This window comes from Cibotium barometz, chromosome 22 (genome assembly GCF_041138505.1).
Source record: "Cibotium barometz isolate CiBa-2024 chromosome 22, ASM4113850v1, whole genome shotgun sequence".
Lineage (NCBI taxonomy): Eukaryota > Viridiplantae > Streptophyta > Polypodiopsida > Cyatheales > Cibotiaceae > Cibotium > Cibotium barometz.
Window position 1 is genome coordinate 7,661,060 of NC_141067.1, and position 270,054 is coordinate 7,931,113.

General features: G+C 40.6%; 4 protein-coding genes across 5 annotated transcripts; 3 read left to right on the top strand and 1 right to left on the bottom strand.

Annotated features, from left to right (window-relative positions):
- The first annotated feature begins 63,768 nt into the window (after positions 1–63,768).
- On the top strand, positions 63,769–115,149 carry LOC147626208 (UV-B-induced protein At3g17800, chloroplastic-like). The gene is made up of 2 exons (XM_086816236.1): positions 63,769–64,158; positions 113,484–115,149. The coding sequence occupies exons 1-2, from the start codon at positions 63,769–63,771 to the stop codon at positions 114,054–114,056; spliced, it is 963 nt and encodes a 320-aa protein (XP_086672362.1). The 3' UTR covers positions 114,057–115,149.
- Positions 115,150–124,148: 8,999 nt separating this feature from the next.
- Positions 124,149–125,513, bottom strand: LOC147626209 (UV-B-induced protein At3g17800, chloroplastic-like). The gene is made up of 2 exons (XM_086816890.1): positions 125,298–125,513; positions 124,149–125,204 (listed from the first exon to the last, which is right to left on the bottom strand). The coding sequence occupies exons 1-2, from the start codon at positions 125,459–125,461 to the stop codon at positions 124,448–124,450; spliced, it is 921 nt and encodes a 306-aa protein (XP_086673016.1). The 5' UTR covers positions 125,462–125,513; the 3' UTR covers positions 124,149–124,447.
- A 16,478-nt stretch (positions 125,514–141,991) lies between these two features.
- LOC147626210 (DEAD-box ATP-dependent RNA helicase 38-like) lies at positions 141,992–193,836 on the top strand. Of its 2 annotated transcripts, none has more exons than XM_086816355.1 (9): positions 141,992–142,531; positions 173,517–173,810; positions 173,977–174,201; positions 174,304–174,369; positions 191,549–191,950; positions 192,058–192,169; positions 192,266–192,351; positions 192,593–192,984; positions 193,222–193,836. In XM_086816355.1, exons 1-8 carry the CDS (start codon positions 142,259–142,261, stop codon positions 192,650–192,652), a joined length of 1,518 nt encoding a protein of 505 aa, XP_086672481.1. In that variant the 5' UTR covers positions 141,992–142,258; the 3' UTR covers positions 192,653–192,984; positions 193,222–193,836. The 2 variants fall into 2 exon arrangements, with proteins under 2 accessions (XP_086672481.1, XP_086672482.1); XM_086816356.1 differs by having other exon boundaries at positions 192,593–192,714.
- Positions 193,837–250,716: 56,880 nt separating this feature from the next.
- On the top strand, positions 250,717–254,020 carry LOC147626211 (UV-B-induced protein At3g17800, chloroplastic-like). Its single transcript, XM_086816357.1, has 2 exons — positions 250,717–251,229; positions 251,328–254,020. Exons 1-2 carry the CDS (start codon positions 250,805–250,807, stop codon positions 252,088–252,090), a joined length of 1,188 nt encoding a protein of 395 aa, XP_086672483.1. The 5' UTR covers positions 250,717–250,804; the 3' UTR covers positions 252,091–254,020.
- The last annotated feature ends 16,034 nt before the right edge of the window (positions 254,021–270,054 follow it).

Consider the following 270,054-nt stretch of genomic DNA (forward strand, 5'->3'; position numbering starts at 1 on the left):
GGGTAATCTTTCCACTGTACTAGATGTTCTATGAGAGTTCTATTTCGGAGTTGCCTTTCCCTAGAATCTATGATGCTACTGGGCTATAATTCAAGGACTCATTAAGTAGGGATTACAACTTGTTCATCATCAAGAATATGATCGAGACTGGGTACATATGGTTTTAACAAACTTACATGAAATACATTGTGGACTTTGATATGGGCTGGGAGTTGGAGTTTATAGGCACTTTTACCTAGACACTTAATAACTGTATAGGGACCACAATACCTAGGGCTGAGTTTCTTATATTTCCCAACAAGTGATAGAGAATTTCGTTTGGGTCGCACTCGTAGAAGAACTATGTCTCCTTCCTTGAAGATCCTTTTAGACCTCTTGGTGTCAGCATAATGCTTTTCTCGATCTTGGGCAGCTTTAATATCCTTTTGGATTGCCTTGGTTTATTCCTCCATCTCTTCAAGCATTTTCTTGGATGCCTCAACTCTTATGGTCGGATCAGAGAAATTTAGAGGAGACAAGCATTCTTGCCCATAGAGTGCTTTGAATGGTGACATTCCTATGCTCTGATGATAAGATGCATTGTACCAGAGGAAGGTATTGAATCCACCTTCTTGGTTCCCGTCCACAATATGCTCTGAGATTGTCTTCAATTACTTGATTGACTCTCTCAGTCTGGCCATCGGTCTCTAGATGATAAGCTGTGCTAAAGCAAAGTTGAGTTCCCAGGGCTTAAAATAAGGACTGCTAGAACTTTGAAGTGAAGTCAGAATCCCGATCACTTACTACCTTTTTGGGAGACCATGAAGTTTGAGGACTTCCTTGATGAATATTCGAGCAATATCAGAAGCTTTGAAGGTCTTGTTCGTCGCTGGTATAAGGTGAGCTACTTTGATAAGTAAGTCCACTACTACCAGAATGGAGTCATATCCTCCTTGAACAGTGGGGAGACTTGTGACAAAATCCATACTAATGCACTCCCACTTCATTTGGGGAATATCGAAGGGTTGAAGTTTTCCAGGCATCTTGACCCTTTCAGCTTTGATCCTTTGGCATGAGAGACATTGCTTCAAGTACCAAAGGACATCATTTTTCAAGCCTGCCCAATGAAAGCTCCTTCTTATGGCATTTAATGTTTTTGCATAGCCTGGGTGTCCTGCAGCACAGCAGGACTATCATGAGCTTCATGGAGGATTGGTTTCTTTAAAGCAAGATCCTTAGGGATACATAGCCGGTGATTGAAGTAGAGGCTTCCTTCATGAGTGGAGTATCCCTTGATTAGATTCTTCTCTTTCTCTAAATTTCTCCCCTTCTTCTACTAACTTCATCATCCTCTGATAATATGTATCATGAGATGAGACTTCTTCCACCTTGACCAGTATGGGATTATTTGGCATTGAAATTGCATTCAAGAAAGATTTGCGGCTAAGTGCATCTGCTACCACATTATCTTTCCTAGGGCAGAATTTGATGTCGAAGTCATATTCTTGTAGAATTTCAATCCATCTCCTTTGCCGCATGTTGAGGTTAGGCTGGGTGAAGATCCACTTTAGACTTTTGTGGTCAGTTACAAGCTGGAATTTGCCCCCCAAGAGATAATGTCTCCATAATTTGAGGCAATGAACAAGAGCTCCTTCAGATGTATGGGGACTGACCAAGACTGCAACAATTGCAAGTTACAGGCACTATGTTACATTTATTGATGACCACACACTAGGAAAGTGTGGGTTTATTTCATGAAGGAGAAAAGTGAGGTGTTTACTTACTTTAAGAGATTTAAAGCCTTGGTCGAGAATGAAAAAGGCATGCAAATAAAATGCCTAAGATCAGATGGTGGGGGAGAATATTTCTCCAATGAGTTCAGCGATTTCTTGAGAAAGCAGGGAATACACTCCGCAACAGAATGGTGTTGTAGAGAAAGGAAAAACAGGCACATTGCAGAAGTGGCACGTGTCTTGATGGCTGAAAAGAATATGCCACATTACTTTTAGGTAGAAGTAGTAGCAACTGCTGTGTACATTATGAACATGACACGCACTTCATGGTATGACTCTTGAACAGAAGTTTACAAGCATAAGACCTAATGTGTCTCACTTGAAAGTGTTTGGGTGTATTGCATAGCTACATGTTCCTGATGAAGTGAGAACAAAGTTGGATCCAAAGGCAGAGAAATGCATCTTCATTGGCTATGCTATGGAGCAATAAGGTTATAGATGCTATAACCCTACCACTCGTGAGATGCGAGTAAGCAGAGATGTTGTCTTCAATGAGATGAGTAGCTAGTATGCACCAGTACTAGTGAAGGCAACAGAAGATGCAGATGTAAGAAGTGCTGATGTTGCACCACATGTAGAGCAGCAGTCAGAGGTGTTGAGTGGACTTGGGGAGTCCTCGAGTAGTGGATCCAATGTTCACCCATGGTCAACCAGGTTGAAGAATGTTGCAGGTACACATGTATCACGAAAAGGGAAGGAAAAGGTAGATATACCTTTTGTGCCTGATCTGTCAGCAGGTCACTCATATGTGGATGGTGACTCTAGTGGCTCTGAGCAGAGCCTTGATGAGGAGCTTGGCATTCCGTCTGTGGTTACTCTTGGTGTAAGGAGAACCAGGGTTGTTTTGAGGACACCTGGCAGTGATCGAGGTGTATGCATGTCTATGAGGGTTAGATACCCTGTTGATAGGTTGAGATATGATGGATATATAGCCTATCATTATGCTTACATGGTAAAAGCAATATAGGAGGTTGATCCCACTTGCTTTGAGCAGGCAATTAGAAATAAGAAATGGGAAGATGCCATGGATGAGGAGACGGTAGCATTGGATGCAAATGTGACATGGGAGTTAGTGTCTTTGCCTAAGGAAAAGAAGGCAATTGGATGTAAGTGGGTGTATAAAGTCAAGCACAATGCTGATGCTTCAGTGGGTAGGTATAAGGCAAGATTGGTTGCCAAGGGCTATGTGCAGACTTGTGGCATAGACTATGAGGAGACATTCAGCCCGATTGCAAGAATGGCAACCTTGAGAGCTGTCATTGTATCAAATGGATGTAATGGATGTAAAGAATGCTTTCTTGCATGGTGATTTGCAAGAAAAAGTGTACATGATGCAGCCACCAGGTTATGAGAGTGATGCATATCTAGATTTTGTGTGTAGGTTACGCAGTCTTGTATGGCTTGAAGCAGGCACCCAGAGCATGGTTAAACAAGATCGGGGAGTATCTTGTTACCATTGGATTTCAGATATCCAATGCAAATGTTTCACTATATGTGAAAAAGATAGATAGAGGGATCATGTTATTAGTCATCTATGTGGATGACTTGATTATCACTGGTGATAGTGATGCAGACATACATGATGTCAGGATGCTTTTGAAGCAGAAGTTTGAGATGAAGGATTTAGGTAAGCTGCGGTATTTCTTGGGCATAGAGATGGTGAGATCACCTCATGGCATTTTGCTATTGCAGAGGCAGTATGGCTTGGACATGTTGTCCAAGTATGGTATAACAGGCTGTAAGCCTATTTCAGTGCCATTGCAGAGTAGAACACAAAGCTTTCCATAGATACAAGTGAGCTTTTGGAGGACCCCACTACATACAGGCGCATAGTGGGTAGTTTGATCTACATGACCATTACAAGGCCAAACTTGAGCTATGTTGTTGGACTTGTGAGTCAGTTTATGCAGGCCCCTAGGAAGCCACACTTGGATGCGGCTAGATGGATCCTCAGGTACATAAAGTCCACAATTGATTATGGACTTTTCTATGAGGCTGGTACAAAGATACAGTTGGTACACAGATAGTACACAGATAGTGATTGGGCTGGTAGTATTGCAGACATGAGATCTACCAGTGGTTTTATGTTCTCCTTTGGGAGTGCTGTTGTGAGTTGGAGCAGTAAGAAGCAGCCAATAGTTACCTTGTCGAGTAAGAGGCAGAGTACAGGGGTGTTGCTATGGCAGCTTGTGAGGTAGCTTGGTTTCAGAAGCTACTTGGTGACATGGGAGAGCCCGTGGATAGGGTAGTTGTCATATATTGTGACAACATGAGCAGCATACAATTGGCCAGTAACCCAGTATATCATGCTAGAATGAAGCACATTGAGGTGCATTATCACTTTGTGAGGGAGAAGGTTCTAGCAGGAGATGTAGATCTGGTATATGTCAGCACACCAGAGGATCAGGTTGCTGACATCTTCACGAAGGCATTGGGCACAGAGAAGCTCCATAGGTTTAGGAGTTTACTTGGAGTGCAATGTGTGGAATTGAGCTCGAGGGGGAGTGTTGAGATATCAAGCTCAACTAGTGCTACGGCGGACATTGATGACCTGCCTGGGTGATAGCTTCCGCATCTACACCACTGGCATGGTTGGTGAGATTATGGGTGATATGTGGCTAGTGGGATGACAGGCTATGTGACAGCCATTTTGGATTACTAGAGACTAGCATAGTTATAGCGCCAACTCATTTAGTCAGGTTCACATTATGGACCAACCCTTGTATGTTGTAGTGGTTGAGTACTAACCCATATAGTGTGTACTCTTATCTTTATGTTATGTTGGTTGAGTAGAGAAGAAGATAGAAGAAAATTCAGCTATCCATCTCTCTCTTGTGTGTGTGTGTTTGCTTGCTAGGGTTTGAAGCTCTCCCTCTCCCCCACATTCTCTTTAACCCATATGGCTCATCTCACGACGAAGTTCCTTTATCAATTCTGTTGGGAATTCACTTAAATCTTAACACAACATAAAAACTTGAGCCACGGTACTTTGGGCTAAAAATAAGCAATGCTTTCCATCAAAATCAAAATAGTTTCAAAACAACATAAAATCCTTGCAAGTAGATTTCACATTTTCCATTTCCTTTGTTAGAAAGGATTCTCATCTAATGACAAGAGTTATAGGTCTTTTCTAGAATCATGGCAAGTAGGTGACACTGGACCTCAAATACTTTTTCAAGAATAACAAGACTCACATAAACATCAAGAACTAAACCATAAAATTGAACCAAATTAACAAGATTGAGCATAAAATAAAATAATAAACATGAGATAGAATACACATCACCTTCAACACACTATTGAGTGTAATCTCCCCCCCTAAGATGTGTTGGCATACTCCCACTTCTTGGGTATTTATGTCTTTATTCACAAAAAATAGCCCACATGCCAAAAAATAGTTGCATGGGCTTGCCCTTTACATAAAATAGGAGTTGCTTTTACCAAAGCTTAAATAAATCCTTCCTATCCAAATAACTAAGGAAAAACACATGTAAACCCCCAAGGGTTAATTCACATGCAACCAAATTAATAGGTCCATGCCCATGCATAACAAAAGTGGGCAGCTAACAAAATACAAAAATATATTGTAGTAAATATCACGGCCAAAATACTAAAATCATTGGCTTTCCCACCAAAGCCAAAGTACTAAAGGGAAAACCTTCCTGGTAATTGCTCACACCAAACCACCGCCATCATGTCCCAGCCGTACCTGCTTACGAGCACAAGCTTGTTAATCTCACAAACCTACAGGTTGTCCATTCGAACACATTACACATTAGCAACACCTGCTAAAATTACACAACAACACATAAGCATTAAATCTAACACTTAGTTCCAGCCATCCCTAAATTCACGTCCTACACATGGAATATTCGAAATCACCCAAGTGCCATGCTACGAATATAGTGGTAATTAGGCATCCCCCAATTAATGATATCAAAGTTGGAGAAACTTGCCTTGAGTTGAAAAGTTGTTTACTATTAAAGAAAAATAAAAAGTGAAATGGATAAAAACAATTACTATAACAAGTTCAAGAATAACTTTACAATCCTCTAGTAATGTGGATGTGAAAGTATAATTACTTTCTTGGGTGGTAACTTAGTTTAAAGGTAATAAAGTGGAGTAATAAATTTCTTATCAGATATTGATGAGTCATCCTCTATGCTATATCCTTGAATTCTATTGATGTGTTTCATGATCTAACAAAAATAGATGTTTGTAGCGTAAACTCTGGTGTTGCCAATGGGTATCATGACAAAACATTCTTCATCATGAGTGTCCAAATCTTTGACCATTCGTCATCTTGTTGATTATTGAAGATCCGCAAGAGTAACTACTGAAATGTAAGATTCCTCCCTCCACCTTTTGACATGTAAAGGTGTAAGAACCGCCCCTTCAGTCTCTTGTAATCATCCCCCCCTCAGAAATGAAAAAAGATCTTGTTTTATCCTGTTTTGGCCTTGAGAGAGAAAATGTCTAGAGAGAGGTAATTCAAAATTGAGATATCTTTGGATACAAAAATTTCCCTAATATCTAAGATAAATTTCCTTGAAATAGAAATTCAAAATTAATTTTCCAATGTGCATTAGGAATTAATTAAATATGTGTATTAGAGACCTTAGCCTAAGGGTCCACATTTTCAAAATTTTTTAGATTAAGCCCCAAATAAGGTTCCAAAGGGCCAATTGGATTAATCCAAGTGTTGGGATGAGAAAAATACAAAGAATAAAAGAAAATTTCCTAAAAATGAGTAAATTCTCACATAAGATGAAGAGTTGACTGAGTACAGGGTTTATTAGTTAAAAATTAAGGTTTATTAGTAAAAAAAAGGGATATTTTAGTAAAATGATAAATTTTTGACACCTCAATAAGGAGGGAGAGCCCCATCAAGTAGGTGCCTTTTTTTTAAATCATTACTTGGCTTTTTTAATTCAAAAAAATGAGATATTTTTATCTCTCCTCTCTCCTGATGCAAACTTGATCAAAAAGGAAGCCATACTGATCCAAATCTTCTCCAAATTGAGTCAAACTGAAGCTAGAAGCCACTAGAACCCAGTTGGACTTGGTTAATGGCCTCCCTCAATAAGGAGGGAGAGCCCCATCAAGTAGGTGCCTTTTTTATTATCATTACTTGGCTTTTTTAATTCAAAAAATGAGATATTTTTATCTCTCCTCTCTCCTGATGCTCAAAAAGGGAGCCATACTGATCCAAATCTTCTCCAAATTGAGTCAAACTGAAGCTAGAAGCCATAGAACCCAATTGGACTTGGTTAATGGCCTCCCTCACCTATAAATAGACCCTCATTCCTTTGTATTTCTATCTTTGAGTAATTATGTGCCAATATTATCTCTATTTTAGTGTAATTTCTATTATCCCTCTATTTTGCCTCTTCTTTTGAGAGCTTTGGAGCTTCTTTATTCTCCATCCTCTCTTGAAGATTACCATCCCCCTCTTGGTGGCCAAGGACTTGCTTGTGGGCTTCACTTCTATCCAAAGAATCAAGCCAAAATCAAGGGTAAGCTCTAATTTAATGGTTTTTTCTATTCCTCTCAATGATTTTCTTCTTCTCAACCCCTATAAAGCTTGAGAAGCTTTCAATGGAATGGTTTTCTCTTGAAATCAAGTTTTCTAATGATTCATAATGTTTAATTAGATTAATGCTAGTCTTTATGCTTAATTATAATGTTTTCTTTAAGAAAATCTCTCTTTTGGAAAGATTAGTCATCTTTATGATTAGATCCTTGTTAGAAGGATGATTAATCTAGTAAAAATGATGGTTAAATTTTTTAGCTTGATTATGAGTAAGAAAAAGCATATTAACTCATTTTAAATTGAAAGAGGGTTATGCTAACATTTTTAGAAATGAGGAATGGTTATTTTAGAATAATCAAGAGATTTTTTCCTAATTATGTTATGTATGCATAATTTAATTTTAGTCTAAAAGAAGAGTTCCTATCATATTTCTATTACAAGTTTTCATTTTAAAATAGAAAATTGATCATTCTCAGTAATTGCAGTGAAGTGATGGTAAAATTTTTGAGAAAAAAGATAAATCTTATTTTTATGCATAATTTTAATAAAGCAAAAAGAGGAATTCCTATCATATTCTAGGCATAGATATTTTTATGCTAAAAGTGGAGTTTTGAGCATTATTCAATAGTCAGAAAAATAAAGAAGGTTATGCACAAATTTTATAGAATCATTCAATGGATGTGAGCAGATGTGAATGAATGTAGGAATGATGGGAATGGATGTGAATGAATGTAGGAATGGTGAGAATGGATGTGAATGAATGTAGGAATCATGAGAATGAATGTGAACGGTTGTGAATGAATGTAGGAATGATGTGAATGAATGTAGGAATGATGGGAATGGATGTGAATGAATGTAGGAATGGTGAGAATGGATGTGAATGAATGTAGGAATGATGAGAATGAATGTGAACGGATGTGAATGAATGTAGGAATGATGAGAATGAATGTGAACGGATGTGAATGAATGTAGGAATGATGGGAATGGATGTGAATGAATGTAGGAATGATGAGAATAGATGTGAATGAATGTAGGAATGATGGGAATGGATGTGAATGAATGTAGGAATGATGAGAACGAATGTGAATGAATGTAAGAATGATGTGAATGAATGTAGGAATAATGAGAATGGATGTGAATGAATGTAGGAATGATGATAATGGATATAAATGGATGTGAATGGATATAGGAATGATGAGAATGGATATGAATGGATGTGAATGGATATAGGAATAATATAAATGAATGTGAATGGATATAGGAATGATGTGAATGGATGTAGGAATGATGTGAATAGATATGAGTGGATGTGAATGGATGTAAGAATGATATGAATGAATGAGAATGGATGTGAGTTGATGTAGGAATGATGTGAATGGATGTGAGTAGATGTAGGAACCGTGTGAATGGATGTGAGTTGATATATGAATGATGTGATTAGATGTGAGAAAATGTGGAATAATGAGAAATGACATGGAATGAGACTATAAGAAATGTTGTGGAATGGCGAGATATGATAAGGAATAATGTGAAAGGATATGGGATGATGAGAAAAGATGGGAATTCTGATTCGAACTGTATTTGTAGATAAAACCTATTTTTTTAAAGATTGTTTTATGTCAAGAATGCTCGGGGAGCATTTTTGTGAATGAGGCCGTGCGGACCTATGTGAAAGTGGATGTGAAAGAATGGATGTGGATGTTTATGTGAAAGAATGGATGTGGATGTTTATGTGGAAGAATGGATGTGGATGTGTATGTGAAAGAATAGATGTGGATGTGTATGTTAAAGAATGGATGTGGATGTGGATGCGAAAGAATGGATGTGGATGTGGATGTGGATGTGAAAGAATGGATGTGTATGTGTATGTGGAGGAAGAATGGATGTGGATGTGAAATAATGGATGTGGATGTGAATGTGAAAGAATGGATGCGGATGTGGATGTGAAAGAATGAGCTGACGGAGAGTCAATGAAGGACGTCTCGCGTGGCAAGGTCGGCCGAGGTCTTGACCAGCCTCGGTTCGATTAAAATGGTGAGCTTCCAGTACGGTGGATGAGCAACCAAGGAAGCGGCCTATGAGTGAAGCGCTAGGTCACCTGCTAAATAAGGAACCTAGAGGGTGCTGACCATATGATGCTCATGCTATGGGTCACCTAGGATACCCACGCTTGCATCTAGGAAGAAAATGAGTTGGAGCTGTTTTCTGAACACGGGAATGGATCTGGTTAATTGGCCTTGCTGGTTTTCAACGAATGAGTTCATGGCTCTTTACATGGATCTTGCTGTTTTCTCTGAACACGGGAATGGATCTGGTTAATTGGCCTTGCTTGTCTTCAACGAATGAGTTCATGGCTCTTTACATGGATCTTGATGGTTGATCTTGCTGATCTCCAACTGAGAGTCCATATGGTTTTCATATGATTAAACTCCTAGGTACTATGGGCTAGGAACTATTGAAAAGGCCCTTGAGTGAGCAGGTGGTGAGCGTTCTGATTGCCGATGATGCCATGGGTACGCTGAGAGGACGGAATGACTGAAATTGGATTTTATGGTTGGAAAGTGGAAAAGTTGGAAATTGGATTTTATAGTTGGAAAGTGGAAAAGTTGGAAATTGGATCTGGATATTTTGGAGGATTATGATTCGAAATACTATGGTTTCATTTCAAGTTTGCTTTAACGACACCTGAATCTGTAAAAGACAATTTCATATTGGGTGCGTAAGTGGTGTGTCTAAATTGTATTTTGCATGACTGCCGGCTAGGGGGCCTCTGAACTCTTTTCCTTGGTACCCGGGACAGAACATAACCAAATTTTCATAATGGATCCTATCAATACAGTGGTTGGGCGGTTGGCTAAACCATGGGACTGGATGGGGTTAGGCTCTGATGGATCCCTATAATTAAAATTCAATTTTGTTCAATTTTACGATAGTTGAAGTAAATCACGGATAATCCTTGTTCTATGGAAAAGAATCAACGGCTGTGCCTCTTTGACGAGGAAAAAAGCCTTGGTCTCTATGATCCAAGTGCAAGTTTCTATATACATATATAGATATATATTCACACACACACACACACACGTACGTACATGCATACACATACACATATACATGTATATATATGTGTGTATGTATGTAGGTACACATATACACACATATATACATATGTACATACGTGTATACACACACACACACACACACACACACACACACACACACATATATATACGCATATATATATGTGTGTGTGTGTGTGTGTGTGTGTGTACTTACACACACATACTTATGTGTGTATGTGTGTGTGTGTGTGCATGTGTATGCATGCATGTATACACACACACATAAGTATGTGTGTGTACACATATACTTATATCTTATATAAGTATATGCATACACACAAACACATGTGTGTGTCCTTACACACACATACTTCTATATATATATATGTGTGTGTGTGTGTGTGCATGCACACGCGCGCACACACACACACACACACACACACACACACACAAGTATGTGTGTGTGTACACATATAATTATATCTTATATAAGTATATACACGTGTGTGTGTGTGTGTGTTATAAGATATAATTATATGTGTACACACACACATACTTGTGTGTGTGTGTGTGTGCGTGTGTGTGTGTGCATGTGTATACATACAAATATGCATACATGTGTATACACATGTGTATACACAATGCTAGTGTTATTAGAACTCGATTATAGGCCATGCTAGATGGTTAGTATTGTGAATTGATGTATCACTAGTGTTATTGATAGTATTTTTATTCGTTTACATCAAGCATAATCATGTTGGAGTTGATTGATAGGCAGATACTCATGTTGGAGTTGATTGATGTTTATTCATTTGTATTAAGCATAATCATGTTGGAGTTAATTGATGCTAGTGTTATTAGTTTTTGATTTTAGGCCATGCTAGATGGTCAATATTGTGAATATTGATGTCGCTAGTGTTACTGATAATATGTTTATTCATTTGTATCAAGCATGATCATGTTGGATTTGATTGATGTGTGTAGATAGTCAATTCACTATTGAAAACTATCATGATCAATTGCTTGAGTTTTAGATGATGGAACAATGTTAGGGTACCAATTGAGGTGTTGTATCAATTAGGTAAGGGACATGAATAATAACTTATGCCCCTCACAGAGTCTTTAGCCCCGAGTAGATAATCCTTGTTAAGAGTAGGCCTGCACCCAGATAATTCCCTCCTAAAGTCAACAATTTGCTTAATCCTCTATTCAACTGAATTTTTTACCACGGCTTCTACATCCTGCTCCTTGTAAACCCTGTAGAGTTTTAGAAGGATGCCCATGTCTACTTTTATGAGGTGGTTTGTTTTGTAAAATGAGAAATAAGTGCAAATAGCTTTGGGGGGGCAAGGCTTTGTTGCACTCTTGTTAAGAATGTACACAACCTGTTAACTATGTTAGCCTAAAAAGATTTAGGTAAGGAGGCTTAACATATCAGTGGGGATTTGCCAACTTGACAGGGCTGAATAGTGCAACTATTTCCAACTTGACATGGCTGAATAGTGCAACTATTTCCACTTTGATGGAGTTACTTTTGATCCATGCATGGCCAACCTTAGGTAATATGAGTGCATTTTGTACAATATCCATTGTCAACCTCAATACTACCCTCTACTTACCTAGACCTTGGAGTGGGTCCACATGAAATGCCTTTGTGGTTCGGTCATAGGTTGCCACATGAAATGCCTTTGTGGTTCGGTCATAGGTTGCCACATGGCCTGAAAGCACCAAAGGAAATCCATTTCCCATGGTGGCATTCTAAAGAAGTTAAGCAATCCTACCTTCTGTTGGAGCTTGCGAGCATTTGCATCCTCAAATACTAAACTTTGGCAATGAGGAGGGATGGCACCATTCCATAATAAGCCATGTCTCTATGGCCATATTTGGAAATTGGCGGGGGATATCTAGGTAGTGAAGACAAGTAATAAATTCTTCATGAGATAATTTAAACATTAGGATCTTCACTTTTGTTGGTGTAGTCTCTTACAACTATTTTTGTCTCAATTGGGAGATTTTTTATTTTATGTTAGATTGTATTACATGAATGGACAATAGACTAAATAATTTTCAATACATCTAAAATTTAAACATAATATAAACATACAAATAATGAACGATTAGTATAAATATAGTGGCCTTGATTAAGATGATAACATGAGTTTAACTATTTCATTAAAACTCGCTCTTTTAGTATGAAGATTAAAATTCAAGACACAGGTAAGTTAATGTCAAATGACATTATGGGGAAAGGTCATAAGGAAGGACTCTAAACTAGATAGGACTTGGGGGTTTGTACAAACTTTCAAAGAAAGAGTAATGATCATATATTTGTGTTAGCAGGGCTCCATGCGAACTCACATGTGCACACAAAGGGCTCTCGAAAACAAACTAGGTCAAAGGGAGATAAACTTGTACATATCTTAAACTTTGCAACATCACTAATTCATCCTTGAATAGTTCTCACTGGGATTGTCCCCCTATAGTTTAACTTGCCACACAAACCGGACTTATGTCACATTAAGTGTTTCTCTTTCTAACAATGGACAAAATCTTTGGCATAATTTCATTGAATCTTGTCAAAGTACCATCATAAAGTATTAAGGACTTGTGTCTCTTAAACTTTAACAAGGAACTTTTAATAAGGAAATATTTTCACATATATTATTGGAACTTAAAGGATTCTCATAACAAAAACTAATGCACATTTCTAGAAAAAAGATTTTATTGTGGCAATACATCGGTTATTATATGCCACAATCTTAAATATTAATGATATGATGTCATTTCAAAGAGTGAACATGTGAGACCTATAAGGAGGCTTTTATCTTGAAAATTGGAGCTAAGCCAAGATGCACCTTGAGCACATTTCCTTTTCTAATAATGCATCCACCTGTAAGGTAGACTACAAAGCAACCTACAAATAGTGCTTGAAAAGAACCAAAGAAAGATAGAGGATTCCAACTGTGGATGGTTAAGAAAGTGGAATGAGACTATCTGGGAACTCTCAATTTGGGTACTCCATTTGGTGGTCCAATAAATGTCATGAGATGTAATATGGTTATGTATAAGATAATGTGAGATGGTCATAATCTAAAAAGAACCAAAGAAAGATAGAGGATTCCCATTGTGGATGGTTAAGAAAGTGGAATGAGACTATCTAGGAACTCTCAATTTGGGTACTCCATTTGGTGGTCCCTTATATGTCATGAGATGTAATATGTCAATGTATAAGATAATGTGAGATGATCATAATCTAAGACCTATCATGTGAATTTATATATTAATGAGATATCATGGTTATAATTTCTAAAAGATTAATAGAATTCTCTAAGATCAAGTTGGTTAACTTAGATTAATAGGATTCTTTGAGATCAAGTTGGTCAACTTAGATTAATAGGATTCTCTAAGATCAAGTTGGTTAACTTAGATTAATAGGATTCTTTGAGATCAAGTTGGTCAACTTAGATTAATAGGATTCTCTAAGATCAAGTTGGTTAACTTAGATTAATGTGATCATCTTATCATGTATAAAATCAGCTTTTATGATGTCAATATAAGATATCATAAAATCATATATGAGCTCATGAACGTTCTAAGATATCATAAAATCATATATGAGCTCATGAACGTTCTAAGATCTCATAATTCGTGTAAGAGCTCATATACTTTTAAAAAATCTTGTCAAAGATCTAATGAGATCATAAGACTTCCTATGATCCCATGGGATCACATAAGGGTTGAGAAGAGCTCATAGAAATTAGCTTGGTCCTGGTGCTTATAAGATCTTGAGATGATCAAAGCTAAGGTCACTAGAGATGACTGTGATCTAAGACCTAAGATGACTTTGAGAATGACATACCTTAGTCATAGGTGCTGATAAGATGACTTTGAGAATATGGTCATACCTTAGTCATAGGTGCTTATAAGATCTTAAGATGATCAAAGATAAAATTACCTAAGACCCACCAAAACCTAAGTTGAGAACAAAGAGGTAATGTAATTCTTGTAAATCTTGTTAGAGATCAAATAAGTCATAAGACCCACAAGACTTCTTACAAGCCCATAGGATCACATAAGGGTTGAGAAGAGCTCATAGAACTTATAAGACCTTTTGAAGAGCTCACAAGCTCACACATGAACTCTTGATGCTGTGATGACAAGGAGAACCTATTGGTGATTCTAATCACATGAATGATTGTGAATGAGTGTCTCCTTCATGCTCCTCTATTCTTAATTAGTTGTTCACAAAGGATCCTACCATATGCATGGGTAACATGTGCCACCCATTTTTATATATGTCTATAGAGGCCAATAACCTTGTATGTATAAGAAAGAGTCTCTAAATTATTTATTACATTGTGTGTGTGCGCACGTGTGTGTGTGTGTGTGTGTGTGTGTGTGTGTGTGTGCGCGCACACGTGTGCATGCATGCATACATGCATGTATGTGCATGTGAGAGAGAGAGAGAGAGATCCCCTTTCCTCTATAATTTTGGTAAGAAAATTACACCCCTTTTATAATCTTCTATAATTTGATAGCAAAATTACACCCTGATTATAAATTGAGAGGTAAAGAAATCATCCATTTTTAAAGCAAAATTCATCTTTGACACAGCTAGGTGAACCAGGTAGGCGTTATTCCTTATCACAATAAAAGCTAGGCGCTATTCCTCATCATAAGAAAAGTTCTCATAATAGGTGTAAATGGAAAAAAATGGATCTAGGATTTGGGGTTAGGGGAAAAAGGGGTTTGTGGATTTGGGTATATAGGTAAACTTATTGAAATAAGCACAATTCATCTATAGCTTGGTTTTTTTTGGGGGGGAGAGGGGGGGGGACACACATAAACAAAAAAAAACCACGCATACACGCACTACTACATACAATGTAATGGTGAGTTCATACTATTTTTTGGAGCTAACTACTACAAACAATGTATTATGATTGAGAGAGGATTGTTAATTGTACCTACCATACACATAGGATTGAATAAGGTCGATTAGTTATTTACTTCACAAGTTTATTCCCCTTTAACATGGGAAAAAAATCCATTGTATACGAGACAAAAGACTTAAGATTGAGAACACACTTTATTCAACTAGGCTAGGTTAGATGCATTCCACCTTGGCCAAAGGAGAATGATATTGTTCTAGTGAAGTCTCATTTTGATGTATTACGCTCTGCAGTTGATCTAAAATATACAGTTATTAGAGTAGCAAGTTACACAATAAAACAAGTGAAAGTAGCATGGTAAAAAATGATTCATGGTGGATAAGAAAAGAGATTGAAGGTAGCAATGGAGGACAATGATTGGAAGGATTGGTGGCTATGTGTATCTATTAAATGATAAATAGAAAGTTATCAAAACAAGGAGCATGATAAGCAAAGGTAGTTCTAATTATGTGACAATTGTAGGTTAGTTTATCATCTCAATGATGCTTTTGGTACTTCTAAAAGCCTATAAATCCTTGGTATGTTTCAATGTATAAGGGGTGGGGTGTTTTTGAGCTTGTCATTTGATTCCTTATAGTTTCTTCCCCAGTTTTTTCATTTGATGTGCTTACATGTATGTAATATATTCTTTTTAGATTAAAAATATGCAAGTTGGAGATGGCAACTATGAATGCAAACATGCAAGAAATGCTAAAGAAAATGTTGTGTGAAGATAAAACTTTCTTAGGTCTTATAAACACAATGATAAATGATATGAAAAGTTCTCCAAAATCAAAGGAAGGTACACATCTTTTAACTGTCTTAGATGTTACAATCTTTTAAATATAGAGATATACTAATGTGTTTGTAATTAGTTTATACATATTATTCAAATTGTTTTCTATTTCATATGGTTATAAATGCAATGGGGAGGTTAAAGATAAGGAACCTCCTTGTTTACACTCTTTCAATCTCAAGGTATTAGTCCTACACCTACATATAATGAGTTTTTTCAAGTACCTAGATAGGTGAGTATAGACTAAAACAAGCTCTATGAGAAAGACATATTAGAGAAGTGATTTAAGGATCAACATGCCATTTTACTTACATAGGTGGTTTAATGGGTTTAAGACTCCTAAAGATCTTTGCCATAATAAAGAGGTACAAGAAAAGATCAAGAATTTTATTTGTGAGCATTATCATGACATTACAACTCAAACGTTCATTGATTGAATATGCTTGGCTAGAGGAAGATATCTATTGATGGTGGGTCAGAGGTAGACATTCAAATAGAAAGTACAATAAGAAGAAGAGTATCAAGGACAATATAAGTGTAATGTTTGTGCTTATGAAAGTTATCTCAAAAACTAGTAATTGGATACTACCAAGATTTGGTCCTTTTGCATGTTTAGATGGTGGTGACTGCTCATCATGTGTTTTGTAATTTGGCATCCTTGTACGAGAGGAAGACCCCTGGGTAAATACTTGCACTAGAGGCTTAAATTATCAACATTAGCTATTCACACTACCCTTCTTTGGCATTACTACAATAAAGGGCCTCAGGATGAGCTTTTCATCTAGGGTCATCTCGTCTTCCCTACTATCAACAATATTTCAACTTCAAGTGTTTCCAGTGTTTGCACTAAAGACGTCTCACTCTCGACCTTGCTAAAGCTTATTGGACTGTTTCCAACACCGATAGCCAAGAGTGCAATTTGAGGATAGCATACAGTTCATGCCCTCATCATCTTCTTGGGTTGCATATAAGCACAAAAATTGTCAGGTAAGTGTTTATTGCTTACGCATGCATGATGGTGTGTATGAGTTGATTACATCCGATTACATCAATAAAAAACTAGACTCATTTTGATGTTTCTTTGTGTGTTTGTGGGTGTGCAACCCTTTCTCTAGTAGGCTTGGGGCAACTATAGTAGGGCGACCTAGGAAGGCAAGTTTATCAGAGTTTTGGGTCTCACTGTCTCACTTAGTTGTCTCCAAAAGAAAACCACATCTTGTTCCCAATAACATCTAGACTCCAATCTTCTTGTTGCCATTGTATTTATAAGGTACACACAAACAATCATCAGACCAACATACGACACTTGTTTTTTGGCAACTAGTTTGAGGTGGAGCCGAGCTTAGTGTGGTTCTACGAGAATGTTTGTGGAAAAAAAGGTGGGTGGTGTAGATGAGGTCATTTCTTGATAGTTCAACCAAATGGGTTGAATAATTGTCCAATATTAAAACGACAATTGAGAGTGTGTTTCGGGACTTCAAAATGTGGTAGGAGATGCATTTGATCAAATGCCTAATTTTGCAGATGCCTTCAATGCCTTGACCTTGCTAAAGATTATGGGAGTTTTGCCATCAACCATAGTCAAAAGCGTGCTTTGAGGATAGTGTACAATTCATAATCTTCTCCAACTGCATAGGTAGGTAAGTGTTTATTGCTTACGCATGCATGATGGTGTGTATGTGTTGATTACATATGATAATGTCAAGAAAAATTTAGACTAGCTTTGTTGTTTCTTTATGTGTGTATGTGCGTGACCCTTTCTCTAGTAGGCTTGGGATAGCCACAGTAGGCAAGCACCAAAACAAAAGTCTTGATCAACGTTTTTTACTGCCATAGTCAAAGGCAACATAGAAGCTACGTTTTGGGGTTGTGTCTCTGAAGGGCAACCAAGAGGGGCATAAGAGAGCACCATTTCTCAGCATTTAAGGGCTGTTTGGAATGAACCGCACATCCTAAAAGACAATTGTTGACTTTTCTTACCAAATTGCTTTAACCATTGTTTCGTAAACCCAATCACCCTCATTAATGGTTATGTCAAAGTCTCAGCCCAACTTGCCAATCTGCTTTCCTAGCTCCAACATACCTCAAGCCTTGAAGCTAGTCTTGCGTGCATGCTACACATGGTAGATACACGTTGTGCACATGACAACATCACCTAACATGTGCATTCTGGCAAGCAAGACCTTGTTATTGTCGATGAATAAAGCACATTAACTTCCATCTTACCATCATACTTATTGAATTGGATCTTTTCAGGGATTGGTGTCGATGGAGATACGTGGGCCTTGGTTTCCTCCAAAATCAAAGTTGTAATTGTCGCCAAATTTGGCTGAGGTGGAGGGTCCGAGTGCAAAGCCATCATATCCAACAATCTTTACATCTGCTTATCCTCACGACGATTTTGTTCTTCTCGAGCTACCTCTCGATCGGCCTCTGCCTACAATCTTGAAACTTCTTTTCATTCCTCCTGTCTGTTACCGTTTAGCGCGTTCCTCCTCGCTCATCGTCCATGCAATCTGGCTGGATCATCAGGTCCAAAAGAAGCTTCATCATAGGATCCATGGCCAGCGGAGGAGTGCCCTTTGTCCCTTGAACGCTCAGCTTTGCTTGTACATTCTTGAAGACTCACGTTGGATGATTCACTTCCAACCCTTTGTCCCTCCTTTGTCCTGGGCTGTTTTGTTGGCAAAATCAACACACTAGACCCTGCTGTCCAACCCTCTTCATGCACTGTTTGGACCTCCTGCACCTCCCCCCCTCCCAAAGTTAACGCAAGTTAACGCCAAGTTGCCTTCCTTTGGACCCTAAAATCTCAGCCTAACTCAACCCTTCTCCTTGGCTGAAAACGCAGTTTCTAACCTGGTTTTCCTTGCTGAAAATTCAAAACCAAAGCATCCCCTTCCGTACCTCTTGGAACACAGCAAATCAGCCCCTAAATGGCGCCTCTTCTATGCTTTATCCTCAGCCCTTCCTTGGTGCAAAAACGCAGGTGCAAGGACCCTTTTTCTGGCGACCCTTCAGCCCCACATCTATGGCAGCCTCCTATCGCCCTCCCTCTGCAGCTCCCCTCTGCCCTTGGTTTGAGGACGGCAAATGGCAATCTTCTTGCCTCAGACTGGTCCGCAGGTGCAAGGACGCCTTTTCTGGCGACCCTTCAGCCCCAAAAACGCAGGTCTATGGCAGCCTCCTATCGCCCTCCCTCTGTAGCTCCAAAAACGTTGGCCCTCTTCCCTTGGTTTGTCTCTGCAAATGGCGATCTTCTTGCCTCAGACTGGTCCCCAAAGTGGCGCACTTTCTCAGCCTTCTCAGTCTGCAAAAGTCGCCCTTGCTCTTCAATCTCCAATGCTGCAAAATGGTGCTCCACTCTCCTTATATACAAAAGTTTATAGCCTAAAACTATTCATCCAACCTTTTTAATGAACCATCCAATTTGAGGCATCAATAAAGTACCTTAAAAAGCCATGAAAAATGCTTAGGGATCCTGATGCGCACACACACACATTATATAGCTTCTCTCAATCAGAATCCGACGAAACTGAAGCCATGTCTTGTACATGGTCTAATAGGCTTATCTAGCTAACCTGAGCTCCTGGAAGTAGGTTTAGCATGTCCACATAGCACACATAGGTAGAAGTGCATCTAACAATTGTTGATGCCACCATACCGCTAGCGTGAAAGTCATGTGAGGGCAAAAGGACAAAATGTAGGAGAGATCATAGCAAAACAACACAACATGAAATGGGTGAGTGAGTGTATCTATGATGGTGAGTGAAAATATGTACAAGAGGCCTTGTGATGAGAGGTGACTCTAAGTAGAAGATTAGTGCAGAAGCAAAGATGATGTTGGAGTTGAAGCGTGGTTCGGTGAGATGAAGGCTTGCGTCGTCGATGTGAGGCAAAGCACTCTGAGAGGTGGTCGGTGTGTCGAAGGCTCGTGTCAGTGCATGCAGAGGCACTCCAAGGTGGTAGGGGCAGAAGATGAGGTGATCCTTATCTGGTGACAAGGGTGCTGCAGTACTTGAGGTGGTAGATGAAGAGGACAGAGGGCTATCGTCTCCCGAGTGGTGGTGGTGCAAACCCTTCTCTGCTAGGGTACTGCATACCTGAAGGGTGAAGAGCAGAGAGGACTGCCTTCCCGAGTGGTGCTGATGGTGAAGATAAGCAGAGAGTGGGCTGTCATCCTGATGGTCATCCTGATGGTGTGATGTAGTAGAGAGTGGGCTGTTGTCCTGTTGGTGTGAGCTGAGGAAAAACGTTGAAGTGCTCTATGTAGCAGAGAGGGTTGCTGGCCCATGAACTGAAGATAAAATGTTGATACACTCTACTGTATCAAAGAGGGTTGTTGTCCCATGATCAGATATGTAACGCTGATATGATCCATTTAGCACAGGGGGCTGTTGTCCCATGAATAGATATGTAACACTGATGTACTAAATGTAATAGAGAGGGCTGCTTTCCCAAGAACAGATATATAACGCTGAGGTGCTGAATATAGCAGAGAGGGCTACTGTCCCACGGTGTGAGTGGGCTGATGTTCCAAGGTGTCGCCAGTAAACGCTGAGACCGTGCTGTACTGTTAGGTGATGGGCGATGATGATAAAGCAATGTGGTGTAGGGCCTAGTGGCGGCAGTAGCAACAACAAATGGTGCCTGATATGTCTATGATTCTGATGAATGATGAGGCTAACCTATATATATGGTAAGGGATTGCTGGTCGGCGGGCGAGCAGCAAAGACACAAAAAACCTAAATAAACCAATAAAACCCCATAAAATTCCCTTTTTATAGAAAAAAAGATACCTCTGATACCATGTGAGGAAAAAAAGATGAAAGGACCAGATGTACGAGAGATCTGAGCAAAACAACACAACATGAAATGGGTGAGTGAGCGTATATGTGATGGTGAGTGAAAATATGTATAAGAGGCCCTCTAATGAGAGTTGACTCTGAGTAGAAGACCAGTGCAGAAGCAAAGATGATGTCGGAGCTAAAGCATGGTCGGTGACGAAGGCTCACATCGATGTGAGGCGGCAAAGCACCTGAGAGGTGGTCGATGTTGAAGGCTCACGTTGGTGCATGCAGAGGCACTTCGAGGTGGTAGTGGCAGTGGAAGTTGAGGGGACCCCTTCTTTGGTGACAAGGGTGTTGTGGTACCTGAGGTGGTAGATGAAGAGTAGAGAGGGTTGTTGTCCCGAGTGCGGTGGTGCAAGCCCTTCTTTGCCAGGGTGCTCTGTACCTGAAGGGTACAGGCTCTAGTGATAAGGGTACTGTGTACCTGAGGGGTGTAGGCTCTAGTGACAAGGGTGCTGCATACCTAAAGGGTGAAGAGAAGAGAGGGTTGCCGTCTCGAGTGGTGTCGATGGTGAAGATAAGTAGAGAGTGGGCTGCCGTCCCGATGGTGTGATGTAGTAGGGAGTAGGCTATTGTCCTGATGGTTGTCGTCTCGAGTGGTGTCGATGGTGAAGATAAGTAGAGAGTGGGCTGCCGTCCCGATGGTGTGATGTAGCAGAGAGTAGGCTATTGTCCTGATGGTGTGATGTAGCAGAGAGTGGGCTGCCTTCTCGATGGTGTGAGCTGAGGAAAAATGCTGAAGTGATCTATGCAGAGAGGGCTACTGACCCATGAGCTGAAGATAAAACACTGATATGCTCTACTTTAGCAAAGAGGGCTGTTGTCCCATGATTAGATATGTGACCCTGATAAGATCCATGTAGTAGAGGGGGCTGTTGTCCCATGAACATATATGTATTGCCAAGGTGCTGAATGTAGCAGAGAGGGTTTTTGTCTCACGATGTGGTGTGTAGTAGCAGAGAGTGGGATGCTGTCCCAAGGTGTCGCCAATAAACGTTGAAGTTTTGTACTGTTATGCGATGGCAATGATGATAAAGCAATGTGGTGTAGGGCCCGGTGACAATAGCAACATCAGTAGATGGTACTTGATATGTCTATGATGTGGTACACTCTGATGAATGATGAGACTAACCTATATATATGGTGAGGGACTATTGGTATGCTGTCGGCCAGTAGCAAACACATAAAAAACCTAAATAAAACCAATAAAAGCCCATAAAAATTTCCTTTTTAGGGCTGGACAAAAAGCTATTTTCACACACCCCCTCTCAGGCCAAAAATGGAACCATGAGAGAAGATGATGGATGCTAGGGTCCCACATTGACACACTGGGAGAAGTGTCATGTGCACGCTAGGGACAGGTAGGTAGTTAACGAGCTAGAATTATATCCGTGGGAACACAGGTTAGTAGCATCACTTTTTGCTTTTGTGTGCTTTTCTTAGCGGCGCAGGCACTTTTCCTTGAGCCTATATAAGGAGTGCCAAGGCCATAGAGTCACACACTAGCCAGTGGAGATGTAAAGTGTGGAGCTAGTAGCAGCACAGGCAATGATCACTCGACGGTATGGGACGCCAAGGGGTGTGGCTTGGCCTGCAAGGCAGCTGTGGCAGTTTCCACGAGGTTCTCTAGCTCGGGCTCGGTGGGGGTGACCGAGTCATGATCATCATGGTTGGGTGGTGAGTGTGCCTACACCTGAGACTTTTTTCTTCTTTGCTCTCTAGGGTTAGGGTTTGCTATGTTTTTCTATGTTTCATGGCTGTTTTGTAGGTTCGCATCTTAGAGAGATTTAGGGTCTGTGACAGTCGTTTTAGAGCGGCTCTAAGATCACGAGAAGAAAGAAACGGGTGAGATATTTCCTTGTTTTGCGTAGTGTGTGTATGTTGGAGCGAGAAAGGAAGAGAGGATCAATCCGTTGCTCATCGGCAGTAAGGTGGGAGAGAGAGCATCGCACAACTTTAGTTTGCGAGCTATTCTTGCCCAGTTTTTGGAAAAAAAAACATAACTATTTTTTGGTTTTTGCAAATAGGCAAACGTTTTTTTGAAATTCGTGTAGAAAAAACATCAGTTTGTTTAGGGCAAAAAAAATCTTTCCCACCCCCACAAGAAACTCTCTTTTGGATTGTCCATGGGCATAGGTAGTTTTTAGCCTGTTCTAATCAGTCTATGGGCAAGTTTTTCCATAGTTTTAGGGCCAATTTTGATCCCCAGAACAAGGTGATGGAGCATCGGCGCATGAGGGATGTCGGCGTGTGAGGGCTGTTGGTTTTGACTGGACCCAGCATAAGCCAGAGGTGGGCTTGTACTAGTCCACATGGGGACTGCCTTGACTGATTTTGGACTTGTAACAACCACATTCGGACTGCCTTGGTTGGTGGGGGACCCTTTTGGGGTGTGGCAGCCAAGCTTTTAGGTTGTTTCCCACACAATCACGCATGACGTGCGTGTACCCATTCATGCAGATGCAAGTCAGTCTAGCAGAGTAGCACGTGTAGTAACAGCCATCTACATTGTTCGACGCTTACCGCATGCAACTAGAGATTCTGGATAGCCACGCGTGGGTCATCAAATGGGGGGCGGACGACCTTTAGTGGGCTGCTCTACAACAACAAGAGATGGTGATAGGTCTTCCCGAGATCTCTCCTCATATTCTTTTCTCTCCGAGATGTTCAAGACTCTGCACTGTACTTGCAAGAGTTTCAGATGCACATGTTTTGTTATATCTCAGTTTTGGACCAGCGTGTTATGAGGTATGTGTCCGGGTTCACATGCAAGAAACATGATAGATAGGGATTAACAGTAAAAGCACAGTGGTGTATGGCGTTATGAAAGTACACATGTCTATTTCGGGGTACACCCAAGAGTTCTTACTCTAAGAACTTGCCAGATGCACACACACGAGAGTATATTATGGTATTACACCATGACAGCTCAGCCTTTTGATGGGCCATACCTACCGAACATGTGTAGGATTAAGGAATAGTTGACCACACGCATACGATGGCTATAGGGATTTTTGTTTGGACACATGAAGACTAAGATTACATAGTGGGACGTTAGTTTGCATGACAAGATTGTCATGTGACTCCTTATGGTATGTAATTCTTTTTAGCTTTATTGTAGTTAAAGCTATGATGTTCCTCTAGTTTTACCTTTAACAATCTGGAGCCTGGATCTAGGTGGACACACACCTGCTACTCATACATAGCTGGGGCCGGTTGCAGACCAAGTCCCTCACGAGAACCTATTGGTGGTATGGGACACCACTAGGTCACAGTTTGGTTGGGCATTGCATTAGCTCAGCTCAGCAGGAGTGTGTACATGGATCCAACCTATTCTGAGTGGTTAGGCCTGCTTTTTCACCAACAATTTAGACCTATGGTTGTCATAGACTAACTCATAAGAGTGCAAGATTCAGAAACACATTTAGTTTCCATGATTTGATGGGTTTAGACAGATGCTTTGACTAGGACACTAGTTAGAGAAGTTTTTATATATTTTTGTATGCATGCAAAAGTTGTCTATTCCTTGGACTGAGTTATGGTCCCTAGTCTCGATTAGAGTTATCCTTTTCGAGCGGTTATTTCAGTATGTGGTATTCCATTAGCCAGATCCATAGACTAGTGTTGTAGTAATCATAGCACGGGGTGTGTGGTGTATTATGGCGGTATGGGATGCCATGATTCATCACATGTTGCCGGGGTTATGCCAAAGTGTCCATATCTCCTTCAGACTTTACACTTACAAACACACAACTATCTTTTCATTTTTGAAATATAGATTACTTATATAGACATTTATGAGATGCTAGCTTGAGTCATATCGATGTCTGTAGGAATAGTTGTTCTCTATACTCATAGCGTCTTTGAGATTAGCCAGTCTGATTTGCTTTGAGTTAGGACAATGGATTTAGCTTTTTGCAGTTGAAAAGTGGATATTTTTTACTTTCCAAGTTTGGGAAGTTAGATTTGACTTTGCTTCCGAGTTTTGGAAGTATGGATTTGATCTTTCTGAGTTTGGAAAGAAGATTTGATATTTCCCCTTTTGGGAAGAGACTATTGTAGTTCAGTAGAAGTAGCTTTTGGGTTTTTACCAAGTATTTGGTTTTTCCCCTGAGCAGAGGACATCGAGATTAAAGCATGGTGGTTAAATGGGAGATACTTTTTTTGGGTACAACTCTTTGTTGGGATAGTTGTTGCTTACCTTGGGTACTGGAAGCATGTTGCTTACCTTGGGTATTGATAACATTGTCAGAGTAGAGTTACCTAGATGGTTCATTTGACACAGATGTTGCTTTTTTGCCTAGGATTTCATGCTCATGGGATATTTTTTGAGCAGGTTGATCTCCTGGTAGGATTGTCCTTGAGACTATGGGTTTCGATCGATAGTGGGTCATTTCTAGTGTTGCAAGTTGACTACTTCTGAGTTTAAGAGCTCAGGAGTGAGCTCTTTAAGGAAGGAAGTATGTCATGTGCATGCTAGGGATAGGTAGGCAGATAATGAGCTAGAGTGTTATCTGTGGGAACATGGAACAACAACATCACTTTTTGCTTTTGTGTGCTTTTCTTGGTGAGCACGTTTCCTTGAGCCTATATAAGGAGTGCCAGGGCCATAGAATCACACACCAGCCAGTGGAGATGTAGAGCGTGGAGCTAGCAGCATAAGCGATCACCCGACGGTATGGGATGCCAGGGGATGTGGCTTGGCTTGCAAGGCAGCTACTGTCAATTTCCACGAGGTTCTCTAGCTCGGGCTCGATGGGGGTGATCGAGTCATGATTAACATGGTTGGGTGGTAAGTGTGATTGCACCCAAGACTTGTTTCTTCTTTGCTCTCTAGGGTTAGGGTTTGCTGTGTTTTTCTATGTTTGGCTGTTTTGCAAGTTCGCATCTTAGAGAGATTTAGGGTCTTGACAAGAAGGAATGTATCCCCCTATGGGGAAACAAAATCTAATAAAGTCAGAGAGGGCGATCCTCATGGCAAAGGTGGTGAAGGTGAGGTGATGTAGATGGGTTGATGTCTCCCAAAGAAAGTTCCCTTTTTAGGACTGGACAAAAAGTTGTTTTCACACAAGTTATGCAAATCATGTACGAGTTCCGCTCTCTTTGCAATGGTAACACAAGGAAACCTTTATGAAAGGCACAACCATCTTAAATGATGTAGTGTCTAGGCCCAATTGCGAAAGCCAATACTCCTCCTTCATTATGCTTAGATTCAAGGCTTGAATCTAAAAGCCTATGGGGTGCTAGATTGTTAAAATTGATCCTCATTTCTTGCAGAGAGCTTCGGCAGCTAGGTTTCTTTTAGCATACAACTGGGGAAGTGCATATGCAAGTGATGAATCTTGCAAAGTCTTCGACGATGCGGGAGAACATCAACAAACTCCAGGCACTTGAGCACGAGGTTCTTCAGGTTGGGAAGGAGATATCTTCAGAGGACATGGCCATCACTTTGTTGTCTCATGTGACCTCTCAGTATTTAGCTTTCTATTCTTCTTTGATCACCAGTAGGAGGCTCACCACCATCACAAGGGAGGAGCTTGTGTCAATGGTTTTGGATCAGGAAGAGCGGTTCACGAAGTAGTCACAGGGCAGAGGTTCTGAGACTCTGATTGGCCAGCAGTTGAAAGACCGCAATAGCAACAACAACGAGGGAAAAGGGAAGTCTTCACCTGTGAAGTCTTTTGGGAAGAAGCCCGACACTCAGAGCGTGATGCTTTGAAGGCCGAGTGGACCTATAACCATTGTGGCTCTAGAAGGGTCCCTATTGGAGGAAGTGTCCTCAATGGAGTACCGAGAAAAGTGTTGATTCTTTAGCAACAGCTGCAAAGACTCCAGCTTTTGTGCACTTGGAGATTATGGACATAGATGCTTCATCTTCTTCAAGCAGGGAGGTAGTTGGTCTCACCGCTAGGGATACTCAAGAGTGGATTCTCGATAGTGGTGCTTCCAGGCACATAACTCCTTACTGAGAGTTATTATAGGATATTTGATAGCAAACAGGTCACATCTTCATTGGTGACAAATTCACTATCCCGATTTACAGTGAGGGTAGGTTGAAGATTATTCCCGATGGCAAAGGGAGGAAGAATTCCTCCCAAGTTCTTCATGTCCCATCCCTTGGTTTTCATCTTCTGTCAGTGCATGAGGTTTGCAAGGCTGGCATACAGGTGGAGTTTAATGAGCATTTTGTTGCTCTTCGAGACAAAGCAACAGGCCAAGTTGTATGGGAAGACAGAGTGGAGAATGGGATCTACAAACTCTCAGCACTCTCTTCTTTGACAGGTACTCAGCTTGGTGATTTGTGGCATTTCTGTTTTTGGCCACTTCAATGTGGATATGCCATTGGGAGGACCAGATGGTGGATGGCTTGCCAGAGGACACTGTAGTTCTTGCATTCGTGGTAAGCAGCACAAGGAATCTTTTTCGAAGCAAGCTACTAGGCGGGCTTCAAAACCTTTGGACTTGGTACACACTAACTTGTGTGGACCTATGTAGACCCCATCTTTGGGAGGTTCTTTGTACTTTATACTGCTTGTGGATGATTGTAGCAGGTTTACATGGGTTTATTTTCTTTCCCAGAAGGACCAAGCCTTTTCTCATCATTTCAAGGAGTGGCATGTTATGGTGGAGTAGGAGTTTGGATTGCAGGTGAAGATTCTTTGGGCTAACAAAGGAGGGGAGTTCTCTTCTAATGCTTTTGTGAAGTTTTGTTCGGAGCATGGCATCAAGGGGAGTTGGCCAATACAAGATCGTCATCAGAGAATGAAGTAGTTGAGTGTAAGAACTGGAATGTGGTGGAGATGGCGAGGATGATGTTGGAGCATCGTGATCTTCCTTGTCCACTTTGGGGAGAGGCTGTGGCTACGACTGTCCATACCCTCAATTGATCTCTAACAACTTCAGTACCTAAGATGACTCCATATGAGGCTTATTTTGGCAGGAAACCAGATGTCTCCCATTTTCGTGGTTTTGGGAGTGATGCCTCCTCAAAGCTTATATTTATGGGATATAACTCTCTTTCCAAAGGCTACAAGTTGTATGATCTAGCACAGAATGAGATTGCTATTAGCAAGGATGTTGTCTTTGATGAGCATGTTCTAGCTTCCATTGTTAATAAACCCCCACTTCTTAGAGAGCCAGATGAGTATGAGGATGATTCCCAAGCTATTGTTCCAGCTAGCCAGCCTTAGAGGTTGAGCCGGAGGTTGGAGATGAGCCCCAACAGCAGCAGCAAGAGGCTTCACATTTTGTTTGAGTACCAAAGTGGTTGTTGGACACCATTCAGGAGTCAGGTGTTACGAAGGATCCCTCCGAGTGGACCATAGAGGATGGACCTCGAAGATCTCACAGAGTTCGTGAAGATAAAAGTCAATCAGAGGAGTTGTTACAGGTGAACTATGCTTGATGTCTCGTATCATTTAGGACAAAGAGCCCACTTCCATTAAGGAATCTCTTTTCCAAGAGACTTAGAGAAAATCCATGCGAGTGGAACTTGAAGTTATTGAGAATGAAAGATCCCTGCCCCCTCAATTTTATTGGGAAATATGGGTAGAATTGATTTTTGTAAATCCCATGAATCTTTTATTCAAAAGAAGAATATTGAATATATTTCATTTGAGAAATTTGAGAAAAAATATGAAAATATCCATCGAGAAAAAAGTGCCTTTAACTAAGCCAAGCAATTGGTAGAGATTTAGAAAAAGTCCCATCGGTGTCGAAAGTAGAAAATGTTACTAAATGTGATGTGAATCGAGATAGATGTGAATGGATGAGATGTGATGTGAAGGGATGTGATGTGATGTGAAATGGATGTGATGTGATGTAATGTGAATCGGGATAGATGTGAATGAATGAGATGTGAATCGAGATAGATGTGAATGGATGAGATGTGATGTGATGTGAAATGGATGTGATGTGAATCGGGATAGATGTGAATGAATGAGATGTGATGTGATATGAATCGAGATATATGTGAATGGATGAGATGTGATGTGAAATGGATGTGATGTGATGTAATGTGAATCGGGATAGATGTGAATGAATGATATGTGATGTGATGTGAATCAAGATAGATGTGAATGGATGAGATGTGATGTGAATGGATGTGATGTGATGTGAAATGGATGTGATGTGAATCGGGTTAGATGTGAATGAATGAGATGTGATGTGATGTGAATCGAAATAGATGTGAATGGATGAGATGTGATGTGATGCGAATTGGGATAGATGTGAATGGATGAGATGCAATGTGAATGGATGTGATGTAATGTGATATGGATATGGGTAGATGTGAATGGATGAGATGTGATGAGGATAGATGTGATGAGATGTAATATGATGTGAGTAGATGAGAATGGATGGACGATGGGAATACATATGATTGGATGTGGATTAAGCAATGTGAATTGATGTAGAGAAGAATGTGGAATAACGAGAAATGATGTGAAACCATGTGGAAAGATGAGTTCATTAGAAACTGTATTTATGACCTGTTTTTAAATGACTATTTTATGTCAAGAATGCCAGGAAAGCATTTTGACCATCTTGTGAATGAGGTCATTGGAGACCTAAGTGATAAAGTTGCAACAGCTGACGGAGAGTCAACGGAGGACGTCTTGCGCAGCAAGGTCGACCGAGGTCTTGACCAGCCTCGGTTCGATTTAAATGGTGAGCTTCCGGTACGGTGGATGAGGAACCAAGGAAGCGGCCTAGGAGTGAAGCGCTAGGTGACTTACGAAGGAGCCTAGAGGGTGCTGACCATACGAGCTCTGGGTCGCCGAAGATACCCACGCGTGTGTCGAGGAAGAAAAATGGAACAAGGAGTTAGAGTTATTTTCTGAATTCGGGCATGGATCTGATTGATTGTCCTTGCTGGTCCTCAATGGAAGAGTCCATGGCTCTTTTATATGGATCTGTTAGTTGATCTTGATGATCAACGGAGAGTCCATCTGGATTTTTATAAGTGAATATATTTCCGGGTACTAAGAGCTAAGAACTATTGAAAAGGCCCCTGAGTGAATAGGTGGTGAGCGTTCTGGTTGCCAATGATGCCATAGGTACACCGATGAAAGAATGATTGGAAGTTAGAATTTAATCTAGATATTTTGGAGGATTATGATCAATGATACTATGGTTTCATTAAAAGATTGTTTTAAAGACAACTGAATCTATGAAATAGGTAATTTTATATTGGGTGTGTAAGTGGTGTGACTATCTTGAAGTTTGCTTGAAGTGCCGGCTAGGGGGCCTGGGAACTCTTTTCCCTGGTACTCGGGACAAAACATAACCAAATTCCTAAATGGATCCTATCACTACAGTGGGGCTGGCTAACCCATGGGACTGGATGGGGTTAGGCTGGACTAATGGATCCCTAAAATGAGACTCAATTCTGTTAAGTTACGATAGTTGAAGTGAATCTCGGATAACCCTTGTTCTATGGAAAAGAATCAACGGATATGCCTCTTGATAAGGAAAAAAGCGTTGGAATCTATGTTCCAAGTGCAAGTTTTTTCCTTGATCTGACTATGTGACTTACGGGTTTGGTCAGATCAGTTTGGTTAGTTAAAGCTCTTGACTACGTTAGAATAAAAATATCCTGGAGGAATCGCCTGTGCTTTTTGGGCGAGGGAAGTTTTTCGGGTTCGGTTTTGGAAGAACCAAGGGATTAGTCTCTTGTTCGGATATCTGTGTTGGGCGAGGCCCCGAGTGAGAGGCTTTGCCCTGCACAAGAAGTGCTACTTCCGCTGCTGCTAGTACCCCCGAATTCGTTGCAAAATAAATTTATCTAAAATTTCTCTTTAAATTTAAATATTCATTATTTTAATATACCAAAATTTCTCTTTTTCCATTTAATTACATGGATCTCCATTATCATGGGAATTCCTCTTTTTGCATAAAAATAAAATTACCAAAATTGCCTCTTTTCTTAATTACTTATTTATGCATAAACACTAAAAATTAGTATTCCATGAGTATGATGAAAATCATTCTTTTAGCATAGGATATTCAATCCTATAATATGGTAAGAAGTCCTCTTTTCACATTATGCATAAAAATGAGCTATGTATTAATTTCTAAAGTTTTTACCATAGCTTCGCTGCTATTACTGATAATTTTTAATATTTCTAGAAAGAATAAGACTTTGTAATACAATTATGATAGAATACTATCAGACTTAAATCCAATTTATGGAATTAAATCATAAGTTCACCATAATTTTATTAGTATAAAAGCATAAAAAATCCATTTTCTTAACCTCTAGCTTAACAAGCTTAGAGATTGATTTTGAATTAAGAATTTATCAATGAGAAGCATTCATTTGCTAAAGAATTAGCCATAGGAATGATTATTCTTTTGGGGAGAGAGAGATATACATAAAAAGCATCCTAATCAAGCATAAAAACTAACTTTTTGTGATTAATCATTAGAATTCTTATAGAAAGCTTGATTTGCATTGAAAACAATGAATTTGAAACTTCTCAAGCTTGAGAGGGGAAATCTGCCCGTAAGATTACATGCCTAAAAGAATCTATCTCCTTAAAAATGTTGGTAGAAAATGTCAGTATTGGGTAGATCTCTTATAGAGAACTTGGAGTGAAATCTCTAGATCCTTCTACACCTTTCCAATTTTAGAATGTAGTGAAAGCGTTGGTAGAAAATGTCAGTACTGGAGGGTATATCTCTTGCAGTGAAATCTCTAGATCCTTCTACATCTTTTTAATTTTACAATTCATCCAACAATAAACAATATTAGATATTCACCATTACAATTTTGATTTGGCATTTCCATCTAAACCCAAATTCAAACACTCCCCCTCAATGGCAAAATGGAGGAGGTCACATTAAACTTATACTACATGCATATAATTAGCCACTAACGCTTGTACTACCATGCTCATCTACATGTAATTTTGAGCACCTTTTTCTTAAGACCTCATAACACTCCCCCTTGTTGCACCTGCATTTGGCACTACGCCAATATTTGGTGTACCCCAAACTAATAACACCTAGATGGCACTTGGCCAACTTGCATGTTTTGGAGAGACATGCAAGGACTTTGTCCTTCTGAGCAAAAAATTCTCAAGTAGGGCACATGCAAAAGTTGCATCTTCCCACCGATGGGGAAATTGCAAGTGATCGAAGATGATAAAATTTTTAATGAATCACAAAATTTAAAATGTGTTGTTGTCACATTACGAAAGTGTTGATGCTCTTGGAGAGTACAAGCATGGAAATGGTCACATAAAGAATGCATGGATGGTGCCTTTTATAGATTAAGGCTTTCCAACGAGTTGGGTTTTGAAATGATGGGTTGAAGAGGCTACGAACACGTTGATGGCTCTTTACACTAAGGGCTTTATAAAGTAAGGTTTTGAGATGATGGGTTGGATAGCGTGTGAACACGTTCATGCTATGGGCTCTTCACACCAATGGTTTTTAATATGAATAAACCCTAAGCAGCACGAAAGAAGTGGTGTGAGTGTGTGGAAGATGTAGGAGCTGATGGGAGTGTAACCACACATGCATGGATCTCGAGGTGTAATTGACAATAGTCATCATGAATAAACCCTAAGCACAAAAGAAGTGGTGTGAGATGTAGGAGCTGATGGAGGGTAACCACACATGCATGCATCCTAAAGGTGTATTTGATAATAGTCATAATGGAAAGAGGTGGGTAAGATAATGTGGAGGGGTGCACTTTGATACCCTCTAACTCCTTGCACACATGTCCACTGAGAACTATCCAGAGATCCAACTTGCTATATATACTTGCAAGAAGTGCATTGGGGTGGGGAACGAGCGCATGTTATCTACAGCAGGAGAATTGTGCTTCGCCAAAGAATGGTCGAGTTGAGAACCTCTCCATGCTTGAGACCCTGAATTCATGAAGTTACTTATTGTCTTCTTCTCTCTCCTTCTAATCTCCTACAGGCAAGCAGCAATATAGTAGTGGGTGCAGTCTTTTGTCTGAGGTCACCATAGGAAGGTAATGTACTATTATAATAGCTTACACACAAGAAATTTTACACAACATCTTATGTTTGAAATAAACATGTCAAAGAGGTCCTTCACACTTCAAAGTATGAATGTGAAGTTTAGTACATTTTGTATTTGTTATGCTGTGTGAATTTTTATTTCAAACATAATTTAAGAATTAGTACATATACATTCCTAATTTTTATCATATGCCAAATTACACATAATACATAACAGTTATTTTTGGTATTAAATCGAATGAACATTAAGACATAAGAAAAATTCAGGGAAAAAATTCATATATAGGAAATACACTAAATTCAAACATAAAGTTTGGACATCAAACTAAACCATATGAAATCCTCACAAAGTGTGAAAAACAAGCATTCACACCTATATGTTTGACTTTCAACATGTACCAAACAATCGATTCTTCATATGTTTGACATTTTAACACATGTCATAAAGTAGTTTGTGAGGTATTAAACAACCAATTATCACACATTAGAAAACATGATTACCTATTAAAATGCCTATCTTTGTAATTTAGTAAACAACCTAACATTCACACCACATTCAAATCATTTCACAAGTTGGCATTCATGTGTCGGAAAATTGATATGTGATGTTATAGAGATCTTTGAAACATTGCTATTGAGTTTGATTTCATATTTTTCCATACTTCAAAAAAGTTATAAATAAAAAGAATAATTGAAATTATTTTTTATTATTAAAATTTTACACTATTAATAGGCTTACATTTACTATTTAATTTGCCTGACACTTGAACTTGTTGAAAGCAAAAGTTGATGCCAAGCGTGCTCTTAATTTAGCCACCAAAGGATAGGCTCCCTCTCTCTACATTTCATCAGTGTTTCAAACGATGGTGCTTGCACTCGTGACTACGCTATTAACAATCTATAACACAGATGAACCAAAGTGATATGTTCTACTTTCTTTCTTGTAAAAGAAACTATACATTTATTTATTTAAAAACTTACTATTACATTTTTCTTCTTAACATCTCAAAAATCATCATGATGTCATTTTTAAAAGAACGAACAATGAAAGAGACAAAACACAAGTTCTCGCTACATGATTAATTTTCCCCATTACAAAGTAGCATACCAAAAAGTTACATCCTTACATCTAAGTACAAGGTAGTGTTTGCTTAGTATTAAAGCATCTCCTAGATTATCTTAAAGAGCTAAAAACAAGTTACTTATTTGTCAAAGTATTAAGGTAATGTTTGCATGGTATTCAAGCAACTCATCTTGTCTTAAAGAAGAGTTACATCATCTTGTGTCAGAACCACATTGTCTTCTCTCTTCAAGTGGACCTTATTATTATTTATTGCCAATTAACCAAGATGTTAAGCATCTCACCATCATCTTCAACAATAGACAAGTTAGCATTCCACTTGTATTTCTTCTTTTCACTCTTCAAGTAGCTCAAAAGATTTCCATACATAATGTTAACATCATGTTCTCCCATCAACTTCATGGGGCAATTGCTTCTTTCTTAACAACTTCAAGATCCTTCACCTACATAACAAGTGTTAACCAAACAACGTAATTAGATAATAGTAATTCTCATAGAACAATTTGTTACTCTTTAATGTACTAACATATCAAATTTATGAAACTTCATACCAATATTTTTACCGTGTGAAATGATCAACTTACTTTGATGTGCCTTCATTTCTACCATGCATAACTACAAGTCGTGCATATGCATCTTTGCACAATCACCATTAAGATAAATATAGCATGTATTTAAGAAACTCCTATAAAGAGCTTTGCATATATCATACCCATCCCGTTATAAATGACAAGGAATTGAGAAAAGATGATATTTTTACCTCTATATCCAAATCAATAAGCAAATCAACTCTCCAATGGACTGGTGGAACCACTTGTTGTGTAAACTTCAAGATCTTTAACTTATGCTAGCATACATATATTGAAAATACAATGTGAAGAGAACATAGCTATATATGCTTTCACCACACGACCACACCCATATAGGTCTATAATCAAGATATCTTAATAGTATCAAAATGTGTGTGGAAAAGCAGCTACTTGTAGCTCAAGGCTACTATGAAGGTGCCAATCAAATTTGGGTGCCTCGACAGTCAAAACCTCTTCCTCAACGTAGCACTCGAAAGCCAAGGAAGAAGAAAAGTACTCCACAACACCCTCCACAAAAGCCTATGTGAGTTCCTCAAAGAACTCCACCAATGCAACAAGTGGGTACCAAAAATATTGCTGCAAGCACAAGGGTACTACCAAAGAAATACCAATAAGATTCATCTTTGGTGTATGGTTACCCCACAAAGTGACACCTCTTCCATTATGCACAAACTCCATGTAGCCATTTGTAAGTTCATGGTTATGCATCTAAGAGTAGATAACTAATCACACCCCAAGATTATATCAATGGGACCCATGTCAAGCATTAATAAATCCACTTTGCAAGTGTAATCATGTGAGAGCACTAAGGCCACATCATGCCATATCATTTTGCAATCCATTTCAGCCCCATTTGCTACTTGTACTTTATGAAAATTTGTCAAACACTTAGGGTGTAATTTGAGACTGCATATGGATTTTGTGTTCGTGAATGTGGTATAGTATGGGTTGTGTACTTGTCTTGTTGGTGAATGTACAATGGTTTGGCAAAGTTTAGCCTTTGTATGGCAATGTAATGATGTTGTTTTCTTGGTGGAAGTTTTACTTTGTGTCAATGGCTTTTGGGGATAATGTGGGTACTCCTAGATTTGCTAATAATCATGTTCGGTCTACAAGCTTGTAATGTTGTTGTGTGTGTCTTTTGTGAGTGCCTATTTGATTCTAAAATTCAGTGCTAAAATGCTAATCTTATTGTGCTTTTATACTTACAATTAACCTAAGCCTAAAATTTTAATTTCTATCTTTGATGTTATGTATGTAGACTTCAGAGAAGGGCAAAGAATTGTCAAGTGAAATGCTAGCAAAGACTCAATCTTTAGAGAAGGTAAGGCTTTCAACTTTTTGAAAGAAATCCATTTATTAGTTTATGCATTTATTCTACCTTTAGTATCCACCTTGAAGCAATATGCATTTCTATTTGTTCTCAAGTGTACGGTCTTAGGAAACTTTGCCTTCCAAATCATCCATGAAGAAAGTCAAGAAGGCCAAATATGCAAGTTTAAATGCAGTGATGGTGGTAAGATCTTATTTTTGTTCTTATGATGTGTTATTTTAAAATAGTAGCCAAGGGTTAGTAGCATTCAATTAAATGAAACTTCTCTTATTGATGGAATCTTAAGACGCTCATGATCTACATTTTGAAGGTTCTAGGAGACATTACTAATGCACCTAAAGAAAAGTCATCGTGCGAGATGCCAAAGGTAGGTTTTAAAAAAGTAAAATCTCAAGGAATGATCAATATTTGTAGTGTTCATTGCATCCACATCACATCATATACATTCCATCCACATCTATCCTTATCACATCACATTCATCCCATCCATATTACATCACATTCATTCCATCCACATTACATCACGTCCACATCTATCCACATCACATCTCATTCATTCCATCCACATCTATCCATATCTCATCACATCCATTCACATCTCATCACATCCATTCGTTCACATTCATCCACATCCATCCATTCATTCACATTCATCCACATCCATCCATTCATTCACATTCACATCTATCCACATCTATCCATTCATTCACTTGCACATCTATCCACATACATCCATCCATTCACATGCACATCGATTCACATCCATCCATTCATTCACATTTACATCTATCCACATCCATCCATTCATTCACATGCATATCTATCACATCACATCTCATTCTCATCCATTTACATCACATCACATCACATCCTTTCACATATTATCACATCTCATTCTCATTCATTTACATCACATCACATCCTTTCACATATCATCACATCTTATTCTCATCCATTTGCATCACGTCACATCCTTTCACATATCATCACATCTCATCACATTCACATCCACATTTATTTACATCACATCACATCTCATCCACATCTCATCACATTCACATCCACATCCATTTATATCACATCACATCCCATCCACATCTCATCACATCCACATCCACATCCACATCCATTTACATCACATCACATCTCATCCACATCTCATCACATCCACTCACATCCACTCACATCTTATCACATCACATTCACATCTTATCACATCGCATTCACATCTTATTCACATTGCATTCACATCTATTCACATCTTATCACATCGCATTCACATTTAGTACCATTTTCTACTTTCGATTACCGATGGGACTTTTCTAAGTTTCTGCCAATTGCTTGGCCTAGTTAAAGGTACTTTTTCTCAATGGATATTTTCATATTCTTTCTCAAATTTTTCAAGTGAAATATATTCAATATTCTTTTTTTTGAGTAAAAGATTCATGGGATTTACAAAAATCAATTCTACCCATATTTTTCAATAAAATTAATAATGCTCAAATTTTCACTTTTGATAAATACTCATAATTTGAATTATGCCAAAAAATTTCTCTTTTACCATTTAATTACTTGGATCTCAAATATCATGGGAATTCCTCTTTTTGTATAAAAATAAATTTACCAAAATTTGCTCTTTTCTCATAATCAATTAATTATGCATAATTACAAAAAGTTTATTTCTCATGAATATGATGAAAATCATTCTTTTTGCATAGGATGTCCAGTCCTAGAATATGGTAGGAAGTCCTCTTTTAGCATTATGCATAAAAATAAGAGGGGTATTATTTTCTAAAAATTTTGCCATAGCTTTACTGTTGCTATTACTGATAATTCTCAATTTTTCTTAAAAGTGTAAAAGCTTGTAATAAATGAAAATATGATAGTAGTTCCTCTTTTATGCTTAAAATCAAACTATGAATTTAAATCATAATTTTAACCATAATCATAAACTTAATTATGATTATCCCACTAGATTAAGCTCATTCCATTATTTATCTTTTCCCAAATTGATAGGATAATCTATTTCTCATTTAGAATCAATCAAAGTAGTTTTTAACTACTTATAAATAATCTAAAAGAAATAACCATTATTTGTTAACATAAAATTATAAAAATATAATTTTCTTAATCTCTAGCTTATCAAGCCTAGAGTTTAGCTTTGAGTTAAGAGACTATCATTGAGAAGCATCCTTTTTCAAGGGATTTAGCCATAAAGATGGCTATTCTTTTAGAGAGAGAGATTTACTTAAAGAAAGCATTACAAATTGTTGGATATGATAATTCAACTATGAATATTGATCAAAACATACTCAAGGTGGATCAAAGCTTGTACAAAACATCATGAACATGAGGGACAAAAACTAGTATATAAAGAAATTGCTTTGAGATTAACACAAAAAGATACTAATTATGATTAGTATATAAAGAAATTGCTTTGAGATTAACACAAAAAGATACTAATTATGATTAGGCATGAACCAAACTTACATAATCACTTGATCACGACTTGTACCTTATTTAGAGACCCCTCTACCCTATTTTTAGTTGCATGAGTTGCATGAACCATATGCACCAACCATTTGTAGGCTTTACACCAACCACCACTGACCACTAGCCTAGCCACCACACATTAAATTGGACTAAGGAGTTGGGATTACATTTATCCAACAATCCCCCCTTAAGACTAACTTCTTACAAGAACATGAACAAGTCTAATATACCTCCTTGACACAATGAGTAAGAGTCTCCCCTTAACAACAATATAGGGTGGTGTACTCTCCTCTACAACTCGTCAAGTTGGAACAACATAAGTCTTGACTCAACCACATACATGACATAATTTAAAAAGCATAATCATCATCTACATCTTTTATACTAAGACTAGAACAAAGATTTGTTTCTTCCTCTTAGTTGACTTCTTCAATCACATGTGCCTTTGCTAGCTTTTGATCTTTTTGGTAGCACTTTGCGGATGGATGATTCGTCTTTCCACAATACTCACAAGGATGTTTGGAGAAACAATCCTTAGTAAGATGATTTGTACGACTACAAATAGTACACTTCTTCTTTGCCGATGTCAAAGTAGTAGTATATGCATAAGGATCTATCACATCCTTTGTAATCTTCTTGTCTTCTTCTTGCAAAGAATTTATGATACTTTCCAAGGAAGGTACTGGCTCCTTCTCTTTAAGTACCGTCACAATTTGTCTAAAGCTTGAAGGTAAGATTTTAAGCAAGATAGCAATAGCATCCTCTTCAGGAACAGGAGACTTAACATAAACCAATTGTGTCATTAAGCTCTTCAACCTGTTAATCAAAGCTGTTAAATTTTCATTACTCTCCATGGTTAGATCAAAGAGTTGCATCTTCAAACTGATCTTGGAATGCTTTGCCTTTGCACCAAAAGTACGTTCTAGTAATTCCCAAGCTTCCATAGCTGACTCAACATTATCAATATAATGAATAAAATCATCTTCTAAAGCAGTAATGATAATACCAAGTGCTTGCTCATCTTTTGCTTGAAGTGCAGCCATTGTAGCTCTTGTAACTGTAGCAGAAATACTTGCTTCATCTTCAGGAAGTGGCTTGACCGTACTCCACAGATTTTTCTTCATGAGGTAGCCCTTCACCTTGATTTGCCAGGTATGAAGCCCAGTTCCGTTGAATTTGTCGGGGAATTTGGAGCTCATGATGATGCAATATGATGCTTGATGTTGATAACTTGCTCATATAGATGATTTAAGTCCAAATAATAATAATAACATCAATATAGATCAAAATAATAAGCACCATGTTGTTGGAGCAAGAGAGGCAAAAAACAGGCCATTGAAAAAACGCTTCGTACAGCAGCTCCTGTGGACCAATTACTACAAGATTTGATATGCTGAATCCTTACATTATAGACTTGAAGCATCTAAGAGGAATTAGACAAATTCATAGAGACGGTGCCGAATGAACGCGATTAGCAGAACACTGCCTGTCTTGATGGAGAGAGCTCCAAGCTCCCAAGAGAGAGAAAAATTTAAGGGATAATAGAAAATATGATTATTTTAATATAATACTGGCATAGTATAGCTCCAATATTTTTTTACAAAAGACTAAGGGTCTATTTATAGGTGAGGGAGGCCACTAACCAAGTCCAATTGTGTTCTAGAATTTTCCAGGTTCAGTTTGACTCAATTTGGACAAGATTTGGACCAGTTTGGCTCCCTTTTTGATTTGGTTTGATCCAGGAGAGAGGAGAGATAAAAATATCACAATTTTTTTGAACTAAAAACCCTTCCACACATGTGAAAAAGGCGCCTACCACAAGAGTCCCCCTCTCCTTACCAAGGTGTCAAAAATGCATCATTATTTCAAAATATCTCATTTTTTTAGTAATATAACTAATAAACCTTGTACTCAGTCAACTCTTCATCTTATGTGAGCATTTACTCATTTTTAGGTATTTTCTTTTATTCTTTTAGATTTATCTCATCCCAACACTTGGATTAATCCAATTGGCTCATTGGAACCTTAATTGGACCATAATTCAAATTTTTTTGAAAATGTAGACCCTTAGGCTAAAGTCCCTTATTAATTCCTAATGCACCTTGGAAAATTCATTTTGAACTTTTGTTTCAGGGGGAATCCATTTTAGACACTAGGAGGATTTTTATATCCAAAGATATCTCAATTTTGGATTATCTCTCTCTAGACATTATCTCTCTCTAGGCCAAAAAAGGGTAAAACAAGATCTTTCTCCTATTTCAGAGAGGGGAATGATTTCAAGAACAAAAGGGAGGTTCTTATACCTTTACTCCTCAAAAGCTAGAGGGAGGAATATTACAATCGCAGGCGATTAATCCCTCTATTGTGGCCATGTCAGAGTGCCTAAATGCTCCTTAATGAGCAATCATAGTTTTTTTTGGGTGCTTTTTACCCTTTTCCACAACCTGTTATAGCCTCAAGAGGCTTGGCGTACTCTTCATTGCATCAAATGGGTGTTCGTTTGCCCTAATTAGCTTAGGCGCTATACGCACGTGAATGACCTTAGAGATATTTTTCTGGAAAAAGTGTATGCTAGAAACTTTCTAGATGGAAGAGGAGGTCCTAAAACCTATTCTCCAGACGAAAAAAAATTCTAAGAGTTTTTTTCGTGTTTCGCAGCACGTTTTTTAGGGTGATCCAAAAGGAATTTTAAAAAACTGTGTATGAGGGAGTTGTATTATTTTTGGTGTACTACAACTTTGTTTTCTTGATTCGTTTGTGATTTTGTTGTTTAGACTCTCAAAAAGTAGCCCGAATATGGCTCGTTGTCGTTTTCGTGCTATTTTTTGTGATTTTTCATGGTTTTTTGGGCTGTTTTTTACCTCGATTTCTGAGTCGAATTTTCAGGCTGCTAGTTGGAGGCCAAAATGATCGATTTTGACTTCGGATGACCACGTTCAAAGTCGAAGAGCTCAATGTCAGCTTTTCGATGAGCCCTAGAGCACCTTCATTGGATACATGGTTTAGGAGATACGGGCCTCCAAATAAGGGTTGTTTCCAGAGTCTTTTTTTTAAAGGCCGCGTGAACTGTCACGCCCCGTGAAACACTCTTCACGCGTGAATCGGACTTCTCGTGGGATTAAATTTTATGTTTTTTAATTATTTTTTTATTTTTTGCATCGGATTTTCGTTCACGTGAGATTTCCATTCACGTGATTTTTCTGTTCACGTGATTTTTCCATTCACATGAGATTTCTGTTCACGTGGGTTTTTTTGGTCTGCGTGAACTGCTGTTTCATGCCATGAAACACTTTTCATGTGTGAACCAGACTTCTCGTAGGATTAAATTTTAATTTTTTTAATTTTTTATTTTGTCACGTGAACTGCTGTTTCACACCATGAAACACTCTTCACGCGTGAACTGGACTTCACGTAGGATTAAATTTTGATTTTAAATTTTTTTAAAACATCATGAAGAACTGCTGTTTCACGCCGTGAAACACTCTTCACGCGTAAACCGAACTTCACGTGGGATTAAATTTTGATTTTTATTATTTTATTATTTTTTTACTGCATGAACTTTTGTTTCACGTCGTGAAACACTCTTCACGCGTGAACCGGACTTTTTGTGGGATTAAGTTTTGATTTTTATTTTATTTTATTTTTTACGTCGGATTTTCGTTCACATGATTTTTCCGTTCACGTGAGATTTCCGTTCACATGATTTTTCCGTTCACGTCATTTTTTTCATTCACGTGAGCTTTTCGTTCACGTGAGATTTTCGTTCACATGGGAAATACAAATTTTTCTTTTTGGGGGGAATATTTTTTGAATTTAGAATGAAAGGGATATGGGCATTTTCCCAAAAAAGGTAAGTGGAATCAAAAAAGTCAACCCTTTAATGACACACCATACACCCTTCATAAATGACCCCCAAAATGGACAAATTGACAACTCATGAGAATCTTCTCATTGAATGCTCATTAGCCTTAATGAGTTACGTAAAAAGGTGATTAAGTATTAACCCAAGATTAATCCTTTCACTAATCTTTCCCTCTTTTACACTAATCAAGGACTCTAATTAACCACTAATCCCTAATTAATTCACACAATTGAGCACACCATTGGATAGAGCAAGGAAAAACTAATCTATGTGCATCAACAATTGTATAACTTAATCTAAATTAGGAGATTAATTAGACTCTTAATTATTATCTCCTTTTTAAGGCAAAATTAAGCAAAGAGAGTCGAATTTCTCTAATTGATCAAAAAGTTGATGTGATTAGGTGTTTTGATGCATCTAGATGCTCTTAAAACATTCAAAAACCCCAATTTCGACTACTCAAATGATCAATTTAGACCCAGCCTCTTTGAACAAGACTAATCACTCTTAATGAGACAAAACCAATCCATTATGAGAAATTAGTCAAATTCAAGGGTTTTTTGATAGTTTTAAGAAATGTTTTGAAAGATTAAGCTACTCCTAATGCTTGCTAACACTTTAATCCAAACAATTTCAACAAAAAACACACAATTAGACTAAAATTAATGATCTTAGATCTATGTTTAAACTAAAGAGAGCTAACATTCACTAAAAAATGCATTCTCTTGCATTGTTTGATGCAATGGATGCAAACTAAGCCTAATACAAACTATGTGCAAGCCCTAAGAACATGAAAAACCACAAAAAACAACAACAAAAGCAATAAATTAATCTAAAAATTAAGCAAAAAGCATTCTTTTCAAAAACAAAAAAGAGAGCTATTCTACACCAAATCTCACACAAATCACTATCAAATCCAATCTTTTTCATGGAAAACCACTAATCAAGATAATGGGCAATGGGTTATGCGTAGATTAGAGACATAACGATGGTAAAAGCCAAGGGATGGCTCCCTAGCAACGGTGCTAAAAATGTTAAGGCTCACCCTAACCCTCCTTGAAACACATCCAAAAAGAGATTATTTGGTGAACCGAAACTGTCGTGAGGATCTTTCCAATAGCCGAACTTGTAACCCTCGAGGTCTGCAAGCTCTACAACTCCTTGAGAAGCAATTCCACCGTGTCTCCTGGGACGAGCGTTGTCACACCGCCGCATTGCACTATGGGTCCTCGTCCCTCCTCTCACCTCACTTCACTCACACACTCTCACTAGCATGCATTAGGGAGAGCGATTAGCAAGAGGATTAGCAAGAGCAAGACTCAATTGCACAATGGGAGAGCATGTTGTATTATGAGAGAAATTCAATTATATACATGGCCATAAGTGTTCACACTCACTTAAACTATGGCCATAAGTGTTCACACTCACTTAAACTATGGCCAGCCATGCACGTTAGGCTCATAAGAAGCCTAATGCTATTACAATGACTACTCTCATAATATATCTATGAAGTACATCACTTAGGACTTCATCCTAACTTGCTACCACACGCTCTTGAAGCAGGAATGGCTCCGTCACACCATTACAGGTGCCCGTCCAAGTTGTAGCTTTGGACACTATTACTTGATATCTTGAATGTATGACCCTTTGGTGTATCTACCGTGACTCCTTGATGTAAGATAATGGCAGTAGCTCTTGTTAATCCTAGAATGGGATTAACATCAAGTACCTCATTTTTTAGTCCTGGCCAGAAGAAGCTTTTCTTCACAGCAGACATGTAGGTTTTTATGAACCTTGGATGTCCAGCTATTAGGCTATCATGGGCTTCTCTCAGAATCCTTCCCTTTATTCCCTCATCATTGAGAATGCATAGTCGATTATTATAATACATGCATTCTTCATCCAATTTGTATCCAAGAACTCGACTCATTTCCTGAGGAGTCTTGCTTTCCTGCATCAGTAGGGTAGCAATAGGGGCAAATAATTTGTCCTGCATGATTCTCTCTCTTACTTCACTGATCAATGGATTTGACACCAATGTTATTGCAAGCAAGGAGGCTTTTCTACTACTGAGCGCATCTGCTACCACATTTTCTTTCCGCGGGCCGATACTTAATCTCAAAATCGAATTCCTGTAGGGTCTGCATCCATCTTCTTTGATGCATGTTGAGATCCCTTTGGGTGAAGATCCACTTCAAACTTTGATGATCTATCATCAAGGTGAATCTCTATCCCAAGAGATAATGTCTCCACAACTTCAAAGCATAAACTACTAAGAGTAACTCCAAGTCATGGACAACATAATTTTTCTCATGCGTTCTGAGCTTTTTGGATTCATAGGCTACTGCATGACCTTCTTGCATAAGAGCACTGCCTAAGGCAAAACCACTAGCATCTGTAACTACCTCAAAAGGTTTGGAAAAATCTGGCAACTTAAGGACAGGGTTGGTTACTAAGGCTGTCTTCAGCTTATCATCAACAAAGGCTATCTTCAGCTTATCAACAAAGACACTCTGACACATAGCAGTCCACTAAAATGGGGTACTCTTCTTGAGAAGGTTAGTCAGAGAGGATGCTATCTGAATATATCTGGGTATAAAAATTTGATACCACCCGGTTAATCCTAAGAATCCTCTGACTTCTTTTACTGTCTTGGGCTCTGGCCAAGACAATCTACGACTTCTTGGATTTTTGTGGGGTCAAGAGAAATCCCATCTTTAGACACTATGAATCCCAAGTATTCTACCTGGTCTCAGCAGAGAAAGAACACTTTCTCTTTTTTGCAAAGAGTTGGTACTTCCTTAGGATCTCCAGGACCTTGCGCACATGATCTTCATGATCTGCTGCATTCTTTGAGTATACCAAGATATCATCAAAGAAGACAAGAGCAAAATCATCAAAGAAGATAAGAGCAAAATCATTCAAGTATTCTCTGAGAATATCTTGCATGAGGCGATTAAACATCGCTGGGGCATTAGTCAATCCAAATGGCATGACTGTGAATTCATAATGCCCATTAGCGAGTATTGAAAGCTATCTTCGGGATATCTTGTTCCTTGATTCTGATTTGGTAGCACCTGGATTTGAGATCTATCTTTGTGAACATTTGGGTTCCACTTAACCAATCCAGAAGTTCATCGATCCTAGGGATAGGATACTTATTTTTAATTGTTAACTGATTCAACCCTCTGTAATCAGAGTCTAAACGTTCAACCCTCTATAATCAATACAAAGTCTAAACGTTCCATCTTTCTTCTTCTGAAAGAGAATGGGCACACCCCAAAGTGAAACACTGGGTCTTACGAATCCTTGCTCTAGCAGTTTTCTTAACTACTCCTTAAGTTATATGGCTTCAAGAACTGGCATTTTGTATGCACGTTGGGCTATTGGCTGCACTCTAGGGGATAACTCTATCTCATGATTGACTTTGCGAGTTGGACGCATCTCAGTCAGCTCTTCTGGGAACACATCGGCATACTCACTTAACCACTCTGGTTCCTCAGCCTTGAATTTTCTGTCTACTGGATTCATTTCAACTACATAGACAGCTTGCCTCTTTCCGGGTCCCTTTAACAACTTAGAAGCTTTAACTAATTATAGCACTGAGGATCTGGAAATTCCAGTTCCTTGAACTTTATTTCTGTGAAGGTCAAGGAAAGAAATGGTTCCATTGTGACAATGAATGTCAGCCTGATTCTTATGGAGCCAATCCATTCCAAGGATTCCATCATAGATTCCCAAGGGTAGGACTTTGAATTGGCAATCTGTTACGTTCCCATCTAGATTAAACTGAATACGGTCTATCTCAAGGTGTGTGAAAAGAATCTTTCCACTGGCCAATTCCACTTGCATATTCCTCACTATAATAGTGAAGTCAAACTCAAGCAATATAAGTAGCCACCTGCTGGTGATCCTGCCTCTCGTACAGGGCTTGTTTACTAGGTATAGAAGAGCTTGATGGTCTACAAAGAAAATGAACTTGGTCACTAGACTATGAAAGTGGGTGGGGGCAGCTCAAGGATGAGCCGCACTTTACTATCATCTTTAGAGATTCCCTGCCTGGAGACAACGTGTCCCCGGATCACTCCATGTCAATTGACATTTGAGTGGGTTCAATGAGATGTGATACAGCCTACATCTTTCTAACACCTTACGCAAACAATCAAGGTGACACAAAGGTCATCCATAAATACCTCAAGGAATTTTCAAAGATATTCCTTATAGGTAGTGCACATCAAATGTTGGAAGGTACCGAGGGCATTAGTCAGTCCAAAGGGCATGACACGGTATGCGTAAGTGCCCCATTGGGGCAAAGGTTGTTTTATGTTGATCCTTGGGGTGGATCAACACATGGTTGTAGCTAAAGAATCCATCAAGGAAGCTGTAGGCTTCCTTTCCTGCTACTCATTCTAGCACATGTTTAGTGAAGGGTAAGAGGTAACGATCCCTTATGGTGGCAGCATTGACCTTTTTGAGGTCTACTCACACTTTTACTTTCACATTCTTCTTGGGCTCCATGACAATGGGTGATACCCATTCCGTATGCTCTATCTCATAGATGAATCCGGCATCAATGAGTCTGTCAATGTCTTCTTGGACCTTCTTGGAATATTTTAAGTTCATAGGATATGCCCTTTATTTGACTGGCCTTGCTCCATCGGAATGGTGTTCTTAACTACTTCGGGAGGTACACCCTTCATATCTGTGTACTTTTCCAGGCAAAGCAATCCTGGAATTCTGTAAGCAGAGTGATGAGCTCGGTCTCTTCCTCTATAGAGAGGTCTTCTCCAATGTATATTGGCCTCGGGTCTTTGACTAGGCTTACCAGGTTAATTTCTTTTACCTTGGTTGGACCATCATATGAGGTCGTTGGTTGTCCATTGTGAGACCATTGGGCCGAGTCATATTGGATGAATCTGTCAGTAGCCATTTGAAAGGTCTTGAAATATTTGGGCACCTGTTTGGTCTCTTCTACCCTAATGCTTTCTTCTTCCACTTGCCTTTTGGCTTCTTTTTCTTCCAATGCTAACTTTTTATTGTGTACACAGTGGCAAAGCTTTTCAAGTTCAGGTTTGGGATCAATGGGTTCCATTGGCTTTGGGGTGGTCATGTGGACCAAGAGCGAGCTATTGGAGAACTCCTTTTGCCATATTTTATTAAAGTGGTCATGTGCTTCAACAACCCCAACATACTTTAGCCAGTGGGTGTTTGAATCGTTTGGGAAGACATATCATTTTGGCCCAAGGAATCCATCCGTGTCTTGCAAGTCCTGTGAGAGCGTGTTCCCCTTGATGGTTCCGCCCTAATGGCCCGTTCAAGTTCTTGGGTGATGACATTAGGCAGGTATGCTAAGCTAAGCATATATAGAGATGTGATCTCCTGCCCGTCTACTGGCATAGCAAACCTCATGCCGATGCACCTAGGAAGAATGTCCAAGGTGGCAAGGATATGTATCTAATTCTCAGGGTCTTTTGGCTCCGGAAGAGGTGCACATTCCTCGCTATCCTTTTCATCATCTAGTGTCTTGTGACACGTTTGACACAGATGGACTTCAGTGGATCTAGTTATTGTTACTGAGTCCTTTGCAGCAAAGCGTCTTCCACTCATTGGTGGATGTACCTTTCATGTGCATAGGTTAATCTTTACATTGCCGATTTTCATGGTTTTCTTTCTTGAGCGTCTAGTTGCTCATGCTTGCTCAGAGACATTCTTTAAGAATAAGACCTTTGCTTGTCCTTGGTCTTGTGAGGTTGATGCCTCTGCTGCAACATGAGCTACGTCTCTTTGTCTATTTTGTAATCTAGTTACGACGACATTGAGAGGGACCATGTGGATGAAGCCGTCTCTGACACTCAGTAGGTTAATGCTGGTGCTGGGGTTAGCTTCACGAGTCTTTCCCATTGTTCCAAGTCTCAACGGACAATATTTATGTATATGGTCAATTCCCCAACGCATAAAGGGGTTAAGGCGGGAGCACCTATAGAGGTACTTTCCATCCCTTTTCTTGATAGGACACTCAGCCACTCGGTGAGGTCCTGTGTAATGGTAGCATTGCATAGGTGGTCATTTTGCCATCGTATTCATGTCTCTACCCCATGGCATTGGGGAAGCTAAGTACACTAGGTATATTTAGTCTCCCTCCATAACATAGTGGCTTAGAATTTGAGAGGGTAGACTCATTGGCTCAAGGGTTTCGTTGGTAGGAACTTCTAGAGTTTCCTCCTCGTCCCCTTCTTCAAAGATTTTTGCCAGGGTTAGCTGACGAACTGGTGTGATTCGTAACAGCAATGGGGGTTGAGGTGCAAGAACCGAGGTGGTAAGAGCATTTCAAGTACCCTAAGAATTCCTCTTTGGGCCACTTCTTGGCCTGGTATGGAGAACAAGTGCTAGCAACGCTAGCGGTTGCCTTGGGTTTGCAGGCAAGGCCTAAGGTAGAGCACGGTCTTGAGCAGTCCTTTACTGGTAGCAGTTTGTAACTTCGTGATTGCCCCATCTTTGGAAATATGTGCAATAGAGGCCCATTGCTCCATGGAATCACCATCAACAAACAAAAACAATCTCAAACTCAAGCATCCAACCAGTGGATTCGCACTCCAATCGGGCCAAATAAGGACTCTAGAAAATAAACAAAGTGGAGGACCCTAAGCTAAATTCATTCCTTGGCAATGCCAAAGATGTTAAACCTAACATACTACCTTGCACACAAGAGAGAGGGAGAGAAGAAGAGAAACAACATGCAAGGGTCGAGTCTAGAAAGGTACACTTAGCCAACCGTAATGAGGGTTAACTCCTCGATGTGAAGCTGCTAGGGGCTCACTCCACCTCTACTTATGTCACCCAAGTAGAGATTTAGTAGCTAGGTAGAGAGGAAGAAGGATGAGGAAGAAGGATGGAGCTCTGGAAAGCTCAACCTTCACTCCATGCCACATGCATGCAAGAGGGACTTAGTAGAGAACAAAGAGAGGGGAGAGAAGAAGAGAAGCTAGAGCATCACCATCCCTACAAGCACGCACCAACAATCAAGCATGCAAGCACAACAAGCACGCATACAACCACAAGCTCATGAGAGAGAGAGAGAGAGAGAGAGAGAGAGAGAGAGAGAGAGAGAGAGAGAAGGAGAAGAATTAGGTGAACACTATCCAATGAACACCCCGAATCTCAAAAATTCCATGTGCATATCAAGTTGTCCAAGACCCACACGTGGTTCTTCTCATCTTCAAGACGTAGTTCCATAGCTCCCAAATGATCTCAACACATCTAGTGTCGATATTATGCCCTTACTATGACATAAGATTAAGCATAAACAATCCAAAAAAACATCACTTAGGCATAGATTGCATCAAAGAATGTGTATGATGAAGACTCTCTCAAAAGCCCTTGATTAGATATGCCAATTGACTCAATCTTGCTAGATATGTGAATCATGGAAGAGAATCTCAAATCAAGGCATTAACCATTCCATTATGCATCAATTGACTCAATCTTGCTAAATATGGTGTGAATCATGCAAAAGAATTTTAAATCAAGGCATTAACCCTTCCATTATGGATATGAATCTTGGTAATGGCAAGATTATCAATGTAATAATCCCAAATTTTCCATCAAGTAACAAGAAAGTGATCACTGCTTCTTCAATATTTCAAGATGATGTAATGCAAGAAGAATCTCCACATTTTTTATGAGACAAAGCTTAATGAACATGGAAGCTTTCCATTCTTGATGCTAGAGGATGATTCATGACAATTTTGTGAAATTTTCTTCCAATCAAGAGAAGAGAGCTCACTTGATAATTTTTAATGGCTATGGCTTGAGGAAGTAACCAAAACGTAGGCGAAATGGATGGCTGAGCTGTTGTAGGAGAAATGGATGGCCGTTGCAAATCCCTGCTCTCAGGGCCAGATTAATCCCTACTCTTATAGCCAAATTAATCACTACTCTGTTGAAATATATAATGTACAAGTGATAAAGGGTGAGAGAAAGAGGTCATGTAGGTGTGAACACACCCCAAATAAAGTGGGTGTGTGGGTGGAAAAGGGATTTAGGGTTGGCCCAACCCTAGCCCTTAGTGAACCCTATATAAAAGACAGGAGGCTTCACTTTTTGTAATACAACACTTGAGGGTAAAGGTTAAGCCAACTTTGGAGTGGCTGAAATAGAAGGTAATATAGAAGCTTTCTATACATCTTGTGTTCTTGCTCTCTCTCATATATGTTGCTCTATCTTGCCCATCAACTATTGCTTCTGTTGTGCATACTCCCCATTATTTTGATATGGTATCAGAGCCTTGCACAAGCTAAGTTCTCCTTCAATCCCCTTTTCTTTCTCTCTCACTATCATAAGCCATTCACATCCTCATCAAGGACTATGGTAGAAGAAGGTGAGAAGCAAAAAGGCATCAAGAAGGAAGGCATCAAAAGAGCTTCATCAAGAGGAGATTCTCATCATCAAATTCAATATATTCAGCAAAGTGGAGGAAGCCAGAAAATGGAGAAAGCGGGAAGAGAAGAATGGAAAAAAAAGCGCAAGAAAATTTAATAAATTTTTTATTTTTTTGTCAAGATTTCCGTCCATTTTTTCCGTAAATCTGGTTCCGCCCATCGACATCTCTCTTTGGAGCCTTGGAGTCTTGAAGAGGACTCATTGGAGCTCCTTGTAAAGTTTTGTTCACAATTTTGTTTTTTGTTTTTCGAGCCGGGGTCAGAGACGAGCATACTCGTCTCTGAGACTCGAGCAGAGAAACGCTTTTGCCATTAGCTTCGATGTCTCAGTCGTGAGAACGGTTTCGCTATTTCCTTAAGACATGACCTCAGAAGACCCAATAACTGGGCACAACAGCGACCAAGAACTCCCGAAGGAGCCTAGGTACTCTGGGACTTGCCGTTGGGCTCACCCACTAAAAACTCTACAAACCCGACGAGCATCCGTCCATTGATGTTGACAAGACAGCGCCATCCGACATGCTTCCACTGTTGCAAGCATCGACATCATCCCCTACTGCAGCAGCAATAACGCAGCCATCGTCACCCGACTGGGGCAAAACGACAGCAACTCGTCATCCGTCAACGCAGAATCAAAATGCACACCGTCCGTCAACGCCGTTTCCGTCCGTCGCCGCCGTCAACGTCACATGCTGTCGCCGTCCGTCGCTCGCTTTACTGTAGCCGGCCGTCCAACAACGAGCAGCCTGCAGCAGCAAAGCCGGCCTCTGCAAACGTAAACTTCAACGACAATCGGCAGCAGTCCTTCGCCGACAGCATCCGCGAGCATCACGAAGAGGCAGCATCGCAGTGAAGAAACAAACAAAAAAACGATTCTCTGAAGGTTTCAAAACCTTCGTTTTTTTTCATCAAACCAACCTTTTCAAAGGTTCTTCTAAAGGTTCCTTTAAACCTTTCTATAAGGCTCTTTTAAACCTTTGGCTTTACAGTTTTTCAACCGGTTTTCTTCACGCACACAAGGTCTCTTTTCTCATTTCTTTCAAGCTCGAGGCAAGCGGAGGAAGAAAGTATTTTTGCCAATTTCGTTTGGGAAGTGCAAGGCATGCACAATTTCTGAAACCAAGCAAAATCGGTGCATCAAGCATGAAATCCGATCTTAAATTTTTTTTGATGAACTCATATGCATGGAAGTCATCTACTATATTGTAATGGAGTTAGACACTGCCCTTGTGTTGATAAACAAGTGGTAAGACCACTCCTAAATCAATGTCCATATTCATGCATCATGAATGAAGTGAAAGGAAGAAGGTGGAAGGAAGAAGCATATTGAGATGCATATGCATAAGCTATTGAAACATGGGTGGAAGCCTTGTATTAGTCTATGTGGTAGCTGGACTAAGGAAGCTAGCATGATTGGAAGGAGATATGTATGCATGAAGCGTGTCTACCCCACGAGAAAGGATTGGAGAAGCACGAAGATGCAACCAATGAAGCCAATGTAATGAAGAATGGTACATCCAAATCCCACTTAAAGATTGTCTTTTACAAGAAGATGGTTTCATCAAAGCAAAGGAACAATAAGGGTGGTGCACGAAGCCATGGAAGAGATGGTACCAAAGATGTTACTAAGGTTGAGGGGAATTTTGGAAGTTCCTCACATGATAAAGAGTGAAACATGTTTACTAGAATTGGGAGTGAACCACATTTCTCTATAACTCATCATTTTTATAAAGCCTAATCTATAAAGGCTACCTACCTTGTCATCTATCCTATGGTAGAGGGGGTCATTTTGTTCTTGTATGTCCAATGCTCACCTTGCTCCATGTTTGGCATTATCCACCATGAGTAGTCTAACCACCATGAAAGCTTAGGCATGACCTCCAAGATTGTATATTCCAAAAGTTAGTAAATGGATAAGTCCATGGGCTTATATCCTTGGCCCCTTCCACTCTACACTTATTTATGTCCTTTTACACTTTTCCATGGTCATTGGCCCCTACTATTATTTACATGGCATTAATAGCTTTGTTACACTGATGGGTTGCTTCAGTGAAATATACCCTTTTGCAGCATCTTATCCTTTATGAAGCAAAACTTGAAGTCTGTGTGATTTATCCTTTTGAGAGTTAACAAATTATGAGTCAAAAATCCTTTATTATCAATGAAAACTAACATATGTCTTGTTTGTTTCTTTATCTTTGTCTCTTCTAAGAGCTATTGAATCCATGTGCACTCTTGTATTGCATAATTGGTGATGGCATTGTACTCTGCTTTTGGCACATCCATGTTGGCATTGTACTCTGTTAGCCACGATGGCTTGTTTTTCTACTCATACGATCCGGGACCGTCGTGTTGTTGAGGAGGATGGTGATGCCTCTCTGACTCATGTAGTCACATGCCCAATTCACACCTATGAAATGTTTGAGGTCTTTTCCCTTTCCTATGTATTTGAACCCAAAATGGGCGGCCATCCAATGGTCTTGCTTGTCTTCTCCAAAGTTTATTCGTGGTGGTTTGTTATGTCTAGACTAGGTGGTTTGTTATGTCTAGACTAGGTGGTTTGTTATGTGTGGACAGGTGCAAACACTTGCATACATGAGGTGGCCTATTAAAGATCTCTATGGTTTGTCAGTTTGGTTATCATTGGTTGGGTCAGATTTGTGAGTTTGCATCTTAATTGTAGGGGCATGGCTATAGTGTTACGATTTGTCGTTTTGAATTTCTCAAGGCTTGTGTTCACGTAATGCTCCTATCAAATTGTTACAATGTTTGTCATGAAGAAAATCGGTGATTCTAAGGTCTAAACAATGTGTGATGGGTCTTAAATCTTGCATCTCAAATGTGTGGCCTAATATGTGTTTGTTTCTAGAGTTTTCTATATAGGCTAGCTAAAGTGAGGTCATTTACATGTACTTCTATGGTGAGTATCATGGCCATGTGTGTGTTGAAATATACACTTGGGTTTGAGTGGAATTGGTGTGTGAGAAAGAAATTGTGTACCTTTATGTACCAACTCCATGAAGCCTACTTTAATCCAAAAATTGACTTGTTTAATTTACATACCATGTTCGAGGATTACCCCAGTGTGGCTGGTCCATGTATATATCTTTGTCGATGCTTCTAGAAAAGCTACCCTCATGTCTAATGTATTACTAGGTACTCATTCACATAGTAGCTCGTTTATTGGTACCCCTTTACTGCTTTATGTCTTGAAAATCCATTTTCAAGTCATCAGCACCCTACTGGGAGTAGTATACAAGGGACCAAGTGTTATTAATATCATGTGATTCGAGCTCTAATTTGATGGGGTTACCTGCCACTTTTCCTAATAGTTAGATTATTGGGCCACCTCTAGGATTGTTGGCTCAATAAACATGCCATGTTTTGGCCATGCAGATAAAGTTTGGATCAGTGAGGATCATGGATGGTCATTTGCTTCTTTGTGACCGTCTTATTTCTCTATTAGTGCATTGTATGTATCTTCTATCTCTATCTTATTAATTATAAGGCTATCCACAGGAGCAATATTTGCATGAAGAACATCTTATAAGGCTATCCACAGGAGCAATATTTGCATGAAGAACATCTTATATAGCATCTAAGAGGGTTTCTACTGAAAAGATGCAGGGGCGAAGAGAGCTTGCAAGCACACACACACTCACAAAACCCTAAAAGAGAACGCACAAGGTGAGAGGCTAAAAATCTTTTTCTTCTTCACACAACATTCAACACACCATATACAAAGATAAGAGTACACACAATATGAAAAGGTACTCAACCAAATACATACTAGGGTTCTCTATAGTGTGAATCCAACTAAATGAGCTGGCGTTATAACTATGCCAGTCTCTAGAATGGCTGTCACACAACCTGTCATCCCACTGGCCGCATATCACCCATGATCTCACCAACCATGCCAGTGGTGTAAGTGTGGGGCCTATCCCCCAGGCGAGTCCACCGCCTCACTAGATGAGCTCGATATCTCAACACTCCCCCTCGAGCTCAACTTCATCTCATGTACACCAAGCGAAGCCCTAAATCTACAGAGCTTCTCTGTACCCAATGCTTTGGTGAAGATGTCAACGACCTGATCCTGTGTGTTGACATAAACAAGGTCAACGTCTCCTGCCAAAACCTTCTCTCTGACAAAATGGTAGTGGACCTCTATATGCTTCGTGCGAGCATGAAAAACTGGGTTTTTGGCCAACTGTATACTGCTAATGTTGTCATAGAAAATGATAACTTGTCTACTGATAGACCCAAATCTGCAACAAGTAGCTTTCTCAACCAAGCTAACCTCACATGCTGCCATAGCAGCACCTCTGTACTTCGTCTCTATACTGGGGATAGAGCAACCGTAGGCTGCTTCTTGCTGCTCCAAGTCACAGCAGCACTCCCCAAAGAAAACATGAAGCCACTAGTAGATCTTCTATCTGAGATACTACCAGCCCAATTAGCATCTCTGTACCCATGTACACATATCTCTGTCCCAGTTTCATAAAATAGTCCACAATGCAAAGTAGACCTCACATACCTCAATATGCGTCTCAATGCATCCAAATGCAGCTTCCGAGGAACCTGCATAAACTGACTCACCAACCAAATAGCATAGCTCAAATCTGGCCTGGTGATCGTCATGTAGATCAAGCTTCCTACTATGCACCTATACATAGTAGGATCCTCCAAAATCTCTCTTGAATCTGTACTCAACTTGCCATTCTGATCCAATGGACTGAGATAGGCTTACAGCCTGTCATACCATACTTGGACAATATGTCCAAGCCATACTGTCTCTGCAGTAATCCAATACCATGTGGTGACCTAATCACCTCAATGCCCAAGAAATATCTGAGCTCCCCAGATCCTTCATCTCAAACTTCTGTCTAAGCAAGATCTTTACATCAAAGATCTCTACATCATGGTCCCCCATAATGATCAAGTCATCTACATAGATGACAACAAGCACAACCCCTCTATCACTGTGTCTCACATACAGTGAAAAATTTGCATTGGCTACATGAAAGCCAATAGTTACAAGATATTCAAAAATCTTGTCAGACCATGCTCTTGGTGCTTGTTTTAAGCTATACAAGGCTTTCTTCAACCTGCAAACATGCTCGGGGTGACTCACATCTTCATAACCAGGTGGCTGCAACATATACACCTCTTCCTGCAAATCCCCATGCAAGAATGCATTCTTTACATCCATCTGATGTAAAGACCATTGCTTTGACGTAGCCACTGCTATCACAACTCTCACTGTTGCCATCTTGGCAATTGGGCTGAAAGTTTCCTCATAATCAATGCCATATGTCTGCGCATATCCTTTGGCTACCAATCTAGCCTTGTACCTACTTATGCTTCCATCACTGTTATGTTTTACTTTGTACACCCACTTGCATCCAATGGCTTTCTTGCCTTCAGGCAATTGCACTAAATCCCAAGTCTCATTTCCATATAGTGCATCCATCTCCTCATCCCCATAGCTTTCTCCCAACACACATTTCCAACAGCCTCATCAATGCATGTGGGCTCTACAACCTGCACAACTTTTGCCATGTATGCATAGTGATGTGCCACATAACCATCATAGGTAAACCTCTGCACAGGATTCTTCACTCTCCCAGATCTTCGCAGCTTTGCATTCATGGTTTCCATAGCCTTCTTTACACCAGGTGTTCTCATAGCTGGTATCCCAAAATCCTCATCAAGGCTCATCTCTGAGCCACTAGACTCTCCATTAACATGAGAATGCCCTGCATAAATGTCAGGCATACTAAGGGGCTCAACCACTTTCTCTTTGCCTTTATGTGATGTACTAATCACATTTGCAGGACTGGTATTATGATGCAGCCTGCCACTCCATGGTCTATCAAAACTGAACCACTAGATGAGGACTCTCCTGGTATACTCAAAGACTGTGATTGTTGACTTGTATTCTGTGCAACCACATTTCCACTCACACATCAGTCCCAACAGCTTCTTTCTCAGCAACATACCAGCTACTCATCTCATCAAAAACAACATCCCAGCTTACCCTCAACTCACGTGTAGTAGGGTTATAATACATGTATCCCTGCTTACCCTCAACTCACGTGTAGTAGGGTTATAATACCTGTATCCCTTTTGCTCAAGGGAATACCCAATAAAAACACACATTTTTTAGCTTTTGGATCCAACTTAGTTCTCAGCTCATCAGCTTTTGGATCCAACTTAGTTCTCAGCTCATCTGGCACATGCACATATGCAATGCATCCAAAGACTTTCAGATGAGACAAATCAGGCTTTCTACCAGTAAACCTCTCCTCTAGAGTTACATCATGTATGGCTGTAGTTGGAGTCCTGTTCATGATGTAAACTGCTATAGAAATAGCCTCAGCCCAATAGCTATGTGGTATATTCTTCTCTCCCATCAATGCTCGCGCAATCTCAACAATGTGCTTGTTTTTTCGCTCAACAACTCCATTTTGCTACAGAGTGTATCTGCATGTAAACTGTCTCTGAATACCATTCTTCTGTAAAAATTCAGAGAACTCATTGGAGAAGTACTCTCCCCCTCCATCTGACCTTAGACACTTTACATGTTTCCCTGTTTGGTTTTCAACCATAACTTTGAAATTTTGAAAATGAGTGAACACCTCACTCTTCTCCTTCATGAAGTATACCCACACTTTCCTTGTGTGGTCATCAATAAATGTCACATAATACCTGCAGCCTCCCATAGACATGGTCTTCGTAGGACCCCATACATATGAATGCACAACATCTAGTGTATTTTTGCTCACATTTCTGTCACGTGGAAATACATGCTTTGTTTGCTTTCCAAATTGGCATGCTTCACATATTTTCTACATACCTTCAACTTTAAACTTTGGCACCCCTGTCACAATTCCTTTAGTCTGCATAGACTTCATTCTCTGCACATTCACATGTCCAATTCTTTTATGCCAAATGTCTGTGTCTGCAACAATTCTTAAACCATTTGCAAACATTGCAGCACTCACTTCAGGCATGTTTACATTCAATGTAAATATTCTGCCCACTCTGTTGCCAGTCTTTAAAGTCTTCAACATAACAACCATCAGGGTTAAACCGAACCTGCAAACCCTGCTCAATCATCTGGCTAACTGAAACTAGATTCTTTGTTATGTTCGAAACATGAAGTACATCTACAAGGTACTTCACTTTGCCATCCTATATAGACAATGGCACATCTCCAACATGGGTAATTGGATGAGGAGTGTCATCCCCTGTTTCCACAAAACTTGGTCTTTCAAGGTTTTTCATCTCCTTGAACCACTCCCCATGACTTGTCATGTGGGTCGAAGCACCTGAATCAACGTACCATACATCATCTTTATGTGCTGCTTTAACATTTTGAGACTGGCATTAACGACATGCTGCATAACAAACAACCTTTCATTATCCTCATTGTTTTTGCTTGAGGATGCATAGTTGTTTTGCTGCAATTTCCCATTTTGCATGTCAGCCTACTTCTTATAACAATCTACCTGCACATGTCCAGGCTTACCATAATAAAAGCATCCACGTGTATCATTATACTGCCTTTGCCAATTTCCATGACCTCTTTGACTCCCCCTGCCTCTGAATTGGCCTCTTCCACTTGCGTGTTGTTGTTGTTGTGAATTCTGGGACTGTTGTTGTTTTTGGTGCTGGCCATAATTCTGATTACCTGCTCGGCCACCTCCTTGGCCACGTCCACGACCTCCTCTACCTCGTCCTCTTCCTGAACTTGTGTAGAAGGCCTGTTGCTTTGAACTATTTTTGTTATGTGAAGGCTGTTGGTCTCTTCACCCAAGCTCTTCTCTTCTATAATCAACATAGACACCAAATCTGTGAAATTGGGAATGTTTTCTCGAGTCTGAATAAACATCTTGAATGCCTTGTATTGTGGCATGAGACCACGTAGACAGACTTCCACCTTATCATCATCATCTACTGAAACACCAATAGATGCAAGGGATTCCACAATACCCTTGATCTTCAATGCATAGTCATTCACATACATATTCTTTTTCTCCACAGTATGGTTCATTCTTCAACTATATCTTTCGTGCCTTGGTATTCGTTTCATAAAGTTTTACCAAGGTGTCCCATGCCTCCTTGGGGGACTTGGCATCTTGTATGCCCAATCATGGTGTCCTGTATACTGATAGAGAGCCAATACATAACTTTTCTGGCTCCTTGGTTCCAATCCTTGAACTGTTTCACATCTGCAGCAGTCGGATTGATCTCCGGTATCTCTGGTGCCTCTTCATGCTCACCTTTTATGTAGTCCTAGTAACCCTTTCCCATCAGGAAGTTTGTCAACCTGAACCTCCAAGCATGGAAGTTGTTCTTGTCAAGCTTCTCAGCAACAATCTGGTTTATGCCATCATTTGACATCTTGCCAGACACACAAATTTACCAGAAATAGCACTCTGGTTTGTCTTGCACAAACTGTTATATTTTCTACAGCGGTACTGTACTACACTCAAATGTCACAACCAGTGGCCTCAATGTGTATACATACACCCAATGGCAGTTGTTTGACCTCCTTGCAGCGCACACACAATGTCTGAACAACCAATCTGTCTTCCTGCAGTTCTTAAAACAGAGTTCTATTACATAGAATCGATGACTTACCCGCAGTGCTCGAAATCGCTTGCTTTCCAAAAAATGGAGGTCCTAACGCACCCGAAATGCGTTTTCAGCCCAAAAAATCCGTCCGATAGGACAATATAGTTGCCCTATAGCTTTACTCCCGCAAAGAAATCTCCTCAATCAAAGATCGTTTGCCCTATAGCTTTACTCCCACAAAGAAAGCTCCTCAATCAAAGATCGTTTGCCGGTGCCTCCCGTAGAGCTCTTGACACAAGGGTGTAGTTCGCCAACACAAATAGGGAAGAGTAGATGAAGCTCTTACCCTCATACTGCTTCCTGTGCTTCTCTTGCTTGCAGCTCAGCCCTTAGCATGAACCAGGCTCTGATACCATGAAAAGATGCAGGGGCGAAGAGAGCTTGAGCTCTTGCAAGCACATACACACTCACAAAACCCTAAAAGAGAACACACACAAGGTGAGAGGCTGAAAATCTTCTTCTTCTTCACACAACATTCAACACACCATCATATACAAAGATAAGAGTACACACAATATGAAAAGGTACTCAACTAAATACATACTAGGGTTCTCTATAGTGTGAACCCAACTAAATGAGCTTGCACTATAACTATGCCAGTCTCTAGAATGGCTGTCACACAGCCTGTCATCCCACTGGCCACATATCACCCACATGATCTCACTAACCATGCGAGTGGTGTAAGTGTGGGGCCTATCCCCTAGGTGGGTCATCAATGTCCACCGCCTCACTAGATGAGCTCGATATCTCAATATCTACTTGATTAGTGGGGTTGGTGGGAGTGTACGATCAAGTTGGGTTATTGCCTTCTACCATGAATGGGAGAATCCCCTCATGAAACTATATGTCCCAAGAAACAAACACTCAATTTGATTTGGGGTTCCAAACCATAATCCAACACCTGGTTGTTCCAGACCATAATCCAACCCCATTGGCTCTAGCCTAACTTGGTACATAAAAAAATTTATCTGCATCCCAAAATTTAGGGATGTCAGACATCTAGTTTGGTTGCATCTAATCCACATCTTTGGAGTTTGCATTGGTGGTGGGTGCTCTATTGAAAAGATAGTTGGCACATCATGTAGCTGCCCTCATAATTAATTTGGTAAATTACTGTTAATCAGCATCATACATTACATTGTCCATGATTCTTTGCGCCAATTTTTATGTTTTTCCACTCCATCCATTAAGTTGTGGTGTTCACGCAGGTGTGACTTCAGGACTAATCCCATCCTCCTTTGTCAATTTTAATATTTGTGTCATTTACCTAATGGCACACATTAGGTATTTGGTGATTTAGGGAACATGAAGGTTGTTTTGTGTGACCCCTTGGGTGCCTTCATTGACTATGATATTGATTTGCCACCCTGCTCCCACTACTTGTATTGATGGTGCATTATCTCTTGAGAACACATATACGGTGCATTATCTCCTAAGGATATCTCCTAAGAACACATATGTGGTACCTCAAATTGCTTGTTAGTAGAAGAAAACATTTTTATTTTGTGTTGAGGCTTCTAAATCAATCAACCATGTTTGTTCATTGTCACTTTCTTTAGCAATCAAATCATTATAAATAGCGAGTCATAAAAAACGCCTACAAGATCATGCAAACGACAACTCAACTCCATTTTTGGAAAAAAAAACCCATAAAATGTATCTTTTTTCAAAATTATGGAGATAAAATACACACTTTCATGTCAAACATTTTAATTTATGAAAAAAGAATGCATAAAACCTTACTTACATTTTACTCTAGAACCTAAAAACGTCCAATATTATCAATTGGAAAAAGAGTTCTCTTCTTTAATTTGGAAAACATGACATATTATAAAGGAGAAGAAACTCTTCCATTCAACTAGGAGAGTCCTTGGCCAAACCTTTTACTTAAAATATCAATTGTTTTTTGGCACAAGTTTCCAAACTTTTTTAACTCAAATCCATACACAAGAATTTCTACATCCTACAGAATAAACACATCCACACATCAATGAACTCCACTTTTCTTTCATTTTTTGCTTTGTTTAAGCATCTCTTACTTTCCCTTGATCACATCGGTTGAAAGAGTTATGTACTAGAAGTAACAACATTCCCCTCATGGATAAGTTTTGTGACTTTGGCCAACCAAAATGGATGTCCAGAGCCTCCTTCTTCTTAGACAAGGCAGTGCTATGATAATGATGGCTAGTCCTCTCAAGAGCTAGCGCAATATTATGACGAGGATCAAGACCGTTCACAAGATCTCCATATCTCTCTGATTTCAAGGAAAATGTCAGCATCAAGATAAAGAGAGTCAGGGATACGGACACGGGGAGAGGCCGCTAGGCTCCCTGAGACACAAAATGACGGGGCAATGATCGGATTTGGTGGTGCCATGCATAATAGCAATGGTGCCTCCTCTGTCCAAGGACCAATCATCCACATAAAACCTGTCTAGACGGGCAAAGATGCTCTCATCCCCGCTCCTGCAGTTATGCCAAGAGAAAGATAAGGAATTTGGCCTTCTCTGGAAATCATCCTCAGTCCAGCAATCCTTACCAAAAAAGGAAAGCGTGAACCTCTCCCATGAGGTTCGCTCCAAAGGGTGTAAACCCCCTTCATGTCCACCCTTCTTGTCAGAAGGTTGCGCAACCATATTAAAATCTCCTCCCACTATCCAATGATCAACTTGGGGAATGACATTTGTAATGGTGTCCCAAAAAGCCACCCTTTCACCTCTCATGTTAGGTGCATAGATATTTAAGATTCCCAATTTCTGACCCTCATGCATGATCAAGATCCACTGCGCTCTAGCAGGGATGATAACACCATGCCCAATAACATGAGGTATAATAGATACTGCCACTGAAATACAAACACCCCCTCTAGTCCCAATTACCGAGGACTAGAAGGTGTGGCCAGAAAGCATCTTACCAGTTTTGCCTCACTGAGATCTATCCAATTTGTGTTCCTGCAACAAAAGCACATCCATAGACCCTCCTATAACAGCAGGGTAAAGCTGGTCCTTCAGAAGGTGCTTCCTACCACGGGTGGGAGCCCTCCAAGGCCCCGAACATTCCATGAGACAATTCTCATGGAAGAGAAGAGGGTTTGACCCCCGATCTAAGAAGACAATGGGCAACTTGAGGATGCCTCTCATAATGCTGGAGGACGGGAAAATCCACAGGGAAAAGTCCACTGACATGCCCTTGTCCGAGGCCCTGCACAATACCTGCATATGTACGAGAAACCTGTTCACCCTGTGGGGCATCAAGGGCAATGGCATCATGCTAAAAATCCTGCAATACATGATCCCCACTGTGCTGAACATCCTGCATATTGCCCCCTTGAAGTAGAGAGGACTCAACAAAATCATCCTGATATAAGATATCATCTCTCTGCAAAGATGCATCAGCTGACACATCCCTTTGACTAGAAACATCATCTATCTGTACATGATCCGAGGAGGCCTTTCCATCAATCGCACCAGAGGGGCGGGCGTGAGAGATAGCTCACCACACCTGGTGAACTGAAGGACGGGAAGGAACCAAGGGAGGTGGTGCCTAAGAAGCACGCTTACGAGGCCTCCTGCGAGACCTCGAGCCCGAGGACAATCTTGAGCAAAGTGACCCTGTTGGTGACAAACTCGGCAACTGATTGGGTTTACCTGCAATCTCCATACATTGTTTCAAAGGGACGTGGAAGCAAAACATAGTCCTCAAAGAGCTCAACGTCACGGGCAAGAACCATGACCCTGGGGACAGCATGTGCCGAGGTAGTGACCACCTGGGCAGAAGATGTCGGCAAGGCGTGAAGTGGGGGCACTTGAAGAACCAGCCCAAAGGCAGACCCGATGGCCTCTAACATAGGCCAATATGCGCGAGGAAGACCTGGGAATCTGAGAGTAATCGGGAAACGGTTCCGGTCTTCCTTAACAGGGTCAAAATAGCTGGAGTAGGGAAGAAAGAATATCTTCCTCGGGCCCAATGGCAAAGGGCTGGCCTTCAAAGCCTCTGAGGTTACCTCCTCAGAATCAATCCACTTGGCAAAAACCTCTTCCAAGCAACCTGACATCTCAAAAGTGTAGAGCGAGGTCGGAGGGCAGAGCCACCCTAGGACCCAATCCCAAGTGCTGGAGACGGGATGGCTGAGATCCTAAGATTCTGGCAATGAGGGTCGTTTTGGAGTCTTTCTCTATTTCGGCGTAGAGGACCATAAGCTCGGCTTGGGAAAAAACAATGGTTCACCCCGGCCGAGGGAGAATGATTAGCCATGGTGCTAATCGAAGAAAAAGGCCAACTTGAACCCGGATGAGGAGCAATCCGAACCAAGGGGAAGAGGTAGGCAAGGAGGCGGAGGAAAGGAAGGGAGGGTGGAAAAGGGAAAAGAAAAAAGGAAAGGGAAGCAAGGGGGAGATGGCTGGACACAAAGGCGAAGAAGTGCAGCACAACAGGGCTGCACAGAGGGAAGAGGCGGAGGAAGGAGGGGAGGCGAGGAGAGGAGGGGAGGCGAAACAGCGCAAACTAGAGGGCGAAGAAGGGCGAGCAGAGGCAGGGGCAAATGGCGATGGAGGAAGGATGGGGAGGCGGAGTGTGGATGGGGGCGAAGTAGGCACAGAGGCAGAGGGGCGCAACGATGGAGGAAGGAAGGGAGGCGGAGGAAGGAGGGGGCGAAGCAGCCACAGAGGCGGCGGAGGGGTGCAGGTCAGCAGGGGGTTCGAGGAGCTAGGCGGTCCTCTCATTGCTGTCGCTATCTTCAGAGAGATCACAGTTTACACTACCGAAATTACAGCTTTTATGTGGAGGGTAGGTAAGTATTGCCATATACATATGGGAAGAAATGAACACCAGGAAAATAATGTTCACTTAGCCATGGTTAAGGAGATATTATGATTACTTGAAAATTTTATCACCCATGATCACACTTTTTGGGAATTTGATGATTATGTCCAAAATTTGAGGTCCTTAAGTCTATATATTCCCCATAGGAAGATGATATATTCTAGAACTCTTAAGTACTCTGGTACAATACTTTGAGTAGCTATACTTTTTAACCTATATTCATTTGAGGCACTATTGGTTTTGGGAGCGTATAATTTTTAAGCATATTGTTGCCAAGATATGATGTTTAGATAGAATGTGTGCCTAGTTATGATCATGATGAGAATAGGAGTAGTAGCTGAACTCTAGTTGTGGGCCATTGCGTCAAAATTTTAGACCATTTAGGAGTTATAGAATCATTAGCTTTTTTGTACCACCTCCTAGAATAGCCACTCCTCATCAAGTTATGAACTGTATTTGTTGTGGCATATCGACCCACATAATATCTTAGAGCTATTCGATAGAGGAATGAGGAAGAAAGCACAAGAAGGGGATTGAGAAATCCTAGTGCATTAGATATCCTTTTGCATAAATAATGGAAGAGAATAATAATAATAAATTACTTCTTTTTTGTTTTCTTTTGACTCTCCTAGAGTTAAATGCTGATATCTTTTATAAAATCTTGGTTTATCAATTAGGATAAAGTGAATCAAGTTAGTAAAATAGAATTATGAATGGATGTAGACTTCTTCCATGGCTAAGAACAAGACCATATCCCATACTTAAGAAGTGATGACATAGCTTTTACACATCTAGCCTTGGATAGAGATATGGTACAGAGCTATCTAGAGTTCAAAGAATATTACTTTCGCTAGCCCTACTAGCATCTTTTTTAATGGTCACAATAGTGGTTACAAACCAAGAGGAAATTCATAGTGGAAATAAGTTTGGATCATTGATCCTTCTACATGTCGAACCTTAGCCTGTCAATGATAATGGATAAATTAGACTTGATAGAAGAATATAGAATTTCTAGTATTATCCCTTTATCCTTAGATGAATATATTATGAGACTTCATCATCTCTCTTTGTATTTACATTCGGGCTAAATTTGTGATAGTTGCATATTATCATTAACTCGGACTGCTTTGAATCCATGAGAAGGATTCCTGTTGATGTAATAAGAGATATAATGACCTTTCCCCCCCTTAACGAGTCCTAACTATGCAAAAATTAAATAAGATGTGTACAAAATTTGATGATCTCTTCTTGTGTCATTAGGAATCATGAATCGTGCCAACTACAATCAGGATAACCTCATAGATGATAATGAGCCACTTTATCATGATGTATAAAAAGCTCACATAGGATTTTTCAAAGGAGTGGGAAGGAAGCTTGGTGAATCCATGGAGTCCTGGATTGAATCTCTGAATGAGTACTTCCACGTGCGGGATATAATGAGTGAAATAAGCTAGCTTTGGCTCGACTAAAAGTCACTAGAGTAACCAGGGGTTAATAAAAAAATTATTGTGAGACCAATGGGCTAGATTAAAATGACATATCATGGGATGGTATGAGGGATTACCTTCGCGATCAATTTTCTCCACCTGGTTTCTGAGAAGATAAAATAAATGAGTTCTTAGAAGTAGACCAAAAAGGCAGGTCTATAGAAGAGTATCACCAAGCATTCGCTAATCTCCTTAGCTTTTCCCCTCATATGGATGAGATGACTTTACTTCATCAATTTGTTAGGAAGTTGAATCCTCCCTTGGATAAGTTGGTTAGCTTTGACCCTCAGATGGACGAGATGACTTTACTTCATCAATTTGTTAGAAGCTAAATCCTCCCTTGGGTAAGTTGGTTAAGAATGCTAAAGTTAATCTCCTTAGCTTTGCCCCTTAAATGGATGTGATGACTTTGCTTCATCAATTTGTTAGCAAGCTGAATCCTCCCTTGGATAAGTTGGTTAAGAACGCTAAGCCATCATCTATCTCTCAAGCCATTAAGATGGTAGAAGATTTCGCTAAGGCCTTTCCATGATGCTTAGAAGCCAACACCACCGTACCCATAAAAAAGGAACTTACCCCAAATATCTGCACTAAATCTTGCAAACCCTAAGAGGAGTCATGGGACAAATGGAAGTCAAGGACCAAGGTTCAATAGTCCCTGAGGTAGGGGAGTTATCAACCCTAGGTGTCTAGTCCAAGTGTTTCCTTTCTATTTGAAGAACAAATGAATACCATACGTCAAGCTAATACATGTTTTAAGTGCAAGAAATTGGGCCATAGAGCTTTTGAATGTCCAAATCTAGTAAATACTAGGATGCCTACTAAGAATATTCAGAGACCCCGCTTCCAAGCACCTACTCCTTCAGTTCAGAGTAACTAGGGACCCCCTTCTCAGAACTAGGAAAATTCTTGATGAGGAAGGTTCAATACCCAACTGACTGCATCCAAGGCCATAACAATTGTGAGGGGAAGAAGAAGAGAAAAAAGGACAAATTCATGCAGCCACCAAGGGCAAAATAGACATTTTCAGTGATTTAGGCGACAAATTATCAAGGTAAGGAATTTAGTGTCTAATAGACCCTAGAAGCACTCATTGTTTCATTTCACCTAGATTCATGTGTAAACTAGTCTTAGAACAATAACATGGGAAAGTGGAGTTAGCTAGTGAGAAACTTCTCACTACTCGCTAACAAGATAGGCGCAATTCAATTCTTATTAGGTGAGAAATTGACCGAGTGAAAATTCAAAGTTTTATCCTTGGGATTATATGATGGGATTTTGGGAATGGATTTGCTGTCGTGGAGAATCAACCTAATATTATTTGTCACAAGGGATCATCTCTTTTATCGACCTTTGTGGTAATAGGATAAAAGGGAATGGCGGGAATGGATGTCTAATACTATAGCTAGTTAAAGAAGCTAAACTACTCAAAGGACTTTGAAAGAACCAGGCAATCTATGTAGTAAAGCTTAAGCTAGTAGTAGGAAGGAACCAAACTCAAATGAGCCATAGTGGTTGAGTGAATAAATATATGTATTCCCAAAGGAGTTAACAGAGATGCCTCCAATTTGTGTAGTAGATCACAAAATAGAATTGTTTCATAGAGCCCAACCCGTAGCTAAGCAAGCCTACAAAATGATTGTTCCAAAAGCCATTAAACTCAAGGAGCAATTAAGACAATTAGCAAACCAATAATTTATTAAGCCCAATGTTTCAATGTGGGAAGCTCCTGTACTTTACTAGAAGAAGAAGGATGGAACCCTTAGATTATGCATAGATTATCGGGGTTTAAATTAACTCATTTTGTTAAGAATAAATATCTAATCCCTAGGATATATGAGCTTTTGGATCATCTGCATAGAGCTTAGGTATTCAAAAAAAATTGATTTAAGATCAAAATATTATATCAGATTAGAATCAAAGAGCAAGAGGTACCTAAGATAGCCTTCAACACCCGATATGGACATTATGAGTTCTATCGTAATGTTCTTTGGGTTAACCAATGCCCTAGCAACCTTTAATTGATTAATGCAAGACATCTTCAAAGAACACCTAGATGACTTTGTCCTCATATTTTGTAACAAAATCTTGCACGTACTAATTTCCTCCAACCACACACATTTGCATGCATGTTCATAGATCTACATATGAACGTACCCAGACTTGTGAATGCACGCTCAAAAGTCAAGCAGGGACCTGGCCACGCATACATTTCCATCTCACCTGGCCATGCATATTCTCAAGTGGGAACACACATCCTTAACTTCTAAATGCACGTTCACAACAAGTTAAATAGAGACTAAAAACTTAAAAAAATCCAATTGAATCCAAAATTTCCAGGGCCACCTCGTGACTTGTGAGACTGAGTAGGGTGTGCTCTAAGATGATCACCCTTTTAGGTACACAAGACCAAGAAGGATTTTCCAACTCAATCCCCCACTAGAAGAGAGTGCCTCAAATGACCATTAAGAGCACCATCTCTCAAGAGGAATCATTGCATGCTTCATAGAGTCCTAGGACCTCATAGGAGCTAAGCAACCCTAGTGATAAAGTATTCAAGCAATAGTGAAGATTATAGCTTGAGTGAGGCCTATTATTGGGAGCCTATCACTACAGAACCTTGTATGGACCAAGAAGTTGGAGTACTTGACTCCTCTATAACCACTCAGAGGAGTTTTGTAGATGTGATCAAAGACATTATCAATGGGAGGTCCAACTGACAAGTGGGAGCTAGAGAATCATCAAACTACCTATTCAGTAAGAGATCATCGATGACTAGAAAGACCAACCATGTTCCTGATATGGACCCAAACTAGTCTAGTTTAGGAGGAATAGGAAGTGCCAACCCTATAGGGGAAGGAGCTATCCTTCCTAGAATCACAACTGGTGTGGTCTTGTAGTGAAAGTGGCAGTTACATCAGCAGCTTTTGGCTCAGCTAGCTCTCAAAATATAAACCTTAGCATGTTTAAGACTCGTAGTGCATCTTTAGGCTTAGTAACATTAGACCTTAGTATAAGCAATATAGGGGTTCCGGGTTCATTTTTCCACTAGGGCCATAACAAACAACAACCATGCCACTAGGGCTGAAGAAAAAACCAAAGCTACTAATTATAATATAATAGGAACCTTACAACAAGGGGAGCAGAAGGCTCTAAGATAGATCCACCTCGAGGAGGAGCCCACATTCCATAATATGACCTAGCCTTACACGACTATCCTTTGGAGTACCCCAATTTGCCTTAAGGGAAAGTATGAAATCTTGGATGTGCCATGCCTTCATCGACCTACTAGTACTTGTACTATACCTCGTAGTAGCTATTACCTTAACCTCCACCACTAATTGCACTAATTAGAAGATATTTTGAGGATAGTAACACAAATAGAGAGGGGGGTAGAAAAACATGACTTTCAACAATTGTATTGTACCACTAGCTGCAATGGTGGCACCAAATCTTAGACAACAAAATATGATTAAACCAATGCAAATTGAAAATTTAATGCTAAAGTTCAATGGGACGAGATATCCCATTGCACACTTGGAATTGTTTGATCGAATGTGTATCATGTGTGGTCGACCTGATGACCTAGTAAGGGTGAGTGCCTTTGGCCTCACCATGGAAGAAAGGTGGGATAGTGGTTTCGATCATTGAAATCAAAAGACAAGGCTGATTTTGACACCTTGAAGACTGCACTCACAATTAAGTATTCCCGTCAAGGCACCCGATGGTATCTAGTTGACCAAATTTACCATATTAAGCATACCTCGAGAAAGAATCAATCAGAGACTACATCAATAGAGTGAGATACCTCCACTCTAGATGTGCTGACACACACTGACAAATTCTCTAATGAACATCTAACTAGAAGATTTCTAGAAGGAATCCTTGACTCAACCCTACACAATTCCTTGTACTCTGAAAAGTATAAAAAATTTGAGCCATGTTGTAGGAGTGCTATAGATTTTGACAATAACTTCATGGGAACTCATTTTAAGGAATCTGCTTAACCCCATCTAAAGCATCAATTGGCACAATGCCTTCAAAGGTTTGGTGACAAAGGGAAAGAACCACATCCAATAGTAGAAGACTTAGAGTGATAGCTTGCACTCATGTAGCAAATGATGGAGCAATGGAAATTTGGGTTAAGAAAAGATAACATAGGGTAACCATATCTATAACTTATACGTGAGTTCATCTGGTGTTCAATATTTCTTGCTAACCATCCAAGCATGAAATTCCCCCACCTAAGGCCTAGACAAAGAGGAATCTGGTGTGCATACTATATGAGGGGAGGAAACCAGGATACTACCAAGTACTATAAGAATCAACCTTAAGAGGAAGAAACCACTAGTCACACCAGCTCCACGTGTTTATCACCTACTCCACGAGCAAAGCCCATGCTTGCTAATGCACCTCACCAAAGCTACTATGTGCATTAGCAAGCCCATGCTTGCTAATGCACCTCACTGAAGGTACTACGTGCCTCAAAGATGAGTACTAAGGGTTTCAGAGTTACCTCTATTGCAACTAATGTTGCCATAGTAACCCCCCATTCCCTAAGTAACTTCCATAAACCATTTAACCCTAGAGGCTCAGAGTCCACAAAGTCAAATCCTCAGTCATCATTACGTTCAAGTTGGTGACACTATCTATTCTGTCTATATGGCTGCATAGTACAATCCAATAAAGGGAGAGTCATCAATGCCCTGGAATCCCACATGCTGCTATAGTGCTATCATTGCAAGGGACCTCATTGGGTGGCAGAGTGTCCTATTAAGGAGGCTATGGCACAACCACACCAACCAACCCATAGCCAGTAGTAGTACCACTTTACACTAGTTATGGCATTGACCACATTTGCAAGGATTACCCATTGAGAGAATCCCCAGGTCTAGCTCAAGAGCGTAAGCTGACTACAAGCATTGACTCACTAAGTGAAGATAGACTATTACAAACAATACCTCTCAATATTGTGACCACATGTACAAGGATTACCCATTGAGAGCATCCCCAGGTCTAGCCCAAGATTATATGCTAACGAGCATTAACTTGCTAATAAGTGTCAGAGATAAGCTATTACAAACAATACCTCTCAATCTTGTGTTGAGAATGTAAAATAGGAGGAGAGCCGCCGCTCACAAAGCTTAACAAGACTCAGCTTCCTATTCTTAAAAGGGCATAAAAACTAGCCAGGAGTTTGCCTCGCTACTAGAGCAGGAAACTCCGAGAATTGGATGCACATCCTTGCAAACCAATGAACATCCTCCTAACTAAAACATGCATGAGATATGATATAATGGATGGCAAGGAAATCGCTTCAGTCTATATGTTATGCTACAACAATAACCATTCACAAAAATAAAGATGATAAAATAAACGAGGTTACAATGAAACAAGAGGCCCATCAAGAAGTGAAGGCTAGGTAAGACAAGTTATGTAACCACCACATCTCCATTAACATAATGGAACAAGTCATTGACCTAGAAGATGAAGATTGGGAGGTGAACCTTGCTAGACTCTCACTGGGCATGACCATAGAAACTAGTCTAGAACAAGTGCTAGCACTTGTGGACATGAGAGCCAGCCATAACCTAATGTCTTATAAGACTTAGTGTGTGCTACAACAACCATCATTGACCCCCACAAAAGCACAAGTGGAAGGAGTGAACTCATTACAAACCACATGCATAGGAGCTTTCACTTACATGTTTCACATTGGGAATAACCTCTTTTGGAAGGGACATTTTATGTCATGCCTACAAGTACCATGCACATGAAGAAGTACTTCTTGGGTGAGGATAGATGGGGATGCCAAATTGACTGAGACTCAAGAACCATGCTAGCCTTGGGATAGTAATCGTCTTGATGATAGAAGAAGAGCCTATGTCTTATAAAGCATCTTAACACCAAATACCCATTCTCCAAATAAAGAAGTGCTTAAGTTGATCGAGCCACCAAAGAAATGTCAATCCCAGTAAAGTGTTAAATTTGCAGCAATGTGATGAGCTATGGTGGATCAAATGCTAGAATCAACATCATTAGTGATGAGCTATGGTGGATCAAATGCTAGAATCATTAGAAAAGAGATTAGACAACAATTAAGTGAGCAATTAACTGATAGCTTAATGTAGGCATGGATAATAAAAACCAGTAAATTCTCATTAGGCCAATGCCTCAATTTATAGAGTTTACATCCAAGCATCTAATCCCACTGATTTCTCCTTGTTTCACTCCACCTCTTTTGCTTGATTCTCTCCACCTCTTCCTAGAATATCTCCACACCTCCTAAATCTCCTCATGCTACCCTTTATTCTCTCCCAGTAGATACTTCTCACCTTTTCACAGCTTCTCTCACATTTATTCTCTTTTACAGCCTCTTGCTAAGGGCTTGTTCCCGCACACACCCTATTCACTTGTATATTTCAACATAAAGAAGTGCTCAAGGTAATTGAGCCACCAAAGAACCCCTACTCTGATTGTGCCACTCAAAAAGAGGTTGATTCTTTACTTTCCCATAGAGGTAAGTAACCATAATTTCTGCCAAAAGCCTCACCAAAGCTAGCGTTGTTGTGTACCCCCTCCAACACAACTGGCCTCCTCCAAGGACTAACCCAATTAACACCCCTACTAATAACATTCCTAGCTTTGTATAATCAAAACCATAGGTGCCCAAGCCTACGAGCCCCACCAACAACCCTGAAGTTCCTATAATGAAGGTGATAAATGGTGTGGGTGCCAAAAGAAATACTATGAGCATAAGGATATTATGAGGGTCAAAGGCAAATCTGGATACCCAAGTGAAAGGGATAGCATAACGAATGATAGCCACACCACAAGGTGGACAACATAAACAAATGATAGCCACACCACAAGGTGGACAGTCCAAGCCTACGAGCCCTACCAACAACCCTGAAGTTCCTATAATGAAGGTGATAAATGGTGTGGGTGCCAAAAGAAATACTATGAGCATAAGGATATTATGAGGGTCAAAGGCAAATCTGGATACCCAAGTGAAAGGGATAGCATAACCAATGATAGCCACACCACAAGGTGGACAACATAAACAAATGATAGCCACACCATAAGGTGGACAGCATAAACAAATGATAGCCACACCACAAGGTGGACAGCATAAACAAATGATAGCCACACCACAAGGTGGACCACAATGCAAGGCAGCAAAAGCCTACCCTAAACTAAAGACATGGTTTGTCATGAAGGAGTTGTAAGAAGCCCAAGGATACTATACAAGTTAAAAACAACTTTGGCACCTGAAGCAACATAGTCAAAACCATCCCATCAAAGAAGGCAACCCAAATGGAGGAGTGGTACTTAAAGATGGTGGGTGCTAATGTCCTTCTAGTGGTCCAAGGGTATTTTAAAGGTAAAAAGAGCATTTGGGTACCTAAAGTCATACCATCATTACCCCTAACTTCTTCAGCCACACTAAGGAAAGTACCAAGGTGAATTGGCAATGGTAACCAAAAGCTACCAATGCTATTGGCACCTCATGCTTAACCTTAGCAAAGGGTAAATAAAAGATTAAAGAATTCATGGAATCCTACTGCCAGGCTAAAATCTAGGAACCATTAATTCCCCTACCAGTGGGGTCACTATTGAACCTAGCTAGATGGGCCAAACACAAGTACCTCACCCTTGTCAGATAAAAGGTACCCATCCTAAAACCAATAAAAAATGTCAAAGAAAGCAATAAAAAAAGTCAAGGAAAGCAGTGAAGAAGATGGAGCAAGGAGGAAAGCAGAAATGGAGCAAGGAGGAAAGCAAAAAGAAGATGGAGCAAGGAGAAAAGCAGAAATGGAAGGAAGCAGGAGTGCTAGAGAACTATGAAGGAGAATCCCAATGCTAATCACATAAGTCGTTCTCTAATCTTTAACTTTCTAGGTACATCTCAAGATGGTGGTTGAAATCTTGGTCCATGGTATGGTCCATTGCCATGATCACTAATGATTAGAACATCACTAATAAAACACACTTCCATAAGCCTAGCCCAACATTGCACCTGCATATTCACATTAAGTGACTTTTTGCATGCAAATCTCAAAAACATTGTTGTTTGCTCAAGATGCACATGCAAGTTCCAAGATGTGCATGCATGTTCCAAGATGCACGCATATTCATTCTACGCATGCATGTTCATACACATGTTTTATGTATGCATTAAAATTCATACTCTGCATGCACATTCCATCTATCCATGCACATTCATACTCCACACACACCTTCCATGATTTGCATGCACATTCCAAGATGCGTATGCATGCTCATTTTGTGCATGCATGTGTCAAGATGCACATGCACGTTCATTTTGTGCATGCACATTTCAATCTACACATGTATGTTCCATCTGCACACGTGCGTTCATACTTTGTTGTACGTTCCATTTGCGCATGCACATTTATACTCTGCATGTACGTTCCATGCCCCACATGTATGTTCTAAGTTTTACACATACGTTTAGTGTTATAAACATACGCACGTTGCTCTACATATGCATGTTTACAAGAATAGTTTGCAAACATATGTACCAATCTACGTACATATGTTCCCAAGCAAAAGCTATATAAGCTTGGGGGCCCTCCTCTCATTTTGCACTATTCACTCTCCAACTAGCTAGACTCTTATCATTTTTATCTAGAAATCTCCCACACCTTCATAGTCCCCTTTATCGGCACTTTGTTCCTTCCTCTCACAACCACTTCCATCATGGCAGTAGTAGTAGTACTAGTTAGTAGGTACATTGAAAACCTTTTCTGACACTGTGTTGCCTATATTCACCAAGAAGAGGAAGGCCATAAAAGTCCATAAGATTCTAGGATATCAGGTGGCAACCCATTGACTTCTTCCCAGTAGGGGGTGGAGCTGCTTTTGAGAAGTCGAAGACCATCTAGAGCAAGATCTATTTAGAGAAGAAGGTGGAGCACAAGCTCACCTATCACACACAAGAATGCTACTAGGTGCAAAGAGGCCAGAGGTCATAAAGTACATGGATAGCCTAGGTCTCGGTAGGCTGGCTATCTTTCCCACTTATGAAAAGATGCTGGGAGTAAGAGAACTTGAGCTCTTGCAAGCACACACACTCACACAAACCCTAGAAGAGAACACATAAGATGAGAGGCTAAAAATTTGCTCTTCTTCTTCACAACAAAAGGGTTCTACCAAAAGATAAGGGAAATATAACATAAGTATAGCCCCAAATCACCAAGTAGCTTGCACAACCAAGCTACCATTGTAGCACCCCTATACTCTTCCTTCGTACTCAACAAGGTAACTGTTGGCTACTTTTTGTTGCTCCATGTCATAGCACTACTCCCAAAGGAAAACATAAATCCACTAGTAGATCTCCTATCTATGATACTACCAGCCCAATCTACTTTTTGTTGCTCCATGTCATAGCACTACTCCCAAAGGAAAACATAAATCCACTAGTAGATCTCCTATCTATGATACTACCAGCCCAATCTGCATCGGTGTATCCAAACACCTACAACTCTACACCAGCCTCATAAAAGAGACCATAGTCTATTCTAGACTTCAGAGAGTGCAATGTGCACCTCACACCATCCAAATGTGGCTTCTGAGGAACCTGTAAAATTGACTTTGCAATCCAACTGTATAGTTCAAATCTAGCCTGGTGATCGTCATATAGATCAAGCTACCCACTATATTCCTATACATAGTGGGGTTCTCCAAAATCTCACCCACAACTACACCAACTTGCCATTTGAAACTAATGGCATAGAAATTGGCTTACAACCAGCCATATCGTATTTATGCAACATGTCCAATGCATACTATCTCTGTGAGACAATCATATGCCCTTGGCCATCCTAATAACCTCAATGCCAAAGAAGAAGTATCTCAGCTCACCCAAATACTTCATGTAAAATTTTTGCTTGAGAATACATTTCACACTCTCAACTTCCTCTCCCCTGTCACCCCCAACAATCAAGTTATCCACATAGATTGTGATGACCACAAGACCCTTATCACTCTTTTGCACATAGAGTGAATGATCAGCATCATCTGCCACATGAAAGCCAATGGTGATGAGATATTATGCTATCTTATCATGACATGCTCTTGGTGTCTGTTTCAAGTCATATAAAGCTTTACGCAACTTGCATACAAAATCAGGGTGACCCACATCTTCATAACCAAGTGGTTGATCAATATACACTTCTTCTTGCAATTCATGCAAGAACGCATTCTTAACATCCATTTTAAAACACATCCTTTTAATGTAGCCATCTCAATAAAAGCTCTCATAGTTGCCATCTTGGCAACGGGGCTGAATGTCTCCTCTCATAATAATTAATACCATAAGTTTGAGCATAACCTTTGGCAACCAATCTTGCTTTATACCTTCCATTTGAGTTGTCCTTTATTTTGTACAATAGGCTTCTTGTCCTTAGGCAATGGCGCCAAGTCTCGAGTCTCATTTGCTTCCAATGCAACCATTTCTTCATCCATGGCTTTCTCTCACTTGCATCCAATAGCCTTCTTGTCCTTAGGCAATGGCGCTAAGTCCCGAGTCTCATTTTCTTCCAATGTAGCCATTTCTTCATCCATAGCTTTCTCCCAATCTACATTCCCAATAGCTTCTTTAAGACATGTGGGTTCAACATCTTGCACAACTTTAGCCATATATGCATAATGATGAGCGACATAACCATCATATGTCAACTTGTCAACAGGTTTTCTAAATCTCCCTGACCTGCATTGTCCATGATCACTACTTGGCATTTTTGCAGCTTGCCTTTCTTACACCAGTAAGTGTTCTAATAGCTGGAATCCCAAGCTCAGCATCAAGGCTCTGCTCTCCAAGCCACTAGACTCTCCATTAACATAAGAATTCCCTGTAGAAATATCAGGCATATACCAAGAGGCTCACCAACCTTCTCTTTGTCTTTCTCTAATGTACTAACTATATTTTTAGGATTGGTATTTTGACGTAGCCTGCCACTCCATGGTCTATCCAACAGACTCTCCTAGTCCAATCAATGACTGTGATTGTTGACTTGCATTGTGTAATCACATTTCTAGTCACATCAACCCCAACATCTTTTTTAGCAGCATACTAGCAACTCATTTAATCAAACACATCTCTACTTACCCAGTAGGGCTATATCATCTATATCCTTTTTGCTCAAGGGAATATCCAATAAACACATATTTTTCTACCTTTGGATCCAGCTTCGTACGTAACTCATCCGGCACATGCACATAGGCAATACATCCAAAAACTTTCAAGTGAGACAAATTAGGTTTTGTGCCACCACACTGAATTTCTCCTCTGGTGTTATATCATGTATGGCTGCAATAGGGGTCCTGTTCATGATATAAATTGATGTAGAAATAGCTTCAGCCCAATAGCTATGTGGCATATTCTTCTCAATCATCAATGCTCGTGCTATCTCTGCAATGTGCCTGTTTTTTCGCTCAGTAACTCCATTTTGTTGTGGAGTGTATCTACATGTAAACTGTCTTTGAATACCATTCTTCCGCAAAAAAATCAAAGAAATCATTAGAGAAGTACTCTCCCCCTCTATTTGACCTTAGGCACTTCACATGCTTTCTTGTTTGCTTTTCAGCCCCATCACTCTGAAATTTTAAAAATGAGTAAAAAATTCACTCTTCTCCTTTCATAAAATACACCCACACTTTTCTCGTGTGATGTTACATAATACCTGTAGCCACCCATAGATGTAGTTTTTCCAGGACCCCATACATCTAAATGCTTACAAAAGAGATCGTGGTAGATATAGAAGGCCACAAGCTAGAGTTTCCCCTATCATATAAACTCATGGGGGAATAACCTGTTTGGTAGCAACCTTACTTTCTCCAGCCTAAATATTGGGAAAAGAATATTTCTAAGCTCCCAGGTACCTCCGTATCAGTCTTATCTATTTCCCCATTGAACAAAGATGGGCCTAGGCCCTCATCGACAAAGAGCTAGAGAGAAGAACCCAAAGTTCTAATAATTCAAATCTGGGCTTGGGACCTCTTCGATAAAGAGCTACAAAGCTCCAGTACAACTTCCCTTGGAGACCTCCGCCTCGACCACCCCTCCTTCTCGATGAGGCTTGGATGCTTTGCACCATCCAAGAGGTGCATGACTTTACCATTGTCATCAACATTTATTCGCTTCTTCCATGGAGTTTCCAGATTTGCACCCTAGGTCTCTAGGGCATAGCCTTCAACATCAACAAAGGCCCCACTTAGCTACTACAAGTGAGTCTAATAGAATTAAGGTTGGCTTAGTTTCTCACCTTCAAAGATACGTTCGAGATCGCCTTTGGACATCCTACAAAGCTTTCCAACACACCATCTAGTATATGAAGTCCTAGTTTGACTTTTACTTCAGTGACTTCTACCACTAACTCCCATTGAGCTTACTGCTGATTTTGAGGACGAAACTATGATTAGGGAGGAGGCTATGTTAACCACATTGGCTAACATTACTCTGAATGCATGTAGTAACATTTTTGAGCCATACTTTTTGTACCATGTAAAGCACTTCATGTAAATGATTATGGAAAATCTTTGAGCTTAACGACTTGTGTAACATTAGAAGATAGTCAAAATGGAGCTTATGGCTTGTGTAATATTGGTAGTATATACCTAGACTAGGAAATCAGCCTAGATTAGATTTTGGGCCTCGGGACATTACAGCTAGGCATTGTAAATATGAGTCTTTATATAAGATATTTGACTAATGAGAAAATACATAATCCCATTCTCATAGCTGAGTTTGAGTCTCTTGCTCTTGTGATTGATGCTTGCTTGTATGCTCTCTTTTCTTTGTTGTATACTTTCTTGAGGATTGTGTAGGTGAGTGATAGTGTGTTGATGCTAGTTCTCTCTTCTCTCTCTCTTTGTCTCCACGTCCCCCCCACGCTTTCACTCACCAAGGCATTGAGGTAGAGTTTGAGCTTTCCATAGAGCTCTTTCTCTCTCCTTACTCCCCACCCATTTGTAAAAGCTTCCTTGTAGTGACAATGGGGAAGGTAAGGTTGAGGAACCTAGGTCTCCATAAGAGAGGGTTGCTCTACTAAGAGTGGCTAGAGGTGTAGGCCCCTAAGACCCTTGCATTTCCTCCTCTTCTCTCTATTGTTCAAGGCTTAAAGTGTGAAAAAATTACCATATGAAAAATATTAGACATACAACCAGGATAAGATGAGGATAAGAAGAAGAAAAGAGGTTAGAATTTAAATAGTTAATAAGTAATCTAGAGAGCGAAGGTAGAGAAGATAGAGAAAATTCTTCCTATGCTCCGAAAACATAGAAGCATCAAGAAGGGTTTGGATAGAATAGAGTTGACTTATTGAATATGTACAAAATCAGATTTAACTCTATGACCATGATTCTTATGATGTCACTTAACCTTAAATTGATCGAGAATTCTAGTGAGATAAGATTATCTATGATTGGGTACTAAGTAGTTAAGATTGAGCATCTACAATTGTGTACCAAGTAATTGATCCACGAACCAAAGAGAAGATTGTATAAATTACAGTGATAATTGATGAGATTTATGTTGCTTAGTCTGAGAAAGCCTTAAGATTTATTAAAGCTCATAGACCTTAGAAATAAACAAGAGGACTAAGATGAATATGAGATTCCCAAACTAAGGTCTCAAGAAAATCAAGCCAGATGAATGTGTACTTAATGAGAATCCAAGAATAGATCCTATGAAAGGTCCCAATGCAAGAAGGGATTACCATGCTACAAAATGAATTGTGTGAATGTGTTGTTCTCATATGCATCATTGTTTTCATGTATTGAGTTTTGAAATGGCTATACTTTTGGATTGACTAGTGGTAGGAGAGGTGAGCCTCGCATTGGTGAATGTTGGAGCCTATGGAGGTACCACCCGAGCTATTGTTCCATGTGAATTACACCCAAGAGGTGACTCATGTGATGATGGTCAATTGGGATCTTGATCCTTCACACTGGAGTGTGTCTAGGGGAGGAACCAAGTAAATAGTCTTTGTAGAAAAGGCAAGGAGTGTCATGTGGAGTCTATCCTCCATGGTGTTTTGGTAGCAAGTTTATTTGGCCATATGCGAGGGAGCATTACAATCGAGGACAACCCTTCACTTCTGTAGAGATGACAGGCTCCTAGGTACCAGTGAACCAGGTCATGCGACAAGGAAGATTTGATCATTGTGGGCCGTTGGTGGTAAAGATAGGGATCATATCCTTAGCAAGATGATGGTGGAACTAAGGGTTGATGAGATGAGACCATGGTGGGCCATGTTCTTAGGAGATGACAAGCTCCTAGGTACTAGTGAACCTAGGTCATGCGACAAGGAAGATTTGATCATTGTGGGCCGTTGATGGCTAAGGATTAGATCCATGGCAGGATGAGATGGTGGAACTGAGGGTTGATGAGATGAGACCATGGCGGGCCATGGTATCATAAATGGTAGGCTTCTAGGTATCAATGAACCTAGGTCATGCGAAAAGGAATATTTGATCATTGTGGGCCGTTGAGAATTAAATCCATGGTAAGATGATGGTGGAACTAAGGGTTGATGAGATGAGACCATGGCGGGATGATAGTAGAACTGAGGGCTGATGAGATCAGACCGTGTTGTGCCAATGTTAGGAACTGAGGGGTCAAAATAAGAGAAAGATTGCTATTTTGTTGAATAATTGAAAATTGGATATAGTATTTTAAATTTATGCAAACATTTTGAGACCCCTACCCTCTCTGCACATCCATTTATGGGGCGCTAGTAGAATAGCAACCTCTTGCGTAGGGTAGAGCTTCCCACTCGGGGCCTTGCCCAACACGAATGTCCGCACAAGAGACTAATCTGACGGTTCTTCTGGAACCAAGACTGAAAAAACTTCCCTCGCCCAAAAAGCACGGCGGGCGATTCCGACAGGAAAAACTTCTAACGAAAAATTTATTTAACGGGTCAAGGCCTTAACTGTCCATCCTATCCTGACCAAACCCGTAGTTAGGTCACATGGCCAGAACAAGGAAGAGACTTGCACTTGGTTCATAGAGATCACCGCTTTTTTCCCTAAAGCGAGGCACAGCCGTTGATTCTTTCCCATAGAACAAGAATCTCCCTGGGACTTACTCTAACTATCGTAACTTGACATAAATGAAATTTATTGTAGGAATCCACCAATCCAGCCTAACCGGCCCACCCAACCACTGTACTGGTGGGATCCCTTTTTATAAAAATTTGGTTATATTTTGTCTCGGGTACCAGGGAAAAGAGTTCCCTTGTTTTACAATCAAAATGTCATCCGGACTCTCCATTTGAAGACTAGCTAGTCAACCAATGAGATCCAATTTCAAGTTTCTAGTTCACTTAGACAATATCTTCCTCGACATATGCATGGGTGTCCTAGCACCCCCGCAAGCCCGTGCATCGCGTGGTCAGAACCCTCTAGGATCCTCCTTAGGTGTCCTAGCACTTCACTCAGGGACTGTGCTTCATCGGCCTTCGCCCATTGTACCGAAAGCGCACCATTTTTAACCATACCGATGCTGGTCAAGACCTTGGCAGGCTTTGCCCCAAAGAGACGTCCTTCGATGACTCCCCGCCAGCTGTTGTTGCAACGTAACTCTCCTTAGATTAAACTATAAGCCAAATGCTTCCTCCAACATTCTAGCACAAGACATTCCTTTTTCAAAAATAGAGTTTCTATGCAAGTAAGAATTTCCCGTTTAAGTTTGATTTCAAGACCTTTTCAAAATCCAGACCTTTTCAAAATCCAGACCTTCTCAATGAAAATCACGAATCTCGTATCTCGGTGATCCACCCATCAATTACAACGAATTTCTAACTCATTTCTCGACGATTTCGGGTCTTAGGGAAAACTCCTCTAAATCAGCCGGCTATCCATTCTTCGTATTGAAGAAATGGGAATGGTCACACAAGACTTGGTTTAATTTCTGATTCAAGAGATGGGTAGGCATCTTACTGACCCGCCTTTCTCACGTGGTCATGGTCTAATCCTAAATTACTCGGATTTAATCCTAGATTTATTTTCTAAATATTTTTCTCCTATTTATGTGATAAAATAACTATGATTTCCAATCGTAAGGGTAAAAATCCAAAATTATGAAAATTCATTCTGTCTTGGACATAATAGAATCATAAATAATTCTATTCGTAAATAATGGAATTTAACAAGGTTATTTCTTTTTTCAATGATCCTTTTTGTGAATATGCATACATCATTTATTTAAAATGTTCACATAGAATTATACTAAAATATTCATTTTTTTCCATTTGGACCTAGGCATCCACATGCCCTAAATTATCTACTTAAATTATGATGAAACTTTCTCTTTTGATAACACAATTAATTTATGCATTTTCCTAATTAAAGGTAGATGAAAATTCCTCTTTTTGATAAATAAAAATACCCATGTATATACATACCATGAACATACCTATTTTGAAATATGACAAAAATTTCTCTTTTAATATTTAAAATATTTGTACATAGAATATCGTGAAAATTTCTCTTTTTGCATCTAAATTTTCATGCATGTACATATAAAAATAAAAATAACAAAAATCCTTCTTTTAGCATAAAAATGTTTAATCCTTCTTTTAGCATAAAAATGTTAATGCCTAGAGAATTCCTCTTTTTGCATCTAAAATTTTATGCATAAAATTAGATTCAATTTTTAATGGTAAAAATTTTGCCATTGCTTCGCTGGCAATTTCTTAGAATGTCAAAATTACACTTTTAAATAATTACACATCATTATAAAATATGGTGGGACTTCCTCTTTTAATCTAAAAATTCACTATGCATACTTAAACATAATTATAAGCATAATTACATTTAAACCTCTTGTTTATTTTGAAAAATATCCATTTATCATTCCTATATGAAAATGATTACAAAAATGTTAGCATAAACCCTCTTTCAACTTAAAATGAATAATTATGAACTTTTTAATCATAAAACAAGCTTGAATGAATTAATCCTCATTTTTTAATTTAAAAATCTTAAAAAATGCTTAATCTCTATCTCTAGCTTGTTAATCCTAGAGTTTTGGTTAATAAAATGAGATTAAAACTAAGATCTATCCTTCCAAGAGGGATTCAACCATAAAGATGAGTATTCTTACAAAAAGAGAGATTTACAAATCAAAATATTATATTTAAGCATAAAAGATTAGCATTAATCCATTTAAACAACATGAATCACTAAAGGCTTGGTTTCAAGAAAAAAACCATTGATTAAAATGCTTCCCAACCATTAGAGAGGTTGGAAGAAGATTACCATTGAAAAAGAGAAAAACACCATTGATTTTAGGCTTACCCTTGGTTTTTGGCTCGATTCTTTAGAGAGAAGTGAAGCCCCCAAGAGAAAGCTTGGCCACCAAGATGAAGAGGGTAATCTCCAAGAGAGGATGAAGATTAGTGAAGCTCCAAAGCTTCCCAATGGAGAGGCAAAATGGAGGGATAATAAAATTACACTAATTTGAAGATTATAATGGCATGTAACTACACAAAGATGAAAATAAAAAGGAAAGAGGATCTATTTATAGGTGAGGGAGGCCACCAACCAAGTCCAACTGGGATCTAGAGGCTTCCAGCTTGAGTTTGATCCAATTTGGACAAGTTTTGGACCAATTAGGCTCACTTTTTTTATCTGGTTTGAAGGAGGAGAGATGAAATATTTGATTTTTTTGAATTAAAAATGTGGAGAAATGATTTGAATTAGGTACCTCCTTCATGAGCCCCCTCCCCCTTACTGAGGTGTCAAAAATTTATTTTTTAATAATAAACCTCATTTTTTACTAATAAACCCTAGTACTAGTCAACTCTGCATCTTATGTGAGAATTTACTCATTTTTGAGGGATTTTCTTTTATTCTTTGCATTTTTGTTACTCCAACACTTGGATTAATCCTATTGGCACTTTAGAACACTCTTTGGACCTTAATCAAAATTTGAAATGTGGACCCTTAGGCTAAGGTCTCCAATACTGTAAGATTCCTCCCTCCAGCTTTTGAGGTGTAAAGGTGTAAGAACCTCCCCTTGTGTTCTTGAAATTATTCCCCTCTCTGAAATAGGAGAAAGATCTTGTTTTACCTTGTTTTGGCTTAGAGAGAGAAAATATCCAGAGAGAGATAATCTAAAATTTAGATATTTTTGGATATAAAAATCCTCCTAGTGTCTAAAATGGATTCCCCTGAAACAGAAGTTCAAAATAAACTTTCCAATGTGCATTAGGAATTAATTGAAAATGGTATAGGGGACCTTAGCTTAAGGGTCTACATTTTCAAAAAAAATTAGATTATGGTCCAATTAAGGTTCCAATGGGCCAATTAGATTAATCCAAGTGTTGGGATGAGATAAATCCAATGGACCAATTAGATTAATCCGAGTGTTGGGATGAGATAAATCCAAAGAATAAAAGAAAATACCAAAAAATTAGTAAATCTTGTCCAAATTGAGTCAAACTGAACCTGAAAAATTCTAGAACCTAGTTGGACTTGGTTAGTGGCCTCCCTCACCTATAAATAGACCCTTAGTCTTTTGTAAAAAAATATTGGAGCTATACCATGCCAGTATTATATTAAATTAATTATATTTTTTATTATTAAATTTTCCTCTCTCTTGGGAGCTTGGAGCTCTCTCTCTCTACAACAACTCTTGGAGTTGCTCTTCTCCTCATGGTGGACCAATTGATTGGTCAGGGGCTTCACTAGAGAATCAAGCCAAACTTGGAGGTAAAATTAATTTTCATAGTTTTTCCAATTTATCTCAACGACTTTCTTCTTCTCAACCCCTCTCAAGCTTGAGAAGCTTTCTAAATAATTGTTTTAATTAAAATCAAGCTTTCCCTTAAAGTCTTAATGCTTAATTAAGAGAAAGTTAATCTTTATGCTTATTTGTAATGCTTTCTTTAAGTAAATCTCTCTCTCTAAAAGAATAGCCATCTTTATGGATAAATCCCTTGAAAAAGGGTGCTTCTCAATGATAGTCTCTTAATTCACAGCTAAACTTTACGCTTGTTAAGCTAGAGATTAAGAAAATGATATTTTTATGATTTTGTGTTAACAAAATAATGGTTATTTCTTTTAGATTATTTATAAGTAGTTAAAAACTACTTTGATTGATTCTAAATGAGAAATAGATTATCCTATCAATTTGGGAAAAGAGAAATAATGGAATTAGCTTAATCTAGTGGGATAATCATAATTAAGTTTATGATTATGGTTAAAATTATGATTTAAGCATAAAAGAGGAACTACTATCATATTTTCATTACAAGTTTTTATTCTTTAGAGAAATTTGAGAGTTATCAGTAATAGCAGAGCGAAGCTATGGTAAATTTTTCAAAAAATAATACATATCTTATTTTTATGCATAATGCTAAAAGAGGACTTCCTACCATATTCTAGGATTAGACATCCTATGCAAAAAGAATGATTTTCATCATATTCATGAGAAATATTTTTTTATATAATTATGCATAATTAATTGATTATAAGAAAATAGTAAATTTTGGTAAAAATAAATTTATGCAAAAAGAGGAATTTCCATGATATTTGAGATCCAAGTAAATAAATGGTAAAAAAGAAATTTTTTGGTAAATTTATTTTTATGCAAAAAGAGGAATTTCCATGATATTTGAGATCCAAGTAATTAAATGGTAAAAGAGGAATTTTTGGTAAATTTGTTTTTATGCAAAAAGAGAAATTTTCATGATATTTGATATCCAAGTAATTAAATGGTAAAAGTGTAATTTTTGGCATAATTTAAATTATGAGTATTTATCAAAAGTGAAATTTTGAGTATTATTAAATTTATTGGGAAACATGGGTAGAATTGATTTTGTAAATCCCATGAATCTTTTACTCAAAAGAAGAATATTGAATATATTTTCACTTGAGAAATTTGAGAAAGAATATGAAAATATCCATCGAGAAAAAGTACCTTTAACTAGGCCAAGTAATTGGCAAAAACTTAGAAAAGTTCCATCGGTATCGAAAGTAGAAAACAGTACTAAAAGTGGATATGATAAGATGTGATGTAGAGCCGAATGAATGTAAATAAATGTGAAGGGATGTAAATGGATGTGGATAAGATGTGATGTAGAGCTAAATGAATGTAAATAAATGTGAAGGGATGTAAATGGATGTGGATGTGAATGTGATAAGATGTGAATGTGATGTGAGGAGATGTGAGTGGATGTGATGAGATGTGATGTGATGTGAATGGATGTGAATGTGATGAGATGTGATGATATGTGAAGGGGGGTGATGTGATGTAAATGGATGAGAATGAGATGTGATGATATGTGAATAGGGGTGATGTGATGTAAATGGATGAGAATGAGATGTGAAGTAATAGATGTGCATGTGAATGAATGGATGGATGTGATGTAGAGCCGAATGAATGTAAATAAATGTGACGGGATGTAAATGGATGTGGATGTGAATGTGATAAGATGTGAATGTGATGTGAGGAGTTGTGAGTGGATGTGATGAGATGTGGATGAGATGTGATGTGATGTAAATGGATGTGGATGTGAATGTGATGTGAGGAGATGTGAGTGGATGTGATGATATGTGGATGAGATGTGATGTGATGTAAATGGATGTGATGTAAATGGATGTGGATGTGAATGTGATGAGATGTGATGATATGTGAATGGGAGTGATGTGATGTAAATGGATGAGAATGAGATGTGAAGTGATAGATGTGCATGTGAATGAATGGATGAATGTGGATGAGATGTGATGTGATGTAAATGGATGTGGATGTGAATGTGATGAGATGTGATGTGATGTAAATGGATGTGGATGTGAATGTGATGAGATGTGATGATATGTGAATGGGGGTGATGTTGTGATGTAAATGGATGAGAATGAGATGTGAAGTGATAGATGTGCATGTGAATGAATGGATAAATGATAAATGTGGATAGATGTGAATGTGAATGAATGGATGGATGTGGATAGATGTGAATGTGAATGAATGATGGATGTGGATAAATGTTATGAGATGTGAATGGATGTGATGAGATGTAAAAAGATGTGGACGTAATGTAATGTGATGTGAATGGATGTGATGAGATGTGAATAGATGTGGACGTAATGTAATGTGGATGGAATGAATGTGATGTGATATGGATGGAATGAATGTGATGTGATAAGGATAGATGTGGATGGAATGTATGTGATGTGATGAGGATGTAATGAATGTGATGGATGTGAATGGGTGTAAAGGATGTGAATGGGTGTGATGGGTGTGATGGATGTGAATGGGTGTGATGAGATGTCAATGGATGCGATGAGATGTGAATGGATGTGAATGTGATATGATAATATCTAAATGGATGTGATGTAATGTGAATGGATGGGTGAGATGTAAGGTGGATGAATGTGGATCTAGGTAGATGTGAATGGATGAGATGTGATGTGATGTGATGTGATGTGGATCTAGATAGATGTGAATGGATGAGATGTGAGGTGAATGGATGTGATGTGAATCGGGGTAGATGTGGATGGATGAGATGTGATGTGATGTGGATATGGGTAGATGTGAATGGATGAGATGTGATGAGGATGGATGTGACGTGATGTGATGAGGATCTCAATAGATGTAATTGGATGTGATGAGATGTGATGTGATGTGGATAGATGTGATGAGATGTAATATGATATGATTGGATGAGAATGGATGAAGACGATGGAAATACATATGACTGGATGTGGAATAAGTAATGTGAATTGATGTAGAAGAATGTGGGATAAATGGGATGCGATTAATCCAAAGAATAAAAGAAAATACCCAAAAATGAGTAAATGCTCACATAAGATGAAGAGTTGATTGAGTACAAGGTTTATTAGTTAAAAATTATGAGATATTACTAAAAAAATGAGATATTTTGGAATAATGATGCATTTTTGACACCTTGGTAAGAAGGGGGGACTCTTGAGGCAGGTGCCTATTTCACATGTGTGGAAGGGTTTTTAATTCAAAAAAATTGTGATATTTTTATCTCTCCTCTCTCCTGGATCAAACCAAATCAAAAAGGGTTTTTAAATCAAAAAAATTGTGATATTTTTATCTCTCGTCTCTCCTGGATCAAACCAAATAAAAAAGGGAGCCAAACTGGTCCAAATCTTGTCCAAATTGAGTCAAACTGAACTTGAAAAATTCTAGAACCCAGTTGGACTTGGTTAGTGGCCTCCCTCACCTATAAATAGACCCTTAGTCTTTTGTAAAAAAATATTGGAGCTATACCATTCCAGTATTATATTAAATTAATCTTATTTTTTTATTATCCCTTAAATTTTCCTCTCTCTTGGGAGCTTGGAGCTCTCTCTCTCTACAACAACTCTTGGAGTTGCTCTTCTCCTCTTAGTGGACCAATTGATTGCTCGAGGGCTTCACTGGCTAATAGAGAATCAAGCCAAACTTGGAGGTAAAATTAATTTATATGGTTTTTTCCAATTTATCTTCATGACTTTCTTCTTCTCAACCCCTCTCAAGCTTGAGAAGCTTTCTAAATAATTGTTTTAATTAAAATCAGGCTTTCCCTTAAATTCTTAATGCTCAATTAAGAGAAAGTTAATCTTTATGCTTATTTGTAATGCTTTCTTTAAGTAAATCTCTCTCTCTAAAAGAATAGCCATCTTTATGGCTAAATCCCTTGAAAAAGGATGCTTCTCAATGATAGTCTCTTAATTCAAAGCTAAACTCTAGGCTTGTTAAGCTAGAGATTAAGAAAATGGTATTTTTATGATTTTGTGTTAACAAAATAATGGTTATTTCTTTTAGATTATTTATAAGTAGTTAAAAACTACTTTGATTGATTCTAAATGAGAAATAGATTATCCTATCAATTTGGGAAAAGAGAAATAATGGAATTAGCTTAATCTAGTGAAATAATCATAATTAAGTTTATGATTATGGTTAAAATTATGATTTAAATTCATAATTTGATTTTAAGCATAAAAGAGGAACTACTATCATATTTCCATTACAAGTTTTTATGAGTTATCAGTAATAGCAGAGCGAAGCTATGGTAAAATTTTCAAAAAATAATACATATCTTATTTTTATGCATAATGCTAAAAGAGGACTTCCTACCATATTCTAGGATTAGACATCCTATGCAAAAAGAATGATTTTCATCATATTCATGAGAAATATTTTTTTTGTAATTATGCATAATTAATTGATTATGAGAAAAGAGTAAATTTTGGTAAATTTATTTTTATGCAAAAAGAGGAATTCCCATGATATTTGAAATCCAAGTAATCAAATGATAAAAGAGAAATTTTTGGTAAATTTATTTTTATGCAAAAAAAGAGGAATTCCCATGATATTTGAGATCCAAGTAATTAAATGGTAAAAGAGAAATTTTTGGTAAATTTATTTTTATGCAAAAAGAGGAATTCCCATGATATTTGATATCCAAGTAATTAAATGGTAAAAGAGTAATTTTGGCATAATTCAAATTATGAGTATTTATCAAAAGTGGAATTTTGAGTATTATTAAATTTATTGGGAAACATGGGTAGAATTGATTTTGTAAATCCCATGAATCTTTTACTCAAAAGAAGAATATTGAATATATTTTCACTTGAGAAATTTGAGAAATAATATGAAAATATCCATCGAGAAAAAGTACCTTTAACTAGGCCAAGAAATTGGCAGAAACTTAGAAAAGTCCCATTGGTATCGAAAGTAGAAAACAGTACTAAAAGTGGATGTGATAAGATGTGATGTAGAGCCGAATGAATGTAAATAAATGTGACGGGATGTAAATGGATGTGGATGTGAATGTGATAAGATGTGAATGTGATGTGAGGAGATGTGAGTAGATGTGATGAGATGTGGATGAGATGTGATGTGGTGTTGGATGTGGATGTGAATGTGATGTGAGAAGATGTGAGTGGATGTGATGATATGTGATGTGATGTAAATGGATGTGGATGTGAATGTGATGAGATGTGATGATATGTGCATGGGGGTGATGTGATGTAAATGGATGAGAATGAGATGTGATGATATGTGAATGGGGGTGATGTGATGTAAATGGATGAGGATGAGATGTGAAGTGATAGATGTGCATGTGAATGAATGGATGGATGTGGATAGATGTGCATGTGAATGAATGGATGGATGTGGATGAATGTGATGAGATGTGAATGGATGTGATGAGATGTGAATAGATGTGGACGTGATGTAATGTGGATGGAATGAATGTGATGTGATATGGATGGAATGAATGTGATGTGATAAGGATAGATGTGCATGGAATGTATGTGATGTGATGAGGATGCAATGAATGTGATGGATGTGAATGGGTGTGAAGGATGTGAATGGGTGTGATGGATGTGATGGATGTGAATGGGTGTGATGAGATGTCAATGGATGCGATGATATGTGAATTTGATATGATGATATCTGAATGGATGTGATGTAATGTGAATGGATGGATGAGATGTAAGGTGGATGAATGTGGATCTAGGTAGATGTGAATGGATGAGATGTGATGTGATGTGGATCTAGATAGATGTGAATGGATGTGATGTGGATCGGGGTAGATGTGAATGGATGAGATGTGATGTGATGTGATGTGATGTGGATCTAGGTAGATGTGAATGGATGAGATGTGAGGTGAATGGATGAGATGTGGATCTAGATAGATGTGAATGAATGAGATGTGATGTTATGTGGATCTAGATATATGTGAATGGATGTGATGTGGATCGGGGTAGATGTGGATGGATGAGATGTGATGTGAAGTGAATGGATGTGACGTGGATATGGGTAGATGTGATAAGGATGGATGTGACGTGATGTGATGAGGATCTGAATAGATGTAATTGGATGTGATGTGGATGAATGTGATGTGATGTGGATAGATGTGATGAGATGTAATATGATATGATTGGATAAGAATGGATGAAGACGATGGGAATACATATGGCTGGATGTGGAATAAGTAATGTGAATTAATGTAGAAGAATGTGGAATAATGAGAAATGATGTGGAACAATGTAGAAAGATGAGAGTTTGTTAGAAACTGTATTTATGACCTGTTTTTAAATGACCGTTTTATGTCAAGAATGTTAGGGAAGCATTTTGACCTGTTTTTAAATGTCAAGAATGTTGGAGAAGCATTTTGACCATCTTGTGAATGAGGTCGTGGGAGACCTCAGTGATAAAGTTGCAACAGCTGACGGAGAGTCAATGGACGACATCTCGCATAGCAAGGTCGAGGTCTTGTGACCAGCCTGGGTTTGATTTAAATGGTGAGCTTTTGGTATAGTGGATGAGGGGCCAAGGAAGCGGCCTATGAGTGAAGCGCTAGGTGACCTGCGAAGGAGCCTACAGGGTGCTGACCATACGGTGCTCGGGCTCTAGGTCACCCCAAAGATACCCACGCGTGCATCGAGGAAGAAAATGGAACAAGGAGTTAGAGTTGTTTTCTGAACTCGGGCATGGATCTAGTTGATTGGACTTGCTGGTCCTCAATGGATGAGTCCATGGCTCTTTTATATGGATCTGTTGGTTGATCTTGCTGATCTTCAACAGAGAGTCCATCTGGATTTTCTTATGTGATTATATTGCCGAGTACTATGAGCTAGGAACTATTGAAAAGGCCCTTGAGTGAACAAGTGGTGAGCGTTCTGGTTTTACCAATGATGCTATAGATACACCGATGAAGGAATGGTTGCAAATTGGTAGCTAGATATTTAGAGGATTATGATTAGTGATACTATGGTTTCATTAAAAGATTGTTTTAAAGACAGCTGAATCTGTGAAACAAGCAATTTCATATTGGGTGTGTAAGTGGTGTGACTACCTTAAAGTTGCTTGAAGCACTGGCTAGGGGGCCTGGGAACTCTTTTCCCTGGTACCCGGGGCAAAATATAACCAAATTTCTAAATGGATCCTGGGGTTAGGCTAGACTGATGGATCCCTAAAATGAGACTCAATTCTGTTAAGTTACAATAGTTGAAGTAAATCCCGGATAACCCTTGTTCTATGGAAAAGAATCAACAGCTGTGCCTCTTGATAAGGAAAAAAGCATTGGACTCTATGATCCAAGTGCAAGTCTTTTCCTTGATCTGACCATGAGACTTACGGGTTCAGTCGGATCAGTTTGGTTAGTGATGACCTTGACTACGTTAGAATAAAATTATCCCGGAGGAATCGCCTATGTCTGCTGGGCGAGGGAAGTTCTTTCGGGTTTGGTTTGGGAAGAACCGAGGGATCAGTCTCTTATCCGAATATTCATGGGCAAGGCTCCAAGTGAGAGGCTCTGCCCTGCGCAAGGAGTGCTACTTCTGTTGCTAGCACCCCTGAATTTGTTGCACGGAGGGTGCAGGGATCATTCAAATACACATATTCAATTAATTTTTAATGCACATTGGAAAATTCTTTTTGAACTTCTATTTTAGGGAAATTCATCTTAAATATAAGGGAAAACTTTATATCCAAAAATATTTCAAAATTAAATTACCTCTCTCTAGAATATTTTCTCTCTCTAGCCAAAAACAAGAAAAAACAATGTTTTTTTGCATTCTGAAATAGGGGATGATTACAGGGTTCTGAAGGAGAGCTTATACAACTTTTAGGGCTGACGAGGAACCTTACAAACATTGTTTTATGTGATATCCTATTGAGTAAAATTCTCTGTGAAATAAAGGTTTCAATTTTTATATGGTGTGATTGTTTTTCTTGGCCATGAAGAAGTGCTGGCTAGGGGATTTGGGTGAAATAACCCTTATACCTAGGCACAACCCATACAAAATTTGATTTGGATCTTTTGAATATGCAGTTGGGTGGTGTTGGATGGGGTTAAGCATGGCCGAATGACCCATTGGTTGAGTGATTGTAAGAAGTTTATCTGGGAGAGATTAGATTTCAATATGAAATGGCAAAGTAGAGACTAGACCTTAGATATATAGTAGTATTGGAGTATTTATACCACTTTTACATTGGGAGCCTCAGTGAATTGCTATAGCTACCCTTCATGAGGGTTGTAGAGAAAGATCCCAGGTCTAGTGATAATTCAAAGGAATCACCCTCTTTCCTTAGATAAAGGAATCTTCTAATCAACATGTATGGAGCTACTAGGATAGTCACAATGTCTAAGATATTATTGGGAGAGGCCCTATGTGAGCTGATGTACCCAAATTATAAATTTAGCTTCTGTCAAACTCTAAGGATATATAGGGGTTAGGGTCCTCATAGCTACAATGGCATAGGTATGATAGGAATTCCTGGGCCTTCAAAGATAGGAGCATGATGAGAAGGCTACCATAGCCAAGAATAAGGAGCATAACCAAGGTAGAAGATGGGTTTCAAGATAAAACATTGCACATCGAGGGCATCTACGTCCTCGAGGGCATCTACGTCCTCGAGGTAGTATGAATTATGTAATTGGAGGACCCCAAGAAGTCATATGCTTCTATTGCAAGGAAATTGCAAGGAAAAAGGACACTCTGCACAAGGATGTGTAAAGAAAGTATTAGATTATTACAAAAGTGGGGTAGAATCACAAGTGGCTTTAATGGAGTCCATAGCTAATTAAGTGGCTATAAATAGCAAGTCATGAAAAATGACAATGAGTCATGAGTTGTCATTTGCAACAACAGGCTATCTTGGTTTTTCACTAGTCCTAAATATTGATCAATTTTACAATCTTTTGGAGACATTAAAGAGAACTGTTTTTAGAACTTTTGTAAAATAAGCATAGTTTCAAACTTATTTTAAAAAATGTACATATTGCTAATTTTAAGGTGAAAAATTTTCACTTTTCATGTCAAATAACAAAATGGAAAACATAAGGTCAATGACAAGATCTAATATTCTTTAAAACTACTAATAATTCACGCATGTCTATGTAATGTATACTACATTCTTTACTTAGAATTACAAAAATATGCTTTTTCTTCTACAAGAAATTAATTATCAAAACAAAAGATAGTCACATTTCACCATGAAATATACACACAACCATCATCACTCATTTGAAATAGACCATAAACCAAAAAAATCATATTTTATTAACTTCATGAGTTTGATCCCACAAAAGATACTTTGAATTGTATTAAACATGATGATCATGACAATATCTTATAAACAAGATAATAAAACTCATTAACAATACAAATGTTTTTGAGAAACATAATTAATGAAAAAAAAGGCAATAAAAGTCCATTCTATCATTGGATGTTCTTCGTCTTCTTGGTGTGGCTCCCCCTCTTCCTCTGCAGGACTAGCCTTAGGAGTACTAATTACCCTTTCCTCCTCCTCAGTATGAACATTTAGGTCATAATCAGCCAGATCTACAAACAATCTCCCCAACATCTTGGTCACCAATGGGAGGTTGAGGCTCTCTAAAAGGCTCTAGAAACCTCCGATTAGACTCCATAGATTTCATCCCCACCTCTTGGAACTCATCCGGCAATGGTCTTATCGCCATCACTCTGTGCTCAATGAACTGTACTTGCAAGGTGTCACACTCAACAACAACATATCTCCCCCTCTTTAGAGCACTATCAGTTGTGGTACGTGTCCCTGCAAACAAGTCCATTATCCACTCTCCCTTAGAAGGTTGATTAAACCCATTATTAAAATGCTTTTGATAAGGATTAATCATGCCTGTTAATTCACCAATCATATGCCTGAGATTCTTGCAAACTCTTGGTCTCTGAAACACATTTGTACGGTTTGTTTTCATGGCAAAATTATATGTCCTTTGAGCTCTTAGTCTAGATGGAGAGTGAAAACCAATCATTTGCAAACTCACATGCCCAAGAAAGCCAATCAAGTTTGTACTTGTGGATGTTGGGTTTGGTCCTACAAGTAAGACGCTATTCATAAATACCACAAAAGAGTAACAATGAAAAAAAGGCTAAAGGAGAACAAAAAGTAGAAATACTACCATATATAATCATTTGATTCACCATGTTTAGATCTGTGGAAGCTTTTTGAGCAGCTATGATTTGATCATGAGCATGAAAAAATATGAGTGCCTGTGATTCACAAGTTGTCACTTTCTGAAAAGTTTGAATGACTCATTTATAAGCACTTACTCCATACTTCACATCATCATTAATTGAGTTTGGAGCTTTGAAACCATATGGAGCATCAACTAATGCTAAACTATAAGGACAAGTTGTCACAAATGTGTCCATTTCCTCTACTCTCCCTTCACGAACTATCCAAAGCAAAGAAGGCTCATCCAAATCATCAGAAATGTATTTGTTTAGACCAGGAATATTTTGAACTATTTGTTCTTGCTCTCTTCTTTTCCTCAAAAACTGCTCAAAGGGTTGCAGAATATCCTAAATAGTTCTACAATACTCAAGATTGTCCTCTATGACATTGGTATCATGTCTACTGGCTCGACTTTCTTGCTCAAAAGTTGCCATCACACCACAATCAAATGTGTTTCTTTTAGAATCCACATGCTATGTGCGAAAGTGCCTTCTCTCTAACCATATTGCATTATATAGTTTGTACTAACATTAAACAAAAGCATGACATTTAGTATATATAGTGCATTAAACAAGGTATATACGTGAGATAGAGATGAAGAATGTACTTACTTGAGGGTCACATCCTCTTACATACTCATGCTCTTCTCTTATGATCATCTCTCCATTTTGCGATGCCATCGATATTGCCATAGGAAGCCATTCTATATTGATCACATTTGGTAGAGGTTCCAATTTAGGCGGGAATGGCAAGCGTCTATTTGCTCTTTTGAAAGCTCTTCTCTCATCCTTTCATCTATTGATTTTATCCTTGTACCCCCCAATCCACTTCTCCATGATGGGACTATTTAGAATGCAAAATGTATTCACCTTGTGGCGTAATGCTTCATCCAGTCTTCGTTGCCTTTCTTTTCCCTGAGGCACATTAGTGATTAGTCGGTCATCCTCCTCATTGCTCCATAATCATGGCATGGAAGGATCTATGCGAGATAGATGTTTTGAGATATACACAAGAGACTCTTGAATTAACCATCCCTCTGCCATGCTTGCTTTTGGTGGTTGTGCTCTTTATCTCACAAAGTCCTTCAAGGTTTTCATAAACCTTTCAAGGAAAAACATCCATTGAACATGAACAATGCCACACAACGCCACTTTATCAACCAAATGCACCATAAGATGCAATTGGCTAGTGAGAATTGTTCTAGGAAAGTTGTTCTTGATCATACGCACTGCCTCGATAGCATTGAGATGAGCCATCTCAATGGATGTAGGATCTATCTCCTTTAAGGATATGTACCTACATACATAGTAATTATGTATACTATTTACCAATACATAACTTGTGAGCGCATGAGAATTCCAAATAAGCAATATAACTTAGTGAATTGAAGGGAAGATTCATACTCACGAAGCTTCCCATTTTGTAAATAGCCTCTCTCACCTTCTTGTCTCCACAACCAACTATAGCAACTGGAAGAATATTAAACTATGCATAGAGAAAAATGGAAGTTAGTATATGAGCTTACAAATTATGTACCACAAAGAGAAAATGAAAAAGTAAATATTTATATACCTGTAATATCTTGTGCTAGTCATGTGTCTTGAGGCCATATAATTGTTCCTCTCCTTTCTTTTTGGTCTTTGTGAGAAGGCACCCTTCAATGAATGCATTACTCCCGTTGGTGTACGAAAAGAGACGATCACACTTTTCACCTTGCTCCCTCTTGGTTAATACCCATGGTGCGTTTGGTAGGACTATTTTACCACTCTCACTTTCAATTGGCCATGCACTTTGAAGGCGTCCAATGTTTTGTAAGTCATCCCTTGCACCCTTTGTATCTCTTTTACTAATTAAATGGTCCCAAATATTTGTTGCCACATTCTTGAAGATATGCATGGGATCTAAGAGGTGATTGATTTTTATGTCACACCAATATGGAAGTAGAAAGAAGATTGAGTATCTAGACATTCCATTTGGTGGATGATTTGGAGTGCTTCTCCATGCCTGAAACCAATCTCTACCTCTCATCTCACTTTTCACCTTATTATGCTCCCTCTTGGTTAATACCCATGGTGCGTTGTTTGGTAGGACTATTTTACCACTCTCACTTTCAATTGGCCATGCACTTTGAAGGCGTTCAATGTTTTGTAAGTCATCCCTTGCACCCTTTGTATCTCTTTTACTAATTAAATGGTCCCAAATATTCGTTGCCACATTCTTGAAGATATGCATGGGATCTAAGAGATGATTGATTTTTATGTCACACCAATATAAAGAAGATTGAGTGTCTAGACATTCCATTTGGTGGTGGATTTGGAGTGCTTCTCCATGCTTGAAACCAATCTCTACCTCTCATCACAAGTGGTGATACATCATGTGGCACATACTTGGGATGTGAAGGAGGGAGAAATCAATGATGTTTGTCATACACTACCTTCTTAAGTGTAGAGGGTCTTTCCGAAACAAGTGATGGTCCGCAAATTAGACATGCATGATGTTCGGAGGTTGCCAAACCTATTTTAAACTTGAGATGATTTAGATAGAGATATAAACTTAAAGTTTAAAGGCTAAAATTTATGCATATAAGGTTCAAGTAGGTACCTGAGCACTCCAAGAACCCGGGGTCTTGAAATCTCTCAAGTAAGCTATTTATATATATATATATATATATATATATATATATATATATATATATATATATTATTGTAGTCTTTTATGAGGATAAGAAACTAATTTATCTAGTGATTTGTTTTTTTGTAGGCTTCTTCTGGCCACCCTACCCCCACAGGCATACTATCCTCTTTTTTTGTTAGACCCTATAGTCTCTATTTATGTAAGAGAATCAAACACCAATTTTAACAGGCTCAAAGAATGGTTGAGGAGATGACTTTGAAAAGGTGTAATATGCAATTGTTTCTTATAAAATGAGAAGTAAGTATTCTATACTTTTATATATGTCTTGTTTAGTTTTAAATATGTCTTTTTATGCTTCTATATCAATGATCATTTGCTTCTTTTTCTCTTATGTACGAGCCATTGGAGGGTATTTATAATCGATCTCAAGAAAAGAAAGACATGCTTCTTGAATTCCTTGCTTGGTATGCATGGAGAAGCAAAATTGTAAGTTTTTAATTTAAATGGTCACTTGTGTTTAATTATTCATATTGTATTATATTGATTTATATTGTATTAGATTGAATAATCTATGTGGTTTGTTATTTTACAGGGCATCTAAGCACATAATAAGCACATTAGAAACCATCCATCCTCCACTCCTCGACAATATAACTCCACATTAGTTTTTCATTTTGCATGTATGTTATTAGAGTATCAATGACAACTTTAAAGTTTGTAATAGAGCTATTGTTGAGAGTTTTAACAATAATTATCATTGTTATAGGTTCCATCACAAACTCATGGAAGCTCATGTGGATGGAGAGTGGTCACAACAAATACATGGAGATACATGCAATCAAAATTTCCAATATATATATCAAAAAGAGTAGCTATGAATATTTTCAACAGACACATCAAAGAAAGTAGTAAAATTTTTATAAATTTATCTTAAACTTTCATATTAAACTTTCATATCATACTAATATTTACTAAGAATTATATCATAATTCTTTGTAGTTTACGACTTCATGTTACACAGACACATACATATGGTGGGTGAGAGCAAAGGCAATTAGATTAATTCTTAACAATCGTGTAGATCTTCCCGCATATCCAAATTTACCACCACCATCAATCCCACCTAACCCTACAAAGAATCCATTGAAAAGAAAGAACTTCCCACAGTGTCTCCATTGAAATTCAGGTCAAAGAAGAAAACGACATACACAGAGAATAAGGGAAAGGCTTCTCAAAAATAGAAACAGTCTAAGGGAAAAGAGGCCAAGTCAAAGAAAACTAAGTCCAAGAAGTCGAAGAAAACTAAGTCCAAGAAGTCGAAGTCCCAGCCAACCAAGGAATTGGAAGAGGCCAAAGCTTCTATGGACACCGACCAGCCAAAGCAAGAGCCATGGTAGTAGAAAGTTTTATTGTACTCATGATTTATAACCAACCAATTTGTATAGATACTATTGTAATAAATATATATATGAAATCAATATTGAGTTCAGTTTCTCATTTAACACTGGTCATCTTGTCTTAATAATGTTGAATAACTATTTTACAAAATGAATCCACAAGACAAGACAGATGGGTGCAAAATTAAATTGTATTAACAAAACTCCAAGATTATAGGGGATAGTTATTTCATATAACTAAAGGTATTTTCGGATCTTCTTCTCACTGTAATACCATCTACCTTAAATTTTAAAATTTCAAGTCCGATGGTATGGCATTTAATAGAAATTTCAAGGATGTGCACACATCCCTCTCAATGCACATTTTGCATTTATAGGGACAACTCTGTTGTCATCATCACTCAAGTTGATCGTTAGGTCATATTGCACAAATGTTTCCTCTGAATCCAATGGCATGCAAGTCCCGAGCTACTCTTTTTTCATCATCTGTACTCTAAGCTGATGTACAAGGTTTGTCAAGAGATGTTGTATGCCATCACCAGAGAATTAATGCAAGCATTACATTTTATAAAATCACCCCTATGGATGACTTCACTCACTTTCCATTCTACTCCAATTGCATTATCTAAGGCATAATCAAATATATGTGTAGACACCCACATTGCTTTTGTCCTCTGTGTTTTCTTCTCGGTCGAAAACATGCCACAAATACATGGAGAGGTATAAACCATGATACCCTACTCCTCTTAGAAATCCTTCCTGCTTTCATAGACTTCTAAATATCCAAGAAAATCTTGGATTTAAATGCTAATAGAGTACCTTTGTCTGGAAAATCCCAATTTAATGAATTCAGTCTTGGTATAGGAAAACTCTCTAGTCTTACATAAGCGTCTGGTCTTGTAGGGAAAATATAATTAGCGTTGTGTAAAAATATGTGGTTGTTAATGAAAAAAGAAGATGGTTGATCAAAAAATAATACTTTCCCAAGATCAACATGCATGGCTTCGAAAGTCCTAGTGAATGACACCACAAGTTACCACTCAATGCTTATTAATGGGATAAACATCTATCACGTATACAACACATGTAAATAGACCATAGAATCATAAATAACATAAATTAAATTACAAAAAATATCTGACAAGGAGATTGTAAAATGTAGATGCAGGAGTAGAAGGATGCATGTGCATGTCTCTTATTGTGTATGCATGTTGCACCTTTGCCTTCCACCCATCTTTTACTATCTTGAATTCCAACGTATGCCCCTTCCAATGGTATTGTAGTAAGCCTCTTCTTTGCCTTTTTATCCTATGAGGACCTTTGTGTGATGGTTGCATAGTCACCCAATCGTTTAATTTAAAGTTTATGCCTTTCCACACACCTTGATCATCTTTAACATTGTGAAGGATGTATGATGAAATGGCATTAGGAGTGCCCCTCGGGTTAGACTATTGTCTCAACATGTTAGATGATGAATAGAGGAGAGGATGATGCAAAAAGAGGATAAGAAAGGTGTGCAATCACACTAGGGAATTTGAAATGCATTTACTCAAATGTACAACTCGTTTTGGGAGAGAACCTTAATTAATTTTTTTTTTTGAAGTACTAACATTTAGTACGTGGGGGCAAGCCCTTGAAGTTGAAACTCACTAAAGTGAAGTTGAAACTCACTAAAGTGAAGTTGAAACTCACTAAAGTGAAGTTGAAATAGCTACACCATATTACATTAAAGTGGTGATAATCCACTAAAATAGCCAAAACTAGTGAAGTTAGTAAAAAGTGGATATGACACCCAATGTCATATTTATGGTTGAATGTCATGTTTCTATTGGTCCAAAGCTTAATCCAAATCTGGTACAAGTGATTAAAATGTATCCCTTTTTAATGTTTTTGGCCCTAATGATTACCCATTTGGCTGCCATTCTCTCTGCAACATCCACAATGTTTAGAACTCCCAAGCTTGCATTTTTCTTTGGAAGCGTCCAAAAACTTGACAAGCAATGTTAGGGATTTTGTTTCCTAACCATAGAAAATTTCTACACATGGATTAGAACTATGTTAGAAATAGGGTTGCAGGAATGCACACACACACACACACAGTGGAGAAGCTCAAGGGAGCACATAATGAGATAATAGATAGATATAATGAATGTGTATTGTACAAAGATGATAAGTATACCCCAACATGGGTGTATACTAGCACTGGGAAAAAAACCTCCTAAAGAGGGAAAAAGTACCCGACTAGTCCCAGTGTGTTCACTACCAAATATGGCTATAAATTCTCCTTGGAGGTGATGATGTGAATAAGGGATGAGCTGCCAAATATGGCTATAAATTTTCCTTGGGAGTGATGATGTGAATAAGGGGTGAGCTAGCACTAAAAGTACAAAGATGTGCCAAGCTCTCTTTGGACTATGATAAGGAGCCTAAAATAATCCCCAAAGGAAAGTAAGTTCAAAGTTTTACCAAAAGCTTCAAAATTCTCTCATGAGAGAGTCTTCATTAATAAATCTACCATGTTATCCTATGTTAACACAAAAAACAAGTTGATTTCCCCTGTGAAACATCTCTCCCTAATATAATGATAATGCACCTCAATGTGCTTTGTGCAAACATGAAAAAGTGGATTCCTCGCAATTGCCATAGCGCTTTGACTGTCAGTAAAGATGGTAGTGGCAAAAAACTTGCCAATACCCAAATCAGTAAATAAGGTGTGAGCCAAACACACTCAACTGTAGCCGTAAACGCTGTCATTTACTCAACTTCACAGGTAGAAGTGGCCACAATGGGTTGTTGAGCCATGATATACATGAATCACCAAGGCGAAAGCAAAAACCACTCGTGGACACTTGTGTGTCGTAACATCCAACCCAGTCGAAGTCTATGAATGCATGCTGTGATTTATCCCCGTGGGATAAAACAACCCAAAGTGCTTAGTGCCCTTTAGGTCAACGGAACACCCGTTTTACAAACTACCAATGCTTTGTACCTGGGCTATGCATAAATCTGCTCAATACTAAGACCCCATACTAAATGTCAAGCTTGGTGTTACATAAGAATTATATTCAGATTGTGTAGCACTCATCCATTGTTCAGATTCCTTTTCTTCACATCAAAGGGGATAAGTTCCTCTTCATTACACAAACTAGTAATAAGAGCATGACCTGCATCAACATAAGATGCAGATGAGGCATGCACATGTTTTGCTTAGGCAAACAAGTGGCCAATTTATTTGTCACATAATAGTGTTTACACCAGCCATTTTGGCACTTAGTGTTTGCAGTAGCCAATTTGGCATACTTTTTGACTCCTCAATTTTCCCTCTTTCCTCATCAATTGCATCGTCCACATTTGTCTCATCAATAGACTGATCGGTGGGCTAAAAAACATGCTGATTTTTAACTTGTGTGGGCTGGTTTTCAGCATTCCTTTGTGTACCCAAATACTCTACATCAATGTGTCCTACATTGAACAATGAAAGGAGAGTGTTGAATAAGTCCTGCAAAAATACATTTTGCTGTTTTTTACATGAAATCAAGGGTTGAATTGCATCTTCCACAAATACAACATCTCTACTCACAAGAATCCACTCGGTAGCAAGATGATAGAGATGGTAACCTTTACTTTTCAAGATGTGGCTTTGGGCCGAAAGATGCATACAATCAAGACAAAATGGATGAAGAGATGGTTTATGGGAAGGAAAGTATCACCCTCCGTGGTGGAAGGTGTAAGAAAAAGGCACCCACCTACTACAAGTCAACAACACATGCGAGGATGTCAATGTCATTTTGTGGTAAATCGTTTATATGAGGATCATTCTATTACTATGATCTCATACATAAACCCATACCATACTAACAAAGAAGATATGATTTGCCATGGTGCTCCTTGTAAGGATGTGGACCGAAATTACCACATTATTTTTTCTCCATGGATCTCATTAGAAAAAAATTATGGGTTTCAAATATGTTATATAGAGGGTTCTCTCCACAACAAGTATTAGATGGCCACATCCAACACTTACTGGCACGCCAAAACAGTGATGCAAAGTGTCCTATGACAAAGGATGACTTCTTGTCTATTCAAGATATCATGAATATCTCCAAGAAGCTTGCCATTGATAGATATCAATTGCATGATGATGATGCGTTCCTACATCGATAAATTTTTTTTTATTTTTCTCCAGAACTAGGCTTTATCAGAATGAACTCTATCTCCATTGATCTCAAACTATTATTATTAGTTTGACATTTCTCAACGTGTTCTTTTTTTTTGCGAGAACAATAAGTATTTATATTTATATTAACAAGACAAAAGCTACCATTTACAAAAAGGTCCATTTTATACCTAACGTATCCTCCATCCTACACCAATTCCCTATTGAGTAAATTACAAATTTGATCCCACCTCTCATCAGTCCTGAATTTTGAAGGCTTCAATGGTGTCATCCATAGTTTTGGGTGTCAAGAGAAGTCCAAGGCAAAAATTGGGTTCCAAAAGAAACTCAATCCCAAATTTTGGTTGTCAAGCATTGAAGCCTATGTTGATTCTCTCATTTCTAAAAGAAGTCTTATCTCAACATATAAGTTTCAAATTTTAATTTAATTAGTTATCATACTTGATTATATATAATCAAGTTAAAGAATAGGGCGTATGCCCTAGAGGTAGGCAAATAATAACATAAGTTTTAACTACTTAATTTCAACTATCAACTAGTAACTACCTAGTACCTAGTATTATCACTTTGGAAAATATATTATTAAGTAATACTTCAAAACATATAATGGATAATATCTTCTTCTAGTTATTGGAAATAAGTATTTTAGTATATTGCTTTTTAAAAGGCCACCCATAAAAACTCTTTTGTCATTTAAAGGCTAACTCAAAAAGCAAGTTTTCTTCTATGAAGTCTAAGCCCTCATAAAGGGTGTCAACTTGAAGGCCGCCGGCCAAGGTAGGGTTGCAAATTTCAGGCCTACCTCTATCCCTCAACATAAAACATGACTTCTCCCAAGATATGTGATAACCCAATTGCATAGATTCCATAGAGGCAGAAGTACAACCCTTAGGGGTTTGCTCTTTAACCAGTGTATACTTTTATGGCCTTAATTGAAAATCCTTTGGGCAAAAGACCGGTGGTGAAATTTTGGACTAAGGGAGTTACTTTTTTTTTGGGAAAAATAATTATATACTTTTTTTGGGAATAATAATTATATATATTAATATTAAACATAACAGCCCTTTACAAAAAGTTCTCCTACTACAACCCTTCTCCTAGATACATGAGATTTTGAGGCTAGCATACCCTTCAACCATACAAAGATCCTCCAAACTACAATTAAGTAATCTACATATATGAGGTCCAACCTTTCATCTTCCCAAACAAAAGAAGATTGTCCCCATGAAATGTGATATCCTAGCTACATACAGGCAATCATGATGGATTAAGAGATATTACTTTCTCAACGTGTTCTATTGTCTACAAATGTTGAAAATCAAAATTTACCTTTGATTATGAACATTGGAATATTGTAATGTGGTCAAAAAACTTGATCATCAACATTTACTACATTTATATAAATTATATCTATTAACCCCATGAACAACCAAGGCGCACAAGGAGAGGAGAGAAAAAAGAAATCTTGGATTTCTAAAAAATAAGAGGAAAAAATCCCTTCCATTGACCCTTTGTATTCGATTGATCCTTTGTATTCTGATTGACCCTTTGTATTTAAAAAAGAAATTCTAGATTTCTAAAAAATAGGAGGAAAAATTTTTTGCGGGCCAGAAACGTGACAGGCTCCTTTAGTATTGCAATTTACGACGGCTCCAATCACGAGAAGGATAGGGATGGGGAGGTTTTTCTTCATATTGTCGGCCAGTTTGGAGCTCCCATGTCTAATGCAGTGGCAGAGGAGGAGGAGGAGGTGGCCTTTGATGGTGATATTTATGAACTTACATGTGGGGATGCTATATTTGTATTATGCGTGTGGAAGTTTTTTTTACAGAAAGCGTCAAAATTTCATGACAAAACCAAGCAATAAAGTCATTCATTTAAAACAAAGGGGAAGTTAGAGGAGAAAGGAAAACGTACATAATGCTTTTGACTCATTATCAATACGAGTGGTGATGGTTGAGGACAATTGCACTCAAATGCTCAAATAGAGTTCCTCCATCATTCACGAATTGGAATGAGAATATTCTCCCTTTTCATATTGGGCCACGCATCTCCCTACCGTCTTCTCAATAATCTCATAAACAACCTTACCATCCACTACCAATGTCCTGCCAACCTCAGCCTCCAATGTAGATAAGTTTGTGCCACCGTCAAGCACACAATCAACCCACCGTCAGACCTCGCATCAAACCCTCCGTCAGACACAGCCCCACTGTCAACACTTTGGGACACAAATAATAGGTATCATAATGTCAATGATCGCAACTTGACTTACATCACCAAGTCGTAAACAAATTATGTAGTGTCTTCACTGTAGTGTAGCAAAACTACTAACTTGTTGGGTTCATCCCAAGACGATATGTTGGACATAGGCACAAATCTACTCCAATTCAATAAGTAATCCAATCTCTCTCTCTCTTGTCATAGATTTCATGATCTCCTACAATCTCTCTCTCTCTCTCTCTCTCTCTCTCTCTCTCTCTCTCTCTCTCTCACACACACACACACACACACACACACACACACACGTGTACACACAACTTGAAAATTTTATAAATGACCAAAACGATAATTAGAATCATGAATCAACATTATACACAAAAAGTAATACATTCAAAAACTATACGAAAATGTGGTGCCCAAAATGCTTTACATACAAAAGTCCCCATAAGCCATATAGTGGTCACCAAAAAATCTCATAAATATAATAAACTATACTGAAATGTGGTAACCAAAACGTTTCACATATGAAGGTCATCATAACCTATATAAGGACCAGAAAAAAAACTCATATACAATGACCCCATAAGCTATATAGTGGTCACTAAAATATCTCATATATATAATAGATTATATTGAAATGTGGTAACCAAAACATTTCAAATATGAAGGTCATCATAACAACCTATATAAGGACCACTAAAAAAAATCATAACAACGACCCTAAACTGGAAGATACAATATATCTAAGTAGAATCAGATGGTGCCACAGAATCTTGGTGTGCTACAGACGTAGAGCCTCTTTCATTTAAAAAGGCGATGTCTACATGTTGTCCTGTGCGTGCTGCAATGACGCCTATACTCAAAACTCCCAGCTTTATTCTTAAATTGACCTATACCTAGGTAATACATAGAAACCCGTTAAAAACTTTGGATTTTTTAGATAAAAGAGCTTTACAATCATAAAATCATAATATTTAACATACCCTGGTCTCAATAAACGACATACTTTCATGGATAGGCGTATAGGAAGGCCTCAAAAAGCTATACATATAGTCATCATTATGACCATGCCCAATAGCTTGCCAGTTAGTAGGCTCTCGATAGCCTAAGAAAGACACGATGATGCAATTTGGGCTGCAAGGGCCTGTAACCCTATGAAGATCTACCTTATAAAACCCAAGCAAAACGTATTCTCAATCGAAGAATAAATCACGTACAGAGAGTTTCAATATAAATATATCCACATCAGGAATGAATCTGTTACAAAAAGAAAATCCCTTATACTCACTTATGCATAAAACAAACAACACCCTCTTCTTCAAAAAGAATAATTAGCAACAAAAGATTAAAATATGTACCCACAAAGACTTGCCATCTCGAGGAGGTCAATCAATAAATTGAGCACAGACAGGAGCTCTCCATCGAAAGGGATCTACATATTTTCTTAGGTAAATAACTTTAGTGTTATTAAAAACACAAGCTAAATGCTGAGCACATGCACATTTATGTACCTTTAACTTAAGTAGCAGGTGACAAATGTAAAGGATCATGTCATCCTAATCCTCTTTAAAGTACATACATGTCAATGTGTATGTAGAGGCTAAAATAGAAATAATTATAAGCACACAAAAGTTCTCAAACTTAATATGTATCACATAGATAGCCAATAAAATAGACTACCTATACTCTGAACTTGACCTATACCTAGTTAATATATACAACCCATAAGAACTTTGGATTTTCAAATTAAAGACAAAGAACTCTACGATCATACAATCATGATGTTCAATGAGCCTTGGTCAATAGATGTTCCATCTTCTTCAACAGGAGTATAGATTAACCTCAAAAAAGCTATATAAATAGTTGTCAGTACAACCATACCCCATAGGCTCTCAATTTAATAGGCTTTTAGAAGCCAAAAAGAACATATCAATACAAAATGGACTCTTAAAGCCTACACCCCATCAAGCTAAAACAAAACACTCACTCAAGATCAGTAAGGATCATGTCCAAAAAGTCAAAATAAACATAGATACTATAATTGTTATCATAACACTATCCCTTATACTCATGTATGTACCAGAGAACACTATCTCTTTCACAAAGAATAATCAACAAAAAAGGTTAGAATATTAACTCTCAAATTTTGCCCCATATCTAAGAGCTCAACCAATAACTGAGTAGGAACAAGAGCTCTCCATAGAAAGGAATCTGCATAATTTCTTAGGTAAAAGTACTTTAGTGTTGTTATTGAAGACACATAAGGAAGACCCTTAGTACTTTTACAAGAGTCATCTCGCAAGAAACATAAAAGGAGTCAGAGGGGTTAGCACAAAACTCCTCATTCTAATCTCATAGTGAAAGTACCCCTTAGTTCACATTAAATGTTTCACACCATTGCACTGATGGCATATAATCCTTTAACTTTTGTATTTCCTTCAAGGGGGTCACTCATAAATATGTAAGAATAGCACATGGGTTCAACAGAAGGGATTTTTAAAATCCCCTTTTTACACATTTTTTTTACATACAAAAGGGTATCAATTAAAGGGGGTAGGTTGAATAGAAAAAAGGTATGATTTATTCATGAAAAATTCACACATAAGGGATTTTTAAAATAGGCCTTGAACGCACGTGATACAAAGGGTTTACTTATAGTGAGCCCCCCGAGGTATTTCATTGAGCACCAAATGGTTTTTCTTTGAAGTAGAATTTTATAGACCTTAAAGAGCTATAGTTTTTCTTTTGTTATATTAATTAATTAATGGCCACTACTCTGTATGAGTCATTAAGGCCGTATGTGAGTGCTCTTGTTGGAAGAGACTCACTGAGTCCTTGGGCCATCCCCCTTCCTAGACTAGTCAGTATGTCCAAGGTGTGGGCATCCAAGAAAGGGTTGGTACTTATAGGATTTGCGGGAATGTTAGGCAAGGGACCAAAGCCTGGTGGATCGAGGTGACAGGGGGTGTAAAATCCGATGATACGCTTGTTATTATAGGCATGGCCAATGGCACTGGGAGGTGAATTTGTGGCATGGATCTTAATGGCTCGAAGATGTCAGCCATTCTTGGCAATCTCTCCATCGTGGCCATGTTGGAGTGCCTAAATGCTCCTTAATAAGCAATTACAGTTTTTTTTTTAATTTTTAAACTTTCCCACAGCAGCTTGTTACAGCCTCAAGAGGCTTGGCGTACTTTTCGTTGGATCAAACGGGTGTCCGTTTGCCCTAATTAACTTAGGCGCTATACGCACGCAAACGATCTTAGATATATTTTTCTAGAAAAAGCGTATGCTAGGAACTTCCCAGATGGAAGAGGAGGTCCTAAAACCTATTTTCCATCACTGTCTCAAGAAGAATTTTTTTGAGAATTTTTTTCCATGTCTCGTACATTTTTGTGGTTTTTGGGTTGTTTTTTTGCTTAGATTTTCGAGTCGAATTTTGAGGCTGTTGGTTGAAGGCCAAAATGATCAATTTTGGCTTCGGACGACCAGTCCAAAGTCGAAGAGCTCAATGTCAGCTTTTCGATGAGCCCTAAGGTGCCTTCACTTGGATATAAGGTTTAGGAGATATGGAGGACGGGCCTCAAAACAGGGGTGTTTTTCAGTCTTTTTTTTCCCACGTGAAACTGGTGTTTCACGCCGGACTTCACGAAAAATTAAATTTCATTTTTTTGGCCGCATGAACTGGTGTTTCACACCATGAAACGGTTTTTACGTCGTGAACCGGACTTCACGTGGAAATTAAATTTCGATTTTTTTTTTTTGGTCGCGTGAACTAGTGTTTCATGTTGTGAAACAGTTTTCATGTGAACCGGATTTCACGTGAAAATTAAATTTTGATTTTTATTTATTTATTTATTTATTTAACCACGAATTGGTGTTTCACATTGTGAATCGGACTTCACGTGGAAATTAAATTTCGAATTTTTTTGGGATCGCGAACTAGTGTTTCACGTCGTGAAACGGTTTTCACGTGTGAACCGGATTTCACGCGAAAATTAAAGTTTAATTTTAATTAATTAATTAATAATAATATTATTTTTTATCGCGTGAACTGGTGTTTCACGCTGTGAAACGGTTTTCATGCTGTGAATCGGACTTCACGTGGAAATTAAATTTTTTTTTTTTTTGAGCAGCATGAACTAGTGTTTCACGTTGTGAAACAGTTTTCACGTGTGAGCCGAATTTCACGCGAAAATTAAATTTTGATTGATTGATTGATTTATTTATTTTTACTGCGTTGAACTAGTGTTTCACGTCGTGTGAAACAATTTTTATGCCGTGAACTGGACTTCACGTGGAAATTAAATTTTTATATTTTTTTTGAAGTCCAGTGGGAAATATAAATTTTTCTTTTTGGGGAGAATATTTTTTGAATTTAAAATGAAAGGGATATGGGCATTTTTTCCAAAAAGATGAGTGGAATAAAAAAGTCAACCTTTTAAATGACACCCCTTATACCCTTCATAAATGACCCCCAAAATGGACAAATTGACAACTCATGAGCATCTTCTCATTGAGTGCTCATTAGCCTTAATGAGTTATGTAAAAAAGTGATTAAGAATTAATCCAAGATTAATTCTTTCACTAATCTTTTTCTCTTTATACTAATTAAGAACTCTGATTAACCACTAATCTCTCATTAATTCACACAAGTGAGCATATCATTGGATAGAGCAAGAAAAACTAATCTGTGTGCATCAAAAATTGGGTAAATTAATCTAGATTAGGAGATTAATTAGACTCTTAATTATAGTTTTCTCTTTAAGACTAAATTAAGAAAAGAGAGTCAAATTTCTCCAATTGATCAAAAAAATTGATGTGATTAGGTGTTTTGATGTATCTAGATGCTCTCAAAACATTTCAAAACCTCAATTTCGGCTACTCATATGATCAATTTAGACTCCAATTAATACATTTTCTAAAATTTTGGCCTCTTGAAACAAGATTAATCACCCTTAATGACAAAAACCAGTCCATTAAGAGAAATTAGTCATATTCAAGGATTTTTTGATGGTTTTGAGAAATGTTTTGAAAGATTAAGCTACTCCTAATACTTGCTAACAATCTAATCCAAATAATTTTAACAAAAAACACACAATTAAACTAGAATTAATGATCTTAGATCTATGTTTAAACTAAAGAGAGCTAACTTTCACTGAGAAATGCATCTCTTGCATTGTTTGATGCAATGGATGAAAACTAAGCCTAATAAAAACTATGTGCAAGTCCTAAGAACATGAAAAACCACAAAAACAACAACAAATTAATCTAAAAATTAAGCAAAAAACATTCTTTTCAAAAACAAAAAAGAGAGCTATTTTACACCAAATCTCACACAAATTACCATCACTTAGGACTTCATCCTAACTTGCTACCACACGCTCTTGAAGTGGGAATCGCCCCATAAATACTCCGTCACATAACATTACGGGTGCCCGTCCAAGTTATAGCTTTGGACACTATTGCTTTATATCTTGAATGTATGACCCTTTGGTGTATCTACCATGACTCCTTGATGTAAAATAATGGCGGTAGCTCTTGTTAATCCTAGAATTGGATTAACAGCATATAAAAATTATCCATTTATAGATTTCTCATTGTTGTAGGAAAACATATCTAAGACAGACTCAATCAGATTGTTAGTGAGAAGCTAAATAAGAACAACTTGCATTCTTGGAAGTTTAGAATGACCAATTTCCTAATGCGTGAAAGATTTCGGGACCATATCAAAGGAGATAATGAGGAGCCTCAAGAGTTATTTGAGGAGAATGTCACTCTAGCAGATATAAATGCATTTAAGGACTGGAATTAGGGTGCTAGGAAAGTTGTATTGGCTTTCGATCAGTGTCACAAACACAATGATAAGACATATACATGACACCAACACTCCAGTAGTTGCATGGCAAAACCTGGTGTGCAGATGTTCTAAACTAATACAAAGAAAAGAAAACTGTAACTAAAACAAGAGCTGTATATAGTGGAAAAGAAAAGCATGTCTATCAATAAGTATGCTTTAAAGATCAAGGGCATTGTTCAATCTCTTGGGTTTATCAATGTATCGGTGGAAGATGATGATTTGGTGAATGTCTGTTTGAATGGGCTTGGCAAAGAGTACAAGCCATTCAAGAGCTCCATTGTAGTCTGAGAGAATATTCCTAACTTTTGGGACTTGGTATCTATGCTAATAATAGAAGAAAAGTCTTTACTCTTCTTCACAAAGTAAGAAGAGTCTATTTGAATGTCTGTTTGATTTGGTGAATGTCTGTTTGAATGGGATTGGCAAAGAGTACAAGCCATTCAAGAGTTCCATTGTAGTCTGAGAGAATATTTCTAACTTTCAGGACTTGGTATCTATGCTAATAATAGAAGAAAAGTCTTTAGCAAAGAAATCAGAGTGTGCAAATAGCATAGAGGGCTATCTATTATTGTGGCAAACTAGGGCACATGGCAATAAAGAAGTAGAATAACATTAAAAGTGGAAAGTTGTAGCAAGGTAATTATGCATCAACTAGTAAACATGGTTGGTGATGACAGAAGTGAGCAGCTGTTTATGATGTAGCACATGCTTAGTTCCACAATAGGAGATGTTTTAGGATCTCTCAAGATATATGGTATGTGGATTTTGGTGCCTCTAAGTACATGACCAATCATGGTGAGTGGTTTAGAGACATGTAGAAAATGAAAAAACTAGGTTATGTAGAAACAGGTGATAATACTGCACATCCCATTGCACATGTTGGTAAAGTGCCATTGTCTATGTAGGATGGCAAAATGAAGTACTTGGCAGATGTACTTCATGTTCTAAATATTACAAAGAATGTGGTTTCTATTAGACAGATGGTTGAGCAGGGTCTGCAAGTGAGGTTTAATCCTTAAGGGTGTTTTATGGAAGACTTCAAAAATCGGTGTTGCTTGGTAACATAAATGACATGATGTTTACTTTGGATGTGAATATGCCTGAGGTAAAAGGCAGCCATATTTGCACATGTAACAGGTGTCATTGCAGATATTGACATAGGCACAAGCACATTGGTCATGTGAATATACAGCGATTGAAGTCTATGTAGGCCCAAAATATTGTTGCAGGTTTGCCAAAGTTTAAGGTTGATGGTATGCATAAAGTATGTGCAGCATGCCAGCTTGGTAAGTAGGCCAAACATGCTTTTCCACATGAAAAGCATGTCAGTGCAAGGCCATTAGATGTTATACATTCAAATGTATGGGGACCGACTAAGATTCAATAATTGTAGGTTGTAGGTATTATGTTACATTCATTAATGACCACATTAAGAAAGTGTGATTTTACTTCATGAAGGAGAAAAGTGAGGTATTTGCTCACTTTCAAAGGTTTAAAGCTTAGTCGAGAAGGAAAAAGGCATGCAAAAAAAAAAGTCTAAGATTAGATGGTGGGGGAGAATATTTCTCCAACGAGTTCAAAAATTTCCTAAGAAAGCAGGGAATCAAGAGACAGTTTACATGCAGGTACACTCTACAACAATAGAGTGGTGTTACAAAAAGAAAAAATAGGGCAAGGAATCAAGAGATAGAAGCAATAGCAACTGCTGTGTACATTATGAACATGACACCCACTATAGTTGTTAACATTGTTGGCGGACAAAATAGGTAGTATTTCTTGAAAACGAGAAACATTTGGCATCTTTCAAAGATTTCATAAAAAAACTTTAGTTGTTTTTACCTCTTTTTAAAAACTGGTCTATGCATGCGTACAACATTGCCAAAAATGATAATATTTTGGGCACTTTACGAACATGCCAAAATAGAGACAATGCTTATTATTTCCATCTTCAATCCATTAAAAAAATGATACGACTATAAAAAGAGGCTATTTTCTAAACATATAGCTTATGGCATAGTTATGATTCCTTATAATCATTGCTACACCATCACTAGTTGACGTGCCTTTCCCTGAGAAGGTAGACGAGGCATCCTCTTCTTCACTATCCACAAATATTTTTTTTTTCTTTTATATGTGTACACTTGAAGCTGAGACTCCTTGGGTCATCTGCCATGTTAGCATATGATTGAGGATATGCTACAAAGTGCAACTATAAAAAACTATTTGTATAATTATATTACAAAAGCGTTATCTTGATACAATTATTATCTTAATTATAAAATCCTATTTTGGCTCTTGAGATGAGAGTAGTATTAAAATCCATTTTGAAGCTCTTGAGTATCACAATTTCTTAATTGATACTATATACTTTTTAAAAAAGAGTTCATTATGTATATATTAATTTTAAAATATCATGAATAAGCTATTTAAAAGTTGTATAATTTTGAAAATAATTTCACACTCATTTTTAAAGAAGATGTGTCCTTGATGTGACAAAAAAGGGCTAAATGGTAATCAGCACCACCATCGTGATGATAGGTTGCAAGCCATACACTCTCTAGATGTGAAGCCTCTGATCGAGCAACACGTGGCCATGGTTATCAATGGGAAGGATCGACCCAACCATTCTTTTGAGCTGCATGCATTCGCACGCGTGTGCAAGTTCGAGATGGGCCAGATGTACGCAGCCTCCGTGATGCATGGATACTTCCTCACACGTGTGCACCAGAGGTTCAAGCTTGACCGAGGGCTGGAGCTAGAGGCGGGTCGTTCTATGGGGCTCGCCACCATCAAGGCTTACATGAAGGATGGGTTTGATGCAAAGACCCTGCATCAAACTAGTAGAATGACATGTACCCACAGCGTGGATGTGATTGAGCGGCATGTTGAAGCACTATTTGGCAAGCCCCCCGTTCACATGCAACAGCTAGAACATAGAAGACCCCTACACGGCACTACCACCACCACCATGAACATACAGCTGAGTTTCGTCAAGAGCCTCATCCTTGAAGCATTGGCATTTGGTGCACTCTTGTGGGACGTGGAGAACAATTTCATCCCCCAATTTTTTCCTCTTTGCCTTGAGGATTAGAGACAACAAATGTTGCATGAAAAGAACTTCTTATGGGCCCCTATGTTGACAAAGGTTGTTTTACTCCTTGGCTAGACCTCTTTATCATTTGGTGTAATTGGGGTATTCACAATTGGATTCATGCTACTTCTTCTTGGATTCATGTAGGTTCTTCTTGTATCCTTGCCCTGGGGCAATACAAATGTATAATATCACACGAGTTAACCACCAAAATATATATATAATGTATACAAGGGGTGTATTAGTAGGACTCCTTTTTAGAGTAATTATATAGGTGGGGTTTCTAAAATATACATACTTTAGATCCTCTAATTAAGAGAAGTTTATACAAATGTATAATATCACATGAGTTAACCACCAATATAGATAGTGTATACAAAGGGTGTATTAATAGGACTCTTTTAGCGTAACTATATAGGTGGGGTTTCTAAAACGTAGGAGGATGAATGTACACGTACATTAGACCCTCGAATTAAAAGGAGAATTTATGCATTTGGGGGTCCTTAAATGGGGGTCATTTTAGAGGTCCTGAAAAAGACTCAAAAATGTATACAAGGGTTTGTTAATATTGGCTTCAATAGAAGTGATAGGAGAATTTCTTAAAGAGGACCACCCTAGGACACTAGCACGTGTAAATAGGTCGAAAGCACTGAACGTAGATCTTACTTGCCCCCACCATGCAAGGGATCATTGACATTGATTGTTCGTACTAGCTTGATCAAGTCAATGAATGATGTTAGCACCGAATCTACCACTTTACACCAACCCAACTTCTCTTCCACTAAGCTGCCTAACCCTGTCGATAGCTCTAGCTCCAAAAGTCTCTTCTCTATGTCTAAGAACCATCGTTGATTTCAAATACTACAAGCTATATCTTGTGCATGCACACATGTCTTATTGGAAATTTCCTTTTTAAAATATAGACAATGTTTGTCTAAAACATGTAGGATTGGGGTGTGCCTTCTAGCCACCAATCTTGTATTACATATTGTTTTGTATTATTGTTTGCCCTTAGCCTTCCCTTGCTTATGAAGGAAATGGGACTCTAAGAGGTTGTATTTTTTTGTTCCAAGAATGTTATCAACATTTCACTGTCCAATATTAGTAGGAAAAATGGGAGGCCTTTGTGTTAATTTTTTTGTTTGTGCTGCCTATAGCATCTTACAAATAACAAAATGTTGGTAGCATTTGATGTTTTTAGTGTTCACAATCAAAGGCTCCTTGGGCCTTATATGATTATGACTTCAATAATATGATTATTTTTTCCTCTAGGATATGAAAATGGAGAGCTTTGATAAGAGTAATATTTAGTTGTTTGAGTCATGGTTCCATAACAAATCAAGTTTAAAGTTATGGTATCAATGTTTACTTTGGTTTGCATCTACGGTATGAGAGAACTTTACTCTCCTAAGTCATGGTTCTATCAAAATTTTAGTTTAAAAAAAAGCACATTTCTTTAATGCATGATTGACCATTACGAAAGCCCATGTATACATACTAAATGAGACAAAAGAAACTTAAATAGGGGCTATTTTAGGGGTCTTTAAAAAATGGCTCAAAAATATGTGTAGTGGTTTTTTAATATGGAGTTCAGCACATGTGATAAGAGCATTTCTTAAAGAGTGACCACCCTAGGATGCTAGCATATGTATATAGGTCGAAAATACTAAATGTAGATCTAGCTTGTGCCCATCGTCCAAGGGATCATCATCGACATTATTGTCTGTCCCCATCGTTCAAGGGATTGTCAACATTGCTGTTCATAATAGCTTGATTGAGTCAATGAATGTTAGCACCAACTCTTACCACTTTGTGCCAACCGAACTTCTCTTCCACTAAGCTGCCCAAGTGTACTGATAGCTCCAGCTTCAAAAGTCTCTTCTCTAAGTCTAAGAAGCATCGCTGATTTCAAATACTACAAGCTATAGCTTGCACATGCGCACGTGTCTCTTCATGTGGCAAGTCTTATCATTTTTTTTAAAAAAAGATAGAGAATGTTTATCTAAAACATGTAGGATTAGCTAGTAATGTTGTAATAAATATTGGTTCGTATTGTTGTTTACCCTTAGCTTGCCCTTTCTTATAAAGGAAACGAGACTCAAGGAGGTTTTATTTTTTGTTCTAAGAAATTTTCATTGTTCAAATTAATAGGAAAAATGGGCCTTTGTGTTAAATTTCTTATTTGTGCTTGCCTAGCATCTTACACAACAAAGAGATGTTAGTATCAATTGAGGTTTCAGTGTCCACAATCAAAGGCTCCTTGGGCCTTATGTAATTATGACTTCTATTATGTGATTATGTTTGCTGCTACCTAGGATATGCGAATTGAGAGATTTGATGAGAGAAATATTTAGTTGTTTAAGTCATGGATCCATAACAAATTAAGTTCAAAGTTAAGGGTGGTTATACAATAAGGGTCCTCACTTTGGTTCACCTTCGAAGATTTTTTTATAATGAAAAAGAGCCTTTTTTTCACTAAAAATGGCTAATCTCGCTCACTTGGCTAAGGGATTTGATATTGAGCTCTTTGAATAAAACATTACACCATTAATCGTGTGCACTTAAACATATGGTCGGATCGAAAATCAAAAACTTCATATGTAAAATTTCCTATGTCACAAATATAGTGTATATGGCATGTATATGGCATGTCCCAAACTTGAATGAGTATGATCATAAAATGTTAATAACTCCAATTGTATCTCCACTTGGTACACAAGAAAGGTGATCTTAACTTGATTTTTTAAGTAATTTTTGTATGTAATTTTAATTTCAAATAAATTATTATATATTTTAAATGTATACAAAAGAGTAGTTTTTTTTTGTATAGTACATCTTTATAACAAAATTTATTTATTTTTACTTGATTGAATTATCCAAGGATAGATAATTATGAGAAAAATATGACCATATGGTCAAACTATATTTTTAACTAGTTAGATTTTCCAAGGTCTCGATTAGAAATTTACTTCAAAGTGTAAGAAAAAATGAATATAATTAGTAAATTAGTTATAAAAATTCATTTTTATGTGATAATGTAATAATTTTATGTGAGAAAGTAGTGCTAATCATGGTGAATCTTTGCCAAAAAAATCTGTTTAATATGAGTAAGAAAACATATATTTTTATCCATTTTATGTGATAATAGCTTTATTTCAGTAGTTTCTTCCCTTTCAAGCCTAAACCCAAGCCTAACTAGGCTTGTTAATGCATTTTAGGTTATGTACCAAGCCTAGGTGGAGACCCTTAAGATCATAGCCATGCATGCGCCGACGTGTCTACTAACACGTCACCTACACATGGTATACATTCCACCTTAATGTACTATCTCAATGTGCCACCTCATCATTAATGACATGGCATGCCACCTCATTAGATGCCATATTACATGCATTAAGACATCATCAAGGAGAGAGAGCTTACACCTCACTTTAATTTCCACATCATTAGTCTATTATCGAAACATCCACCATGGATTTATCACATCATCTTGAATTGGTGCCACGTCACACACATGTATGTATGCCATGTTAGTAATACATCCTACCATGTCATCATCACTCCATGCATAGTTGCATCTATTCATAGTTTCACATGCATGTAAAATATATATTTTTAGTTCATAGACAATCCATGTATATGTATGTAAAATACTCTTATGATATCTATTTTTTATGCAAATTAAAAAAATACTATTACACCTGTATAATTTTAAAAAACTTATTTCAAAATTAGCTATTTATTAATTTATGTTATATATATATAATTTAAAGGTATTTTTTTAAATCTTTTTTATTTTTTAAAGTTAATTTATTTTTTTTAAATTAATAAAAATTTAAATAAAATAATATATTATTTTATAGTTGAAAGAAATATATTCTACGTCTTCTTCTTTAAAAAAAGATTTTAATTATTTTTTAAAATTATTGTTTTAAAAAATATATATTATATCAACTTCTTTCCCATTTTAAAAATCTAACCAAAGATATAATGTATATTTACTTTAAAAAAGTATCTGTCAATCCATAATCATCTAGTTTAATAAGGAAAATGTTACCTTATGAATTAGAATATCCAATATAATGCAAGATAAGAGAGTGTTGTTTCCTAAAAATGTACACACTTCTATACTCATTTTATTCAATCATAGCTTAGTGTCTAGTCTTCATAGCATTTTAGAGAAAACCGGCTTACAAAGTCATAGGAGTAATAAATCTAATGAGCATAGAAACCTCCCCCTCCCCCCGTGCCCCCACCCCCGGCCCCGCCCTGGGGCACACGCATGCTTATGAGGCTTAAAAAGCCAAGAGAAAGAGGATAGCTCGCGAGTGAAAAAGAGAGTGGAGAGCATGCCAATGGACAACCTCTTGAACATTGGTGGGCGACCACCACCCTCACCTCCTCCGTATGAACCTCTACTATTGCCCTGCTTGGTTTGGATGAAGCATGTGAGTCTTCCTTTCCTCCTCCTCCTCCTCCTAGTGAGAGCGTGGATGTAAGAGCCACCATAGAGCTAGCCATACATCGTCGTGTATCCAAGATCATTCATAACTTTTTTCAAGATCTCGCTCCCTTGTCACAATCTATTGTTCTCATATCCCTTATTGACCATCGTGACCTAACCGAGTTAAAAAAAAGCCTCCCATTTTTCCTACTAATATTGGACAGTGAAATGTTGATAACATTCTTGGAGCAAAAAGAACAACCTCTTAGAGTCCCGTTTCCTTCATAAGCAAAGGCAGGCTAAGGGAAACAACAATACAAAACAATATTTACTACAAGATTGGTGGTTGGAAAGCACACCCCAATCCTACATGTTTTAGATAAACATTCTCTATATTTTAAAAGCAAAATTCCAATAAGACATTCCATCATGGGACATGTGTGCATGCACAAGACATAGCTTGTAGTATTTGAAGTGCTTAGACTTAGAGAAGAGACTTTTGAAGCTAGAGCTATTGATGGGCTTGGGCAGCTTAGTGGGAGAGAAGTTAGGTTAATAGTGTAAAGTTGTAGAGTTGGTGCTAACATTCATTGACTCGATCAAGCTAACTAGTACGAACAACAATGTGACAATCCCTTGCATGGTGGGGGCAAGATAGATCTAACATTCAGTGATTTCCACCTATTTACAAATGCTATCATCCTAGGGTGGTCACTCTTTAAGAAATGCTCCTATCACTTCTATTAAAGCCCATATTAACAAACCCTTGTATACATTTTTTTAGCCTTTTTCAAGACCTCTAAAATGACTGTTATTTAAGGACCCATAATGTATAAAACCTCCTTTTAATTAGAGGGTCTAATGTATGTATACATTCATCCTCCTAAACCCCACCTATATAGTTCGTACTCTTTTTTATATATATATATATATATATAAACTAAAATCCTTTACATCAAAGTAACTAGAGCCTTTAGCATCAAAATATTTGGAGCCCTACATTTGTTTATACAGTCAGACCCTGCTCAAAAGATCATCAATTAATACCCATCTCTCATCCTCAACTACAAAGGAGGATTTCTCCCATGAAATTTGACACCCAAGCTAAATGCAAGCTTCCATAAGACTTTCTGTTGTGCACCCTTTAGGTGATTGCTGCTCCAAAACCTCCCCTTTCTTGAACCAAACTTTAACCGTTGGTCCAGTACCCAAAGGGTTCTCAATGAATGCTACAAAGTTGTAGTCCATTTGTTTTACTTTCTTGTACCACCTTTTAGTTTTTGGCCCATATTTCACTGGCCTTTCCTTGTCTTGGGCTATGTACAACCTGAATACACCAACACAAAAAAAATAGTTATGCTCAACCTAGTATGCCTACAAATTTCCCCTTTCATAGGTGAGATCAAGAGATCAAGAGATAGCTGCCTGAGATTTTGTATCATTTGCACCATCACATCCTTGTTCAACTTATTTACCAAATGAATAGACCAAAACATATATATGCACTTATACATCAATCTTGTTGTGTCCAACCCGTATCAGCAGCTTTTTGAAAAACAATGCAATTTCTAGTGTTCCAAATTTTCCACAGACAGCAAAATCTTATAATGTTAAACACAGAGTCAACACATTCCTCATTAACAGTCCATTTCCCACACAGTCAGTCCTCCCAAGATCCATGTATCCCAATACAACTATACACCCATCTGCATATTTTGGCCCAAGTACCTCTAATAGCTGGACAATCCCAAAATACATGTTTCTCATCTTTAATAGCAGTTTTGCATCTAGGATAGCATCCACTAGTGAAGTTCTTCTGTATTAGCTTGACTCCCAAGCAAAGGGCTCCCATACATACCCTCCATAGGAAAGTTTGGGCTTTTGTAGGAATATCCAGATCCCAGATACTCTTCCATCTTTTCTTCCAGCTGTGAGGACCCCAGCTTGTTTTTCAGACCTTGTTACAGTATACTACATTGTCCTCACTCTTTCTAAGTTCCTTATATACACAATTAGTGTTTCCCCTATCCAGCTTAGTCCCATTAAACTAGGTCCAGTCCTTAACCCAACATGTGTCATCCTGAGCAGTGGATACCTAGTCTTTCTGTAACTCTTCTAGTATAACTCTAACTAGTTTCCCTTCCCCGTAATTCAGCTCATCCATCTGTTCAGGCTCTTTCCATCCCACCAAAACCCTATCCCAATAGTCAGATAGCTTCTTAAGCCCTTTATTATTCAACCTCCTAGCAGTTTTGAGATCCTAAAGTGCAAGAGGAGGATTGAACTTATGAGTCCACCATATCCCAAGGCATAGCAAAGAGTTCCGTGAGGCCCTAGTGCATCCTTCCCACACTGTGAGAGTCAGGATCTCTTCCCACTTGCTACTAAACATCTTAGCCAAGGTTGATATTGTAATTTTCAAAGGAGCATGTGAAAATAAGTTGTCTTTCCAATCTAGTCCTTACCAATTACCTCGAGACCAAACATGATGGCCTTCAACAATTTCCCTAAAGCATCTTTGTCTAGGTTTCCTCTTGTTGTAGGCATTTAGGAAGCAGTAGTGCAATGATGGCAGTTGTATGAGAAGGGAGGTGAAGAATGCCAAGGCCTCCTTCTTCCTTGGGCAATGTCAATCTATTCAAGGCCAACCAAGCTAGGTTCTGCTTATTACCAGAGTTGCCATTCCTCCATAGAAACTCTCTAATGGGTTTTATATTTTTCTGCCAATGGCCCAAAGTTTAATATTGGACATAAAAACATGATATAGGCATTTAATATCCCAATCAGTAAGCTGTTTGTTAGTTACATCCACTCCAAATGGTACCCCAAGGTGCCTAAATATCTGTCCTCTTCCGATGACTTCACAACCCCTTCTCTCTGTTGAAAATACAAGTGAATAGGGTGTGTGTGGGAACAAGCTCTTGGATAGAGGCTGTAAAAGAGGAGATGTAATTGTGAAAGAACCTGTGAAAAGGTGAGAAGAATCTACTGGGAGAGAATAATGGGTAGCATGAGGGAATTTAGGAGTGTGGAGATATTCTGGGAGATATTCAGGGAAAAGAGAAGAGGTGGAGAGAATCAGGCAAGAGGTGGAGATATTCAGGGAGTGAATCATGGAGAAATCAATGGGATTTGATGCTTGATGTAAACACTATAAATTGAGGCATAGCCCTAATGAGAATTTGCTGGTTTTTGAGTATCCATGCCTACATTAATCTATCTGCTAATTATTCACTAATTACGTGTTAATCATTTGCTAATCACTTTCTTAATCATGTTGATTCTAGTGTTTGATCCACCATAGCTCATCATTCAGCTCAAATTTCAACATGGTATCAGAGCCATGCCTAGAATCAACCAGATTTATGAGCCCATTAGTGAATTAATTAGGATTAGTAGAAAATTAGCAAAATAATCAATTTTTAGTGAGTTTTTTCATTTCCCCTTCACCCCCAGTCAGTGGAGGACTCCATTCTCCATGCACAGTCAACATTAGTCTATGCCCTTCTAACACAAGCTAGTCATTAGCCCTAGCTACAAGCTCATCAAGCGGCGCAGCAAAACGCGAAGGCGTTTAGGAGAAATCCGCGTTTTTTCCAGCGCTGTTTTTTCTGAGTAAAATGCAGATCTACACTCCATCAAATCAAATTGAGCTAATTCCTTTTAGCACAAGGGGTAATCAAGCATGCTCTACAAGCTGGTGAAGACAGAAATCAATTTCATCAAGTCTACAGAGAGATCAAAGCTCTTCATCAAATCTGCAGGTGACTTTGGTAAAACAGAGATTAAGCTTTCATTATTTGGTCAAATCTTGTGTTTCTTGGCTTAATCCTCTACTAGACTCATTGCTATTGATGCCTTTGAAAGCATTTGAGCTCATTTGAAGTGGAAGGCACCAGATCTGAGCTCCCCGCATACTCTGTTTTTTGCACACAAACCAGAGCATTAATTTGCTAATCAGTGATTAATCAGTGCTAATCACTGTACTTTTGGTGCAATTGAGGGTTCAAATTAACCATTAGGTATCTGATACAGATCCCTATAACTTCAGATTTCAAATCGGAGTTGGTTTGATATCCCAACCATCCCGTACAAATTGGTTACCCTTAATTCAGTGTAATTTCTGGAAAATTGTGCTGATAAAATTTGTGAAAATCATCATTTTGCATTCAACCCTTGGTTAATGCTTGTAAATCTCATTCAAATACAAGATTATTCACAGCCAGAGTTGCATTTGGAATGTGCATGAGAATGAATGCTATACGCATTATGTATTGGGCACATTTTATCAGTGTAAAAATGGGAACAGACACTGCCCTTGTCCAGATTAAGGCAAGAGGTAAGACCTCCCGCATAAATTTGGGTTTGCATTGCATAATGATACAAAATAAACATAAAAAGCCCAAAGGAACTGTCAGCAAAACATTGAAACATGTTGCTCACATGGAGCAAAATGACCTGACGGACAAGCTCATGGCCCCAGCCATGAAAGAAGAAGAATATCTCTTCCCAAGAAGAGGATCCACACCGAGAAGAAGACCTGAAGGAAGACATGGACACAAGAAGAGAAGCTGCCCCGAGAAGACTGGAAGAAGAGACGGACGCGTGGAGAGATGTTGCCACGAGAAGAAGACTGAAGACAAGAGAAGATGTGAGGCTCCAAAGAGTGAGGAGCCATGTGAAAATCTCTGAGAGAGAGAGAGAGAGAGAGAGCCCACAACCCAATGTAACCTGCCCCAATAAAGTAAAACCACCTCTGAGCCACCGATGATGTAGGCCACGTGGTAGATGTATGTGTGAGCACTTTAGTCAAGGTCGCGGCACTTATAGTAGCCTTGGACACATAGAGAGAGAGAGTGTCAAGGACTATGGAGTTTAGGGACTTGAGGCACTGGTCGCGGACTGTCAAGTAAGAGAGAAACTTGATACAGGGTCCAGGTGTGCTGAGATAACTTGAGGGGAGGAGTAGACACTGGTCGTGGACTACCAAGTAAGGGGAGGCAAACTTGGTATAGGGTCTAGGTGTACTAGGAGTATTCACTTGAGGGGAGGTGTTGAAAATACAAGTGAATAGGGTGTGTGTGGGAACAAGCTCTTGGATAGAGGCTGTAAAAGAGGAGATGTAATTGTGAAAGAACCTGTGAAAAGGTGAGAAGAATCTACTGGGAGAGAATAATGGGTAGCATGAGGGAATTTAGGAGTGTGGAGATATTCTCGGAGATATTCAGGGAAAAGAGAAGAGGTGGAGAGAATCAGGCAAGAGGTGGAGATATTCAGGGAGTGAATCATGGAGAAATCAATGGGATTTGATGCTTGATGTAAACACTATAAATTGAGGCATAGCCCTAATGAGAATTTGCTGGTTTTTGAGTATCCATGCCTACATTAATCTATCTGCTAATTATTCACTAATTACGTGTTAATCATTTGCTAATCACTTTCTTAATCATGTTGATTCTAGTGTTTGATCCACCATAGCTCATCATTCAGCTCAAATTTCAACACTCTCAAGATCAAAGTGATTATCCTCAAATAAACTTATGATGTTTGACTTATGTATATTGCATTTGGATCTTGAGGCATCAGCAAAATCCTGAATGATCCCCAATGCTCTCCTAACATTCTCATTATCTGCTTGCAAGAATAGGAGAGAATCATTAGCAAAACATTATATTATCAGATGCTCCCCATTAATACAGTATAGTTCGTACTCTAAAGGAGTCCTATTAATACACCTCTTGTATACACTATATATATTGGTGGTTAACTCATGTGATATTATACATTTGTATAGAGTGAGTGCCCCATAGCAAGGATACAAGGAACACAATTGTAAATATGCCAAATATACCAAATGATAAAGAGGCCTAGCCAAAGAGTACTTATATTTACCTTTGTCAACATAGTCCCCAACCCCCCCGCCCATAAGATCTTTTATTTGTGGTCTCTAATCCTCAAGGCAAAGAGGAAAAAATTGGGGGATGAAATTGTTCTCCACGTCCCACAAGAGTGCACCAAATGCCAATGCTTCAAGGATGAGGCTCTTGACGAAACTCAGCTGTATGTTCATGGTGGTGGTGGTAGAGCCGTGTAGGGGTCTTCTATGTTCTAGCTGAACGGGGACCTTGCCAAATAGTGCTTCAACATGCCGCTCGATCACATCCACACTGTGGGTACATGTCATTCTACTCGTTTGATGCAGGGTCTTTGCATCAAACCCAACCTCCATGTAAGCCTTGATGGTGGCGAGCACCATAGAACGGCCCGCCTCTAACTCCAGCCCTCGGTCCAGCTTGAACCTCTGGTGCACACGTGTGAGGAAGTATCCATGCATCACGGAGGCTGCGTACATCTTGCCCATCTCGAACTTGCACACGCGTGCGAATGCATGCAGCTCAAAAGAATCGTTGGGTCGATCCTTCCCATTGATAACCATGGCCACGTGTTGCTCGATCAGAGACTTCACATCTAGAGAGTGTATGGCTTGCAACCTATCATCACGATGGTGGTGCTGATCCGGCAGCAAGGGCTGATCTAGCATTGCGATCATGGCGTCCTCCACCATAATTGATGAATGTGTGCTTATCGACTGATCTGATGGCGATGCCGCCATGATGGCATCCACTATCCTAGACGCCACGAGTGCATACATTATGTCTTGCAAAGCTCTCGATCTCTCTTTCTCGTTTATCTCGGCAATCCTTCTGCACATGCATGAATTAGGTCGTTAATTGAAACAGACTCAATAATAGTCCTCTAATCGAGCTGCGCCCGATATATTAAAAGTGTTTAATTACCTGTAAAGAATACCTTCGTGGGCATTGAAATGCTCGGTATGAGATGAAGATGCGGATGCGGCAGCCAGGCGCTCCAATTGCTGCGAGGCAACTCGAGAGATCATTTCAAGTGGCTGACGCTGAGTGATCATCGCCATTAACAGCCTCCCTTGGTAGGACTGCATCTCGAGAGGGGCCAAGCGACGACGTATGTTTCTCTGATCATCGACTGCAGCATCCGCAGTAGGCTGGCGTGTTATAACACACGGAGTCGCGTGCAAAAAAGAGAAGAGAAAAGAGTCTGTTGCCCACTGCTGACGTTAACGCTTACACGTTTTCTACTCGTGACTCGCAAAGCTTGCGCAAAAGTTGTACTGATACTCAATTGACTGGCTTACACTTTACACTACTGCGAGTAAAAAGAGGCTAGACCAACAACATTGACGTTAGAGAATGAACACATTGACGTGTTTTGTTACACATATTTATTCACACATGACAATATATGGCCTTTTTTTTTTCTAGTGGGGCCTTTCTTTTTCGATTCAATCAAGCTCCATTCGTTCGTATTTACAAAAAACCTTCTTTTATTACATGTGCTCAAACTAGAGGGCCCATTGATATCAAACTATTAGTTTGACATTTCTCAACATGTGCTATTGTTTTCAAATGTTGAAAATGGGATTATGAACATTGAAACACTATTATACACTCTTGATTATCAAGATTTTATATATTTTTTGTTTTTTTAGCCAAGGTTAAAGGCAGCACAATCCATTTTTGGACTCAAACAAAAAAACGTTTTTGTCATTAACTTTTCCTAAAACAGTTTCATTATTCCCTTAAACATAGCCCTAGGAGACCTAATTGCTTAGACTTTTCCTAAAACAGTTTCATTATTCCCTTAAGGCATAGCCCTCGGAGACCTAATTGCCTAGGCACAGTTACCTTATTCCCTTAAGCATACATAGCCCTCGAGACTAGGCATGACAGGTACCGAGTACTCCTTTGTTGTGAGTAACCGTTTTCTCCTTTTAAGACATAGCCGTGGGAGACCTAATTGCCTAAGCATGGTGCCCAGCCAGTCCTTTGTGAGGAGCCTTCCTGCTAAAACTCTCTTATACGGGCGAATTTTCCATAACGAATTGCAATACCCACATTGGGCGTCGGCTCAAAGATTAATATAAATAAAAATGAAAACGTAGTAGCAAAAAGTATGCGTCATATCGGTAGTGTTTTATTTCATTTTCTTTACGGAGTCACCAAGAGACACGTTATAGCCTACTAGACTGGTGCTGTCAAAGTTGAAATCAGCGAATTGGACCTAGAGAGAAGAGTCTTTTGTTGAAGCTAGCGCTTGGGCGGGAGAGAAGTTGATGGTGGAAGAGTTGGCACTGACGTTGTTCGTTGACTTTGTCAAGCTGAAGAGTTTGCTGCAGTCTGCAATCAAAGCCAACTGGTGGCCGGTGGCCCTGCTCGGCTTCTTTCGGGGGTAGGTAGCCAGTAACCACCATTGCTACTGGGCCCTCTTCGCTGAAAGCTGGCAGCGTCGTAGTGGTGATGGTGGCGGTGACGCTCGAGCGTACCGTTATTGCGGCGACAAATAGAAAGGTGACAGCCACAGATGCGTGTAGGCTATAGCTGCTGATCATCTCGACCCCTTTAGTATTACAATTTACGACGGCTCCAATCACGGGAAGGGTGGGAGGTCTTCTTCATATTGTCGGCCAGTCTGGAGCTCCCACCTCTGGTGCTGTGGCGGAGGAGAAGGCGATGGAGGTGGAGGTGGAGGTGGAGGTGGAGGTGGCCTTTGTTGATATTTATGAACCTACATGTGGGGATGGTGTATTTGTATCATGCGTGTGGAGTTTTTTTTTTTTACTATAACGAAAGCATACACATTTCCCCACAAAATCAAGCAATAAAGGAATTCATACACAATGCTTTTTACTCGAGGAAGGGCGGTTAGATTATATTAGATATGACGGGAGAAAGGAAAACACGTGTACATAATGCTTCTGACTCCAAGACGCATGATAAATTTATTTAAAGACCTTTATTCTAGATATTCCTTCAAGACTAGCAAGCTCTGAATGTATTCAGCCATTTCTGAGTCCTGCCACATAAGCTCGATTTTTTCATTCATAGCTATAACATCCTTTTTCGAGTAGTCTTGCTAGATAAACTTAATCTGTTGTTGGAATTCATCCTTGGCCTTCGACATTTTGAGCGTTTCATCAACATCATTCCTTGTTTATTACGCTTTGCACATCTTGAAGTCAACTTAATCGTTAGCTTCATCTCCACAAGCAAGTCTCTTTTCAGGCTTTAAAGTATATTAGTTTTTGCTTTGTTAAAATATCGACTCATTCCTACTTATCCAGAGAGTCCACAAGTATTCAACTCTAATGATATTCCATATCTGCACAAGCAAGTGTCTTCTCAGGCTTTGAAGCATATTAGTTTTTGCTTTGTTAAAATATCCACTCATTCTTATTTATCCAGACAGTCCACAAGTATTAATCTCTAGTGATATTCCACATGGCTATAGAAGAACCAACTAGAACCCCTAAGTGTAGGTCCTTCCAAGTGAAATCATGGTCTACAACATGGCATATGCACTCTTGTAAGAGCTCCTTTACATCGGTGCAACATATAGTGCAATGTTGTTCAGGCATGATATAAACATGTGTGCTATAGATTTCGGTTCCTTATTTCATCTTGTGCACATGCCACTTTCTATGCCCATTTTATGTGCTCTAGAGTTGGTCCACAAAGCTCTATGCATAATGAGCTATAGCAGATGTGATTTTCGAATGATTGGAGACCAGCTGTTAGAGGATTAAAACCCCAACTATTTTTGGTCCCATAAGATATGCCAGCTGCTACTGTCATGCAGTTTGCAATGCGGAGTAGGGCTTTGATATGGCATTTAGGAGATAGGTAGATGTTCTAGGATGCAGCTTTGATTTGAAAGGGCATGTGGTTCCCATGGTTTTGCATTTTCCTAGTCCCATAATGACATCCTGCTTTAGATAAGATGCACATCCTTGTGTTCCAACCTGAATTTATATTAGAGCCAACTTTGCTTTTCCCTGCACTAGATATCACCCCATCATTTGATCCCCTTTTAGATAGTTAGTGGGCATGAACAAATTGATAGCTATTATGTTTTGCGACACCTATCTTTTTCTAGAGAGCTTTCACTAGAGGGCTTTCTTTAGAGAGATTTCACTAGAGGGTAGCACTCAAGAAGAGGGCTAGGCCATTGACAGAATGTCCTTCCATCTTCGAAAATCTGCCATCCTAAATCTGCTAGCATATATATGTTAAGAAAAATGGCCCAGTCTTCCTCCTTGTTTTGAAGACTCCTTCAATAGGGCCAAAAATGAAAAAAATGGCCATGTAAGGATTGGATTAACTTTCTTAATCAAAGTGATTTAACTAAAATAGTGGAGATAAATAGCTATATTAAATGTGTTTGTTTTACTTATATTTAGAGGACAGTGTCTTTAATATGCCATCCATCACGTATCTATCATGTCTTTAATTCACCTATTCTTGGCGGCTGTCTTACCTAATTTAGTGCAGTCATCTTACCTAATTTAGTACACGTTTTCTAAAATAAGCTTATTTCAAATATTTGAACCCATAACATACTTCTCTCTTCCATAGGGCATGACATAAGTTTTTCTCTATCTTTTTTTTTCTATCTTTTTTTTCTCTCCTCACCATCTCTTGCTTTCTCTTTGAATCATTTTTACTGCTATGGCATCTCCAAAGGTTGATCCATTCTCAAAGAAAAGACAATATATCAATGTGGTACTTCACTATAACATGTTGGGAGCACAGTAGCGTTTCAGCAATGCTTTTTTTGTCGGGATGTCGGGGATTATGTTCGCTGCTTAGTAGCGCTTCTAGCAGTGAAATTTTATTGCTGAGCAGCACTTTTAGCAGCGAAATTTTGTTACTATACTATGATTTTGCTGCTGAACATAGAAGATAGCAGCGAAATTACGCTGTATTTTCGCTGCATGAAATTCCAGAGAGTTGTTAGATGCTGAATTTTGAAAGTACATGTCATGCACACAGAAAAAAATCCATTAAAACCCTTGGAGCCATGTTTTGAGCAAAAAAAAAAAGAAGATAGTTGAAAACTTTTGAGAAGTGAAACAATGTCAAAATCATGAATCTATCCCATCTTGTAATAAATCCATATGTGTTGCTTCATCAATGTATATCTAATGGAAGCTCAATGAAAAGATGGGATTCTATATCAATATTAATATCACTATCATGATCCAAGGAAGCATTGTCATGATTGATAGGTGACTCATCATCTTCTTCCAATTGATGTTCCTCATGCTCTTCATCGGCCCTGTCCAAAATGTTTTCTTCATTATCTTCTTCTTCCAATGAGCCGATTTGAGGTAGTACTTGCACCTCATCCAGAGATTCGGCCTCCACATCTTGATCTTGAAACAAGGGGAAACTTGTATAACATACCACCACTTTGGATCAATTCGATCGGCATGAAACACAACCTAATATCACAAAGCAAAGGGGTTACACTTTTATTATACTACATCAAGATTTAATTTGGGATTGGTTGGGTTACTAACCTGTTTGACAGTGTTGAGGTAGTACGAATTTAGTTAGGAGGTGGCATTGCTCCTCGTGTTGCAACCTGTCGACTAGATAATAAAATTCTATGGTTTCTCCTCTTCCATCTCAAGTGACCACATGCGAATATACATTCAATAAACCATTGAGGAATGTGAAAGCTAAATCTAAGTTAGGAGTTGGTTCCCCAATGGCACTGAGTTTTGATGCAAGTCCTCTCACCTTCTATACACGATCTTTAATCTTATCTCCTGATTTCATTTTGAGATTTGTTAGTTCTCTTTTTAATCTCAAAATATTTGCCAAGTTCCTTCACGCCCCATACTTCCTTTGGCAAACGAGCATGGCTAACTTCCTTAGTTAGTATGTCCCCTAAACTCAAACAAATGATGATGTATGCCAGATGCTCCCTTTGTTGCTAGTAATGGACCATGGTATCCTCATAGTCTTCTTCCTCTTTATTTGGTAACATTTCTTCCCATCTGTATTCTCCACTTCTCTCCACTTCCAAAGTGGGTAATTGTGTCCATTGAATTTATTAGTGTTTCTATTATCTTGACCCGTTCCTGTTCTGGTTGCCATTTTTGTTGCTGTTGCAAAAGGTGAGCAAAAAGAACGGATAGTGTATGTAAAAGAAAATATTGCAAGTGTTGTGAACGACAAAGTTAGGTGTAAATAATGAAATAGGTGTGGCCCATAACCTTTGATGGCAATGGTAGAGTATGAAGAAGATGACATTTTACAAAGAAGAAAAGCACAAAGAAAAGCAAAGATGGCAACACAATTTACAAAGAAGAAAACATAAAGAAAGCAAAGCTTATGATAGCATGTGTATAAGAGTATTGAGGTATGCAAACAATGCAGTGGCTCTTAATTGGACTTAATTGGGCTTGATTGGGTGCCATATATTACTTATGGTCATCTTAGATGACACTTTATGTTAAGATTAAGTAAGCTTAACTGGGTTCCATATATTACTTATGGTCATCTTAGACACTTCATGTCAAGATTACACCTTTAGAATCCATTTTTAAATGTCTTATTTTCATGAAAAATATCATTACTAATCTAAACCTTTATTTCACTAATCCTAAGTTTAGTTACATTTCCGGTATTCTACATGTGGTGGACGTAGGGTTGTCATTGCACACTCAAAGAGAGAGAGAGAGAGAGAGAGAGAGAGAGAGAGAGAGTAGGGTTGTCATTGCACACTCAAAGAGAGAGAGAGAGAGAGAGAGAGAGAGAGAGAGAGAGAGAGAGAGAGAGAGAGAGAGAACACCATGGGAGACCCTTTCTCTTGCACCATGTGTGTGTGTGTGTGTGTGTGTGTGTGTGTGTGTGTGTGTGAGAGAGAGAGAGAGAGAGAGAGAGAGAGAGAGAGATGCATCCCCCTCTTTGTTCTCTTCAATATATATATATATATATATATATATATATATATATATATATATATATATATATATAGAGAGAGAGAGAGAGAGAGAGAGAGAGAGAGAGAGAGACCCCTTCTGTGTAAGGATTTTGTTTTGATATAGAAATGAGTGCAAGGGCTATAAGAGAGAGGCCCAAATGGAGTGTCTCAACACCGTCTTATAAGACACTAAGAGAATGTGTAACATACCTTCTCTTTGTAGAGAGTGCAATCTAAGGGTTTCTATGAGTGAGGGTCTTCGAGAGAGTGTTGACAACCAACCAACCTGTTTGATCTCTGCCCAGGTCACCGCCCATACCATCCCATTGTGTAACAAACTATTAACCGACCTGTTTGATCTCTGCCCAGGTCGCCGCCCATACCATCCCATTGTGTAACAAACTATTATGGTTCGAGCCTTCTTGTTTTTGTAACAAACTTGTAACGGTTTCTTGGAAACGGGTAGTACCCGGATGGATGTAAGCAGCAAAGTGGGATTATTCGAATATGTGTGGATTAGAGGAAAAGGAACTAAAGGGATAGTTAAGTATAGAGTTGATGAGTTGAGCTTTTGCCAATGTACTGCATTGTATTGTTTAAGCCAATACTGAATAATATTACAGCGATTAGTCTCTAACTTTTCTCTACTCTGCTCTCCATAGTTCTGTCTATTGTACATCCATTCCATGTTAAGTGTGAGGGAAAATGTCCAGATGATGGTGACCTCGTATGATTTCGAGACCCTCACCAAAGCTGAGGGGATCTTGAAGCTAACCAGCAAAGACCCCAAGAAGAAAAAGAAGGATAAAAGAAAGAAGGAGGAGGAAGAAACTTCCAAATCGAATTCTAAGTGGATCTTGAAGCAAACAAGTAAAGACCCCAAGAAGAAAAAGAAGGATAAAAGAAAGGAGGAGGAGGAAACTTCCAAATCAGATTTTGGAGAAGACATCTTAAATCAGATTCCAATTAGGAGTTGGATACCGCAAAGCAAAAGCCCTGGAAGAAGAAAGGCAGGAAGCGGGCAGTGGATGTACAAGGAGAACTGAAAGCTGCCCTAGCCAAGCTTACCGGAGGACACACATGATTCGGACTAAGACACGAGGTCTAGTGCATAAGGTGTAACAACCAAGGTCATATAAAGGAAGAGTGCTAGATGAAAATCAAGCAACATTCATACACTACTTGCACTAAGAGCAACCACACCACTGACACATGTTTTTACAACACTAAGAACAGGAGTCTAAGTGGTGGAAAGGCAATAGCAACATTAGCGACGACGACAAGTTCAGCTATTAACCAAGTCGCCACATGGGGAAGAGGAGGTGGAAAATTTGAGCAGAGGGGAGTTGGGATGATATGCTTCTACTGCAATGCCCCATGGCATAGAAAAAATGGCCGCCCCATATTATAATACCATCAGGAGGAACTGCAAGAGGCAAGGTTGCAAAGAGAGCCAAACCCAACAGGAACTAATGCAGCAGTGAATATGGTAAAAGTGGACCAACGGATAGGAAAACAACAAGAAATGTGACAAGATCGCCCAAGGACTTGTCAAGATGATGACAGACAAGAATTTCGAGCCGGAACAAAAGCAAAAGCTGGAATAGTGGACAGGGCAGCAGAAAGTCCGAGAGAAAATCACCAAGTTGGTGCAGAGTGCACAAGGGATGGTGCAGACAATGCAGGAAAGCTCGCTCCGAAGTGAGCATGCTAACGTGGATCCGAACAGGACAAGCCTGGTCAAGAAGAGGGAAGAAATTGCAGTAAGCAAGAAGCCGCTATGCAATGATAAAATGACTGAAGAAAGGATGATGAATTGCCAACTTGAGCCCATTACATCCCAGATAGTGGAAGTGTCACGAAAAAGGAAATGGAAAAAAATCCAGAGCAAGTCCGGATAGGAAAATTGACAAGGGAAGGTTAGGAAAAAGAAAGAGAAGCAAAGGAGGGAGAAGGAAGTGTGTACAGAGGCTAGAGTATGCTCAACTGACAAGGAGAAAAGCAGCTTCCCCACATGAAGGAATATGACCTATGGAAGGATCTCACCAAGATGAAGCTAAACATCACATTGGATCAAATGCTGAATCTAGTTCCCAATTACAAGTAAAAGCTACTCCAGGCCATAGTGCCAAGTGAAAGATTAGCATAGATGCCTACACAAGAAATAGGAAATACGGCTCTGCAGAGTGTAGGAATGTGGAAACAATCCAAGACTATGACATATCCATTCCAGAGGTGACCATAAAGATCAGAGGGGAGACAGTGTCAAGGGCCATTTTGGATGGAGGATCGTGAGTAAATATAATATCAGACAGCCGAGCCAAAAAGCTAGGAATCATAGATACGCAGCCTACTCCGTTCTAGATCCAAATGGCTAACCAGAGAGGAGTCCGACTAGTTTGACTCATTAGGGGAGAACAAATAGAGGCGGCAGGATGCATATTTACTGTTGTGTTCATAGTCCTGAAGATGACTGAGATAGCGGGTGCATATCCCATGCTGTTGGGAAGACCGTGGCTCAGAAGTGGAAGAATCAAACACAACTGGGATACGGAAAGGATTACAATCCAGCGTGGGAAAAAGAAGGTATGTATCTCGGTTGCCAAAACAGGGAAAGAAAAGTTAAATCTAGCCACTCGACCATTGCATGATGCAGAAGGTCTAAATTACTTGGAAGGGGTAGAAGATGATGAGGGAGAGCAGATCCTGAAAGAAAATCTAGATTTGTTGTCACTCTTTGAGGTGGACATTAAGCGGATTGTATACAGAGATACAATCCAGAAGTCTCTAAATGAAGAAAGTACAAAGAAAGATAAAGAAGCCACTCAGAATAGTATAGCAGAAACACATGTCGAGCATGAGAAGGCCATGGTTGCTCTCAAGTAGGAAGAAGACCAACTGAGGAGGTGGAACATCAAGGTCCAGTTTGATAAGCTTGAGGAAGTAAACTTGGGAGATGATTAAGAGCCTAGAACAGTTGGAGTCAGCGTAAAATTTAATCAGGAATTGAAAGGAAGATCTTGGAGCTGTTGAAACCCTATAAGGACGTGTTCACATGGAAATACTTTGAAATGAAAGGAATTGATCCTAGATTTTACCAGCACAAGATCAACCTAAAGGAGGATGTAATTCTTATCAAGAAAAGTAGGTATAGAAAGAACCCTAACTATGCCAAACAGGTTAAAGAGGAGATTGATAAGCTATTAAGAGTGGGGTTCATCTATCCAATTAATAGAGTAGAACGGCTATCACCCATAGTCATTGTCTCGAAGAAGAACGGGAAGCTCAGAGTCTATATGGACTACCGTAAACCGATTGCCTCCACAATATCGAATCCATTCTTACTACCATTCATAGATTCTCTACTAGATGCAATTGCAGGACATGAGACATACTCATTCCCACTACCATTCATAGATTCTCTACATACTGGATGCGGTTGCAGGACATGAGACATACTCATTTCTGGATGGGTTCAATGGTGGGTATAACCAGGTGTGCGGATGGCTCTGGAGGATAAGGAGAAAACAAACGGGAGGCCTTTGCCTCCACTGTGATGACTTTTGGGCTGAAGAATGCTCCAGCCACATTCTAAAGGATGGTTCATCAAGAAATATTCTACGAATATTTAAACACGTTCATGAGGGCCTTCATGGATGATTTTAGTGTGTTTACAAAGAAAGAAGACCACATAAAGCACCTCATGATGTGCTTGGAGAAGTGCAGAAAAGCTAGATTGAGCCTCAATCTAGCCAAGTGCGTCTTTGCTATCACAAGCATATCTCTATTGTGGGGCACATAGTATCTGTAGAAGGACTAGTAGATCCAACCAAGGTCGAGATTATTGTAAAACTACAGCCACCCAAGAACACCAAAGAACTGCCAAATTCCTTGGATAGATCCTGTCAGGAGGCATTCCGAAATTTGAAGCGGATACTGTCGTCGGCACCAATTCTTCAAGAACCAAATTTTGATATGGTGTTCCACGTATTCGTCGTAGATGCTTTTGATTTTGCCATTGGAAGTGCTTTGGTGCAGGAGTCACAAGAGGGCTGGTTCCAACCAGTTTACTATGCAAGCAAAAGCCTGTCAAAGCCAGAAAGGAACTACTCCACCATAGAAAATGAATCATTTGGGATGATCTACTCGATCAAGAAATTCATACATTAGGTAATGTGTGTGAATTTCATGTAGACCATAAAGCACTCTTGTACCTGGTAGGGAAATTAGCCAGATGGATGCTAATGTTACAAGAGTTTGAGTTCACTATATCAAGTACACCCCAGGAAATAAGCACACATCAGATTTCCTATCTAGATTAGAGTTAGGAGAAAATCCATAAGGGGTGGAAGATGACTATGGAGATGTTGAGCTCTTTATCATCATAGATGGAGAGAGACCCAGCTGGTATAATGAGATGCTGTAGTTTCTCTCCAACTTGTCCTTTCCGGAGTATATGTCCAGAGATCAAAGAAAAAAGCTGTCTCTTCAAAGCAAGTTGTTTATGGTGATGGTAGGCCAACTTTACAAGATGGGCATTGACCAGATCCTAAGAAGATGCATCCCTGAGCATGAACAACAAGCTGTGCTAGTGGCAGAATCACATTAAGGGATAAGTGGAGGGCACTTTTTTGGAGAAGTCACGTGGAAAAAAGTGTTCCATGCAAGATTATGGTGTGGCCGACGGCATTGAAAGATGCACACAAGTTCATAAAGGAGTGTGACATCATGTGCCAGAGGCTAGGCCAGCCAAGTGATGCAGACAAAATGCCTCACACCCCGATATTGCCACTTGAGTCATTCCAAAAACGGGGTATGGACTTTATAGGCCTATTCAAGCCAGCACCTCAGAGAACAAGAAATAGATACATCCTGGTGACTATAGATTACTGCACGAAATGGGTAGAAGCTAAGGCTCTAAAGGACTATAAGGCATCGTCAGTAGCAAAGTTTATGTACAAAACTACCATTACAAGATTTGGATGCCCAATAGAGATAATCAGCGAGATCAAGGAAGCCACTTCCTCAATGAAGTGATTAAGAAGCTGATGGAGCAACATATGATCATACATAAGAAATTAACAGTCTACTACCCGCAAAAATCAAATGGTCATGTAGAATCCACCAATAGAATCCTAAAAGGAATTCCGGTCACAAGACAATAAATGAAAATAGGATAGATTAGGGCACAAAGCTGCATTCAACATTATGGGCATTTAGAACATCTTACAAGAGTGCAATGGGACTTATGCCATTCAACATAGTGTATGGGCTAGAAGCAGTAATGCCCATGGAGTTCCTTGCTCAAAGCCTCAAGATAGCTGTGGCAGAAAGACTCTCTCCGGAAGAGTCAAAAGTGAATAGAATTGAGCAACTCCTTCGTCTGGATGAAAGGAGACTGCATAGTGTGTGGATGGCCGAGATTGTATAAAAGAGGAGAAAGCTCCAAGTGGACAGAAACACAAAGTTCAAGATCTTCGAAGAAGGAGACGTAGCCCTGCTATTCTCGTCAAGAATGGGACCTCACCCAGGAAAGATGAAGATGAGATGGACAGGCCCATTCAAAATTGTCAAGAAAAGGGGAACGTGAACCCTAAAAAAGGATGCATGTATGGAAAGGGAGATGCGTCACATCACTTTCACCCCTCCTCAACCCGGCCAATGACCTCGCAACCCATGCAGTAGGCACTCATGGATAGAATTTGAAAAGAATTAGGGAGAATCTTGGAGATATCTGCTAAAATGCAAGAAAAGTGATGAGCTATGGTGGATCAAATACAAGAATCAACATCATTAACAAAGAGATTAGATGATAATTAAGAAGAGATTAGTGAGCAATTAACTGATAGCTTAATGTAGGCATGGATACTCAAAAACCAGCAAATTCTCATTAGGCCAAGGCCTCAATTTATAGAGTTTACATCCATAAGATGCCAAGCATCTAATCCCACTGATCTCTCCTTGATTCACTCCACCTCTTTTGCTTGATTCTCTCCACCTCTTCACTTTTCCCAAAATATCTCCACACATCCTAAATCTTCTCATGCTACCCTTTATTCTCTCCCAGTAGATACCTCTCACCTTTTCACTGCTTCTCACTCATTTACAGATTCTCTCCCAGTAGATACCTCTCACCTTTTCACTGCTTCTCACTCATTTACAGATTCTCTTTTTATAGCCTCTTGCTAAGGGCTTGTTCCCGCACACACCCATTCACTTGTATATTTCAACACCTCCCCTCAAGTGAATAATCCTAGCACACTTGGACCAGCACACTTGGACCCTATACCAAGTTTCCCTCTTACTTGGTAGCCCGTGAATGACCAGTGCCTCAAGTCCCTAAACTCATAGTCCTTGACACAGTCTCTCTCTCTCTATGTGTCCAAGGCTTACTACAAGTGCCCGTGACCTTGACTAAAGTGCTAACACATACATCTACCACATGGCCTACATCATCGGTGGCTCAGAGGTGGTTTTACTTTGTTGGGGCAGGTTACATTAGGTTGTGGGGTTTCTCTCTCTCTCTCTCTCTCTCTCTCTCTCTCTCTCTCTCTCTCTCTCTCAGAAAAGATGATCTGACTCCACTTCCTTAGGAGTCTCCATGAAGTTTGCCGATGTCGTTCCTTCTCCACTGGGTTTGCTGTAGCAGTCTCTTACCATGTGTCCTGGCTTCCCACAGTTGTGGCAAGTGAAGGTCCTTCCTCCTCCTCTGCCTCTTCCTCGTCCTTGTCCTCGTGAGAATCCTCCTTAGGTGAAGAATGCTTTTTCCTCTCCAGCTGTTGAGTCCACCCATTTCTTCATCCCATGCATCTTTTGCCCATTGTATCCATGTGATGTGGTGAATGATTTCATCATTTAAACTGAGTGTGATGAGTCCTAATGCTTTCTTATTCCTGCTCTTCCACTCATTTTCCCCACTCACCTCTGGGCATTCATCTCTTCCCTCAACTAGCCCCCATAGATTTTTCCTCGTGAGCAAATACATGGTTTTTGTTTGCCATGTATAAAACTGCTCCCCATTAAATTTAGCTATCTCTTGTGCCGTGCTCATGATGATGTGAAGGGGGTCTTACCTCTTGATCCAATTCAAGATTGAAGGGCAGTGTCTACCCTTTTACAACTCAATCTGGTGTTTAGGTGATGATTACAACAGATTTATCAGCATAAATTCACCAAAAATTACATAAAGCCAAGGGTAACAAATCTGTACTGAATGGTTGGAGTATCAAACCATCTCTGAATTGTAATCTGAAGTGATAGGGATCTGTATCAGATACCCAATGGTAAATTTGAACCCTCAATTGCACCAAAATACAATGATTAGTGCTAATTAATTATTGATTAGCAAAATAATCCCTTCTTTTGTGTGCAAAAAACAGAGTGTGCGGGGAGGCCAGATTTGGGGCCTTAGAGTTCAAATGAGCTCAACTCCTTTCAAAGGCATCAATAGCAGTTAGTCTAGTAGAGGATCAAGCTAAGAAACAAAAGATTTGACCAAAAATTGAATGCTTAATCTCTGTTTTACCAAAGTCACTTGCAGATTTGATGCAGAGCTTGATGCCACCTCCTTGAGGAATTTCACAAATCTAACATCACCAGCATGTAGAGCACCCTTGAAAACCCCTAGGGCCAAGAGGAATTAGACCAATTGCTTCTGTGGAGGAGTAGATCTGCAAATTTCTTCCAGAAATAGGCGCCAACGAATTCACGATTTCGAGGAGCAGTCTCGGCAGCGGTTTGGCGATTTGATGCGATGGGCTGAAGCTTGGGGAGTGTAGCTAGGTGTGGTTAGAAGGTTGAAGCCTATTGTTAAGGCTGGAGGGAGAGGGAGCTCCTCCACCAGCTGGGGGTGCAAAGAATGGTTGAAAAAGGCTTAAAAATGATTATCTCTTAATCTTAATTAATAAGGTAATTAGCAAGATAATAAGCTCATAAATTGGACTAGGCTCCGATACCATGTTAAAATGCAAGCAAAGTGATGAGCTATGGTGGATCAAATGCAAGAATCAACATCATTAACAAAGAGATTAGACGATGATTAAGAAGAGATTCGTGAGCAATTAACTGATAGCTTAATGTAGGCATGGATACTCAAAAACCAGCAAATTCTCATTAGGCCAATGCCTCAATTTATAGAGTTTACATCCATAAGATGCCAAGAATCTTATCCCACTGATCTCTCCTTGATCACTCCACCTCTTTTGCTTGATTCTCTCCGCCTCTTCACTTTTCCCAGAGTATCTCCACACATCCTAAATCTTCTCATGCTACCCTTTAGTCTCTCCTAGTAGATACCTCTCACCTTTTCACTGCTTCTCACTCATTTACAGATTCTCTTTTACAGCCTCTTGCTAAGGGCTTGTTCCCGCACACACCCATTCACTTGTATATTTCAACAATATCAAGCAATTATGGCTGCACCAAGGAAGACGTGCACCATGACAACGGCTGGAAATCACATCATTTTCTTTATTAAGGCATGACTTGCATGTCTCTATTGTGCAAAAACTCTCTGCCTGCTGTGCTGCACTTCCAATACACTCTATCACCCTTACCTTATGTCTCTCAACCCTAGCTATCTCATGTCTTACACGATGGTGGAATTCTAGTATCTCTCGTCCACCCTATACAAGGAGATAGATAAGCATGTTGAATGGCTGGAGAGGATGGGACTGAAGCAATTCGCAAAGTTGCATTGGGAGGAGCTCCAGCGTGATTTTAGAGCCGGGGAGTAGCTCCAAAAAATCGAATGTCATCACGGTACCCTCAGGAGAGAAGAAGGAATTCAGTCCTCTATATGTGGGCAAGGTGTTCAACTTGCCCGGGGCTGAGGGAGAAGTGGAAATCAAGCCAGTGGAGGACAATGACTTGATCAAGAAATTCGACCCGTTGGAGGGAAGAGCCAAGGAATATAAAATAAGAGGCACAACAAATGAAAATAGGCAGAAGTAGATGCGCTTTGTGGTGAAGATGATAAATCTCACTCACAAATCGTATTGCATGTCCAAAAAAACCTTTGGGATGGTAAACGCCACTGACTAAAACGAGAGTGGCCTGGGCTGAAGTTCTATATCACAATCTTAAAGAATATATAGGGAAGCTCACCAAGCCCAATACCAAAATGAAGATTGGCTCATACTTGGATGCTCATACTTGGATGCTCCATTTAAAGGGAAGGCACAACCAAGAGCTAAAAAAGATGAGGAAGGCCCCAAGGAGAATGCACCAGAAAAGCCTTAGGACCAGACAACTTTTGAATAGGGGAAAAAGCCTCACAACTAGGCATCTTTGAGACTAGGGAAAAAGAGAACATTTGAATTTGGCAAGAAAAAGACTGGCAACAACAAAAAGGGAAAGATTGCCAAGGAGGGGGCCAGTGGGGCAATGGAAATGGGAAACAGTTGTCAGCTAGGAGGACTTGGCCGATGTAGGCAAGTCAATATTAACCCAAAGGCTGGAGTAGCACAGGCAGGAGGCTACCTCCACCGCCAGCTTGCAACAGCAACAACTAGAATGTAGTTTATTTTTTTTGTTCTTTGAATTCTTCAATTAGCACCTCCAGTTCTTCTATTTGAACTCTGAGAGTGGCCTCATCGTTTGCCTTTTCTTCCAATTTCTTCACGGCTGCCCACACATGCTCCTTTAATTCATTCTCGAGGATGAGATCCATCGTTGATCCAATCCATAGAACTATCTCCTTCCCCTTCCCTTTGGGTTGCGTGATCGACTTTTTCCCTTCTCCTTTCAAAACTACAAATCTCTTTTTCCAGGCTTCGATTTCTTACCTCAGCTACTCGTTTTCCTTAGAATTTCTAGACCCTTCGTTCGGATTTCCACCTCTTGACTTGGTGGGGAGGTGTGGAGGATTGCATTGCTGCTATTAACTTTTCCATATAAGCTCCCCACACCTCCGTAAGGTCATCCATTGCATGACCTTCCCATTGCTCCATTCTCTCCATGTCTAGCTTGTACACTTCTGGGAATTCTTCTGTATCCAAAATTGCCAATCTGGCTTTTGCCTTTACTAGCTCCACTTTATCTCTATCAGCCTTGTCCTGGAGGTTTCTTATGATTTTGATGTGCTCTTCTCGGATAAGGGTGACTTGTCCTTTCGTTCTAGCTTGGTTTTCAATGGCCCTCTCCAACTCCTCATGCATTTGTACGGTCTCTTGGTCTTTCTTGGCCATCATCTTCTTCATTTATTTATTGGCTTGCTGGAGCTCCTGGATCTGTTTCTGTATTTCATCTAGTCGACCTGCTTCCATTCTTCTCCTGCGCAACTGCTCTTGCAGGGGTTCCTATTGGCTTATCACCATTTGCAGCAGGCAGCGTCCTTTTCCTTAATGAAATAGATTGTAGCTTGGTCATCTCCTTTAGCCCATCACTCATGCATCGTTGAAGGTAATGCAGGGCTCCCTACACCCACTCTGTCTCAATAGTTTCTGGAAAGCTTGCATGTGCTTGCACAATTTGGGCAGACATGGGTGGTCAGAGACCTAGCTGTGAAGGCTATATTTAAATATGCCCTAAGGTCGATCCTCTCTTCTTTGCTCGTTTTAATTTTAATTAATTAATAGACAAAAAAAGTGAGGGGATATATTTCAGTAGCATTTTAAAAATCTCATCTCTTCTTCCTCCATGTCATCACAATCTATAACTCAACATTAATTTTTAATTAAGAGTGTTACGATGGCAAGTTGCATTTGAACTAGAGATAGGCCATAGTTGACGCCCTTATACTTTAGTCGCGTGAGGTCGAAGTCACTGAAAGCTCTGTAGTACAGCATCTTCATCAGTTTTGTAATCGCGTTCAGTTAGACTAGCATCCTCATCGCTTTTCTCCTTTTCGGCTACATCAGCATTCCTTCACTAACCGGAAAATCTAGCAAAACGAATTTTTCTTTCATCAGACAGAAAGTCTCGTCCATCCGTGGGTAGGATTTCGGCTATGGCGTCGACAGTAGAGGCCGAGGGAGTCGAAATATCAACCGATGGTGGATCGGCTTCTGAGACAACCGAAGTAGAGGCTGCTGCCGGAGTAGGTGTCGGAGAAGGCGACGGAGATGTCGATGGAATTGCGAGCAAGGCTGCCGCAGAGCTGAACTCCCTGTCCGTCTCTGATGCCTCAGCAGCAGATGACGTTGATACGCCGCAGATGTCCCTGATATCCGACAAGCTCAACGAGGAAGTGGAATCTGCAGAGCCCTCGCAGATCAAAACTGTATGCCCTGCCTCACAAATCACAGATTCTTTTATTAATCTTTTAGGAGAATTTTTTATTTTATTGCTTTTTTCTGGATTTTGATAAATCACAGAAACTACAGAAATTACTAAACATATATCTTTATCTTTTCCCTGAAAATTTTAAAAACGTCATAGAAATCACATGTATGTGTATGTGTGTTTTTATGTATTTATTATGTGTGTGTGCACGTGCGTACAAGTGTGATTACATTTATGCATGTGTGTGCATGTGCGCGTTTATTTTGAGATAATCTGGAGTCTTTTGAGGATGATGCTCGAGTCTCTAGCATTCTTCCAGTGAAAGATGCACTCAATTGGAGTACCACCAGTTGCACTCATAATACATGCACTCATAAAGGGAGTACCTCCATAGCTATGAGCTAGTAGCTCCAAGGTTCAATAATTATTAGCATCCAAGAATATTACCTAAAACCTTAGCCTTTTATACCTTGGGCTCATTTCACACCATCACTAATTCTTGTCCATGCCCAACTTTTGGGCATAGGTCCATCCCCTAACCTAATATGTACATGTCCATGGGCCCACCATATTACAAATCATCCCCACCCACATAGGCCATATAGACCCAAGAGCAAGATTTCCCGCATGTTCTTGAGAGCATAACACTTTCATAAGAGCCAAAACTGCACATAATGCTCTGAAAACAGTCCACCAATTGCTTCCCAAACAAACATATAACTCCCGCGAGGGTCCTCATACTCATAAGCTCAAACTAACCCTTCATGGGCTTCCAAAACTGTGGTCCCAGGAAATTCCAGCGGCACATAAGCCACCTTTGTTAGCGGTCATATCCTGTCTGTACCATATTACACTGTAGGGAGTGAGGGCCAGTGATGTGGGTGTGCCCGCCCGTGTGAGGTTTCTACAGTTTTCTCCATTTTTCTCCATTGTCCATTCCTAGTTTTGTAGGTGGTGAGGGGGGCTGTATTTTTTCTCTGGTCGGCCGTAGGAGGTTGCTGGCTAGGAGGGGCCCGATTGCATGATGGCCGACCATTCTTTGTTGGCCAACTAGGCCTGGTGCAGGCTGACCAGGGCTCGCTGGTCGTGGGGCCCACAGAGGGGCTGTCGGCCTGTTTTGCACTGGCCGACTGGCAGCCCCTGTTAGAAGTCATCTCCTGTCCAGTTGTATACACCAGGGCCTTTGTTGTGGGTGTGCCCGCCCTTATTAGGTGTTTTATCATTTTTCCTCACTCCCCGCATTTTTCCCCTATTTTTCCCAATTTTCTGAGGCTTGGGAGGCAGCCGTGAGGCGGCTGGAGGATCAGTAGCTGGCCGACTGCCTGGACAACAGTCGTGGACCTCTGTTATGCTGGCCGACTGGATGTATGCAGTCGTGGGCTTGATCTGCTGCTGGCTGACTGTTGTTGCAGTCGTGGAGGCCTCTTCAGTAGGCCGATTGCCTACCTGGGGGCATATAAATAGGCCCCGAGCCCCCATACCTTATTTGTATCATATTCGGGATCTTCTTGTGTATATCAGAGCAGAGTTACACGCCTACATCTCTCTCTCTCTTGTGCTGTTTTTCTGCCTGCGTTTTTGCTCTTGTGTTCCCGGATCTGGTCATCATCTCCGCTGCGTATTCTAACATGGTATCAGAGTCCTAGGCTCTAGATAGGTCTTGGGATTTGTGTGAGCAAGAGGGGGACTGTTTTGTGGCTGATTGGTGGACTGTTTTGGGCTGATCGGGAAGAGAAGGTGCAAGAGGAAGGTGGGCTGATTTGCTGGACAGCCACTTGCAGGTTTTAGTTCTTCTTTGTTCCCACCCACCCACCCTTTTCAGAGTACATCCCCGCTATGGCAGATCTGTTTGAGATGGCCGAGAGACATGTGAAGATTCCGACACTCCCCACGTTCCCGGTGGACCGTCAGTTGGACGGGGGCAACTACGACATATGGAAGGTGATGATGGAATCTGTTCTGGAGTCCTACGACCTCGCCGATTTCGTCATTGTTGGGGTTCCACGGCCGGAAGTTGAGGAAGGGGAGTTACCATCAACCCGAAAGGACCGGGAGGCCCAGACACAGATGTGGGATCGTGTCAACGCCAGGGTCCGTTCGTTTATTTTCCTCAACTGCACACTGCAGGTAATCAATCATGTAAAGCATATGACGCTGGCCCGAGGTATATGGCAGCATTTGGCCTCACTTTACAACAGGGTATCGCCCATGAAGAGGATTTCCTTGGAAGTACAGATGCGGGTTATGAGCCCTGCAAAGTCGTCGACGATGCGGGAGCATATTAACAAGCTGCAGGCTCTTCAGCAGGAAGTTCTTTAGGCTGGGAAGGAGATATCGTCAGAGGACATGGCCATCACGTTGCTGTCACATTTGCCCTCTTCGTACTCAGCATTTTACTCCTCTTTGATTACCAGTGGCAGGCTCAGCACCATCACGTGGGAGGAGCTTGTGCCCATGGTCCTGGACCAGGAGGAACGATTCACGAACCCTCCTCAGGGTGGAGGTTCGGAGGCCTTTACTGGCCAACGGTCGAAAGGCCGTAACTCGGGCAAAGGGAAGGCTTCATCGGAGAAGTCTTCTGAGAAGAAGTCCGACGCTGACCGCGAGAAACTGAAGGCAGAGAGGACCTGTAATGATTGTGGCGAGAAAGGCCACTACTGGAGGCAGTGTCCCAAGCGGAAGACCGAGAAGGGTGAAGACTCCTCAGCAGCAATCATGAAGACTCCGGCTTTTGTGCATCTGGAGGTGATGGACACCGATGCTTCATTTTCTTCAGGCAGGGAGGAGATTGGAGGACTCTCTGCAACGGATACTCGGGAGTGGATTCTCGATAGTGGTGCTTCCAGGCACATGACTCCTTCCCGTTCCGGTTTACAGGATCTCTGCAGGTGTTTTGGTCATATTCTTACTGGGGATACGTCCACTATCCCAGTTCACAGTGAGGGCAGGCTGGAGATAGTTCCCGATGGCAGAGGGGGGAAGCATTCCTCCCAGGTGTTGTATGTTCCGACACTTGGTTTTCATCTGTTGTCAGTGCATCAGGTTTGCAAGACTGGCGTACGGGTGGAGTTTGATGAGCATTTTGTTGCTCTCCGAGACAAAGCAACAGGCCAAGTGGTTTGGGAAGGCGGAGTGGAGAATGGAGTTTACAGGCTTTCAGCATTCTCTCTCCCAGGTCCTCAGGATTGTGATGAGTGGCAGTCTGGTAATGGCTACTCAAGTGTGGATACGCTGCAGGTACAGGCTTTCCGGGACCAGATGGTGGATAGCTTACCAGTAGATGGCAGCAGTTGGCAGGAACTTTCGAGTACTGATGTTGGTAGTTCTTGTGTTCGTCAGTCAGAGGAAGCTGAACAGGTCACTTATGCTCTGATGTCTCGTAGTGTTCGGGACATAGAACCTCCAGTAGATGAGGATGTTCTTTCCACGGGGACCTTTCGGAAAGCCAGGCAGGTGACAGGTGCTTACTTGCAGAAGGAGGTGGTTTCTCCAGGCTTTGTGGTTCCGGATTCAGAGGGGGTGGTTGACAGGTTTCATCAGGTTTCCAGGACTTGTTTGTGCAGGTGTTGATCCTTGTGAGCAGTGTGATGTCTCTTTGACTCAGAAGCTGTATGGTTCATTGATCTGGTTGATGGACACCAGATTGGACGGGAGCTTCCTGATGAGGCAGTTGAGCTCATGGTTGCGGATGACTCTTTGGGAGGCAGGATTGCGTTTCCTGTGGTTTCTGCGGCATGCGAAGGATCAGGGACTCTCGTACACAGGAGGGGGATTGTTGGATGGAGTCCGACTCCACGGTTGGAGTGACTCGGTTTGGGGAGGAGATCCGGACACGAGGAGATCTACTTATGGCCCAGGAGCAGTTTTACGGAGCAGCAGGAGGTTACATTGCAGGTTTGGGCTTCCACTGGAGGAACCCATGGTCATCCAGAGGCACTTTGTTCGTGAACAGATCGTTGCTGATGACATCTTGCTAGAGTTCTGTTCGACGGAGGACAGTACGGTGGACCTCTTCACGAAGTCGCTCTCTCAGGACTTGCTCGGGCGGCACCCCAGCTCCCTGTGGTTGGTTTCACAGCCAGGAGCTGAGAGGGGGTGTTAGAAGTCATCTCCTGTCCAGTTGTATACACCAGGGCCTTTGTTGTGGGTGTGCCCGCCCTTATCAGGTGTTTTATCATTTTTCCTCACTCCCCGCATTTTTCCCCTATTTTTCCCATTTTTCTGAGGCTTGGGAGGCAGCCCTGAGGCGGCTGGAGGATCAGTAGCTGGCCGACTGCCTGGACAACAGTCGTGGACCTCTGTTATGCTGGCCGACTGGATGTATAGTCGTGGGCTTGATCTGCTGCTGCTGGCTGACTGTTGTTGCAGTCGTGGAGGCCTCTTCAGCAGGCCGACTGCCTGCCTGGGGGCATATAAATAGGCCCCCAGCCCCCATACCTTATTTGTATCATATTCGGGATCTTCTTGTGTATATCAGAGCAGAGCTACACGCCTACATCTCTCTCTCTCTTGTGCTGTTTTTCTGCCTGCGTTTTTGCTCGTGTTCCCAGATCTGGTCATCATCTCCGTTGCGTATTCTGACAGCCCCATGCCATATATATACCACTTCATCAAAATATCCCCGCCCCCCCCCCCCCCGCCACCGAGTTGTATCGGATATCTAGTCTATATAGCAAAGTTTCCAGCACTTATCTCTTGTGCATCACTTCGGCGTTTTCTGCTCTGTGTTCAGTCTCATTTTTGCAGTTCATTCCGACATGGTATCAGAGCTCTAGGTGGTTTGAAGCTTTGGAGACGGTGAGAGCTTGCGGGACTGCTGTTCTTGGTGCTGATTGGAGAGTATTCGGGACGTGGAGAAGCGGATAGAAGGCGGGTGTCACTGCTGGACAGCCACTTTGCAAGCAAGTGCAGCCTATTCAAAAAATTTTCCCACCCTCCCTCCCTTCACAAGACCACGTGAACCCCCCCGAGATGGTAGAGAAACATGTGAAGATCCCCACCCTCCTGATGTTCCTGGTGGACCGATAGGTGGATGGGAACCACTATGGCAACTGGAAGGTGATGATGGAGTTTGATTTGGAGTCTTATGATTTGGTTGATTTCATCATATTTGGAGTTCCAAGGCCAGATTTGGAGGAGGAGGAACTTTCACTGTCAACTAAGAAAGAGCGGGAGGCCTAGGCACAGTTGTGGGATTGTGTCAATGCCCGTGTGCGTTCTTTCATCTTCCTCAATTCCATACCCCAAGTGATCAATCATATCAAACACATGATGTTGGCTCCAGGGATTTGGCAGCACTTGGCCTCTTTGTACAATTGGGTATCACCCATGAAGAGAATTTCCTTGGAAGTGCAGATGCAAGTGATGAATCCTGCAAAGTCTTCGATGAAGCAAGAGCACATCAACAAACTCCAGGCTCTTCACCGGTTGGGAAGGAGATATCATCAGAGGACATGGCCATCACCCTGCTGTCTCATCTATCCCCACAGTACTTAACTTTTTATTCTTCTTTGATTACTAGTGTGAGGCTTAGCACCATTATTTGGGAGGAGCTTGTGCCGATGGTTTTGGACCAGGAGGAGCGGTTTCTGAACCCTCCACAGGGCAGAGGTTCTATGGCTTTGACTGGCCAATGGTCGAAAGACCACAACAACAACAACAATAAGGGCAAAGTGTAACCATTGTGGCCTGAAGGGTCATTATTGGAGGAAATGTCCTCAGCGGAGCATTGAGAAAGGCGCAGATTTCTCAGCTGCAGCCGCACAGACTCCAACTTTTGTGCACTTGGAGATTATGGACATTGGAGCTTCGTCTTCTTTGAGCAGGGAGGCGGTTTGTTTGGGGATACTCGGGAGTGGTGCTTCTAGGCACATGACTCCTTCTCAAGAGTTGTTACAGGACCTTTGGAGACAAATATGTCACATCTTTATTGGTAACAAGTCCACTATTGCATAGAAGCATGTTAAGCATTTGATGGATCTTGGAGAACCAAATGCAATACATAATGCCTTGGATATTATGCAATACATAATGCCGTGGATATTTGATGGATCTTGGAGAGCCAAATACCATAGCCCTTGTGAATATCAAGTACATATAAATAGATGGGGTTTCTTCCAAAATATGTGTTTAAATGCATACATTTGTGTGCGTGGCTTATTTTTATTTGCGTGTATTGTTTTGTTTGCTTGGACGTTGCTTGTATTTTATTGCATGAGAAGCTCATGGATCTGGGGACGCCTGGATTGCACCCATGGGTTAGTATGTTGCATAACCTATCTTCAATTAACTTGTATTGATGGATTTGTACAGGAATAATTCACATTTTGAAGGCAGCCCACTCTTATGCGGGTTTTCTATCGCTATGCATGCATGCATGCATGACAGTCTAGCTAAGTATGGTCGATAAACTTCTTCTCCATGATGAGAAACCTCCATGCATGCGACATGCATGGTCAGAAACCCTCATGCATGTGACATGCATAGTTAAAAACCCCCATACATGCGACATGCATGGCCAGAAATCCTCATGCATGGCCAGAAATCCCCATGCATGCAACATGCAAGCTTTTTCAGCTACATGATGTATCATGCAATGCTTCATCTTTTCATGCACCTAAAAGTGTGCCATGCAAGGTTACTTTACTTAAAAGTAAATCATGCAAGCTCAGTTTTCATGCACCTAAAAGTGTGCCATGCAAGGTTACTTTACTTAAAAGTAAATCATGCAAGCTCAGTTATGCTAGTTGACTCAAAAGAAAAAGATAAAAAGTAAACTTTTCCTCCTCTTTTAGGTACACGAGTTGCTACTTTGCTAATAGCCATTCTTTGATCCAAAAGTCTTGCACAAACCTCTCCCTACCACATCGTTTCATGAGCAATAACCTCCACTCCTCTTCTTGTAGGTGCCTCCTTCTAGGCTGAATAGAACTCTATAAATTCAGATTTCCAGCCTCATTCAAAAGTACTTCTTGGCCTTTGTTTATTGCTCTATCTAATACAATTATTGTAGAGTATTTTTCCAGCCATACCATAGTGTTTTTACCTCTCCAAAACACTTAGAAGCTAGCTGAATTCTGATTTTCAGAATTGAAAGTCTCTATTCAAGTTAGAAGAAGAAGAAGAAGACAAATTCTAAAGATTGAAGCTGTGGAAGAATCATCTCGTCTCCGGTTGCTACAAGTTCTATGTGGGAGAACCCTTGGGAAGTGTTGGGCATTTTCCTAAGGTTGATTTTCAACCACTAGATGGTTGATCTCATTGAAGTTAAGCTACATTTGCAGAAATCGAGATTGCTAGGTAATCTTAGTGAAGGGTGTTGGGCACCATATTGCTAGCTTGTAGCTGGGCTACTTGTGGACAAATATAGTTTTTGTAAGTTGTTTTCATGTTCAATCATTTTGGAAGAAATGGTGGTGTATGGCTGGGCCAATCCACCCGTTTTATGTACTTGTAAAATTCTTACTCCCTTAAGGCAATACATATCCTTCAAAGGGGGGAGGAGGGACCAGCCTATCTTCTGGTCCCTAGTGCAGTATCATTTCTTTTTAGTACTTCCACATTGTATAATCAATTGTTATGGCTATGTATGTGGGATATGGCAGTGATCAAAGGATAATAAATCTTGTGATTTCAGTATTAAATTCTGTATAACCATGCACCCGTTTGTGACAAACACAAGAGGCGGGGACAATGAAATGCATGCTTTCAATGCTTTACAAGAAGAGCAAACTCATGTGGTGTATTATGTATATTGGGGAAGAGGAACATGTCCTGTGGTAAAGAGAAAATGCAAGAAGAAGAGTCCATAGCCTTAAGGGATGAACTTACTCGTATGCAAGCTCTTCTTTATGCACAACAAGAAGAATTGAAGCTCTACCGCCAGGATCCATTGGTACATGATCATTTGACGGCCAAGAAAGCTGAATCTTTTATGTATCATGCTCAAGAGTTGCACATGCAACCGAGGGATGCAGCACGTGCATACTTGGCTCGTACCGAGGATGCCTATGTCCCCACAGGTGGTTAAACAAGAACATATGTCTAAGAGGATGAATCCTCATGCTATTAGAGAGAAACCATCGGCAACTTCATGCCATTTAGGTTTACCTTATGGCAGTGGTCGAAATGTATGTCAAATGCCACTGCCGGCTGAAAATGTGCATGCACAACACATGCAACATGGGCTGCAATTTTCTGTTGGTGCAGATATTCCACGTATCTATCATGCTACTCATGTCCTCGTGTGATATGCAGCGGAAGTCTTTGTATTGGAAGATCCTGTCACACAAATGCTCACACCGTCTTCTGTATCCTGAGTTTCGTGAGTTTAGCAATCCATTTCAATACTTCAAACTTTAAAGAGATGAGAGAGAGATAGATGAGAACTATACACCAGATTGGGTCCCGAATTACCCACTGAAGGGCCCCCTATCCCGATAACGAGATAGTAATTGCTTTATTTCTTTAGAGAGAATGACTGTGGACTGTAGATAAGCCAAACGCAAGATCTCGGAGGATCGGAGAGTGGCTGATCTGTACACTGCTGTAGAAACACCTCGATGACCTGATCTCGAGCCTATGCACTCTTCCCAAGGGCAAGAGGAAGGGCTGCACACCTAAGGCTGAGAGGAGAAGAAGAAGGTGGACTGTTCTACACTATGTTAGAATGCTGAAAACACTTATGAATGTTGTGTTACCTTCACCAGATGACTGCTGCATGTCTGGATGATGCACAGAAGGCTGGATGCTGATGCAAACTGCAGATTCAGGGCTGGAAACTGCTGCAAACTGTTGATTCAGGGCTGGAAACTGCTGTGGACAGAAACGCAGACCTGTAGAGATGCTGATGGACTGAAACGCAGAGGTTCTAGGACTGCTGGACAGAAACGCAGAGGTACTCTGTTGCTGGACTGAAACGCATGAATGTACTGTTGCTGGACAGAAAACGCAGGCTGGCTGCAAGCTGATTGCTGGCGTTGAACTGAGGCTTGACAGTATGCTGAATTAGAGACTGTAGTGGACTGAATCAAGGCTGATTTGAGGCTGATAGCAGGCGCCTAGGGCTGACTGAAGCAAGGGGTTCTCAAGGGGCTGGAGAAGCAAGCTTATGAGCTCCAAGGGCTGGATTAGTCTAGGGCTGAAGGCAAGGATACTCCTAGGGCTGAGGAGGAGAGCTCTTAGCACAATGAAGATTGAATGAGAAACTAAGCTCTATGCAAGCCTATTTATACTAACTGGAGGTTGGTCATTTAATAAAGTTTATATTTATAAATGCCCAATAATGCAAATAATGCTAAATAAATACTATTAAATATGGAAAAAATACCAGATAAATCCTAGTAAATTCCCTAAGGCTTTTGGGATGTTCTAAATGATGCACAGGCATATGCATGCATATTATGCAGGATGCAGAGTGCTTTCTGATGCAAACCCTAAGGCTTCTACTGACTCTACATGCATGAATGATTCTCTCCAAGTGGGTTAAGGGACTTGACTGACTGACTGACCCGCTAAGGCTGAGGAATGACCTACGTATCTCGTGCCTGACTTATCCTGGACTGAGGATGTACAATGGGGTCACGGCGTACGACAATTATCATCCTATTGGGTTCTAAAACTGTACAACTGTTGCACTTCTGATGATGAGCCATCTTGTCACCATGCATTGAGTGCAGAGTGCATGTGACACCTCGAATGTGCTCGTGAGGGAGAAGTTGAGGGGCCAGCCATGCCTCATGGTTACAGGGCACATGTATCTATATCTAATGCATTACCTTTTGTTCCTAAAATAATTCCACCCGCAAAGGCTGTAAACATGTAGGAAAACATGTATGAGATGCAGGCTAATGCATCAAAGTCTTGTGACTTCAAAGCTGGAGACAAATCTGTGAAGTTTGATACATATCATGGGGAATATGATGCATGCCCAATTTTATATTGCTTGTAGTGATGAGGATTTCACTCAAAAATCCATGCCCAATTTTATATTGCTTGTAGTGATGAGGATTTCACTCAAAAATCCATGATTCGGCATGTAAGCATGTTCATGAAAGGTACTGTTGCTCATTGGTGGCTTATAGAGAAGCTCTCACCGAATCCTGTTAGATCATGGGAAGAGTTCAAGGAGAGGTTCTATGGCCAGTTCTTGTCTCCTAATGCATTAAATGAGATAACAAAGAAGTTGGATTGGGTGAAGCAAAATGAAGGGAGAACGGTAAATGTATATGTGCAGAAGTTTTGGAAAGTGCTTTTGGAGGTGTCTCCATTTATGCAATGTTCCAGAGGTGGAAAGGAAGAGGTCGTCTCAATTGGGATTACAACTGGTGTACAAAGCAGGACTACAAATGTATCTTGGCCACACCTTACAGCAACTAATCGGAGCCACCACTGCCATTGAGCAATTGGAATTGATCCAATAAGGCTAAACCTTCATTCTAGGGCAAAGAGAGGGTTGTCCAAAACATGCAAAATTAAAATAGTCACCTTAAAAGGACCAAAATCAAGATAAAAATGGTCCAAAGGCTGAAAATAAGTCTACCAAGAAGCATTCCTTCCAAGTGAAAGACTATGGTCTCATTGCGGAGCAGAAAAAACAGTATATGAGTGAGGGAAAATGCTTTACTTGTGGTAGCACTGAGCATATTGCAAATGCATGCCCAAATAGGAAGAAGCGTGATAATGCGAATGTATCAAAGCCCAGTGTGCATATGTGATATGCAGCGGAAGTCTTTGTATTGGTTGATCCTGTCACACAATATGCTCACACCGTCTTCTGTATCCTGAGTTTCGTGAGTTTAGCAATCCATTTCATTTACTTCAAACTTTAAAGAGATGAGAGAGAGATATGAGAACTGTACACCAGATGGGGTCCGAATTACCCACTGAAGGGCCCCCTATCCCGATAACGAGATAGTACTTGCTTTATTACTTTAGAGAGAATGACTTTGGACTGTAGATAAGCCAAACGCAAGATCTCGGAGGATCGGAGAGCGGCTGATCTGTACACTGTTGTAGAAACACCTCGATGACTTGATCTCGAGCCTATGCACTCCTCCCAAGGGCATGAGGAAGGGCTGCACACCTGAGGCTCAAAGAAGAAGAAGGTGGACTGTTCTACACACTGTTAGAATGCTGAAAACACATATGAATGCTGTGTTACCTTCACCAGATGACTGCTGAATGTGTTGATGATGCACAGAATGCTGGACACTGATGCAAACAACTGTTTCAGGGCTGGAAACTGCTGTAAACTGTTGCTTCAGGGCTGGAATCTGCTGTGGACAGGAACGCTGAGGACTAGAGAGGGCTGTGGACTGAAACGCATGAGCAACAGAGGACTGCAGTGCTGCTGCTGTACGGCTGGAGCAAAACGCAGATGGACTGCTGTACGGCTGCACCAAAACGCAGGTATCTGCAGGCTGCCAACTACTGATTTCTGGCGTGGAACTGAGCTGAGGGGTATGCTGAATCTGGGCCTGAACTGAGGCTGAATCAGGGCTGAATGCAAGCACCTAGGGCTGGGCTGAAGCTACGGATCTCAAGGGCTGGAGAAGAAAGCTTATGGGCACTAGGGCTGGATTAGTCTTGGGCTGAAAGCAAGAGAGAGGAGAGCTCTTAGCACAATGAAGACTGAATGAGCAAAAGAGGCTCTAGGCAAGCCTATTTATACTAACTGGAGGTTGGTCATTAAATAAAATTAATATTTATAAATGCCCAATAATGCAAATAATGATAAATAAATACTAATAAATATGGGAAAAATACAAGATAAATCCCAGTAAATTCCCTAAGGCTTTGGGGATGTTCTAAATGATGCACAGGCATATGTATGCATATTATGCAAGATGCAGAGTGCTTTCTGATGCAAACCCTAAGGCTTCTACTGACTCTACATGCATGAATGATTCTCTCCAAGTGGGTTAAGGGACTTAACTGACTGACTGACCCGCTAAGGCTGAGGAATGACCTACGTAGCTCGTGCCTGACTTATCCTGGACTGAGGATGTACAATGGGGTCATGGCGTACGACAAATATCATCCTGCTGGGTTCTAAAACTGTACAAATGCTGCACTTCTGATGATGAGCCATCTTGTCACCATGCACTGAGTGCAGAGTGCATGTGACATTCCCTCCTGATTAGCTTGGCGGCAGGTTCATGGCTTCCAAGTAGTCCGCCAATAACTGGGGGTACTCCTGGAAGAACTCCTCGTCGAGCCATACGGCTTCGTGGGTACCTCGATCTCGGAATTTCGTATAGAACTGACGAATCCGTTGACCGGAACCATGCTTCCATCGATGAAGAAGGATCTGCTCAGGCTCAATAACTTCTGCCTCGTCTACCACGTCTGGCTGCTGTTCATCTGAAACATCAAACACTTCTGGACCAACATATGGTTTTAGCCAAGAAACATGGAAAACATCATGCATTGTCCAACTGGCAGGCAACTTTAACTTCATTGAGACATCACTTATCTTCTTAACTATTGGAAAAGGGCCAAAACTACGGAATGAAAGCTTGGGACAACGTTTGCCCACTTGTTTCAATCTCTGCTTCATGATACGCAAATAGACCCAATCCCCTTCCTTGAAGTGGACATCTCGTCTAGATTTATTTGCCTGTTTGCTATATGCTTCCTGAGCTTTGGTCAAGCGGTCTTTGACTGACTCAATGATCTCGGAAAATGCTTCCGTGGTTTTATTAGCCTCTAAAGATGGAGACACCATTCTCGTCAAAAGAGAAGAAAAACGGCGACCAAAGGCTGCTTCATATGGAGTCCGTCCGACACTGGATGAATGAGTGTCGTTCAAGATAGCTTGGACCAACGGAAGATAGTGCTCCCATTTGGACTGCTGGTCATGACAATATGACTTGAGGACATCAAAGGCCAACTGATTATAAATTTCTGTCTGGCCATCTGTCTGGGGATGGAATGCACTAGACAACTGCAACTTAGTTCCAAAGTTTTCAAATAATGCCCTCCAGAAATGCGAGGTAAACTTGGAATCTCTGTCTGATGTTATGGTGCTAGGCAAACCACAAATTGGACACCAATGCTTGAGAAACAGACGGGCTACGTCCTCGGCTGTGGCCGTATGCTTGCATGGGATGAGCATGCAGAACTTACTAAAGCGATCCACAATGGTAAAACACTGAGTGTTACGGGATCCAGTGGATGCTGGTAGAGGCCCTACAAAGTCCATAGATATGTCGATGAAAGGTCCGTCGGGGATAGGCAAAGGTTGAAGTAAACCTGCCTTCTTTGTATGGGGAACCTTGACTTTTTGACAAATCTTACAGGCTTGTACATGTGCATAGACATCACGCCTCATCTTTGGCCAATAAAAGGACCGTTCTAATTTCTCGAGGGTACTGTTGATACCCCTATGTCCTCCAACTAAGGAGTCATGGGCATCGTGGAGAAGAGCAGAACGCTTTTCTTGAGTAACACAGAGACGGTTCTTGTAGAACAACCAACCGTTCTGTACTGAATAGTGGCCAGGCTCAGAAGTGAGGGCCAAACTATACTGAGTACCAAACTCAGGGGAGTCGACATATTGGTCTTTCATACTATCCAAGTCCTTCCCCGTGATTTCGAGAATGGTAGCTTCTTGGACTGCCTGGATGCTGGACTTTCGACTGAGAGCATCTGCTACTGGGTTATGCTTACCAGGGATGTATTCAATCATATCTCCAAACTGTTGGAAGATTTGACTCCACCTGGCCTGTCGATCACTCCATTGGGCACTTGGCATAGTCTGAAGCCACTTAAGTGCTGGGTGGTCTGTTTTCACTGTGAAAGCCTGTCCATAAAGAAAAGGCTTCCAATGTTTGAGCGCTGTGATCACACCCAAAAGCTCTTTGTCATATACCGAATAATTCTTTTCGGCGACATCCAACTTTCTGCTGTAATAAGCCACGGGTCTATTGTCCTGCTGGAGGACTGCACCTATGGCTACATTGCTGGCATCGGTGATGACCTCGAAAGGTTCGTCCCATGATGCTAACTTTAATACAGGTGCTTTAGAGGCAGCTTTCTGGAGTGCACGGAATGCATCAAGTGCCTTACCTGTAACTAAGACTTTCTGCTTGCGAGTCTTCACCCCCTTGAGCAAGTCGGTAAGAGGTGCTGCAAGGTTGGAAAACTGATGGACATGTGTGCTATAGGCTGACAAAGACCTACGAATGAACGGATTTCTTGGGCTGTCTTAGGAATATCCCAATCTAAGATCTCCTAAACCTTTGATGGGTCCAGTCTAATCCCATCGGAACCGATGATGTAGCCCAAATACTGAACTTCTTTAACACCAAAGATAGACTTTTTGGCATTTATGTAGAGCTGATTATCTCGCAAAAGTTGCAAGACTTTCTCCACATCTTTCTCATGCTGCTCCGCAGTGGCTGAGAAGACTAGTATGTCATCAAGGAATATGAAAACACACTTCCCAATGTGGACTGCGAAAATCCTAGACATCATCTTATTGAACGTTGCGGGTGCATTTGTAAGCCCAAAAGGCATGACTACGAACTCGTAGTGACCACGCTCTGTCCTGAAAGCTGTTTTTGGAATGTCAGCTTCAAAAATGCGGACCTGATGGTAACCACTCTTGAGATCGATCTTAGTGAAAAACTTAGCACCGTCTAAACGCTCCAAAATGTACTCTATCCTGGGCATAGGAAACTTGTTCTTGATAGTGAGTTTGTTTAATGCCCTGTAGTCTACACAAAGGCGTGCAGACTTGTCCTTCTTTTGGACAAATAGGATAGGTGCAGCAAATGGGGAGGAAGAAGGCCGAATGAATCCGGCTCGGAGAAGCTCAGATAACTGCTTTTCCAACTCGCCCTCTAAAGTCTTGGAAAGACGATAGGGAAACCTGCTAGGAGGGTCTGATCCAGAGACCAAATCAATGTGATGGTCCTCAAGGCGAGAGGGTGGGAGACTGGGTGGGAGATCGTCCCTAAGCATAATGTCCTGGTGTCTGGATAGGAGGTCTGCTAACTGAGGGACTGACGATGTAAGGGATGCTACTAATGAGGGAGGGGCTGTTTGAGCACGAACATAAAGGAGTGCTCCTTCTGCTCCCTTGCGGATAGCTCGTCTGGCCTGGAGATGTGAAATCAATGGGATACCAAGAATGCTTCTATCCCCACGAATCATGACAGGCTCAGGAAAACCTTTACAAATAGTAAAAGTGTCCTGCCCCCAATTGGGAATAGGCTCATACTGACGGAACCACTGAATTCCTAAGATCATGTCACACCCTAACAGAGGGGAGACGATGAAATCTCGTTGAAATGAGGCCTTCTGAACTTCAAAGGCAGACTGCTGTGCCTTCTGGGAAATGTGGGTGCGAAGACCAGGTGTAAACCCGTCCACATCCAAATGATATGGGACTAAAGTGCAGTTCAATTTATTAGCCAACTGGGGAGAGATGGCGTCTTCAGAACTACCCATATCGAAAAGGACTACAAACTGTCGGCCCTGGGCAGCGCCATAAGCTCGGATAAGGCTCTTCTGAGCAGCATCGCTCTCACCCTCCTGCTTAGCATCAAATACCACGGATGGCATAGGATGCATGGAAGGTAAAAGTTGAACTGCATTTGAGGTAGTAGGCGGGGCTGGAGGAGCTGGGGAGGCTGTGGCAACTGTGGCAGAAGGAGCTTTGGCAGCTTGTGCCGCTTGCCATTTGTGGCAATCCTTCTTACCATGCCCTATAATATGACAAAAAACATCTATTTTCTGACTGGTACTTCTTTTGCTCCTCTGGAGGAAGATAACCTCCAGTAATGCCTGCTTTAGCCTTTTCATCAGGGGTTTTCTTAGGTTCTTTATCCTTTTTACCCCCTGAACTGGAGCTATTACTACTGTCCTTCTTAGCATCTTTAGAAGATGCGTTACCTTTCCCTGTCTGTGCAGCTGATTGCTGCTGCTGGGGTTTGGTACTGGACTGAGATGCCTGCTTGGGCTTGCCCCCGTTGAGCTTCATTTCTTCATTCTGAGCGAGAGTCAGAGCCCGGTCATATGTACTTGGTTCAAAGTTACGAACTGTGAACCGAATGTTGGAGTCCAATCCACGAATGAATTGCTCCATCTTGGCCTGCTCAGATAACCCTAACTGCTGTGCTAAAGTAATAACCTTACCGGAAAACTGAAGCACTGGGGAACCGTTCTATCTGAGTCCATAGAACTCGTCTTTCAGACCGGTCATGTACTGGGGCGGGAGAAATCTGGTCTTCAGGTCATGGACAAAGATGTCCCAGTCAAAGGCTGTGACACCTGTGGCCTGGTCAGTATGAATACTAGACCAATGTTGCCACCAAGTGACTGCCTCACCAGTGAGATGGGGAGCCGCTAAGTGGACTTTGTCTTGTGGGTCTGTGATCTTAGCTAATGGAAAATGAGCATTAAACTGATAAATAAATTGATTAACTGAAGAATGATCACACTTACCATCATACTTGTTGAAATTCGGTTGACTGCGAATGATGGTGGTTGATGCTGCTGCGGGATGCTGGCTGGTGACACCTATGACTGGGGAGACTGAGGAGAGCTGCTGATACCTCAAGTGTATGGCCTCCTTTTCCCGTTGGTGTTCGAGTAACATACGTTCTCGATCAAGCTCACGTTGGTGTTCCCGAGCGGCGAGTTCAGCGTGACGCCGGTCTTCGTCGATCCTGCGTTGGGCTTCCTCATAGTCCCGTCTTTCTTCTTTTTCTCTTCTCCTTCGGGCCTCATCCTCTCTCCTTTGTTGTTCCATCTGAAAGAAGAGGGAGATGTAGTCGGGTGCTGCTGGAGGTGTAGAAGGACGTGCTGCTGCTGCCTCCAAGAGTTGGAGACGCTCCATGAGTAGCTGGTTCTGAGCTCTAAGAAGAGCTATGGTGTCTGCTGTAGGCGGAAGAACAAGGTCTCCTTCGGGGGAGACGTCTTCCGGCTGATGAGTACTCTCTCCTGTAGACATGATGCTGAAGTCGGTGGTCGTGCCGGAACGCAATCTAACCATCCGAGGATGCCCCCACGCTAGGATACGGTGTGTGTGGACTATCTGAATCTGATACCAATGTGATATGCAGCGGAAGTCTTTGTATTGGTTGATCCTGTCACACAATATGCTCACACCGTCTTCTGTATCCTGAGTTTCGTGAGTTTAGCAATCCATTTCATTTACTTCAAACTTTAAAGAGATGAGAGAGAGATATGAGAACTGTACACCAGATGGGGTCCCGAATTACCCACTGAAGGGCCCCCTATCCCGATAACGAGGTAGTATTTGCTTTATTACTTTAGAGAGAATGACTTTGGACTGTAGATAAGCCAAACGCAAGATCTCGGAGGATCGGAGAGCGGCTGATCTGTACACTGTTGTAGAAACACCTCGATGACTTGATCTCGAGCCTATGCACTCCTCCCAAGGGCATGAGGAAGGGCTGCACACCTGAGGCTCAAAGAAGAAGAAGGTGGACTGTTCTACACACTGTTAGAATGCTGAAAACACATATGAATGCTGTGTTACCTTCACCAGATGGCTGCTGAATGTGTTGATGATGCACAGAATGCTGGACACTGATGCAAACAACTGTTTCAGGGCTGGAAACTGCTGTAGACTGTTGCTTCAGGGCTGGAATCTGCTGTGGACAGGAACGCTGAGGGCTAGAGAGGGCTGTGGACTGAAACGCATGAGCAACAGAGGACTGCAGTGCTGCTGCTGTACGGCTGGAGCAAAACGCAGATGGACTGCTGTACGGCTGCACCAAAACGCAGGTATCTGCAGGCTGCCAACTACTGATTTCTGGCGTGGAACTGAGCTGAGGGGTATGCCTGAACTAAGGCTGAATCAGGGCTGAATGCAAGCACCTAGGGCTGGGCTGAAGCTACGGATCTCAAGGGCTGGAGAAGAAAGCTTATGGGCACTAGGGCTGGATTAGTCTTGGGTTGAAAGCAAGAGAGAGGAGAGCTCTTAGCACAATGAAGACTGAATGAGCAAAAGAGGCTCTAGGCAAGCCTATTTATACTAACTGGAGGTTGGTCATTAAATAAAATTAATATTTATAAATGCCCAATAATGCAAATAATGATAAATAAATACTAATAAATATGGGAAAAATACCAGATAAATCCCAGTAAATTCCCTAAGGCTTTGGGGATGTTCTAAATGATGCACAGGCATATGTATGCATATTATGCAAGATGCAGAGTGCTTTCTGATGCAAACCCTAAGGCTTCTACTGACTCTACATGCATGAATGATTCTCTCCAAGTGGGTTAAGGGACTTAACTGACTGACTGACCCGCTAAGGCTGAGGAATGACCTACGTAGCTCGTGCCTGACTTATCCTGGACTGAGGATGTACAATGGGGTCACGGCGCACGACAAATATCATCCTACTGGGTTCTAAAACTGTACAAATGCTGCACTTCTGATGATGAGCCATCTTGTCACCATGCACTGAGTGCAGAGTGCATGTGACAGATATGGTTCTAGATGTGCATGGCAATACTTCACATGATAGCAAAGATAGGGTTGTATGCAAAGCTTGGGGATAGCTTATAAATCAGCCTTTGTTTATGTTTGATGATTGTGCAATTGAGAACTTTATATCGACAAAGATGGTGTCTGCTTTGGATATCGAAGTGGGGGACATGGGTCCTCAAATTGAAGCAGGGGCTCCCTTTGTTGGTAGAAAAGTGTAGGTTATGCCGATTATTGGCAAGTTGCGCATACGCATTCAAGGCTATGTGGATCATGAAAACTTTCTTGTAGCGCCTTTGAATGGTTGTGATGTATTGTTTGGAAAGCCTTGGCACATGCGTTGACTCGTGCAAGGCTTACAAGACCAATAGAATCACCTTCATGCATTAAGGCTGAGAGCATGTGATTGATGTTGGCGAAGAGGGTGATACTATTCCCCTTGTATCTCATGCACACTTTAAGAAAGTAATGAAAAAGAGTGTTTCTGCGTGCTTGATTTTGTACGGGATCATGTTGAAGAAAGTAATGTGCATGTAAACACTTAATAATGATGGGCTGAAAATTTTGCAAGAGTACAGTGATTGTTTTGCTAATGAGTTACCAAATGAGTTGCCACTTGTACGACTGGAAGATCATTGCATTGATCTTGTGCGGGATAGCTCACCACCTAATAGGCCAGGCTATTGTGTGAGTGGATCCTAAGGAGAGGAGATCATGAAGTAGGGGAACGAGCTTCTTGAGAAGGGTTTGGTTCAGCCGAGCTCTTCCCCAAATTGTTTATCTGTCCTCTTGGTTCAAAAGAAGGATGGATCTTTTCGTATGTGTGGAGATTATAGGGCTTTGAATAAGCTCACCATCAAGAATCGGTTTCCGATTACATGCATAGACGACATTCTTGACAAGTTGGATGGATCGGCATACTTAGCTGAATCGATCTCAAGAGTGGGTATCATCAAGTGTGTGGTGCTTGAGGATGTACATAAAATTGCTTTTAGGACAGCATTTGGGCTTTATGAGTATCTTGTTATGCCTTTTGGTCTTACGAATGCCCCAGCTACATTCAATAGAATGATGGAGTGCATGATCCGTGGATACATGAAATTTACAGGTGTCTTCTTTGATGACATCCTAGTCTTCTCGAAGACTGAAGAAGAGCATAGAGCTCAATTTTGGAAGAACTCTGTAAGCATAAACTCTTCATAAATGCAAAGAAGAGTGAGTTCTTTTTCTCAAAGATACACTATCTTGGGCATATTGTGTGTAAAGATGGAGTGCGGATGGATCCTGCAAAGATTGATGCAATTCGGAATTGGCCTGAATTGAGATCGGTGCATGAGATCCATAGTTTTCTTGGATTATGCTCTTACTACCGCAGGTTCATTTAGTACTTTGCTATATTCAAATGGACTGATGTAGAGAGAGATGCATTTCTTAAATTGAAAGATGCAACTACACATAGTCCAGTGTTGATTATTTTGGATTTGCAAAAGCCATTCAGTGTGGAATGTGATGCAGCTGGAAATTACATAGGAGCTGTCCGTAAAGAGGAACATGCTGTGGCTCATGAGAGCCGTAGGTTGCATGATGCAGAGCTCTCTCTTGGCATTTATGAGAAAGAGCTCTTGGTTGTAATTCATGCATTAACCATATGGAAACATTATCTTCTTGGGGCTGATTTCACTATGAAGATAGTTCACCAAAGTTGGAGGTATTTTCTTATCCAAACTAAATTGTTAGAGAAGCATATGAGTCAATTTTCTCTCTATGTTTCATTTTCAGATTTTGCACATCCCAAGAAAAAACAATGTAGTGGCAGATGCATTGTCATGAAAGCCGTATGTAGCAGCTATCTCGATTGCCTCTCATGGAGACTTGTCTGCCATGCGTGATTTATACCATATGGATGCTGATTTTGCCACTATTTGGGTTGATTTGATGACTGGTCATGCACATGCCTCATATGTGATTAGAGAGGGCTATCTTATGAAAGATAATTGCCTGTGTGGTGTCTGACATGAAGCAAAAGGTTCTGGATGAGTGTCATGTTCCTCTATATGCTGGTCATAGAGACATAATGCTTTCTATGCACACGATTGAGTGATATTTCTTTTGGCTAGGTATGCAGAAGGATGCAAAAGGCACCAGTCCGTGGCAAGTCCATAATGAAATCCATTGTGGGGGATAGAGATCCTAAGACTACAAGTCTCTTTTGGCTTGCCTTGTTTGATAATATGGGCACCAAATTGGACTTCTCATTAGCTTATCACCCTCAAAGGGACGGGCAAAGTGAGGCTGCAAATTTAGCCGTGTTGGACCTCTTGAAATGTTATGTGGTGGATCAAAAGTCTTCTTGGGAGAATGTCATGTGCAAGACATGCACTGGCTAATCCCAGGCTAATCCTGAAGAGGCAACAAGATATAGAATAGGATTAGGACCAGATTTTGGAGCATATACTATTCTTATTTGGCAGGTGTACCTTGTGGAGGGACACAAAAGATTATCGACCAGTCATGAATGAGGAATATTGCTGTCGGGTGTAGCATGTTGTGGTCTTATGTGTCCAGGAGCTGATAGAAGGTCGGCTAGTCCATGAGATATTCCAAAGGCTATATAAGGAGTATGTGCTCATCGTTTTCAGTATATTCAGCCCTTTGTTTGGCTGGATCATAGGATTAGTCACAGACTAGGACTAGATTAGGAATTCTACCTTTTCAGAAGACAGCCTTGGTTGCAAGGACACTTGTACCTTTTTGTACATTATGAATATACTGAATACTCAGCAATCTCTCTCTCTCTCTCTCTCTCTCTGTCATGTGCATGTTTGCCCATGGACATATCCTGACGCCAGTCCAGAAGGGGCACCTAGAAAATGGTGATAAGAACCAGACGTTGGAGCATAAAGTGCTGTTTGGGCTAGTGTGGACTAGGAGAAGGGACCAGGATGACTAGGCGGCTGCAAGAGGGTACTGTCGGCTGGACCATATTTGAGGCGGCTGCAGGCGCATCACATTTATGGGAAAAACCGCCAGTCGGCTGGCCGACCAGCAGTTGGCCAGCTCTTCTATTTGTTCAAGAGCCTATATAAAGGCATGGATGCTCATTATTGGACTCATTCAACTCCTTATGAGTTGGGTCCAAGTTTAGGACAGTTTTTGGTGTATTCCACCTTTTTTATGCAAGGCAGCCTATGGCTGTAGATTAGGGTACCTTTTTGTACCATAAGAATATATTGAATTTTCAGCTTTTCTCTCTCTCTCTCTCTGTCTCTCTCTCTCTCTCTCTCTCTCTCTCTCTCTCTTCTGTCTGCGCTTTTGCATCAGCATGTTCTCAGTGGTGTTTAGGGCTGAAAGAAGACTCTCAGAGCTTCCGCGTTTTACATTGGTATCAGAGCATCAGGCTCAGCAAAGCTAAACACTGATTTAGTCCCATATGATGGTGTACAGGTCCAAGGTACAGGAAAGTACCCAGATACGAAGCCCAAGGCAAGGAACACAGGAACGGGAAGAGCTCCGAGGAGGTTTGTTGGTGGTGTTCCACAAAGCCAAAGGGGATGGCAGTCCTGTGAGCCAGATAGGTTCTCGGGCAACGGTCCCAAGGGAGGATTATGGGTGATGTGAGAGTGCCAGACTCATTTCTCAGGAATGAAGACCAAGACAGTGTTCAGAGTCAGTGCAAGAACAAATTGGAGACTGGATGGAATAGATGCATAGATCTTATTCAGAGTCAGAGTGGTTTTGGAGACTGGGCCGGGTTTTCACTGAAAAGGGTTGCCAGAGATGGATGGATGACAGAGGGACTCTGGGAATAGAGTGGGATGATGACAGTCATCCAAGAACAGGTTGGAATCCCGTCATTAAGTTTAGCAGAGGAGGATGTCATGTGCATGTTTGCCCATGGACATATCCAGACGCTAGTCCAGAAGGGGTAGCCAGAAAAAGGTGATAAGAACCAGAAGTTGGAGCATAAAGTGCTGTTTGGGCTAGTGTGGACTAGGAGAAGGGACCAAGATGACCAGGCGGCTGCAAGAGGGTACTGTCAGCTTACAAGAAAGGCTGTCGGCTGGACCAAATTTGAGGCGGCTGCAAGCGCATCACATTTATGGGAAAAACTGCTAGTCGGCTGGCCGACCAGCAGTCGGTCAGCTCTTCTATTTGTTCAAGAGCCTATATAAAGGCATGGATGCTCATTGTTGGACTCATTCAACTCCTTATGAGTTGGGTCCAAGTTTAGGACAGTTTTTGGTGTATTCTACCTTTTTTTATGTAAGGCAGCCTATGGCCCTAGATTAGGGTACCTTTTTGTACCATAAGAATATTCTGAATTTCCAGCTTTTCTCTCTCTCTCTCTCTCTCTCTCTCTCTACTCTCTCTGCTCCCTTCTGTTTGCGTTTTTGCATCAGCATGTTCTCAGTGGTGTTTAGGGCTGAAAGAAGACTCTCAGAGCTTCCGCGTGTTACACACACTCTCAGAGCTTCCGCGTGTTACAGAGGAGGACAAGCAATCATTAAAGAATTCCGTACCCCACCCCCCTCAAGAGCAAATCCATCCATGGATGAAATATAGCTATTTTTATTTTGAACCTCAATTTCGAACTAGATGCAATAGAACCCATTGTAACTTAAACTCTTAAGAGTCTAGGTCATTTTGAGTTATTTTTTTTCAGTTTTATGCCTCTTTGGCATCGATACCCAGATTGGAACGTAAATGGATGTACCTGATCTGTCCCATAGGTCGGATTCGGCGTCCCGTGGACGTTAATATAACTTTCTCTCTCTCTCTCTCTCTCTCTCTCTCTCTCTCTCTCTAGTTGCTGCTTTTGGATGCTCCCTGCTGATGTATTGTAGGGCTAGATACTTACCTTCAATTCTTTCTTTTCTTTTCCAGATAGTGTATCAGATGTCACATGGTTGTAACTTTGGTCTCATAGGTCACTTTGGCCTTTTGAAGACGTAAATATAACATTTCATTTCATTTCATTTCTTTCTCTTCCATTTGCGTTTTTTGCATCAGCATGTTCCAGGATGTGTTTAGGGCTGAAAGAAGACTCCCATAGCTTCTGCATGTAACATTGGTATCAGAGCATTTGGCTCAGCAAGGCTGAACACTGATTCAGTCCCAGATGAAGGTGCACATGTCCAAGGCACAGGCACGAGGCCCAAGGCAAGGAACACAAGACATGGAAGAACTCCCAAGAGGTTGGTTGGTGGTGTTTCACAAAGTCCAAGGGGATGGCAGTCTAGTGAGTCGGGTGCCACTTGGGGCACAACAGGAAAGGCTTTTAGGCAACGGTTCCAGGGGAGGATGATCCTCCAAGGGGTGGTGTGGGAGTGCGAAACTCATTTCTCAGGAAAGAAGACCGAAGAGAGTGTTCAAGGATATAGTAGGAACGGAATGGGGGCTCAGATGCTTAGATATTCATTAGAGTTAGAGTCGATTTGGAGACCGGGCCGGGTGTTCAGTGAAAAGGTTGCCAGAGTAGGAAGGATGACAGAGGGACTCCGGGAATAGAATGGGATGACGATAGTCATCCAAGAAACAGGTTTGGAATCCCATCATCAAGTTTAGCAGAGGGGGATGTCATGTGCAAGACATGCACTGGCTAATCCTAAAGCGGCAACAAGATACAGAATAGGATCAGGACCAGATTTTGGAGCATATATTGTTCTTATTTGGCAGGTGTACCTTGTGGAGGGACACAAAAGACTGTCGGCGAGTCATGAATGAGAAATATTGCTGTCGGCTGCAGCATGTTGTGGTTTTTTGTGTCCAGGAGCTGGCTGACCGCAGGTCGGCCAGTCCATGAGATATTCCAAAGGCTATACAAGGAGTATGTGCTCATCGTTTTCAGTATTCAACCCCTTTTTTGGCTGGATCATAGGATTAGTCACAGACTAGGATTAGATTAGGAATTCTACCTTTTCAGAAGAGACACTAGTATCTTTTTGTACATTATGAATATACTGAATAGTAAATACTCAGCTATCTCTCTCTCTTCTCATTAGCTTATCACCCTCAAAGGGACGGACAAAGTGAGGCTGTAAATTTAGCGGTGTTGGACCTCTTGAAATGTTATGTGGCGGATCAAAAGTCTTCTTGGGAGAAGTACTTATCGCTTGTGGAATTTGCATACAATAACACGGTGCATGCATCTACGGGAAAGGCCCCGTTTGAGATTGTTTATGGTAAGGTGGTTTTGCCACCCCTACTTCGTACAAAGGATGAGATATTTGTAGCTGAAGAGAATTAAGAGACTTGGATATTGTCTTTACTCCGGTGTGGACAGCCATTGCAAGGTCACAAGACAAACATTAAAAGGCTGTCGACAAGCATAGAAGACAATTTGATGTCAAAGAGAATGATAAGGTATTGCTAAAATTCGAGAAAGCAAGACTTGTCAAAGAGAATGATTGGGTATTGCTAAAATTTGAGAAAGCAAGACTCGCAAAGAGGCCTGGCAAAGAGGGTGCATATCCTAAGCTTGCAACCAGGTACTATGGGCCTTTTCAAGTGATCGAGAAGATCAATGAAATGGCTTTCAGGTTGGCATTGGACTGGTGTCCATGGTAGTTGCATATGCCGGGGATTGATGCCACTCATGTGATACTGTGGACTTGGCTTTCCATTAGGACTTGTGCATGTGAGTACAGGCTCGGAAATGCCCGGAGGATTGGTGTTCCATTGGGTATGGTACCTTGTGTACTTGCCTTTATAGAATACGTCTACTTTGGTATAGTCTCATGAACGGGGATTGTCCATACCAAATGTTGCATTGCATAGCATCTTTATGTGTTTGCTTGCAAATTGAATTTGTATGCTGTTTTCATGCTTGCTTGACCAATGTGTAGTTTAGGGTAAGGGGACGTCTGCACGTAAACCGTGCATGTGAAACGGTTTTCTCACATGGTTATGTGGTATGTAACACGTGGTAAGTATTGCCAAAACCTAGCCTTAGAAACTAGTACTAATTTATAAGTGAGTGTGTACACACTTTATTAAGTTTTGGGTGACCAAAACACAATCATAAATTGTGGCCAGCCCTATGTTCACATACACTGATGTCTTGAGGTGGACAAAACTCAATGTCCACCGCCTAGACCTTATCCCCTTTGTTCAAAGCATAGTCACCAGAAACGAGAAACAGGAACGGAAACGTTCGAGGGATAAAAACGGGGAAAGGAGTTTTTAGGGGTGGAAACAGCCGTTTCCTGTGAAAATAGCACTTGGGAAATGAGAAATGGTCATGTGTTGTGAAACGGAGAAACGTGTTTCTAGGGACTGAAACGGCCGTTTCCTATGACTATGGTTCAAAGAGAGCAACTGTCACCAGCCTGGACATTTCCCAGTATGAAAGGGGTTTGGTGGACTCCAGGATGTCTGAATATTTGGAAAGTAAAAGCTTTGGGAATGGGGGATTATCCTAGAATACAAAGGACCACACTCCTAAAATTTAGAAGAGTTGCTATTTTTGGGCCGACTCCTATGGAAATTCTGTTCGCGTCATTACATTTGGAATTGAGCAGATACCAAGAGTTGGCAAAGTGCCTATGATAGAATGTCTACTAGTTGGGATATTTTTAGAGGTAAAGATTATGGAAGGACCCATCTTTTAGATTGGGACATGTGGCAAGAAAGTGGACCAAAGTGAGACAAGTGGCCTGACACTTGCTAGAAAGTGGATCAAAGTGAGACAAGTGGCCTCACACTTGTCACTTCAGCTATTGTGTGGCTCTCCACTTGTCATTGTATCCTTCTCTTGCCATTTTAGCTTATGGGAGGCCCAAATCTATAAATTGGAACCCTCTCTCTTTATTAATAGAGGCTCTCTTGCTGCACACTAGCCTCTACCACCGTTACAAGCTGCCCTAATGATAGCTACTCTCTTTCTCTCTCTCTTGAAGGCTGCCCATGAAGAATACCGGCTATTGGGGATTGTTTTGGAGACCTCCATCGCGAAGAAATACTGAAGGCAAGGGTATTTAATCATTTATTATGATTTCTAGCCATTGTACTTGTTGTACCAGCCCTTGTACCTACTGTACCAGCCATTATATTGGCTATACCAGTCCTTGTACTTGTTGTACCATCCATTGTACCGGTTGTACCAGCCATTGTATCGGTTGTACCAACCACTGTACCTGTTGTACCAGCCACTGTACATGCTGTGCCAGCATTTGTACTTGTTGTACCTGTTGTACCAGCCACCGTATATACTGTACCAGCCATTATACCTACTGTACCGGCTGAATGGAGTGTTGTACTTGCTGTACCAGCTCTATTGCATGAAGACCCGTGGTTTTGGGAGAAGAATCAGTACCCACACGGAGGTATATGGATTATATTGTTGGTTCTACAGCCTGTGTTCCGGCTTGGTAGCCTCGTGTTGGGCTGTGTTATGGCATTTGTATATGGATAATCTGGCATCTCCCGTGGGGAGAGTAAGGCCCTCGAAGTTTGTACATGATATTATTCTCCTTGGGTAATAAAATACTCCAAGGGGGGGGGGTCGGCCCATTCCGGCCTCTATGCGGTGTCACACGTGCAAGCTCCATTTTTAGCATTTGTGGATGTTTTGTCCAGCTTTTATGTTTTTGTAACACGCGGAAGCTCTGGGAGTCTTTCTTTCAGCCCTAAACACTCCTGGAAACCATCTGATGCAAAACGCAGATATAGAGAGAGAGTAGAGAGAGAGATATGCTAGAAATTCAGTATATTGCTATGGTACAAAAAGGTACTCTTACACACAGCCCTAGGCTGCCTTGAAGAAAAGGTGATAACACCCAAAATTCTGTCCCCTATGGGACATCCTAGTGACCCAAACTCCTAGAGGGTTGAATGCTAGAACTATGAGCATCTTGGGCTATTTATAGGCCTTTGGCATGCTTGGGGAAACTGGCCGATTGCTGGTCGGCCAGTAGTCTTGCCCCCTTTAATCCATAAATTTCAACGCTGCCCTTTGGTTGATCAGCCGCCCACCTTCTGTAAGCAGCCGACTGTCCCTTTTCCCTGGTTCAGCTTCAGCCGACAGCGCATCTTTCCTTGCCATGCTCCAATACCACCAAATAGCACTCCTTGCTCCACTTCTGGTTCTTCAAAGTCTTTATTTGGCTGCTTATTCTAGATCAGCATCTGAAGATTGTCCATGTGCATTGACCATGCACATGACATCCCCCAAACCACTCTGTCTCTGAATAAGATCTATGCATTTGTTCCATCTAGTCCACAATCCATTCTTGCCGTGACTCTGAACACTGTCTTGGTCTTCATTCCTGAGAAATGAGTCCGGCACTCTCACATCACCCTTGGAGGATAAACCTCCCTTGGGACCGTTGCTGTCACCATTTGGCCACCCGAATGGTTCACTCTTGCTTTCACACTATGTACATATTGGATTGGTGTCCATGGCTTATGGAATGTGCCTATGCATGTGATTGACACGTGTCATGCTGTATAGTTGAAAATCATATTCCGTTGACGTTATCATGCCCGGAATATCTGGAGGACTTGGCTTTCCACTGGGACTTGTGCCTTTGTGTACATGCCCGGAAACGCCTGGAGGATTGGCTTTCCACTGGGTCTGGTATCGCATATACTTGCCTGGAAACGCCTGGTCTTATATGGTTTCATGAACGGAAATTGCTCATGCCAATGCTGCATTGCATAGCATCTTTATGTGCTTGCTTGCAATTGAAATTGCATGCTGTTTTCATGCTTGCTTGACCAATGTGCAGTCCCGGGTAAGGGGACGCCCGCCTGTGAACCGTGCGTGTGAAACTGTCTGCTGACATGGTTGTGTGGCATGTGAACAGGTGGTAAGTATTACCCAATCTAGGCTCAAATAGCCCTTAGGACTTAGCCAATATTTATAAGTGAGTGCGTTCCCACTTCATTAAAGTTTGGGCGCCCAAAAGTCACTTCTAAATTATGACCGCTTCCAAGTTCACACTCACTGAAGTCCCGAGGCGGACAAGACTCAATGTCCAGGACCTGATCCTCCCTTTTTACTCATAAATGGGCATCTCCCCATGTCCTCTCACCTGATTGGACCCCAATTCACTTACTTATTAAGAGAAAATTCGTGTTTTCTCTTCATGAGGATTTTTGGAGGCTGAAAACTCTGTTTTCCCACCATTTCTCTCCATTTCCAAGCTCTCCATAGCCATACCCAACTTGCTAAGGTGTTTTCCAAGCTTCCAAGAGTGTTTCCAAGTGCTAATCACTGTCCTACTCACTCCCAATGACTGAAATTCAGCAAAACAGCTCTCATTTTTGCTGTAATTTCTGGTCTTTTTGCTGAAAACCCTAATTTCAGCCTTCCTTTCTCAAGTTGAACCATACGGGAAGCTTTCCCAGGGTTCCCTTCATCCTCTTGAAGACTTTTGTCGCGAAGGATTGCGGCAAATCGAAGATATCAACACTTCTAAAGCTTCCAACGCAAAAGCTTCCGCTTGCAACAACTTCTATGAAGACTGGTAAGCTAATTGGACAATGTGTTGTCATTACTTATTCAGTAGAAGGGCAGGACTCCTTGTTTAGCCGCCCTGTGTAGTATTTCTCTTGTCCTATGTGCTCTTGAAGATGTTGCTACCTTGCTTGGTAGAACATAGAGCCAATGGTAGAGAATATGGGCACTGAAGTCGGGCCGGGCATCAAGGCAGCTCCTTGGTGATCTACATCGACATACCATTGTTTTCTAAATGCTGAATTTCATATGCATTGGCATGGAGGATTTGGCAATGGATGCCCGTGAAGCTATGTATTGAATTTCTCCAATAGTAATACAATTTACTCAAGGGAGGGGTCGGCCGTTCCGGCTCATTGTGTGTCTCTTGTCAATTCAGCAATTTACTTCTTGTATTTGAGCAAGTGTCCTTCAAATCTTAGTGTATTTAAGTGTATTGATTAGCATTGTGTTCAACCAAGTTACAGTTGCCCGTGAACCTATCTGGCTCAGAGGACTGCCATCCCCTTTGGCTCTGTGGAACACCATCAACAAACCTCCTGGGAGCTCTTCCTGATCTGTGTTCCTTGCCTTGGGCTTCGTATCCGTGTACTTTCCTGTACCTTGGACTTGTACACCATCATATGGGACTGATTCAGTGTTTAGCTTTGCTGAGCCTGATGCTCTGATACCAATGTAACACGCGGAAGCTCTGGGAGTCTTTCTTTCAGCCCTAAACACTCCTGGAAACCATCTAATGCAAAACGCAGATATAGAGAGAGAGAGTAGAGAGAGAGACAGATATGTTGGAAATTTAGTATATTGCTATGGTACAAAAAGGTACTCTTACACACAGCCCTAGGCTGCCTTGAAGAAAAGGTGATAACACCCAAAATTCTGTCCCCTATGGGACATCCTAGTGACCCAAACCCCTAGAGGGTTGAATGCTAGAACTATGAGCATCTTGGGCTATTTATAGGCCTTTGGCATGCTTGGGGGAACTGGCCGACTGCTGGTCGGCCAACAGTCTTGCCCCCTTTAATCCATAAATTTCAACGCTGCTCTCTGGTTGGCCAGCCGCCCACCTTCTGTAAGCAGCCGACTGTCCCTTTTCCCTGGTTCAGCTTCAGCGGACAGCGCATCTTTCCTTGCCATGCTCCAATACCACCAAACAGCGCTCCTTGCTCCACTTCTGGCTCTTTAAAGTCTTTATCTGGCTGCCTATTTTGGATCAGCATCTGAAGATTGTCCATGTGCATTGACCATGCACATTACAGTTTTATGCAAAGTGATGATGGATATGTGTTAAGGTTGTGGCCATGTTTAAATGTTTTAATATGCGTTGATGGTATCAACAAGTGTGTCAAAGGCCCTAGTCCCCCGGGCACCGCCGCAAGTTACGGCAACCAGCCATGTGTCCATCCCAGCTCTTATGTAAGTCCGGATGTGCAAGTGAGGGATGAGCTTCCTTCTATGGATGGGGAAGGCATGATTGAGTATGTGCCGGAGAGCATTGTTGGCAAAAGGGAGAGTGCTTCGCAATCGTTCCATAGTGGAATATTTGGTCAAATGCAAGGGTTTACCTCTTGAGGAAGCTTCATGGCAACCTGTTTCTTGTTGGAAGGGTTTGAGGGTCTTGAGGATGCTAATAATGAGGCTTATGTGGTTCTGGGACCACAGTTTTGAAAGCCCCATGAAGGGTTAATTTGAGCTTATGAGTAAGAGGATCCTCATGGGAGCTATATGTTTATTTGGGAAGCAATTGGTGGACTGTTTTGAGAGCATTATATGCAGTTTCGGCTCTTATGGGTGGTGTTATGCTCTAAAGAACGTTCGGGACAGCTTGCTCCTACATGATGTGGCATTGGTATATTCCGTCCCATGCGTTCATTGTTATGGTTTCGAGGACGAAACCTATGGGTGGGTATGTTTGTAACATGGTGGGCCTATGGCCAAAAGTTGACATGGACAAGAATTAATGATGGTGTGAAATGGCCCAAGGTATAATAAAAAGATAATATGCATTTTCTTTGCTTCACAGTTTTACTTACAGGGATTTTGTTGATGGTGCCTCAGGTGGTGGCTGGAGACACACCTTATAATTCAGCGAAGTCTTTTGAAGAGCTCAATCTGTCAGAAACCTTACTGCGTGGCTTGTATTCAGAAATGAAGTTTGAAAGGCCGAGTAAAATCCAAGGAATCACTCTCCCGATGATTCTCACACCACCCTATCCGCATCTAATTGCTCAGGCGCATAATGGCTCTGGAAAGACCACATGCTTTGTTCTTGGAATGCTCAGTAGGGTTGATCCCGAGTTGAAAGCACCGCAGGCTATATGTGTCTGTCCAACCAGGGAGTTGGCCATCCAGGTATTGACCTGTATCCCTTCTCTTATCTCTATATGCACAAGCTCTAGAAAAGAGCCTTTTTCAGAATGTTTTTCCTGTTTCGATAATGCTCTTGTTTCTGTATGTACTTTGGTTCAATTCTGACTTTGCTGAAGTATGGTACGTGGGTTTTGTTGAATGTCTGCAGAATGAGGAGGTGCTTCTTAAAATGGGGAAGTTCTCGGGCATAACTTCTGTTTGTGCAATATCATCAGACTCAGCCAAGTACTCAAGTACAAGGCAGGGACCAATTGTTGATCAAGTTGTTATTGGCACCCCCGGCACTATCAAGAGATGGATCAGCACCAAAATACTGAACACCAGGCAAATCAAGATTCTTGTTTTTGATGAAGCAGACCATATGTTGGCTCAGGTCTGCACCTTGTAGTTGCATGACAGCGAATCCAGAAATTTGATGTTTCATATTTATATTCTCCAGTCAACTATATGTTTTTTGATGTGACTGGTGTGTCAGGATGGTTTTCAAGATGATTCATTGCGTATTATCCGGGATATCATAAAGAATAATGGTGGCTGTCAGGTAACCTTCAATGCCTGAATTTATGTTAAATAGGCATGAAATATGGTTCCATCTTGTCTTAATGTCCTTTGTTCTTGCTGCTATATGTCATAGTAGCCCCATACATTTTCTTTTAAAGAGACATTGAGACACTCTTGAGTCTCGCGTTTGTCAAACTCAGGATGTGCTTTTATTGCAGCTACAGTCTAAAGATATGTAGTTTTCCTAGGTAAATCAATTTGCATTGCGTTAGATGAATGGATAGCAGATTGGAGGTTCAAGGGCCCAGTAGCCCATATTATCAAATATTTCGAGCATACTTGAACTGTAACTGGGAGTGGAGATCGTGGAACACTTAACTAGTAACTTAATTTACCACTTTAATGTACCACATCATTTAGCCAGAACATAACAAGATCAAGATCAAAGCTGTGCTCAAAATTTGCCAAGACCATCTACACCTCATCGGGGGCCGAAGATGGCTCAACCCCCCCTTGGATAATTGATATTATCAAGGAGTATGTGCAATACAACCTTAGGGGTGATCAAGTTACTAATACAGTGATTTTGAAGATGAATTCAAATTATCAAATATTTCGAGCATACTTGAACTGTAACTGGGAGTGGAGATCGTGGAACACTTAACTAGTAACTTAATTTACCACTTTAATGTACCACATCATTTAGCCAGAACATAACAAGATCAAGATCAAAGCTGTGCTCAAAATTTGCCAAGACCATCTACACCTCATCGGGGGCCGAAGATGGCTCAACCCCCCCTTGGATAATTGATATTATCAAGGAGTATGTGCAATACAACCTTAGGGGTGATCAAGTTACTAATACAGTGATTTTGAAGATGAATTCAAATTGAAAAACAATTGCCCAAACCATTGGATGGTTGCTGATGAAGAGTGTTTGCAGCTTTTCTCTTTTGTAGAGGTTTAACAAGGGTCAAACTTTAACTGAAGCTTCCCAAACACTCGAGACAGCTTGCAGATATCCTTGAGTCAAAAGCCACCCACAAGGAGATTCTTTCAGCTAGGCAGCACTTGTGCAGGTCGGCCAACTCTATACATCTCCGAGGGAGCATGTTTTAGGCCGTACATCCAGTGCATTGCTTGGAAGAAGTCTAATGTAGAACAGATGAACATTCACAAGTATCAATTCTAGGCAATGTTCACATTGGAAAACAAGATTACATGGGCATGCCATATGCCTAACAAACATGTTTAATGCACAATGCACCATGGTATTGTTCTAAATTCCCATCTTCCAAGTTCCAAGCTTGTATTTTACAATGAGGAGTTCAGACACGAGCATGAGTTCCAACTGTGTGTGTCTAACCGAAACTCCATCATAACCACACGAGTTGAGATTGAGTCCAAAGCTGGTGAAAACATCCCCCGCCCACACGCCCCCCACTCCCCATCCCCCCAACCCGTTGCTCCTTTCTTTCCTTCCATCCTCAAGTGAGAGGCTCCTTGTTTTCTAGAGATATCTCTTACTCCAACTTAGGAGCAAGTCTTCTCTTGTTTCAACTTAGGAACATGTCATATCCAACGTAAGATCAATTGGCTCTTGCTTCAACTTAGCACTCAACTCATAGCATCCCAACTCTTGTCGTCATGTGCATCAATTAGTCTCAGTGCCCATGGACATGATTATCCTTGCTACTAGCAGGAATATGGACAGATTTAGGGGCAGGTTTGGACTTGATTTTGTAGCCCTTAAGCGTCGAGGAGCGCCCATAACATGTGCACATGGATGGGATACCTTTTGGACATAATCTGAGGCCAAATATGACTTTTTGGACATTATTATATCGGTCAAAAAGGGGAAACCGACTTGATTATGACTTCCCCACTTTTAGCCTATATATAGGAGGTTTCAGCCCTCATTCAAGCATCTCTTAGGTGTTGGCAAGAATTGCTACATAGAGATAGCCCGAGGCAGCTCTAGGCACGAATGCAAGCATTTGGACAGCATGACCAAGCGATGGATTCAGTGAGACATCTTTTGTATTGCTATGTACCAAGAGCTAATCCTCGGATTAGTAGGTCTAATGCAACGGGGTTAGGGGACCCTACGATTAGGAGAGAGCACGCAGATACATAGGGCTAAGGTTCAGAATTAATAAAACTTTCTCCTGGCTATCGATAGCAGATTAGCTATTTATAGCAGCAGTTTTAACTACGTAAGTGATGCCTTGGGTTATTATTGTGTAGTTAGTCATGTGGGGCACTTTTGATGGGTCTGTGGTGGTTGGACCATGGAATTAGGAGATTGTAGGTAGATACACAGGGCTAAGGTTCAGAATTAATAAAACTAGGCTACTCGCTATCAATAGCAGTTCAGCTATTTATAGTGGCAGTTGATCACTATATAAGTGATGCCTTGTGGTAGGAGGGGACGCCAGTGCTGACTGGCATGTACTTGTGGAGTGGAATCTTAGCCCTTGGCTCGGGGGTGGATCGAAGTACTGATCCTACGGGTGGGTGGTGAGCTTGCCTAATGTGACATAGCGGAAGCCTTCATGCTGCCTTTAAGCACCTTGTAGGAACCTTGATGCAAAATGCATGTGTGTGTGAGAGAGAGAGAGAGAGAAAGAAAGAAAGAAAGAAAGAAAGAAAGATATATTAAGCGTCTACTAAAGACCCAATGGGCCTATGAGACCAAAGTGATACAATAATGTCCATGGCATATCTCATCATGGAACGGAAAATAAAACAAAAAGAGAACATAAACATAGCTATCTCACTAGGGTGATACAAAACTGTCCATGGAAACTCATCATGGAATACTAAGAACATAGAAATCTCGTCATGGATGAAATAAGAGAAAACAAGCGTAAAGTGTTCATGAAATCTCGTCATGGATGAAATAAGAGAAAACAAGAGTAAACTAAAACTGAAAACTGAAAGCTAAGATCTCAAACTCCGAGATTATACAAGATGAAAAATCTAGATCCTAGTATGCCAGGTATAGGGTACAATAAGTGATGGGATATGGAAGAGCTGAATAAAACGAGTCAATCAACCCTATATGTTAGGCAAGGGCCCATCCAGGATGTCCATCATGGGTGATACAAGAAGACTAGAGATGTTGATAGTTTGCTGTGAGGATGAGGTTGCTCGATGGCTAACCAGGATCTTGTGAATCCGGGGCTGATGAGCTGGGTGTGGTCGGGGTTCGACGGGATGAGGGCGTCTAGCTCTCTGGAGTGTGCGTGCCCGATCCCATAGGGCTGCTGCGAGGGGGCATTGTGGTCATCACCAGTTTTTTCCAGCCTAGAGGGGTGGATAGGGAGGCACCAGAGCCCATCACAATGGATATGGAAGTCTATGTAAGCTGAGAGGAGGGCTGTTGGGGGCAAGGATCTCTGAGTAGTGACTGTTTGTGTCGGCTCAGCTCCAATAGGAAGAGTCCAAGGCACCTCTGATCTGGGTACTCCATGATCCGAGATAAGGGGCTGAAGCCCTGTTTGAATAGAAAATGAAATCTTCCTTTGATCTCATTGTAGATTGGGCATTGGCAAACATAGTGCTCCTTTGCCTCAATCCCTGTCTGACAAGAGTCTACATTGCTGCGCATCATCCGTGAAGCCAAACAAGATTAGTACAAACCAAATAAAAGGGGTGCAGGCAAGCTCACCACCCAACTGAAGGTTTGTGACTGCGAACCGCAACTTGGCAAACTGGTAGTCTTGTTGGTGAAGGCGAGTGGGAATTGTCGAGAGAATTTGGTGGGGATGGATTCATGAAGGAGACCATCAGCGACACAAACAATGTCTCTCGTGTTGACTACACACAAGTGTAGAATGATGCATGTTGGACCGGGAGTGAATCTTGTCAAGTACATCTTTACGTGCATCCGAAGGAGTGAAATATCCTCCTCCAAAAGGTTTTGCCACTTCATCCTTGGAATTGTTATGTCCCTACTGAAGAGCATGAGCCTTGGTAGAATCCAAATCTAGAACACTAGGTGCTTGGGCTGTTGACTCTATTCGATTGAAACGGTTAGACCTGACCGTCCTGCTTGCTTTGAGACGTTGAAGTAAATCTACAAGCTTTGTGGGATCCATAACAAGTCACCCAAAAACAGGGAAAAAGAATGATGGCGAAGGATGAAAGCCTTTCACACTAGAAAGCTGTTGTTCGGGCTATTGTGTGTGTACCCGGTTGCTGTAGTTATAGTGCACAAGATTGTAGCCCACACTCATGCTTGCTGCAAACCTGTACAAAATGTGCAAGCAAGGGCTCCGAGAATGCTGGCTTGAAAGAAGCGCACACGTTTATCTTTGTCACCTTCTCCACATGAAGAACATGATAGAATGCACAGCGGAAGAAGGGAAACTGGAAACACATGAGAGAGAGTGAGAGAAAGATGGAGAGGAAACACAGGTATAGACGTGCTCTTAATATCATCAACCAAGAATACATGTCCCGAGCAAGAGGGGAAGAAGACCTCGTATGTGAGGGACTGCAGCAAGCAATGCTAAGCAATGAATAAGGAGTGAGGGTATGCCAGCTATATATATGCCCATAAGTAGGCAGCCGACCAGCTCATGACTAGGAAAAAAAGTGCCCAAGACTCCATAAAGTGGGGATAAAAAATGGTCAGCCCTAGAGGCTAAATATGACACCAAACAGGAAGACAACAACAAGGAGATGATGTCTAACACCCCCTCTTAGCACCAGATGCTGAGTGAACTCCAAGAAGCTAGAGACGCCATCCTGGATCAAAGATGAAAGACTGCAGAAACAGGTACCAAGAAAGCCCCACAAGCAATCTCCTCAGCAACTCAGCTACAAAAGCAACAGAACAAGTTGCTGAAACGAGACCCAAGCAGGGGTCACCCCTTCCTGGACTCACTTCTCCAGTTAGCACTTTAATATACACTCTTAAAAGACAATAGCACAAGACAAAGTAGCAATAAAAAGTAATTAACAACTCTGAGCATAGATAGATGACACCACACTGAGGCCGGAACGGCCGGCCCCCCCCCAAGGATTGTTATTATTACTTGGGAGAATTTGTTACAAGTACACGGGCCCAAGGCCTGATTTCCAATAAGCAATGCACGATGAAAAAAACAAAGTATCAAACCCAAACATGTTTGTTGATGCCGAGTCTGCAGTCACCAAGGGCTGCCCCGTCCATAGCACCTTCCAGAGTCACACTCTGCGTGCAATCCACCCGTCCCTGGCACTACGGATCACGCCGTGCCAGTCCTAGCGATGGGGCACCCTCACGGAGTTGACTCGGTGAATGGAAGAGGAGTCCAGACATAGGAGAGCAGGAGAATTCCTCATTCTTCGCGATGAAAATCTTCTGGAGCCACCGTACAGCCAGTAGGAAGAGTGAAACAACCTGGGCCACTTGTAGGAAATGCGTAAGTCCTAAATCCACGCGGATAACCCCACTGGTTTGACCTGCTGTACCTGCTGTACCTGCTGTACGACCAGAATCAGCAAATAATGATGGTACTGTACCTGCTGTACCTGCTGTACGACCAGAATCAGCAAGTAATGATGGTACTGTACCTGCTGTACGACCAGAATCAGCAAATAATGATGGTACTGTACCTGCTGTACCTGCTGTACCTGCTGCACGACCAGAATCAGCAAGTAATGATGGTACTGTACCTGCTGTACCTGCTGCACCTGCTGTACGACCAAAATCAGCAAGTAATGATGGTACTGTACCTGCTGTACCTGCTGCTGTTCCTACTGTACCTGCTGTATGACCAGATTCATGAGAATAATGAGTGCTCCAGCCTGTTTTCTCTAAATCCCAGCCAGCAGTTGTGTTTTCTTCCTCCAAAATGCAAGGGAGAGGGCTGGAAGTGAGGCGCCTTCCTCCCATGCAAAGGATTGGGTGTGGTAGGTGGGGTAGGTGGCCAACCCCCACCCCACATGCTATAAAAGGGTGCCCAGGCCAAAAGAAGGTGCCCACACTTATAAAGTGTCCACCTACTTTTAATGAAGTATGAAACCTGTAAGTTATAAGACTTATAACTTAAAACTCTTATTAAAATAAGGATTTCCCACCTGTTCACACGCCACAAAACCTGTCAGAAGACAAGGCATTCCACGGCTCACGGGAGGGCGTCCCCGACCCCTGAGCTAGACACACATGTCAAGCATGCAAACGAAACCAGTTCACGCGAAAACATTTCAAAGGCAGGCAAACATGAGTGCACAATGCAACATTGTTAAAAGATAATCTCCGTTCATGTACTTGCACAATACTTGACATTTCCGGGCACAAACAGGCCCACCGAAAAGTCAATTCCAGGTACACACACAGTGTACAATCCACCCGTCCCTGGCACTACGAATCACGCCGTGCCAGTCCTAGCGGTGGTAATCCAAAAACATACACCGTGTGCAATCCACCCGTCCCTGGCACTACGAATCACGCCGTGCCAGTCCTAGCAATGGAGCACCACTACGGAGTATGCTCATCCAGAGCCCAAAGCTCACACAAGAAGATAAGAGGACCATTAGATAGCTCAATGGTGACATCTCCCCGTCTTCTAAACAGTTGTCCGCAACTGAAAAGCTTCCAAATAGTCATGGAGAAGCTGCGGATAATCTTTGAAGTAGTCCTCATCAACCCACTTAGCATCAATGGGGAGATAGTTCTTGAACTTCACCAAATAGCGTCTTACAAGCTTGCCTGCAGATAGCTTACGCTCTTTATGAAACACAATCTGCTCTGGTTGCAAAATCTCTTCCAACTCATCCACTTCTGGTGGATCCTCAATGATAGGAAGACTTGGTTCCGGACCCACATACTTTCGTAAGAGGCTAACATGGAAAGCATTATGTATCTTCCAATGGGATGGCAATGCTAAACGAAAAGCAACTTCATTGATTTGCTCAATGACCTTGAAAGGCCCATAATACCTGGATGAGAGCTTGGGAAACATCCCCTTCTTACCAGATCTCTTACGGAGTCTAGCTTTTTCGAATTTCAGCAATACCCAATCATTTACCTTGACATCCAAATGCTTTCTATGCTTGTCTGCAGCCTTCTTATGCTTCTCTTGAGAACGGGCTATGGCTGTCCGTACCTGTGCAAAGGCAACATCCAAGTCCCTGACAAAGTCATCAGCAGCAAAAATCTCATCCTTAGTACGTAGGATGGGAGGCAATACCACTTTGCCATAAACTATCTCAAAGGGAGCCTTCCCAGTAGAAGCATGCACCGTGTTATTGTATGCAAACTCCACAAGTGGCAAATACTTTTCCCACAAAGTCTTTTGATCAGCTACATAGCATTTGAGAAGGTCCAATACGGCTGAATTTGCTGCTTCACTTTGACCATCGGTTTGAGGATGAAAAGCGGATGAAAAATTCAGCTTTGTGCCCATATTGTCAAAAAGTGCTCTCCAGAAGAGACTGGTAGTTCGAGGATCACGGTCACCCACAATAGATTTAGGCATACCATGATGCTTGAATACCTGTGATAAGAAAACTTTTGCCATATGATCTGCCTTGATCGTTTTCTTGACCGGCAAGAAATGAGCTTGCTTGCTAAACTGGTCAACGATAGTCCATATAGCATCATTACCTTGCTGAGTGCGAGGCAAATCCATGATGAAATCCATAGCTATACTCTCCCATGGCTGCGAGGGAATAGGCAATGGTAGAAGCAATCCAGGAGACTTCTGACGATCAAACTTGACCTTTTGGCAAATGAGGCAAGCACGTACATAAGCCTCAATGTCCTTCCTCATCCCTGGCCAAAAGAAGTAGCGTTCAACCATATGAGTAGTAGGTAGAATACCTCTATGTCCGGCATACGGTGGAGCATGGCATTCTTCCAACACTTTTTGCCTCAAATCTGTGAGCACACAAAGGCAATTATCTTTAAGGAGATACCCATCTTTGATCACATATGATGCATGAGTATGACCAGCCACCAAATCAGCCCATAAATCTGAAAAATCAGCATCTATATGGTACTTATTTTGCATAGACGACAAGTCTCCATGAGAGGCAATTGAGATAGAAGCTACATACGGCCTTCGAGACAATGCATCGGCCACCACATTCTTCTTTCCCGGTGTATGCACAATCTGAAAATGAAACATAGAGAGGAAATTTGCCATCCGCATATGCTTCTCTGAGAGCTTAGTTTGTGTGAGAAAATACCGTAAGCTTTGGTTGTCGGTCTTCACCATAAACTCTGCACCCAGAAGATAGTGCTTCCAAATGGTCAATGCATGAATCACTGCCAATAGCTCCTTCTCATAGATCCCCAAAGAAAGCTCCGTATCATGCAAACGGCGGCTCTCAAATGCCACGGGGTGTCCTTCCTGGTTTAGGACAGCACCTAAACAATCTCCACATGCATCACATTCCACAAAGAATGGCTTGTGCAAGTCAGGAATGATCAACACGGGCCCAGATATGATTGCATCCTTTAGTGAATAGAAAGCTTTGCTTTCCAATGAAGTCCACTGAAAGGGGACTTTCTTCTTTGTCAACTGATGAAGAGGGGCAGCAATCAAAGCAAAATGCCATATGAACCGTCTATAGTATGAGCATAACCCAAGAAAACTATGAACCTCATGCACTGACTTGAGTTCAGGCCAATTCTTGATAGCCTCAATCTTGGCGGGATCCATTCGTATGCCATCTTGAGAAACAATATGCCCAAGATAATGAATTTCGGAGAGGAAGAACTCACTCTTCTTAGCATTGATGTGAAGTCTATGCTTTCGGAGTTCTTCAAAGACTATGGCCAAATGCTTTCTGTGCTCTTCTTCACTCTTGGAATAAACCAAGATGTCATCGAAGAAAACTCCAGTGAACGATCGATGATCTCTAAAAATCCTGTCCATCATACGGTTAAAAGTGGCAGGAGCATTTGTAAGACCGAAAGGCATAACAAGATACTCGTACAAACCAAATGCTGTCCTGAAAGCGGTCTTATGCACATCCTCTGGTACTACCCGTACTTGATGATATCCACTCTTCAAATCAATTCGGCTGAAATATGCCGAGCCATCCAATCTATCCAAAATATCATCAATACGAGGAATAGGAAACCTATTCTTGATGGTTAGTTTATTTAGAGCCCGATAATCCACACACATACGATAAGAGAGATCCTTCTTCTGCACTAGAAGTACGGGAGAGCAATACGGTGAAGAGCTAGGGCGGATCAAACCTTTTTGCATGAGCTCATTGACTTGCTTCATGATCTCCTCCTGCTGTGATGCACTCACACGGTATGCCGGCCTATTTGGTGGAGAACTGCCAGGCACAAGGTCTATACGATGATCCTCCGGCCGTGGTGGTGGTAGCTCCCCTGGAAGTGAATCTGTAAAGCAATCTGCATATTGTTTCAAAAATTCCAGCCTATCACATGTGAGAGAATCAAGAGAATGATCAACATGGTCTACTTTATCACGAACAAAAATCATGTACGAGCAAAGACCCTTTCTCATGGCTTTATTTATTTGAATGTGGGATACAATAGGGATAGAATTCCCTTCCACACCGGCATCAATAACATGCTCTTTGCCCCTATGCATAAATGTGATCCGGTTGGTCTTGTAAGCCTTGCGAGGATCAAGACGGGAGTGCCAAGGCTTTCCAAGCAATACATCACACCCATTTAATGGTGCAATGAGGAAGTTCTCATGGTCCAAATATCCCTAAATATGCATGCGAAGCTTGCCAATAAGGGGTGTGACCTTGACTTTCTTGCCAACAAATGCACTTCCGGCCTCAATCTCCGGTCCCATGTCATCCACACTAATGCCCAATGCTGTAGCCATTTCCAATGATATGAAGTTGTCCGTGGCACAATCATCAAACATAAATAATGCGGGTTGATCTTTGAGCTGTCCCCATGCCTTGCATACCATCCTATCCAAAGCATCATGGGCTGTCCCCCCTTGTACATCGGGCACCATATGCACATTAACCTTGGTTTCCTTTGCATCCTCTTTGCCTGCTTTCTTTGGGCATTGCCGGACCATGTGATCTTTACTACCACAAGAAAAGCACTTACCGTCACGTATATATTGCACCCTTTGTTCCGGAGTAAGTCTATAGTTAGGCCTTTTGTTGGGACGCTTCTTCTCTGAGGTACTTTCAGCTTTTGGAGCTCCCTTAACTTCATTGGAGTCCCTTTTTGGTGGCTGTCCACCCTTATGCAGATTTGGGACAGCCTTGTCCTTCCCCTTTTGAGCATGTCCCTCTCTATAATTTTGCTTCAGCTTTTGCTCCAATTGTTCGGTGGCCAAAGCAGCTGAAATGAGCTGTTGTAGAGTGTGGTTTGGGTACAACTCCAAGCCCGATTGATAAACCGGTTGGAGTCCCGATTCAAACTTTCTCTTGCGTTCCTCATCATTTACCTGCATAATAGGGGAAACTTCCAAGAGTGTTTTCCAAAACTTGGATACATAAGCATGAACTGACTCACCTTCATTCTGCTTAACCCAATCCCACTTCTTGCGGATGTTCTTCTTGGCATTAGGGGGTAAGAATTGGACATAGAATCTAGTTTTGAATTCAGCCCAAGTGTCCACGGGAGTGCCTGAGAGCTTTTCGGCAAGCCACCAATGAGCGGCCGTGCCCTTCAAGAACATGCTGGCATGCCTCACCTTGGACTTTTCTGAAAAATCCTCATCACTAAAAGCAATGTCAAATTGGGAAACAAATGACATAACCTTGGAAGCATCAAACTCACCATGATATGTCTCGAACTTGACGGATTTGTCCCCGGCTTTGAATTCCTTTTGCTTATGAACATGATGCTCATAATCCCCATGCGTCCTCTTGATTCCACGTTCATATGGATCAGCCCTGGCATCCATAGATGCTCCTGCATACTTAGGTGGCATACGTGGACGTGAACCATGTGCTGTACCTGCATGCATGTGTGTAGCCCCACCACTTTCTCTTGCAGCATAAGCATGATCCGGAGAGGATGTGGAGATGGGAGCATGAAGAAATGGCTCTTCATGGGAGAGTTCAACAGGTAAAGTAGTAGTACGGGGATGTCGGTGCTCTCTAAGCCCATGAGAAACCTGCAATGATGAAGAATGAGGCTCCTCTTTGTGGACAGCAGATTTCAGCTTTGGAGAGGCTATCCCAGGCATGTCCACCAATGGAGATCTCTTTATAACAAGCTCCCCATCCTGGCCCTGCAATACATCACCCTTTTCCACTAAGAATGAAAGAGCTAGCTCACGAGGTTTCAGCCCTGATCCTCGAGCCAAAGCTTCAAAGTCTTGAAAGACGGTTGCCTCCTTTTTCTTTGCATCTAGCACTTGTTGAATGTGTGGGTCCTCACGTAGGCTGGCCAATTCCATCTCCCTGGCATGGAGAAGCTCTCGCATACGCTGAATTTCAGCATTGATGGCACTTGGCTCTTGCTCTTGCTCCTGCATTTTCTCCTTGCCACGGGACGGCTGTCCCAACCATACATGATCACGGGCATAAGGCATCCGTCCACTTGCTTGAGTTCCACTGGAGTGCCCCTTTGAATTTGGCACTTCCTTGCTACTTGCTTGGCTAGCCATAATAAGAGTAAAGTCACTAATGGAGAGTGGTCAGGAAGCCTTTGGATCGTCTCCCCATGTAGAAAAAGGAAGATCCGTGCTCTGATACCACTGAAACGAGACCCAAGCAGGGGTCACCCCTTCCTGGACTCACTTCTCCAGTTAGCACTTTAATATACACTCTTAAAAGACAATAGCACAAGACAAAGTAGCAATAAAAAGTAATTAACAACTCTGAGCATAGATAGATGACACCACACTGAGGCCGGAACGGCCGGCCCCCCCCCAAGGATTGTTATTATTACTTGGGAGAATTTGTTACAAGTACACGGGCCCAAGGCCAGATTTCCAATAAGCAATGCACGATGAAAAAAACAAAGTATCAAACCCAAACATGTTTGTTGATGCCGAGTCTGCAGTCACCAAGGGCTGCCCCGTCCATAGCACCTTCCAGAGTCACACTCTGCGTGCAATCCACCCGTCCCTGGCACTACGGATCACGCCGTGCCAGTCCTAGCGATGGGGCACCCTCACGGAGTTGACTCGGTGAATGAAAGAGGAGTCCAGACATAGGAGAGCAGGAGAATTCCTCATTCTTCGCGATGAAAATCTTCTGGAGCCACCGTACAGCCAGTAGGAAGAGTGAAACAACCTGGGCCACTTGTAGGAAATGCGTAAGTCCTAAATCCACGCGGATAACCCCACTGGTTTGACCTGCTGTACCTGCTGTACCTGCTGTACGACCAGAATCAGCAAATAATGATGGTACTGTACCTGCTGTACCTGCTGTACGACCAGAATCAGCAAGTAATGATGGTACTGTACCTGCTGTACGACCAGAATCAGCAAATAATGATGGTACTGTACCTGCTGTACCTGCTGTACCCGCTGCACGACCAGAATCAGCAAGTAATGATGGTACTGTACCTGCTGTACCTGCTGCACCTGCTGTACGACCAAAATCAGCAAGTAATGATGGTACTGTACCTGCTGTACCTGCTGCTGTTCCTACTGTACCTGCTGTATGACCAGATTCATGAGAATAATGAGTGCTCCAGCCTGTTTTCTCTAAATCCCAGCCAGCAGTTGTGTTTTCTTCCTCCAAAATGCAAGGGAGAGGGCTGGAAGTGAGGCGCCTTCCTCCCATGCAAAGGATTGGGTGTGGTAGGTGGGGTAGGTGGCCAACCCCCACCCCACATGCTATAAAAGGGTGCCCAGGCCAAAAGAAGGTGCCCACACTTATAAAGTGTCCACCTACTTTTAATGAAGTATGAAACCTGTAAGTTATAAGACTTATAACTTAAAACTCTTATTAAAATAAGGATTTCCCACCTGTTCACACGCCACAAAACCTGTCAGAAGACAAGGCATTCCACGGCTCACGGGAGGGCGTCCCCGACCCCTGAGCTAGACACACATGTCAAGCATGCAAACGAAACCAGTTCACGCGAAAACATTTCAAAGGCAGGCAAACATGAGTGCACAATGCAACATTGTTAAAAGATAATCTCCGTTCATGTACTTGCACAATACTTGACATTTCCGGGCACAAACAGGCCCACCGAAAAGTCAATTCCAGGTACACACACAGTGTACAATCCACCCGTCCCTGGCACTACGAATCACGCCGTGCCAGTCCTAGCGGTGGTAATCCAAAAACATACACCGTGTGCAATCCACCCGTCCCTGGCACTACGAATCACGCCGTGCCAGTCCTAGCAATGGAGCACCACTACGGAGTATGCTCATCCAGAGCCCAAAGCTCACACAAGAAGATAAGAGGACCATTAGATAGCTCAATGGTGACAGTTGCCAGGAACACCGCTCCACCGGAAGAAAACAACCAAGTAGGTTGTGACGTGCTGCTCCAAATAATGGTTCCAAACCCAAGTGTAAGAACACTCCCCGAAGTCGAATGTCGTGTTTCCAGCCTGGAGAAGGTATGAAAAACCTCAAAACCAACCAAGATCAGATCCTGTATATAATCAATCCTAGGAGAAGCAGGCTGCTTCTTATTGGAACCCTCTGAGTCTATCTACTCGAACTTTGTAACAAGAGTTGCCAAATGATGAAAAGAAGCATCCTCTGAAAAAGTCGGCATCGCAAGATGTAAAGACTTTGTAGAAAAGATGGGGTCCATCTGCTCAAACTCCGTACCATGAGTTGCCCAATGCTGTACATAAGCACACTCCATTGAGGTTGGGCATCGCCAGATGAAAGGACTCCTCATCTCCCTCTAAAAAATGATGTCGTCGGACTGGTATAAGCCAAACCTGATTCTGATCCAAATCCAAAAAACTCTAGAAGTACCACTGTGCCCCAGGCACGGTTAGCAACCATAGATCCAAAGCATCCCACCAGGTTCAAAAATCCGTCCTCCAAAACAACAAACCTGCACACCGCATCGAACCCAATTTTGAACTGGCAAGGGGAAGGGCATTCTCAGAAGCATCACAAAGAGAGGCAGAGGTAGACTCCTCACAATGAGGAAGGGAAGCAAGAATATAAACTGCAGTGGTAACAAAGTCCTCAAAAAGCATCACTGATAGCATAAGAAGTAGAATCAGATTCCAAGAATCAACAACAAACAAGTGATCCATGTGAAAGGATCACACTTCACAGGCAAAGCACCCTCCTTTCTCTGCAAACACTGCAAAGAACACAGGCTCGGACAAAAATAAACTCTGCTCAGGATCTCTGAAAAGATCACTGCTCTCCTCCCCAAAAAAAAAAACTATAAACTCTTGTCACACAGAAAAAAGTCTCCACAGATACAAAACAGCTCCCGAAACTGATCCTTAAGTGAAGTAGCTGGAGATGGGTCCCCTCTGAGTGTAGAAAACTCCTTTGAGAAGCAAAATGTAGCCAATTTCCAGCAAAAAACATTACTCCACCGCCAACAGAAGGCAAGGAACATGAAGAAACTGGGTAACTGGGTAAGCCAGGAACAAAACATAGGTATAGATGCTCCAAAATCAGCAAAACGCTTGACTGAAATCAGAAGTTCAATGTCCTCTCCAAGTACCAACTGCTTCCAAAGCCACAATCCGAACAAAACTCCCTCTGCAAGTGATCTGTGTCCACTGGAGAAGAAAACGCAGCCAAACAAGGGCTACAACCCTGAAAATTCAGGCCAACCAGTGTCCACACCTCCTATGAGGAAAAATGCTGAAGAGAAGGTACCTTCGGGTCCAACGGAAGAAGCCCAAGTGAAGGTAGAGCTACCAACAGAAATCAGTCCAGAAAAACGCAGCAACTAGGGCTGCAAATCTGAAAATGCAGAGGTATTCAGGGCAGTAGATAGGGCTGAATCTGGAAAAGCAGAAGAGAGAGGTACCACCAAGCCTCAAGAGCAGCAAACAGAACCAGCAAGGAGAAAAAACGCAGCAAAGATGTTGTTGCTGTCTTGCACAGAACAGGCGGCTCACACTACAAGGGGGGAGATGCTGAAAAATGCTGCAATCTGCTGTAGAAAACCACCTAAAGAAAAACGCAGGACTCTAGGTGCTGCAGCCCTGAAAACAGAGCAGAAAACAGGTGAGGGGGAAGTCTCAGGAGGTCAAACCGGCTGTGGATGACCACGGGCTGCAATGGAGAAGCACTTGAAAGAGGCAGGTGGCCAGCAGCAACCTGAGAGAAAAAAAATGCAGATCTGTCCACCTTGCTGAAAACGCAAAAACGCAGGAGGGAGAGGAGGGAACATCCAACACTGTTCTTCACCGGCGCTCTGAAACCATGATAGAATGCACAACGGAAGAAGGGAAAGTGGAAACACATGAGAGAGAGTGAGAGAGAAAGATGGAGAGGAAACACAGGTATAGACCTGCTCTCAATATCAAACCAAGAATACATGTCCCGAGCAAGAGGGGAAGAAGACCTCATATGTCTGCAGCAAACAATGCTAAGCAATGAATAAGGAGTGAGGGTATGCCGGCTATATGTATGCCCAGAAGTAGGCAGTTGCCCAGCTCACGACTAGGAAAAAAAGTGCCCAAGACTCCATAAAGTGGGGATAAAAAATGGGAGGGGTGACCAGCCCCTCTAGCTAACATGGTCAGCCCTAGAGGCTAAAATAGGACACCAAATAGGAAGCCAGCAACAAGGAGATGATGTCTAACAGAACAGAGAAAGGTCTCTTGCCCTGGCAAGTGAAAAACGCAAGGAAGAAGAAATGTATCCAAAAGCAAAGTAGAAAGTAGCATTAGGAAAAGTGCACTGCTAACATGGATCGTAACATGTGGTGATACTAAATTTCAGACCCAAACCCAAACCTTGGCTCAGCCTTCAAGCACAAATGTGGAGGAGGAGATGAAGAGTGCTCTCAAAAGCATGAAACCCTAGCAGGGCATGGTTTTGTTTCGCCTCCCATCCATATATATACCAATGACCTCTAGACATCCAATGTGAACCTGACTGGCCACACCATACTCATGTGCCCCTTGTGTCCCTTTATGTAGAACACTTGTGCCTATGTGCTAGGGTTTTCAAAGATAGAAAAGACCTCCCATCCATATATATACGAGTGACCTCTAGGTGTCCAGTGTGAACCTAACTGACCACACCATATTCACGTGCCCCTATGTACCTCTGTGTAGAACACTTGTGCCTGGGTGCTAGGGTTTTCAAAGATAGAAAGGAGAGTGTGGTGGAATCACACACATCACACAAAAGTCCTAAACTATTGTCTGTACTATGTACAAGAAAGAAGTAAAACAACTGAATCTCTAGTACAATGGATATGGCTGAGTGAAAACATCAAGTGCAGCCCTGTGACCAATTGGACACTCCTGGCTAGCACTTCACTTATAGTGAAACGCTGTGTGAAATCCAATGCTAAGGAAAGCAGATGAATATGACATTTGGCTACCCACATATATATTCTCCAATGCCACTGGTTGGCCTGCTGTCCTTGGCCTTCCACGTGTCATTGCCACATCATCATTCCATGTGGCACATGCGCTGCCCGACTGCTCCCAAGGCTTTCTATCTGGTGTCCAGCTGGTCCATGCTTGGGGGTTGTGCCCTGAGTACTCGTAGGTGTGTCACGCTCTGGTCCTACGTGCTACACATCACCGAGTCCCTGACATCTCTCAAGAATCTTGTTAGTACGGACAAGCATACACTTAATACGCTAAGCAGTGATGTGTCGTCCTATGTTGTAATGGATTCCACATTTTCTAGTGCTCCACGGGTTGGGTAGTAACAGGCTTTATATCTATCACTCAGGATATCATTTTAGGGACTTTTGCTTGCCACCACCACAAGGGACTCTCGTGTGTGAGTGTGCCACCACTATGGTTCTTGCTTTGACCTTGATTTCTATGTCTCTGAGTGGCCTTTACTGGTTTATCTGGGCTTCTGCTCTTAGAAGAGCATCATGGCTACTGAACTTCCAGAAGTAGAGCTTTCACTAATGGTGAATTTGCAACTAGTTAAATCAATTTTGCTTGAATAGTCTGGTCCCAAGCTATTTTCACATGCACGTTTTTTTTTCCCTGTTTGGCATGCAATCCTTAAAGATTATTTGTTTTCTGAGTCATATCCCGAGAGATCCCCTAGATTCTAAACAACTGATATGCTTCTTTATATGTGGAGTAAGAGAAGCACACTGGTTTTAACTACTGCAGGATTCTTTTTACACTAAACATTCATACTTTTTTTTTTTGGCAGGTTTTGTTTTTCTCTGCAACATTCAATGACAAAGTTAGGGAATTCACCATGAAGATTGCCCCCAAAGCAAATCAAGTGTTTGTGAAGAAAGAAGAGCTTTCACTTGATGTTATCAAGCAATATCGTGTCAAGTGTCCCAGGGATGCAGACAAAGTTACTGTGCTGAAAGATAGGATATTTCCTGCAGCCGAGAAGCTTGGGCAGTCAATCATCTTTGTCCGTACCCGAGCAAGTGCAAGTAATCTGCACAGGAGATTGGAAGCAGACGGCCATAAATGTACCTCAATTCAAGGTGGTTTGTCGAATGAAGATAGAGACCGTGTCATTCGTGAATTTAGGTCCGGACAAACAAAGATCCTGATAGCTACAGATGTTCTTGCGCGCGGCTTTGACCAAGCACAGGTAAGCTGTATGTCTGCTCAGGTCGTCTTCCTATGAATCCCGGTTGGGTAAGCATGTACCCTACCAGAGAACCCTTAGTATGTTCTCTTGTTGCTCATTGTGTGCAGGTCACTTTGGTGGTGAACTATGACCTTCCGATAAAGAATGCGCCCCCATATGCACCAGATTATGAGCTTTACTTGCACAGGATTGGGAGGAGTGGTCGTTTTGGGAGAAAAGGTACGAAAGGCCTTCCGTTCCAGAGTTAGGAGGTCTTCATTTTGGATTATACAAAGGCAATGTGTGTACTTATGGTAATTAATGTTTCTCGAGTAGGTGCGGCTTTTAATCTTCTGGTTACCAGACAAGATGAGGCGAACCTGAATCAGATTGGGAGTTACTTCAACCGTGATATCCCTGAGGTGAGGCCCTTCATAAATATTTTTTTTAAAAAAGTAAAGAAAAATGTTGGGGCCAAGAGGGCAGGTGGGGTCAAGTGAGCCTTCGGTTCCAGTAGTTGGTGATTGGGAGCTGTCAATGTGCCTTGCAAGCCTTAGTGCTCGTCTCTTCTTTTATGAATGCTTGCAGTGAAACATCTCTTGCACTTAAAATACAAAACCTCTGGTTTGGATTTCTCACTCTCTTTGTTGTTGGTGCTCTCAGGTTCCTTGGGATGATGATGAAGCTTTTGAAGTGGTGCTGAAGGATGCTGGACTTGCATAGACAAGGGTTCTTGGTTCCTCAGGATTTCTCAATCAATTCTTCAATTTTGATGCAGCACAAATGTATGTTGGTACACTACTATGTAGATTTGGTAAACACTTTTATTCCAAGGGGGATTGTGTAAATGTGGTACTGTTAAAGATGGTTGGGAAGTATTGAGAAGCTTTGGCCGAAGTTGAGCATGAGATTATGGTTATTATTATCAAGAGAGCAGTTTTGAAGTGAAGAGATCTTTCCCTGAAGAAAGCTTTTTGTAGTGTGCTATCCTGTATTGGACTAAGCTGCAATTCAAACCACCATCAACTTGGAGGTTTCAACAGTCAATGTTTTCGGTGAGGCTGTTAGGATATAGTTTTGGTGCAGTGAGTATTTTAAGATATTGCATTGATAGGAGATTACATTGCAGCTAGATGCTGCAGGCCTTTAAAAAATAATTTTCAGCTGCTTAAATGAAGGAAACCTTAGCAGGACTTTTTTTTTTTCAGATGCTTAAAATTAAGGAAGCTTTAGCATAAGATCCGTGCAGCTCTAGTGGTGCTGAACTAAATTTAAAATTTTTGAAATTGCAGTTACATCAGCTGGTTTTTTCAAGTATTGATGAATATGTACAGTAACACCCTTGAAACGAGAGGTGAAGTCTGATATTCGAAGCCTGAGAGTTCCGTGTTTATGCCCCTTGTCAGCTAAAAGGCTGAATCATAGATTTCAAACTGGCTGCTCTAAGAGCATGGGAAGCTTCAATCCCCTGGAGATCTGATGGTATTATTTGTGTGTCTGGTGTGTGGATTGTTTTTTGAACTTGCATGCATACATTTATACGCATGTGTTTTCCCACCCATGCGTATGCACATGCACATGTCCCAGCCCTGGGCACATGCAGGCAGATGTTCAGTGTACATATATACATTTAAGTTATACTGGAACCATTATGTGGTTCTAATTAAGGTTTTTAGAGATTACGTAGGCACTGGTCAGGCAGCAGTGAGTGCAAGCTTTCATTTGACGTGAGCTATAAGGCCATATTCCAACCATGTTACAGTGGGGGTCTTGTATCCAGTTTCCAAATGATGACAGTGTACGTATGTTGCACACCTGTGCAAGTTCAAACTCAGCCCAAGCTTTTGGACACGTTACAAACCAATATGTTTATTTTTTTTAAATATATGATGGTCGTGTTGTTGATACTTGGATTGGATGTGGATAAAGTGAAATGATAATTTATTTACAATCCTAACTGTGTTACAGTAAAACCACTGATGTATTGTTAACTGGGAAGGGCCCATAAAGCATATGTTTTCATGTATCTTGATACAATGTTTTAATTTTTTAAAACGAGGGTTTATGCGATGATCTTGTTTAATCAAGAGTTTGTACTGTTGTGTTGCAAGTAATTCTGGAGCAAGGTTCGGGACACCACTAAATTCGGTACGTTCAAATGGGTATCCTCACTACATAGCCAGTAGAGAAGCATCCAGTCTCTGGCTCCTTTTCGTTGTCCCATGTTTCCAAGTCAGGTTCTTGAATTGACCCCCGATGGCTAATAACTCTTCATAGCTAAAGGAGCTTAGCAGTCTTGAGTAGTTTGAATCCTATCCTGACACTTTGGTGGTTCTTATACAGTTGCAGATTAAGGTTGGAAGGTTCTCACATGCTTGCATGCCCTCTTTCTCCTCCCTTAAAAGGCCCTTGTAGGGAGGACAATGCTTCTCCACTCTTCAAGGATTCTATAGGGAGTGCAATGAGGGTAAAAGTCTCATCCCTTCAGTTCACTACAATGTTAGAACAGTTGACTTTCACCCAACAACCCCATAGTTCTGGTATCTAAGTTTCATGCTTCCTTTACAAAAAAGCCTTGAATCGAGAAAGATACAGTGACGAGTTGACTCCGATTCAAAAAATGAGAGTTAAATGGAGTGCACAATGAAAAATCACTAAACCAAAAGCTCAAATTATGTATGGTACAACGAATTACTCTATTAACTAGATAAGTAACAAAAATGTGTCGTACAAAGGACACAAGGCTCTTGATAAGTTGTTCAAGAACACTTTGTGAAGTGTCTGCATCACAGGTAACCCCATAGGTTTCTAAAACTCTGTGTCTAGCCACGAAATGCTGAGCATTAGTGAGAGAGAGGTGTTGGTGAAGGAATCTTGTTGTTTTGCTGCTGCAGCATGTCATGGAGTTTCCTGGCAACAGTTTCTTGGTTTTGTTGGGTTTATAGGAATTAGTTTGATCTATATATTTTAAAACTTGTGGTTTCAGTGGTTTGTATCTAGGAGCAGATTCTATCTTTCATTGAGCTTAATATGAAGCCTTGGATCAATGCTTTTTGGGGGCGGGAGTTGGGTGGAGAGGGAGAAGTCTTTTTTGGTTGGTCCATTTGAAGTCCTAATGGAGAAGCCTCTTCTATTGAAGAAAGGAAGAGTGATACGCCTAGAACTAAATTCCGCTATCAATTAGTGGTCTATCATATATATGGACATATTAATTTGAAGTTGGATCTTGTATTTGTTGTATTAAGAGTTCCACAAGGTACTCTAGGTGGAAATAACATGTTTAGCATAGCATATATATGGATATATTGAATTAAAGCTGGATCTTGTGTTTGTTGTTGTATTAGAGTTCCACAAGGTACTCTATGTAGACCTAGGTCCCTTGTCTAGGACCAGGAGGTCCTAGTTACAAAACCACACAAGGTGCTTCCTCAACGGCATCGCATATGAATAGATGAAAAAGTGCATATGGGTGGTGAAAAATGATAACCACTGGAGGATCTTGGGCATAAGGCCAGTTGGAAAAAAATTGGTACTCTAGGTGGAAATACCTCTCCTGTAGGATATAAGCTTGTGCAATTTAGCATGTGGGTATATCAGTCCAAATGGTCGAGAATTGTTGTAAATCGTTAAAAGCTTGGTCTACGGAAGAGAATCCTCTCCGAGAACCAAGAATTCCATAGGGATCTCATGAGGGAACCTACTTATTATTTGCTTGCAAGCCTTGCATCAATTTTTGCTGATCTACACACATGGTGATTAATGCCGTGAGAGGCCAATGCCACAGATGCTGCATATGCTTACGATTGCATGCCTACCCAATTGGTGAGGGCATGCAGAGTGGTGGCATTCATGTCACGATTAAGCACCCAATGCATGACAGGATCAGCACATTTACATTTATATCAGGGCAGATGGTGCGTAACTTAAGCACCCTGCATGACAGAGAGTAGGCTCGGCACATTTATATCGGGGAAAATTGGTGAGGGCATGCAGGGTGGTGGCATTCATGTCATGATTTAAGAGTCACGAATAAGCACCCAATGCATGACGGAGAGTAGGCTGGTGGCGGAAGGAAGGACCACTACTCATTGGGTAAGAACTTTTTGAAGGTGGGGGTTGTGAGGAAGTTGCAATAGAGGGGATCTTTGCTGAAGCATGTGAAGGGATGTTCTTAGTGAGGTCCTCCACCAAATCAAACATGGGTGCTGGCGGCGCCTGCTGTGGAATCTGCACGTTGAAGTGGCTGCATTGAACCTGATGCACTTGGGTTTCTTATCCGTCAAGGACGATCCCAGCCATCAAATCAGCTTGCATTATTTCACAGAATGCAACCCTATAACCTTCATGATCATGACAAATCAGCGCGCCGAATTCATTAACCTCTGGAGTGCTAAGTGGTCAGAATCCGCTGCAGTTGCCTGTCATTGTCAGAGGCAGAATCTGAAATGTCGAAATCTGCTCCATCTGCCTGTCTCAATCTGAGCTGCCTGTCTCACTCCCCCCATCCTTGACGGTCGGGAAAGGCCAGCAAGAGGCCTTTCTCAGTCGAAAACCAGCTCGCGGCTGTTGCCACTAGCTGGGTTTCCTCCCGGCGGGAAAGGCCTCTTGCTGGCCTTTCCCTACTCCTTGCCTAATGTGTGGCGAATGATGTGTAGTATCTTTTAGAGTTGTGAATCTAGCATGCCATCAGTTTTGGATTGGGGTGATTTTTTTGTCCATTGTAAATTGGATCTTTGAGTGTTGCTGATGACAATTGCTCTTAGAAACTCTTTGAGGTCAAAATATAGTTGATCCCAAACCAGTGTGTAGCCTTCATCCATGTCTATAACTTGGACTTCACATCAAGTAGCTTTTTCTTCTTGTCACTCTTGGCTAACATTTGAGTCCATGATTGTCATTGCTTTACTCTAGTATGGCACTCTTATGTAAAACATCTTCACTAGTTTGAGCAATTTCCATGCTTCCTTGTTACTTTGGGGTGTTGTTTATATGAATTATGTTTTGATGCTCAACCTTCTTAGCCCTTTCCTTTCATATCTGTTGGAGCTATAAGAGGTATCAATACTTGTTTGTTTGCAATTTGGTCCCTCATTGTGCTCACTTGTGGTTTTGGTAAAGTGTCAGGCTGTATCAACCTTGGCCATGTTGAATGATACAATCCTTGTACTTCAACTTACCTTTGTGCTTCCTTTGAGTTGTGCAAGAGTGCTAGATCACTTCCTTGAGATCCTTTTGCTTTAGAATACGGTCGAACCAAGATTTCCTTCGGTCCTTTTTGGTCATCATTGCATGTGTAGTGTCTCATCAAGCTTCTCTAAATCCTCTAGCCTTTTGGCAATGGATCCATCTCTTGCATTACTATCCACATGATTTTGATACTAGAAATCAGCAGACATCCATCAGTAGTAGAACCTCTAATTCAAATGTAATCATGCCCTATTGCATGCATATCCGTATGCATGGACCTTGATTGAGGTGCACAAATGCCAATTTATTAATAATTTAGCATATATAACAACTTTTTATAAATTATTTGACAAAATTTTGATGAACATTCTTGAATACCTGAAAGACCTGCACTATACCTCGATCGAGGTGTGCCGATGGCATCTCCCTCCTACCCATACCTCGATCGAGGTATGCCGATCACATCTACAACGTCCATACCTCAATGAAGGTATGGAGATCTCATCTATGGAGTGCAACCTTGGGCGAGGAAGCCCCTTTTTCAATCTCTACATGTTTCCACCTTGTTGGGGCATCACATATCTATAACCGATATATCATTGCCAATGGGTGGGATGCCTAACCATCATCATATTTCCTTCACTTTGCGAATCTATTATATATATAGAGACTATACACATAATTTGTATCAAAATATGAGGTGGATTATACTACCTGCTGGCTAGGCGATGGTGGTGTTGGCAGGACTAGGTTACGCGACCTCCATCGAGCTCACTTAGACAGATCCAACATTCATCGCTCTCTCTAGTGTTAATGAACTAGGTTCTCACGTAGGGGTGGATGAGCATGTAACCATAGAGAGCATCCAACATGTGTTGTATCTCTTCCAGGAATCCTAAGATCAAGGTAGTTCTCTATTTTTTTGCTTCAATAATTTCTTCAAAATTTCCTTTATGTTTTTGCTAGAATATCTTATTAGTGGTTGAAATTTTGTTTTTTTTTTGGCTAAGATGTCTTATTATTAGCAGTTGACATTTTGTGCATGCACCATCGTTTGGGAGGGATTTTGAAAGGCTTTCTATAGACCTTTAGCAGGCAAGATAGCACAACAGTGTCAACGACCAAGAGAAGAGGTGGAGGAGATGAGAGAGCGACTTTTTGATGGGGTGCCAAGGAGGCGGTGAATCGCGGGGGCTCTAGGTAGATTTCGGGGTGCCACACAACATAGCACCCCCGTGGTACATTGGCTCGTCTCGCTGGAGCCCGGACGTCGACGATATTTTTTTCCGCATGCAAAGTAAAAGTAGCTAGTTTCGTCGTTGCTATTTTTATCTGCATGTGTGGGGGGTGAGATTGTGAGGGTCCCTTCGCGATCTTTTGCATGCTCAACAGATTCGAAATCGTCCCTCCCCGAATTTGGTTCTTTCGGCACCCGTCCAGCCTTCTCCAACAGAATTCGAAATCCTCCTCTGGTTCGTTTCTGCCCCTCCACTTTGCTCCAAGCTTCCCCTTTGCTCTGGCCATTTCTGCCCGTCCCCTTTGCTACGGGCGACTGTGTGTGTTCCGTGTGTTCCACCCCAGAGACGCAGGAGAAGAAGTAATGGCCCCCACGTCTGCTACGCGTGGAAAAGCACCCGTTTATGCTACGCGTGGCAAGGGAAGACGCACACAACAAACCCCCAAGGGAAGGGGTGCAGGGCCATCCCGAGCTCCAAAGAGAGGTGAACGGATCCCCGCTCCATAGACTTCAGCGGCCGGCCATTCAACAATTCCAAATGAGCACGTGATTCTTCATTCCGGATTGTTGGGACGATGAAGCTTATACCATTCAGAGGCACTCTGATGAGGTTGGCTTTTACACCATGTGCTCTTGTGTCTTTCCATACTTGTTGCTTGTGTAATTTGGCGACCGGCAGAAACATACATTTGTGTCCATACAGTGAGTGTGTTGGCACGTGTGTGCATGTGTATGCATGTGAACGTGTGTGTGCGCATGTGTTTGTACAAGTGTCCATACATGTGTGCATGTGTTCGCATGTGTGTGCATGTCTTCATACATGTGTGTCTTCATACATGTGTCCATACATGTGCATGTCTTCATACATGTGTCCATACATGTGCATTCATACATGTGTGTTTATACATGTGTCCATTATTGTGTGAATGTGTTCGCATGTGTATGCATGTGAACGTATGTGTGCCCATACATGTGTGCCAATGTGTTGCATGTGTATGCATGTGTATGCATATGAACATATGGATGTGCATGTGTGTCCATGCATTTGTCCCATACATGTGTGTTCATAGACGTGTCCATACATTTGTTTGTTCATGTGACCATAGATGTGTTTGTTCATGTGTATACACACACACACATGATAACATGGCTGTCCATACGTGTTTGTGTGTCCATGCATGTGTTTGTGTATGCATGTGAACGTATGTGTATGCATGTGTTCATGTGTGTGTGTCCATGCAAGTGTCCATACATGTGTCTCCATGCACATGAATGTATGGGTATGTCTCGATGCATGTGTTTGTGCATGTGTGTGTGTCCATATACATGTGTTTGTGCATGTGTGTGTCCATGCATGTGATTGTGCATGCATATGAGTGTATGTGTCTATGTTAGTAGCATTTGTAAGTATGTGTATATGCATATGTACTTACTTATGTGTTTTTGCAGTATGAGGAGCGCATCTACACTAAGTATAAGATAGTTCGGTTCTTTTGCAAGCTACGGGATTGTCGCCATGTACCAGGTGTCCAACGCTGGTTTTCTTCGAAGAGTCGCATGAACAAACATCTGCGTGTGCGGACATGGTTTGGAGCCAATTCCATAACTTCGCAACAAGCAGCCTTGAGCATCATCATGTGGACCCTTGCCTAACTTTGGTGGCATTGTATTTGAGGATGGAACACGAGAGCAAGCGATAAAGGCCCATGCACCCAATGTAGACGTACAGTCTACGGAGGGTGTGTTCTTTATCAATGGGGTGCAATGGATGCAAGGAAACATGAAGGCAATATAGGTTGATCTATTTAATCCTTTTGCTTCTCCTATTTGCTTACTTAGTACTTATGCTATGCGTTTGTACATGATGGTGGTTGTGCTATCTACAGGTGATGCTACGAAGAAGGCCAGGAAGGTAGTACACATTGTCGATCTGTGTACCCCGCCTCATTCTACATACGTGCAACAGCCCCCCTCAGTGTCTGCTGTGCAGGTGGTGATGATGACAATTGTGGTCATCATGAGGATGACAATATTACAATAGATGGTGATGAGGAGGATGACATTGTAGTACACACTACATTTGATGATGAGGATGACATTGTCATTGTAGTACACACTACATTTGATGATGAGGATGACAATGGTGATGAGGATGATGAGGATGACAATGACCCACTAGCTTCATTTGTTGATGAGGATGACAATAGTGATGAGGATGACAATGGTGATGAGGATGATGAGGATGACAATGACCCACTAGCTTCATTTGTTGATGAGGATGACAATAGTGATGAGGATGACAATGGCCCACAAGCTTCATTTGATGAGGCATTGGATGAGGATGGTATGACAGGGCTGGGACAGACGTGCGCAGCAAAACAGCCACTCGTAACCCATCTTAACCATGTGGTTGATGAGCTCATTAAAAGATGCACTACATATGCAGGAGAAGCATATGGAGGAGATTGAGCACCATGTAGATGAATTTTTGGATCAGGCCCATTGTTTGCAGAAACGAAGTCTATGGAGCTTGAGAAAGAGGTGGACCAACTTCTAGAGCAAGCCCAAACACGAGCTGAATGTAGACAATGCTGCGGAGCTAGTATATGCAGTTGAAGGACAGCCATCTATTGGAAAACGTAGACAGGGTGGAAAGGCTATGGCTGGTCGTGCAAGAGTATCACGGGTGCCGAAGGTCCAAGCGTAGGACAAGCATATGGAGGAGATTGAGGTGAACCAGCATCTAGAGCAAGCCCACGAGCTGAGGGGGACAGCCATGATCATATGCAGAAAGTGGACAATGCTGCGGAGCCAGTATATGCAGGAGGTGAGGGACAACCATCTGTTGGAAAACGTAGACAGGGTGGAAAGGCTATGGCTGGTCATGCAAGAGTATCACCCGGGTGCCGAAGGTCCAAGCAGAGGACAAGCATATGGAGGAGATTGAGGTGGACCAGCTTCTAGAGCAAGCCATAAAGTTGAGGGACAATGTTGAACAGCCATCTGTTGGAAAGGGTAGAAAGCGTGGAAAGGCATTGGCTGGTCGTGCACAGGTGCGGAAGGTCTCCATGAGCTCACCAAGACGATCCTCTCGACTTAGAGCATAGTGTTCAACGATCATTGCAAGTTTAGGGTTTTGGCCATGTGGTCTTTGGTAGATAGACTTGATATGTATTGTCTCACCTCTATGGTGTGTGGATAGACCTTTTGTATGCAGAACTCCTGTGTCATGTACTCATGAATTATAATGCAGGTTCAGGGTATTTTGTTGTATTGGCCATGTGGTCTTTGGTGGATAGACTTGATATGTATTGTCTCACCTCTATGGTGTGTGGATAGGCCTTTTGTATGTAGAACTCCTGTGTCATGTACTCATGGATTATAATGTGATTAAATATTTCTTTATGTGCTTAATAGATGAACACAATACAAAAGATGGACACAATAGATGAATTTGAAATCATAACACACTTCAAAGCATGAATGTTACATAGTGGCTATGCTGCAGCAGCTTGCATGGTTTGCTCCTCTCTGATTCTTTGATTACTCTTGCATCAAGTTTTTGTTGCATTGTGTGTCTTTTACTACTAGTGGTCGGTGTAGTGAATGAGGTAGTTGTTGTGTCATTTACTTTGCTGTGTCTTTTCTTCCTTGATCCCTTCTCAAAGAATGGTTTTGCTCTCTTTAAAGTGTTCCCAAACCCATCCTCAGTGGCAACAAAAGCCTTTGTTGCATCACAAGAATCTTCCCTTCTTGCTTTCAAAGCTTGAAGTTGACCCAAAGTCCTCTTAATGCTAGAGGAGGCTTCCAAGATGAGCTCCGCATCTTGTCCTACAAATGCAACAAGCTCTTGGCATAGGTGATGTAGCATTGTAGAGCTTTGAATCTCCATATTTGTCATTCCAGCTTCTTGATCCAAAGTTTGAAATGGTTCCACATCTGCCATTTCAACTTCTTGATCAAAAGCTTCAAATGGTTCCACATTTTGAAGATGGCTTTTTGAATGACCACTCAAAGCACCTTTGTACAAGTCCATGCAATGTGATAGCATTGTGCTCGTAGATATACCTGTCATCATAAGCATGACCTTGATTTGGTGCTTACATATATTTCCTAATTCAGCCCATTTGCATGTACAACATGCCCATTGACAATCAGAGTTGTAAACTTTGTACTCTAAATTCTCATTAGACATGCTTCTCACAAGTGCATTTGATTTGTTATTGGCATTGGGTTTGATTGTGACAAACTCATTTTGGAATCTTCAATGCACGCATGAATGAGTTCTCCACTACCTTTTCAATTGCATTATTCCTAACAAAACCAGCATCTTTCATCATTTGAATGTACCAATAGTATGGGAGAGCAACTGTGGTCAATTTGTGAAGAAGCCAATCTACACGTCGCCCAACCAGCTTCTTGGAACTACACAAGAACTTGTACTTCAAAGTACCATGGTAAGCCTCAATTGCGCCATTGGTATCTTGACCAGAATGAGGCAGAGTCCTTGTTGCTCTCACCCACATGTCTATCATGCAACATCAAGCACCATGGATCATTGCATGTGTGTAATCATCATCCATGCATAAACATTATAAAAGAGAAATCACATCAAATATTTGAAAATATACGAGGTAAAGAGCAAGCTATTACTAGAAGCTTACCAAGCTTGTCTTCCCAATACATTTTGAAGTATTGTAGAAAGGCAATCTCATCACTAAATTCTTCCATGAATGCATTTATCATATCCGTCACATCTTGCTTTGTAGCTTGATTTGAGGCTTCACATTTTCCTCTCATGTTCATAATGTTGCCAAGACAACGGAATATTGCTGCTCTCTTTGGCCATTCTTTCACCTTTCTAATGAGATGTTTCAACCAACATCTCTGCACATGCCATAAACACAAGTAAATTGGTTGATTGAATACATCCCTACATTTATGAGTTATCATAAGTGACATGTACACCTATTTGAGAGGTAGGAGAAAGAACAAATAAAGGTTATCACCTCAAGACATCAATCTCTCGCTCGGCATCATCAACCAAGAATGCACTTGGTTCCCATGACTTGTGGTAATCAAGCATGCGGTCCATAAACTTTGTTAACCACAATCTAATGACTTCAAATGTGGCACGGGAGGCAAGGACCCAAGCAATTGGAATGCCATTTTGATGAGAATCGAACACGAGAATGGTATACAAGTGGAACTACAAAATATTTAGATTTAGGAAACATAAAACGTAACATATACACCCTATAAAGACGATTAAAAAACATGAGATTATACCTTATACTTGTTTGTACCAAATGTTTAGTCCATTGCCAATAAGTTGCCATTCCCAAACTTGTCACACATCTCTCTTTGCCATGGAGTTTGAATGCCAAGAATGAAATCCTTATTGTAATCAATATCTTGTTCTTGGTACACAAAAGTCATAGAAGAGTTTTCTAGACACCAACGCTTGGTACTCTCTGCATCATCATCATGCAATTGATATCTATCAATGGCAAGCTTCTTGGACACTTTGTATCACTGTTTTGGCGTGCTAGTAAGTGTTGGATGTGGCCATCTAATACTTGTTGTGCAGAGAACCCTCTATATAACATATTTGAAACCCATAATTTTTTTTTCTAATGAGATCCATGGAGAGAAAATAATGTGGTAATTTCGGTCCACACTCTTACAAGGAGTACCATGGCAAATCATATCTTCTTTGTTAGTATGGTATGGATTTATGTATGAGATTATAGCAATAGAATGATCCTTATATAAACAATTTACCATCACGAAATGACATTGACATCCTCGCATGTGTTGTTGACTTGTAGTAGGTGGGCGCCTTTTTCTTACACCTTCCATGGAGGGTGATACTTTCCTTCCCATAAACCATCTCTTCATCCATTTTGTCTTGATTGCATGCATTTTTCGGCCCAAAGCCACATCTTGAAAAGTAAAGGTTACCATCTCTATCATCTTGCTACCGAGTGGATTCTTGTGAGTAGAGATGTATTTGTGGAAGATGCAATTCAACCCTTGATTTCATGTAAAAAATAGCAAAATGTATTTTCGCAGGACTTATTCAACACTCTCCTTTCATTGTTCAATGTAGGACACATTGATGTAGAGTATTTGGGTACTCAAAGGAATGCTGAAAATCAGCCCACACAAGTTAAAAATCAGCATGTTTTTTAGCCCACCGATCAGTCTATTGGTGTGACAAATGTGGACGATGCAATTGATGAGGAAAGAGGAAAAATTGAGGAGTCAAAAAGTATGCAAAATTGGCTACTACAAACACTAAGTGCCAAAATGGCTGGTGTAAACACTATGTGACAAATAAATTGGCCACTTGTTTGCCTAGCAAAACATGTGCATGTCTCATCTTGCATCTTATGTTGATGTAGGTCATGCTCTTATTACTAGTTTGTGTAATGAAGAGGAACTTATCCCCTCTTTGATGTGAAGAAAAGGAATTTGAACAATGGATGAGTGCTACACAATCTGAATATAATTCTTATGTAACACCAAGCTTGACATTCAGTATGGGGTCTTAGTATTGAGCAGATTTATGCATAGCCCAGGTACAAAGCATTGGTAGTTTGTAAAACGGGTGTTCCGTTGACCTAAAGGGCACTAAGCACTTTGGGTTATTTTATCCCACGGGGATAAATCACAGTTGCATGCATTCATAGACTTAGACTGGGCTGGATGTTACGACACACAAGTGTCCACGAGTGATTTTTGCTTTTGCCTTGGTGATTCATGTATATCATGGGCTCAACAACCCATTGTGGCCACTTCTACATGTGAAGTTGAGTAAATGACAGCGTTTATGGCTACAGTTGAGTGTGTTTGGCTCACACCTGATTTACTGATTTGGGTATTGGCAAGTTCTTCGCCACTACCATCTTTACTGACAGTCAAAGTGCTATGGCAGTTGTGAGAGGAATCCACTTTTTCATGCTCGCACAAAGCACATTGAGATGCATTATCATTATATTAGGGAGAGATGTTTCACAGGGGAAATCAACTTGTTTTTTGTGTTTGTTAGGATAACATGGCAGATTTATTAATGAAGACTCTCTCACGAGAGAATTTTGAAGCTTTTCGTAAAACTTTAAACTTACTTTCCTTTGGGGATTATTTTAGGCTCCCTATCATAGTTCAAAGAGCTTGGCACATCTTTGTACTTTTTGTAAGATCCCTGTCCCCACCGCGCAACGGATTCGGGGTGCTAGCAGCGGAAGTAGCACATCTTGCGTGGGGCAGGGTCTCACACTCGGGGCCTCGCCCACGGATATCCGGACAGGTGACTAATTCCTCGATTCTTCCAAACCGAACTTGGAAAAACTTCTCTTGCCCGGAAAGCACGGGCGATTCCACCATGATAGCCTTTCCCTAACGTAGTCAAAAGCCTTACTTAACTGAACTGATCTGACCGAACTCGTAAGTTCCATAGTCAGATTCAAGGGACAGATTGCACTTGGATCATAGAGACCAACGCTTTTTTCCTCACCGAGAGGCACAGCCGTTTTTCCATAGAACAAATTTTGTCTGGGATTTACTTCATCTATCGAACTAAACAGAAATTGAGTCTCGATTTATGGATCCATCAATCTAGCCTAACCCCATCCAGTCCCATGGGTTAGCCAACCGCCCAACCACTGTAGTGATGGGATCCAATTAGGAATTTGGTTAGGTTTTGTCCCGAGTACCAAGGAAAAGAGTTCCCAGGCCCCCTAGCCGGAAGTTCATGCAAACATAAAACTAGTCACACCACTTACGCACCCAATATGAAATTGCCTTTTTCTCAGCATCAGCTAACTTTAAAACAATCCTTTAATGAAACCATTATGTCATTGATCACTATCCTCAAAATCTCTGGTTGAATCCATATTTCTAATCATTCATTCATCGGTGTACTTATGGCATCATTGGCAACCAGAACGCTCACCACCTGTTCACTCAGGGGCCTTTTCGATAGTTCCTAGCTCATAGTAGTAACCGGCAATATATTCACATAACAAAATGGAATCTCCGTGGAAGATCAGCAAGATCAACCAACAGATCCATATAAAAGAGCCATGGACTTATCCGTTGAGGACCAGCAAGGTCAATCAACCAGATCCATGCCCAGTTTCAGAAAACAACTCTTACTCCTTATTCCAATATCTTCCACGACGCACGTGTGGGTATCTTCGACGACCCAGAGCTCGAGCACCGTATGGTCAGCACCCTCTAGGATCCTTCGTAGGTCACCTAGCGCTTCACTCATAGGCCGCTTCCTTGGTCCTCATCCACTGTACTGGAAGCTCACCATTTAAATCGAACCGAGGCTGGTCAAGACCTCGGCCGACCTTGGTACGCGAGATGTCCTCCATTGACTCTCCGTCAGCTGTTGCAACTTTATCAGGTAGGTCTCTACGACCACATACTCAAGATAGTCAAAATGCTTCCCCAGCATCTTTGACATAAAACACTCATTTGCAAACAGTTTACAAATACAGTTTCTATATTGAACTCTCGTCATTCCACATTATTCCATAACAATCCATATTACTTAATCCAATTCCAAATCATATGTGTATCCATTCTTGACCAGATACATCATTTTCCATCCCATCACATCGGATTCATTCACTTCACATAACATCCATTCCTATCTTTCTTAATTTACATCACATCCATTTCTCATTATATCTCATTCGTTCAGATTTTATATTATTCATTCACATTCTGATGATTCACATGACATCTCATCTCATCCATTCGCTCATATCAACTTCATATCCATTCACATTCATATTTGCATTCATTATTCCACACACACATCCACATTCGTACATCCACATTCACATCTATATTTATACATCCATTTTCACATCCACATTCATGCATCCACATCCAAATCCACATTCATACATCCTCAACCACATCTACATTCATACATCCACATTTACATTCACATCCTTACATCCATATCCACATTCCACATCCTCATTCACATTCATATACATCCACATCCACATTCCATATCTACATCCATATCCCCATTCACACATCCACATTCATATTCACATACATCCACATTCACATTCCATATCTACATCCATATCTCCATTTACACATCCACATACATCCGCATTCACATTCACATTCACATTCACATCTATACATCCATATCCACATTACACATCCTCCTCATTCACATTCACATACATCTACACCCACATTCCATATCTACATCCATATCCCCATTCACACATCCACATTCATATTCACATACATCCACATTCACATTCACATTCACATTCACATTCACATTCACATCCAGACATCCATATCCACATTCCACATCCTTATTCACATTTACATACATCCACATCCACATTCCATATCTGCATCCATATCCACATTCACACATTCACATACATCCACATTCACATCCACATTCACATCCCCATTCACATTCACATTCTCATTCATACATCCATATCCACATTCCACATCTACATCATTTCTTTCACATACATATAACTACATCTATTCTTTCACATCCATATATACATCTCCATCTATTCCTCCTTCATTTTCATCTAATTGATTCGTTTCACATCCTCATATCTATTTATAGAATACAAGAGAATTCTTATTTTCGATATAAGATTTCTTTACGCATTTATTTATGCATAAATTCCATTTTAAGGAGACTAACACTTTCGAAATAAAAATCAATCTTGTATACATCTTCCTATGCATAAATTCATTTTAAATGAGAATGACACTTTTGAATAGAAAATCAATTCTTTAATGCATCTTCCTATGCATAAAATCAAAATTGACGAAAATAACTCTTTTGAACTAAAAATAGATTTCTTTATGCATCTTTCTATGCATAAATCCAATTTAGTAGGAATTACACTTTTAGAATAAAAGAATTTTTCTTATGCATCCTATATATGCATAAAATCATTTATGATGAAAATCACTCTTTTAATATAAAAAATATCTTTTATGCATCTAATTTATGCATAAAATCATTTATGATGAAAATCACTCTTTTAATATAAAAGAATTTCTTTTATGCATCTAATTTATGCATAAAATTATTTATGATAAAAGTAACACTTTTATAGAAAAAATATTCTTTTTTTGCATACTTCTATGCATGAAAATCAAATATGATAAAAGTAACACTTTTACAATAAAATAATAATCTTTTATGCATACCTCTATGCATGAAAATCAAATATGATAAAAGTTACACTTTTTACAATAAAATAATAATCTTTTATGCATACCTCTATGCATGAAAATCAAATATGATAAAAGTAACACTTTTATAATAAAATAATAATCTTTTATGTATACCTCTATGCATGAAATTCAAATATGATAAAAGTAACACTTTTATAATAAAATAGTAATCTTTTATGCATACCTCTATGCATGAAAATCAAATATGATAAAAGTAACACTTTTACAATAAAAACATAATCTTTTATACCTAAAAATCCATTTTGATGAAAGTAACACTTTCATAATAAAAGGAAAATATTCCTTTATGCATAAAAATCTATTTTGATGAAAGTAACACTTTCATAATAAAAGAAAATTATTTCTTTATGCATAAGAATAATAATAATCAATATGCATCTTCTATGCATGAAAATGACACTTTTAGAGTATAGAATTGATAGGAATTACTCTTTTAGCATAATAAAAGATAATTCTTATTTCCAAAAATTTTGCCATAACCTCCTTTGTATGGTTGACCATTTTTAAAATTTTTCTACTTAATTTTGTCTCTCTAATTGATTTAAAGTAATCTATACTAATCAAAATTCACTTATAAAAGAGAAAACATTATAAAAAGTTTAATTCCATCAATTTTCACTTAACTAGGATAAATAAGGGTTGATTCTAAGAAGAGAGAGGGGAAAAGCCTTTCGATCAAGGCATAACATCCATTTATCACCTTAAACAATCATAAACATTAGAAAAACATAAAATCAATAAAGAAAAATACAAGAATCTCTACTTACATAATTTCTTGGAGCTTTCCTTTGGCTTGATGGTTTGAGGGTTCAACTCTTGTTTGTAACAAGAGTGGCCACCAATCTTTGGAAGAGGGAAATGTCAAAAACTAGTGAATTATTAATAAATTCACAGTTCTTGGCTTGGGAGGAGCAGAGTAACAGTGCATAAAACACTATTAAGTTTCAACAAAGGGAAGGGCTTCTATTTATAGGAAAAAGTGAGCCTCTAACCAAGCCAACTGATTCTAGAATTTTCCAGATCAGTTTGGTTAATTTTTGACCATTTTTGGGTCAGTTTTGGTCACTTTTTGGATCTAGTTGAAATAGGAGAGAGGAGAGATGAAAATATCTCATTATTTGGGAGTTTAAAACTCATTCAAGCATGTGAAATATGCACCCTCTTCATGAGGAAAATTCCCCCATGCAGAGGTGTCAAAAATGCATCATTTCACCTAAATATCTCTCTTTTTTAACTATTAACCTTGTCCTTAGTCAACTCTTCATCTTATGTGAGTATTTAATTATTTTTTGGGAGATTTTTCTTTTATTTCTTCATTTATCCTCCCTACATTTGGATGAATCTTATTGGTCCATAGGAACCTTAATTTAAAATTTTGAAAAAATCTTCACCCCCAAGATAATGCCTCTTGAACAGATTATACTTAATTTCTAATGCACCTTCTGAAAATCTTTTTGAACTTCTGTTTTAGGGGAACTTATTTTAATAAGATGAGGTGTTTTTTAATCCAAAAATAATCTAAATATTATCTCTCTCTAGGCCAAAACAGGTAGAAACAAGATCTTTTATATTTCTGAAGAGGGGAATGAATTACAGGGGAAGATACTGGACATATTTGGAAGCTCATCCCTTATTCACATCATCACTTATAAGAAGAATTTATAGCCATATTTGGTAGTGAACACACTGGGACTAGTCGGGTACTTTTTCCCTCTTTAGGAGGTTTTTTTCCCAGTGCTTGGGGTATACTTATCATCTTTGTACAATACACATTTATTATATCTATGTATTATCTCATTATGTGCTCCCTTGAGCTTCTCCACTATGTGTGTGTGTGTGTGTGTGTGTGCATTCCCGCAACCCTATTTCAAACATAGTTCTAATCTGTGTGTAGGAATTTCCTATGGTTAGGAAACAAAATCCCTAACATTGCTTGTCAATTTTTTTGGACGCTTCCAAAGAAAAATGCAAGCTTGGGAGTTCTAAACATTGTGGATGTTGCAGAGAGAATGGCAGCCAAATGGGTAATCATTACGGCCAAAAACATTAAAAAGGGCTACATTTTAATCTCTTGTACCAGATTTGGATTAAGCTTTGGACCAATAGAAACACGACATTCAACCATAAATATGACATTGGATGTCATATCCACTTTTTACTAACTTCACTAGTTTTGGCTATTTTAGTGGGTTATCACCACTTTAATATAATTGGTGCAGCTATTTCAACTTCACTTTAGTTTCAACTTCAAGGGCCTACCCCCACGTACTAAATGTTAGTACTTCAAAAAATAAAAATTTTAAATTTAGGTTTTCCCCCAAAATGAGTTATACATTTGAGTAAATGCATTTCAAATTCCCTAGTCTAGCGTGATTGCACCTCTTTCTCATCCTCTTTTTGCATCATCCTCTCCTCTATTCATCATCTAACATGTTGAGACAATAGTCTAACCCGAGGCACACTCCTAATGCCATTTCATCATACATCCTTCACAATGTTTAAGATGATCAAGGTGTGTGGAAAGGCATAAACTTTAAATTAAACGATTGGGTGACTATGCAACCATCACGCAAAGGTCCTCATAGGATAAAAAGGCAAAGAAGAGGCTTACTACAATACCATTGGAAGGGGCATACGTTGGAATTCAAGATAGTAAAAGATGGGTGTGGAAGGCAAAGGTGCAACATGCGTACACAACAAGAGACATGCACATGCATCCTTCTACTCTTGCATCTACATTACAAGCTCCTTGTGTAAGATATTTTTTGTAATTTAATTTATGTTCTTTATGATTCTATGGTTTTTTTACATGTGTTGTATACGTGATAGATGTTTATCCCCATTAATAAGCATTGAGTGGTAACTTGTGGAGTCATTCACTTAGGACTTTCGAAGCCATGCATGCTGATCTTAGGAAAGTATTATTTTTCGATCAACCATCTTCTTTTTTCATTAACAACCAGATATTTTTACACAATGCTAAGTATATTGTCCCTACAAGACCAGACGCTTATGTAAGACTTAGAGAGTTTTCCTATACCAGGCCTAAATTCATTAGATTGGGATTTTCCAGACAAAGGTACTCTATTAGCATTTAAATCCAAGATTATCTTGGATATTTAGAAGTCTATGAAAGCAGGAAGGATTTCTAAGAGGAGTAGGGTATCATGGTTTATACCTCTCCATGTATTTGTGGCATGTTTTCGAGAAGAAAACACAAAGAGGACAAAAGCAATGTGGGTGTCTACACATATATTTGATTCTGACTTAGATAATGCAATTGGAGCAGAATGGAAAGTGAGTGAAGTCATCCATAGGGGTGATTTTATAAAATGTAATGCTTGCATTGATTTTGTGGTGATGGCATACAACATCTCTTGACAAACCTTGTACATCAGCTTAGAGTACAGACGATGAAAAAGAGTAGCTCGGGACTTGCATGCCATTGGATTCAGAGGAAACATTTGTGCAGTATGACCTAACGATCAACTTGAGTGATGATGACAACAGAGTTGTCCCTGTAAATGCGAAATGGGCATTGAGAGGGATATGTGCACATCCTTGAAATTTCTATTAAATGCCATACCATCAGACTTGAAATTTTAAAATTTAAGGTAGATGGTATTACGGTGGGAAGAAGATCCGAAAATACTTTTAGTTATATGAAATGACTATCCCCTATAATCTTGAAGTTTTGTTATTACAATTTAATTTTGCACCCATCTGTCTTGTCTTGTGGATTCATTTTGTAAAATAGTTATTCAACATTATTAAGACAAGATGACCAGTGTCAAATGAGAAACTGAACTCAATATTGATTTCATATATATATTTATTACAATAGTATCTATACAAATTGGTTGGTTATTACAAATCATGAGTACAATAAAACTTTCTACTGCCATGGCTCTTGCTTTGGCTGGTTGGTGTCCATAGAAGCTTTGGCCTCTTCCAATTCCTTGGTTGGCTGGGACTTTGACTTCTTGGACTTAGTTTTCTTTGACTTGGCCTCTTTTCCCTTAGACTGTTTCTATTTTTGAGAAGCCTTTCCCTTATTCTCTGTGTATGTCGTTTTCTTCTTTGACCTGAATTTCAATGGAGACACTGTGGGAAGTTCTTTCTTTTCAATGGATTCTTTGTAGGGTTAGGTGGGATTGATGGTGGTGGTAAATTTGGATATGCGGGAAGATCTACACGATTGTCAAGAATTAATCTAATTGCCTTTGCTCTCACCCACCATATGTATGTGTCTGTGTAACATGAAGTCGTAAACTACAAAGAATTATGAGATAATTCTTAGTAAATATTAGTATGATATGAAAGTTTAAGATAAATTTATAAAATTTTTACTACTTTCTTTGATGTGTCTGTTGAAAATATTCATAGCTACTCTTTTTGATATATATATTGGAAATTTTGATTGCATGTATCTCCATGTATGTGTTGTGACCACTCTCCATCCACATGTGCTTACATCAGTTTGTAATGGAACCTATGACAATGATAATTATTGTTAAAACTCTCAACAATAGCTCTATTACAAACTTTAAAGTTGTCATTAATACTCTGATAACATACATGCAAAATGAAAAACTAATGTGGAGTTATATTGTCGAGGAGTGGAGGATGGATGGTTTCTAATGTGCTTATTATGTGCTTAGATGCCCTGCAAAATAACAAACCACATAGATTATTCAATCTAATACAATATAAATCAATACAATATGATATGAATAATTAAACACAAGTGACCATTTAAATTAAAAACTTGCAATTTTGCTTCTCCATGCATACCAAGCAAGGAATTCAAGAAGCATGTCTTTCTTTTCTTGAGATCGATTATAAATACCCTCCAATGGCTCCTACATAAGAGAAAAAGAAGCAAATGATCATTGATAGAGAAGCATAAAAAGACATATTTAAAACTAAACAAGACATATATAAAAGTAAAGAATACTTACTTCTCATTTTATAAGAAACAATTACATATTACACCTTTTCAAAGTCGCATCTCCTCAACCATTCTTTGAGCTTGTTAAAATTGGTGTTTGATTCTCTTACATAAATAGAGACTATAGGGTCTAACAAAAAAAGAGGATAGTATGCCTCTGGGGGTAGGGTGGCCAGAAGAAGCCTACAAAAAAACAAATCACTAGATAAATTAGTTTCTTATCCTCATAAAAGACTACAATAATATATATATACATAAAATAGCTTACTTGAGAGATTTCAAGACCACTGCATCATTTATTTCTCAATTTCTCTCTGCCAACATATATGTATCTGATGGTGCTCTCATAGTGCTATATCAAGGTACTACGCACCATCATCAAAATCTTTCACCTGAACAAAAAGTTATCCACGTACTTTCTTTAAATTTTGAAGGTTCTTCAAGATCCATTAGCTCATCTTCCAGTATTCTTTCTTCATCAATTCTCCTTTCTTCCTTAGAAGATATCTTTTCTTTACTCTTCTCAGCCTTTTCTTGATATGCAATCCTAGTATCCTTGTCATGTGTAACACCTTCAATCTTAATACCTGCATCCTTGGGTTTTCTAGCTGGTGGTACATTCAAAATATTAAATTCCCTAGAGTCACTCAATGGTATAGAATGTAATAGCTTCTCAAATATGTATCTAATAAGCTGCAAGTATGCATGTCCTTGTCGAGATAAGAGTGACCCTATGAGCATGGGTAGAAAAAATGTAACTATCAATAATAAAATCTTATGCAGCCTCTTGAATGGCACATACTGCATTGGAGGCCCATCTCATCCCAAGATTCCAATCATCACAAATCTGTTTACAATTCTCATGAATGTAAGCTTGGGTATGAGAAGCTCAACATGTTTTTGGGCCCTCCTTATCTTTGATCCTTTTCTTCAGCTTTTGCCTTGATACTTTGATTTATTACTTTCTCTACCGAACCTGCACTTGGGCTGGACTTGGGCCAACCATTCTTGTTTTTTTTTGTTTTTGTTCTAGCCATCTATGGCCTGTCAATCAGACATAAGAAAATATATTAGACACAAGAAAACATATCAAATATATACAAGAATCATCTAATTTAACTTATGTACAAGCAGACAAAAAGATGGAGCAATCAATAATAAGATACCCAAAATTGAAAAAATGGAAGAAATGTGCACTTCTTGCCTGATGGAAGGATGGCATGAAGAGGACAATCCAATCACCTCCGGCGATCGTTGCTATCGCACCATCTTTCTAGTCGTATGAGATCAAATAATGTGCTTGTATAAAGAGTGTCGCTAGAACAAGAGTTGTAGCAAACTAAGCCCAGGAAAGCTAGGACCTCTGCACAGCACAAGGATATCACAAGGATATCGTATGAGATCAAATAATGTGTTTGTATAAGGAACGTAGCTGGAACAAGATCTGAACAAGAGTTGTAGAAAACTAAGTCGAGGAAAGCTAGGACCTCTACACACAACAAGAATGATGGCGTGATTTGAACAAAGTGAGGAATGGTAAATGCGCATATTATGTCGTCTTTCTACGTGTAAAAAAGGGGAAAAAAATCCTCCCATGCATTTATAGGGTGCGAGGTAGGATACACGTGGCAGTACGGAGATAATGTGGCTATACGGGCACACTTGTATTTCGTACATGCATGTGTGGCTGTATATACAGACACATGGCTCGATAAATGCATACACACATGCAGCTCACATGTGTCTTCGGTTTTTGTGTGCAACCACATGTGCGGAGTGGCTCACGCTTGTGGAGGTACGAACATGTGGTATTCGTACAGATGCCACATGTGGGCATACGGGCTTCACGCCTTTATAAATATGTGCAGTCATTTTCCTCCAATTACTCTATTTGGTAGAGCTGAATGGCCCAACTTCTCCATCCACTTGCTCCTGATTGTTTTAACCACTTGCTCTAGCCATCTTACTTCCAACCACCCTAGCTTATTCAACCCCAGTTTTTGCAAAGATCACTGGATAGAAATAGGGCACGAAATAGGGCACGAAAAATGCCATTGGAGGAGATCAAATTTTTTTACTCACGCCGTCTTTCGAGAGCAACTTTCCTCAATTTTATAGCCCTTTATACAGTTTCTAGAGAACTTTTTCAAGGTACCTGAATTCAGAGTATTATTATTTTTTATATTTATTTGTTGTGGAAAGATGACATGAATATAGTCATCATATGACATTGGATGCACGAAATCACGCCATTCTTCTAGACTTTACATTGTGACTAGTCTTGGTTAATTGCAAGTTTTTAGGTTGATTCCCTATCTGTTGAAATGGGTTCAAGTGATGAAGCAATTCCTATAGTAGAGGAAACACCTGCAGAGAAGCTCTTTGAATTTTTGCTAAGCAACAGGAGCACATGATATGTTTGTGTCTTATAGGGAATGCTTTTATGTAAATTTTGACTTGTTTAGTCATTGATCATTTCAAGGAGTACTACGAAGAAGAAATAGAAGCTTTCCTTGGCTTGATAGAGCTGATGGGGCGTTAGATATTGAAGGTGTAAAATTTGATCATCTGAGTAGTTTGGCAAATGCTTCTTTGGAAAAGGCCAGATTTCAAAAGAAGTATGATGCACTTCCTAAGCATGTGAATATCACTATGAAGAATTGCAGGCTACATAACAGAAAATGCAAGCTCCTGCAACATCGTGTAGCCTTCCTTTTCTAAGTAGAAGATTATGTCCTTGTTCCCCCAGGTAGCCACAATTGTTTTTACAAGCGTCTTGATTGCTATCTCAAAGTGACTTGCGTAATCCCCTTCTTACGTAAGAGTTTTATAAAATTATCAAGGTCTATCTAGACTCTCATACGAAGCTTTGTCATCCTTGAAACACTAGCTTGGTTAGTTGTGTGCTCGTATAAAACCTTCTAACATTCCCATACTACTGTAACTTGTTTGTTCTCATAGTTTAATAAGAACCTCCTAGCTTTGGCTCCTCCCATTAACACATCTGCCAGAACATCACCAGTGGTACCTGATTACTTGTCATTCTTTTTAAGCTGCACATGATCACGAGATGAAAGCCCATGTTAGAGAGCAATATCTCACACTGCTCTAAACATGCAGCTCTGATGGCAAAATGGAATGAGCATAGTCAAGATGAAGCTTTAATAGCTTATCTAGTATTCTAATTTTTGCATGTAAAGTACAAATGTGAACTCTCTCTAGATTTATAAGTATCCCAATTGGGATCCTCAGGCATAATACAATGTTCACCCTTGACTTTAGCTATTTTTGTTGACTTTTCCTTGCTCCCGATCTTTGCTTTCCCTTTACCCTTGGTTTGGTCTTCATCACCAGTTACTTCCTTTTTCTTGTCTCTGGATGGAGGCTTTGTATAATCCATTGTAGGATTCTTGCCATGCAATAGAGGCATGGGTTTGCTGATCTATGACTATCCCACATCCCATACATGCACTTCAATGCTTTCAAGTCGATACTCATGTGCCACTCAACTGTAAAGTTTCCTACCCCATCCACCACAAGCTTCTCACCTTTATTTTGTGCATCAATAACACTTGGAATTTCTGTGTGCCAAAACAACCATTTGAGAGTATCATGACTCTCATCTGGCACTGCAGCTTCCCCTAAGTACCATACTTCCATCTTTGACTGTGCACTATGTAATGGTTGGTCTCCCTTACCTTGGGCATCATGACTCTCATCTGGCACTACAGCTTCCCCTAAGTACCATACTTCCATCTTTGACTGTGCACTATGTATGGTTGGTCTCCCTTACCTTGGGCATAATTTAAAGCTTTGTTCATCAGTCCTATACTGATTTTTTCCATTTTTTATTGTTTGAGAATTAAATGTGCCTCACTAAGCTTGAGAACAAAAATTTGAATACCCTCACATTTCTCTATTATGCACTGAATAGAATTTCACCACCATGGCTAATTGGACCCTAATAATGTATGCAAATATGTTATTATGCATGTCGTACTTGAATGTTGATTTCCTTTTTTTTTTTGGGCTTCTTTACAGTCATTAAACCGTTAATGTGTTTGTATTCACCTATGAACCCTGGAATAGCCAAATTTTATTAGTGTTGTGCCATTGCTACGGTATGTGGTCGTGTGGTGGGCGAACACAAGAAGATGACGAGGCTTCATACCTTGGATGAGTAGCTTTGATATGGCTCTCTATCCCTTTTTGCTTATTGAAACCTTGTCGCAAGCCTCCACCACCTCATCAGGCTTGAACAAGTCATGAAAGTCATTGCAAACTTCCTTGACTATCCTTCTTTGAAGCCCTACACTCTTCGAGATCTTGAGCATTTCAATCAAGTCATTGTTTTTAGTAGCAGACTTGATTATAGAAATTCTATCTAGAGGATTATCCAAGCAAAAATCTACACTATTCATGTAGCTTCGAGCAAGTCTCATCCGTTTCTTCTTAGCGCCCCCATGTGTTGCTAGGCATGTAACACTCTTAAACTGTCTAGATATTGCTCTTAACCCAAAAAGAGTACTTTTTAGTTGGGATTTTTGGAGTGCATGTTCCTATAAATTTTTGTTAGTTTGTCTAAGCTCTATTACCTCTTCTTGAGATGATTGAAGTAGTCTTTCTAACTCATTTACACGCTGAGTTTGCGAGATCACAATGTCTCCTAGCCCTTTAATAGAGTGCTTGTATACACCAAGCATAGTTTCAGCCATGTGTGTGTATTGATAATGGGAAATAGTAGCTTGATTATTTAATCTTGAGAAGTATCCAAATAAGCCTTCTCTACCATCCACAATGAATCGAACAATATCATGTAAAGTGCTAAATGATAGAGGCTTACTAGTTCATGGGTCAAGAGGGTATGGACCTCCTTGAACCCACAAATCTACATGCTTCTTCCCTTTTGTATGTAGTCTTTGAGCTTCAGCCTCATCATGTAGAGCTTTATGATGAATGCTTCTCCATGTGCAATAGTCTTTATCAAGCACTACAACAGAATGAGGGTCTAGAAGCAGTGTTTTTATAACTAGAGGCACAGCTAGGTGTCGGGCCATTTTCGTTGCTAGAAACACTACTATTTTTGCTATAACGGGTTCGTTGCTCAGTAAAACAAAAATAGCAATGAATTGCTAAAAGCAGCGAACCCTCCATGCACAACAAAAAAAGAGCTGAGGCAAACTGGGGAGTCTGCATAGGACTCCCCAGTCTTTAAAAAAAATTTAAAATAGAGTCACAGTTTCAGATTTGTAACACAAACACAAATACAAGAAACACATACATTGTGGAGAATGCAATTGGGTCCAAAAAGTTATTATATTTCAGAAATTGTTAGGCCTTTGGGCATATATACATAAAGGTTTTACAAAAGAGGTATGAAGAGGAGGGTGTCTAACTAGAATCCTCATCGGATTCTGAGTGATCTTCATCATCCGATTCCTCATCCTCTACACTTGCTTCATACTGATAATCTGGATCCTCCTCTTCTTCTTCCTCTTCATCCTGCATACATGCCATCAAGCGTAAGGTAAGGAAAGCATGGAAATACAATTAGACGTAGAAAAGAGAATAGTTTAGGTAACACATTACCTCATCAGCTTGAGTCCCCAAAATGGACTCATCCAAGCGTACACCTTGCGTACGCATCCATGTCCACAATTGCGGATGGGGGGCTCTATACCCATATTCATATTCCTCCTTTGTTGGGTCACACCTAACAACCTCCCTCTACAAAAAACAATTAAGAAAATATACAATTATTTCAAGAAAAAAATATAGTACAAAACGAAATGAAAGGAGAGAAGAAATGATACTTATTACGAGACGAGCAAGAAAGGAGGATTTCCCACCAGAGCCGAAGTTTGAAGCCCCTCGCTTCCGTAGTCGAGAAGCACTCACCATCGCTTTTTGTTGAAAAGCACCTTGGTGCTTTCTCACGAAACTGTATGTGCGCCTCCACTCCTCAGCCGTACACACGCTAGGCTTCTCCAAATTATTTTTTGCTGTTGTCTTGATATTTGTTCTCCTATTAGAGAGCAAAAGCTTGATGCGCCACTTCATCCACTCCTCGAAAAGTGCAAACACGCATGTGGCATGGGGAACTCTGACTTAAGCACATCGATAACATATTGCTTAGAAAGTTCATCTTGTGCTTTCAACTTTGTGAAGGAGTTGACAAACTCCAGGTTTGCAAGTATATGCATACAATTCATGACTTGCTTTCCTTGTGCATCCATCTCACAAGGGCACCATCCACATCCATGGTGTATGGTAGGAGACGTGGATCGAACGGTGGAATAGGTCTCCTGGGGGCTAGCTCATAATGTGTAGATGATGAGTCCCTCCTGTTGGGGAGATGCATCGAGAGACCTAGTGTTGCTTTTGCCAAAGCAAAAGCGACCGCCGCACCTGCTAGCACGTCTACTACCCCCCCAGACTCCCTACTACGTCATCGTCGTGTGGTGAAGACAGACGTGAGGGAGAGGGCATGGGTTTAGTAGAGGAAGGTGGTGTAGGCTCATCACACCCATACCATGATGGGCCTGCACCACTCGGCCCCATGCCTATCAAAGGCGTGGATTGGCCACATCGGGATCTTGTGGACGGGTCGATTGACATTGCTGCTACATACATGCATAGGCAACAAAACATGATTGCTCTAACCCAAGCCATACTTAAAGTTTACATAAAGAATACAACATGTGATATTAGAACATTGTTAAGACCTCCTATAATACTGCTTAGACAAGTAGGGTGGACAGTGCCCCTTTTGGATGATAGCTTCTGAGGACTTTCTACACGCTCCTCATTATTAAAGCCAAAGGTAACTCCTCATTTGCAAGAAAAGGATAGTGAGAAGATTGAGGGCTCCCCTCATAACCTCATATAAGCAGCATTCTAGATGGCATATCTATGCATAAGTCCATTTCCTAAACCTGGTACCCAAGGGTGCAATAAACATGAGGTTGAATGAATAAGGCCACTTATCTCGCATATGTCAAGCCAACCAAGAGAAAACAACAGTAAAAGCTTAGATAAAAAATACTTCTTGTGATATTAGGACATTGTTACGACCTCCTATAATACTGCTTAGACAAGCAGGGTGGACAATGCCCCTTTCGGATGATAGCTTCTGAGGACTTTCCACCATAAGCTCCCCACTATTAAAGCCAAAGGCAACTCCTCTTTTGCAAGAGAAGGATAGTGAGAAGATTGAGGGCTCCCCCTCCACTATAACCACCTACTCGAGGATAACCACTCCTAATCTGACATAAGCAGCATTCTACATGGCATATAACAATGCCCCATATCTCTATGCATAGGCCGTATGCATAACCCATATGTAAAGTCCATATGCATATGGCCTACGACATAAGGCCTATGCATAAGGTCGTATGCATAGGCCGTAGGAGGCTGTATGTATAGGTCGTATGTATAGGCCATAGGAGGCTGTATGTATAGGCCGTATGCATAAGCACTACTAGCCATTGGGTGTACATCGACTCTTGTAGCGACTCTTTTTCGTCGTATAAGCGACGCTATTTAGAGTCGCTACTACTGGAGTCGCTGCGGTACGTCATTTATACGACGCTGTTAGAGCGAATATTGTAGCGATGCTTTGCGTCGTATAAGCGTTAATTTTTAAAAAAATTTCTTAACCGTCGCATAAGTGATGCAAAACGTCGCTTAACGATGACGATTGCGTCACATAAGCGACACCCGAGCAACGGGAAAAAATGACTAGCCGATAAATTTATACCGACGGGATTATATATATACATACTGTTCTTATTAGCGCCTCTCTCTCTTTCTCTAGCTCTATCTAGTATTGCTCTCTCTCTTTGCCGCTTGCTTCCTTGCAATTGTGATTGTACTCGGTGCTGTCATTGTTTTTGCGGAGATTAGTCAAACCGGTGCGTAAACGAACATGAATTATGGTAAACAGCGTTATCTAGCTCTCTTTTATTGTTAATTTTTGAAATTAAAACTTTAAATTAAATAAAAATTAGACTCTATATACCTGTCACTCACACTCTCTCTCCCCGACACACATATAGACATATTATATATATATATATATATATATATATATATATATATATATATATCATACACACACGTACAGTGCACACTCTCTCTCTTTGTTATTAGGAGCTCGTGAGGGGAGGGACCCCCTTGGAAATTTTGAAGGTAGCCTACTATGAGCTCCAGAGTCTGTTGCCTGTTCAAATAGCGTCTAGTTCTCATGAAGCCCTTCTAGACTCAAGCAGTACTATTTCCTGTTAGAGTTACAGTCCTGGGCACTGCCCATTGTACCACATATGCACACACTTTTTCCCTGTCACATTTTTTCTCTCCACACGAAGAGAGAAAGAGAGAGTATATGAATTTTAAAGATGCAACTGAATTGGAGGAGGCATAAGAAAAAACACTTTCTATTATGTGTCCGTCTCTCTCTCTCTCTATATATATATATCTGTCGCTCACACTCTCTCTCCCACACACATATAGACACATTATTTATACATATTATATATATCTGTCGCTCACACTCTCTCTCCCACACACACATATAGACATATTATATATATATATATATATATATATATATATATATAAAATACACACACGCACAGTGCACACCCTCTCTCTCCGTTTATTAGGAGCTCGTGAGGGGAGGGACCCCCTTGGGAATTTTGAAGGTAGCCTACCGTGAGCTCCAGAGTCTGCTAACGCAAACTTGTGTTTTTCAACAAACGCAAAACTGCATTTTTCAGCTAATGCAAACTTGCAAAAAAAAAAATGCAGTGGAACTGTAGAGTAGGAGCTTTCGAAGAGAGAAAGAGAGAGAGTATATGAATTTTAAAGATGCAACTGAATTGGAGGAGGCATTAAAAAAAATTCTTTCTGTTATGTGCCCATCTCTCTCTCTCTATCTCTCTATATGTCGCTCACAGCATCTCTGTATCTATCTCTATATGTGACGAACTATCAGAGTTGGTAGCAGAAGAAAGAGAGAGAAGAGGACAATGGTGTAGAAACACAAGAGACAAGACAATGTAGGAAGGCTTTGGCAAGCTTTATATCCAATAGGCAACTCTGTACAATGCAAATAACATACAAATGAGAATGAATCCCAGCCCACACTTATATAGCAGACTAGGGCTTCTACAGGCAATGAGTGAGCCATAACAGGTAGTGTGATAAGTACACACATATATACACACACTTTTTTTTTGTAACACATATATAGGCACACACACACACGTGTGTACATACATACATACATACATACATACATACATACACACGTGTGTACATACATACATACATACATACATACATATATATATATATATATATATATATATATATGTATTTATATATATATGTATATATATCTATACACACACACATATATATATATGTATATCTATTATCTATATATATATACATATATATACTAGCAAAAACTGTTTTGACCGCACAAAAAAAATGATCCATTTTGGAACGACTGGAACGGCGGCCGCCGACAACAGTGATATATATATATATATATATATATATATATCATACACACACGCACATTGCACACCCTCTCTCTCCGTTATTAGGAGCTCGTGAGGGGAACTACCTCAAGTTCAGCTAATGCAAACTTGCAAAAAAGAACGCAAAGTGGAACTACCTCAAGTTCTGCTAACGTAATTGGTACATGGTACATGATTTTTGCAATTGGTACATGGTACATGGTACATGGTCCATGGTAATTGGTACATGGTACATGGTACTTGGTACTAGATTCGGTGCTGGGTACTTGATTTGGTAGCAGGCTCCATAATGAAACTTCGCAACTGATACATGGTACATGGTATCAATTGGTCGGTCTAACTTTGGGGTACCTTAACCAATAAACATGGGAACAAAGAAACCTTTTTAGTGTTAGATTTGGTACTTGATTTGGTATCATGTTGAAACCTCGTACTTGCAATTAGTACATGGTACATGATGGTACATAAATTGGTACATGGTACATGGTACATAAATTGGTACATGGTACATGGTATTGTAATCGTAATAGCTTATGTTGAGCTTGATACTTTGAAATCACGTGCTTTGAAACTTCATAGTTCAGATCTTTAAGCTTGAAAGTTAGCTTGAGTTGATATGTAGCGTAGAATCTGGGACCTCTGCAAAAATTATGAAAATCAAAAGCTTGTTAATATTAGAGCCTCTAACATAGAAAAACAGTCACTGGAACTGCGATAAAGATTATGATTTGTCTCTATCTAGCTTTCCAAGAGCTTTTGAGAAATTGTTGATGCTTGCCAATCTTTTGCTTCTTTTGATGTGTTACAACGTGGCCTTGCCTCTTTCCTTGTTTAGGGTTTGTTTTTTTAAAACGTAAAGATAAATAAATAACGTTCTCGCAAATACTTAGGCTAATTAACTTACCGACAAATAACTAATTGTTTGACAATAGACAAATTCAGTGATGCAATGAACAAACGTCAATATATATCATCAACAAATATATGTACATGTGTCTAGAGTGTGTGGTGATCAATCCTCACATATACAAAACAGATCCCTAAGTATGATCACTACATGAGCCATCACTATACGAGTCGCTAGTATCAGACTCGTGATCACCATCACCATCACCACTGCCACCACCCGTGCCCCCACCCGCGCGATCACGCTGCTGCTCCTCTTAGCCTCTCGACGTCGCCCCTCGGCCTCCTGTCGAGCCACCTCTGTCATGTCGTCCTCGCCATATTGCTCCTGCATTAGTTAGTGAAATCAAATAAGAACATATTACAGTTAACATGAAAATAAACTACAAAACAAAACAGTGATACCCACAAGTGGATTTGGTCTATGAGCAAGTGTCACTTGCAAAGCGCGGTAGCTGTAGTATGTGGCGTACTCCATCTCCTGCGTCGTATAGGTGCATGACCATAGTCTTTGGTCTACATCAAGACAGAACCAAAGACTTATTGATTTCTTCATTCAATAATATTACCTTTGAAAGTTAAAATTTGAACGGTCTATACTCACAAATGTGGCCACAAATCCATCTCATCCCATTCGGCCTAGTCTAGATATGTGACCAGCTTTGCAGTCTCTTTCGTGTTGCCGTCTATGTAAATTTGATTAAACAAAATAACATAGATTAGAGAATAGTTAGAATCAATCTAGCAAAGTTCATATTAATTCTAATATACGTTAGCAAAGTTCATATTAATTCTAATATACGTTAGCAAAGGCACACACCTTCTGCTGAGGAAAAGTGATGCGTAGGCGTCTCTACTTGCAGAAGTATTGCCATGTCTCCATGCACATATAAGCCCTCCTCTTGTTTGTCTCCACCATACAGTAGCGTCTGTTTATTTTTCATATTACAACAATAAGCGTTAGAATATAAATAAGAGGAGATCCAAACGTCAAACCAATGTAAATAACAACGGGGACATACCTACTTTCATGGATTGGTTATACACCCGTATGCAATGGGCGGTTAGTGATCATGAGCCAATCTCAATGGAACAAAGAGAGTTTATGATGATCGGGTGTGAAAGACAGGTAACTTGTTGGGTTTTGAAAACTCTGAACTAAACAAATGAATCTCATTTTTTTAAATAATTTATTTATTGGTCTAGGCTCGAATGTATACCAACATGTGGGCTTATGGGGACAACATCTTCGGATAAAATCTATTGACGACTTACGTCTAACTCAAGATTCTTGCGTTGTTGCCTCTTTTAAGCAATTATCATGTGCAAGTTCAAGAGACACAAAACTTATCGACAGTGAACTTGGTTACGTGGGAACCATAGTCGGCATTTATGAAGTACCGTATCGTATCTTCAAGTAGGTAAATGACATCTCTCTTCATGCAACAATGACATGTAGATTTCTTGAAGCTATACATAATTCTAAAGTTTTGATTCGTGTATTTTGACAGGTGGTTTTGAAGGTGGATTGGTTTCGTGCCGAGTATAAAGGCAATAATGCCACACAATGAAAAGAGAACCGTCCGGACTTTGGTCCGTCGAATCCTCGAAGTTATTGCGTGCAACAAAAGAGCCTTACATTCTGCTAGCTCATGTTGAACAAGCATTCTTTTACAAGAATATAGATGCTCATCCATGGTGGCAAGTTGTGCATGTCCAACCTAGAGGTCGACACTTATTTGATAGCGTTGACTCTGAGAAAGCGGACCAAGATGAATTGATTACGTCCTCGAATCTAGACACATCGACATCAGAGAGGTGTAGAATTCTTCTTTCCGATCATGATGACATTGTAGATAATGAGAACGACAACGATCCAGACTCTAACACTACAGACACCGAAGAGGAAGAAACAATGGATGTCGAGCCTACGGAGGAAATGAACGTCAACACAGATTTAACGATGGAGGAGTTCGAAGAAGTCAACAAGGATAATGAAGATGAAATTTTATTGGACGGATCAACCTATGTTCGGTAAGATTTAATCTCAAAATAATTCATTATGAAGTCATGATTTTTATTCTTTTGAAAACTTACTAACAAGGGTGGGTGGTGGGGAGTCTCGTGGTGATAGCCTCATATGGCTAGTGTTGGTGTTTGATTCCCCTCAAACTCGTTTTTCTTGCTCTAGCTACGTACATGATAATTTCAACTTCAAGTTCACTGTGAAAGAAAGTTCGTATCAGGATTCGATTCCCCTCCTCTACCAAGGCTTTTATCTCGCGTTTCAACCCCAGTATCAGCATCTCAACCTTCAGTACCCGCAATAATCAAGCATTGTTCCTTGGATCGACTTGGCCTAGCAGTAGACCATCGAGGCCAGCAGTCTTCTAGAATTTCGTGGCAGTAGTTCCAGCAGCACCCTCAGTGAGTACCCGCAGTACCCTTAGCCGTAGCACCCCCCACGCTGCCCATTTGCTGCTCTAGCTCTGCTCTCTCTCTATGACACTATGGTCACCCCAGCTTTGATGTATGCGGCGACAGCAGTATGGGCCCCATGCTTGTCAACCACCTCATGAATGTAGATTGAGAGACCACATATATGCATGATCTCACGCTTGTTCTGCAATGCTTGTTCCACAGTAAACCATCAGTACTGGTGTTCTACCTGACATTGGTAGCAGAAGGTAACTTTTTGGTCTCATAGGTCATTTTGGCCTTTTGAAGACGTAAATATAGCATTTCATTTTGTTTCATTTCTCTCTCTCTCTACTTACCGTGCATTGTCGTGTCGATGACTCATGAGTTTGCACATTTGCTTTAGCAACCACTTCCGACTCCATCCTATCCCAAACTCCGTCTCCAGTGTGTTGATGACATATTTCTTGTCAGTCTCAAGTCCGATCGTTGCATTGCAAAATAAAGTCAGTTAGTAATTCAAATAAAAAACTGTAATTCATATTCTTTATGTTAAATAATACTTATTGCCATGGTATATGAACTCGCTGTAGATAAGACATGAAAGGACCTCTCATCCGCCGACGTCTGAAGGCGACTTGAAAGATACCCCCGTCAGGTGTGATGTCGCATGTGACACCCAAAGTGCTAGTGCACATGCGCATCGGCACTGGTGGGGGCACTGGTGGTGTGCTACTCTACCGTCTCGCTGACGCCTACGTACAATACAAACATATGATATATTGAGATGTGAGTTCTTAAAAAGTACTTGATATTTAATCCGTAATCGCCATAAAAGATATACCTACGGGACGAACGGCCACTAGCCTATGAATCAGGTGTCACCTAAGTACCAGGAGGTACATGAGGAGTAAGCCGCTGACTCGTGATGTGATATACCTGGGATAGGAGTCCTAAGCAAATAAAGACATCAAAAGTATATATATATTAAGACTAGAGATACATTGTTAGAGGAGAGCTCAATCTATCTAATTAGAAACATTGACCAAATAACTCCAAGCAAGATGCGTCCACATCTCGAAGTTTGCAAGTCATATATGGACTGTTGCAAAGAACGTCGAAAATAAGGATAGATGTCCAATGTGTTTGTGAAAGAACTTCTTTCCAATCTTACGACATGAAGGTAGAGATGGCCACTTTAGTCCAGGATATCAATGGAAAATAGAATTGTATGTAGGCCATAACAATGGATTGGACAATTCTCAATCTAACATGAAGCGGCCATGTAGCCATGGACAATTTCCAATAGCGCACTTTAGATCTCGAAGCTTATCCATGACCCACGACTTGAATCTTGTCAGATGGCATTACCTGATGCAGTTTCAAATTGATAAATTGTGTGAGGTGCAAACTTTACAATTGGAGATCACTAATCTCTTTGTGCAAGTTCACATGGAGAAGATGCAAGATCACTTGATCCATAAGATGGTTGCAAGATACAAAGTTCGACGGATTCAAGGATCTAGGGTACCTGAGGAGCGAAATATTAAAGAACATATATAATGTTCCTTTCGACGATGAGGATGAGGGCTTGCAAGATGTTCTTGTGAGATGCCATTTGCTTACGTGTGTCTCCGAACTCCATCTTCTACATTCATCTGTTTATGGGGGACATGCCCGGGATATGGATGTGATTGTGAACATAGGGATATCAAGGTATTGCATGCATTTGATGCTCAAGAAGCCTAAGCTAATGCCGGAAGACCGATGGAAGAAAGGGTTGGAGTGCCTTGGAGCGATGGCAGAAATCCATGGGAAGGTATGACAAGGAGCATTCAAGGCATGCAAATGGGCATTATGTTGATAGGGTGATGCATATTCCAAGCTTGCCATTAGCATGCTACAGAAATAGTGGAGGTGGATATCATAGAACAGCCACGTCCTTATCCCCTCTGAGAGTGTTTCACATGGATGACATGATGCAGGCGAGGGCCTCTTTTGAAAGTGAGAATATGCACACCAACACTAAAATTTTACATGCAATAGATGTGGGCACTATCATGAGGGCTAGAAGAAGCAGGAAGAGCTGGACCCTCAAAGAGCTTTTGAACATAGGGGATAGCAAAGTGCATGATAAAAGACCCCACCTCCCGCACACACACCTTATCCCTCAGCACAGAACTGAGCCACATAGGCCCTACACCAGTTGCCACACCGACACAATCTCTCCCTCATTCAACACCAACACACTCACACTATTCCCCAACACTACTGCTGTATACACACAGGCTGCCTTTACTCACATTGTCATCACACTGCTCTCTTTCTCTCTCTCTCTCTCTCTCTCTCTCTCTCAAGACTCCAGTCCTATTCTCACTCCAGCCCCCACACTGTACACCCCATCATTTCATTAATACAAGCAGGCTCCTATTCATAATATATACATATCTGCAGTCTCCTTTCACTCATTCGATACAGGCTCTTCTCAGCCAAAACAGGTTATACACCTTTCCAAAACGGAACCGCCTTACCCGATCTGAGTTCTCTACTACTTACCTCTGCTCCTTGCCGATAATCCTGATCCCAAGGGTGCTCTCCACTGGGTAGCCCCTAGCTGTCAGCCAAGGTGGCTTCCACCGCCAAGCTTTACTCTCTCTCTCTCTGCGCTGCTCAGGCCTCTTTGTTGCGCCTTCTTTTTGCGTCACCTCTAGGCCTCCTCTCGCTCCTTCCTCTGCTGCTGTAGGGCCTGTCCAGCCCCTTCTTCCTTTTGTCCCGCTCCTTTGGTGAATAGGTGCGCCTGTTCTTTGTCCGCGCGCGCCTCGCAGAAACAAATCTCTCTCTCACGACTGGGCCGGGGATATAAATTTTTTAGCCGTCGCTTAAGCGACATATATCAGTATGCAGACGTCGCTAAAACAGTCGTTTTAGATATTCGCTTAAACGACGCCTCCAAAACGTCGTACAAGCGACGACATTTTTTTAGACGTCGCTTAAGCGACGCATTCGTCATCGCAATGCGTGACAAATGTCATCTTTTATGCCCTCGGTGCAATGCAAATCTGGAGACTATCCCTTATCTCTTTTACTCCTGCCTAGACACCAAACAGTTCCTGAATGTGCTTAATGATGCCTTTGGGAAGATTAGAAGCTTCCAGCTCAGCTGGAAAGAAGTGCTTTTAGGGGAATGTCGTCAGTTTGACCCCTTAACTTGGCAGTCTGTCAGATGTCTCCTCCTGTGGTATGTCTGGAAACAAAGGAATGAAGCCCTCTATGAAATAAAAACTAATCATAATTTCTTTCTTTTCTTGGACAATATTCTCAAGTTGGCCAAGCAAATTCAATCAAGTGACGAACGTTCGGAAGCTGGTTGCTGGCATGTTTTGCCGTGGAGGAAGTGGAGGAAAGTGCTAAGTTCTTCTTTCTCCAAAACTAGGGAAAGCATGTAGCAAAGCTTGGAGAAGAAATGCCATAGAAGGCTCCACTATGCGGTTCATCATGTTTAGTCCACAGAGTCTTTTGGGGGGGTGCATTACACCTTTTCAATCAGGTTCATTGCATCGTATTATATAGGTGTTTTTGAAGGGATAAATTACACCCTTTCCATCACGGGATTTTTCACCATCTGTCTCTGTTTGTTCAGTTTGAAGTGCTTTTGGTTTTGTAGCTAAAACATTTGTTTAGTTGTCTTCAAGGTCCCCCCCATGGACCTTCCTCATGGGACGCTGTAACTTCACCCTTTTTTAATATATTTTCCTGTTTTTATGAAAAAAACAAGTATAAAGTGGCATCTATCTTGTTGAATAATCATTATTAGAATGGGTACATTGTATGCATCTTAGGTTATTATATTCACAACCTTTTCTTTAATCAATTATGGTGAATTTTTTAGTGTGGCCCTTTATTTTCTCTTTAATGTGAGGCTGGAATTCTCTTCTTTTATATTGTGGGCCTTATTTTGTCTTTAATATAAGGCTGGAATTCTCTTCTTTTATATTGTGGGCCTTTATTTTGACTTTTATATGAGGTTGGAATTATCTTGTTTGTCTTTTCATGGAGTTACTATCATTGGTGCAAGATTCATTAAGGTCTCATTAAAGAATCAAAATCTCTCTTTCTTAGTTTGTTTTTTATGAGAGTGAGAGGCTTGTCTTTTACATGGGTGTATTTTTTGGAGTTGGTCTTTTTGTGTAATTATTTTATCAATGATAAATTTCTTATCACTTATTCAAGTACCTACGATGAGCACATGGACTAGAATAAGGGCCAATCTTTGAGCAAGGGATCCTCACCACCATAATTCCTCAACCCATGCTATTGCACCTTCTAAAGCAAAGCCTTAGAAGAGCAAAAGAAGTGGCTCCATACAACTATACATAATATTTTCTCTTGCATGGCACCGTGCTTCTTGCATTTTTAAGATAAATTTTTTCAATATAAATAGCCCTATAGGGTATCGTCCTCGACATGGTTCTAGCATGGCACCATGTGTCCCACATGTTAGTTGAGTAATCAAAATTTCACATCACATAGGCCTCATCTTTCTAACCAACTTTCTCATGTGTGACATGGAGTTAACATTTATAAGTGCATACTTTTTTATTGTATATAGAGAGAGATAGCTATTCACAAAAGGAAACACATTATGGAACAAGCTCACACATGCACATTATGATCTTTGCCATTCTGATGTTCTTTTGAAAGAAAATAAATGTGGAATATTTATGTTTGTACAATGGATTTGTTATGTTCACATTCTAAAGATATCATGATATGAGAAAGGTAATGAGGAGACTTCTGTTACTTGATAACCTTGTTTATATTATGACAAAGGTTATTAACAAATATATGAGAAAACGAATACATGTATAGCGTATGTGCCAATATACACTAGTAGGTTCATAACATGCATCTTGGAATGTGTAGAGCCATTTGGTTTCATGTTTTTTTGGTCATGCACAACATAGTAGGTTCACAACATGCACCTTGGAATGTATATGGCCATTTGATTTCATGTTTTTTTTGGTCATACACGAGTAGGTTCACAACATTCACCTTGGAATGTGTAGGGCCATTTGATTTCATGCCTTTTGGTCATGCACAACATAGTAGAGAGTTGGTGGAATTAGCTCAATCATAGCACTCTTGGTCAAGCGCACCAGCAATCCAGGGCTTAGAATTTTTAGTCCTGCCTTTTCCAGGCAAGTCATTATGAAGTTATGGATTTCTTGGGCAATCAACTCAAAAGTGTCAACATCTTGGTGGATCCAAAGGTTGTCATATTTTTTTATTTTTTATTCTTGTGTTTCTATTTTGAATATTATATTGAAGTCCAAAATTTTTCTCTTCATGAGTGATAACGTAGGTGAGTTGATATATAAAATTATTTTTTAGCCATGCATGATATAAGTAGATGCTAAAGATGAGGACCTTGCCATCCATGAAGCTAAAGGTGAGGACCTTGCCATCCATGAAGCTAAAGGTGAGGACCCCATCGTATTACTATGTCTTCAATATTGTTAATCCAATTCTAGGATTAACAAGAGCTACCACCATTATCTTATATCAAGAAGTCACGGTAGATACACCAAAGGGTCATACATTCAAGATATGAAGCAATAGTGTCTAAAGCTACAACTTGGACGGGTGCCCATAATGGTGTGATGGAGTATTTATCATGATTTCCGCTTCAAGAGCGTGTGGTAGCAAGATAGGATGAAGTTCTAAGTGATGTACTTCATGGATATATTATGAGAGTAGTCATTGTAATAGCATTAGGCTTCTTATGAGCCTAAAGTACATGACCGGCCATAGTTTAATAGAGCGTGAACACTTATGGCCATGTATATAAGCGAATTTCTCTCATAATACAACATACTCTCCCATTGTGCAATTGAGTCTTGCTCTCGCTAATCTTTCTTCCTAATGCATGCTAGTGAGTGTGTGTGAGTAAAGTGAGGTGAGAGGAGGGACAAGGACCCGTAGTGCAACACGACGGTGTGACAATGCTCGTGGGAGACGCGGTGGAATTGCTTCTCAAGGAGTTGTAGAGCTTGGAGACCTCAAGGGTTACAAGCTCAGCCATTGAAAAGATCCTCTCACGATAGTTGCGGTTCACCAGGTAATCTCTTTTTGGATGTGTTTCAAGGAGGGTTAGGGTAAGCCATAACATTTTTGATGCCACTGTCGGGGAGCTATCCCTTGGCTTTTTCCATTGTTTACTTATTAGTGAAAATTGATACACATGTACATCTATTTACAACAGTAAAGATGCACTTAATGTGAAATGGTTGTACATGTTTCTCAATATAACATCAGGTACAAAAAGTGGCATATCGTAAAAGGAAGGTTATCTTTCATGTTTTCACTCTTAACTCATGCATATGGCCTATGCATACGGCCTTATCCATAGGCCATATGCCGTATGCATAAGCCCTATGCATAAGGCCTATGCATAGGCCTTATGCATAAGCCCTATGCATAGGCCGTATTCATAGGCCTTATGCATAAGCCCTATGCATATGGCATACGGCCTATGCATAAGGCCTATGCATAGGTCGTATGCATACGGCATATAGCCTATGCATAAGCCTTATGCATAAGCCCTATGCATATAGCATACGGCCTATGCATAAGGTCTATGCATAGGCCGTATGCATACGACATACGGCCTATGCATAAGGCTTATGCATAGGCCGTATGCATACGGCATATGCATATAACCTTATGCATAAGCCGTATGCTGTATGCATAGGCCGTATGCATACGGCTCTTGACCTAAACCTAATCCTCGGCACCCAAGGGTGCAAAAACACAAATAGAAGAAGCATAAACAAAGAGGGCTTACCTCTACTAGCCGAATTCTTATGAACTGTATGTGTGGGCTATGCCCTTGGAGGTCGTTCGCTTGAATAGACCTACTTATCATAGTAAATCAAAACATTAATTCATTATGCATAATAAGGCTATGCATGTGCCCTATTGCATAAGCAGGCTATGCATAAGAGGGCTATACATAGCCTATGCATACTCCCAGCATCGCCTAGCCCTTATGCATAGCCCTATGCATAAAGAGGGCTATGCATAGCCTAGCCCTTATGTATAGCCCTATGCATAAGGGACTATGCATAGCCTAGCCCTTATGCATAAGTCCTATGCATAAAGAGGGCTATACATAAGAGGGCTATGCATAGCCTAGCCCTATGCATAAAGAGTGCTATGCATAAAGAGGGCTAGCCCTTATGCATAACCCTAGCCTATTGACCTAACCCTAATCCCCGACACAAGGGTGCAAAAACACAAAGATAAGAAGCACAAAGAACATAGAAAGAGGGCTTACCGTATGAGAGGCTATTCCTAAAACCTTGCTCACTTGAATAATCCTACAAAAAGAACCATTATAAATAAAAACGTTAGTTCTCATTAACACATTAGTAAGCAAGAAGAACAAGAGAAAAAAGAGATGAGTGTCCTAAACCCTACTCTTAATGCATAAGTGAATGGAAAAACTAGTTTATGTTAAGCCTAAACCTATGCATAATGCATAGAATGCTTAATAGAAAGCTTTGATGGAGAGCTCTCCATTAAAGCTCTCTCTTAGAGCTCTATGCATTACGTTAGGGTTAGGTAATGGGAGAGCAGAGAGAGGGGAAGAGAGAAAAGGAGAGAGGGGAAGGGAGAGAAGCTCACCTAAACCCTATTTCCAAGCTTTCCATGAAAGCTTGGAAGAAGACATAAAAGTATAAAAAAGGGAAGAAAGCAAGAAGAGCTTACATTGGAAAGGGAGACTTGATTGATTGAAGACCCTTGAGGGATGAGTAAAGGTGGGAGAAAAACTCGCGCTAGTTGTGCATGTGTAACAATAGGGAAGTAGGTAATAAGTATTGACACCCATTGGTGATCATTAGGCGAGAGTGACAGTTTTGCAGTACTTGGATGTTGTTGTGTGTTTTCTATGAACCCTAAATAAGTTTTGGCTAGGTTAAGGATGTCTGACAGTGATCATCAAGGGACGAAAGGTGGATCCGAGGCATGGTTGAGAGAGAAACTTTGATGTGTGTCTGATCGATGCAAGGGCCAATATATACGACAACGTCATATAACAATCGAGCATGTCCGAACATATGGTCTTCATGAGGTAGTGGCACAACCAAGTGCGGATGATGACATAGAGGAGAACCGTAGGAGAGTTTTAAGTAACATGCCACACCATCAATGACATTGGGTAGGATGCGGAAGGTGGCAAGGCTTCATATGGAAAGCATGGCTAAGACTCATCTTTCCCAACCAATGAATGAGGTGCCTCCACCATTGCCAAATGAGGAGGAAGAGAATCTCATCTTGGACGATATGGTGAATGACTTCTTTGGACGGGAGGTCATAGATGATAGTGAGCAAGCTCTAATGTCACAAGAGGAGGAAACCTTGCATAGAGAGGCAAGCACACCTTTGTATGAGTGATGTTCGTACTCCACACTGCGAGCAAACTTGGAGCTATTCAACTTGCAAACAACTTATGGATGGAGTGATGCAAGTGTCACAAGTCTTCTTCGGTAAGACCACCTCATTCTGTTGAAAATATTTCATGTTCTATATACTCTCCTTGCTAATATTTTAACATATGATTTCTTACCCTATGTTGTAGGCTTCTTAAGAAGATTCTTCCCCCTCAAAATCTATTACCAAACTCATGAGATGGGTGTCGTAAAATTCTCTCTATGCTAGGTATGGATTACACAAAAATACATGCATGTTCCAATGATTGCATGCTATTTAGAGGGGTTAATAAAGATGCAACACAATGTCTACAATGTGGGGAGAGCCGCTATAGGGATGATTTGCAAGGTGATAAAGTTCCCTGAAAGGTTTTGAGACACTTCCCTATCATTCCTCGCATCCAACACATGTTTAAATGTAGGGATTGCAGAACTCATGATGGGGCATGCTACTCATCGCTTGACCAATGGCATCATGAGGATCATAGCTGATTCACTGGCATGGCAATATGTGGAGCATCAATGGCTAGAGTTTAAAGATGAGCCTCGTCACTTACGTCTTGGCTTGGGCATGGACCCATTTGGCTTCAAGTCCACATCATGGTCTACTTGGCCTATTGTATTGGTGAATTACATTCTCCCTCCATGGGTGGCAATCAAGAAAGGTCATATCATGCTTGCTCTCCTTGTACCAGGTAAATATAAGGTGGCAAACATGGATGTGTACCTCGAGCCTTTGATTAAGGAGCTTGAGACACTATGGCGAGGTATCAAAGTACATGCGTTTCAAGGCCAATAAATAGGTGTGAGGTGGAGGTGAAAGGAGTTTTGCTTTGGATGATGCATGACTATCTCGGGTTCTTGGAGTGCTCAGGTACCTACTTGAACCTTATATGCATAAGTTTTAGTCTTTAAACTTTATATCTCTATCTCAATCATCTCAAGTTTAAAATAGTTTTGGCAACCTCCGGACATCATGCATGTTTGATTTGCAGACCATCACTTGTTTCGGAAAGACCCTCTACACTTAAGAAGGTAGTGTATGACAAACATCATCAATTTCTCCCTCCTTCACATCCCAAGTATGTGCCACATGATGTATCACCACTGAGAGGTAGAGATTGGTTTCAGGCACATGGAGAAGCACTCCAAATCCACCAAACAGAATGTCTAGACACTCAATCTTCTTTCGACTTCCATATTGGTGTGACATAAAAATCAATCATCTCTTAGATCCCATGCATATCTTCAAGAATGTGGCAACAAATATTTGGGACCATTTAATTAGTAAAAGAGATACAAAGGGTGCAAGGGATGACTTACAAAACATTGGACGCCTTCAAAGTGCATGGCCAATTGAAAGTGAGAGTGGTAAAATAGTCCTACCAAACGCACCAAGGTTATCAAGAGGGAGCATAATAAGGTGAAAAGTGTGATCGTCTCTTTTCGTACACCAACGGGAGTAATGCATTCATTGAAGGGTGCCTTCACAAAGACCAAAAAGAAAGGAGGAACAATTATATGGCCTCAAGACACATGACTGGCACAAGATATTACAGGCATGTAAATATTTACTTTTTCATTTTCTCTTTGTGGTACATAATTTGTAAGCTCATATACTAACTTCCATTTTTCTCTATGCATAGTTTAATATTCTTCCAATTGCTATAGTTGGTTGTGGAGACAAGAAGGTGAGAGAGGCTATTTACAAAATGGGAAGCTTGGTGAGGTATGAATCTTCTCTTCAATTCACTAAGTTATATTGCTTATTTGGAATTCTCATGCGCTCACAAGTTATGTATTGGTAAATAGTACACATAATTACTATGTATGTAGGTACATATCCTTAAAGGAGATAGATCCTACATCCATTGAGATGGCTCATCTCAATGCTATCGAGGCAGTGTGTATGATCAAGAACAACTTCCCTAGAACAATTCTCACTAGCCAATTGCATTTTATGGTGCATTTGGTTGATGAAGTGGCGTTGTGTGGCATTGTTCATGTTCGATGGATGTTTTTCCTTGAAAGGTTCATGAAAACCTTGAAGGACTTTGTGAGATAAAGAGCACGGCCAGAAGCAAGCATGGCAAAGGGATGGTTGATGCAAGAGTCTCTTGTGTATATCTCAAAACATCTATCTCGCATAGATCCTTCCATGCCACGATTATGGAGCAATGAGGAGGATGACCGACTAATCACCAATGTGCCTCAGGGAAAAGAAAAGCAACGAAGACTGGATGAAGCATTACGCCACAAGGTGAATACATTCTGCATTCTAAATAGTCCCATCATGGAGAAGTGGATTGGGGGATACAAGGTTAAAATCAATAGACGAAAGGATGAGAGAAGAGCTTTCAAAAAAGCAAATAGACACTTGCCATTTTCGCCTAGATTGGAACCTCTACCAAATGTGATCAATATAGAATGGCTTTGTTTGGCAATATCGATGGCATCACAAAATGGAGAGATGATCATAAGAGAAGAGCATGAGTATGTAAGAGGATGTGACCCTCAAGTAAGTACATTCTTCATCTCTATCTCACGTATATACCTTGTTTAATGCACTATATATACTAAATTTATGCTTTTGTTTAATGCTAGTACAAACTATATAATGCAATATGGTTAGAGGGAAGGCACTTTCGCACATATCATGTGGATTCTAAAAGAAACACATTTGATTGTGGTGTGATGGTAACTTTTGAGCAAGAAAGTAGAGCCAGTAGACATGATACCAATGTCATAGAGGACAATCTTGAGTATTGTATAACTATTTAGGATATTCTTCAGGTTGGATTTAGAGCATTTAGTCTATTCATCTTTGATGTCAAATGGTTCAAGGTGATATATAGTGATGCTCAAGCATTTAGTCTATTCATCTTTGGTTCAAGTGCTCAAGCAATCATGAAGAAACATCCAAATGGGTTCTTCCAAATTGATTCCACACCAAGTTTTGGAATGATGAGAAAGATACCTTCGTACTACCTCTACACTGTCAAACAAGTTAGTAACCCAACCAATCCCAAATTAAATCTTGATGTAGTATAATAAAAGTGTATCCCCTTTGCTTTGTGATATTAGGTTGTGTTTCATGCCGATCGAATTGATCCAAAGTGGTGGTATGTTATACAAGTTTTCCCTTATTCAAAATATATCTTTCAAGATCAAGATGTGGAGGCCGAATCTCTGGATAAGGTGCAAGTACTACCTCAAATCGGCTCATTGGAAGAAGACGATGAAGAAAACATTTTGGACATGGTCGATGAAGAGCATGAGGAACATCAATTGGAAGAAGATGATGAGTCACCCATCAATCATGACAATGCTTCCTTGGATCATGATAGTGATATTAATATTGATATAGAACCCCATCTTTTCATTGAGCTTCCATTAGATATACATTGATGAAGCAACACATATGGATTTATTACAAGATGGGATAGATTCATGATCTTGACATTGTTTTACTTCTCAAAAGTTTTCAACTAACTTCTTTTTTTTGCTCAAAACATGGCTCCAAGGGTTTTAATGGATGATATTTTAAAACTATATATAATTTTCTGTGTGCATGTGACATGTACTTTCAAAATTTAGCATCTAACAACTCTCTGGAATTTCATGCAGATACAGCGTAATTTCGCTACTATCTTCTCTGTTCACAAAACAGCGAAATCATAGTATAGTAACAAAATTTCGCTGCTAAAAGTGCTGCTTAGCAATGAAATTTTGCTGCTAAAAGTGCTGCTCAGCACAATGAAATTTCGATGCTAGAAGTGCTGCTGAGCAACGAACGTAATCCCCGACATCCCGACAAAAAAAGCATTGCTGAAACGCTACTGTGCCAAAATGATTCAAAGAGAAAGCAAGAGATGGTGAGGAGAGAAAAAAAAGATAGTAAAAAGAAAAGAGAGAGAAAAACTCGTGTCATGCCCTATGGAAGAGAGAAGTATGTTATGGATTCAAATATTTGAAATAAGCTTATTTTAGAAAATGTGTACTAAATTAGGTAAGATGACCGCACTAAATTAGGTAAGACAACCGCCAAGAATAGGTGAATTAAAGACATGATAGACACGTGATGGATGGCATATTAAAGACACTGTCGTCTAAATATAAGTAAAAGAGACACATTTAATATAGCTATTTATCTCCACTATTTTAGTTAAATCACTTTGATTAAGAAAGTTAATCTAATCCTTACATGGCCATTTTTTTTCATTTTTGGCCCTATTGAAAACAAGGAGGAAGACTGGACCATTTTTCTTAACATATATATATTATTAACAGATTTAGGATGGTAGATTTCTGAAGATGGAAGGACATTCTATCAATGGCCTAGCCCTCTTCTTTAGTGCTACCCTCTAGTGAAATCTCTCTAAAGAAAGCCCTCTAGTGAAAGCTCTCTAGAAAAAGATAGGTGTCGCAAAACATAAAAGGTATTTGTTCATGCCCACTAACTATCTAAAAGGGGATCAAATGATGGGGTGATATCTAGTGCAGGGAAAAGCAAAGTTGGCTCTGGGAGGTTGAACTAAAATATAAATTCACGTTGGAACACAAGGATGTGCATCTTATCCAAAGCAGGATGGCATTATGGGACTAGGAAAATGCAAAACCATGGGAACCACATGCCCTTTCAAATCAAAGCTGCATCCTAGAACATCTACCTATCTCCTAAATGCCATATCAAAGCCCTACTCCGCATTGAAAACTGCATGATAGTAGGAGCTGGCATATCTTATGAGACCAAAAATAGTTGGGGTTTTAATCCTCTAAAACAGCTGGTCTCCAATCATTCGAAAATCATGTCTACTATAGCTAATTATGCATAGAGCTTTGTGAACCAACTCTAGAGCACATAAAATGGGCATAGAAAGTGGCATGTGCACAAGATGAAATAAGGAACCGAAATCTATAGCACACATGTTTATATCATGCCTGAACAACATTGCACTATATGTTGCACCGATGTAAAGGAGCTCTTACAAGAGTGCATATGCCATGTTGTAGACCATGATTTCACTTGGAAGGACCTACACTTAGGGGTTCTAGTTGGTTCTTCTATAGCCATGTGGAATATCACTAGAGTTTAATACTTGTGGATTGTCTGGATAAATAAGAATGAGTGAATATTTTAACAAAGCAAAAACTAATATGCTTCAAAGCCTGAGAAGACACTTGCTTGTGCAGATATGGAATATCATTAGAGTTGAATACTTGTGGACTATCTGGATAAGTAGGAATGAGTCAATATTTTAACAAAGCAAAAACTAATATAATTTAAAGCCTGAAAAGAGACTTGCTTGTGGAGATGAAGCTAACGATTAAGTTGACTTGCTTGTGGAGATGAAGCTAACGATTAAGTTGACTTCAAGATGTGCAAAGCGTAATAAACAAGGAATGATGTTAATGAAGCGCTCAAAATGTCGAAGGCCAAGGATGAATTCCAACAACAGATTAAGTTTATCTAGCAAGACTACTCGAAAAAGGATGCTATGGCTATGAATGAAAAAATCGAGCTTATGTGGTAGGACTCAGAAATGGTTCAATACATTCAGAGCTTGCTAGTCTTGAAGATTCGAATATCTAGAATAAAGGTCTTTAAATCAGGGATTTCATTAACGTCTTCACAATTTCATGATCACTTTAACAAAACTATTGTTAACATATTAAAACTTGTGATCACATTGTATATTCACATGACCTGAGCAATGACCTGCCAGAACCCACTAGTCCCGTAACACCTCCGGGCTTTTGGTTTTCCCGGCGGGCCCGCCGGGAAAACCAAAGAACACCGATGGGGTTCTATTCTGTTTATAAACACTACCCGCCGACACCCATCGTGAAACTTTTGGGGAGATAGTCCTTGTTTTGGGGGCGTGATATCTCTCCTCAAAGTACTTGTAGAGCTCTCGAGTTGCTAGAAGTGTCCTCTTGGGAAGAATGTCCTTATCTTAGGGGCTGTCGTCTTTCCTTGTAGGCACTCCTAAGGCTATTGAGCCACTCGTCCTTAGTTCTTTGAATTGGGGGCAGGGTGTAGTTCGTAGCTAATACTTGCGAAGATTTAGGGACAAAGTTGGAGTCATTCAGCTTTGCATTTGAGCTACGTAGGTAATCTACCTCATTCTGCTCTATGAATGGTTTGATGGAGCCAAGAGTCCTGCTTAGGGGCTTGTATTGGTTCTTGATACTTGATATAGTTTAGAGTAGACAAGGGTCTATTGTCCTATACTAGAGTATTGGGCAAGCATAGATCTTTGATTTTCTTTGTGAATGTTAGAGAAGGTCTATTGTCCTATACTAGAGTATTGGGCAAGCATAGATCTTTGATTGTGTAAAGTATCCTTAATTGGGTACAAAAGGCATCCTTCATTGGGGATGCAATGTGCATGATAGTTTCGAAGTAGTTTTGTAGTCAGACCTTGCAAGATAGTTTTGAAGTAGTTTTGTGTTATGTGATGATCTTTTGTATTTGTCAAGATAGTTTCGAAGTACTTTGTCTGCTAATGTATGTTTTGTAATACGTGAGTGACTTTGTTGTTTTTTCATTTGTGTATTCATTGTTATATGCTTGGTTGAATAGGTTATTTGTTGAGATGGAGGACAATGTTGGATCCAGTGATACCTCCAATAGAGTCCAAATTTCAAATAGTAGGAAAAAAAAGGCACCTGGGATAGAGTGGCAATATGCAATTAACGTTGGTGATCGATTCATAGATTGGGAGTGTAAGCTATGCCATGCAGTAAAATCAAGTGGGGCGCCTCGACTAAGAGAACACTTTTTAGGCAGACCGAAGAAAAAGTCATGTACCCACCCCTCTGCACCTGTAGTGGCCAAACGCATAAGAGAAGAAATTCAAAAGAAAGATTCAAGAAAACATGACACTCCTACCGTTAATGTATCAAGGCAGCAAGAACACTGTTGTTCTAATCATCAAACTCCCGCTACATCACCTGCTTGTACCCCGAACGTCAATGTGCAACCAGAAGGTAATCTACCCAGTGCATCTTCCTGCAAGCGAAACTTTGACGTAGGAAATATACCCATGCGTCAAACTTCATTGCAAGAAAGCCTACATCAAGGTCGGCTCGATGATGCACAACTCGCCCTTGCTGAAGCGATTTACTTTTTTGGGAGTGCTATCATGATGGTGGACAGTGAGCATTGGAAGAGAGCATGGAAGAAAATTGGTGAGTTTGGACCAGGGTTTTCACCGCCTACATACCATGCTATGCGAAATGATCTATTAGAGAAATGTTATGCGCAAGCAAAAGAACGTGTACAAAGAATAATTCTTAGCAATATAGAGCTTTCTGGATGTAGTATAGTAAGTGATGGATGGTCTAATGTACAAAGAAAACCATTAATTAATATAATGGTTATTTCACCTAGAGGTGAGACTTTCATCCGTGCCGTGGATTCAGCTGGTTCAATCAAAACTGGGGCTTACATTGCTCAAGTCATTGGCTCTGTGATAGAGGAAGTGGGTGCCAAAAATGTAGTCCAAGTCATCATAGACAATGCAAAGAATTGCAAAAATGCATCCAAAATCCTACAGCGACAATATCCACATGTTTTTCCGATAGGCTGTAATACTCATAGTTTGAATCTTGTATTAAAAGATTGGTATAAAAGTGATAATACCAAATGGTTTGCCTCAATCGTCGACACTGCTCGCCAGCTTGTGAGATTCATGCTCAAGAGACAGAGAGTGTTAGATATTTTTCGACCTCGCATGTCAGTTATGTTAAAGCTTCTAGTGGAGACTAGGTTTTGCACTCACTTTTACACTTTTGAGTCTCTTCTTTGAAATAAAGATGCAGTTTGCGAAACATTTACATGCATGGCATTTCATGATTGGGAGAGCACTCAACTTGAAAAAGTGAAAGAGAAAATCAAAGTCTTGAAGGCAGCGCTTACGAGAAGAAGTTGGTGGAACAGTGTGATGGATGCATACCATGTAATGATGCCTGTTATGTATGCCGTACGAAGTCTTGATCAAAGAGCGCCTAATCTCCGAAAAGCATGGATGCAATGGTGGACTGTCCAGCAGAGTTTGGAGTGTCCTGAGAAATTACAGCATTTAGTGGTGGAAAAGCAATGGCGTGTACCATTCTCCAGTAGACAAAGAAAAGTCCTATTGAAGTACTTTCATGCTAGATGGATTGGAGCGCATTCACCACTACACAATGCTGCTTACATGTTAGATCCTGAATATTGGAATATGGATTTGATGTCCAACGTTGAGGTGGTGCAATATTTTTATAAAGTGGTAAACACTTTCTATAATAATGTTGATGATCGTGTAAAGTGCATAAAGGAGATGACCTCATTTCGATTGAAAGAGGGTTTATTTTCCAACTCCCTTGTTCAACAAATGGCTAAAGAGCAACCTGCATGGAAGTGGTGGATGATGAATGGTGGTGAGCATTATGCTTTATTGCGCAACCTTGCAATGAAGGTTCTAAGTCAGTGATCTTCAAACTCAAGCTCAGAAAGAAACTAGAGCATGTACAAATATATTCACAGTACTATTCACAATCGACTTCTTGCAGATCGAGCAGATAAACTTGTTTACATGTATTACAATGAAAAGATCTTGCGAGACATTGAAAGCGAAGAGTATGAAGAAGATATGCCCAGATGGATGTACAATTGTGATGATGTAGTAGACAAGAACTTTGATGTTGGACGCATGTCGTGCACCACCCTTGAGATAGAAGACAATTCAGACATTGACTTAGATGAGCTTAATTTAGCAGACGAGAGGGTAAACGGTGAAAGAATTTTGGAGCAAGATACTGACATAGAGGAAGAAGTCATTTCCATTAATTTCATAAAAAGTACTTGCACAAATGATCGTATTTGGAGAAATTATCAATACAAAAGTAGGATTTATGTCTTTCTTAGCTTTCATCTTGAAATAAATTGCGAATTGCACTAGGAGTTGCATCTAAAGGTCCTGGTGGTTTATATTCGCTAGCCATGTCGAACACTGTATAAATACCTTGAAATTGCGAATTGCACTAGGAGTTGCATCTAAAGGTCATGGTGGTTTATATTCGCTAGCCATGTCGAACACTGTATAAATACCTTGATTTATTGGGACACTGCATAATGCACATGTGGAAATATTTTGCATTTGCCTCACTAAACATATTAAGTGGTAGTAGTGTCCACAGGGTAGTATATACTGGCCGCTCCACCCATCGAATACTTTGTAACATACAGGACATTGGGAGGTGGAGGAACCAGTAGCCTCAGCAGAAACTCCCACAAGATCAGGATGTATCAAAAAATGAGAGATGTGGTTTCCTTGGCGCACAGGAGCAATACGTGAAGAGATGGTCTGTACATCTTGGCTGATCTTTGTGAGCTGCTCTTGAATCCCTCTATTGGCCGGGGGAGGAGTTGATGCTTAAGATAATCGCTCAGCTTCTTTCTCCTTCTCTGCTAGCTGTGCCCCTAAGCTTTCTTTGACCTTGTTTAACTCCAATCCAGCGCCCTCCACCATGAGAGCAAGTTCCTCCCTTGTGAATGTCACTGTCTCTTCACGTATGTCGTGGGTGTTGACAGTGGCCTCTTTGGAGGCGAAGTCCACTGGAGTTTCTAGGATAAATTGTGCATATAACGTCTTAGCAAAATAGAGTGGAGCATCAGCGTTATGGAGAGGACGACCGTACACCTCCAAGAAAATGCGCTCAGCATTAATTTTGATATCATTGTGAGTGCAATGTGAAATCTTCCATCTTTCCTTCTTAATCTCGCCATCTGGACATGGTCATATTTCCTTTATCATCTCTGTGGTTACGCATTTGTTTATGTCTTTCCATTGGGCATAAGTAGGATTTGTCCATTTCGACAACCTGCATGCTGTTCTTGTAGCTTCGCGGGCTGTCAGGCCATGTGCAAGGGCCTTCATTCGCTCATATGCCTTCTTGGCTAACTCTTGATGCTCGTTTGCTTGCGCCTCTGCCATATCTGCATGAACGTAAATGACTTTAGGATTTTAATGAACTGTAAAGATCAACGTAAGATAAATTGACCATTACCCTCAAAAACTTAAAGTTTAACACCACGAGAGGAGATATGTATTGCAAAGACTCAATGAGAAATATCCACTTGACTCCAAAATACTTCAAACAATGCACGCACATCAAATTTTGAAGAGAAAACATAAACTTAAACACCACAAGAGGAGAGAGATATTGCAAAGACTCAATGAGATAATATTTCAAACAATGGACACATCAAATTTTGAAGAGAGAAGCAAAGTGCCATTCCTGAAACTTAATCTCCTGATACTGTATCATTACACAATTGGGGTGAATGACACCGATAGCTCTACAAGAGGACGTTGTGCCCTCGTTGGGTCAGTATTTAGTGATCTAAAAAATTCCACTACTTGCAAAATTGATTTTCGCTCATCGCGATTAGGCAGGCACATCCAATTTTTGACTCTATAAATAATAGTATCCATGGTAACTTTGTCATAGGAAGTATTGTCCATCCACAACTCTTGTACTTTCTACCAAAAGTCATATAAAGTTTGTAATAAATATCCTAAAGCAAAAACATCAGATGTAGGAGTGTATGCATCTGCCAAAAACGGATCATAAAGTTCTGGGGCTATCCACGGTCGTTTATTTCGCTCTCTGTCTGCGTAGGAGACCGCCCGTGTCACCTTCTCAGGGTTCTTGTCTGTTTCAAATACAAAATTGAGAGACACCCATTTTTTGGGCGCTCTCAGTAGTAACCCCCAATCGATAATACCTACGCGTGGCTTCAACTCTTTTGTAAAATCCAACACTACATTGAATGGATGTAGGTCAGTATGTACAATTCCTACCAGATGGGCTGCCGCTAGGCCTTCCACCAGGGCATGCATAATATGTGGCATGGTTATTACTATTTGTTTTATTTTAGAAAGTTCTAGACGACTTAAAGGAATATTATCGGGAGGGGGTTGTCTCCATTTTTGATCCAAATGGAAAATTACTCTGGTGAACTCACTGAATCTGAAGGGGACCTTCAGAAGAGCATCACCAAGCGAGCCGCCATTATAGTATGGAAAAATAGTGATCCAAGGAGATTCTTTTGTGAAGGCAATACACCTGACAATTGATGGGTGTAGAACCTGCATGCCCTGCTCTGCCTGGAAGCTCTCGAACTTGGCGCTGCCTTCTCCTTTGTAGTGCTTTCCGCAAAAAGTAATGTGCTCCGGCAAAAATGATATACCTTTAACTATATACTCTTTTACTGTGCCAAAAACACCAGAGCCTATTGTTCGCCCTTCGAACAGAGCCTCGTGCGGGATGCCAATGAGGTGTGTGCACATAGAATTGTAGATTGTACGATTAATGACACCTCTCCCACTCGCATCTCCCAGCTGGACGTTGTAGCGACGTCTTGGGCAATGCGCACTCTTTTGGGGAGTGACTCTGCATCCAGCGCCTTCATGCGCTTGCTCTTGGCTCTTTGCTCACTCCATACAACGTCCCATAACTGTAGACGATGCATATTAGCTTCAGGCGGGGCAGCATCTCTAAGATCATTGCATGCTACACGCATGCTCCCCAAAATGGTTCGTGTTATATGTTGATGGTTGAAATCTGCTATCTTCTGTCTATCAAAAGCAACTCAGCGTTGCCTCCGCTTCGAAGTCGATGCTGTGCATTTTTCCATATCTGGTCTATTAGATCTCGCATGAGTATCTCAGACTCATTGATCTTTTTGACGACGTCATCAGCACATTGTGACACTGTGATGATTGCTTCAATGCGAATTGCTCGTAGAACGATTTTACGCTCTTCAAGGGAAAGCATGTTGGTCGTCTTCGTAAATCTAGCAAATATCACTAAACACAAAAAAACAGAATATTAAACAACATTACTGAAATCAACATCAAGCAAACGTGAGAGAACAGCAACAAGTGTATCATTACCTATCAATGTTCAAACAAAAACGGAATATCAAATAATTTTACTGAAATCAACATCATCCAATACATCATCAAACGTGAGAGAACAGCAACAAGTGTATCATTACTTATCAATGATCAAACAAAAACGGAATATCAAACAAAAACGGAATATCAAACAATATTACTGAACTCAACATCATGCAATACATTATCGAACGTGAGACAACCGCAACAAGTGCATTATTACTTATCAAGTGTATACATGTTGCACTCCTCATCTACACACCTATCGTGACAGAGAGAGAAAGAGAGAGTTGTGAAGGGTATTATGAGAGAGAGAGAGAGGGGGGGAGGAAGAGAGAGAGGTGTGACAGATAGAGAGAGAGGGAACATTAGATGAAATTTTTAATAGTTTTGTGAGTTCCTAAAGAGAGGAAAATAATGTTTTGTATTCCTAAAGCACTCCTCATCTACACACCCATCGTGATAGAGAGAGAGTTGTGAAGTGAATCATGAGAGAGAGAGAGAGTTGTGAAGTGTATCATGAGAGAGAGAGAGAGAGAATTGTGAAGTGTATCATGAGAGAGAGAGAGAGAGAGAGAGAGAGAGAGAGGAGAGGAAGAGAGAGAGTTGTGACAGATAGAGAGAAAAACATTAGATGACAGTTTCAATATTTTTGTGAGTTCCTAAAGAGGAAAATAATGTACAGTTTTATTTTTTAAGTAAATAGAGGGAGAAAAAAGAAATTATTACGAATTATGTATATTTTAAGAGAAAAAAAAAGAAATCCTTATCTACACATCTATCGTGTTGTGAAGTGTATCATGAGAGAGAGAGAGAGAGAGAGAAAGAGTTGTGAAGTGTATCATGAGAGAGAGAGGGGGGACAGGAAGAGAGAGAGAGATATTCATTTTTTTGAGTTACGAATCACGATATTATAAAATAAAACGTTTAGACAATATGATGTAAACTTTGATCCATGAAATACTCATGCCGCGTTAGCAACCAAGTATGGATCAAACACAATAAAAACAATACAAGTCAAATCAAACAAATTTACGACATTTTTTCGACCGCATTAACGATCATATGCTACGCGTAATATACAAGCAAATTTATGATATTTTTTCGACCGCGTTAACGATCAAATACCGCAATATGCAAAAAACGATATATGCACCAGCGGACGACACCAACTTGCCGCGTTAACGACAAAATGCCGCCCGATTCTATGGGAATACGAATAGGATACGAACATACACTGGCCGCGTTACCGACCATATGTCCGCATTTGACAAAGAGAAGGGAAGGGAAGGTGACATCGCCATAACGATACTATGCTTGCCACGTTACCGACTAGTACCGCTACGGCGTGCCATACTTACCATAGGACACAGACTAGCCGCGTTACCGACTAAGTGTCCCAGGGTAAGTACCATTCCAAAGAATGGCCTTACACACACACCCCTCGTGTGTGGCGGACCACCCACATCCTACCGCGCATTGCGACAATGGGCGGCTGCCCGCACGAACACACACCCACACACACATCCCTCGTGTGGCGGACCACCCACATCCTGCCGCGCATTGCGACAATGGGCGACTGCCCGCACGAACACACACCCACACACACACACACACAAAAACACAAGTTTCATTACCTGTGTATACTGTCAGCAAATGAACTCCCAAAGGGCCCCCGGGCCCATATATATAGAAAATTGTATCCCGCTGGGCTGGATGACGACCCCGTCGGGACCCGCCGAGGTTTCCTTTTTCCCGGCGGGACCGCCGGGTATTGCAGAACCCTGGCGGGATTTTATCCTGTTATCAGAGAGCTTCCCACCGGCTTTTTTGGGAACATGTTAACATGTTAACATGTTAATAACATGTTAACACATGTTATTAACAAAAAAAAATTGTGATCACGTGAATATAAAATCATTGCTTTAAATAAATTTATCATGCAAAATTATGCGTCTTGGAGTAAGAAGCATTATGTACACTTGTTTTCCTTTCTCCCGTCATATCTAATATAATCTAACCCCCCTCCCTTCCTCGAGTAAAAAGCATTGTGTATGAATTCCTTTATTGCGTGATTTTGTGGGGAAATGTGTATGCTTTCGTTATAGTAAAAAAAAAACTCCACACGCATGATACAAATACACCATCCCCACATGTAGGTTCATAAATATCACCATCGAAGGCCACCTCCACCTCCACCTCCACCTCCATCCCTCCGCCACAGCACCAGAGGTGGGAGTTCCAAACTGGCCGACAATATGAAGAAAACCTCCCACACCCACCCTTCCCGTCATTGGAGCCGTCGTAAATTGTAATACTAAAGGGGTCGAGATGATCAGCAGCTATAGCCTACACGCATCTGTGGCTGTCACCTTTCTATTTGTCGCCGCAATAACGGTACGCTCGAGCGTCACCGCCACCATCACCACTACGACGCTGCCAGGTTTCAGCGAAGAGGGCCCAGTAGCAATGGTGGTTACTGGCTACCTACCCCCGAAAGAAGCTGAGCAGGGCCACCGGCCACCAGTTGGCTTTGATTGCAGACTGCAGCAAACTCTTCAGCTTGACAAAGTCAATGAACAACGTCAGTGCCAACTCTTCCACCATCAATTTCTCTCCCGCCCAAGCGCTAGCTTCAACAAAAGACTCTTCTCTCTAGGTCCAATTCCCTGATTTCAACTTTGACAGTACCATTCTAGTAGGCTATAACGTGTCTCTTGGTGACTCCGGAAAGAAAATGAAATAAAACACTACCGACATGACGCATACTTTTTGCTACTACGTTTTCATTTTTATTTATATTAATCTTTGAGCCGACGCCCAATGTGGGTATTGCAATTCGTTATGGAAAATTCGCCCGTATAAGAGAGTTTTAGCAGGAAGGCTCCTCACAAAGGACTAGCTGGGCACCATGCTTAGGCAATTAGGTCTCCCAGGGCTATGTCTTAAAAGGAGTAAACGGTTATTCACAACAAAGGAGTACTCGGTAGCTGCTGTCATGCCTAGGCAATTAGGTCTCGAGGGCTATGCTTAGGGGAAATTAGGCAATTAGGTCTCCGAGGGCTATGCCGTAAGGGAATAATGAAACTGTTTTAGGAAAAGTCTAGGCAATTAGGTCTCCTAGGAACGGAATAATGAAACTGTTTTAGGAAAAGTTAATGACAAAAACTTTTCTTTGTTTGAGTCCAAAAATGGCTTGTGCTGTCATTAACCTTGGTTAAAAAAACAAAAAAATATATGAAATCTTGATAATCAAGAGTGTATAATAGTGTTTCAATGTTCATAATCCCATTTTCAACATTTGAAAACAATAGCACATGTTGAGAAATGTCAAACTCATAGTTTGATATCAATGGGCCGTCTAGTTTGAGCACATGTAATAAAAGAAGGTTTTTTGTAAATACAAACGAATGGAGCTTGATTGAATCGAAAAAGAAAGGCCCCACTAGAAAAAAAAAAGGCCATATATTGTCATGTGTGAATAAATATGTGTAACAAAAGACGTCAATGTGTTCATTCTCTAACGTTGAGATTGGAGAGTATTAATATGCTTTCCCAGACAGTTGTTGTTCTCTTTTTACTCGTAGTAGTGTAAAGTGTAAGCCAGACAGTTGTTGTTGGTCTAGCCTCTTTTTACTCGTAGTAGTGTAAAGTGTAAGTATCCGTACAACTTTTGCGCAAGTAGAAAAACGTGTAAGCGTTAACGTCACCAGTGGGCAACAGACACGTATCTCTTTTCTCTTCTCTTTTTTGCACGCGACTCCGTGTGTTATATACGCCAGCCTACTCCGTGTCTTTTCTCTTCTCTCTTTTTTGCACGTAACGAACGATCACGTATGAGCCTGAGCTTGATTGTATTCGTCTTTGATAAACAAAGCTCAAATTCCCTTTGTAACTACTTCTTATGGGGCTGATTAGTTCCCCCCCTGTCTTTCATTGCAGTAGTAGATCAATGCTCTCTCTCAATGTAGGCGATCACACCACCGGGCCCCAATGTGCTCTAGTGGGCAAGCCTAACGCCAGATTGATTGAAGGCCTAGCTATTAAGCATGCGCTTAACAGAAAATTAAGCCTAGCAATATCTGCACAATCTTGGAAGAAGCTGAATGCGGATGCTGCAGTCGATGATCAGAGAAACATACGTCGTAGCTTGGCCCCCCTCGAGATGCAGTCCTACCAAGGGAGGCTGTTAATGGCGATGATCACTGAGCGTCAGCCACTTGAAATGATCTCTCGAGTTGCCTCGCAGCAATTGGAGCGCCTGGCTGCCGCATCCGCATCTTCATCTCATACCGAGCAATTCAATGCCCACGAAGGTATTCTTTACAGGTAATTAAACACTTTTAATATATCGGGCGCAGCTCGATTAGAGGACTATTATTGAGTCTGTTTCGATTAACGACCTAATTCAATTCATGCATGTGCAGAAGGATTGCCGAGATAAAAGAGAAAGAGAGATCGAGAGCTTTGCAAGACATAATGTATGCACTCGTGGCGTCTAGGATAGTGGACGCCATATTGGCATCGCCATCAGATCAGTCGATAAGCACACATTCATCAATTATGGTGGAGGACGCCATGATCGCAATGCTAGATCAGCCCTTGCTGCCAGATCAGCACCACCATCGTGATGATAGGTTGCAAGCCATACAGTCTCTAGATGTGAAGCCTCTGATCGACCAACACGTGGCCATGGTTATCAATGGGAAGGATCGACCCAACGATTCTTTTGAGCTGCATGCATTCGCACGCGTGTGCAAGTTCGAGATGGGCAAGATGTACGCAGCCTCCGTGATGCATGGATACTTCCTCACACGTGTGCACCAGAGGTTCAAGCTTGACCGAGGGCTGGAGTTAGAGGCGGGCCGTTCTATGGGGCTCGCCACCATCAAGGCTTACATGGAGGTTGGGTTTGATGCAAAGACCCTGCATCAAACGAGTAGAATGACATGTACCCACAGTGTGGATGTGATCGAGCGGCATGTTGAAGCACTATTTGGCAAGGTCCCCGTTCACATGCGACAGCTAGAACATAGAAGACCCCTACACGGCTCTACCACCACCACCATGAACATACAGCTGAGTTTCGTCAAGAGCCTCATCCTTGAAGCATTGGCATTTGGTGCACTCTTGTGGGACGTGGAGAACAATTTCATTCCCCAATTTTTTCCTCTTTGCCTTGAGGATTAGAGACCACAAATAAAAGATCTTATGGGGGAGGGGGGGACTATGTTGACAAAGGTAAATATAAGTACTCTTTGGCTAGGCCTCTTATTTGGCATATTTACAATTGTGTTCCTTGTATCCTTGCCGTGGGGCACTCACTCTATACAAATGTATAATATCACATGAGTTAACCACCAATATCTATAGTGTATACAAGGGCGGGGTGTATTAATAGGACTCCTTTAGAGTACGAACTATACTGTATTAATGGGGAGTAGCTGATAATATAATGTTTTGCTAATGATTCTCTCCTATTCTTGCAAGCAGATAATGAGAATGTCAGGAGAGCATTGGGGATCATTCAAGATTTTGTTGATGCCTCAAGATCCAAATGCAATATACATAAGTCAAACATCATAAGTTTATTTGAGGATAATGACTTTCATCTTGAGAGAAGGGGTTGTGAAGTCATCGAAAGAGGACAGATATTTAGGCACCTTGGGGTACCATTTGGAGTGGATGTAACTAACAAACAGCTTACTGATTGGGCTCTGGACAGGTTTCAACAGAAACTTAAGAAGTGGGAGGGTATTAGAGCCCCATTTCATTATAGAGTAGCCATATGCAATACAATATTAAATGCCTATATCATGTTTTTTATGTCCAATATTAAAATTTGGGAAAAGCCATTGGCAGAAAATTATAAAACCCATTAGAGAGTTTCTATGGAGGAATGGCAACTCTGGTAAGCAGAACCTAGCTTGGCTGGCCTGGGATAGATTGACATTGCCCAAGGAAGAAGGAGGCCTTGGCATTCTTTGCCTCCCTTCTCATACACACTGCCATCATTGCACTGCTGCTTCCTAAATACCTACAACAAGAGGAAACCTAGACAAAGATGCTTTAGGGAAATTGTTGAAGGCCATCATGTTTGGTCTCGAGGTAATTGGTAAGGACTAGATTGGAAAGACAACTTATTTTCACATGCTCCTTTGAAAATTACAATATCAACCTTGGCTAAGATGTTCAGTAGCAAGAGATCCTGACTCTCACAGTGTGGGAAGGATGCACTAGGGCCTCAGGGAACTCTTTGCTATGCCTTCGGATATGGTGGACTCATAAGTTCAATCCTCCTCTTGCACTTTAGGATCTCAAAACCGCCAGGAGGTTGAATAATAAAGGGCTTAAGAAGCTATCTGACTATTGGGATAGGGTTTTGGTGGGATAGAAAGAGCCTTAACAGATGGATGAGGACTTCAATTTGAATTACAGGGAAGGAAAACTAGTCAGAGTTATACTAGAAGAGTTACAGAAAGGCTAGGTATCCACTGCTCAGGATGACACATGTTGGGTTAAGGACTAGACCTAGTTTAATGGGACTAAGTTGGATAGGGGGAACACTAATTGTGTATATAAGGAACTTAGAAAGACTTGAGGATAATGTAGTATACTGTAACAAGGTCTAAAAAACAAGCTGGGGTCCTCACAGCTGGAAGAAAAGATGGAAGAGTATCTGGGATCTGGATATTCCTACAAAAGCCCAAACTTTCCTATGGAGGGTATGTATGGGAACCCTTTGCTTGGGAGTCAAGCTAATACAGAAGAACTTCACTAGGGGATGCTGTCCTAGATGCAAAACTACTATTAAAGATGGGAAACATGCATTTTGGGATTGTCCAGCTATTAGAGGTACTTGGGCCAAAATATGTAGATGGGTCTATAGTTGCATTGGGATACATGGATCTTGGGAGGATTGACTGCGTGGGAAATGGATTGTTAATGCGAGGAATGTGTTGACTCTGTGTTTAACATTATAAGATTTTGCTGTCTGTGGAAAATTTTGAACACTAGAAATTGCATTGTTTTTCAAAAAGCTGCTGATACGGGTTGGACACAATAGGATTGATGTATAAGTGCATATATATGTGTTGGTCTATTCATTTGGTAAATAAATTGAACAAGGATGTGATGGTGCAAATGATACAAAATCTCACGCAGCTATCTCTTGATCTCACCCATGAAAGGGAAAATTTGCAGGCATACTAGGCTGAGCATAACTATTTTTTGTGTTGGTGTATTCATGTTGTACATAGCCCAAGACAAGGAAAGGCCAGTGAAATATGGGCCAAGAACTAAAAGGTGGTACAAGAAAGTAAAACAAATGGACTACAACTTTGTAGCATTCATTGAGAACCCTTTGGGTACTGGACCAATGGTTAAAGTTTGGACGAGCAGCAATCACCTAAAGGGTGCACAACAGAAAGTCTTATGGAAGCTTGCATTTAGCTTGGGTATCAGATTTCATGGGAGAAATCCTCCTTTGGGTTTGAGGATGAGAGATGGGTATTAATTAATGATCTTTTGAGCAGGGTCTGACTATATAAACAAATGTAGGGCTCCAAATATTTTGATGCTAAAGGCTCTGGTTACTTTGATGTAAAGGATTTTAGTTTATATATATATATATATATAAGAGTACTAACTATATAGGTGGGGTTTAGGAGGATGATCGTATACATACATTAGACCCTCTAATTAAAAGGAGGTTTTATACATTATGGGTCAGGTTAAATAACAGTCATTTTAGAGGTCTTGAAAAAGGCTAAAAAAATGTATACAAGGGTTTGTTAATATGGGCTTTAATAGAAGTGATAGGAGCATTTCTTAAAGAGTGACCACCCTAGGATGCTAGCATTTGTAAATAGGTGGAAATCACAGAATGTTAGATCTATCTTACCCCCACCATGCAAGGGATTGTCACATTGTTGTTCGTACTAGTTAGCTTGAACGAGTCAATGAATGTTAGCACCAACTCTACAACTTTACACTATTAACCTAACTTCTCTCCCACTAAGCTGCCCAAGCCCATCAATAGCTCTAGCTTCAAAAGTCTCTTCTCTAAGTCTAAGCACTTCAAATACTACAAGCTATATCTTGTGCATGCACACATGTCCCATGATGGCATGTCTTATTGGAATTTTGCTTTTAAAATATAGAGAATGTTTATCTAAAACATGAAGGATTGGGGTGTGCTTTCCAACCACCAATCTTGTAGTAAATATTGTTTTGTATTGTTGTTTCCCTTAGCCTGCCTTTGCTTATGAAGGAAACCGGACTCTAAGAGGTGGTTTTTTTTGTTGCAAGAATGTTATCAACATTTCACCATCCAATATTAGTAGGAAAAATGGGAGGATTTTTTAAAACTCGGTTAGGTCACGATGGTCAATAAGGGATATGAGAAAAATAGATTGTGACAAGGGAGTGAGATCTTGAAAAAAGTTATGAATGACCTTGGATACACGATGATGTATGGCCTCGGGGGGTGCACCTCAAAAAATGTAAGTCTACCACGTGCGATCATTAGGTGGGGTTTTTTTAATCCAAAATATTGGGTAAATTTACAGAAATACAATTACAAGAGGGGTATTTTAATTGTACTTTGGAAAAAAACCCGTAAGTCTATAAAGAAAAAGGGGTAGTTTTATTAGCTCAAAATTCACAGATAAGGGGTTTTTTAAATACCCCTTGAACGCACGTCGTAGGAGGGGCTTCCATATAGTGCACCCCCCGAGTGTATGGCTAGCTTGTCTATGGTGACTCTTACATCCATGCTCTCACTAGGAGGAGGAGGAGGAAAGGAAGACTCACATGCTTCATCCAAACCAAGCAGGGCAATAGTAGAGGTTCATACAGAGGAGGTGAGGGTGGTGGTTGCCCACCAATGTTCAAGAGGCTGTCCATTGGCATGCTCTTCACTCTCTTTTTCACTCGTGAGCTATCCTCTTTCTCTTGGCCTTTTGAGCCTCATAAGCGCGCGTGTGCCCCAGAGGCAGGGCCGGGGGTGGGGGGGGAGGAGAGGGGGAGGGGGAGGTTTCTATGCTCATTAGATTTATTACTCCTATGACTTTGTAAGTCGGTTTTCTCTAAAATGCTATGAAGACTGGACACTAAGCTATGATTGAATAAAATGAGTATAGAAGTGTGTACATTTTTAGGAAACAACACGCTCTTATCTTGCATTATATTGGATATTCTAATTCATAAGGTAAGATTTTCCTTATTAAACTAGATGATTATGGGTTGATAGATACTTTTTTAAAGTAAATATACATTATATCTTTGGTTAGATTTTTAAAATGGGAAAGAAGTTGATATAATATATATTTTTTAAAATAATAATTTTAAAAAATAGTTAAATCTTTTTTTAAAGAAGAAGACGTAGAATACATTTCTTTCAACTATAAAATAATATATTATTTTATTTATATTTTTATTAATTTGAAAAAAATTACAATTATCTTTAAAAAATAAAAAAGATTTAAAAAAATACCTTTAAATTATATATATATATATATAACATAAATTAATAAATAGCTAATTTTGAAATAAGTTTTTTAAAATTATATAGGTGTAATAGTATTTTTTTTAATTTGCATATATTTTATTTAAAAAATAGATATCATAAGAGTATTTTACATACATATATATGGATTTTCTATGAACTAAAAATATATATTTTACATGCATGTGAAACTATGAATAGATGCAACTATGCATGGAGTGATGATGACATGGTAGGATGGATTACTAACATGGCATACATGTGTGTGACATGTGGCACCAACTCAAGATGATGTGATAAATCCATGGTGGATGTTTCGATAATAGACTAATGATGTGGAAATTAAAGTGAGGTGTAAGCTCTCTCTCTCGTTGATGATGTCTTAATGCATGTAATATGGCATCTAATGAGGTGGCATGCCATGTCATTAATGATGAGGTGGCACATTGAGATAGTACATTAAGGTGGAATGTATACCATGTGTAGGTGACATGTTAGTAGACACGTCGGCACATGCATGGCTATCTTAGGGGTCGCCACCTAGGCTTGGTACATAACCTAAAATGCATTAACAAGCCTAGTTAGGCTTGAAAGGGAAGAAACTACTGAAATAAAGCTATTATCACATAAAATGGATAAAAATAGATGTTTTCTTACTCATGTTAGACAGATTTTTTTGGCAAAGATTCACCATGATTAGCACTACTTTCTCACATAAAATTATAACATTATCACATAAAAATGAATTTTTATAACTAATTTACCAATTATATTCATTTTTTCTTACACTTTGAAGTAAATTTCTAATCGAGATCTTGGAAAATCTAACTAGTTAAAAATATAATTTGACCATATGGTCACATTTTTCTCATAATTATCTATCCTTGGATAATTCAATCAAGTAAAAATACATAATTTTTGTTATAAAGATGTACTGTACAAAAAAAAAACTACTCTTTTGTATACATTTAAAATATATAATAATTTATTTAAAATTAAAATTACATACAAAAATTACTTAAAAAATCAAGTTAAGATCACCTTTCTTGTGTACAAAGTGGAGATAGAATTGGAGTGATTAACATTTTCTACTTATTCAAGTTTGGGACATGCTATATACACTATATTTGTGACATTTTATGATCATACTCTCTACTTATTCAAGTTTGGGACATGCCATATACACTATATTTGTGACATAGGAAATTTTACATATGAAGTTTTTGATTTTCGATCCGACCATATGTTTAAGTGCACACGATTAATGGTGTGATGTTTTATTCAAAGAGCTCAATATCAAATCCCTTAGCCAAGTGGGCGAGATTAGCCATTTTTAGTGAAAAAGGGCTCTTTTTCGTTATAAAAAATCTTCGAAGGTGAACCAAAGTGAGGACCCTTATTGTATAACCACCCTTAACTTTGAACTTAATTTGTTATGGAACCATGACTTAAACAACTAAATATTTCTCTCATCAAATCTCTCAATTTGCATATCCTAGCAGCAAACATAATCACATAATAGAAGTCATAATTACATAAGGCCCAAGGAGCCTTTGATTGTGGACACTGAAACCTCAATAGATACTAACATCTCTTTGTTGTAAGATGCTAGGTAGGCACAAATAAGAAATTTAACACAAAGGCCTCCCATTTTTCCTATTAATTTGAACAATGAAACTTTCTTAGAACAAAAAATAAAACCTCCTTGAGTCTCGTTTCCTTTATAAGAAAGGGCAAGCTAAACAAAAATATGAACCAATATTTATTACAACATTACTAGCTAATCCTACATGTTTTAGATAAACATTCTCTATCTTTAAAAAGAAAAAAATGATAAGACTTTCCATGAAGAGACACGTGCACATGTGCAAGCTATAGCTTGTAGTATTTGAAATCAGTGATGCTTCTTAGACTTAGAGAAGAGACTTTTTAAGGTGGAGCTATCGGTACACTTGGGCAGCTTAGTGGTGGAAGAGAAATTTGGTTGGCACAAAGTGGTAAGAGTTGGTGCTAACATTCATTGACTCAATCAAGCTATTATGAACAGCAATGTCGACAATCCCTTAAACGATGGGGAGAGGCAATAATGTCGATGATGATCCCTTGGACGATGGGCGCAAAGCTAGATGTACATTTATATGCTAGCATCCTAGGGTGGTCACTCTTTAAGAAATGCTCTTATCACATGTGTTGAACTCCATATTAAAAAACCACTACACATATTTTTGAGCCATTTTTTAAAGACCCCCTAAAATAGTCCCCCATTTAAAGACCCCTAGGTAATGGATACATTTTTGAGCTGTTTTAAGGGCCCCTAAAATGACCCCATTTAAGGACTCCCTCATGTATAAAATCTGTTTTAATTCGAGGGTCTAATGTATAAGTACATTCATCCTCCTACATTTAAAAAACCCCACCTATATAATTACTCTAAAAAAGTCATATTAATACACCCCTTGTATACACTATATATATTGGTAATTAACGCATGTGATATTATACATTTGTATAATCTCTTTTTAATTAGAGGATCTAATGTATATTTTAGAAACCCCACCTATATAATTACTCTAAAGGAATTCTATTAATACATCCCTTTTATACATTATATGTTTTGGTGGTTACTCATGTGATATTATACATTTGTATTGCCCTAGGGCAAGGATACAAGGCCAATTACAACAAATGATAAAGAGGCCTAGACAAGGAGTAGAACAATCCTCCTCTGGGACCTAGAAGGATGCAACGTTTGTCGTCTCTAATCCTCAAGGCAAAGAGGAAAAAATTGGGGGATGAAATTGTTCTCCCGTCCCACAAGAGTGCACCAAATGCCAAAGGATGAGACTCTTGTGACGAAACCCAACTGTATGGTCATGGTGGTGGTGGTAGAGCCGTGTGGGTGTCTTCTATGTTCTAGCTGTTGCATGTGAACCGAGGCCTTGCCAAACAGTACCTAGTGGTTCAACATGCCGCTCGATCACATCTTGGGTACATGTCATTCAACTCCTTTGATGCAGGGTCTTTGCATCAAACCCATCCTTCATGTAAGCCTTGATGGTGGCGAGCCCCATATAACGACCCACCTCTAACTCCAGCCTTGATGGTGGGTCGTTATATGGTGGCGAGCCCCATATAACGACCCACCTCTAACTCCAGCCCTCGGTCAAGCTTGAACCTCTGGTGCACACGTGTGAGGAAGTGTCCATGCATCACGGTGCCTGCGTACATCTTGCCCATCTCGAACTTGCACACGCGTGCGAATGCATGCGGCTCAAAAGAATGGTTGGGTTGATCCTTCCCATTGATAACCATGGCCACGTGTTGGTCGATCAGAGGCTTCACGTCTAGAGAGTGTATGGCTTGCAACCTATCATCACGATGGTCGTGCTGATCTGGCAGCAAGGGCTGATCTAGCATTGCGATCATGGCGTCCTCTACCATTGATGAATGTGTGCTTATCAGCTGATCTGGTGGCGATGCCACCATGGCATCCACTATCCTGGACGCCACGAGTGCATACATTATGTCTTGCAAAGCTCTCGATCTCTCTCTCTCTTTTATCTCGGCAATCCTTCTGCTGCACATGCATGAATCAGGCCGTTAACTGCAATTACAGTCTCAACAATAGTCCTCTAAATATCGAGCTGCGCCCGATGTATTACAGGTGTTTAATTACCTACCTGTAAAGAATACCTTCGTGGGTATTGAAATGCCCGGTACGAGATGATGACGCGGATGCGGCAGCCAGGCGCTCCAATTGCTGCGAGGCAACGCGAGAGATGATTTCAAGTGGATATTAACAGCCTCCCTTGGGAGAACTGCATCTGGAGAGGGGCCAAACTACGACGTAGGTTTCTCCGATCATCGACTGCAGCATTCGCATTCAGCTTCTTCCAAGATTGTGCAGATACTGTTAGGCTGAATTTGCTGTTAATCGCTTGATCAATAGATAGGCCTTCAATCAATCTGACGCTAGGCTTGCCCACTAGAGCATATTGGGGCCCAGTGGCCGTGTGATCGAGTACATTGAGAGAGAGCATTGATCTACTGCCTTGGGGGACGGCTCTAGGTAGATTTCAGGGTGCCTTTGTACGTGGCACCCCGCGGGCCCCAGCATGAGCGGTCACCTAGCCGGTGACCGCCTCGGTCTAGACAGTGGTGCAAAAGAGTTATGAACATACGTCCGTATGTCGGTGCATTTGTTGGGATTCGAAAGTCCCTACCAAGGGAGGCGAAGCTTCTATCCACCACACTGCGTGCACACTTGTGATATAAACACATGTCCATAACACTTTATGAACATATGTCTACAAATGGGCCCGTCACCGGCCATTGACCGGGTGATCGGCTGTAAGGACCCCGACCCGTAGGGCGGGGGAATCCTTTTGATAGGCGGTTAAGTCTCGTGTTATTTTTCGATTGACGACACCTCGATCTCGTAGAAATACGAGGTTACGAGCAAACGGAGGGACCTAACTCTATCTCGCAGGGGAAGCATAGTCATCCTAAAGGAAATTCTAATCCCCAGCACGGAATGTGCGTGGAGATGGAACAAGACCCACACTTGGTTCAAGGAAGCCAACGCCTTTTTCCCCCCGTATTTCATGAGGCACGGCCGCTGGCTCGGTCCCCTAAAACAAGTCTTGTTCGGGACTCTACTATTCCTTAAGTATCGTAAGTTACGACTAGTAGAAAGCTACCCGACTGATCGGGTCCACCCATCCTTAGAATGGTACCATCAGGGCATCCATTCTCCCACTTTCCACACACTCACCCGTTCAATTGTTTTCTAATTAAGTCCTACCACACTGTGAAACACTTAAAAATAAATTCCTTTGTTAATTAATTACACTTGATTCCTTAAAAGAAATCTTCCTTAATAGCACAACATTGAAATCAATAAACATACTTACAGTGAAAAATATTTACAAAGACCCTGGAACCGGGCCGATATTCCAATCCAAACTTCCATGTCTAAACCATAACCATAACCATAACCACTATCCAATCACAACCACAACCACAACCACACCGATGATCTAGAATTTGATCTTCCAGCCTCAACCAGCTGGGTAAACCTCACGGACCGTCTCCCCTCATCGTCAGCCAGTCGATGAGGGCCAAGCCGTCCTCTCACCCCCTCAGGTACTGCCGCTTGTACCAAACCCTCTCGCCCTTCGGAGGGGACGTCTCCTCATGAGGTGGGGGTTAAGTCACCGCACTAGCCTGGACCCACAGAACTAGGCAGCATATATACATCACCCTGGTGGTGAAATCCAATTCCCAGTGGCATAGGAGGGGATTGCCCTGGGCCGACTCCCGGCCTCGCTATATCCTCCGCCCGGCTACACAGGCAAGCACGGAGTTAGCTAAGGGGGGGAGAAGCTGTACCTGCATGTTAGCAATAAACCAGTAGTGTATCCAATAAAAAGAGACATAGCCTTTATTCAATGAATTCACACATTAAAAAAACCATCGTTTCGGAAAGACAATGATTCAAAAGCAAGATTATTTTCTTATAACTTTACTTAAGAGTAACCATAAGGTACTTTAGGCCATCTATACTAGGGGTTTAACCTTGGTTCCTTTCCTATTGTTTCGAATCTTTGCATTAAGCTTCATAAGAGAGAATTTTACTTAAACTTATTAAATGACCAACCTGGTTATCGTTTTCGTGCCTATTCGCTTCAAGAGGGGCGAAGTCGATTGCAGGGACACGATTCGCTTCATTCCCTCCTTGGGCAGCCCGTGGTTCTTCATTTCGGCGGCATTTCGGCGCCATAGGAGCACTAGAGTTTTACGAGGATAGAGAGAGAACGGGGTGAATATAAGAGGTTGGGAGCTTGGAGAGAAAAGAGAGAATTCTACTGGTTCAAACGGATTCGAAAACGGAGTCCATTTGGGGTAGGAAAAGCTTGTTGGGCTTATGGGTAGGAACGACTTCTTAGCCTAAGTTTAAGTCACCGCATATGGGGGGGAATTGAGAGGGTGTCCTTAACTTGGAGAGCTCTTGAGAAGAGTGTACGTCTAGGGAGGCCTAGGGAAGAGTAAGGCAAGGGTTGGAGGAGAAGCACACTTTAAGTCAATTCACACGGGGGGGGGGGGGGGGAGAAAAGAGTGTAGGACATGTCCTAGAGCTTGAGGGAGGGCTTGCGCCTAGGGGCTTACTGGGGGCTTGCTTGGAGAAGGGGACTGGGAGGGTCCTTTTATAGGTGCTGGAGGGTGGACGTCTGGGTGCGGGAAGGTGACACCTGGGTGGTGTAGGTGTCCGGGAGAGAGTGTGAGCGTGAGACACCTGGGGGTGGAGGTGTCTCAAAGAGAGAGAAAGTGTGACACATGGGGGTGGAGGTGTCCCCAAGAGAGAGAGAGTGCGACACCTGTGGATAGAGGGTTCTGGGAGGAGGGGGTACGTGTAGGGGTGTGCTGGAGGGTGCGTCTAGGTCGTGTACACACTTGGGTGTCCCGGGTGGATTGTTGGTTTTTTTCACGGGCGGGGCCCGTGGTGGGACCCACGCCGGCCGCCCGCCGTCGCCCCGGGGGCGTCAAAATTTTTTTTGACGAAAATGTCCGGCCTTGCCCCGTGACCATGGGGGCGTGTTCCGTTCGTTGATTAGACGTGCTCAGCTCGAATGATGAAATAGGTAGATCGACGATGCCAATACTCAGCTCTATTCCATCCCCTTTCGATGCTAGTGTAGTGAGGAAGGGTTAGCTTGTCTACAATGTGCATCATAGTGTCACGAAACTCGAATTCGGAAGAGCGACAAGCAGTCATGAACATGCATTGGAATACCAGGAAGCGAAAATAGGGATCCATCTCGTCCTCCTGCGTCCAGCCGTAACTAGATTAGTTTAACAAGAATTCCTAGAGCAACAAGAGAATACAATATGAAATCTCCCAAGTCTAAACCTGGCTCTGATACCACGTGTAAGGACCCTGACCCGTAGGGCGGGAGAATCTTTTTGATAGGCGGTTAAGTCTCGTGTTATTTTTCGATTGACGACACCTCGATCTCGTAGAAATACTTGGTTACGAGCAAACGGAGGGACCTAACTCTATCTCGCAGGGGAAGCATAGTCATCCTAAAGGAAATTCTAATCCCCAGCACGGAATGTGCGTGGAGATGGAACAAGACCCACACTTGGTTCAAGGAAGCCAACGCCTTTTCCCCCCCGTATTTCATGAGGCACGGCCGCTGGCTCGGTCCCCTAAAACAAGTCTTGTTCGGGACTCTACTATTCCCTAAGTATCGTAAGTTACGACTAGTAGAAAGCTACTCGACTGATCGGATCCACCCATCCTTAGAATGGTACCGTCAGGGCATCCATTCTCCCACTTTCCACACACTCACCCGTTCAATTGTTTTCTAATTAAGTCCTACCACACTGTGAAACACTTAAAAACAAATTCCTTTGTTAATTAATTACACTTGATTCCTTAAAAGAAATCTTCCTTAATAGCACAACATTGAAATCAATAAACATACTTACAGTGAAAAATATTTACAAAGACCCTGGAACCGGGCCGATATTCCAATCCAAACTTCCATGTCCAAACCATAACCATAACCATAACCACTATCCAATCACAACCAGAACCACAACCACACCAATGATCTAGAATTCGATCTTCCAGCCTCAACCAGCTGGGTAAACCTCACGGACCGTCTCCCCTCGTCGTCAGCCAGTCAATGAGGGCCAAGCCGTCCTGTCACCCCTTTAGGTACTGCCGCTTGTACCAAACCCTCTCGCCCTTCGGAGGGGATGTCTCCTCATGAGGTGGGGGTTAAGTCACCGCACTAGCCTGGACCCACAGAACTAGGCAGCATATATACATCACCCTGGTGGTGAAATCCAATTCCCAGTGGCATAGGAGGGAATTGCCCTGGGACGACTCCTGGCCTCACTATATCCTCCGCCCGGCTACACAGGCAAGCACGGAGTTAGCTAAGGGGGGGAGAAGCTGTACCTGCATGTTAGCAATAAACCAGTAGTGTATCCAATAAAAAGAGACATAGCCTTTATTCAATGAATTCACACATTAAAAAAACCATCGTTTCGAAAAGACAATGATTCAAAAGCAAGATTATTTTCTTATAACTTTACTTAAGAGTAACCATAAGGTACTTTAGGCCATCTATACTAGGGGTTTAACCTTGGTTCCTTTCCTATTATTTCGAATCTTTGCATTAAGCTTCATAAGAGAGAATTTTACTTAAACTTGTTAAATGACCAACCTGGTTATCGTTTTCGTGCCTATTCGCTTCAAGAGGGGCGAAGTCGATTGCAGAGACGCGATTCGCTTCATTCCCTCCTTGGGCAGCGCGTGGTTCTTCATTTCGGCGGCGTTTCGGCGCCATAGGAGCACTAGAGTTTTACGAGGATAGAGAGAGAATGGGGTGAATATAAGAGTTTGGGAGCTTGGAGAGAAAAGAGAGAATTCTACTGGTTCAAACGGATTCGAAAACGGAGTCCGTTTGGGGTAGGAAAAGCTTGTTGGGCTTATGGGTAGGAACGACCTCTTAGCCTAAGTTTAAGTCGCCGCATATGGGGGGGGAATTGAGAGGGTGTTCTTAACTTGGAGAGCTCTTGAGAAGAGTGTACGTCTAGGGAGGCCTAGGGAAGAGTAAGGCAAGGGTTGGAGGAGAAGCACACTTTAAGTCTATTCACACGGGGGGGGAGAAGAGTGTAGGACATGTCCTAGAGCTTGAGGGAGGGCTTGCGCCTAGGGGCTTACTGGGGGCTTGCTTGGAGAAGGGGGCTGGGAGGGTCCTTTTATAGGTGCTGGAGGGTGGACGTCCGGGTGCGAGAAGGCGACACCTGGGTGGTGTAGGTGTCCGGGAGAGAGTGTGAGCGTGAGACACCTGGGGGTGGAGGTGTCTCGAAGAGAGAGAAAGTGTGACACATGGGGGTGGAGGTGTCCCCAAGAGAGAGAGAGCGCGACACCTGTGGATAGAGGGTTCTGGGAGGAGGGGATACGTGTAGGGGTGTGCTGGAGGGTGCGTCTAGGTCGTGTACACACTTGGGTGTCCCGGGTGGATTGTCGGTTTTTTTCACGGGCGGCGCCCGTGGTGGGACCCACGCCGGCCGCCCGACCGCCGCCGGCCCGTCGCCCCGGGGGGGTCAAAATTTTTTTTGACGAAAATGTCCGGCCTTACCCCGTGACCATGGGGGCGTGTTCCGTTCGTTGATTAGACGCCTGGATAGTTACTATTTTAGGTCGGAAGTTCACAGATTTAAAGGCTTAAAAGCTTAATTAAACCCATTCTAGGTACCCGTTTTTAGTTCGGAAAAAACTATTATAAGCATAAAATTATGCGTAGATTCCAAATTTGGATTCAAAATTACAAATTTCTAAGCAAAAATGGCTCATTTTCCAAAAATAGAAGTTTTCTGATCGTATGACAAATTAAGTTATATTTTTCAACTCTGAAGTAAGTACATTGTTATTAACAATGGGTATGTTACATCGGCGGGCCCGCGGGGTGTCACGTATGCAGGCACCCCCGAAATCTAACGTGAGCCGTGAGGGACGGGGGGGACTGATGCTTGTTGTTACAAGGGGGGTTTGAGCTCTGTTTTGTGCTTACTTATCAAAGACAAATACAATACTTATGTGCATCCTCTGTGCATCCTCCCACCACCGTTACGTCCGCGTTGGGCACAAGCCAAACAAAAAAAAGAGTCATATTACGTGTCTCTTGCCCATTGGTGTTGTTAATGCTAGCACGTTTTCGTAAAGCTTGCGCATATTATTGATATCACGTATTATTGCCCATGGGTGACGTTAATGCGAACACGTTTTCATAAAGCTTGCGCATATTACTGCTATCATGGCTTCTTTTATTACATGACAATACATGGGTTTTTTTTTGGGTGGGTTTACATTTGAGAGCTACCTTTACAAAATTCTTACAATATCACATAGCTTTAGATTCAATCACGATCCATTCATTTGTATTTACGAATAAGGCTTCTTTTACTACATGTGCTCAACTAGATGGGCCACTCTCTCAAAACACGTTGGACACACAACAAAAGGGACCTACAATGTTGGAAAAATAAAATCAATTAATTAGTTGAGTGAATCTAAAATTAAGGTTTTAAAACCTTATCAACAAAACGAAACGATGTGCGAGGTGGGTGGAGAATGACCACGTCATGGGAGTAGGAGGAACAAAACGACGTGCAAGCAAGCACCTCTCTTTCTTTGCAGTAGGAGAAAACTTTCGTACTGCAAGGCGGGTGGAGAACGAACAGGTCCTAGGCGAGGTCCTAGGAGTGGGAGGAGATTCTTTTGATCTTGCCAGATTCTTAGAAGATGAGCGTGCTTTCGTATTACTTTGGTGTAGAGAGTGACAGGAAGAGCTTTTTGGCCTGAATGCTTCTCTATATATAGTGGATGGTGGTGACAACCAATATTTAGGGACGAATGAAGAGCAGATTTAATAGGCGCATGCCTCGATAGGCTAATGAATTGTACCAATCCTGACATAGTCCATATAAAAAGGCACATGCACATTTCTGGATCCCAACTAAAGTCAACATGGTGTTCCTTTGGATAGTGCCATTCCTCTTTGAAGTACCAATGATAGTTGCTACAAGTTACTCCAAATTTGAATTGCATCCCAGTCACAACACTGCACAGAGTTAAGAGTTGCAGCTCCACTTTACACACCCAATCAACATATCGGCTGGCCCATCAATGTCGAAACAACCTCTTTCCAGACCATTCCTCTCAAAGAAAACTATGCGAGCAGCCCTCTCTATTGAATTCTAACTACACACATTTGTAAGTCGAGTTCCAATTGACATTTATAATATGTTTCTCTCAACTTTTAATCCATAGGAATTTTTGTCTTGAAAAATAAAAAATATCTATGGTTTTATTTTTGTCTTCCTCTTTCTAAATTGAGAGTTTATGATTTTTTCCGATTAGTAGAGGCATTTTATGCTAGTAAACCAAGTGAACAATATATGGCTTTGTATGGGTATTGGGAGCTACTATTATAAATTTCCTGCATCGATCAATTTTTATTTATTTTTCTCCAGACTAGGCTGTATCAGAATGAACTCTATCTCCATTGATTTTCTCAACGTGTTCTACAAATGTTGAAAATCGAAATTTACCTTTGATTTTGAATATTGGGCTACTGTTACACCTGATCATCAACATTTTCTACATTTATATAAATTATATGGGAGAGGGGTTTTCACGTTGGGGGCAATGGACTCCGGAGTCACCAAGAGACACGTGCGAGCTGTAGCTATAGTGTGTTGGCATGGTACTTTGAAAAGTGGACATGGAGAGAAGAGTCTAGAGCTCTCGCCTGTCGGCAGGCTTGGGCGGCAGAGAATTTGATGGTGGAAGAGTTGGTGCCGGGCGGTGACGTTCATTGACTTTGTCAAGCTGGTAAGAACGGACGTTGGCGGGCGCACAGTGAACTAAACTCATGCTGTCTGCAATCAGAGCCAACTGGTGGCCGGTGGCCCTGCCTCAGCTTCTTTCGGGTGTAGGTAGACAGGAAGCACCATTGCTACTGGGTCGGCCCCCGGGCCGGGGCACCGAGCCGTCTTCGCTGAAAGCTGGCAGCGTCGTAGCGGTGATGGTGGCAGTGACGCTCGATCGTACCGTTATTGCGGCGACAAATAGAAAGGCGGCAGCCACAGATGCGTATAGGCTGTAGCTGCTGATCATCTCGACCGGTATTTTGCGGGCCAGAGACGTGACAGGCCCCTTTAGTATTATATTATAATTTACGGCGGCTCCAATCACGGGAAGGGGGAGGTTTTTCTTCATATTGTCGGCAACTTTGGAGCTCTCACGTCTGGTGGGAGAAGGAGATGCAGGTGGACGTGGCCTTTGGTCATATTTATGAGCCTAGTCCATGGGAACAGCGAACCAGCCTTGAGAGCAGAGAGCAGCGTTAAAAGGCAGGTAGTAGAGAGCACTGTTAAAAAGGCAGATAGGCAGTAGGTCACATGCTGTACCACCATCCTGCTTTTTGAGGCAGGTTCCTATCTTTGTGATGAAGGTGAAATGGGTGCTTGTGAAGAGAGTAGGAACCTTGTTTTGAGGAAATAGCCAATTAAAACGTTACAAATTTAATGGGTTGTGGGCTCTATCGAGAAACAGGTTGCAGACTGTGTCTATTTCTGGCTCTCTCCCTCTCGTTTTTTAATTCAGCATGTTTTTTATTTATTTTTCCAAAAAAGTGTTGTCCATCACTACAACATAGAGCAAGCATAGACGCGCTGCATAGACGCACAAGTTATGGGGGTGTCTATACTAGCGTCTATGCTCGCGTCTGTAAGGGCGTCTACTTCTTTGAAACTAGACGCTCTTATAGACGCGTAAGTTACATTTGCGTCTATGCTCGCGTCTATAAGCGCGTCTAATTCCTTTGAGATTAGACGCGCTTATAGACGCAGTATGCAACAATTTCCTATGCAGTTGCAATTGTGGACCTTGCAAAGAAAAATAGAAAAAGAAAAATAGAATCTTCAATCCCCAAAAATATCATTTGCTGAACTATGTGCACAAGATTTTGATAATATGCATGATTTTTTGGTGCCTTTATATACAAATGAATCTCTAGAAAGCATATTTGCAAGGAAAAATATGCTAAGGAAAAAGAAAAGAAATAGGTAGTAATGCCATGAAAAACAATCTAAAGGACAAAGATTCAATCCCCACATCTTTTCATCAAAGTGAAGCTTTTTAAAAAAAATCTTGAACCTCCATGAAAAGCAATCCAAAGGTGAATGATTAAGTAATGCCACGAAAAGCAACATATCACAATAAATCAAGAAATCAGTTCACGGGTTAGAGAACGCAGTTTCTCCAGAGATTTTGGTGGACTTGATAGAGCCACCAAAGATACCACATGAACCGGAAAGGATTCTTGGGTATCGAGACAGACAAACCCGACATAAAGTGTACCAGGAGGTACTTGTTAAATGGATAGATAGGGATGAGGAGGTAGCTACCTGGGAATGCCGTAGTGCAATTTCCAAAAGGTTTCCCCAGTTTATTTTCGAGGACGAAAACTCTTCTTAAGGGGGGGGTAATGTCACGTAGGCTGTAATGCCTGTGACCGACGGCAGACCGGATGGCTATATCCGGGGTTCAGTGGGAGAGGACGCCCATGCGGAGTCATGGGCGGCCAGGCTAGTGTGGACGGCAGGCCACACACTATATAGCCTGGGGGATGAGGGGCAATCCTCATTCTTCCTCTATGGCTGGGTGGTGAGCCAGAGGCCGTCCCCTCTTGTGGTAATGCCCGTAGCGGCGTTACGGGATTGTAACACGACTATTGTTAAAAATAGCTTATGGCCTAGTATCATAGCCAATCATCCTAATGGGAGGATTTTGGTAGTAGATATTATGTTAGAAGGAGAGAAGATTTGGATAATTAACTTATATGGAGATCACAACCATAAGTTAAGGAGTGGGATGAGGGAATGGATAGCTAACTTAAATTGCTAGGGGCACTGCATTCTCATGGGGGACTTCAATATGGTAGAGAAACAAAGGATAGGTCTAGGGGGAGAACTGTGCTGATGGGCCATGAAAAGATGAAATGGGAAGGTTTGAGAGGTAAGCTAGGCCTAAGGGATGGCTGGGAGATTGGAACTCAGACCCG

What these genes read in the sequence shown, in the direction of transcription:
- LOC147626210 (XM_086816355.1), top strand. Translation starts at nt 142,259, where the DNA reads ATGGCGTCGACAGTAGAGGCCGAGGGAGTCGAAATATCAACCGATGGT. An exon ending in CCAGGGAGTTGGCCATCCAG is followed by an intron (nt 173,811 to 173,976) that starts GTATTGACCTGT and finishes GAATGTCTGCAG; the next exon opens with AATGAGGAGGTGCTTCTTAA. An exon ending in TGGTCGTTTTGGGAGAAAAG is followed by an intron (nt 192,170 to 192,265) that starts GTACGAAAGGCC and finishes TTTCTCGAGTAG; the next exon opens with GTGCGGCTTTTAATCTTCTG.
- LOC147626208 (XM_086816236.1), top strand. Translation starts at nt 63,769, where the DNA reads ATGGCTGGACACAAAGGCGAAGAAGTGCAGCACAACAGGGCTGCACAG. An exon ending in TTACAGCTTTTATGTGGAGG is followed by an intron (nt 64,159 to 113,483) that starts GTAGGTAAGTAT and finishes AATGGTAATCAG; the next exon opens with CACCACCATCGTGATGATAG.
- LOC147626209 (XM_086816890.1), bottom strand. Translation starts at nt 125,461, where the DNA reads ATGCAGTCCTACCAAGGGAGGCTGTTAATGGCGATGATCACTCAGCGT. An exon ending in CACGAAGGTATTCTTTACAG is followed by an intron (nt 125,205 to 125,297) that starts GTAATTAAACAC and finishes ATGCATGTGCAG; the next exon opens with AAGGATTGCCGAGATAAACG.
- LOC147626211 (XM_086816357.1), top strand. Translation starts at nt 250,805, where the DNA reads ATGGGGCTGATTAGTTCCCCCCCTGTCTTTCATTGCAGTAGTAGATCA. An exon ending in CACGAAGGTATTCTTTACAG is followed by an intron (nt 251,230 to 251,327) that starts GTAATTAAACAC and finishes ATGCATGTGCAG; the next exon opens with AAGGATTGCCGAGATAAAAG.